This window comes from Rhipicephalus sanguineus, chromosome 2, assembly GCF_013339695.2.
Source record: "Rhipicephalus sanguineus isolate Rsan-2018 chromosome 2, BIME_Rsan_1.4, whole genome shotgun sequence".
NCBI classification, from domain to species: Eukaryota; Metazoa; Arthropoda; class Arachnida; order Ixodida; family Ixodidae; genus Rhipicephalus; species Rhipicephalus sanguineus.
In genome coordinates this window covers 572,463-860,820 of record NC_051177.1, presented here as the reverse complement: position 1 = coordinate 860,820, position 288,358 = coordinate 572,463, and the positions used below count along the sequence as shown (strand labels likewise).

General features: G+C 48.0%; 4 protein-coding genes and 2 long non-coding RNA genes across 10 annotated transcripts in view; 4 read left to right on the top strand and 2 right to left on the bottom strand.

Moving 5' to 3' along the window:
- Positions 1–43,719, bottom strand: part of LOC125757048 (transmembrane protein KIAA1109-like) — a 164,472-nt gene extending 120,753 nt beyond the window's left edge. Inside the window, exons 1-4 of the mRNA XM_049412128.1 lie at positions 43,607–43,719; positions 42,844–43,055; positions 38,843–38,986; positions 30,135–30,343 (exon numbers count right to left, since the gene is read on the bottom strand). Coding sequence (XP_049268085.1) covers positions 30,135–30,343; positions 38,843–38,986; positions 42,844–43,055; positions 43,607–43,623 — 582 coding nt within the window. The 5' untranslated portion in view covers positions 43,624–43,719. The remainder of the gene's footprint in view (positions 1–30,134; positions 30,344–38,842; positions 38,987–42,843; positions 43,056–43,606) is intronic.
- A 16,361-nt stretch (positions 43,720–60,080) lies between these two features.
- On the bottom strand, positions 60,081–70,620 carry LOC125757069 (uncharacterized). The gene is made up of 3 exons (XM_049412179.1): positions 70,168–70,620; positions 69,915–70,099; positions 60,081–61,038 (listed from the first exon to the last, which is right to left on the bottom strand). Exons 1-3 carry the CDS (start codon positions 70,181–70,183, stop codon positions 60,775–60,777), a joined length of 465 nt encoding a protein of 154 aa, XP_049268136.1. The 5' UTR covers positions 70,184–70,620; the 3' UTR covers positions 60,081–60,774.
- A 621-nt stretch (positions 70,621–71,241) lies between these two features.
- LOC119382335 (uncharacterized) lies at positions 71,242–79,969 on the top strand. Of its 2 annotated transcripts, XR_005181496.2 has the most exons (4): positions 71,242–71,300; positions 71,816–71,894; positions 78,292–78,391; positions 79,808–79,969. It is a non-coding gene; the product is annotated as an uncharacterized LOC119382335 (long non-coding RNA). The 2 variants fall into 2 exon arrangements; XR_005181492.2 differs by having other exon boundaries at positions 71,249–71,894.
- Positions 79,970–92,198: 12,229 nt separating this feature from the next.
- On the top strand, positions 92,199–95,146 carry LOC125757475 (uncharacterized). 2 transcript variants are annotated; one of them, XR_007415249.1, is made up of 4 exons: positions 92,361–92,477; positions 92,572–93,467; positions 93,769–93,846; positions 94,997–95,146. It is a non-coding gene; the product is annotated as an uncharacterized LOC125757475 (long non-coding RNA). The 2 variants fall into 2 exon arrangements; XR_007415250.1 differs by lacking the exons at positions 93,769–93,846; positions 94,997–95,146 and adding an exon at positions 92,199–92,351 and having other exon boundaries at positions 92,430–92,477; positions 92,572–93,757.
- An 18,087-nt stretch (positions 95,147–113,233) lies between these two features.
- On the top strand, positions 113,234–283,155 carry LOC119382331 (la-related protein 1). 3 transcript variants are annotated; one of them, XM_049412176.1, is made up of 12 exons: positions 113,234–113,568; positions 114,295–114,326; positions 124,822–124,863; positions 124,918–125,038; positions 125,100–125,156; positions 132,238–132,372; positions 133,737–133,924; positions 183,082–183,171; positions 183,226–183,566; positions 206,834–207,522; positions 240,749–241,134; positions 283,084–283,155. In XM_049412176.1, exons 1-12 carry the CDS (start codon positions 113,271–113,273, stop codon positions 283,138–283,140), a joined length of 2,436 nt encoding a protein of 811 aa, XP_049268133.1. In that variant the 5' UTR covers positions 113,234–113,270; the 3' UTR covers positions 283,141–283,155. The 3 variants fall into 3 exon arrangements, with proteins under 3 accessions (XP_049268133.1, XP_049268131.1, XP_049268132.1); XM_049412174.1 differs by having other exon boundaries at positions 124,822–125,038; XM_049412175.1 differs by lacking the exon at positions 283,084–283,155 and adding an exon at positions 273,833–274,016 and having other exon boundaries at positions 124,822–125,038.
- Positions 185,086–187,171, top strand: LOC119382334 (uncharacterized). The gene is made up of 2 exons (XM_049412177.1): positions 185,086–185,906; positions 185,945–187,171. Exons 1-2 carry the CDS (start codon positions 185,886–185,888, stop codon positions 186,596–186,598), a joined length of 675 nt encoding a protein of 224 aa, XP_049268134.1. The 5' UTR covers positions 185,086–185,885; the 3' UTR covers positions 186,599–187,171.
- Positions 283,156–288,358: the final 5,203 nt, after the last annotated feature.

Below are 288,358 nucleotides of genomic sequence, written 5' to 3'. Positions count from 1 at the left end.
AGCCTCTCAAACACCTTTTTGCCAAATGGATCCTCCCGCTGAGCCTCTAATAGCTCCTTCCTGCTAAACACGTTCCCCACTGAACTGACGCAGTCCAAGTGGTTAACGCTTTCCTCAAGTGAAGATGATTTGTCTGCCCTTCCGTGAGGACTCTCGCCGTCGAGCAGTGTAGCAGTTACTCTGCTCTTAGGCTGAGTTTCAAAGGTGTCAGGATCGGTATTAATGTTACCCCTCGTGACGACATCGAGCGTCGCAACAGTTACGTCGCTTTCGGGCACAACCTTGGGCAAGGCGAGTTGAGTATTAATGTTACTCTTCTCACAGTCAACGGGCACACGTGAAAAAGCGTCCGCCACAACGTTGCTCTTTCCTTTCCTGTAGCGAACGGCAGAGTCGTATCGCTGCAGGAAATGTGCCCATCGTGCAAGCCTGCCGCTCGGCTTCCCTAGGTGTCTAAGCTAAGTTAGTGCCATGCGATCAGTCTTTTTCAGGGCAAAAATGATTGCCAAACATTCCTTTTCCGCCACAAAATAGTTTTTCTCTGCGGGAGTCAAGGAGCAGCTAGCAAAAGCTACCGGCTGCAAGCCACCTTCGTGCTGGTGGAGCAAAACCGCTCCTAGGACGAGGTCGCTGGTGTCCGTTTGGATCACAAAATCTTTGCTGAGATCCGCAAGCCTTAATTCAGTGGTTTCCACGAGCGCTTTAACGAGGTTGTACAGTGCCTCCTCTTGCTCGGGACCCCATCTCCACCGCTCACCTTTCCTCAACAGAAGTGTCAAGGGGGCTTGCAGTGCAGCCCAGTCTGGGATAAACTGACGATGAAAGTTCACCAGCCCCAGAAAGCGTCTCAGCCCGCCTATGTCTGTCGGTGACGGGTAGTTCAATAAAGCTTGAACCTTGTCATCACACGGCAGAAGGCGACTGTTATCCAACGTGAAACCCAGTAGCGTTACTCGAGTTTCTGCAATCTGAGTCTTGGCCAGATTTAGCATTATTCCCGCCAACATCAGATGCTCCAGCACGCCCCTGAGATGGCGTAAGTGTTCATCAAAGGTTCGTGAGTATACCACGACATCGTCCAGCTAAGCAAGAGCGTAGTGCCACCTTGCATCACCTAAGACGCGGTCCATCAGGCGCTGGTAAGTCGCAGGCGCACCAACAAGGTCGAATGGCATTCGGGTAAACTGGAAAAGGCCCCTGTGACAAGTGAAGGCAGTCTTCTCTCGGTCACGGGGATCTACCTCCACCTGAAAGTATCCTCTGCTAGCATCGAGCGTAGTGAACTACTTCGCTCCGCCAACATTGGACACGATCGAGGGAATGCTAGGAAGCGGATATGCATCCTTGCGTGTTACCTCGTTCAGGCGACGGTAGTCAACACAAAGGCGGGTCGTCCAATCTTTTTTCGGTACCAGCACCACGGGAAAACCGCACGGGCTCTCTGACCTTTCGACAATGCCTGTATCGAGCAGTTCGTCCAGAGCACTGTCTAATGCTTTCCTCTTAGCCAAACTCACCGCCCGAGGATTGCATTTCCAAGGAGAAGCATCGCCTGTCTCAATTTTGTGCCTAACTAGCGCAGTGCAGCCAGGCTGTTCTATGAATATGGCGTCATATTCATTCAGAAGCGATGAGAGGCGAGCTTCCTCTTCCACTGTCAAACTGCTTGAGCTATTGAGCAGCGGGTGGTCCCTTTCCCCCCACTCTGCAGTGCACAGTGCCTCCGCAGAGGGGGACGGGGGCCACGCGCGAGGGGAGATGTTCCCTCCGGCGTGTTCATTCTCCGCGGGTTGGTTTGTCGACCCGGCAGAAACCTTTACGAGTGACCCTTTCGGGCAACTGTTGGGACGATCTGCGCGTGAAGCATCCCTATATCGTTCGTTGCAACGTCAATAACAATGCCCGTCTTGGTGAGGAAGTCTCTACCAAGAATGATAGGAACCGAAAGGCCCGGGAGGTAAGCCAGGCATTGCCGCCTGACCCGTTTCTCCCATCGCACCACTAGCCGAGCGGCAGCACTTGCTTGCGCCGAGCCGGAAATTCACATTACTCGACCTAAGCCGGATAGCGCTCCGACAGAGATGATCGTACACTTCGTCGCCAATGAGTGAAGCACTTGCTCCTGTGTCTAACAGAGCAAAAAACCTGCGCCGGGCGACTGTTAGCTCAATAAGTGGCACTGACGTGTCGTTGGGTGGTCCTGAACGACAGGCCAGCGGGGCTAGGAGTTCATGTGTCTCACTGAGCACTGCTTTGTTTGCCACCGGCCATGCAGTGTTGCTCACCGGCGGCTCCGCTCGTTTCCCGAAAGCACGTGCTCTCAGCTTGCAGGTTGCCAACAATCTCGGGCGAAATGCCCCGGCTGGTTGCCACGATAGCAGAGGGTGGTCGGCTGCGTTTGGGCTTGGAGTGCTGTGCCTCGCGCCGTTTGGCCACCATTCCTCTCTATCCGATGCTCCCTTCCGGGCGCGCTCCATTCTAGCGCCCTCGGGTCGTTATGTCGACTCTGATTCTGCGTACCTCGGCCATCGGCAGCGTGTGCTGCTCACATGGCATACGTGTACGGGTCAAGAGCCTGGTCAGATATCTCCCAACTGCCACTCGAGTGCCTGTCACTGAAGGCAACTACACCATTTCTCTGTGGACGGATGCGAATGTTGTCTCCGTTCCGCGCGCATTGCGGCTCAAGTGCCTGCGACGCTGGGGGTGGCGGTCTGTACGTACGTGAGGCGAGTATGTCCGCCTGTATGCGTTTTGCCTCAGAGGCCAGCTTGTCCAAATCCCTGAACTTGCCGCCTCTCAAATATGCTACGAAAGTGGGGTGCGCTTGTCACGTGACTCGCTCAACCTTCTCGCAATTTAGAGCAGAGGGGTCAGCAATACGATAAAGCTCGTCCATCGCCCTCACGTACTCGAGCAAGGCTTCGTCCGGATGCTGAGTACGCCGCTCTGACTCGCGCTGCATGCGACGCTGGTAATCAGCGGGTAGGAACTTGTCGCGAAACCTCGCTCGGAATTCAGACAGCGTGCTTGGCCCGTGGCCAGTATGTCGGAACCGCCGGGCAGCCTGCTCAATCAGTGATACTGGAACAACGCGTCCTAGCATCTCGCCATCGGACAACCCCGTTGCCAGCTGGTAAGTAAGCATGCGGTCGAGGTAATCACTGGCACTGGCCATGTCACGATACAAACTGTAGGTGGGTAAGTCCACCTTTACACTTGGTCTCGCAGCTGTGCTGGGCCTCAGCAGAGTGTTTCAATAAGGCGCAAGGCATCCCTTAACACCTGCGGAGACTCGCTCTGGCCAGTAAGGTCTGGCACAGGAGTTGAATGCGTTGAGCCGGTATGCCGCTGTGGCTCCCTAGCTGCTCTCTGCGCACTCGGGCAAAGGGCTCGGCGTAATGTGCCTCGCGCCTTCGAGCGGACAATCTAACGAAGGAAGGGCCTCATGTGTAGTGCCACCCTCATCGAAGCAAATCAGATGCCCTTGGCTAATGCTTGCCACAGGGTCTGACTGTGTGGTAGCAGTTACCGCCGCTTCGAATTGTTGCCTGTTGGCAGCCACCCTTGACAGCGTGTACAGCGGCTGTGAGTCAGCCTCGTCTGCTGCCATGGTTGTACTTGTGCTGGCAGTCACTCACACAAACTACTCGTCCTGTTTAACCACTGGCCCCACGTTGGGCGCCAAATATAGGAGTTACTTTTGTGGGGGTGCTATCAGCCCCTGTAAAGTTGTCTGCGCCTCACGGCGTACGCGCGCCTCGCGGATAGGCCGTCGGAGGCAGTGGCGCTGGGCTCGCGAGCGTTGGGGTTTGCGCGTGAGCGACGGCCACGCCACCGGAGGGAAGCGAGCAAGGCCACCGCGGCCGCCGGGCGGGAAAAAGGAAGTCTCTTGGGATTTGGCGGCTGGCGTGTACGGGCGGCTCCCCAGGGTGGGTCCCGTGGGGGACGATACCGCGGCTCGTTTCCCTCGGGGCCCCTCGTAGTGGTGAGTCGTGCGTCCTCGCAACGCCGCATTCGCGGTTATTGCTTGTCTTATGCTGTCTTATGTTATGGTGTATTTTATGTCCTATGTTGTCTTGAGTGTGTCTTATGTTATCCGAATATTCATTGCCATTATATAAGTTTTAGCGAGTAACTAGTTTGTAATAGGATTCGGCCGGCGAGCTCGCCGTATGTAAAGAAATGGGTAATAAACGAGAAAGTGTGCGTTGAACCGACCGCGTCTGCTGTCTTTCGTGTGTTCCGAGAGCGGCGATTACATACACCATCTCAGATCCCACACTTTGTAACGAACAGATCCGCGCGTGCGAAACTGTCCCATCTTTGGATCACACCACGCACTAGAGGAGTTTAGTTACTCGCTACTAGCGCTACGCAGCAGCCCTAACAGTCAGAGCTGAACCCATAACCCGTGGTTCGCGTTGAGTCGCGACCACGGCGGGTTTCAGGCCAGTGGTAACACAGACGAGTTCCTTGCCTGACTCAGTTTATAGTGCAAAAGCGCCACCAATGCAACAAAATATACAGGTAGGAATGAGGCGGCGGAGAAGCTCCGCACGACAACGTTAAAACAACAAAATGGGAAGCACACGAGATGGAGAGCGATAAGGCTCGGACTCACCTCCCGTGGCTTTGCAGTCCGGCCCTGAGGCGGTAAGTCGCCCACGAAAGGCCGGGCGTTGCGCAGGGGGTGATGGCAGCTGGGTGGCTCCCGACTTGATCGAGCTGTGGTCGTCGCCGCTCCCCGAGTCAAAGACGAGGAGCTCCCCAAGAAAGCAGCGCGCGTTCCCTGGAGTCTAGAGAGGAGTCTCTCCAGAAAAGGGCAAGGAGGGAAAGCGGGGCACCTCAACTTCGGTCAGGGAGCAGGGCGTGAAGGGCTGAGGAGCGGCACAGTGCCCTCCCACGCAACCCCCCTCGCCACTGCGCATACATACGTAGCGTGAAGCCGAGGTGCCGCCGCATTGAAGACAATGGGTTGTGTGTGCAACCCCACAACGTTATGATGACGTCACGAATCCCGGAGCTCTGCGACTTCATGATGACGTCACAGGGTCAGCTCTAATGACATCGATTGACATTCCGGTCATGCGAGTTTCGGTATGCCATCGGCTCGCACGCATTCACCTACGCAGCATGTGACTTCTGTCCTACCTTTCTTCCGTTTTCTTGAATCAGTTGTGTTGACACCACCGCCGAAAGTGTTTGGCGATGTATTGTGAGGTATCGTCAAATCCCGAGCATTACTCAGCTCTTTAGACACAAAAGCCATAGGGCCCCTTACCCTTATGCCTTTGCCTAAGATCACAAGAAGCAGAAAGCCTTCTCATTTCACTTGATTATACTGATCTTCACCCCGGAAGATTTCTGCACCTAACGTGCTTTTGCATTGCCTCAGCAATCATAGGGATTGCAACTTTTTATTTACAACTCTCGTAGTTAAAGGGACACTAAAGGAAAATAACAATTAATGTCAGAGTGAAAGCTCAATGTATGACAACTTCTAAAACGGCAATATTATCAACAGCAGTGCCCTACTTACCGAGAAATTAAGCTAAATGTATCACACGATGAGCGCCACGAGTGGGACATTTTCGAAGTGATCCCGATGACGTACGGGAGTCTGCCTACAATAAATCACTAGTAATCAAAGTTTAGTAGTAATCAAAGAACCTTTCGTGCATCAAAAGACGTAATAAAATGCTGTTTGTTCGTTTCCGTTTGATTCATGGAAAAAAGAACCTCTGTGGCGTTGCCATGAGGAACGGCGCGCGTGGTTCAAAGGCTCCGTTTTCGCCGAGCTGCGCTTCGCTGGTGCCCTGCTTCGCTCACGCAGTCGCGTCTCAGTGGTAGTTTCGGGATAGCGTACTGTCGCGCGTGTTTTGCGTGCTCGTGAAAGTCGCTCTGACAAAGTTCGACAAAATGCCACATGCAACAACGCCGGCACTACGAGCCCTCAGCTGCATACCGCGTTCATCGGGGGCTCAAGTCACTGAATTGGAGCCCAGCGTCGCGAGCCAATGTCTCGTTGTCAAGTTCTCCGTCCACATCCATTGCGGCGATTGCGGCATGCTTCGATGGCCATTGTTGCTACTGTGGATCCCGCTACTTTCGCTCTGCTGCTACAGTCGACGACCGATAATTCGGACTCTACGGGGAACGTAAATAAGTCCGAATTATCGAATGTCTGAAAAAACGAATGCGTCAGAAAAAAAATACTTTTATTGACACTTCAGGGTCCCGGTGGCCGAAAAAAGTTGTCAATGCGTTGCTGCCCGCACTTCCGCTTACGTGCAACCAAGTCCACCTGTATCTCCGCCAGTGTGATGTGATCGCTGTACGATGGCGAGCTGGTTTCGTTCGTGAAGGCAACGTGTCTGTGCGGCGCACTTAGCGGTCGCACAAAGAGGCAGCATGAATGGCGGCGCGGCGCGTTTGGGTTCTCGCCTATTAAATGCGTGCACTACGCATGCAACTGCACCAGGCCACATGCACTATCGAGCAGTTGACTGAAGATGCTTATCGTAAGGCTTGTCAGCGAGTGAGCCGTACTGGCGCGTTTGCCACCTGCCGCCATCACGCCTCCGTGCATTTCCACTGCTTATCCGCAAGACATTGCCGCACGGCGCCGTGATAGCGGCCCCTTTGAATTTCCGGTCCGCTTCACCCCATAACACGTCGGCATCGCGACAAAGCTGACTTTCGGACTCTGCTACTGTCGCAAACAGGTCGACTCGCAAAAGCGCTGGTTCGAACTTACGAGATGATAGATGCGGCAGAGGTAGGGGCTTCAATTATTGCCTTTCGAACCTGCAGTTTGGACAGAAAGTCCGAAAAATCGGACGCCGAAGAGTTTTAGCGTCCGAAATTTCCGACGTTCTTGACCATTGACGTCTATAGGACTGGTGACGGTGCCGCGAAAGCGTCCGAATTTTTGAGCATGTCTGGAAAATCGGCAGTTGACTGCCGCGTTTCGTTGTTGTCAGCGCGGCCTTCGGCGCTGGCTGTGAGGGCACCGTTGGCGCCATTTAACTCAGATCTTTTGAGACAGCAGAGCATAAAATAAAGCAACTCTCAAGATAAAAATGAACGCGCGCGCAGAACGCTTTACCGCAGACGCATTCGACAGAATGGCAGCGATAGCAGCGCAGCGCGGCGATACAGGAACCGGAATGTAGGATGTTCGCGATGTCGACAGGATTTCCCACAGTTGACCAGTGCCTCCAAGATCGGCATTTCAAATCACAAATCTGTGGCATAAAGCAGCGATCGAAATAGCGCCTCATGGATCACCAATTAGCTTTCGTTTTGATCACTGAGGCCATACTTTGTATGGTACGGGTGCCGGAGGAGATAATGGCTGGCGATTCGGCGTGCGCGACAGTCTCAGACAGGGTCCAGATCATAGAGTTTCATGTAAGAAACTCTATGGTCCGGATTATCGAATGTATATCTCGCAGCTGTCCGTAATATCGGTCGTCTTTACACATTACTTCTATGGGATCAACGGGCGTGACTGTCCGAATTACCGAGCATGTCCGAATTATCGGTGTCCGATTTATCAGTCAGCGACTGCACTAGTGTCGGCGGCCGCGCAGTAAAGGCGGGCAACGTTGGGCACGGCAGCAGTGACGTATGAAAGTGGGATTGCAGGCGGGCGATTTGAAGTGCGCTAACGCAATGCGGACCACTAAACGTGATTTTACTTCAAAATAAGCACTTCCTTAGCATAAAAGTAGCACTACGAGGTTTCTGGACCGCTATTTCAACAATCAACGTCGACTTAATATTTGCCTTTAGTGTCCCTTTAAGCACTGCCTCCGAGATGGGCACACTTTTCACCAAGTGACGATGGCGTGTGATGACATCATCATACGTGTTACGTCATAGTGATTCTGACGATGATGTCATACCATGGTGTTGCTAATTAATGTATCACTCGTGTCTACGCCGACGCCAGACGCCAACAACGGTTACATTTCGCGTTGGACGCATCTAAGGCTTTCGCCTGAAAAAGGGCCTTTGAATACACGGCAAGTCACTGCTAACCGTGCAGATCACGAGTAAATCCATTCACGGTAGCCCTTGTGGACAGCAAGCGTGCTTCGCGTAGCTTGAGGGAGCGGCGGCTGGCCCCAAAATGGCAGCGCACAGAAAACTATGCTGAATTTGGTGGAAGCTGGCAACAGCGTACCCCACTGCCCGCTGGTTTCGGCCGAGTTTCTTGAAGGCACTTATTAAGATGTCTCCACCCTAAAAGCGGCCGGTCCTGTAGGCTCCCTCCCTACTGTTTGCGAACACATTGCGCCATGTGTCGTGAAGGGGAGGAACTGTAGCTTCCTTCTTTATGTAGTTTGTTTTTTTCTCGTGTGGCCTTGATTTCTGAACTCACTCCGAAGTTGCGTGATCGTCCAAGTGAGAGGCGAACATGGCTGCCGTCAGGTGCAGTGTGCGTGCGCACCCTTCTTAAGATCGAATATATCGGCATTCCAGTGTGTCTGCGGCTGATTTTATCCATTTAACGAGCTGCAGCGAGTCTGAGGATGCTGGTTGGACTCTGAGACCAACAACGATGATGTAGTAAACCAGCCTGGAGCAGCTTCGCTTTCTGCTTCGGGCCGTCTCAGTTCGCGTCTTTCAGCACCAGCCTGCCAGTATGGAAATGCAAGTGCGACTAGAAAACCAAGCAGAACACAAGAATAGTTACTGCAAGACATGCGATGTTACACTGTGCTTTACACCGAGGAACTGCTTTGCAGCATGACACACCCAGTTGGTAGTGCTTACAGTAAAATTTTTGTCAGGGAATTCCTATTCAATGAAAAAGTTTGAATTTTTCAGGGATGGTGACCACTAGACAAAGGTACATTTTTTATATCTCATAATTCCTGTTATACTTTTTTTCTTACAAGACAGAAGCATGTCTTTACAAACTCTGTTCAATTTTGTCCTACAATCTTGATTTGGCAATTTATATCGCCCGCATCACATACACCTTGTTAATGAAACTTGTATGCGTGAAAAGTTCATTCATTCTGCTTTTCACTTATGTATTACATAAAATATTGGGTGCAGTACTTCCTTCGGCAAAAAAGATCTAGTGCAACCTACAAGAAACACCCATTTTCCCCTGGTATGGAAAGGGATGACGTGGCGTCCCGGGGACTGTACTGTGGGTCGAAGCTGTTCTGCCGACGAAGGTGAAGCGTCGCAGGTCCCCAGGAACCCCTCTGATGAGGCTGCTACGAGTCCGAGAAGCCTCGCTCAGTCCGAGCCTCTGGTTGCTGCCTCCAGATCTGGGCGCCTGCTGCTCTCACCGCCAGTGCAATGCCTTCTCCAACTAGTGATCCACAGAACAGTACCCATTCCCTCTGGAGTTTTTCAGTATGGCTCGGGTGGGATGCCACGTGCCCGACAAATCATACGGCGTAAACCCTCAGAGGCTTAACACAAACTTTGGGCTTCTGTGAATATGTCATTGAGAAGATATGCTGCTTTTTCGATAAGAGGAGAGTAGGAAAAACTAAAATATGAGTGCATGAGCTAGACATTGGTTTCAGAAAAAGTGCCCATAGAAGCGAGATGCTATGAAAAGTGTACAAAAGGGGAAGATGTACTTGCTGTTCTAGAAAGCTAAAGCACCACACGCAAGTCTCAACAAAATAGCTCTGCTGCTTGAGGGTCAACAACACAACCCATGCTGAAAGCAGCAATGCACAGCTAAAATGCACCAATCTTGCTTTTAGACGTTATTATAGTGAAGCAAGTGCAGGGGTGGTGTTGTACAGTCGATAGAACGAATCTTAAGGGACTGCAAAAAATTGTTCATTATTTTGAAAAAATTGTTGTAGAGAAAAAATCAAATTCGTGCTAAAAATCATAAATAGCTAGAGTCTGACAGAGTCGGGGAAAAACATGCAGGGGTGAGTCAGTTGAAATTGAACTGGGAGCAGAAGAACCTTGATTTGAAGCAGCATTTATTATGGCCCGTATTCTGAAACGCTCCTTACCTCAGACCATTTCCTTACCTTACGTGAGGAGCCCTTCATGCCTCCTTATCTTAAGGAGCTCCTTGAGGGAGCCAGCGTATTCTGAAAGCTTCCTTCAACCTTCCTTTCCTAAGGGCCGCCTCAGTAAGGTAAGGCGCGTGTTTCACAAGTCTGGGATCGAGAGTACGTGTGAAATACGGACTAAACGTCCGTTTTCAAGCAAGAATAAGGAATATTTTGTAGTCATAACGAAACGTGTACACTGCTTTACGTGCAAACTACTGACTAAACGTCCGTTTTCAAGCAAGAATAAAGGAAAGGAGGGTTTCCTGGGCATACATTGTAGCGCGTGCGGCTGCGCCCCTGTGTTTGCTAAGACTAATGCGATTTTCTGTTACCCGGAAGACCGCACCTGCCTCATTGTGGAAGCAGCCCGCATGGCATGTGAAGAATGCCATTGTTAGTCTAATCCAAACAAGAACTGTCATTCCTGGAAGACGGCAGCACGAACGGTGGGCGATGAGGGGGGGGGGGCCACCGTTTCGCATTCCTTGAGTCTGTTCTTTTTTTCTCTGTTCCTGTAAAATGCCTTGTTCTCTTCGAGCTGCGCAATCTTAACCAAAAACGTTGACAGCCATTCGGCCGCACGCTCGAAAGCACGCCTGGCAAGCAATTTTAACAACGACGAGGATACAATTAGAGCGAGCTTGTGCAGAAGTGCAAGGCATCGATCAAAAATTAGAAATCGGGTACACTGTTGCTGACAAAGTACTGCGGAGAAGCGCCCTTTCAGTGCAAGTAGCAAGGTAAGGAGGCCTTAAGGTAGCCCTAGAGCTACCTTAACTTGAGGGAGCACCAAGGAGGACCTCAGTGAGGGAACCTTAGTAAGGAGCGTTCCAGAATACGTGGTAAGGCGTCCTCAAGCAGTTAAGGCCCCCTCACTGAGGTAAGGAGCGTTTCAGAATACGGGCCTATGTCATCTTAGAAGCTTCAAAAAACAAACTGTGAAAAAATTGTGACTGCACGTGATCTGTTGCATAGCAGTAGGCCTTCGCCTAAGATCAGTGATATGATTCAGCAGATTACTGCTCTGGCTTACTGTACGTCTGCTTATTTAGCTTTTCAAGCTTCCCCAGAGCTTCCTGTAGGTCAGTGTTACTCTTCATCAGGAGAATATCACAATAAGCGCCTTCAGCTATCTGCACGGCTGACGTGGCATGAAGTGTACTGCACGCTTTTAACAGGCGACAACAGAAGCACGCTGCACCGCCGTTCGCTGCCACCTCGTGCGGGACCGCCTTCAAGAGTGCGGTGCGTGCTGCAGGAAAGCTCGCTGCAATGACGATCTCATCAAACGCACGCATGTGGTACTGCAAGCATAGCGCCGTTGCAACTGCACTGCACGCTTTTATTAGAAGACGACATAAACGCGCTTCATCAGTCCGCTGCCGCCTTCTCGTGCAAAACCACTAGAGCATGTCGAATGCAGAAAGCTCGTTAAAATAAAGCGCAACAAACTGGAGGTGAGACAGACAGTTTTCGCAAGGTGCTCGCCCCACAGGTGCCATACCCGTGCACGGTATAGGGCGTACGAGCAGTCCCACGGCTAGAAAGGAGGTGCTGCCTTGGCAAACGTACGCATAGGTGGCCACGACATGAAAACCGAAGGAACACACTACGCACAACAAAGATCCTGAGAGTCAACCCCGCTACGCATGCCACTCAATAGCTTTCGCAAGTAGCGCCAGAACACAGTCTAACGAATAGAAGCAGCACGCTCAGGGCACGGCAGCACATTTTTTTTGGGGGGGGGGGGGGGTCAAGCATATTTACAGCCCAGAGATTATGGCGGCACCATAGGAGCCTTCATTAGAAAGATGCAGAGAAACACACTTGGGCGCGTCTACGTATTCTGCGAATGTCTCATTTTCTTGGTATCCATGGTGCGGCCAGGCACTGCTTGGAAAATCATGTCAACTCAGTCTTTTTCCCCCCACTGAAGCTGACGTGAGAATAAAAATTGTTGCTGTCGAGGCTGTTTTGGAGCAGTTAGACGCAATTTTTGCAATTTTTAAGCTTGGGTGGTTGTCTATGGGTGGCTATTTTCCCTTTCTTAACCCTTCCGCCACCTTGCGGGATTCCGCAGAACTGATTTTCAATATCTGTCCAGTTGCTTAGAGTTGTCGATGAATTTGCCCTCGCGCTGCCAATTGCTAGCTTCCTGCTTAGCTCAACTGGTAGAGCGACCACCCCGGAAAGGCGTTGGTCCCGGGTTCGAACCCCGGACCAGGACGAATTTTTCAGCGGCTAAGAGGCTTTATTTCTGAGAAATCCGTATGGATTTTCTTGTGCTTCGTGCTACAAATGGGCGGTTGTCTATTTTCCATTTCTTAACTTTTAAGCTTTTCGAGCAGCTTGGCACAGGAAAACGGAATCGTATCAAAAATGCGCAATATGCGAATCTGTCTCACCAATAAACATAGTGAAATAAAAGCAAAAATCCCAATTAAAGGGGCCCTGCAACACTTTTTGAGCATGCTCAAAAAGCGCTGCCGATCGGTAGTCGAGGCTCCTGAGAACACGCGAGCCAAATATTATAGCGATGCGCACGGCCTGGAATTTACAATAAATTCTCAAAGTCAGCTGAAAATCGCTCCCTCTTCTCTCGACAAATGATGTATTAGTCCGCAAAATATGACGCGATTGTCGGCAGTTCCACCATTGGCTGATGTTATAATCACGATAACACCCTCATTATTACTTTCGTTGTTAATTTTAAGTTCTATAAGTAGATAATATGTATGTTTATATTCTGTTATCACGTTAAAAACACCGAACAAACATTAATCATAGCACTTCCGGTCTCACCGACAGCTCGTCTGCTCGTAGTTGCGTGGTTCCGTTTTCTTCACCACGCGCAGTGCCGAAAACGTGAATATTTCTGTGCTTTTGACCATCGCCGGTTGCCGCTGATAGTGCCAGGCGTTCGAGTGTTGCCTCGTCAGCTGGGAACTGCATCGTCGGCACGTTCTCACGACCAACCTAGGCAGGCGTGCAGCATTTCTCCGATAACAATGCTGGCATCCGGTGATGGCGGCGGTTCGGGGTCGTCTGCCAGTGCCGTCTTACGAGGCGGTGTATCGGAGTATGGGTCGAAACCCATCTCAGCTGTCATTCGTTCCAAACGCGCGCGCAGGTTTGCTTCCATGGTTGGCAGAGCGATGAAAACACTACGGCAGTTCGAAGTGCACACCCAACATTACCAAACCGACGCGCAGTTTTCAAGCACGCGCGGGCTCCGCTCCTCCGCTCGACGAGGACACGCGAGCCGACCGGAAGTTGCACCACAGACCACGTGGTTGCGCCCAGACGTCAGAGAGAAAAAAATGAAGCAAAAAATTCCGCCGGCGCTCTTGTGCGGAGCCTCGCACCTCCGCGCTCCCTCCCTGCCTAGCTTTCCGCACACTAGCGGCGTTGAGTAGAGGGAGAAAGCTGCGCAACGTGATTTCTATAATTTGGTAACACCACTTAGACTTGACGGATTCGAAAAATGTTTGCGGCATATGACTCGTAAAGAGTCATACGTCAATAATGAGACTATTCCATTGCCACTCAGAAAGGTGTAGCAGGGCCCCTTTAAGGTAAAAGGCTCACAAATTTTTAAAAGATGTCACAAGGACAGCAAATGGGGTGGCATGCTCTTCATGCCCTTTGCTGTCATTGTCAACAAGGCTCCCGCTTATTTGGATGCAAGACAAAATATCAAAATTTGAACGAGGAAAAAAAGACAGTATAAGGTGTGGGAATCGAGCGCGCCCTCCCCTTTGGCGCCTCGTTCCCCAGCTAGCGCGTGTGCTGGCCCCGCGCGGCTCGAGCACCGGGAACCGCCGTTAAAGAGACACTAAAGGCAAACATTAAGTCGATGTTGATTGTTGAAATAGCGGTCCAGAAACCATGTAGTGCTACTTTTATGCCAAGGAAGTGCTTATTTTGAAATAAAATCACGTTTTTAGTGGTCCGCATCGCGTTAGCACACTTGAAATCACCCGCCTGCAATCCGACTTTCATACGTCACTGCTGCCGTGCCCAACGTTGCCCGCCTTTACTGCGCGGCCGCCGACACTAGTAGCAGCAGAGCAAAAGTAGCGGGACCCACAGGAGCAACAGCGGCCATCGAAGCCATCGAAGCTTGCCGCAATCACCGCAATGGATGTGGACGGAGAACTTGACAACAAGACATTGGCTCGCGACGCTGGGCTCCAATTCAGCGACTTGAGCCCCGATGAACGCGGTATGTTGCTGAGGGCTCGTAGTGCCGGCGTCGTTGCATGCAGCATTTTGTCAAACTTTCTGTCAGAGCGACTTTCACGAGCGTGCAAAACACACGCGGCAGTACGCGATCCCGAAACTACCACTGGGATGTGACCGCGTGAGCGAAGCAGGGCGCCGGGCGAAGCGCAGTTCGGCGAAAACGGAACCTTTAAACCATGCGTGCCGTTCCCCATGGCAACGTCACAGAGGTTCTTTTTTCCATGAACCAAACGGAAATGAACAAACAGCATTTTATTACGTCTTTTGGTGCACGGAAGGTTCTTTTTTTAATGCTGCTAGTTTGATTACTAGTGATTTATTGTAGGCAGACTCTCATACGTCATCGGGATCACTTCGAAAATGTCTCACTCGTGGCGCTCATCATGTGATACATTTAGCTAAATTTCTCGGTAAGTAGGGCATTGCTATTGATAATATTGCTGTTTTAGAAGTTGTCATACATTGAGCTTTCACTCTGACATCCGCTCGAATGTGGACTACAGTCCCAGCCAAGCCAGTTGCGGGCTTTCTCAGCTCTTCGAGACACACGCGCTTACGGGCCCCGCCTATGCGTCGTCTCCACTCACTGGCCTTTCCTTGTCAGCAGCGCATTGATGGCCCAAACCGCCGCACCCGCACCTTCTTTCCCAGGCCACTTAGGTGTCGGCATGCACGCTCTCACTGACCCACCTTGGTCAGGAGCGCAAAGGGTTGACAATGTCGTGCGCGAGCCAGCTCACTTGGCCGACGTCTCCGCGTTTCCCGACTCTCGCATGCCTCAGGCTCGCGTAGGCGGCACTTTCGACAAACGTGAGCCACCGTTATCAACACTTCTTACGCAAAATTTTCTCAGACAACGGACGAAACAGACACGGACGGGCACAAGCCACCGTGCTCCGCGGTCGATCCGTTTGCCTATCGCACGAGGCCTCATGCACCCATCGGAGCGGAAACAACCCTACACTCCTCCATGCCGTTTACTGGCCCTTTTCAGTCTGACGTGCATGCCGGATATAGGCATGCGACCCTGTTACGGCCGCGCCTGCGTCGGAGCAATCACTGCTGCACGCAACTGTTGTGCAGCTCCTAAACGTCCTGGTGGAAGCGGCGCGCTCGCAGCCTTGTGCTTTAAAGGGAGACCTCGAGTCCCCTCAGCCAAGCGCACTGAGTAGCCTTAGGGTGCCTCTGCCCGAGTACAGCGGTTATTCGGACCGCATGAGTGCCACAAAGTACCTCGAGGTGCTGCACCGCTATCAGCAGGCAATGCGGCTAAACGACGGCACAATGCTAGGCAGCGTTTTCCGTGTCGTTGACAGCCCAAGCGGCGCAGTGGTACCAACTTGTCGGCCACCAAGCTCGGTCGATGGAGGAGTTTAGGGCGCTCTTCCGTAGCGAATTCCTTCCTCCTGACTATGAGCGCCGCATGCGTCGTGAGCTAGAGCTCCGAACACAGCATCCCGACGAATCTCTCCTCGAGTACGTCCAGGCTTTCCAGGAGCTCTACCTTCTTGCCGACCATACGGCATCAGATGCTGAGAAGGCAGAACGAGCCATTCGCCAGGCTCATCCCACCTTCGCCACTTACCTTCAGAGTGCCCGTTAACGTAACCTGAACGAGCTGGCCTCTGATGCGAAGTGTATTCAGGGCAACATACTGGTGGCGAGAGCCTACCGCCTGCCGCCACCGCCGTCCGCTTCTCTCGAGCCTCGTTGTGTGTGGGCTGGTGGTGACTCGTCACCCCATAATCCCCCTAATCATAGGTGGCCTCGGCCGCGAGAGAGCAACGAGAAGCGCCCGAAGTGTCGGACCGCGCTCTCGACCCGTACTCGTACGCCCGGGCGTGCCCCTTTGCACTGCAGGGCGAACGAGAACGGAACCCCCGTGCTCCAATGCACGAGGGGAGATCCGATCACGGGGCCCCCCCTGCGGCTAGCGAACGGAGGCCTCCTAGCTCTCAAGGGTCGCCACAATCCCTTACTGATGAGGGAAAAAGCGTCGTCTGCTACCGCTGTCATGAGCGTGGCCACACTGCGCGATCATGCAACGCACCCCACCCGACGCAAGGGCCTGCTCACCCGTCGGGAAACGGGGTGAGCCGTCGGTGAGCTCCCCCTCGGCGGCGGCGACAGCAGTACAGAGCATGGGGGTGTAACCCAACCTCTCGCACCGATGGCGTGTCGCCCTGGACATGACTTTCCAGCCACGCCGGCTCCGTTCATCACCCTTACCATCGCTGGTCGAGAGTTTGCGTAGTTGCTGGATAGCGGGGCTTAGATCTCGCTGTTCGGCGAAGAGGTTATGGCTCATTTGCGCGGCAGCTCTGTCCGCATTCGAGTTTGCGACACTGCCTTCCATCTCGCCAGCAGTACCACCACCTCGTGCGGCGCTGCGCGGTTGGTTGTGCGCTGGGAGAATCGCGCGCGCCGACAGCGCTTCATGCATCTCCCGGGTCTTTCCGTGCCCGTGATTCTTGGTCGCAACTTTCTCGTGCGCACGGGTATCGTGATAGACGTCGCGAGCGGAGGCTACAGGGACGGCCCTTCCGGCACCCTACGACCATTCGCTGGTCTCGGCTGCCTGTAAGTCGCCGAATGGCATGAGGGTGCAGGAGAAGAGGAGACAAAACGTAGCCCCCTCGGCCCGTGTCTCTCACTCCGACGCCAAGACTGGCCCTTTGGCTGGCGTGGCGGAAAACGGTCCGTGCCTACAGCTTTCTCTCGGGTATAGCGCTACCGTGGTGAACGAGGTCTCGGCTAGGCCAGAGACCACCCCAGTAAGCAGCAGCTCGGATCACTCGCTGCCACCTTTGCCAGACAGCTTGCCGAAACATGAGAAGGCACGCCTGTCGTCGCTGCTGACTCGTTTCAGCGATATGTTCACTGAACGCCCGGGTTGCAGCTTTCTTGTGAGGCACCGGATTGACACAGGCGACGCACAACCGTGGAAATGCAATCCTCGCCCCATCAGTGTGGCCAAGAGGAAGTCAATTGACCAGGCATTGGATGATTTGATTGAGACCGGAGTTGTCCAACGCTCAAAACAGACCCTGGGGTTCACTGGTGGTAATGGTCCCCAAAAGAGACGGCTCCTATTGGCTTTGTGTGGACTACCGCCGGCTGAACGAGGTCACGAGGAAGGATGCTTATCCTATGCCTAACGTTGACTCGATCGTGGCTGATCTAGGCGGTGCCTGCTACTTCACACTTTGGATGCTAGCCGCGGTTACCTGCAGGTTCAGATGGAGCCGGCTGATGCGGAGAAAATTGCGTTCACCTCTCACAGAGGTCTGTACAAGTTTACCCGCATGCCGTTTGGCTGTTCTGGAGCTGCAGCTACGTTCCAGAGACTGATTGACCGCATCCTCGGGGACGCTAAATGGCAATTCACCATGGCGTACCTGGATGACATCGTTATCTTCTCTCGAACGTTCGAGGAGCACCTCCGCCGCTTGGAGGATGTCCTCGAGAGCTTGCGTGCCGCTGGGTTGACCTTGAACCCGAAGAAAGCTCAAATAGCTGAGACTCGCATTTTACTATTGAACTTTAGCATCAAGAGTGGTCGCGTTCTGCCGTGCGAGGAGAAGGTACGAGCCATTGTGGAGTACCCTATGCCGGCAAACATTCAGGGCCTGAGGCACTTTTTGGGCATGGTGAACTACTACCGACAGTTCATCCCAAACTGCGCGGACCTCCACGTGCCCTTGACCACACTGTTGAAAAAGTCAGCACGATGGACCTGGGGCCCGGAGCAAGAGCGAGACTTTAGGGCGCTCTCCGAAGCTTTAGTGGCCACAGCCGATCTGAAGCTACCCGACCTCAACAGGGAGTTCGTTGTCCAAGCGGACGCGAGCGACCTGGGTCTCGGGGCGGTACTGCTTCAGGAGCACGACGGCGTCCTCCGACCAGTCGCCTTTGCGAGCCGGTCACTTAACGCCGCCGAGTGCAACTACAGCGTGACTGAAAGGGAATGTCTCGCAATAGTTTTTGCTCTCCGGAAGTTAGACTGCTACGTCAATGGTGTGCCATTAGTGGTGGAGACGGACCACATCGCACTCACCTGTAGAATTGAAAAGTGGGCAAGTTGGTAACGATTCACAGCTGGTCGAGGTAAAGAGCGCAAAAGACGAAGACAGAGTAAAGGAGGGACACAACACAAGCGCCGACTTTCAACTGAAATTGATATGTTGCCTCGTGCCTAACAGAAGTGTTTTCTTTTTTCCTTTTTCCCTTGCCTTGAGAGAGCATGCGCACAAAAAAAAAAAGTATATGTTTGGTGTTTCTTCATTAAATTTTCAGTTGAAAGTCGGCGCTCGTTTTGTGTCCCTCCTTTACCATATTTACTCGAATCTAACGCACACCTTTTTTTCGGTAAAACGAGTTCAAAAATCGCATGCGCGTTAGAATCAAGTACAGAAAAAAAAGAAAAGAAACTCGGTTATCGTATTGCCATCGGCATTTCAAAATGGCCGCCTCCTACGCGCCTTGGCCATTTCTGCCATTATTGTTTCAGTTCGTACGTGTGCTGAGGAGATTGTCATCCCGTTCTGCGTTCGCATCGACGGCATGGAAGTGCCGACTCCAAATACTCGGCGAGTGCACCACGATGCAGCATTTAAAAGAATAGTTATTACATGTGCTGAGACGGGCGGAAATCGGGCGGCATCGAGTCATTCGGAGTTCCCGCAACGTGCGTGCGAGACTGGCGCAAATAGAAGCGGAAGATTTTTTACAGCAAAGCTTCACGAAAAGGTTTCAATGGACCAAAGCAGGGCCGGTTTCCCGAAATCGAAGAGCGCTTACAGCGACAAGGAGTTGTCCGACAGCGACGAGGACTGATCCATTATGCGACTCGTATCGCCGCCGTAGTGGTGACAGTTTTAGCGGCCAGGCCCGCTTTTTGACTTTGTGTTTTACTTTTTTGAAACTTTAGTTCTTTAAAACCCAAATTCTTGTTCTTATGAATATGCGAAGTTTAACTCCTACGGACTTTTTTGTTCTTTTCTCTCACGAAAAAATGGGTGTGCGTTAGAATCGATGTATTACTTTTTTTTTTTTTTTTGGTGCGCGGAAAACGGGTGCGCGTTACAATCGAGGGCGCGGTAGAATCGACTAAATACGGTACTCTGTCTTCGTCTTTTGCGCTGCTTACCTCGACCAGCACTCACCTGGCTTAAGCGCTTGAGCAAGCCCTCGGGCCGCCTCGCGCGCTGGGCGTTGACCTTGCAGTGGTACAACTTTGTTGTGCGCTACCGGAAAGGGAGTTCGAACGTCGTGGCTGACGCCTTGTCGTGTGCCCCCGTTTTGGCGTCCAACACTTGTGTCCGCCACTCCCAAGAGCAGTCGCACCAAGTAGACTCCGGGGCCTCTGGCTCCATTGGATAGAAAGGCGCGAACCCCAACGGCAAAGTGACTTTCGAGTCGACCGCCTCGGGTGAGGGCGCATACCAGGTAGACCCTGTCACGTCCGCCAGTATCGTCTTCAGCAGAGAGGACCTACTCAAGGCACAGCAGGACGATCCTTTTTGTCGGCAAATTGTTGACGGGCTCAAAAAACTGAGCTCCCAAGAGGAGCGTGGCGGTCAAGCCACCGGGCGCAAACGGACAGCTGGTGTTGCTGTCGGCGCTGAGTGCCGGACGCAGACTGGTATTGCTGCGGGCATGTGGGACTCTTATCTGCTTGATGCTGATGGCATTCTCCTGCACTATGTCCCATCTGAAGAAGCTCCCCAGGAGTCTTTCAAGGTGGCGATACCCCGCAGTCTAAGGAAAGCCACCCTCGGCTACTTCCACGACTCGCGGTTGGCCGGACATGCGAGTGGCCTTAAGACTTTTCACAAGTTGTGCCGCTCTGCTACCTGGCCTGGCATGAAGCGTGATGCCCTTCACTACGCCCGCTCATGCCGTGTGTGCCAATGCGTGAAGCCTCGTGGGGGCAAGCCTCCCAGGCTCATGCAGCCGATCAACAGCCAACAACCCTGGCAAGTCGCGGCCTGTGACATTATGGGACCTTTCCCAAGAAGCCGGAGAGGCCATGTTTTTCTCCTGGCTGTCACAGATCACTTCACGAAGTGGATCGAGCTTTTTCCCCTTTGGAAGCTAACGGCACGGGCAATCAGGGACAAGGTGACCAAGGTCTTTACCCGCTTTGGCTTTCCGGCGCAGTTGATCACCGACAATGCGTCCTACTTCACGGCCAAGGTGTTTGTGGATGCGTGTGCTGCCTTTGGCACTAAGCACCGCAAAACAACCACGTATCACCCACAGGCCAACCCGACTGAGCGGATAAACCGAAACCTCAAGCCCATGCTGACAGCCTTTGCGCAGCAACACAGGGATTGGGATCCCCGTCTTAACGAGATAGGCTTCTCCTTGGTGTCCACGGTGAACCGTTCCAACCGGGTACATGCCCACTTTCCTCAACTTTGGGAGAGAGCTGCCTAACCCCATGGACCCTGTTCTGCGGAGCAGCAGCGGGGCAGCAGAAGGGCAGCAGCAGGGCATCCGCCACGAATGCCGGCCCGTCTGGCTACGCGGCGGAACTGCGCTCACGGATGGATGCAGCCCTCAACCTGACGCGTTCCAACCTGGCAAAAGCGCGAGCTGGACAGAAGGCTCAATACGACCGGTCGCATAGGGAAGTGCACTACGACGTTTGCGATCTCGTCCTCAGGCGCAATCACGTCTTGAGTGACGCCACCAAAGGCATCTCTGCCTCCCTGTTGGCCAAGTGGTTGGGCCCATACCGAGTGCAGACCACAGTGTCGCCTCTGGTGTACAAGCTGGCTGACTCCCAAGGGAGGCAAGTCGGCGGTCCAGTTAACATCTCCGACCTCAAACCTTTCGTTGCCCGCAGCAACGACTTGGGAGGGGGGGAGGCGGTCACCAAACCGCAGGAAAACCGTGAGAAGGCTGGCTCCAAGCCACGCCATCGGTACAACTTGCAGAAACGCACCTAAACAGCCTTTCTCCCATTGACAGGTAGCTGGACTTTATTCCATACCATGACAGTGAATGGAGAATAACCGCTAAGGTGCAGCGGCACACGTCTGGAAGTGGTAGAAGGCCCTCTTAGCCGAAAATACCCTCCGACAAATTGTCCAAGCCATAACCTCGCAAGCGCCCGCTTTGTTGGGCAGCACTGTCAGGCAGGCACCCTTTTTGAACAAGCCAGCTATGCCGGGGGCACTCCTGTCCATTCCTGCGTCGCCCAGTCGTCTCCCTGCACCTGGCTCTACCAGGCCACCAACCTGTTCCTGACCAGCTGGCCTGCTGTTCCCTGGTCCTTCCTGCGGGGGCCTGGTTCCTGCCTCCTGGCCTGCAGCCACCTCCACCCTGCCTAACCCACCTGGCAGCTTTGGCAGCCGCCCTCAGTGGCTGGTCCGCCCACTCAAGCTTCGGCCCAGGCCCGAGCGTGGTCGCTCCGGCCTCCGTTCCTGGCTGCCTGCTGTTCCGGCCTGCCGTTCCTGTGTGGCCCCCGCCTCAGCGACTTTCGGCGGTTGGCTACCGCATGCAACTGGCAGCCACGCCTCGTACGTTCTCGGCTGCCAACCTCTCCAATTCGGGAACTTCAAGCGGGCTGGCTGCCCGCCCTTGTCCAGTCTTCCCCTTTCCTCCTGGGCTGCGGACCTTCTCCCGGCAGTGGGCTCTCCCCAGTGGTGGAACATTTGGTGGGACGTTTGGTGTGACTATGGCCGACTTATGGACTGGTACCTTCGGGAAAACACTCCCCTGTTGGATTTTGCCCCGTTGGCCAGCCCCCTTGCGGCTGAGCTGACCTTGCCACTTGGCCTCGGACAGCCTCTTTCACAGGTTGGCCTCGGTCTTTAGGAGGGGGGAATGTGGGAATCGAGCGCGCCCTCCCCTTTGGCGCCTCGTTCCCCAGCTAGCGCGTGCTGGCCCCACGCGGCTCAAGCGCCGGGAACCGCCGTTAATCGGCGACATGGCTACCGTGGCTACGCCGCCAGGCCTTTTTGCTCGGTGCGAGCCATGTGTTGGTCTTCCCCGCACGAGCCACGCATCCGAACATGCCTGAACAATGCTCACACCACCAAGCTAGCTTACGTCACTGCGCAATGCTTGTCCTCATTGGCCACCAGTGACAACCCCCTTCCCCCATGAGCTCGCTTCTGTTTGGCGCGGGCTTGCCCGCGTCAGATGCTCTCAGGCCTGCACGAGAGGTTGAAGCGCTGCTCTAGCAGGCGGCTTCTCGTTAGTGTGCTCGACTGCTGCCCTTTGTGTGATAGTCGTAGCACCGCTGGCAAGCGTACTCGATCGGTCTTGCGGAGTTCCCTTTACGGCCTGCAAGCCCGTGACTGTCGTACTGTGCTGCATCTGGGGTTAATAAACCCATGTTTGACAACCTGCCTCGAGTGCCTTTTCTGCGCCGTGACGGAGAGTCGACGAACCCGGCCGTAGCGTCTTTGTTCGCTGCGGCAGTGGAGAACGTCGCGTCCCTTCCCGGTCGCCTCGTAGGGTAAGCTTCGTGCAAAATCTATCTCCACAAAGGTCATTGTGAATATTACAGCGTGAGGACAACGGGGCTACGCTCGGTGACAACATTGTCTGGTTGTGTTATTCCAATTGTTCCAAATATGTTCCAATTGTGTTATTCTCTAATAAGTGCCAAAAAACACCAAGTATTCCAGAACAAGTGAATGTTTATTTGAATAAGATTGTGATCTTTGCCTGATGAGTGAAGCTCAAATGCTGCAAGACGCTTTTCATAGTGTGCATCCTTCTTATGAACTTGGAAACGTTGGCGCCATATACCGATTCTTCGTGTTCACTCACACGCGCCATTTTTGTGTCATTTTTGCTCTCGTGGCCGTTTTCTTGATCATGACAAATGGTGTTTATCTTATCACTTGTCAGTTCCGCCAACGTGCATACTTGGTCCTAAAAGACGGGGCAGGCAAACACGGACACAAGAAAGAAGTCAAGATACCACAAACGTCCGTGTTTGCACGCCCTGTCTTTTAGAATGAATACTAACGGACTAGCTCAGCTCTAGGTTATTCTAAGCATGCTCTGTCGTCGCTCCAATCGCACTGCCCGTAGTGTTCAACGTTAGTGAAGCATGCATGGGGAGTCTTTCTGTGACTTGATTCCATAGGTCACTCGCATCGCATTTCATGCTGCTTCCGAAGCTCACCACGAATGTAACAAACACCAAGTTAACACTTTCGTGACCGCGGAAAAATCGGTTGTTTTTGGCTAGTCCAGGAAATATTTTTTGCCTGCCACAGAAGATAACTGATGCTAAAGTGTAGGGTATCAAATGATAGAGGAAGAATCGGTCTTTGCAGCAGTATTAATTTCAAACAACGAATTTATTCGAATATAATAAAAAAATTATCAAAAAAAGAAAAATGCATCAAAAAGAAAGAAAGATTCATAAAAACATCAATGCTACTCTGCAAAGGTTACACATTTAAAAAAATCGAAATATATGTTTTGAACGGAAAGCCCTCGTAAAATAATAGTGGAATTATAAGCTCTGTAAGAACAAAGATTATTTACATAAATGCAAGAATATAGGCACTAGTGCCTTTCATGCCACCGCGCGATGCAGGTTCTTGATGCGGTAAAACAAAGGCTGGCTGCGCATGTTTCGGGAAAAAAACAATTTTTTTCTGTTCAACATTCCTAGCATAGTTTGCAGTTCTGGTATTTTTCAATTTTCCTGTGTATTTGTTGAAATGAACAGTGCAGCCTCTTCCAAATCTGCAAAAATCCATAATTGTACCCTCATTTGACCTCTTTCTCGCTCATATACTACCGAATACCATACCGACCTTCACATTTCACCATTTTCTCATCCACTGAAAGGTTCCGACGGGGTTAAAAAATAGCGTAGAAGAATCGTTCATGTGTTGCAATAGAGAAGACACGTGGTGAAGCTTCTGGTGGGATGGGACGGTCATCTTCTTCAGATCAGAGACACTCAAGAAGCCTTGAACCTTTTCCGTGGCATCACTGACGGTGGACGAAGGTCTGGAAATATGTGTCGTCGACACCAACACCAATGCAAGCGCGGGACTTCAACGATTACCATGTACACATGGAGCGAGACGAACTTGCTCATCTTCTCTTCAATAACCTTCCTCCATGGATCCGTCCCTCTCACTGTATGTTGGCTTTTCGAAAGTATGCGTCCACGCATACTTATCTGTGTGGTTCCATCCCTCCATGGATCCGTCCCTCTCACTGTATGTTGGCTTTTCGAAAGTATGCGTCCACGCATACTTGTCTGTGTGGTTGCATATCTCTCTGACGACTTCTGCGGTAAAAAACAACACGAAGATGCCGCCGCGCAGCACACCAGAGCGTTGGGTCAAAGTCCGCTCCGCGCCGTCTTCGCGAAGAGAACTGCGCTCTTTCTGCAGCCGGCGCCAAATGCTCCCGCCCGAATGAAGTTAACACCTTGCAGATAAGAGCTGTTATTTTTAGAACGCACCGGATACATTTACATCGACGATAAAACGACCCAAGGAGAAGACGAAACTTACTGGTGGATAGCTGCTGATGTTCTGGGGAGGTTTGACGCACTTTCGCCGTCCGTATTGAAGCCTGGCGAATCGAAGTCGTCTTCCGTATCTGTGGTGCTACCATCATCCAGAGATTCCCGCTCATATTAATCGGAATCCGTCAAAATTCGCCGTTTCTGTGGAGCACCCGCGAGCGGCCTCGACGCGAAGTCTGAAACAACGAGCGCTCACCTACCCGACTGCGAACGAGCTTTAAAAATCTCCCCGCGGTGGAAAAACAAACTCGCAAACAAAACTGATAAAAAACAAGGTTTTTTTATGCTTTGTATTGCGTTAGCTGTCCAGAACCGCTCAGAGAGTGCCAAAACTTGATCTTGAAGCCATCGATAACATACTATCGATGGGAATAGGTGCAGTCACGAAAGTGTTAAAGACGAGCACAACAGCCTTACAACAAGTGTACGGGCGTAGCTGGCCGACGAAACAAAGCCAGCGAGGCAAAGCCTGACGAGGAAAAAAGGGTGATGGCAATAGGGCAGGTGAAAGTGAGCACACCTCCCTATTTATGCTTGTGTCGCTTAGTGCTAAAGAAACAAGAGCTCGCAGGGTGCCGCAAGTGGCTGCGTGGAACACCTGCCTCTGGACTTGGCCTGGCTGCTGTGTGCTCTGCTCACAGCCCCGGCATGGGTCATCTACACCAGATTCTACAATGCCCGCGTGTTGGGCAAGGCTTATCTCAAGATTGGCTCAACTAGATCTGGTTTCTCCCCAAAGCTTCTTGGAAAGCCTTCTCAGCTGGCCACACTGTATCCAAATACAGTCGAACCTCGTTAATACGTACCCGCTTTAAGCGTACCAACGGTTAAAACGTAGCTGCAACGAATCCCCGACCGAGTCTCATAGAGCCTAATGCATTCGCTGACCGCTTAAGCCGTAGTGCTTCACACTACGCCTACCGGTTAGTGCGTACCCTGCGTACCGCGATAACGTTTTGTGCCATAAAATTTTACTGCGCCGCTGAACTTCCCGACACCACAACGTGCCGCCAAAGGTTTTCAGTCTTTTCGAGAAGTGCGTAGATCGGTCGATCACTGATTCCGACTTCCGCGCGATTGCGGCGACGCCTTTGCGGGTAAGCATTGGCAAAGAACGAGGGTGAGGCGGCGGCCACCGACGAATGCGCCAGCATGACTTATCGCCGACAACCTTATCACAATAAGTATCTTCCAGATATCTGCTCGGGCACGCGTGCGGCGCAGCACTGCTTTAAGCCTACTGCACGCTTTTAATAGGCGACAACCTGAACGCGCTGGGCAGCTGATTTCTGCCGCCTCGTTGTGCGGGGCCGTGTTCAAGTGCGCGCCGCTTTGTAGAAACGAAAGCAGCTCGCTGTTGCGGAGTTGAGCGTTGCTAGTCGTGGGCGACGAGAAACCTCTTTGGATAGACGCTATCACGCTAAACGCACGCGTACGGTTCAGCAAGCATAGCGCTGTTGTAACCATACTGCACGCTTTTATTGGGCGATCGCCCAAACGCGCTACCATCCGCTGGCAGGACTCCTAGAGCGTCGCGGAGTGCGCATCGCTTGCAGGAAGTTCGTCATCGCCGCGTTAACCGAACAAGCTCATCTGTGCTCATCGTCGCATCTGTGCACGGTCTGGAGCGAAGTGGGTACGAAGAACACTCCCACGACAAATGCGCGCGTGCGGTACAGCAAGCGGCCCGGCGGCCCGGCAGTGACGGCATGAGCCGAGAAGGCGACATGCTGCACGCAACTAGCCAGGAGACGATCGGCTCCACGCAGCCGTACAGCGTTTCACTGGAACTGTGTCAGTTTTCATTTAGTAGTAGATTGCAGTATAGACGCACACACAAATATTGCGGAGAGCCGACACTGCAGTGTCCGTTCTGTCGCTACGTATACTGGACCCTAGTTCCGAAATGTTCCGTGGCGTCGCCACCGCGCGCTATCGGCACTATTGGACAGTCGTGCGAGAGTACCAGAATCTTTTCTCCAGTTTGGCGAAAAAAAAGAAAAGACTTTGCAGTGGGTACTTTCGGCAATATTTGCTGTGGCACTGCATTTATTTCTTTGCTAGCGGCGATGGCGTACGCGAGGAGATGCAAATTTTTACTTGGTGGTTAATGTGTACTACCGTTTAGCGCGTAGTTATGTGGCGTTCCCGGCAGGTACGCATTAACGAGGTTCCACTGTACAAGCTACATCTTTTGGGCTTGTGTTGTGTGAAGCAATCATGCCCAAGATATCCAAGCTGCATGCACCAGCATGCAGTGATATAGGTAAGTGCATTTCTGAACACCATGAAGAATGGAAAAATTTCTTAAGCACAGCTACACATCCTTTTAATTGTGCAGATTACAAAAACATTGTCATCTCGTAATCGTTTGTAACGACAGAATGTTGCTATGTTGTGCAAATGCAACAAAGTGCACATGGGGTCTGTTGAAATCAATAGTTGGACGGAAATCCGTCTGGTCAGGAACAGACATGAAGACAATTAAAACAAAACTCTGACCACGATTAAAAGCAAATAAAAGCACGACGTTTCGGCTCCCGTACGGGGGCCGAAACGTCGTGCCTTTATTTGCTTTTAATCGTGGTCAGAGTTTTGGTTTAATTGTCTTCATGGTGTCTGTTCTTCTCAGAAATGGAAATGGGCCCTAGACAGTTCTATGGCCAAGTAATTCCTTCTGATTGTGAAGACCGCAAGTGTAAATCCATTTTCGATTCAGCATTTGTGCAGCATGTTTTCAGGTCGTATGCCGAAATTTTTAAATAGGAGTTTGATGTATTCACGTGTTACCGCGTCGCTGCGTCTTGCGTGTGCCCTTACATCTCCGCTTCTACGTTGTAATGTTTGAGCCAGATTGCTAAAACACTGTGCGTGGTGTCGTTGTTTTATTATACGTTCTGCTCTGCCCTCCGCTGTTGTCCTCTGTGCATGGCCCATACCCAAGGCCGAGGATTGCCCAAGTAGTGGGTGCAATTTTTCAATATTTTCTGTAATTCCTAGATCCTCTTCATTCTTTGACATGTAGTAAATGTTCTGCCAGCAAACTGGACGTAGTGTCGTTAACCTTTCCTACATTCCTTCTCTGCCTTCCTGTTCAGTTTACGGCCGCGTTTTGGCTCAATCTAGCTCCTACGATCTGTTTCCTCGTTCATATGTTCAATCTGATTGGGAATGACGCACTGCTAGAAGAGGGGAAACGAGCTTTCTTCAACAAGCAAGAGCAATTGCTCTCTTCTGCCCCACCCACTGCCTTTCCCCTTCAACTTGTTCTTTACTTACTCATTATTGCAAACGTGCAGCATGCCTTTTTTCTACTAACGCAAACTGTTAAAACTAGGGGGGTGCGAATATTCGAAATTTCGAATATTTTTCGAATAGCGTTTGCTATTCGATTCGCACTGCAATTTTACTATTCAAACTATTCGAACTTCCTAAAAACAAGTACAGTCAACGTCCGATTGAAAATGACCCCTAGAGATTTTCAATATGTTTCACCTCATCACACCCCCGTATTGCGGCAAAGCTGCCTTTCAAGCTCCGCTATGGTCGCAAATGGATTAACTCAAGAAAACGCTGGTTCCAACATGGAGATGAAAGATGTGGCAGAGGTGGGGGCTCAATTAATGTTGTTTTGGACCTGAAATTTAGGCAGGAAGTCTGAAAAATTGGAAGCCGAAGCTTTTTAGCATCCAAAAATTCAGATGTTCTTATATGTCGACGTCTACGAGGCAGATTTGGAACTCCGGACTTGAAGGGAGCACACCCTTGTCCGCCACATCAGTAGGGCTTCCACAGAAGTTGAAAGAAGAGGAGAGGCTGAGAAAATGGCATCTTTGCCTATCATGTGTAAAGTGTTGTCAGCAACACTTCGGTTGCACCAAATCATGTACATAAATACAATTCGGCCTCTACATTGCCTCATTCTTGATAAGACAACTATGAAACACTACCCTGTGCCAGCGCTTCATTAACCTAGCAAAAAGAAACACTTTCATGTTGCTATCTCATAAGAACATACTTCGGGATTCTCTGCAACTTTTTTCTGTGATATCACTTCGAAGTATTCGAAAAATGTTTCAGAAATATTCGAAAATTATTCGATTCGCACTCCATCTTTATTATTTGAATTCACTTTGCACCCAAAATTTTGCTATTCGCACAGCTCTAGTTAAAACTTCGGTGGTAGTACAGCTGCTGTTATGCTTCCATGCAACTCCATGAATAATATTTTGACAAAACAAAAGATTGTGCAGTAAAGGGCCAGACCCTGCTTCAGAAACATGCTTTTTTTTTTGAGCACATTCTTATGAAACTTTCACAGTATATGCGCCGATTTCACACATGCCATTATTGTCCTAAGAAAATAAGTAGTTGCAAGAAAGTAAATAGTTGCTGTATTGCTAGGAGCAAGATTTATTTCTCAAAAAGTAAAAGCAGGACCACAATAAAGAATACAAAAAAGATGAGCCCTGTTCACAATGTTTTGAACAGCGGCTAAAAGAGCCAGTCAATGACGTTAACAAGAACAAAGTGCCTTCAAAGGCCTTCCCCAGCTGAAGTTTTGAATCGACTGCACCACGACATGAAGAGCCGTCTTCAAAACACCACTGGGAATGCATTCTGCATCGAAATGACGGTACCCCCTTGCGTTTCCATTGTGACAAAAAGATTGTGCACAAGGCCGGGGAGTGTCCCTCTTTTACTTTTTGTGATGTCATGTCACTTCCCGACGAGATGGGCTCCCGCCTCAAGATTTATTTCTAAACTGCGAGACTTACAAAGCACATTCTTATTTAACTGCACACAACATTCACTCGAGGTTACTGTGCTTTGAACTCTCACAGCCTAGAAATAAATTTTGCTCTTAACAAGGTACATGAAATGCTTGACATTTTAAAAACTGCAAAAGAATGTACTAGAAAAGATCACTGCACATAAAAAGGTACATAGTCTTCATAAAAATAGGCACAAAAATAAAGAAATATGTATCAAAGGCAGGGTCTCCCCTTGAGCACTTGAAATAAATAGGTTAACAAATAAATAAATCATTGGGCAGTTCAAACTATGTTCAACACTACTTTTTGCTCCACAGACCCAATTTTAGAGGCAATATATTCTTGAACATTGACAAAGCAATCTTATTTCTTAATTTTCCGAGCATAGCCTGACTAAATCCTCTCTCCTTCAGAAGCATTTCATGGTGGCAATGTAAACATACATACTAATCAGCTGCACATAGACCAATGCACGCCCAAGGCTAGAGTATAAAACAGCCCCAAAAATAACTCGGATTATACTCAAAGGCTCGGCACCTTGACAACCGGAACAAGGTCCCGCCAAGGATGACCTTGTAGCTCTGCGTTGCCAGGCTCCTCTGGCTTGGGCTGCTCACTGGGCGGCAGCACACTGGGTTCCAGGCCAAACAGGTGCTCCAGGCGTGCATACAGCTCAGACCGGTTGTAGATGTGAAGCTCCAGGCCATTGAGGAGCACAAACACACGGGCCTCTGCATCAGCGCATGCTGCAACAAGCGGCACCTTTGCACACAACAAGCGGAGCTCCTTTCACCGACGGCTGGTACAACACTCGAAAATACTCGTAAGCCAGACAAGCTTTTCTCCAAGTATGTCTTTGTACATGGGAGGGATCCCAAGAGGGTGCAAACAAATTTCATTTCCGGGCTCAAGTTGGCAAGGTGTGCCTCCCACAGCTCCTTTGTAAAGTCTACGCTATGGTTTACAAACTTATCTCTGGTCTCAAAACACCACGAGGTGTGGACAGTAGGGGTGTGCGAGTAGTGAAATTTAATCTCAAATCGAATTTGAATCGAATAGTGCGGAATAGTGGCCAAAAATATTGAACATCGAATAGTATATTTACACGAAACGTGTACCGCTAGTTATGGCAAGACAAAGGAAAAAAATCAGGGACGCTACGGTGTGCTGACAGCTTCATTACGCACTTGTTGGGGAGTGGTTTTTGTTTAAGCTTTTATGGGAGCGCAGGCATGTTGACAGAAGAGCCGCCATTCCAGTCAGCAGCACCACTCCTAACCTCCTAACAGAGGGGGGTACGGTAGCTAGTCTTTCTATTCCCCTATGGTCGCGTAACATGGCTCATTTGACAACGGTAATGTTGTGCTTCATCGCCATGAGTTCTCCAGGCCCAAAAGTCTCCGGGCGCCCGTTCACAGCAGCGTTTTAATTGAGCGCCGGAACGATGGGAGTTTCTGAACTAGTGGTGCAGTGCGGCAGTGACAACTGCCCAGCGTGAACAAATTTTTACGTGCAAAGCCAATCACTGAGGGTTTAGCAGGCCTAAGTCAGGTCATCTTACTAGAAGTACCCTTACAGCGCAAACATAAAGATGCACCACAAAGAAAGAAACGACGCACACAAGCGCCGACTATCAACTGACTTTATTACGGCGATTGTCAATGCATTTATACCTCCAAGGCAGCCTTACCGCACATGCGCCACGCAATCAACATAAAAACAAAAGTGAAACAGAGTGGAAACAATGAATCAGTGTATTACATACGCGATGAAATGAAATCAAACTCAGATGAGTGCAGAGACAGAGACGTGTTGCTTATGCAAAGATGAGCCCTTTTTCTGATATGATAGGCTTCTAAAGCCAGCCGCGCATGCTCATTGCGGCTCCTGCCAAGGATCGACGTCCCTTCAAATCGTGCCTCACAATTGCAGCAAGCGTTAATATGAGCCACAAGATGGGCTCCTTTATCTGCATTCTTGTTAATCTTTTGCGCGTGTTCCCTGAGCCGCTCGTTGACGCATCTTCCAGTTTGACCAACATAGGTCTTACCACACGAGAGTGGGATGGCATAAACCACGCCGACGGCACACGGGACGTAGGTCACACCGTGTCGGATTTGGCACCCTTCTCTGCTCAAACCGCAGGGTTCGATCCCCGGACCAGGACGAATTTTTCGGCGACTAAGAGGCTTTATTTTCCGAGAAATCCGTATGGATTTCCTTGTGGCTTCGTGCTACAAACGGGTGGTTGTCTATTTTCCCTTTCTTAACCCTTCCGCCACCTTGCGGGATTCCGCAGAAGTGATTTGCAATACTCTGCGGAGAGCGCGTTTTGCTGTCGAGCCGACTTGCAGAACAGAAGCTGCGTCGGCACCGTGCATGGCATCGTGGCTTATTCGGGACGCACGCGCGAGCGCTATTTATTCAGCGTAATAATTCTTGGTCCATGGTTGTGACTTTGGCAGCCCCAAGATCAAACTGCACATGTTCGGACGCGCCGGCCGTACGATTGCCAGTGATAGACGCCCCCAAACCCGAGACACTGGCGCAGTTTGGCGCAATTTTCGTCGATATTATCAGGCTGGAGCAGTAAATACAATTTGGCGCACTTTGGCGCAGTTGGCGCAGGAGTGGAATCACTGAATTAAGAAAAAATTCCAGGATGGAACGAGGTTCGAACGTGGGCCCTCTGCGTGGGAGCCCAGTATTCAACCTCTGAGCCATGCCGGTCCCTGAAACTGCTTTGCAAAAAGGTCCTATACAGGCTTCATCTCGGGAAGGAACCACATTAGCATATGCAATATAGCGTGGTAGGAGAGTAAAATAAGCACCAAGCGTCACACAACGCGAATTCTGTAACCAGGCGTCACACAATGCGAATTGCGCAACGAATAGGTTGTTGAATGCTTCCAACCCATTACAAAGGGCTCTGCCATAATTCTTCATCATCATCAGGCAAAGCATCAACAAAGTGCGCATAATGCCTTATATGCGTTTAGCAGGTACCATCGCTCTCCGTAGAATGACGAAAAATGGCACAGTGCCTGCTGCCCTACTTCTCAAAAATTACAATGATTTATAGCGTAGTGGGTTCCTCGCAAGTGCACTTGTATTGGTTGCCAAGGAAGCCCATAAGCGCATGATCCATTTTCTCGGGGTCTCAGTAAAGTTCTTCGCCCCCCCCCCCCCTCCATCTCTCTCCCACGTCAATGTATGTTATACAGCATGACAGGAAAGGGAAATAGCGACTGGGTGTCCCCCAATGCAAATTACATAACTGGTGGGCCGTTTAAAGATTCCAACCCATTACGAAGGGCTGAGCCACAATTCTTCATCGTCATCAGTCGTCGCGTCAACAAAGTGCACATAATGCCTCATAGATGGTACCTCGCTTCTCCGCAGAATGACGAATAATGTCGTGGTGGGTGCTTCACAACTTCACAAAAATTGTGATTTATGGCGTAGTGGGTACCTTTCTAGTGTACTTGTATTGTAGCCCCAAGAGAGCTTGACGGGCTCTAGAAATGCCACTCTTCCAGCTTTCACTGTGACTGTGCTGCGGTTTCAGCGCAGGCCTGGCATTTTTCATGTGTTTTTCTACGTGCGGAAATGACATACAGTAAAACCTCGTTATACCGAAGTTGAAGGGGGAGTCGTAATTACTTCGTTATAACCATTAGTTTGTTATAGCCAATATCCATTTCTACCGACAATTAGCACGCAAGAGAGGATGTACTCGCCACCAAATCCCACAGCAGCCCGCCACACAAACGAAAAACGGCCGCCGCACGGAGAAAAACTAGCAAAAGAAAAAGAAAGAACAGCAAACAACTACTTTATTCACGCCAAACTCGGCACACCAGCTGGCGGCTCACTTAGCAGAAAAAAAGTCCTTAATAGACTTCTGCCGTGTCTTCCTCAGACGGATGATGGCCTTTTCGGCCGCTGCCGCTATGTCGAGTCCGTCCTCGCCGTCATCGTGAGCGCCGAAAAAGCGGCGCAGCAGGTCTGCCGCATCCAGCGCTTGCGCGGACGTCGGAACATCGGGTTCGCCAACTCGGGGCTGTCGTCGACACATCACTGTCGTCATTCACCACCCCTGTCTCCACGCGCACAATTTCAGCCTCTGTCAGCTCTTCGGTTGTCACCGCGTCAGCATCGGCACTGACGTACATGTACGTGCAGAAGGTGTCGCAGTCGGGCACAACTCCGGCGTCAAGGAGAGCGTCCCACGACACCACGTCTTGGTCACCCGCAGCACCCTCATTGGCGGCAGCATCGATATCTTCGCTGTCACCGCCGCTGTTAACGCCAAATGAGGCATGACGGAAGCAGTTGGCGATCGTGCTTCCTGTTACAGACATCCAAGTAGCCTGTAGCATCTCGATCGCCATGTAGAGGTAGATTGTAGTCTCGCGCTTCATGCTCATATAGAGTCGAATTCGGTCGATTACACGCTTGCGGTACCGTGATCAACGCTACGCCGAAATCTTGGGCAACTTTTTTCTCTTCTTGACGCTGGACTAACGGCTTTCAACATAGCCGCCTTCTGCTCAATTGTAATCATTTTTCACTTTCATTTGCCGTTGCCGTCGTCCATCTTCTGCCTAGCGGCGGGAACCGAGAGAGACGCTGTTCTGATGCACACGCAGCGAACGACAAGCAACAACAAGGCCCGCAGTCGCCGCGTTGCGTTGGCCGTGTCGCCGTCCACGCGCGCAACAGGAGAGCGGGCGGGTCCACGAGTTCCACGGGAGAGGGGGGGGCCGGGAGACGTGCGCGGGTGGGTCCACGAGTTTCAGTGGAAAGCGGAGGCAGGCAGACGCGCACCCTCGCGCGTGTTGGCAGGCGGCTCCTCGGGAGCGCGAGGCGCGAGTTTTGAATTACCGCATCCATGATGGGACGTAAACCATCGCGCGCTATAAGACATTGACTTGCCGGCTACCAAAATGATCAGTAAATGCTCGGTGGGGAAAAAAAAAGGTTCGTTATATCCATTGCGAGGAAATTTTTGCTTCGTTAAAATGAGGTTTTAAATACATGGGCGCCTATGGGTATTTCAAGGGGAATTACGATTGCTTCGTTATATCCCGCTTCGTTATAACGAGCTTCTACTGTATTCTCCTTTAAGATCAACATGTGCTCGCTTTTGAACCAGGATGTCAGTGAAGGTTTAACGAACGGCGACGTTAGCTTTAGTTTTAGCCACCCCACCCTAACCAAGTTGCACCATTGGCCTTTGTCACGCTTTAGATATTCGTCCTGTCAAATTATTCGAAACTTCGAATACTAGCTATTCGAAAGTTGAATCGAATTATTCGATTCGAAACTCAAATATTCGCACACCCCTAGTGGACAGACGTAGCGGCAAAGCAGATTCCTTGATAGGTTTGTCATTGGGATCTCGCTGATCGGTGAGAAGCGCCATGTGTCTGTCGTGTGCCCCACTGTGGTGAGCGAGAAGGTTCAGGGGTAGCAGGTGCTCCACTCGGTTAGAGAGGGCGCGCACCATCTCAAGTCCAGCCCAAGTTCTTCGGATCACCAGCAGAACGATTCAACTGTTCTGCATATTTTATTGCAAAGCTTCGTTCATGTGCAGCGCTATGGATACGGCCAATCGAGTCTTCAGCCCACGGAATGTCGCATGGGTGAGCGACACCCATGGTGGATCTGACTGGCTGTCCCACTGATGTCATAGGTACATTAAATGTTGTTGATAATACATAGTTTTAACACTTTAAAAATGTGCTGTATTAAAAACACGGTAAAGGAAACCACATACACAGTCACAATGTACAACAACACTTGGGAGCTTCCAGCAGAGAGTAAGCGTACTGAGGTTCCTTTTCTTGACCGCCACGAATTCCCTTCTCTGCATTGTGGGCCTCAAATCTCGTGAATGGCATCGTGTCAGGCTGCGACATTGTGTCCTTGCGCAAGGCAACCACAGTGGCTGCAGCACAATGGTATGTCCGTATGTGATAAATGCCTGCATCTGCATGTTTGAAGCCATCAGAAGACTACCGCAACAACCCCCATATATCTACATTTGCCATTGATCAAGGCCAGAAAGCTTCAGCTTAATGAAGCTTCAGTTTAAGACATAGAGACAGGAGTTGTGTGTCACTGTCTTATTTTTGCCTTGATATCAGCATAAGCTTTAGTTTCTCTGCCAGCTTGTTAGCATTTGAAGGTTATTGGCAAAGAAAATGTGTGTCCAACAGCCAGAACTCTTGTGATGGCAAAGAGCTCGGCCATGCACTAGAAGATGGTCGAGCTTAGTCCCAACCTTCAGTAAAGGCAATTCAGGTGTAGCTCTCTCGGTACAATGCCTAAATTACAATGTGAATCTGATCGTGTTGTAGCCTAAGTGCTCGCAAGAATTGAAAAAGCCATTTCAGGGAAGCAAACGTGGTTCATAGCGCACGTGCAATGCACACATGACAATGGTCAAGAGTGTGGGAGAGCACGAACTGGCAGTGGGAACGAACCAGCCACGTGGAGAGGGAGCCCCTGTTCTAAGAACCACTAGCCCACCCTACTGCGAGGGAAACAACCCTTGCAGGTGTGATAAAAGAGCCGGCCGGACAGAGGGCTCTCTAGTGCCAGCAGTCTCCACCCTTGGGAGCGTAGCAATCAAGTGTTGTTTGTTGACCTAGCCTGTTGCCTTATTCGCCCGAAGGGGACGTGAACATGTGCACGGTACGACTGTGTGCGGCTGGAACCAGAGTTAGGCTTCTGCACCTGCCGTGCATAGAGCAGACCCCTTTAATACATCGTTGCTGTTTAAAGCAAGAAAAACAAACGGTCACATGTTGGTAAGCTGCAATTTCCCAATACCGAAAGCACCGCTCTTACTGGCGGCAAGATACTTGGTAAGCGAGAAAATGTGCAAGAAGATACAGGTTAATAAGTTCCTGCACCACCTCACTGTGACATCATAGATATTGACGCCGTATGCTGCGCAATTGTGTGTAGCTTAAAATGATCTGTTCTAATGGGCACAAAGATTTAGCCACAGAGTACACTAACACAGGAGAATCTCGTGCGCTTTGCGTAAAGGTCAACTGCAGTGCCAGTCAGCAGCAGGCCAACCAAGGCGAGGCTGAGGACCACGTGCACTGTTAAGGCAAGTCTAGAAAATGGGGATCTTAATGTAGGCCCAGTGTTTTCCTCGTAATCAGCCAGGAGACATGGCCCAGTTTAAACTCTCGCTGTTGCCTTGCTGTCATGGCGGGTAGTCACCATCAGCCCGACTGCAGGGCCCTGTTCCACCCGCAAGCTTCATCCCACCCGAACGTGCTGTCTCCCCTTCTCTTGGAATCCACTGATCTTGCCTATTCACCACGTGCCCTGTCCATTTCTTCTTCTTGATTTCGACTATGATGTCCTTAACACCCGTTTGTTCCCTGACCCTCTTGTCTCTTAAGGTTACACCTGTCATTTTCCTTTCCATTTAAGTTGAACCCTCTTTGTAAGCCTCCAGGCTTCTGCTCTGTAAATGAGTACCGGTAAGATGCAGCTGTTATACACCTACCTCTTGAGGGATAGTGGTATCAGTCTCATGGTTTGGCTCCACGGTTACTACCTGTTCTAAGTACAGTAAAAGCTCGTTAATTCGACTCTCGTTAATTCGGAAAATCGGTTAATTCGGACTCGTCATCTGGTCCCTGTAAATATACGCATCACTCTATGAGACTGGGCGCTCGTTATTTCGGACAGATTTGACCGCAAATCGGATAATTCGGCGACTTTCGGGCCGCTGGCGAGGCTCGAAAACGAAAAAAGAACAATTCGGAACAAAAGTGAAGCTCAAACGCAGCATCGCCATGGACATCAATTATCGACTTGGCTTGGATTGAGACTGGTTGAACGCCTTTTTTTCGCGTGTGGTTTTTGTTGGTTTGTTCCCATTGGTGTGCTGCATCGTTGATCGCCGATTTATCGAGGAACGTTTCAGTACGGCTCCTTTAGCTTGATCGTTGCTGGTGCTTTTGTGCTGACTTCTCGTGCGACCGCACTCTCCGCCGATGGCAACGCCGGCGAAGCGGCCCAACTGCGAGGCCAAGGACTTCACCACCAAAGTAGAAATTTTGCGTGCTCTGAATAACGGGCTCTCCCGACAAGAAGTGATGAAGAGTGATGAAAGGGGATCCTTCAATCGGCGGCAAGAAGCAAGGAACGAGTAACCGTACTTTTATCCCCCAACGTGACGGGAACAGAGCGCTTGCCGCTTCTCGTTATCGGAAAGGTTCAAAAGCCACGCTGCTTTAAGAACATCAACATTCTTCCCGTGGATTACCGTGCCAACCGAAAAGCGTGGATGATGGGTGAAACTTTTGCGGACACTGCAGACAGCATGCGAGCTGCTGAGCACCTTGAAGGGCTCAGAAAAATTGTGTCCGCGCGAATTTCTGCTCGAAAACAGACAAGCATCCGCGGTTACTTTGTTAAGTAAAGGTATGTTGAAAAAACTCGTGCATTTATTGTGTTTATTTCGGCCATTCGATAATTCGGACATTCGGTTAATTCGGACATTTTTTCCGGTCCCTAGAAATCCGAATTAACGAGCTTTTACTGTATTCCTTAACAAATTCCAGTGCCTCGCTACCTATCGCACAGCGCTGTTCTTTTCCGAGGCTGTTGCACATTACTTTAGTATTCTGCATATTAATTTTCAGACCTACCATTCTGCTTTCCTTGTCCAACTCAGTTCTCATGAGTTAACAATATTTGTTGGATTTTAACGTCCCAAAACCACGATATGATTATGAGAGACACCATAGTGGAGGACTCCGGAAATTCTGACCGTCTGGGGTTTTTGCACCTAAATCTAAGCACACGGGCCTCAAGCATTTTTGCCTCCATCAAAAATGCCGCGGCCGGGATTCGATCCCGCGAACTGTGGGTTTAGTAATCATGAGTTGCAATTCGTCCCCCGAGTTACTCATCAGCGCTCGTGGCCACAGAGTGAGCCTTTGAACATCTTTATCAGCAAGCACAACAGCACCAGCGACTGTAGATCATACGTTCTGTGGCTTTTCTTTTTTTCAGAAACGCACAATTTCCCACTGCTCAACTATTGGCACCTCCATTACATCCCGGATAGATCATGCACACCAAGTGGCTGTCCTCACACGTATAAGGCGTCTTTTCTGCCACCCACATGTATTCAAGACCAGTCAAGTCTTCCTGGTCTGCATTCCCTTTTTTCTGCCCTTCCGGTTAAACAAATGAACACATACTGCGAGGAAATTCCTTTTTGACATAGGGAATCCACCAGCGAAAAACCAGCCAGCCATCCTGAGCTCGCACAGTGTAATCCGGGGTGGCATATGCGACATCTCGGAACATCAGCTTCCCCGAGAGTACCGACAGGGACACAGACCCTGCAACAGAAACATTTCAACCTTAGTGTAGATTGCAAGTTAAACGCTCGTGAGGCAATATGGGCAATGATTTTGTTTTTATGAACTACCAGGGGTGCAACAGCCGAAATAGGATTTGGAGCAATTTTTGGCGCAGCAAAATGTTGCTTTTGGAGCACAAAAATCCAAATTTGGAGCAGGTTGCAAAAAAAAAAACTGAATTTTTTAGCCCAAAATCCTAAATTTGGAGAAGTATAACAAAGAAGGCTTACTTTTAGAAAAGAAAAAATACGTAAAAACCATTAAACATCAGCTAATTCGTGCAAGGTGCACGTGAACACTGCTATTTCAATAAAAGCAGTGTGTCGAGCCACCCCACAGTGCGAACAATGACTAAGTCCACATTAGCATTTGCAGGACCTGTCAAATAATTCGACAGGCACTGGAAATGCTGATGTGACCTGCGAACCTGGCAACCTCGAAATTCGGGAGATTCGTAAAGCAGGAGCAAGTGGGGGTAGCGAAAAAAGAAAACTGCCATAGGCTTTTGTCTAATGTTTCTCAAGGTCGCAGAAACGCCATACACAGCAGCTCCAAATGATTGCCAATAATTTTTTAGACGTCAGCGATCATACTGGTACTTGTAACTACACGGCGCGTGCACGAACGAGTAATTAAGGAACAAAATGTGCTGTGTCCCTGAGAGCTAGTACCCCCCCCCCCCTAATAGCCCCTTCTAAATCTCAATATGCTTTTCCACAGGATGCCAGTGTACTGCGGCAAAAGTGGCTTAAAAAGCGTTCTGCACGCAATAAAACAAGCATCAGGAAATTTGAGAACCACCGTCCTTTTCTATTGCAATAGCAGCTATATGGACACTCTCGACGGGTTTTTGCAGTCATGTCCCGTATAAAGTCCAAAGTGATAACATCCCCCCGCGCATATTTTCTACCGTGGATAAAAGCGCGCAAGTGCGGGCGACGAACGCGGCTGAAGCAGATATCAAACGAGCCAGCCCACCTCCGTCGCTCGGAGGGTGCATGCGATAACACCACTCTGCTTGGGAAACCTGCCATCAAAGCATAGAGGAAACGCCCCGCCCGTCTTGAACGAGCATGAAAAGACGCGAGAGGGGGGGGGGGGGCTGTCGCTCGAGCAGCAACTTTTGAACTTTGATTCTAAAGGCGCGGCCGCGATAGCTGGCGCGCGCGCTATCTCGGCAGCTATCAGCGTGCGGCTCGCATATCTTGCTACGTGCTGCGCTCTCAATGCGAAGACACTGTGCAGAAAGAGCATCTTTCCCTGGAAACGCCATATTCTCTTACACCAACGTTTTGTAGAGTTACGCGAGATCGGATACAAAAGAGTTTGCTGCCAGCCTCACTTCGCATTCATTGCTTCGTCCTTCCGGTGAAACTGACTTTTTTTTCTTTTCTTTCGCGGGGGGTTAGGGTTAAGGTCTGCGCACGCGTCTGTATTGGATGACGATGTCCACACTGCAGATGACCAACGCGGCCTCCATTTCTCGGTCAAATTTGCGCAAGTGAGAAAATTTTAAGCTGGTCAGGCATTTTGGCGCAGCATGGCGCAATTTTAACAATTCCCCGGTTTTGGCTCAGCTTGGCGCAGAAATAAGGAATCGTATCAAATTGGCGCAGCTGTTGCATCCCTGAACTACCATAAAATCCCGAGCAAGATAATCGGACGAGATTTGGAGGGGGGAGCTTGCTCGGTCATATTTCAAATCTGTCGAAAAGGGGCCCAGGTAGCATCCCTTTCTCGGGATTTTACGGAATACTTTGCAGGGGTGATCTGTTCTTCTAACAGCCTGCATATAATCGGTAGGGACTGTTCTTTTTTTTTTTAGCTTGTCTGCACACCTTTCATGAGGAAACAGTAAGCAAGACTTTTGTCCTCCTATTCAGCTTTTTTGAATACACTTCGTACAGCAGTCAATTCTCAAACCGGCCAAAATAATTCTGCCCATGGCTGTCACAACAAAACAAGCCTCGAGAATATTTAGGCCTATTTATGAAGAGAGGCACTCCCTAAGGCCCATTTCGGACAAAACTAAAGTTTACTGGGCCAGACCATGCTCTGCAATGACATGTGCTCACAATGAATCCAAGCCCTTTAAAGAGCCCATCCCTATTCCCTCCTGACCCCCTGTCAGAAAACAAGTGCCACAATAAAAAACTTGATGCTTGAATGAAGCTGGCGTAAGTGAGTAGCAACCGCCTGTTCTTGCGAATCATCGTAATGTTGACTATCATAAACCAGCTGCCAAAATTCGTAACTGCTTAAATTCCTTTCTGGCCATGGCAACCATAATCTGTGCACAGCCACAGAGGATAGGGATACTAACTAAATAATTCAGGCAGTTATGGTCGCAATCACGTGCTCTCGGCAGAGAGCACGGGGTAAGGAAAATACTTGGCATCAAACCATCCAGTGCGACTTGGTTGGACAGAAGGGTGTCATCAGCGTAGTGCCACCTAGCGGCATTTCAGGAAGCATCGAACACTACCTAGGCTAAGATCCCAGGCTGTATCTGTGCATGCGTCTCCCCTGACCTCATGCAGCCTGCACCAATAGACTGTAGCCAAGGTTAAACACAGCTGTTTTAAATCTAGATGTGAGAACAGAACATATTTACAGTGAACCTGTATAATACCTCCTCTGCCCCGAAACGATTTTGTCTCCGTGGGCAAAAAAAATGGCGTCATGCTCGGATGCTCTGTTTCAAAGCTGCAGATTCTAAATTTAATAGATGTTCTCAACATCACTCCTCGTATGCGTTCAGCATAAGCTACGGAGGTACAATGCTATCAACTATTTCAAGGGTGCAGATTCTAAATTTAATAGATGTTCTTCTCCGGAGTCTGCTCTACAAGTTCAACAACATTCGCTTCAAGCCACTACCTTTTGAACATCTCCCGGATGAAGGGGTGATAGACGAAGGCAAGAGGCTGATGGACATCGACGACTTGGATGACCCACAGCAATGAGCTACAAACACGTTCAGTCAGACAGTAGCGTACGACGAAACATGCATGGCCAAACAGCAAAATCAGATGCACTTCTTGGACAGGGGAAGGTCAGATGCCAATCTCACTGTTGTACGATTCTAATGCAGAAGACCATTCAAGCGACATCTTTCTGGGTGTCATTTGCAGGTTCGCTGTCCAATCACCTTCACAGCGTGGATTAGAGCCATAATTTTTAACAGCAAAGCTGTTTAAGCTAGCCGTAATATGTATCACGATTCATAAACGGGTATGTGCCACCACTGGTCCACTAAAGAAGGAAGCAAATTAGCCCAACACTAGGGAATGGGAAAGGCAACGGCGGCTGTGAGAAGACCCCGAAACGATGGAAGGCCTACTCCAACGATGACGTAACTAAAGATACATAAGAGGCACGAACGCTTGCTTTCAGCCTGAGTTTGTCTATGGTTGGACATCCATGTCGTGACTGTGCGGTTTAACTCAAATCTCTCTGCATTGAGGATCAACGTAGAAACAACTTAGCATCACCTAGCTAAAGCCTAGCAATGACCTAGAAGCAACCCTCATCACCTAGTTAAGGCCCAGAAACAACCTAGAAGCAGCCACATTAGTCTTCAGAATCGTCCAGTTTCGCTGTTTCAATGCTTGCGCGGCTTAGTGCAAGCTTCGCCAGTTTTTTTCACTTCAAGATAGCGCAAAAAAAAATTGCATATCCATCCAGCATGATTGCTTCATACAACACGAGCCCAAAAGATGCAACTTATGTTTGGATACAGCTAAACGTGTGGCCAGCTGAGAAGGCTTTCCAAAAAGCTAGGCTATTGGTATTTTGGGAAGAAATGGCTCTTTCCCCTTATGTTGATTACTCACCAATCTTGAGATAGGCCTTGCCCACAAAGCGGTTGAGGATTTTAGTCAAGAGAAAGCCCAACACGCGGGCATTGTAGAATGTGATGTAGATGACCCATGCTGTGGCTGTGAGCAGGGCACACAGCAGCCAGGCGAAGTTCGAGTCCAGCGGCAGTTTTTCCAGCGGGGCTGTGGTGTTCCATGCAGCTGGGTACGCAGCCACTTCCGGCACCCTGTTTTTAACAAAATGGTTTGTCGATACCGCCCACACTAAGATGCCATCCGCAGAGGCACGCATTTTTTTCTTCTGTTTTTGGCAAGATACACAAAAACAAATCACACGCTACTGCACAATAAAGAAACACAATTCCTTAGGGACGGAGTGCTTACCCAGCTTTGCAATTTTTCCCGTTTCTGTTATCAAAAGTTCATCGATGGTATTACCAAGAAGGCCGGATTTCTACCATTGTGGCGCAGTGACAGCAGCCGTGCTAAATTTGACATCGTTAAGTTCGTCAATGGAACATCGCGCTTGCGTATTGTTTCCCGTTCACGAACGAAGGAAGCACCACCTGTAAATGCTTATTTTATGCTCACTTGTGAACATCAGTACTCTCACCAACGTGAGCGCCGACGAAACCGCGAACAAGCGGCAAAAATGATCCATCGCCTTTCAGCTGCAACAAAAACGCCATCAGACTGCTCAAGTTCGAAGGATTACGTTAGGCTGCCGCGGCTTCACACACGGGCGCTAAAACGAAACAACCGAACGTAATGAACTCACGCTTCCGATGCATTCATGGCAAATGTGTCTTAAAGGCAACTTCTTTTTCAGCTGGAAATGCCATCACCAAAATGTTCCCTCCGGGCGGGCAGCGATGAGGCTAGAGTGTACTAGAACAATTTCCTAGTGACGCGTCCGGGAAGGAGCGCGCGTGCCCGTTTGTGTAGACGCCACCAGGTGCCGCCGCTGCGCCTTTTTCTAGTAGACCGGCCGCTGTCTCCCGGTGCGTTTGACGTTGTCCGAGTTTGTAGGTGTTCCTTATGCAACGGATTCTTTTATTACAGCACAAAAAGACTGCATTTACTGTAGTATAGCGTATAGAAAGTTTCTGAAAACCACGCCAACACACTGGTATCGACAACGTCGTCTGCTAGCGTAAAGGCTGCAGACCGGCGGATTCATTGCAGTTCAAGACATCGCCTCAGCAGTATGTATTCGCAACTTTTATCATACATTGCACAAACCCAGCATGTATGGACCTGTTTTTCTTCTATGGCGCAATATCTATCACATTTAAATCGCGTGCTGGTCACAAACTACATAAAAGTGCACAGCAACGTCTGCGCTGCGTTCCTATGCCAGAAGGCGTACAAATAAATAAAGGCCTCGACAGACGCACATTGATTGTGATAAAATTTTTGTACTTTGTTATCGGTTACAGAACCGCATCTAAACAAAATTATTCCGGCGTTTCCTTGCACCATTTCACGGCGTACAACGAGACTCTCTTTTTTCTTTTTAGCATCGTACATAGAAGCGTCAGAGAAAAAAAAGAAAACAAAAACAAGTACTCCACCGTTTTTTTCACAAGTGCTACCACGTTTAAAGTATAGCGTCGCACTACAGACGAACGAAGTAAGCAGTCGCAAAGCGCGTCCGAACCGGCCCAAACCAGCCCGAACCGGCTCGGCGACTAGAAAAAGGCGCAACAACGCCACCAGTGGCATCTACTGGCGTTTGCTTCAACCGGCCTATTGTCCCTCCCTCGTGGACGCGCCACTAGGAGAATAATCTAGTACACTATAGAACCATGGGTACAGTGTACTAGAAAGGGCAGTGAAGCGGGCGGAGGCACCGACCCATAGGGGCAGGTGACGCCGCCGCTGGCGAACGAAGCGGCGGCGCTGCAGTCGCTCAATCTTGAAGGCGGGTGCCTCGTACCGCCGACTCCTTGGCTGGAACGCGCTTGTTTGGAAGTGATTCTCCCGCTTTTCTCTCAGTGTGTGATGCTATAACGTGCGAATGGCTCCTAAAAAACAACGCTTGAACCATTTCTTCGCTCCTGGTGCAGCACAGCGTACTCTCGACGCAAACAAACGGCGAAGCTTTCGTTGTTTAAAGCGCCCGCAGACCCAGAGCGAAGAAACGATTGGGAACGTTATTTGCTATTGAACGTTATTCAGTGGACGCAAACTTCATAGCGAGAGTGTTATGGATGTGTTGCACATGATTCATCATGCTTCCCCATTGCAGGTCGATTAAGAAATTCACGCTAAGAGCCTATAACAGTACGCAGTTTTGGGTTTTACGTTATTATATGCTACTGTACTTTTTTGTGACAGGCGGGAATAAGTCCATTCTGCTGAGGAAACAATTTTGCCAAGCACCTCAAACTAAGCAGGCTAAACTAGCTGCATGGCAACTCTGTCAGCATGCATTATACTTTTGCCTTCCTCACCTGCTGTTATTTCTGAGATTTTCTGAGCTTTACCTTGCCAGCTGCGAGGATTTGCTGAATCAAAGCAAGCGGCTTCCCTTTTGTACAGTAATTCAGTTGTTTTTCTACCCATTACTATGGTAATGCTCTCATTGCATTAGTGTGAAAAACAATGTCATATATCAATGCTCTGTGCCCTACTGCCTCATGTGTGTACTCATATTCTGTGATGCATTGTCTGTGATGCATTGTCATATTAATTCACTGATTACGGAGACCATGACCTTGTGTCCACTTTGTGAAATGCTGTAGCTCGTTTAACTGCTCGCCGAAGCCTGCAAGTTCCCACTTGGCTTTCTGCATGCATCAGTGCTGTGCTAGACCTATTTTTTAGCTTACTTGCCTTGTGTTTCGGGCATGATTTCTATAAATTGTTGCTGTGGGCGTATATGACTGTTCAAATTCGTGCACAAATGTTTTATTATAGCTGTCTCAGCAACGAGACCAGCTGATTCTGCGTGACGTTGTACATTTGCGCGATCACTTTTTTTTTTCAGGCCTTGTGCAAAGAGAACGAGCGCACTGTGTAACTGTTTAGTTTAAACTTACTTTGATAGTTGCGGCGACTAGCTACGTTTTTAATTCTTTTCTCACACGGCTTCCCTATTGCGATTACCCAAGATCCGAATGTACTCGCTCTCTATCAGAGATTCGTCTGCGCTTTCAAGTTCTGTAAGCTAAACAAACTCAATCCTGATTGCTGAAACGGTTGAATATGTTCCAATTGGGCTCAACTGCGATGGAAAGTGTCCGTGTTTTCAAGAGCGTGGCTCTATTCAAGCGGGGAGTACTTTTTCAAAATTCGTTTTCATCTGTGGGAAAACCAATCTGTCTTGTAGTTTCTGGTCCTTAGCAGATAATACAAACTAAATAAGCGAAGTGCTTACGCGCAAACACCTGAACCACAGACACAGCGCGCGCATAGCACATGCGAGCGTCGCCGTGGTTGCTACGTTTCGCGTGCTCCTCTTCAAGATTGGTCGATCGCAGCGCTGCCGCTGCTGGCGACGCCGCCGGAGTCACGCGAAGGCTGCCGCCCGCTTTACTGCCCCTTCTAGTACACCATGGTAGTACACTGTACTATGGTAAAGTGTTCTAGAGAGGGGTAGTGGGCTGACTGAAGGCCGTGCACTGACGCACTTTATGTCTCACCTGGTAGATGGCGCCACCACCACCTGCAATTTAAGCGACGCGTTGCAGCACAAACTACTCTTGTGCAACCCCTGTACATAGCCATTTTCGTTGCTTTTTTTTCTTTTGCGTGAGCATATTCTTGCTTTGGCCGTTGTTCTGGCGCATGAAGTATCGCTAAACATGAGCGCGTCATCAGCGGGCGCCGGATGCAATATATGCTGTAATCTCGCAGTTTTATTGCGTTTAGATAATTAATTAATTTATGGGGTTTTACGTGCCAGAACCACTTTCTGATTATGAAGCACGCCGTAGTGGAGGACTGCGGAAATTTCGACCACCTGGGGTTCTTTAACGTGCACTGACATCGATTGCCTTTAGATAAAAGAGACTAATATTTTCATGCTAGCGTTTGTACTCGGTAGTCTCTTTAGTGAGGTCATACTCTCACTAAATAAAACAATATTACTACAAACTTAAGCACCTTACGCGCTCTCAGTTGATATATTCTCCTGAAAAGTGCAAGAAAATGTGTGGGAGTGCACAGCAGGAAAGACCTATCCTAATCATGCCCAAGAAATAAAAGACCGAAAGTAAGGGTAGACCATGCAATCAGATTTTGCTTCTTGAAGACCCCTCACATGCTGGAAATTATATTTGTGTAAGAAATTGCATGCAAACACCGCTATCAGTTGAGTGCAAAATTCAGTTAGCAATTCTGCTGACACTATATATAATATCCCTCAAAGGTTCATATGCACTCTTTTCTACAGAACTATTTGTCCGCACTCCTGTATTTAGAAAAATGAATTTGTAATGAAGGTGTGGAAAAATGTAGACAACAATCGTTCGCGGAAATAAGTGAAAAGTTTATTTGGTGGGGCAGCACAATGACCTTATATACTCCACAAAAGCCATGCGTATCAATCACTTTCATTTTTTTTTTTCAAAGTGAAAACAGATGGAAAAAAGCTGAAATAGCTTGAAGAGGGCCTTGCCCCATTTCGTACTTATCAGCGTGTGCGGCAAAAAGCATGTCTCCTAAAACAGCCCAATAGATGCTAGAAAAATACTCACAAAGAGACGCTAAATATTTTCAATAGCATACTTAGCATAGCATAAATTTAAAAAGTTCACAAAAGCACATGAATACTCAACACATATTGTTCACACAATAAGTGAAGACACTGAATCAGAAGAAATACTAAAAAAATGACAAATAATAGACACATTTCCATTCAAACACATGCATTTTTATACAGATCTACTGACGTTCTGGTAGATCATATTAATCGCACTGTTGATGGTACGCCAAGGACCAAAGCCACCATTCACAATTGAAATAAGGGTTTATTGCTATAGTATGCATGGCGAGTGGCAATTAACATACTATCTTGCTTGTTTTTCAAATCTGGCATTTTCTTGTATTTGGGTCAGTGAAACAGAAAAAGAATATTCAGAGAAGATTCATACTTCAAGTTTAACCTACACTTGTAAAATCTAAACGCAGGAATAATAAAACTTAAAAAATCTTCTCCCAGACAACACACTACATCCCAGGGACTTCCCAAAAAAGTCCAAACGTCCCACATCCCAACAAGGTGGTTTTTAGGATGTCCTTTAGACATGTGCATAGGGATCATTCCTAAAACATCCCTTGTAGGATCTGATTGGGACTTCAAGTTAGCGGTGAAATAACAGGGTGTCTACCGACCGGGAAAACCGGGAAAACCGGGAATTCTCAGGGATTTTGGGTAGTCTGGAAATTCTCAGGGAAAACTCAGGGAAATTGTGCTCCCATCAGGGAAAATCCACAGTATCTTTATTGAAAGGCGACGAAAGTCGCGGTAGCGCTTGCTCGATATTTTGTGAACGCATTTTTCAAATCAAACGGCCGCTGCGGCTGCGGGGAAGTGGCGCACCTTGATGCTGTAATCGCCTTCGGAGCGGTGAAGTGGGAGAGAATCCGCTAATGCGTGGCATGCGGGAACCGCGAACCACGACACATCGTATCGCGCAATGTTGTCAGGATGCTCTGGGAGTACGCGGTGTAGTTATGTAATCTTTCTCGCGCGTGCTGTGCGTTAGCGCCCGATATGGTGTTTTTGTTATCGCCGCGTGTCAAGTAACAACCATGATTAGTTGTAGAAGCGGTAGCAGTAGATGTAACGAGCTTGAGTTATCTTGCAAGCGATCGCGATCGCGCAGGAAGCGGATGCCTTCGACAAGGCTCGTATCTGGCAAGCCATCCCGATCGGCGAGAAAAAAGACGCTTGTTGGCTGTTATCGGAGAGCTCACTCGCTCTGATCCCGTGCTTCAAAGATGCTATTTAGGACTCCGTGAAGAATATAATAAATTTCCAGGCGAGAGCTAGCGTAACTAACGGGCCCATTCACAGCAAGTGAAAGCTTTTTTATTTCTTTTTTTCCCGATGAGGGCACTGCTGAAACAAGTTTTAGGCAGTCGACTGAAATTTTTTGGGGCTGCAGCTGGCAATTACCAGCCACACCACGTGGGTGTTTGCTACAAAGCCGAATTACAAAACTTTTCAGAGCCATGGCATAGCGGCGACCGAAATTCGCGACACCGGCACGGGTCCCACATGCTCGATTCGGCGCGCGATGTCGGAAAGCAGTTACGTTTCCACCATAATCGGATGTGCCGTAATTCAGGCTGTTGCCGTGCTTTCATGCGATCTTAGCCCGCAGCTATATTGCTTTTTTTTTTGTGCGATAGCAATTATATAGACACTCCGACGCGAATTTTTTGCCTTCGCCATGATCTTCCCTATCAAGTCCAAATCGCGATTACATCACCCGCGCGTCGCATGCTCCATGTGCGAGTGAAAGTGCGCGAGCGCTGCCGACGAACGGGGCTTAAGCAGAGATGAAACGAGCCGACCGTCTCATTCGCGCGATGGGCACCTGGATAGGAGCCGGCGCGTTGGGAAGGGGGGGGGGGGGGTGCTGGCTGCGTGAGTCCGACAGGAAGTGCGTACTTTGTACCAGCGGGCGTGGTCGCGTGCGCCGCGGTATCTTTAGTGGGGATCAGCATACGGCTCATACCTTTGTATGTGTTGTGCTCTAATTGCAAAACTTTCGTTGAAGCCATAGCAGTGGCAGATCCCGGGGGGGGGGGGGGGTAGCGGCGATCGCCCCCCCCCTTCCCCCAAGCCAGCCCCCGCCCCCTCCCTTCAGTGCCTGTCGTCCACCCAGGGCCGTAGCCAGAAATTTTTTTCGGGGGGGGGGGTTCAACCACACTTTATGTATGTTCGTGCGTGCGTTTGTATGTGCGCGTGTATATATACGCAAGCTAAACTGAAAAATTTCGGGTGGGGTTTGAACCCCCAAACCCCCCCCCCTGGCTACGTCCCTGCGTCCACCTCCTTTGTCAGGCTTGCTTGTCGAGTTTGCCCCCTTTGTCAGGTTGCTTTGCCTGCCACTGTCCAAAAGGGGTAAAGAGAATCTTGTCCCTGCCCTCCACCTCTCATTGCTCTAACCTTTCCTGCTTCCCTATGCACATTTCCAATGAAGGCTTCTTAGGCACCGCCGTAATCCCCTCTGGGCTGTTGTAAATATGCGTGACCCACCAAAATGTACTGCTGAGCGTTGGCTTCAGCCTTTGTACCCCCCCACCCCCATTATGTACCTGAATCTGTCCCTGAGCCATAGATCATAGATAGGGCACTTCTCTTAGTGCAGCGGCTGCGTTTCCTGAAGGAGCGAGCTGCTAGCCTATATTCATATAAAATTCCTCTTTGTTGCTATCGGATTTACTATTTTGCTCTCGCGGTGAAACTGACTCTTTTTTTCTAACGTGGGATGGTTTTCAGTGTTGTGCGTTCGTGGAGAGCAAATAGTTCGGTTGGGCAACATGATAGCAAAGGCGTTGCATTGCTCTGGGCAACGCGCGAGGATTTGACAACAACCCGCAGCAGCAGAACAAGCGCAATTCCACAGTGCATTAAACCCGCATTTGTTTCGTCTTTACATGTGACACTCTGGCAAGGCATCTAACTGTGATTGCTGCATCTCAGGCTCAACAAAATTGATTTTTTTTTTCACGCAAAAAATAAAAAAAAAGTTTTTCATGTTGCCATATTAGTCGAGCATTCTTGTGGCCTTTTCAGTTTAAGATTAATCCTTCAGTAACTATGCCTTGCATGACAGGTCGAATTTCAGTTTAACGAAGTTTCGATATAACGAAGTGAGTTGCCGCTTTTACCAACTTCGCTATATTGAGGTTTATCTGTTCTATGTACTATTCAAATGGGAGTAAGTCGTTTTCATTTTCTAAAATGCGTATTAGAAAGTGACATCACCGAGCGATATGGTCTCTACCCATCTTGACATGAAACAAACTTCTGTTTCACTCAGGGAATTTCAGCAAAAACACTCAGGGAAAACCTGGAAAACTCAGGGAATTTAGAAATGTCAACTCGGTAGACACCCTGAATAAGCTACCGTGTTGAAAATTGGCGATCCTAAACAATCGGAAACAGCAACTCCGCCGGAGAGCATGGTTGGCGCGCGTGCACAATTGCATATCTACATGCACATGAAAAAACAATATATCCGCGTTTTTTGTGAAAGTGTTCGTTTTTTTTGTTTGTTTGTTGCTAAATGTCGCGCCGTTATGAGGACGAGGGATCGATTGCTGTCTGCGTGAGCAAGTGTTGCACTTGGTAAAGGCGGTACAGCAGTACTGCGCACGTACTCGCGCCACGCACGCCGTGCTTTTCGTGAAAGATCAGAGAACGGCGGCCGCACCGCACGAGTGGTGGTGTGGTGGTGTCGTATTTATAAAAACACCGATATATTAACTTTAGAAGAATTCAATGAAATATTGTTATTTTATTGTTTTCTTTCTTAGGTTTAATACGCAATTGTTCTTTAATTGCGCTTACTGCGAGCCAACACCTGCTCAAATAGTGGACGATTTGCTGCGAGCACTGCGCAGACATTGGGTGTGTTCCAATACTCACCGTAGACGGCTAAATAGACACATGCGTTTCGCCGGAGTAAGGGCTCTCTCGCGAACAATAGATGACGTCACTGCTACGTCACTCACGTGTGACGTCACTTGAAGACTTTCTTTCCCTAAGTTAGTTTTGACTTTTCCCCGTGTCGCCACGGAGTGCCTAGTATGTCACGTGCTTGATGGATTTCGTCCCTAGTGTCCTAGTGTCATCTTCACCTCCGCCGGCGGTCTCCGCGCACGTGTCACGAAGTGTCGTCGGTGTCGTCAAGTAGCCGCAAAAGTCAATACTCCCATGAAATGCGACGTTTGTGGCGTTGGCCTGTCTTCACTGGAAAAATATGTGGAGCATCACATCGCAGCGCACAAATTCGCCGCCGACTACGTGCAGCAGGCGTTCCACAAAGATAAAGGTGAGTACCCAACCTGTTTTCAGTTTATAGTTGTAGGAAAAGACAGTGTCAGTGCATTTTTATCATCTTTTGTGGTGAGGCTGTACAGCACATGACCGCTTCCACGTGCATTCACTGTGCCAGCTAGTTATAATTCGCATGTGCTTGTCGCGTAGGAAAAAAAAAAGAAAACAAGTATGCACAGAGGCACTAATTTTCACAATTTGCTCGATCACACTGCCGCTTGCGTCGCTTTTTTGTTTTCCCTCTAAAAACAAAGCAGAGCAAATATGTCCGGTGGATACATGATGTGTTGAAACAGGTGAGCGCACAAGACAGGGACAGTGAAAACGACACATAGAGCGCTACTTCCAACTAACATTTAATGCACTACACTCATCACGTGGTAACATCGAGTGCTTCAGAACAAGACTATAAAAAAAATGTATTTTTTTTCTTCCTTACGCTTTTTTTTTTCTCGCTAAAGATTACAGGCGGTAACGTGCCCATGGAAACAGGGCGACAAAGCGAAAAAACCCTTGATACCATACAGAAGTTTTTGACCGAGCTCATGAATGCGTTATCAACGGCAAAAACGGCTGTGTGATAAATGCGACATGAGATGAACATGGGTTTTAACAAAAAGCGGGTCATCCAAATGAAGAAACAATGATGCGGCTGAACAAAGGAGGCTGTAAAAAGGTATTAAAAATGGCCTTGAAAAGGTTAACACTTAAAAAGTGAGAACAACAATAAAAGTTTTGCAAAAACGCAGACTCTTTCTTCGAGAGTGACACAGCTGGGTCCGAGCTGTTCTGCACATGATGCATCATATATTTCTCGAGCTATGACAGCCTGGTCAAGAAAAGGGGTACAACCGCAAGCTGCACAGTGTAAGGCCATGTTGCCGTCAGACTTTTAAATTGTTGGCGTGTTCACGCAAGCGATCGTTAATACATTGGCCAGTTTGGCCGATGTAAACACATCCACAAGAGAGCGGAATCTTATACACGATGCCGCATTTGCAAGACAAAAACTGCGTGGTGTGCTTCTTGCAGCATGTCAGGCCTTTCACTGTTTACGTTTACACGCTTGCACAGGCCTCCAAAGTTTGTTGTGGGCGGTAAACACTACACTGACTCCTGCACACCCTGCAGCCTTCTTAATCCTATGTGACACTTGGTGCACGTATGGGATAACAGCAGTTTTTGTCCCATCTCTGTTTTTTGGAGGCACATCACTGGTTTTCTTGAGTCTGTGCAACAAGGTCTCCGCAAGGTCACACAAAACTCGGGAAAACGTGTGCTCTCGAAGAAAGATTTTGTGTTTTTGCAAAACCTGTTGACTTTTATTGTTCTTACTTTTTAAGTTTTAACCTTTTAAAGGCCTTTTTTAATACCTTTTGATGACCTCCGCTGTTAAGCCGTACACTTTGTTTCTTCATTTGTATGACCCATTTTTGTTAAAACCCATGTTCATCTCATGTCACATTTATCACCCAGTCGTTTTTGCCGTTGATAGCACATTCGTAAGCTCGGTCAAAAACTTATGCTTCAGAAGTTTTTCACAAAGAATATCAGTGCACTGAATGAGATGAAGGGTAACTGAAGGACTTAATTTATTTTGTGAAGCAGAGAGAGTGAGGGAGCAAAATAAAACATTTGACATTAATCTATCAGGGGCGTAGCCAGAAATTTTTTTGGGGGAGGGGTTCAACCATACTTTATGTATATTCGTGCGTGCGTTTGTATGTGTGCGTGCCTATATACGCAAGCAAAATTGAAAAAATTTCGGGGGGGGTTTGAACCTCCCCAACCCCCCCCCCCCCCCTTGGCTACGCCCCTGTAATCAATGTCTAAGGCCTTTGAACTATTTTCGTTGGTTTAATGTCTCTCCCTGATACTATGTTGTATTTGTATTACAGAATTCAGTGAATGGAAAGCTCAGGAAGAGGCGAATGAGAACTGTTGGTTTGTTCTTCACACGGCTCCCAAAAAGCTGGCCAGTGGGGAAACGAGGAGCCACTACTACTCTAATAGATCAGGAGTGGCTAGGCCAAAGGAAGGTCATGGTAATCGTCGAGAAAAAAGTCAGGGTACCTGCAAGTCCGGTAAGATATGTCTTTCATTTATTACTGTGACGAAGAAGGAGAACACTCAGAGCCCGGCACTTGAAGATATCACCATAAATGTAAGGTACCAAAGAAAGCATTATGGCCATAAAGCAGAAATTCAGCACTTGAGGATGAGTGACAAAGAAAAGGCCAAAGGGGTTAACCAACGTAGCAGAGGACCTGGAGCGTGGTGTGCCCATGAAAACCATATTGAATAATATAAGAACATCTGTTGGGGGCATGTAAGCTGAGGCCAGCACATTTGGCAGAACGCATAACTCTGCATAACATCAAACGGCAGTTTCACATTGCTGCTCCTGAACAGTGTCACACCAATGATGCTGTCAGTGTAGATATGTGGGTGAAAGCAATGTAAGACAAAGGTGAAACACTTGTCTGTCTGTATAAGGCACAAGGTGCAGTGGACCCAACTGGTACTTTTGGTGCAACAGATTTTGCCCTTGCTTTGATGACAGAGCCACAAAAAGAGCTGTTAGAAGAATTGGGCACGGGCACTGTGTGTCTTGACTCAACACATGGAACTACAGGGTAACAGTTTGAGCTGACCACTCTTCTAGTGCTAGATGAAGTGGGATAAGGTATACCTATAGCCTATTTCATCTGCAACAGGATGAATGAGGAAAACTTGGCAGCTTTTTCAGGTCTCTTGAGTGTGCCATCAACGAAAAAGTGGCTGCTAAGACATTTATGTCTGATGACGCCTCACAATTTTACAAGGCATGGTCGTCAGTTATGGGTGTCCCTCAGCAGAAACTTCTCTGCACCTGGCATGTGGATAGGAATTGGCAGAAGAAGATACATGAGTGTGTAGAAAAACAACTGAGGCCAGACGTGTACCACAACGTGCGACTCCTTTTAGAGTTCCTTGACCAGCAAGAATTTGAAAAGTATCTTCAATCATTCCTTGACACTGAGGAAGAAAAACTGAGGGATTTTCTGAAGTACTTCAAGGACAACTATGCAGTGCGGGCCTACTGCTTTAGGACGAGGGCAGGTATCAACACCAACATGCACCTTGAGAGCATGCACAGGACGATGAAGCACAGTATGCTGGAGGGAAAGAAGAATAAGCGTGTTGATAAACTAATTTCTGCACTCATGGACTTGACATATCATTTTTTGATGAAGAGGGCAATCCAGATGATCAAAGGGCAAGAAGTTGAGTGCAGTTGAAAGGTACCACAGATCTGGCACTGAAATGGCAGGTTGTGCCAAATTAAACGAAGACGGCACGTGGACTGTGCCATCTCAGTCTACTAAAGGGCACTCTTATACAGTGACAAAAGTCGGGGATGCTGCTTGCTGTCCCTTGAGATGCAATGAATGTGCAGTGTGTGCGCACCTGATACACTTCAAAGTGTGCAAGCACATTCACTGTGTGGTCATTGCTAACACATTGTCAAGCAGTGACAATAACGACTATGAGAGCCCACCTGAAACAGTAACTGAAACGAGTCGGGCATTGCACATAGTGCAAAGCATTGCAAAGCTGGAGGCAGCCACAACAGTGCCGAGCCAAAAGTCATGGATCGATCTCTGCCGCGGCGGTCACATTTCGATGGAGGCGAAATGGTAGAAGCCCGTGTACGTACGATGGCAGTGCACGTTAAAGAACACCAGATGGTCTATAGAACACCAGATGGGCAAAATTTCAGGAGCCCTCGACTACAGCGTGCCTTTACCTACCTCGCGGTTTTGGCACGTAAAACCCCAGAAATTATTATTATTATTGCCAATGATGACCACATGCCTCAACAAATATGAAAAGTACTATGTGTTGATGTTGGCACTGGACCGAGGTTTCCACTAAATATAAAATTTAAGTCACTCATATGTCTCATCTGCTCTATCTGACACAACTGCTGCTGTAATTAATAATTGACTGGAATGCAAAGTGTTCGATTGGTGAATGTGCTGACCTGCCCATTTCTCATTTCAGATATTGTATTACTGATTGTAGAGGTGTTAAATGACATTGATTTCCCAAAGCTATGGAGGAACCAAACCAGCATTTTAATAAAGCCTTATTGTCAAAGCTTAACCTGGTTGTGTCTTCCTGTGTTGATAATGCATACTTGTGCATGCGGTTTCTGCACTACATTCATTACAATAATGCAATGCAGTTTCATTTCAAGCCACGAGGACAGAGTCAGAATCGATTTAGGTCTGTTTCTTTCTTTATGAATGCTTAGATTATTATTGTTGTTATTATTATTATTATTATTATTGCAGCGGTATTTGCACACGTTTTCTGGCTACAGCGCGAATCCTTTATTACAGTACAGAGGAGAGCTCGATCAACATCGACATCGTCTGCAATGGCGGATTGTTTATTTGCAATTTGCAGCGTTTGCGCGATGTAAATTGTTCTTTCGCTAGTTTCTTGTACGCGGTAATGTTAACATTAACGCTCGCTATCGAGTTTAGGGTATGTCTTCTCACACGTGAAGGTGTGGTGCCTTTTTCACCCGTGGATATTCGTACTCGACTCCGCTCGCCCGCCATAGCAGGTGAGGTCATTGGTAAGATACACGTTCCGATGCAACTTCCAATTCAACATTGTGCTTTGTATGAGTGTCATGCTCTGCGCTTTCGATAGGTATCGAGCTCTTTGATCGTTAACTTGCGCTAGATGTGGTATCGAGCCAGTCGAGCTCTGAAAAATCATTTCCGATGATCGGGACACGATCGTGAACGTGCATGAACGCGCGGGTACCACACAAAATATAAGCTAAAGCTGTGCAGCAAATTCAGATGTACTAGGTATTGCCGCGAACAAATATTGCTTTGCTAATGGGCGTCGATGACTGCCCAGCCCCCCCCCCCCTCTTGTTTTGTTTTTTTTTGTACATACATGTAAACCGTGATTTCAATTTGAAAGCTTTGCTTTGAAGGCGCTTTTAGTGCTATAATGGAAGCGATAGCTTGCTTTTGATGACCTTTGCGCTGTCAGTGCATCAGGACATTGCATTATTGATGAGACAGAATTGTTCACGTCCAACACCCCTCGCAACGTAAAGCCTTTGAAAATTCTTGCGCTACACTTGCTCGTTTTCACGAAAGGGCGTGTTTTTGGAAGAGTTCAAACCTAAAGACGCTGATTTCTTCTTATCAGTGCTAGAGTTACTGACTACGCTACCTAAAGGTAGCATATGCAGTAACTAATCAGTGCCTGCCAGCAGCGCACCAATTGAGGGTGTGTTCTGTATAACTTCGTGCAAAAAAAAAAAAGAAAAAAATCAGAACTAAACGCACAGTAGAACTTGCTACCACTGAGCTGCAAGTCGGGTTGAACTTTCGATTCAAGTGCGAGCTTTTATTCGACTACATTAAACCCTTTCAGACGCGATCTATGAAGAACTGCCTGTAATTCGTCAGAGTTGCACATTATCTCAAGGGACTCGACGTTGCAACAAAAATATTGTCATGTATGTGCTTTATAGTAACTAATCTTGATTAAACTGCAATTGCATTGAACCTGAAGTCATTCATGTTCTGCTTTTTGCAAAAATAGAATGAAATCTCAGGCTAGAAATACAGTACTAATTTTTCTTTTTTTGGTTATGATCATTTCGAGCAAAGATAAATTATACTTTTTAGGTGACTTGGAAAAAGCGGAACATCAAACATGGTAGTGCCTTCTGCTAATTGAATATTTAACAGTACACTGCAAAATGAAGTTGAAAACAGATCTATTACACAGGAGGTTCAATTTATCCACTCTTAAATGTATCTTGTTCTTTCTTAGCCACTAGTCAACACGACTAGCAAAAACATGTGATGTAGACAGTTGTATACAAAGCGTCTCAAACAGTTATAGAAAGAATGGTGTGCTAAAAGCTGCAGCAAGACAGAGTACGACTTTGCGAAACTGCATTCGTAAGTGCCGCCGCTTTAGGTTTACAGGTTGATCCATCCACGGCTTGGATGTAGACCATACTTAGAAACTAACTCGGATGATACCGTTGTCACATGGTGCACTGCTGATTGCAATTAAGCCCAATCAGGGTCAAATTTCTCAACAGTGATTGACTCGTTTCTGCAACTTGCATACAGTAAATAATCACAGTAGAGAAATTCTACCCAGTCAGGTCCCATCGTGATCAAAATTGACAGTATGACACCCATAATACATATTTGTCTGGGAGGCCAACTTTCGGATATGCAGGTCTTACTAGAAAAGAAAAACTATAGTCGGGTACAACTTTAGAAAAAAGCGGCATTTGCACCTCAAAGGCGGAAGCACACGCGCTTCCACCAATGGGCGCGCGCTCTAGACTGACGTCACGAGCCGGACGGCCGGTGACTCCGCTCAAGGAGAAGATGGCCGCCCGCGCTTCGAACTCGGCCTAGTCGCGTCAGCGGGACTACTTCTTTGCCGCGGAGGCAATCGGCTGCCGCGCTTCGGTCATATGGGCGGGGCCTCTCCTTTTTTCTAAAGTTGTACCCGACTATAGATACATTGTTCGATAGCAGCCTAATAACATGTTGGCTCACGCACTTTTTCAAGCACATTCAATACGTGGCATGAAACTCTTGCTAAACTCTTCTCACTCAGTTTGTACCAATCAGCTTATTTGCCATGTTATATACAAACAGATGCGGTCACCTATAGTGCACACTATGGGCTCACTTTCTTGAGCTAAATTTTCGTGACGTACAGCCTGACACTTAGAAACACCATGTGGCTCTCTTGTTTGAAGTTCATCCGCCTTGGTGCAGTTGGCCTGCCTTGCAAACTCATAAAGGGCATTGTGTGTTGCTGCCATGTCTTCCGTTACTTTCTCTCAGTAGCATGAACGAACTATCCGCACCCGTTTTGTCTGCACTACAACGGAGATGCCTCAACTTCCGCCTATGTTAACCCCCACTGCCTTTCAAGGAACTATGTCAACAATGCCAGCACTATGTGCTGCTGGGCCTCATAACATAAGCTTGCTCAGTGGTCCGTTTTGGGAAGCACTCCAGATCTACAAACACTATGATGTGCTGTTGGCTGCTAGAAAATGACTCGTTTATAACAGCGGAGTTTTGCACAACATAGAAAGGGTTATGAATGTAAAAATGGCCATCCACTCCCATTTGTTGCACAAAGCTACGAGAAAATTCATATGGATTTCTCATAAAGAACAGCATTTTAGTTGGTGAAAAATTTGACATGGTCCACAGTTTGAACTCGAGAACGACTTTTTTTCGGGGTGGTCGCTCTACCATTTAAGCTAACCAGTATGCTAGTAATCAAAGTGCGAGGGCAAATTCAGTTTGAAGCGCATGGAGACTGAATATGACAAATGAGTTCTGTGGAAAGCACAGTAGGTATAAGTAGCTTATAACCAGCTGCAAGTAATGTTTTTTCTTTCAAGTTCGATTTTCATAAATAGATATTAACGCAGAATCTTCTGCTAAAAGCTGCTGCACGTTTCCACAGGACCCATTTGCCACATTCTGTGTGCTTTGACTTTTCAACTAATTGGCCCTTACACTGCCCATTGCTAGCCTACTGGCTATCTCACTTGTAGAGAAACAGCCCTGGAAAGGTGTTGGTTCCAGGCTTGAGCCGAGGAACAGTACGAATTTTTTGTCTTCCTTTCTGAGAAATCAGTATGGATTTCCTGGTAGCCTTGTACAAAACAGGTGGATGGCCATTTTTCAATTCAAAATAACTTGTTCTCTACACAGATGATGTATGCGAACACAACTGTGATGCCTTGAATCATGTCTGGACGAGCTGGGCTTGGAGCATGTAGCCAAATGTGATGGTAGGAGCTCCAAGTGAATGTTCTCAAATGTTCATTGTTCCAGTGCTCTCAGAACGAGGAAAAAGCTGGGACACAGCACTGTGTGCCTTGGCTTCTTTCCTCGCACTGTGACATAATGAAGTAGTACCAACTAGCCCAGTTCATTGCGCTCTAAAATGTGTTTAGCTACTTGTGATGCCGTTCAGACCAATCTGCTTGGCACGTTCACAGGTAGCAATAGAACAGAGGGCTGCCGAGATAGCAAAGCCATAAATGCAAGGCCTGCGCGTGCACATCTGAGCTTGCAGAGATAGTGTCCTGCATAGGTCACTTGCTTGATGAATGTGCAATAAATGCAATTTTTTGGGCAATAAAGGTGTGATGACATATGCAGTTTCTACATTTATTTGCTGCAATACAGAAACGTTCTCGATTTGTTCGAGTAGTGATTAGCATTTATGAAAGATAATTAATGCAAGGTCATGCTATATGTATTACTTTCAATTGAAAAGACCCTGTGGCACAATCTTAATTATACAAAAGTAATATACAGCCAGCAGAGTCAACATGCGCCGCACAACTCCTCTCAAGTTTCAAGGAGGCTATCTGGGTAACAGTTGGGAGCATTCGCAACCAGCCGGACAACACATGGGTGGCCCTGAAAAGGGCCGTTTCATGGCAGGCAGCATTTGCCAAGTTTCAGTAAGGTTGAAAGTCGGGTGAATTGGTGACAGAGCATCTGAACATGTAAAGCAGCGCACAGAAAAAAAGACACAAGAGGATTAATATGATTCAACAGGACAACTGTTGCACTTGCCACTAGTTTATTCTTTTAAAAAATATGTATATAGTACATACCCACAAGTGCACCACATGCAACAATGACTTTTGCTCATAACGGTGCTTAAAAAAAATTTGAATGTCGTGCACTTGTGCATGTGTATTACCCCCTCCTTTTTTTCCCTTCAAAATAAGCTAATTGCAAGTGCAGTGGTTGGCCTGTTCAATTGTATTCCTCCTTTCATGTCTTGTTTTTGTGTGCTGCTTTACACATAAGATGATCTAAAGCAGTCTTGGTTCATGTTGGGAAGGTAGGCGAAGGAATTTGCTGCACTCGCAGGACTTCGTGGCCTTTTGTGTTGCAGTGGCTGCACTTCAGCAGCCTGTAGCAGATACCCAGCTCGCTGTGTGCATGTGACTTCACTCCAGGTCCGAAGTCACGGGCAAGAGAACTGACGATGATTTTGGCCAGCTGATCGATCCCTTGGCCTCTGTGCACATGGTACCCATCAATTGCTAAGAACGCACGTCGTGGCTCTTTCGAGGAATTGAGAAACCGATGCTGTAGGAACAAAAAAAATTAGTGCAATTAGGAGAAATGTGATGCATTGAGACAAGAAAGAACTTGCAGATCAACTGAAGTCACTAAACAAAAAGAAAGGGAAGTGAACAACATGGGACCACAGCCTACAGTTTCATAAGATAATGGAAAAATTTGGCAACATAACGTGTTGCTAGTATGCTGCAATGTGAAAATTTTTCACTGCTAGAAGGGGCTCAGCCGGAACTTTTGAAATCAATACACGCTCCTTTGAATGTTTGCATTGCCCCTGTATATGTGGCTTGCACCAATATCACAGCTTGAAATTACATAGCCATCTACCCCGTGTGTCGGAACGGAACTAAAACCAAAAACAAAGATATTTTTGGCCGGAACGAAAATAACAAACGTTATCTATTATTTCGTTCCAGAGTGAAACCCAAATATTTTTTATCAGTTTTCAGTTCCCGGGAAAACTTGGTGACCTGGAACAACCGAGGTCATGCAACGTGAGCAATAATACATATGTCAGGGTATAGTGTTAGCGCTTATCTCATGCAAGAATTCCAAAGTAAAGATGTTCAAATTTTATGAAAAATGAGAAGAGTGGCAACCAGAGCTGTTTATATTAATGCAAGTGGACTTTCGTGTGCCAGTCACACTAGTGTGGAGAGGGAATTCTCGGTGCTGAAGTTTGTTTTATCAGAACAGCGGTCTTGCACCCTCGATGACGGGCTGCTTCTGAGAAAATGCTCACTCCCTTGACACAAAACATAGAACCTGTTCAGAAAATTCGTAATTCACTTTTGAGAAATTTAAATACAGTAACTTGGAAGGGTGCTAGTTTTGGGGTTTTGTGTGGCTGGCCCAGAAGCCCCTCAGGGACGAGACCAAGACAGACCAGCAACCATCTTTACTCTGCCGAGCCTCGGCCGCAACTGCCCGCTGCCAGTGGCTGCTGAGTGCGAGCTGCGAGCGCACCATCGCTCATCATTCTCTTCTTCTACGGCCAGCACGCTCGCAGCCACCGCTTCTATACTGCCCCCTCCCCTCCGGGGAAACTGGGGAGGAGGGCGCAGTAGCCGCTATCCTTGGCCACAGCGGACAGCACGTGGCATGCACGACCACACGTCGGCACGGTTCGTCCACCACGTAACCAAGGTCCCGGTGTTGTCCGTGGCAACTGGGGGCTCCGCATCCATTTTCGGGTTAGCAGTCGTCGTGGCAGCCGCCTTGCTGCCACCGTTTGTGGTTGCCTGCTCTTTCCTGTTGCTGACCTCTGGTTCTTCCTTCCTATAAGTGTATAGAAGCATATAGACAAGTATAAAAGCGGCGGCTGCAAGCGCGTCGTCCGTAGAAGAAGAAAACGAACGATGGCACGCTCGCAGCTCATAGTTGTGGCCGAGACTCGGCGGAGTAAAGATGGTTGCTCGTTTGTCTTGGTCTCCACCCTGACAGGTTTCTGGGCCAGCCACAGCCACGACACCCCACATAGCTCGCGCTAGTCTGCAGCAATTCGTCTTACAGTTACTTGCGCTCCTCTGAAGAATGCGGGAAGAACGTGTTTTACCCGTCCCACGTTCTTAAGAGGAGCGCAAGTTTACCACAAATCCTATGTTTTTATCGTTACTTTACCTTCAAATTTTTGCATAAAAATAAGAACCGCTACAAAACATTATTTTTTTTAGTTCCGGAACAGAAACGGAACTTTTTTCGGTGGAACGAAACTAAAACCGAAACGAAAAACATTTCGTTCCGACACCCTGCATCCACCATTACGATGAATCACTACTGAAAGCTGACCAACCACCACTGAAGCTATAGTGACAGTACTAGAATATGTACCGTACTTACTCGAATCTAGGCCGCTCTCGATTGTAGGCCGACACTCGAAATTCGCAAGGCCAGGAAAAAAAAAAAAAGACTTAATCATGGTACTTGAATCTAAGCCAACCCCCCACTTTCGCACATTGTTTTTTATAAAAAAACATCAGCTTAGACTCGAGTAAATACGGCACATGCATTTCAGATTCAATTAATGGTTGCCTGCACATTTGCATAATGCCCCAACTGCTTTGACACTAACGCAAGGAAGCAGCAGCCAACGAAAATAAATATGAATATTTCAGCCTGCCATACATGGAGAACACGTGCAAGCATCCAATGTTCATATGTGAAAGACAACAGTGTTAGAGGAGAGAGCCTGGTGCGGATAATAGAAGAATTTTGACACAGTAAGCCTGTGATGTACACTTCACTACATAGTCAAAAGTCTGATAAAAACTTGTCAGATGGGGAAGGTACCAGATTAACATATTAGAACGCGCCCCAAATTTTTTAAAAGTACATAAAATTGATGCTTCGGGACCACTATGGCCCCATTGCTCACACTAAAAAAAGCATCAGTGGGGCGCCTATGCATAGCCTATGTGCCACAGCGTGCAGGTAGGGCAAATTACCAAATGTACAGCTAGTTCCACATTTTTCAGATTTCATAAAGATTCCATGAGCAAACATGAAGATTACTACTTTGTAGCAGATAGAGTGTATTCAGATAACATCGGTGCATGTCTGTGGACCCCTTTAATTTCGCTGAAAAAAAAAAAATATTTTGCTGTATGAGTCCCTAGGGCCACGAAACCAATGTTAGTTTTGCGAAAAAAAAAAATTGCCTAAGTCAAAAAGATTTAGACGGAAGTCTTCACTCAGCAGAACTGCTTTCCGCGAATTTCCCGAAAATACGATTTTGACGAGATCCTACAAAGAAATTATTGCAGCTGCGAGTCAATTTTTCCTGGCTTACTGTAGTAACGTGCATTTATAAAATGTTATGTTGCAGTTCTGTTGCCCATAACTTATGCAAAAGAAGTTGCAAATACGGCACCCATTGCTCAATAATGCTCTAATTTCAGATTTTTTCACTCCGCGTCTATAATACTCGAAATTTCCCAAATTTTCCAGAGATTTGCCACGCATTAGGTTAATCATTGTGCTAAGTATGATTGCAGAGGATGGTGTCAGACGCAAAGCATAAATGCATATGGTAAGAAACGTCTCTAAAAATAAAATACTTCGAAATTCAGTTTAAAAAAAAGGCCATCTTCAATTTTCTTTAAACTCCCCAGAATTAAAGCCAAGCACGTGCTCTAACTTAATCTCTAAAAACATGTTGCATTATTTTTGTTAGATAGGAGTTACAAAGCCACCAAAGTGTCCAAATTGACGTCAAGTTCACACACAACCACTTAAAGGGGTGGTGCCATCAAATTTGTGGCTTGTGCATTCTTTGTTGCAAACATTTCTTATTGATCTAGGAAGCATGAGACACACTCCCAAATTCATGTATTCTCTCGAAACTATTTCACATCGCCTTATTTGTATGAACGACTTTCGGTTTCGGTTTCTGGGCAACAAGTTGGACACCGACATCACTGTGTAGGAAGCTAGAACAAGTGCACCCACAAAGTTGTGACACGTGCAGTGCTGCATTGTCTGCTCTCGCACACAGATGCAAGCAACTGTCCGGACGCCTTCAAAACTTGCTAAAATCCTCCATCATCCGCAGATGGTCGGCGAGCTTTCAACAATGACTGGTAAAACCTGCTTTGTCTACGTAACCCAACAGCAGCACCACATTAGTGAAAAGATGCTGCGTGGAGTTTTGCACAAAACTCTCCACAGAATGGTACTGCACTGTTAAACGGAACGTCTCAAACAAGGGTGAAAACCACCTAACGTTATGGAAATTGCAAGCAGTATTGAATCCATTGCAAGAGACTCTTGTCTGCTGAGACAGTCATTTCATAACAACTGACCTACCTTCATTTTAGAGACTAAAAACATGAATTCACTTCACAAGTGCAACCAGTACTTGCTGGAAGCAATCCACACTAACCAGCTGCTGAACTCACTGAATATTGGCATGACTCTGCTGCTCACTACCCGAGGCCAGCAAATGCTGCAATGACATTGCTGTGCCTATAGTGGGGTACAACTTTAGAAGACAGGAGAGGCCCCGCCCAGATGACCGAAGCGCAGCAGCCAATTGCCTCCGCGACTAAAGAAATAGTCCCGCTAGGCAAGTTAGGCATGTTCTCCGTCGGCGGGGTCACCGGCCGTCCGGCTCATGACGTCACCTGAAGTGCGCGCCTACTGGTGGAGGCTCGCATGCATCCGCCTTTGAGGGGAAAATGCCGCTGCCTTCTAAAGTTGTACCCGACTATAGCTAATGAAAGCTGTGATGTTGAGAGGGTTCTTTCAGCTGAGGTACAGAGTCGTCCACTTCCACCTTGAACACCGCACCGTGCGGCCAGCACTCCGCGGAGCGCCTCTCTTGGTTGCTTGGGTAACTAGCGCGTATGCGCAGTGACAGCTCTAGGCGGAGCCTTCGCCGCGTCGTCTGCTAAAGCGCGGCAGCTCTGCCGAATTGTACTTGCTTTGCGGTGAAGCTAACTTCGCTCTTGCTATGCGCATGCAAATCCAGCATCCGGCACGGTTCAGAAGAAGCGAAGCGACTGCACCTTGTTCCGTCTAGCTTTTGCTGCTAGTGTTTTCTTTCATTTCTGGATGCGATCCCACAACCAATAAACCTCGGTCCGTGCATGAGTGAACTTTCACAGCCGCGCTTGAACTCCTACAACTAAGCAACTCAGCTCCTTTGAGCCCAGTAGCCAGAATGTTCCCGCTGCTCACGCAAATGTTTTTGATCAGCTTCAAAGCTAGGCACCGCAAAATTGGCGATAAATGCATGGTAAGGTCTGACATAACAGCTTTAAATGTGCGAAAGTTTGGATTGTTACTCGCCTGAAAACAAAAGGATGTGAGCAATTTGCCAATTTCAGAGAAGTTACATTACATTCAGGCGTTATCAGCACTGCTGCCTTCATGCGCTAGCGAATTTAACTCTCCAATACGGCGCCCTAATTTGCTACTCATGTGCAACCATGCTTATTCGTACCATTCATGCAGAAAAATGAAGAAGCATTCTAATAGAGTTTTCAGCTGAACTCATATCACGCAATCAGTTCACCAAAGAAGCGCCGCTGACAAATGATTACTTCTGTAAGCAGGCGCTGAATAAAGCTTGACTCCCTTTTTATTGCTAGGTGACCCAAAGCACCGTGTATCGCTTTATATATTTCTTGGCTCAAAACTTTAGCACGAAGCAGAAAGTTTTCCGTGAGCCTTCAATTCACAGCGCAAACTTATATTTTTTTTATTGTCGACTTTGTGTCGCCAAACTTTCAGCTGATGAAAACAACCGTGTGAGTAGCGGGAATATTCGAACTGTACGGCACAAAGCATCTGAGTAGCTTAGTTGCGGGAGTGCCAGCCCGGCTTGGCGATCTCACTCATGCACAGGCCAAGGTTTATTACTTTTAAGATCGCATGCAGAAAAAGAAAACAGTAGGAGAAAAAGCAGTGCGGTACGAGGCGCAGTCGCTGCGCTTCTCGATTTCCATGAGATTTAAGTTACCTTCATCGAAGAGCAAGCGCGATTGGGCGGAGCCGCTGCGCTTTAGCAGACGACGCGGCGAAGGCACCACCTACAGTTGTCACTGCGCTTGCGTGCCCCAGCCGCCCGCGAGAGACGCTCCGCGGAGCGTTGGCTGCACGGTGCGGTGCTCAAGGTGGAAGTGGATGCCTCGGTACATCCAAAGGTGAGACAGCTCTCGAATGAAGACCAACATGCTGCACATGCAAATGGCAATGTACGTTAACAAGGACGCGTAAAAAATCGGTGATCAGCTTTTTGTGAATTAAATGTGTCTTTTCCTAGATGTTATCAAGGCTCTTTACTGTCCTTTTGACTTATCAATTTGTGTAAATGTATTTCATGTAGCATTTCTAAACTAAACCCCCCCCAAAAACATGCAGGTCAATGATGGTTCCACGAAAAATGTGATTTCTCTCAAATTACCAGCTTGAAAAATAGCACCCAATTTTTACCCTCTAATTTGAAAAAATATAAAACACAAAAACAAACCACCGTAGTTATGCAATTTGTGTTAGAATGCTTTGGCTTCCTGTGCGACACAATTTGTACAAACCTCACCACCAGACAGGCATAGATGAGACTCTGGCTAAGAACATGTGCAAGGTTGTAACCAAGCTGATCATTGCGCATCATAGCAACAATAAGGCCATCGTCATCACCATGACCAAAAAATAATGAGCCACCGATCAAGACAACAAATGTGTGTGTGTGTACCTTTCATCACATTTACCACCAATCATAACAAGAAACGAGTTCATACATTTGTTCATATTTGTGTGTTATGTGCTAGACAGCTTCACTGGTAACCTGCCTTCACAAAATGGAATGGCTCGAAATTTTTATCACAATTTTACGCACCAATTCAGTCATACACACAACACATTGTAAACAGTGGTAGTTTAGCAATAATACACCAGCAAACGAGCAAGGCCTTATCTATAAGAAAGCAACATTGTGCTTATAAAGCCCCTGTTGCTGTGGTTCGTGTTTGTGCACTCAGCATGTATACGCACTGCGCATAAGCACCACGGCTTGACACAGGTTGCCAGTTCCCTTAGTCACAGTGATGGCAAAGCCGCCTCTCAGCAATCACTCCTTTTGCCTTATAAAAAGCATAGAATAAAGTGGGGATGCCCAATAATATAGATTGTAATATCAAGCACGAATTATGGTGCATGTAAAGAACAGAAGGCTGTACAGCAATCCGAATCGCTCCTTTGCACAGTATGAAGGCCTGTCCACCAGGCTGCACAACAAAACGGTTTTTGCAACATTGAAACACATTTTAAAAATGCAAATCCTGTTGAAACTGCAAAAAGTGTGCTAGATTCTATCACTATAATTTACGGTCCTTCCATTTCCATTAGGATATGATAGCACATTCTAGCCAGTTAGTTGTCTGTGTTTCTAACTTAGAATTATTATGTTTAAGCTGTTGCATTAACGTAGACAGAACTTTCAATGGCAAACTTGTAAGGCATATTGGGAAACACCCAATGGCTCTCTATTGATGAATAAAAGGCTTTTACAGGGCTCTAAAATTGCCAAAGCTCCGAACGAGTGTGACTATTGGTGTTGAATCCTTCGTCTGAGGCAAGCTTTGAGATTGGGCTAATTGCTAATCCATCTTCAACAAAAAGGGTAGGAGTGGACAACAGACAAAGAAGGGAACAAAGACAACCGTTCCCTTCTTTGTCTATTGTACACTGCTGCACTGTTTGTTGACGAACTTCGTTTGAGGTTTCTAGTCTCACTGATATAAGTCGTATAAAAGTTCATGCGTGGAATTTTGTAGATTACCCCTGGAAACTTTTATTGCTCCAAGAGGTCTTTAACATGTGTGAGCTGTCATGTTACCTAGTTTTTTGGCATCTGGGAAATTCTCACACAATTAGTGTAAAAAAATCTTGCAAGTGACTCGCTTATTCCCTGCACCATGGGATGCCCACATACTTTTGCTGTTCCCGTTTGTCCTCCCAAAGAATCAAAGTGCTCCTTAGACAAATAGTTTCCAGGAGGTTACCCACAAAATGCGTGAACTGTGACACATCCTACATTAGTGGAACGAAAAGTTCAAACAAACAACAAAACACCATAAAAAGTGCCTTGAGAAAGGCAAGACGTGCTCAAACACTGGTGGATAATTATTCATTACTAACCAAGCGATTAATTTGGACACCACTGCTCTAATCGCAATGAAGAAAATCTTTATACATCTGATCTCAAATGTGGTATGTGTGCAACTTACTTTAGCTGTACATGTGTTGACCTACCCAGGATATACACCAGCACCCACTGGCACCTAGGCCATAAATAATCACCCTCTTCGCATTCTTTATTGTGAACAAGGGGCCCATAGTGGTTCTGAAACGTTAATTTTAATTGTTGCCTTTTCAAAAGGTACCTCACATACATGAACCCATTTCGTCAACAGGTTTTCATTCGTCCACTGAAACAGATCGAGATAGCAGTGACTTGTGGGCTTTCATTTATTCAAGGGTAACAAAAGTTACCTAACAACGTCATAGTGAGTTGGTTGTCACTGAGAAGATGCGGACACTGGCGGTTTTCTGAATTTGGTATCGCCACATACTGATGTTTCAGTCAAACATTTCTTTTCCCATGCCTTGAAAACACTGTCTTACTCTATTAGTGGCCTTCGGTGAGAAAGGCTAGGACGCTTGTGTCACTACCACTGCCATTGTTGATGAACCATTCCACGGACATTGGAATGGTTTATCAAAATTGTCTCTAACATACGAGCCAGCTCATGTGACGGCACATGCAAGCCATGTATTCTCAAATGCCTCTACTAAAAATGGCACCACGTTGCCTCACTCCGCTAAATCTAAATACTGAAAAGCATCCTCACTGTCCATGTATGTCACCGTCTTAAAGAAAGGGCATTAAATTTCAAGGCCTTGTTTTCCACTGTGTATAATGGCCACATGCAAGATCACTAAAAGGTGTGCACGTAAAAGGTGTGCACGTGCTTAACGTGCATTGTCACCTTCATTTCGGTATTTTCCCTGTATCTCAACATCGTGTGAACGCCTTGTCAATAACAACAGTCAGGTATTTCAGATGAACGCATATACACGGGAGAAAATTGCTAGGAGCACTTACAACTAAGTTTTAAAATTCGTTAGAATGCGGTGCGGACGGTACGCATCTACATACCGCTTTAATCGGGTCTGTTGGCAGTGCAGCAATACGGATATGCTATATCGTCGTGGTCGGCATGTCAGTATTTTAACCCGCAAGACCTCTACCGCATCACTTTACCGCAAGCAATGAGCAACTAGCGCGGCTAAAAAGTTCTTAAAAAAAGCTGCGTGCCGACCACGACGGTACGGCATTTCCCTCAGCGGCGCGCACCAGTATGTCAGCGTAAACTTACCTCGGCGTTCAAGATTCGAACACACGGCAGGCGTTTCAGCGTAGCCGTCAGCTTGCGGTTCAGCAAGCGCGTTTTCTTGACCTGGCGCTCCGCATCGGCGTCTTCAGAGCTGGAGCAACGTGGCAGCACTTTGAAGACGTATACACCACGGGGGCCACATCGTGCTGCAGTTGCAGAACTAACTTCTAAAATGTAAAGAAAATACAACCTTCAGTGACTGATGCCAAGCATCTCACAATTTCAGAATACGTACCCCTATATTGTCGCATATATCTTGAGGGTCCGCGTTGGCACCGCAAACGTCGTTACCACCAACGTACAAAACAACAGTCTACGCGCTGAAAGTGCATCGCAGAGACGGCCTCAGCCATTCGCACAGCGTCAAAACCACCAAAACTAAATGTGCAGGTCTCGACGGATGTTTTCAAGTGAAGGCGACTCCTGCACATGAATTTAACCTGGCTGTCACCTATCAACACACCGCGTAAAGAAGGCATAACTCAAACAAAGCCGGCGACTGCGGTGAGGGGGTGAGGGTACCGAGTAGAACATAGGCAAGTAAAGGCTGGGGACAAGGCCGAGGAATCGTCGGATCTTTCCCTAGCTACAACAGTACCTGTCTAGGGGCAGGGAGTACCTCCCTATGGTAACGTCAGATCCGGTTTCGCGCCAAACCGGGAGAGCCCCGACTCCGGGGATACGCTTTCAAATAGACATCTATGTGGACAGCGGCCATCTTAAGTGCCATTCCAATTCTCACGTAGCCGGCAAAATAGACAGCTTCGAGAAAGACAAAAACGATGCAGGCTACTTTGCTGTCCAAACAAGATGGCGGCTCAGCGCAATGCTCACGTAGCTCGGATCTCGCCGGTATGGTCGTCTGTGCACCAGTAGGCGCGTTTCCAGGCGCTCAATGTAAGCTACGTTAATTTTTTCATAGGTTTGAACACGAAAGAGGCTAAAGAAAGAACATTTACGTTTGTTTTTCTTAGCTTTCTCTTCTCGACGCGAGGTGGCGTCACGTCGCGTAGACGTCTTCTAGACGCGTTCCATTTGTCGGACAACATGACCTCGATGCTGTCTTCTAAGCTGTCAGCGTAGACTGTCTACGATGCTGTCCAGAATTGGAACACAGCCATTGCCATCGCCATCATGGCGCCCGGCGTCATGGAGGAAGGAAAAACTAAGGAGAGGCCACCTAGAGGGAAATCTGGCGCTAGTGAGCTGTTGGATGCAAGGGAATGACGGTATATGTGAGCTTCGGATTGGCTTTGAGTGACTTGAAAATTACCCTGCTGATCGGATTTGTTCGTTCAGTTTCGTTTTGGTCGCTCTTTATTTATTCGGAGTTATTTATTCAGTGGCCGAATACATGTGGTTGCAATGGTTGTAGCGTTATTGCGTTGTAACATGTTTGTGGGTGTGGTGTGTTCGTGTGTGTCATACGTACTGGTCGCATCATTGGTAGTGACGGCAAGTGGATGTGAAAGTAGTAGTTCTACGTTATGTGTGTCAGATGCCTTGCACTCTTTTTCCTTTTTTGTTGTTTGCGTCGAAGAACTCGCAGTCACGTTGTGCGTACATTCCTCGTTGACGTGATCGTGAGCTACGAACAGTACTGAATCACTAGTGTCCACGTGCCAGCTGATTGGTAATGGGGTCTAACCAGTTAAATGCCCCAAGGTGATCCAGCTGGTTGCAGGGGTTAGCAAAAAGATGCGGCGTGCCTCATCTGGCAAAGTCGATGCGTCTTATTGTGCTCTGCACAGTCGATCTGGTGTCGCTTGCGCAGTGCGCTTGTTATGTGGTCCGGTTTAGGAGTTTAATTTGTGAACTGCTGCCGCTTTTTACCTAACAGCGTTCATCGTTCTGTTCAACGGCGTTGTTTTGTTGCGTGGTAGGTGCCAAGACAAGGAAAGCAGCGCTAGCTCGTGAGAAAAGGCAGAGGATTCGAGCGGCGAAAGTTTCAACGTAGAAAAGGTGAGGCACCGTTCTTACTTGACAAAACGATTGTGAGTTAACGGTATCGAGAATGCCTGGCAACTTAAAGTGGGTCGTATTGGCAAGTACTTGCTTGATGGCTTGTTTTACCTTTGTGTACCGCACGTTGCACTTGTAGTTATCGCTGGACGCTGCTGTCAAATTCTCTTTGTCTGTGCTTGCTTTTGCCCAGTTTCTTCAATGCTATTACACTGTGCACGCTATAGTCGCGTGAAAGCGTGATGAGGATAATGTTTGTCTCCGTGAGTGGTGCGGTTGAACAGTCTTGAAATATACTATGTGCAGCGCAATGGTACGAAGACAAGAGAAGACACACAAACGACATTGACTGTCTTCTCTTGTCTTCGTACCATTGCGCTGCACATACTAAGTATATTTCAAGACATGTACCAACTCGCCCATCAACGGATCCTTCGGGTGAACAGCTTTGATGTAGCGCAAAACGATACACGGACGTGGGAACGCACATAAGGACACAACACAGCGCTACTAGAAACAACATACCTCACTGCCAACGTTACGTTTTCTGACGTTACAGCTTCTGTAACGTTTTATGCGACTCCAAATGGCAGATCCCTTGGCCGAGGTGCCGTCAAACCAGACCACTTATAAACCAGAATCGCCAGGCAGACAGTTGAACTTGGGGATCACTGAGAGACATGCACGAAAAAAGTCGCTCTACCTGAAGGAAATCTGGACAAAGGTTATACTGATGTCAATGCTTATGCAAGAAACCCAACTCCTTAGGCGGCAATGCTTTCGATGGCTTGCTAATACACAGATCACCGAATGCATCAATAAGTTCAGCTTAACACTTAGACGAGTGATCTCATCTTTATAGTAACGATCAATGACTGTGTTGTGAAACAAAGCTTGGCAACCACACGCAGGAATGTGGAGAGTTAGAGACTCTTCAGGCAGCTGTGTCCGTGAGTCATTTAGTGCTACAAAGCTGTTAAAGTGATTTGCCAACAAGCTCACATTGCAACCCTCGGCGTAGGCGAGCCTGCATGATGGTTGCTTGAAAATACCTCAGATTATTCATAGATAAAGGCAGAGGAAGAAAAAGGTGTTTGACCTTTGGGACTGTGTGAGTTGCGTGTCACTGCATGAGGTGTTATGTGTAATAATTCTATTGAAAATGTTGTTTCATATTTACAAGTGTAATGAACGTGACTTACCATCTCTGTACTGCCGTGCTTTGGTGCTGTTATTGTGGGATGCGTTCGAACAGGGCAGAAGTTCAATTGCAGGGCAGGCGTGAAGTGACGAGAAATCGTTCAACGAAGAATGCCACTGGACCCAATGAGGGTGCTTGTTGAAAAACATCGTTAGTTCAATTGTGAGCCTTGAGTTTCAAAAATGGCATTTCTTGCATAGTGAAATTTTATGTAGCATGCCAACAGTGCGACTTCTTTTACTGTGGGGTAATGTCTACTGAAGAATGCATTGCTTTCCACTCTCTTTGGCCTACTGGGTAAAGGCATCTGCCCTTATCCCAGCGTTTCCCAGGGGGAACCACGAGGAGGTGAGAGTGGTGGGGCTAAGCTAAGCCCCTCCCCCCACAATTTTTGTGTGCCCACATGCAGCACCAAGTTTGCCAATTGTATCATTATAGTAGCGCTGAGATTCATTCGCAGCAACCACAATAAATTACAGGTTGCACTAATATTTGCATGAATTGCCTGGTCAGATGACCTGGATATCGTAATTGAAAGAAAGGTGGTAATTATGTAACTGGCTTTGCATGAGCCACATTGTCAAAACAGTAAACAGTACAACATAATTACACAAAAGTAGTGGCTCTCGCTGACTTTGCATGAGCAAACAGTAAACAGTACAACATAACTACACACAAGTAGTGGCTCTCGCTGACTTTGCATGAGCCACATTGTCAAAACAGTAAACAGTCCAACATAATTACACAAAAGCAGTGGCTCTCGCTGACTTTGCATGAGCCACATTGTCAAAACAGTAAACAGTCCAACATAATTACACAAAAGCAGTGGCTCTCGCTGACTTTGCATGAGCCACATTGTCGAAACAGTAAACACTACAACATAATTACACAAAAGCAGTGGCTCTCGCTGACTTTGCATGAGCCACATTGTCAAAACAGTAAACAGTACAACATAATTACACAAAAGTAGTGGCTCTCGCTGACTTTGCATGAGCCACATTGTCAAAACAGTAAACAGTCCAACATAATTACACAAAAGCAGTGGCTCTCGCTGACTTTGCATGAGCCACATTGTCAAAACAGTAAACAGTCCAACATGATTACACAAAAGTAGTGGCTCTCGCTGACTTTGCATGAGCCACATTGTCGAAACAGTAAACACTACAACATAATTACACAAAAGTAGTGGCTCTCGCTGACTTTGCATGAGCCACATTGTCAAAACAGTAAACAGTCCAACATGATTACACAAAAGTAGTGGCTCTCGCTGACTTTGCATGAGCCACATTGTCAAAACAGTAAACAGTCCAACATAATTACACAAAAGTAGTGGCTCTTGCTGACTTTGCATGAGCAAACAGTAAACAGTACAACATAACTACACACAAGTAGTGATCTCGCTGACTTTGCATGAGCCACATTGTCAAAACAGTAAACAGTCCAACATAATTACACAAAAGCAGTGGCTCTCGCTGACTTTGCATGAGCCACATTGTCAAAACAGTAAACAGTCCAACATAATTACACAAAAGCAGTGGCTCTCGCTGACTTTGCATGAGCCACATTGTCAAAACAGTAAACAGTACAACATAATTACACAAAAGTAGTGGCTCTCGCTGACTTTGCATGAGCCACATTGTCAAAACAGTAAACAGTCCAACATGATTACACAAAAGTAGTGGCTCTCGCTGACTTTGCATGAGCCACATTGTCAAAACAGTAAACAGTCCAACATAATTACACAAAAGTAGTGGCTCTTGCTGACTTTGCATGAGCAAACAGTAAACAGTACAACATAACTACACACAAGTAGTGATCTCGCTGACTTTGCATGAGCCACATTGTCAAAACAGTAAACAGTCCAACATAATTACACAAAAGCAGTGGCTCTCGCTGACTTTGCATGAGCCACATTGTCAAAACAGTAAACACTACAACATAATTACACAAAAGCAGTGGCTCTCGCTGACTTTGCATGAGCCACATTGTCAAAACAGTAAACAGTACAACATAATTACACAAAAGTAGTGGCTCTCGCTGACTTTGCATGAGCCACATTGTCAAAACAGTAAACAGTCCAACATAATTACACAAAAGCAGTGGCTCTCGCTGACTTTGCATGAGCCACATTGTCAAAACAGTAAACAGTCCAACATGATTACACAAAAGTAGTGGCTCTCGCTGACTTTGCATGAGCCGCATTGTCGAAACAGTAAACACTACAACATAATTACACAAAAGTAGTGGCTCTCGCTGACTTTGCATGAGCCACATTGTCAAAACAGTAAACAGTCCAACATGATTACACAAAAGTAGTGGCTCTCGCTGACTTTGCATGAGCCACATTGTCAAAACAGTAAACAGTCCAACATAATTACACAAAAGTAGTGGCTCTTGCTGACTTTGCATGAGCAAACAGTAAACAGTACAACATAACTACACACAAGTAGTGATCTCGCTGACTTTGCATGAGCCACATTGTCAAAACAGTAAACAGTCCAACATAATTACACAAAAGCAGTGGCTCTCGCTGACTTTGCATGAGCCACATTGTCAAACAGTAAACAGTCCAACATAATTACACAAAAGCAGTGGCTCTCGCTGACTTTGCATGAGCCACATTGTCAAAACAGTAAACAGTCCAACATAATTACACAAAAGCAGTGGCTCTCGCTGACTTTGCATGAGCCACATTGTCAAAACAGTAAACAGTACAACATAATTACACAAAAGCAGTGGCTCTCGCTGACTTTGCATGAGCCACATTGTCAAAACAGTAAACAGTACAACATAATTACACAAAAGTAGTGGCTCTCGCTGACTTTGCATGAGCCACATTGTCAAAACAGTAAACAGTCCAACATAATTACACAAAAGCAGTGGCTCTCGCTGACTTTGCATGAGCCACATTGTCGAAACAGTAAACACTACAACATAATTACACAAAAGTAGTGGCTCTCGCTGACTTTGCATGAGCCACATTGTCAAAACAGTAAACAGTACAACATAATTACACAAAAGTAGTGGCTCTCGCTGACTTTGCATGAGCCACATTGTCGAAACAGTAAACACTACAACATAACTACACAAAAGTAGTGGCTCTCGCTGACTTTGCATGAGCCACATTGTCAAAACAGTGAATGGTTACAAACAAGCAGGGACTCTCCCTGACTCTGCATGTGCAGCCTTGTGCAGTTGCTTAAAGGTTCACTGGTGCACAAATAACACGCGTTTAGTCAACATGTGCCTCAGGTATGCACCACGCTCCTGTGCTGTGCGGCGGCGGCCAATTTCCTTCAGGCGGAGTGTTATATACTTCTTCTGCAAAACTTTAGTGAGGCTTATCACATGCTGTGGGTCCTCAATGTAGTGACGACAATCATTGAGAATGGCCTGATGTTGCCTTGCAAATTCTTGGAAGGCCCTAAGTGTTGTCATGTGAACACTCTCCCCTGTTTGGCTGCCTTTGCGAATCACTGCCTCAGCTGCATGCATAGCTGCGTGCACAAAACGTGACGGTTCTACAAGGCCACCATTATTCCTGATAAACGTCAGCAAGCTAGTGACAGTGTCACTGGTCAGCATTGCTGCACAGTCTTCACAGTGAAGATGTTTGCTGACTGACCTGACTACGAATCCTCCGATGTAACTAACTACCTGACTGGCATATTCGCTCAAAGCGAAGTAGTCATGTTCAAGCAGGGGATCCTCCAGTGCAGCTGGCTGCTCTTCACTGCTGTGACTGAAGGTGCTGCTGGGGTGCACCTGGCTTCGGGAAAGGCATATCCCTTCGGTCTCTGCTGTCGCATTGGCGTTCTTTGAAGCCAGGACAGCAGCATGAACGATGGTCTGCCTGTAGGCGTGCCGGAATTGTGCAGCCGAAGGGTTGTTGTTCCAGCCGCCTCGCTGCCGAATGCAACTAAAGTACATCTCCAGCGGGTCTTGGTTGAGGTGTCGCGTGCAGATGTACCTGTAAACAAGAGGCAAAGTAGCATACACACACACGCACCTCATACACACACACGCACGCACGCGGGACCCCCCCATCACTTGTGCTTGTCCTACCCACTCATATCACTACGCCTGTCACCAGGTGCCTTTACTTTCATTTTTTTTTTTCTGGCAGTGCCATGACAGTGGTCATGGGTGTCCAGATGTTTAAATTCAGCTGCCATGACATCTTATGCATGGGCAGCAGTAATTCTGAATAGTGGCCACAAAGCAGAGATTGGAGTAAAAATAAATGTGTGTGCTAATTGCAGGCTCCCTGTGTGAAAACATTTTCCCATAACAAAACAGAAAACTGGGCGAGTTGGCATGGATTCATTGTTAGCAGAGTGCACACACTGACGACAGAGACAGAAAACAACACGACACAAGCAGTCACTTTCAACCTGCCATTTAGATACTGCACTGGGTACTGCCTTCCTGTCATGCCTCTTGCTTTTGCATGTGGGCTGTTCTTTTTGTTTAATGTATACACATAATGTTTCAACAGTGATATTGACTTATTGCGTTGGTTTTCTTGCAGTCAGCAGGGTCTTTATTCTTCCATTCTTTAAGTATTCCTTCAGAAATCATACGTAACATTACCGTGAGCACGAGTTGAAAATGCTGAACTTGAACTGTAATTAAATGCAGGTTATTGCAAGATAATTTTCATGCCCACTGCAGTGGATTAAAGTGGTTGCACCAACACGTCTGATCTTCACTTGTGCTGCAAAGGACACATATAGTGAAATAACGCTGAGGAAGTGCTCATGAGCTTCCAGAGGAACACCTAATTGTGACGGATAGATTTAACATGGCTCTAAAGATATGTAAACTAAGTAGGTGTGTGAGCACATAAGATGAAGAGTAAAAGGATAACTTGTGATGTGCGCTAAGAATGTGAAAGATCTGTTGAAAGGGAATGACGAAATTGAAATGTTGCACTACATTACTTTCTCACCTTGGCCCTCGTCTGTGAAAGAGTGTCGAGGCTCATGCACTATTAAATGCCGTGTTTGGAGCAGTCGCCTCTGGTGAGGGTCCGCGGCACAGCACAAGCCTTTTGGACTCAAGAACATGAAATGTACAGACATCACAATTGTAAAACTGCTTTGGTGTTGAACTGTACTGTGTCAAGAAGGAATGCCTGATAACTTTGAGTGCTTGGCTGGCATGTTGAAAGGAACTTTGTTTTTTCCCTCACAGCCCCTTCTTGACAATCCACTAAGACATGGAGCATGGTCAACTTCTACCACAGGTTGGAGATGCAGAACCAGCAGCAAGTAACGCATTTCTCGGCTCAAAGGTTTGTACACTTGCATCACAAGTCATCATGCAAGGCTTCTCACCAGGATTGAGTATTGCAAACAAATAAGCCTGGGGCTTCCAACACAGGGTAGCAGTTATGTAAGTAAATTATGAAATGCCTGCATGGCATAAAATTCTTGAAATTTGAAACAGCCAGAGTGCTGCGTGCCCTTTTTCTTACTGAAACCACACTTCAGAAGAGAGAGGAAGAAAACGTCTACGCCAATGTGATGTGCATTTATTTTTTTTTTAATTTAGTGCATGCTGCAGTCTGAAGACCAAGCAGGAGGGTCCCAAAAAGGGTCAACATAGTGAAAGAAGTGAACAAGTGATACAGCAAGTTATGATAAGCACGAGTACTGAAAGACATTGGAACATCTATAACTGGTTTGGATTTTGTCAAAGGTTGCGATAGTCCAAACACTGCATACCAACCAGAAGCAAACCTGCATGCGCCAGCGTCACTACACATAAGGCTCTTTATTCCTGCATTGCAATCGTGGCCACAACACAGGTGACAGACAGCCAGCATACTGATCCCGTGCCACCAGACAACCAACAGAAACATAGGTGGTGACCACACTGTGGTCCCCACCTATGTTTCTGTTGCAAGGCCTCTTCTCTCTTTGCTTGCTTTGTTGTGAGGCAGAGAACATGCGTGTCGACCTTGCTACTCATGCCAATGTTACTTTAAGTGTCCTAAGTGTTTTTCTTGAGATAATGTGCACCCCACTGTCATGTCGAGGCTGGACAGGCAGCTGTTTTGATGTGTTCCATGTAGTTATATGCTGTGTGTCCTGTCGTGGACTGAAATTTCGAGAGGTGCATGTCCTTTGTAGCTTGTTTGAATTTCTGCTCCACATGCAAGAATAATGACTTCCTCATTGGCTAAAGAGGAAAGTGACATTGTCCTTATGTAAAAAGTACATATATCACAGAAGTTAGACCACACATGCTATGTGAGGTCCGTTGCAACTGCCATGTAGGGACATTAATGCTTTGGGTGGATGCCTTCAAGGGGTGCCAAAGTAGCTCATAATTAACATTGCCACCGTTAAGTTATACGCCACACCACAGCATTGGCAGTTTAATTTCCTGCTTACGTGACAGAGACCTACTCTTTAAAGGACAGTACAGCTACAAAAAAAGAACTTTGGCTCTCACTGGTCCTCTGATAACACATTTCAGTTTCATGCATCACAACATAACTGAGAGCACAACTGGGAGAACTAAAAAGGCTAAGTAACGCTTTGCTCTACAAAGTTAATACAAGGAATTACAGGATTTGTTCACAAGTGTAAGGTAGTGTGTGTCAATATTACTTCACTACGCATTTTTTTTTTTTTTTGCCATGTCCATGTACTGCCAACATGGTAATTCACGACAACTTACATATATGTTTTCTCACCTGCAGAGGTTGGCATCAAAGAGTTTTTCTGCCAGCAGGGAGACACTCTTGAGGGTAAATGCCATCGCGATGACAGACATTCTCCTGCCGTCCTGGGCAACGAGCCGTTCATTTGCCAACCGCAGCTCCATCAGTTCTTGGCCAGCAGCCTCCATGACCTCTCTTTGGTGAGTGAATGTTGATGGCCGCAGAGGAGCCTTGAAACCAGCAGCAACAGGATTGCTGGAGTTCAGCAGGTCAAATGCACTGCAAAGGAAATAATAGTTATTAAATCAGATTACGCACCACCACATAAATTCATAAGGACATTTTTAGATGTGCATGCAAACTTTCAAAAAAGATTGAAAGATCCTGCAGTCTGTGCATTTACAATATTTGAAACTGTTCTTGTAAAGTTCAGCATTCTTTGAACTTTCAGCTTCACTTCACTTTTCCTCAAATTTTTTCAAAAAAGGTTTGAAAACCCGCACTTGATAAGACGGTCCAATGCCCACAATCAGCCTAAGGAAAGTTATCAAAGTACTACTTGAGATGTTCACAATTGTAGTGAATGATGCTTGTTATTATGTTGTACTGAAATGCAGCAAGAAGGATAGCACACGAACGTGAGAAGGAGGAAATGTTTTTTCTTTTTTCTTGAGTTTCTTCTCATGCTCTTGCTCAATGTATTCAACATTATTTACTTGTAACGTTACTTTCACTGCTGGTAGGTTTCCAATATCCATTGAGGTGAAGCATTATTCTCAGTGTTGAATACAAATGTGGTTGCAGGGCTCAGTTATTATGTGAATATTTTATCCATGTAACCTAGACAATGCTACTACTAATCTGTGTGCTTGCATCTGAATGACTGTTGCACACCTGACACACATTGCTTTCTTTTTTCCAACATCACTTAATGTAACACAGATACGATTTTGTGGCATCATGCCGCTTGTATACACTCGTATGCTGCACCCGACAGAGTCCACTTATGCTTGCCTGTATGGGATGTAATGACCCTGAATAGCGTCATTTCATTCCTGTGAATGAACGGTTCATCCATGTTGTAAAGTGTGTTTTTCTTTCGTGTTCCTTTTCCAAAGATTTGTAGAAATTAGTGTTCAAACTTTTATTAACCTGTCTACCAGCGGTGCATAGTGTAATATCTTGCGAAATTTTTTTATTGCTATTTCACAGCAGAAATATATTTATTAAACCTGTGCATCTAACAGTTATGACCCATTAAACTTGTATTGTTGCCTAATATATGCTTCACATTTATGCTGCTGAGAAAACATGGTGACCACATGTGGTGTTCATCAACATTCATCAGGATCATGTGGAACTTTTTATTGCTGCTGTTACCTTTGATGCAATTGATAACAAAGTATTGTATTTAGATGCATTGTGCACCTGCTTTATTTACACTGCTCCACAACAGCTTCTAGTAATGCTCCTTGTATAAAAATATTTGCTGGGTGTATTTATTACACACAAAGAGAACTGATTGAGACAGAGGAAAGGCCTGCCATTCTATGTAGACCTGTGTGCCCTTTCGAAGTAGTCAACATTCACTTTCTCTCTTAACTTCTCTGTACTACAATGTTTCAAATTCCAATAAATCTGCGTCTTATTGTTGAGTACATGTTGCCTACTCATTTCCTTATAAACAATTAAAAAAAATACTACATTTACTGAGTGGTAACGCGACCACTATTGTAATGCGGGTGGCGACTTCTCATTGCGTCCAGGAAGAAAAAATAGAATTACGGTATTCGATTGTAACACGAGGATCGACTTAGGTAGCAAAATTGTGGAAAAAAACTCTCGTTACCTTCAGTGAGTAAGGTAAACGCTGTACATATTTTCAATCTTGACTATTCCTTGCCGACATTATTGGAGAATTGAACGTTTCTCTGCAAAAGCACTTCGTAACAGGGGATTTTCTCTTATGGAACAATTTGGCAGAGCAGATGCATCTAATTCTAACATGTTCACATACTGTTATGATCGGCCTGCCTGGCTTGGCGCCGCTTTGACGCATGAGACGTTGCGGCTAAGACTACCCTGATTTCTTCCGGGTCAGCGGTTCCAGAGATGCACCAAGAGCAGCGACAACACGAAAGTCGTTCGTCTAAAATTCTCAGGTTGTCTGCGCCCCTCGTAAAACCCTTTGGGCACGCCTGACCGACTGACAGTTTAGGAAGAGTTGTTGGCCATCGAGGCGGCTTGCTTTGTCGTCAAGGTGCCCCGGACAAAGGGCCCAGCGTCTGGGAACCGTCTGCGGATGCATTTCCCACGTTCCTCGTGGCGCCTTGTTGCCGCTGTTTCCACAATTCGTGGCCTGCCTGGCGCCGCATACCCATCATTGCAACAGACTACGAAATTGACTTCCACGTAAGACTCAACGTCTTCGTGCTGTGCTGTGTAGTGCGCGGTGGGCAGTGTTTTTCCCTCGCCATGGGACGAACTGGGCGTGCCTCTTTCTCCTTTCGTGTGTTGGGAAGGAGGCGGCGTTTCACCTTTCTCTTTTGGGGGCGGAGGTGAAGATGGAAATTTTCATTGGACTGTCCTGGCCTCCATTGTTTTTTCCTACAGGGAACCCTGGGAAGGCCTGGACATAAAAGGCGAGCGCCGATGCGCTCCCGACAAGCTCTCACAAGTTCTCTCAAGCTCTCACAAGCTCCGAGAAGCTCCCAGAAGCTCGAGAGCTTCCATGATGCTAACCCCATCATGTAGCAACACGCTACCTGTAAATAATGTAATAAACGACTGTTAACAGCTCGGGGCTCCTCTCCACGACATCTCCCCAGGTCTCTGGCTGGCTCCGGTCCTCTGGGCAGAACCCTGATTACATCAATACGTTTCCTCCATCCCTCGGCTGTACAATGCATAATAGCAGTTATCTATGTTGAATGCAAACTTTCTTGTGTAATACAGAAAGGAAGGTATGCAGGTGGATCTTAATTGTGTGCTTGCTTCACAACAACCTGCTGACATAAATATCGATCTGTTCTATGCCTTTCTCTTAAGCTGATATTTGCCTTTGTTTGACTTCTGCCAAGTGTTTCCCCAAACTTGTTATGTAATAGAAATAGAAAGTAAATTAATTCGTTTTTTTTTTGGAGTTATTAGCAACTAACATTAGCAATTATTGATCAATATCATCCTGAAAAATAGGAACGTGTGGTTGAAATGTTGGACAACTAAGTGTAGGAATACAGTTGAAGCTTCCTTACCGGTCTACCATGGCCACAAACTTGGCTGTACCCTTGCAACCATGGAAACCTGGCAGCTTCAGCAAGGAAGCAAACTCCAGTGCCTTGCTCACGGAGCTGCTGAATGTCTGGGCCGCCAGCTTCACCTTCATGATCTGATCAGGGCAAGCAGAGCACAATCGTAGAATTATGCATGAACACATGCAGGGGGGATAATTTCTTTGCCTCATGTTACTGTTGCTTTGTTCTAGACATAGAAAAGAAGTGTGATTGTTTTTGAGGAGAGTCACATTAATACTGTTCTTGCACTATTAAAGTGCATATAGCCAACCTGTGTATATCATCTGTTGTCCCTCTTTTACGTAGTAAACACAAAAGGGATCTCATCACTGCTGCCTCCATCCATATGTCTGAAAAAATGTTGCAATGGCGCCAGCAGAGCAGTAAAACAGCATGCTTGAATGACGTGGCTTCTTTGTTAAAAAAATCGCATTGCAACACCTGGAATATTCATTATACAGTAGAAGAAGCTCATTAATTCGACCCACGGAAATTCGAAAACTCGGATAACTCGAACGTGTTCTCTGCTTCTGGCCAGCATATACATTGTTTAATGATGTATACTCAAGTTACTTCAGTCACATTTGACCACGGCTTCGTTAATTTGGACAATCCTCATAGTGCGCTGAGCGTGAAGCACTGCTAACGTGCGACGCAACTCAGCAAAAGTGGCGGTTGGGGACGACCCAAATGAGGCAGTGCACTTCGCGTTGCTATCTTCATCAGTTAGTGCCACGATGTTGTGCACATGTGGATTCAACACTCAGCAGCTTCGTTTTGACTTGATGCAATGCACGCACAATGTCACAAAACATGTCGGAAGCTGTTGAAGATGATGAGCTTTCAGCCGCGGTCTGCATGCTGGCATAAAACACACTTGCTACATCACGATGGACGAACGATAAGTTGCTGGCCATTTTACCTGTGAAAGAACTTACTGCCGAATCTGCATGGTGGTGTTGGTGGCAGCGGTAATAGGCTCTAGCGGTAATAAGGGAGGGATGCAGAGCATGTTTTGGGCTCATTAAACTCGGGAGTCTTGGCCCGTGGTCACATAGTGAACGAAGCCATGGGATGATAAGTATTGCGTCTTTTACCCTGTTTTTTTGCAAAATAAGTACAGGGTGTGCATATTCATCAAGAAAATTATGAAAGTATGTTGATGTTACTGGCATTCATTTACTGTTGGCTTGATACTTTCTAAAATTCGACATTCAAATAATTTGGACATTTCTTCCAGTCTCGTAAAATCCGAATAAGCAAGCTTTTACTGTAGTATTAATGATCGTAACCATCATTTGTGGAGTTGCCATCACTGTTAAAGTTGGACCCTCTTTGAAAAACGTGGCTATGTACTTGATTACAGTACATGCATTATGTCAGGTCACCTCACCTGCTGGTAGTAGGCGATGTGGGCCTTTGTAAGCTTGTTGGCTGCACGCAGACCTTCTCTCTCCTGCAGTTCTTGTAGTGCCTTTATGTGCTTCCAGAGCACTGTCTGTGAAAACAAATTGTGCTAAGGGTTAATTGGGTGTATGCTAACCTTTCTGCAACTGTAGTGCCTTTCTATGTGTAGTTATAACATTTATATTTTTCATTTTGTGGTGTTATCATGTAATAATACAAATGCATGTGCCTCTTTGAATTGGATCTTATGTGATTGCTGAAATGTTTATCATTATTACATTCAGGTTGCCAGTAGTGCTGACAGCCGGCGCCTACATTAATTGAAGGGTACATAATCCACAGTTTCTCCCACCATTGTGCTGTGCACCGGCAGAAAACATATTGCTCTTTTTGTAACCCATTGCAGTGCACACATTTTTAAATTAATTTGGCTGATGACATGGGCAATATCAAGAGCAAATGACAAAATGAACTAGTGCAGCAGCTCAATTTCTTTAAAGTGTTCATGTACAGTTAATGTTCCACACTTAAATGTGATTTCAATGTGAAAATCAGGGGCCACGACATCAGCCAGCAGCCCTGAAGCTTCACAGCCTCCACAGCCATACTGCTCATCATAATTCATTACTTGGGCAAACTCCTCCATTTCTACAAAACGCATTAATCCTCACTATTGATTGCATCCTTGGGTTGCTGAACAATTTAAATTACGCATGCAGGTACAGTGCTTTCACAGCATCATCAGTATTTCAGCATTCAGTGTTTAAGTGGTACTGTTTGGTGCAAAAAAAAAATCATTAATTAGAATTTTTATTTTAAGTGAACAGTAGCTGCACATCACGTAACTTGTCCAGATCACTTTTTCAGTTCACATAAAAATTCCAGTCATGAATGAAGCCCAAACTTGCATTTCGCTTGTGATAACAAGACCTGCCAACAAACAAATGATACATCATTTAATAAAAATGGGGTTGATACCACAAAATTTAATGTATGATGTAATGATATAACCCACCTACTTCCTGAATGGGCAATAAAGAGGATTACAAAAGCTTAGCACCCATGCTGCCAAATTTCTGAAAAGGGTGCAGTACCAGAAATGTCAGTGCAAGCATATTGGGAATTAAAGGACATATACACACTGCTATAGAGCCCTGCATTTCCCTGTCCTTAACTATATAGCAAAAAATGCTTTGTTCAGTCCCCCTCAGATATCTGTTTCCAGGAAAGCAGGGATGCTACCTAGAGATTAAGTTGGTTGAAAAATATTTATGCCACACAAAAAAGTATTCTACAATACAAATGTCATTGAAAGGTGGTTCACAGGGTAAGTGAGTATTACTGGCAAATAGAGAAAATGGCTGTAGATAAGTTGAAGAAGTAAGTATAGACCGCTTATAACGTAAGTCGCCGGAGTCGCGAATATCCGCACTATAAGCGGTACCGCACTATAACCAAAACAACCTTCTTCAAAGGCTGCACTTGCGCAAAACATGTTGAGCATGTAGCCTCGCGTGTCCGATAATCAACACATGCGATTCGGGGCGCTTACAACCACTTAAATCTCGGAATGTTCAAAAATTAACCGCCAAAGACCCGCATTGCCAACGAAATGAACACGGGGGAAAAAGCAAACAAAACAAAGTGCCATCGCGGAAATTTGCCGACTACGTTTCAGGCCACCTCGAGGTATGCGCATTACACAGAAACCATGTCGAATCGCGACCGAAATTTCACGTGCTGAGCGGTACCGACCGTTCGATTTCACGGGCGCGCACGCGATGTCCAAGACATTGCAATCGAATCCGGAACCACCATTCGAGAGTTGCATGTGCCGACCATGCCCTCGTTTTCATTAACGATATGATTCCCTTCCCTTCAAGTGCAGCCATCGCAAAAAGTTTCGTTGATTCCGCACCAAACCGCAACTTTTATCGCCCGCGACCGCTACCGAAAAGCAACCAACGCTGATTAGGCCTAGCCTGCGGTTCAGCGTGTTGTCGCGGCAAGTTTGTCCAAGACAACATGAAGATCGGACGTCGAAAAGATAGCACTCAAGCACTAACCCAAGAACAGCGCGCGTGATACGAAGTTTGTGTTCGCGGCCGGGAAATCAACAGCGACAAAAGCCCGCCAAGCTCGTTTTAAGTCCGCGCACTGGCAGAAAAGGCTAAAGCTCGCGTCATGAAGCCGCAAAACTTTTCAATTTGCAGACGAGGTAGCAAACGCGATATCTGTAGCAAGTGTGATAACGACGACGCTTTTCCCGACAGGAAACTTACTTTAAAGCGCACTTGATGAGGACGCGATCGTACTGATCGTACGTTCCACGCGGAACGCGCTGCCGGCAAGCGGCCGCGGAGCCTTGCGCCTTGCCGCCGCCGGTGCAAAGGCTACTCTGTCGCCTAGGCAACCACAATCCTTCTCCACTCGGCGAGCCCGCACAGCGCTGCCGCGGTCTTTTTCCTCCCATCCGCCCCTCGTTCGTTCACAGTGCGTGCCCTCGCCCTTCGTAACGACCTCGTCGCTCCCTCCCCAGCGGCGTACCTCCTTTGAGAACCGCACTCGCTACCGCGTTTGTCAGAAATATTTTCCCGCAACCGCATTATAAACGGTATTTCATCTTGGGGGACTGCACAATAAGCGGTATGCGTATACATGCGGTTCTATGGGAGGGTAAACGGGAGTCGCAAAAGACCGCATTATAACCGGTCCTGCACTATATGCGGTTACGTTATAAGTGGTCTGCACTGTACGACTACTTTACAATATGCTTTTGGCACACTTAAGATAAATCGCATAGAAGATTGTATTGTGCAATGCATTGCGAAGAACATGAGGCCCTTCTAAAGCACCAAAGTCTACAGACATGGAAATCTGCAATGTTGATTCATTATTGCAGTGCAGGTGCTCACAAAATGTAATGTATTCTTTTAAAATAATGTATTCGTTTGAAAGCCACAATGATCTTGAAAAATAGAACATTTCTTACCCCGTAAGTTTTGCTCAGCAGAACTCCCTTGTCACCAAGAAGGTTCCGAAGTAGCTTCAGGGCATGGCAGGCATCGAACAGGAAGAAGATGACTTCGTCTTCCTTGCTTGGATGAGGGAAGAACGTCTTCAAGTTCGCAAACGTGTGCTCATGAACATGGCAGCCGAGCAGTTTTGCCATCGTAACATTGGCAGCAAGGCAGTCGCACACAACAGCGACCACTTCCAAGCCGCATTCAGTGATGCAGCAAATGGCCTCAACGACTAGGTTCTTGAGCACCTCTCCAGATAGTCCCGCTGAAAGAAAATAGCCAAATGGCATTTTCCAGGGTGCTGCTACGCCAACTACCATAAAGACGAGTGCATCAGTCGCCAGTGGCACATTGTCCGCATCGATGGGGCCCTGGCTGTTACCCAGGTCGACAAAGCCAATGAGGCGGCCACTGGGTGTGTCTAGCTCGCAACCTTTTTTTATGCTCATTCCATCGAGCACAATAGAGCAGAGGCGCTCTCTCGGGGCATCATTTTTGTGCTTCACTTTCAGGTCATCCAGAACTTCGGCAGTGAACCCTGGCCAACCTTTGACGACTTTGAGCCATTGCCTAATTACTTGCACACTTGGCATTGGAAACAGTGTTTTCAGGTATTCGTAGGCACGTGGCGAGTAGTAATGCACAGTCATCGCAAACTTTTTCATCTCTTCACTGTATCTTCTGCCACGAGGTTGCTCTGCTGCATTTTTGCTCCAGTTTTTCATTATTTCTAATGGCAGGTTTCCAAACTCTTCCAATTTTTTCTGTGCTTCATCTGACAACATGTGCCTTCTTCTCATTTCACTAATGATATTTTGTAGATCCTCATTCCTCCCTTTCGCTCTTGCTGCCTTTACCTCTAGTACCTTAATCTTTTTTCTTGCTGATGTGAGCATTTCACCCAGCCTCTTCACCTTTTCTTCTGGGCACTCCCTGGAGCTGTAATCATGGTCAGAGAGGCTTGCTGTTTGTTCAGCACTCGTCGATGGCTGTTGCGAAAGGTCGATTATTGTCGGCGAGTCATGCCTGGCAAGGTCTCTAGAGCTGCTGGCTTGTGGCACATCCTGGAAGACATCAGAAAAACACCTCTTTGTACAAAGAAATGTGCAGCCGACATGATCTATAAAGTGTTCCTTTGCGGAAATGTTTCGGTGTGATCACTGAAGCAATTTTACTATCGTGGTGATTTGTAATTGTCTCTCTGTGCTTCGTACACTAACCTTTGACTAAATTAAGTCATTGGGCGTTATGTTTGCATACCCACTTATGAATGCCTGGCCCTAATGTTCAAGTTTAATTTCTGCTTTCACGCTGTCATTAGAAGTGCCTAAGGTCACCGTTGTAGTTCTGTGCACAAAAACATTCTTGGAAGGACACATTACTGCTGTGGCTTCTTACGTTCCACATTTGACCACCTCAGTGCACACTGGTCACAAAGGTAGAACTTGAATTGTAACACATTATAAGTTTAAGGTACCATGAAACTGTTCAAAAATGTGGGAAAAACACAAAGTGAACACTGGCTTCCATAAATGGTTTCTTCGAATGGTGTAAAGATGCTCCCTTTTCTGGTTCAGAAGCTGTATGCTTGAAGCAAGAACGTGTGTGCAAGCTAGCTGAACCTCTTTTAGCATAGGTGACCGATTTTTGTACAGAGTCTGGAACACGCACGCTGATTCTTTTTATTTGCCTTTTGTATTCATCACTTGGAAAACATTGCTACAACTGAAATGCAGGAAAGTGTAGTATTCCTGAAAGCCTATTAGAAAAACATTAGGCTGTCTTGAGGCACGAAACGTCTTTCATATGGCTGATGCTTAAAGCAGCAGAAAGCTTACAGCCTGCTTTTCTAGTACATGTGAGCACTTTTTTACAGTTACAAAACCATCTTTTCTGAATTATGCCTGCCTTGAATGTCTGTAGCATCCTTGCTTTAAGTACTGTCTTTCAGAATGTGTACCATTTCCCCGCTTCTTGAAACGAACATTTACATTGTGCCCTTCCTATTTGGGTTTTGTACTATAAACCCACAAAAAAGACAAGACCATACCACCTCCTTAAGGAAAGTAACGACGATTGCTGATGTGCACAATTTTTTGCATATTTTCGTCTGTGCAATCAACCTGCTAGTGCATTCCAGTTGAGTTGTTTTGTGTAGTAATGCCTTAAGATTTTTGCACTATGATGCAACTTTATATCATTAAAGTTGTATCGCTTTTGTTGCTCTACAACTTATGCCACCAGGTTTTCATAAAATTATTACATAAGCAAACATACATGTGTGCTTTCACTGGACTTCGGATGTTCAAACTGTGAAGGCACAGCACCCTCCTGTAGCAGACGTTTCTGCAGACCGCTTCTAAAGTCCTCTGGCCTGAAGTGTGCGGAACACAGCATGTGATGGCTTGCGGGCTTAAAGCCTGGCTGTCGCATGGCATCAAGCCATTTCTGCAGGAGAGGTGGGTTTTCCAGTGGGAACCTGCGTGAGTTATAAAAAAAACAAAAAAAAACAATGCAACTGAAGTCAAAATAAAAATAAATTTGGTACAATATGAACATGCTTTCTCCTCGTAATTTTTTTCTTTTTACAGCTTCAGCGGGTGACTCGAGGTCTGCTAATAGTATTGGCTTCATCTGAATTCCTGCCGAGCATTTAATTGTCAAGAAGCGCTTCACAATGTGTAGAAACTTTTTATTGCCTAATTTCCTTCTCTGTAACATCACAGTATTCACCGCTGTAGAAGGAATGAAACAACTAGAACAGCCGTAAAGTAACGCGCGAACGGCAGACGAATAACGCTTCCACTCTAATTTCGTGTTTGGATGCTTGGCTCCGTTTTGTTTCTCATACCTCATACCTCGGCCAACAGAAGCGAATAAGCATTTTTTCATCGCTTACCTGTGGTGCGACAAGTCTGTTCTCCCGGGTTCGTACTCTTGTGAGCAATACAGGTAAGCACAACGCCAAGGCATCGTGACGGTAGTTCAAGTACCGGCACTTTGCGCGGGCGCACGATTGAGCAGACGACAGTTGCACAAGTTTCTTCTCGCGCAAACTGCGTCATGTTGTACCTGCCAGAGCGCTTAATTTTGAACATTGTGTAATAAAATAACAAAATAATAGCAGTAATGAGCCTCAATCTTAAATGTCAAAAACCATTATCAACGTACTGCTGAATCTGGAACAGAAACCAACGGCTGCGCTCTAGCACTGTGCCGCTAGGTTCATGTTTACTTAAAAGTTACGTTATGCTTTCATTTAAAGTTTTCCGTAAGCGTGATTTTTTAAATCAGACTATATAACAAACTGTACAAGTCTTTCGCGCTAACAACATATTTATAAAAAATGGGTTTTTGAAGGCGTATCCACGTTTCGATCCAAGCCTCGCTCAACACCAGCCAACACAAGCCTCGCAGACACATATCCCGTCATTCCCATCGCGCCAACAGCGCTTCTTAACAAATTCGCATAGACGGTGGCGCCAGATTTCCCTCTAGGTATTATTGTAGGAAACTCTATGGAGAGGCCCTATCGTATCCCAATGCATTGCGAAAAGTGTGGCGGAAGTGACGTCAGATTTATGGGGCAAACAAACCGGTATGGGGCAAACAAAACAGCAGACGCCCCGCGGCGTGCTCTCCGCGGTGGTTCGCTTCTGCTCGGATTTGTAGTCCCGGCGTAAACTTAGCGCGTATTGTGCGGTTCGCACGCAGTAAAATGTTGCAAGCAGACGTTTACCAGGCTGTTCGTGCGTGGCAGGCCCGAGCGCTGCGTGCTGAAATTCTTCGCGGAGCGCTTTTGTGCAACAGTACAGAAAGTACTGGTACGTGCCGTAATCAAAAACATTCAGCCTTTGCCTCATCGTATTCGAACTCACCTCGCAGTGACTTACGCGTTCTGCTGGGCGTTAGGCCTTTCTTTTCCTTTCTCGTAGCCCGATTTCCAGATCTATTGCCCGATTAGCGGTTATTTGGTCGTGTATATGGAGTGAGCGCAGTAGCTATTCGGCGCAACGCCAACCCATAGTTGACGTAACGTCACGTCGAAAAGAAGACACCGCTGTATTGTATACGCGATCGTGCACGTAAAGTTTGTAATTCCAGTGCGCACGCAACGAGCGCACACCGCACTCCGTACAGTCACCGCACAGTCCGATAACAACAACAAAAGTTTATTGCCATTTCGCTTGAACGACACAGCCTCTAAAACGTACGATGCCTTCAGCGCATGGTATGTACGGCGCGTCAGACGCCAAAAACAAAATTTCACGTGTGTTCCGAGTTGACACAACGAGTAAGAAGCAACAGAGCGCACATCCGAGAGCTCCGCATGCAAATACCATGCCTTAGTGATCAGTACTGAAGCGAACGTATACGTACACATGAAAAGTGACAACCGGTACTGCCCGCAGTGCACGCGATTTGCACCGGGTATACGCAACAGCTGGGCATTGCGTAGCTTTCCTAACGAACACACAGAAAGAGCAGCACGCGTGAATCGACTACACCGCTTGCACGGCGAAAAACAAACTAAAAAAAAAGACTGCAAAGTTTCGCGATGCGCGCATGCGCTTGCGAACGTCGCGGCGGAAGTCGCGAAATGTTTCGCTGCGCCTTCGCTAGGAGGCGATGCGGGTGTTTGCGATGTGGAGGCTTCACGAATGTGACGTCAGGGCCTCTCCTTAGTATTCCTTCCTCCATGCCCGGCGTGTTTGGAGTTCGGATAGATCAGACTCTTCGTTGGCCTCGTTTTTAGGTGTTTGATCCGTGACGTTTCGTCGAAAAATCACAAGCGCGCATGCCGTAGGTGTTTGCCTGGTTGCAAGATCTTGCCGATTTCAACGTTTTCCCACCTCTTCGGTAAGTACTTGACATGCCTGGATTACTGCAATCAGCACGTTCTTAGCACTTTCTTCTTTGGCTCCCCACCGCGCGCAGGTTGGCGTACGCTGAACTGGACCCTCGCAGCAAGAATGGCACGTGGGAGTAAGTTTTATTTGTGACGCGATTTGGTTTATCTTCCGCAGAAACTGTTAAGCTCACAATGCTGATATGTTGTTGTTGTCGGCCACGTGTGTAGATTGACACCGCGATCGTGGAACACATGGCTGATCTGCCTCGAATAACTGCAAGCCGGCGCGTGCGTAGTGCCGTGGAGAACGATCAGAAGTCCTGGACGACAAAGAAAAAAACTTCAAAGGTTTGTTGTACATGTTTTCCACGGCAACTGACATAAACGTAAAAAAAATTGGAATGGTCAAATGCATGTGTCAAGTTTAACCATTTGTAGTGGGCTGTGGACATGAATTAAGCATTGCTGCACACAAGACTGGCTTGCCCTCAGTTTATGCCCAGTACCAAATTTTTTGCTCTCATTATGACACCATTTGTAAGAAAAACCAGAACTTATGTTCAAAACAGCGCATATTCTTGCTATTCTTTTATTCAATTGCACGTGTGAGTCCTGCTGCTGGCCATCAGTTAGCCGGTTATCAGAAGAAAAGGGCACAGCCCAGTTTTGTACTGGTATATACCGTATCGTTTGTGATTATGATCATGATTTTTGTCTTACTGAAACAAGAAACTGAAAAATATATGTTGGTGTTTCTGCTACATCTCTATGAAGCAGCAGAACCTGTTGCTCAGTCGCTTGGTGCATATTAGCAACTGGCACCTTGTCTGGCTTCCCGATACCTCCGCCTTTTTTCAGTGCATGTTGTTTTCATCCTTTACCAGCAGTCAAGTAGTTTCACACAACCGAAATGACCAACCAGCCCACTCTCTTTGTCAAGTAGGTTTTACTTCCAAACAAATGTAGCACATTTGTGATATGCACTGTTGCTCAATGATATTCTTTTTGCATGTGCTAGCTGTGTACACATATTACATGATCTTTTTTCTTTTTTTTCAGCTGCTTCTAGTAGTGGTGCCCCTGGTGTGCACCTTTACCCCAAATGTCTGCACCTTTGCCTACCGGTAATGACATAGAATGTGCTCAGCTTCCTGGACATAGGCATGCAGGTTACGAGACGGAAAACGTGCAGCTTAGACTTCATGCTTGTAAATGCGAAAGTCGTAACCGACATAATTAGAGTAAGCTAAAAGGAGAAATTTCTGCTTATGAGCAAGTAATTATGAAGCAGGTTTTACTCCTCTTAAACTAGCAGACATGCAACAACACAGTTGTGCTATGTTTGTTTTGTGCGCCACTTTCATGCATATTTGTGCTTGCAGTGGATATGCATATGCATGAAGGATTTGTTTTTGTTTTCCTCAGCTGCCTCTGCGAACCCCGCTCCTGGACAACAGCTGGGAGGCTCTGTGTCTAAACGCGTGCACCTTGGACGTCATGCTCGTAAATACCAATTCCTTTGTCATTCCTGGCATGAATTTCGTTGGTAAAGCAATAAGTAAAATTGTGCATTGTTGTTTACAAGCACTTCAGTATGAACCAGGCTTAAAGGAGAAGGGACCGACAACTGGCCAGAACTTGTGATTAGATCCTGTCAGAAATGAAAAGACCGCGCTATATACTGACATATTCCAGCATCCTTTTCGCGCTGTGAGTAGGATTTATATCTCTAAATTGTGTTTAAAAGTAACAAAAAAAAGGCATATTGTGCAACCTATCGCAAGAGCCTTGAAGCTAAATTGCGGAGTTGATCACTTTGCTGTACAAAGTCACGTAGTCTGATACCGTCATGTGTGCCATTATTGGTCCTAAAAATATTGGTATGTATATTACTATCCATCCCCACTCTATTCTGTGCTGCTTATGAGGTAAAAGGAGTTGCATGGTGACAAGTAACGGCGCTGCCTTCGCGGTAGCCAGTGGACCATGTCGAGCCGCAGCGCATGCGCGCGAGTACACACACACGCAGTAAACCACCGCGCTCGAACACGAACCGCTGTCATCACGCTCACTGTTTGCATCATGTCTTGTCACGTGTGTATACGACTTCATATCCGTCGCAGATAGAAAAATTCGAATTACAAATGTTTCACGGCATTTTCCACATCACCATTCCTTGATTATAGACTCTGACTGGTAAGCTTTCTGTCGCGTTAAAGAAAATAGGTACCATAAAAGTTGGTTGTCGGTCCCTTTAACCTCTTAACACACACACAGGACAAAATAGGCATGCTATATCCCCGTTGTGCACCATCTTTGTGCATTTGTGTGTGCAGTATGGACATGTACATTAAGGCTTTGTTTTTGTTCTCAGCTGCCTCTGCGAGCCCTGCTGTTGGACGCCAGCTGGAATGCTCTGCATTTGAAAACGTGCACTCCAGATGTCATGCTCATAAATACAGAGTTCTCATGATTCTAGTGTTGACAAAGCAATAAGTAAAAGCAGGCGCTTGTGCATCTGGAATGAGGTTTAACCCTGTCTCAGGAGACATAAGACAATATAGTCATGCTATGTTCCTGTTGTTCACCATTTTCATGCATGTTGTGTGCAGTACGTATACATACATGCAGGCTTTGTTTTTGTTGTCCTCAGCTGCCTCTGCAAGCCCTTTTGCTGGACGCCATGGAAGGCCCTCCACTCGAAAGTGTGCACCTTAGACTACACGCTCATCAATATCAAGTTCTCTGTCCTTCTCGGCATGATTGTAGTGCCATATAATAGTGAGGCAATAAATCATTTTTGCTGGTCACTTGATGTTCCATGCATGTTGCTTGGTTTCTGAACACATGACTTGGTTTTAAGTTATCTAGTTATCTATGTGAAAAAAAAGTGGGTTGGTTGGACGAGGAATATGCTTTCCTGGAGAGGCAACTGGCTCTCTCAGGTAGGGGGTGGTCGAGCGCGATGAAGCAAGTTGACATGTTATGGGAGCAGATGTCCCACCCTTTTGAAATAATCCTGCAGTAAAAAGTGGCCACATGTCCCAATAACATCCCACACGCATGCAGTTTTGGGACATCCCAAAAAGGTCTTTTTTTGTATCACTTGGGATGTTTTTCCACCTTGTGTGGGACGTCTTTTGGATGTCCCGAACTCCCAAAAGGGATGTCATTTGGATGTCCCTAGGATGCCTTTGCGTTGTCTGGGAAGGAAAAAAAATTTAAGTGCAACGGCTTATCTTGAAGTGCTTTGCTTTTTGGCGTTTGCCTGCTCTGTCTGTGTTTAGCCCCTTAATGTAAAAATGAAGTCGCGTAACAACATAGAATTGGATTATTTTTTGAGAGAGCACTGAGGCATGGCTTCGGCACCCAACCTCTAGCTTGCCAAAGCCTTGCTTTCACAATGGTCAGCACATCTAAAATGCTGTCTGCACGGAGTTCTTCACATGAAAAGCAGCCCGTGAACAAGCCTTGCTACCAATCTACATTATTCACAACTACAGGAACTGAAAAATGAAACGTATTGACGAAGCAATGCTCGGCCGAAAACCTGCAGCGACGACGAAACACAGCAGCAGCCCTACAGCGGGGCGAAGGCGCGAAGGCTCCCATTGCTGACGATGGTAGCGCCGCCATGCGGGCACTCAGGAAAACGAAAACTCGTTTACATTTTTTGCGCCGCGGCAACGTACCCTCTCCCCGGAGAGTGGGCTCACTACCCAATATTATAGAACACTATAACCATGGGATGATGATGATGAAAAACTTTATTATACATGGGAACCAACCGTCGGCGTTAGTGCAGCATTTAGCCGCCGGGCGCCGCCACCGTAGTAGACCAGCCGTCGCGTCGTCCCTCGCGGAAACGAATGCCGTGGCTGCATTAAAGCTTCTATATGGTTCAGTTTTCGGCTGTATTCGCGTTGTTGAAAGTATAAGGAAAACTTGTAAACTGGAATCATAAAGCACTTGTCGTTCTGGGCAACCAGCCCATTTCGAAGGCATGTGTCTTTCGCGGCTATTTGATCGAGACGCTCGCGCGTCGTCTGCTAGCCCGATTCCAGAGAGCGCATGCCAGTGATGCGCGGAAAATTGTTTTGTCACCGTTACGTTCGCTTGACTGAGAGTCGGTTATTGACTGTCTGAAAGTCGATTTTCGAAAGCAGCATTTGCCAAGAGCTAATACTGAAAGCTTGGGCGCTTAAAGTTCCCCGATGCGTGCTCGTCTACTGGTAGCACGCATCGGGGAAGCCATGAGTTCATGCGCTAAATAGCATGAAATGTTACGAAGCTACTTCCAGTGACAAAGTACATAATGATTGTCGGTTGTCTCGCCGGTAGCGCATGTAGTGTCCGTGGGCTCCGATTCTTCAGCTTCGGGACCTAATGTCAGCGCTGCATGCACATGGCGGCGATCGCGAGGCAACGCTGCTACTGTTACTACATGCATTCGTTGACTGTTCGGACGCAACACGGTCACGTTTAGGGATACTTGCCATGCTTGATTCAGTTGTTCCCTTGGGCTGCAAACGTGAAGGGTAGTCTGCAAAGAGGGACGCTACTGCATCCTTCCTAAGCCGCCGCTTCTTATATTCTATGAAATCTTCACGTCGTAAACGACGGCTGCATATTCTAGTGTAGTTTGAAGATGTATTAGGAGACCAATTATCCCGGCTAATTACTGCAAGCCACCTCTACCGAACGCCAACGGCAGCTGGGATTTCATGGAACGACAGCCGAACAGTGTATAAAGGCGAAAGCCTTAGATGCCTCATCAAACGCGAAAATTGACCGTCGGCGGCGTCAGCACGAGTGATGCAAAAATTAATTACGTGATGACGTCATCATATGACGTCACAGATCATAAAATTTTGTGACATCGTCGTGACGTCACATAACGTGACGTCGTCATATTACATCTTCGCTTGGCCAAAATGGGCCGATCACAGAGGCAGTGCATGCCTCCGCTGATGTGCAGAAAGCTTGCACTGCCTCCGATCCTTGAGGCTGTAAGAAAACCACGTTAGGCACAGAAATATCTCGGAGGGAGGCAGGAAATGTTCAGTACATTGACTAGAAGAAAAGAAGAAGATGGCTTTTGCCTTTCAGTCGTCTTAGATGAATGCATAAGGGACCCTGTGAGATTTCTTTTTCTTTATCGATAAAGGCAAATAAAAAAAAAGACAATCGTGATTTCTTTCAGTTCCATTTGCAGAGTGGAACACAACAGTACATACTAAGGCAGTGGGGCGGTTGCAATAGACTGAAATAGAAAATAAAACGCGAATACTATCAAACTCGAGTGCAAGTATCGAACCGACAGCACTGCCTGACAGTCTGCCTGCGGAATACTTGCAGCGGGGATGGAAAGACACGCGAACATGCGGCATCTGCATTCTTTGCTGTTTCGCATCTATTTACAAGTGGTTATAGCCTCGATGATTGATGAGAACACGACGTCATCCATGACAATAAAAGACCATCTAGCATTTTTTTTTATTGCCACCACGGTTAGAGCGTGATGAAAACAGCGCGCCGCTATGTTCGCGTTTCGTTCCATCCCCCTGTACCTGTGAAAGCATGCAAGAAGCACAAATGCAATTAAACTCGGATGCATACACGAATTCGTGAGCTTCGTGATACGCGCGGCCGTTCAGCGCCAGCTTCCCGTAGTCTTAGAGTTTAGAGTGGTGTCAGCTTTTGAAAGGGCGGTATATCAATCCTAAGAAGACCTGCCCAATTAAAAACTTGCGGGATAGTGTTTTGTGTTTATTTTGAACACTTCTACGAAAGAATGCGACGGCTATTTATGAAATTTACTGCGCGCGGAAAGGAGCGTTTGCAGCGGGTTTAACTAGATGGCACCACCATATCAACACTCGCGAGTATACGCGAGTGTGTGCTTGCGGCCGAGTTGTGCCGGTTTGCGCGTCGTGTCAAAGCCCCTGAAGCTTCGTTCGCGACGTGTATCTCGTAGTTGTCATAGTGTCCCGTTGTGTGCGTTTCTGTCCCGCCGCATACGCACTCGACTTCATGGGACAGTCCTTTTTTCCTTTCGAGCTGGAAACTTCAGTGCATCATGCAAACCAGGACGGACGGCAAAGAAGAGATGAACAAGCCCTGAAAGTTATGACGAACTAGTCGCAACCGATTTTTTAATACTTTTTAACGGCGATAAAGCTTCCGGTGCCGTGTAACTTTAGTTTCGATTGAAGCTTTCGGGAGATGTTTCACTCACATTCGCCGCTGCATGCTGCAATCGACATTGTTCTGCTTTACGGCTCTCTGCGCTGAAGTACGGCAGCAATGAGCTGAAAAAGAACGTTGATACAGGTGTCTCGCCATTGCAAGTCGAATCAGGCGCGACCACGAGCCTACGGACTTGCTTCGAGCTGTGAATCTGTCGAGTGACCTTTGTGCCAGCGAACGGAGAAACTTTGGTAGGTAGTGCCTAGTAAAAAACCATGCACAAAACAGGTGGAAATTTTAAACTGTTATCACCGGACCAGCTGCACAAAGAACCGTACACTAACACACGGCTTCACGCATCAAAACACAGCTGATGTTCCTCTGAACAGCGCGTAGCTGGCTTAGGTTGGTAGATTAAAACTGATTACCACCGTCAAATATAGCGAGCGTCTCAGGGTCTGGCAACGCTGGCAACTGATCGTTTTGTTCCATCAATGGCGGAACCCATGCGGTTATAGGTTTCAATGCATGGACCCTGGCCGCCTCCTCGGCCTTGGTGACAGCGTGGCCGCCATTTTGAATCCCCCGCCCGGTCTCTTGTGCGTGGCGCGCGTGCTGTTTTTAGGTCGGCGCTCGTTTCCCTCCAGTTTTATGCGCTCGCTACAGTCACCATGGCCGGGTGTCGCGTGCCGCAGTTCACCAATCATTCCAGAAACGCCGGGAGCTGTATCGTTTTAGAAGATACGAGGTTTCTTTGGACTGTAAAAATCAAATGTGACAAGCGGCATCCGAAGAACACATTATGCACTTTCAGCGTAAGTTTCCGGCCGGTATTTCGAATGCACATGCAAGGATAACTTCTGCCGGTGTTAACCTTGCGTAATAAATGGACACACTGATATCAGCTGCATGCTTAAAAAGCTTTGGTTCACGTGTGCATGAATCCTGCATTTTTCTTCGCAAACATTCTTTACTGCACTTGGTTGGTCCTGTATCTGCCTTTGATTTTTGCTTTCGCTATTTTCGTGATTTGAAATGTATCATGGAATATATTATGCGTGTTTGTCTGCAAATCAAATCCTTCGTTTTTCCTAATAATAATTATTTGTGAAAATTTACGTCCCAAGAATCCGATATGATTATGAGAGGCTCCCGAAATTTTGACCATCTGTTGTTCTTTAACGTATAGCTAAATCTAAGTACGCGGGCCTCTTTCATTTCACCTCCATCGAAATGGGGCTGCTGCAGCCGGTATTCGATCCCGCAACCTTCAGGTCACCAGTCAAGCACCATAACTAAAACCAAGGCGGGTTCTTGTTTTTTGTATTCCTTTCCGTGTTTCAAGTACGCCTTCTGTGCTGGTCTGATCCCCACGTATGTATGTGTACAGTTAAATGTTTTTTATCCTTCCCTGTTTCTGTGTTTCAAGGTTACATTTTCGTCCTCTCTTAAATAATTACGCAGTTCCTGTTTTTTTAATTATTTACGATCACTGTGAATCGACTAGTGGCAGTTGTGTTTTATTGTGTAATTTGCGTTTTATTTGTGCAGTTGCTTCTGTCAGCGCAGCATTAATGCGCACAAATAAATGGCCTGTACACTGGATATTAACGCGCGCACACACACAAACACACACACATTCAGTATTTTATTTCTTTGAGCAAGCATAATCTATTTATTTATTAATAATGTAAGCCCTGAAGGCTCATACAGGAATTCGCATACAAACAGTTCTCGCTAGGGATGGTAAAATCGATGAACGATTAATCGATTAATCGATTGAAGGTCCACAATTAATCGATTAATCATAATCGATTTGTGTCTTTCGATTAATCGATTAAAACTATTCGATTAATCGATTACGGCATCCCCCCCTCCCGCCCCCAACCTCGCCCCTTGGCCGGAGCGCATGACTGCGAGGCGCGCTATCCTGAGACGCAGACCCTGAACGCTATCCTTAGACGCAGGAAGTTGCAAAGCCGAATACTACAGCTTTTTCTGGTTCGATTTGGGATGCCGTCGATCGCGCACTTCTACGCAATTGCGCTGCACTGTAGTACGATCCGATGAACTAAATGCCTTCTCAGTTCAAGACATATAGTAACTCTGTAGTCGATCGCCGCACCAATCCGAATTCACTTGAGAATTGACACAGCATGCGAACTGGCCTAGATCATGTGTTTGACGTTGCAATGGAGTATTTGCCAATTCCTGCAACGTCAGTAGCATCCGACCGCCTTTTTTCGCATGCTGGATGTGTGGCGACCTAAAGGAGGTGTCGGTTGTCGCCCGAGCATCTCGGGCAACTGACATTTCTTCGCTCAGTAGAAAAAAGCGTGTGGTTCGGAGCAGCAACCCCATGAAACAAAACAAAAGGGAACTATTGAGAAAGTAAGCAGCACGGCGACTCGCCAACTTTCAAAAGAGAAGTTTATTCTTTTCTGTAAATTTCATACGTGCCAGCGCATCGTCTTGTGGCTTATTTTGTTCGTGTTTGTTTTTTGCCGCGCTGCTTCATCGTGTTGCCGCATAAACGCATGTCTGCTTACATTTGATAAACGAGTAGTTTTCCTCACCTGTAGTGTCAATCGAAACTTTCTTTGTATTTTATTCAACCCTCAGGTTTTACTCGATTCTTGTGTAAGTGCGGCATTGTAATATGCGCTGCTTATTTCCTCACTGGTTGTTAGTGCCGTTCTGTTTTACTCTTTAGCAAATAAAATATTGTTTACCAATGAAAGAGAGAGAGAAAATATATTACAAGGCAGAGAGGGCGGCCTGAGCTAGTACGCCCCTGCCTGCTACTCTGCACCGGGGAAAACGCAACGGTGGAAAAAGAGTGATGAAGTACGATGATGGGGAGATGATTAGGTAATCCGTATATACATAATAAGACACGTTTGCTAGCGTAAAGAGGAGAAGAACGCTAGTAATCATCTTTTATTATGCTGTATACGAACTAGCCCAACTGCCCGTCTTATAGGGTATATATACCATTTTCATAATTGTTGAGCTAACTTTCATACGATGCAGTTCGCCCAATTAATGGCAGCTAGTCACTTCTTCAAACAGAGTGTTCAAGCGCGGTTTGCTTGCGCTGGGACGCGGAAAGTGTAGACTCGGCTCTCTTGACACGAACACGCATAATATACAAACGCCAGCACGCGCAACTACGACCTCGTCTCCACTTGAAGCACGAAAGTTGCTGCCATTAGTTGAGAGAAAATGTAGCGCAGGAATGCGCACTCGCGAATTGTGAAATGGGTCTTATAGACCCTTTATGTAATCCGCAACTTTACGCGTCGGTTTACCGAACGTCTAGCATCCAGTGCATTACTATTGAAGAAGTGGCCTTGAAGCACTTAGTAATACTGCATGGTCGCGTATTTAGGGAGAAATACAGCTTTCAGCTAGAGTCCCCCGTCTTCTGCTGTGACAAGAAAGGAGAGTCGCGCAATTTATGTTGTAATGTCTGGTACACTAGATAGCGCTCACAGTTCAGGATGTACGCACGAGTGAAAAGGTGTGAGTGGCGCCGTGTTACGGCAAAGATCAGGTGAAACCTGCGGAGTATACTGGCGCAGCTGCTGTTTTTTCTAGCCGGGAGGCAAAAACTCATGTCACTCTATTTTCCGCAATATTAATTAGAACTAACAGACAATAATGCCAAGGGAAGTATAGAGGATGTTATTTGTAATAATTGGGATATCAATGTGAAGAAAGTAAAGTGGACGAAAAGATAACTTGTCGCCGGCAGGGACCGAACTTGCGACCTTCGAATAACGCTTCCGATGCTCTACCACTAAGCTACGGCGACGGTCATCCCCCCGTCCACTTCATAGGGTACACATGTGCATTTAAACCTATGAGTGTTAGTCAGCACCGATCACAGCCATGGCGGCGAGTGTGGAATACTCTTTTTCGGCCTGTTGGCGTCACGTAGCACGTGATCTTTACGAGCGGGCAGCTGACCAATAATCCCTCGCATACTACCTGAAAGCACCAAGTCTGCCAGAACGAGACCCTCGCTATGAATGAAGGAAAGAAGGTGACTTTTAGGGGCTCGTTTTCCTTTGTCATAACGTGACGATGAAGCCATCTGAAATTTCTGAAGCCATGATGACGTTATATGGTGACGTCATCACGTGACGATGACTTTTTTCATCCCTCGTCCCCGACGTCGTGGTGCGCTGACGCCATAGAGGCGGGACGCCGACGATCAAATTTCGCGTTTGATGAGGCATTTAAGGCTTTCGCCTTAAAAAATACGTCCGCCACGGTGGTATAGTGGTGACGGAGCTCGGCTGCTGACCCGAAAGTCACGGGTTCCATCCCGGCCGCGGCGGTCGCATTTAGGTGGAGGCGAAATGCTAGAGGCCCGTGTACTGTGCGATGTCAGTGCAGGTTAAAGAACACCAGATGGTCAAAATTTATGGAGCCCTCCACTACGGCGTGCCTCATAATCATATCATGGTTCTGGCAAGTAAAACCCCAGATTTTATTATTAATAAAAGAGACAAATAAGCGACGCCCTGAATCTGCCGCACGAAGTGTAAAACAGGGTTGGAAACACTCAATAAAATGTGTATGCAATTGGGCATGCGAGAAAACCTGCAGATACAGAAAAAGAAACTGCAGATACAAAAAGAAGGAAGAACGCACTGATACTGCGCGCATGCAACCCATGTAACACAAAACCTTTAAAAGACGTCTCGAAACGGCTACGGACGGCTATAGGCGTCTTGGTTTACGAGAAGATCAAGAATAGACATTTTTGCAAAATAAAGCACTTGCCTCTCAGATATGCCTGCGTACTGTTTATTACCGTTTTCAACAGCTACGACATAGCCAGAGTGTATTGTGCCAAAGAAGTCCACAACGTCTACTCTGAGACATTTTTAGACATTCTGGGGGAAAGTGCGCGCGCAACGACTATCTAAATGATTCTTCAAATGTTTTGTCCACGAGCGCAAAGACGCCAAAACGGCATGTCTAAAGAGCAGTGAAAGAAGAGACGCAGAAAACAAAGCCCTCAAAATAATTGGTTTCGCTCCGCAAGGCGCGTTTCTATCAGCAGTTTGGTAAGTATATTCTTTTCAAGCCAAGGCGGCTAAGGCCGCGCAACGCTCGCGCAACAGCGAACGATGGCAGATACACGGCAGGAATGTTCACTAAATATTGAGCAATAGGCGGGATTATTTTGTGAGAGCCGTTGTGTCTTTTCTGTTGAATAGTGACGCTGTGCTCAGCTCGGTCAAGTGAAGGGTGAGGCTTGTTTCAGAATACTTGTTCCTTCCTCCCCCTTTCCCCTCTTCCTCCACTAGTTCGCGCCAGCCGCCAGTTCGCGGCGGCTGCGGCGGCTCGATCGGCAGCAGAGCTTAGGCGACGGCCGGCGGTGATTTGCGTTTTGTGTAGCGTTGTCAGCTTTTGTTTGTGAACGGATGAACGGATTACGGGCTGTTTGGCATCAAGTAACGGTGATCATACTGTCTGTCGCATATTTTCCATCAGTGTTTGGTCAAACAAGCTTTACTGTGCTTTTTGCGACGGTACGTTCGTCGGTACGTTCGTTTCAAGAAGCGATTGTTCTGCTCACCACCTTCGTTGCAGCCAGACAAACAGCTAAGAACGTGTGCACGTTCGGATAGAGTGCTTTTTTCGGTAAGTGCACCTGACCTTTCGTCGTTTTTACTGAAAGGTTTTAGCATTGTGATTAAACTGTGAACAGTTCTTTGCTAGGTTGAACCGCGTGGTCGAACGCGAAACTATAGTATACGCGCCGGTGCGAATCGTAAGCCAGACTGACTCGCCCTATTTTGAGTAATTATGTTTTGCGCGTTACAGCTCGTGGCTCCACGCACGCGCGCTAGTGACAGGCCGACATAGTTTAGGCAAGCATGCTTACAACTACGCCGGCCTGTCGCTGACAAAGTGCAAAGCTTCTACCGTAGGCGCCTCGCCTGTAGGTGCGGTTATGATTGATTGTCGTTTCTTAATACATGACAGCATTTTATCATATCTGTAATTGGAAATGTTTCTTTAGAGTGACTTGATGATCTGTCATTTGTTGTAAATCCTACGTAGCTTACTTGCTTTCTCTGTATGCAGCTTTTCTTCACTGCTGTTTGTGCAAGATATTGGGCCTGAGACCACGCCAGCTAATGCGGAAGCCAGTGCAGTTTCTTTGACGAGACTTGGAGTGCATTCATGCAGAATTTTATTTACGTCGCTGCCGTGCCACTCAGCTTCACCTTGTGCGGTCACCTTCCGGCGTGTTTTGTGCCACATTTGGTTGTGCTTTATTCATTAATAAAGCCGATTTGACAACATCATGGGATAATTTATTGTTGCTGAGAAGCGCGATTATTTATTTGCGCGCCATCCGCTAAACATCATTTATGTAGTACAGTATACGTGTTGATCCCCTGCGTACGTGTTCAAATTTATTATAAACCGATGTCTTTTACATGAAAATTTGATATGTATGGTGTGCTGAAGTAGCCAATAATTCACGCGGCATATATGAGCGACCGCAACAACTTGATTCGGTCCGCAATAAACGCGAGTAAACTCAGCGTCGAAAACTTATATATGCAACAGTGGGGACATGCGTGGGTGAACAGGTATGTACGTATGTTAGTGATCTTGCTTGATTGTTTGGTCACTTGCTCGACGACTGACATAGGAAGTGTGAGAAAAACAGGAAAGTGCTCTCGTGGGACCTCTTTCGGTCCCTTCAATCTCTATCTTCCTATGGTAGCCGTCAGGCTGCCGACCAAACATTTGCAAAGACAGTTATATTAGTTTATTTTATATTTCGAAAGTCCAAAATTTCGAAAACGGCGAAAAAACAAGAACGTCTATAAAACGTCTTATCTTGGTCTTTTCAAAACGTCTTCTAAAGACGTCAACTAGCGGGACATTAGCACAGCTATCAGACGTCGGATAGACGTCTACGGCTACGGGAATGTCTTGACCAAGACGTCTATTAGCCCTTTTTGATAGCCGTTCAAGACGTCTTTTAGACGGGAAATAGCTTCTTTTGTGTTACATGGGAATGTTTTACCGCATACTACTCAAAAACGTATTCATCGTTTTGATAAGGACTCAAGGTGCAACTAGAGTGCCGATACAGTAGCGGCTACAGATTGTGAGCAAGAAATGTCAGCAATAATAATGATAAAGAAGCTTTCGTTTCATTTTAGCAGGATATTCGCACCGTACTGCCCCTCGGCCCTTTATTCTGTGTACAACATGTATGATGCCATTTATAATAAACGAGTAAATTGTTTGCAAACTTAGCAAAATGAGCCACCTTATTCGCGCTTAGGTAGCTTCGCAACACTAAATTGTGTGTGTTCAGATACATATGCTTCTGCTGCTGACATGTATACAAATACTTTAAACGATTATTTGTGTATATGGAATGCAGAGCTTACGAGAAAATTAAGTAAGGCTTTAGACTTTGTCGTTTCCGGCGTAATTAAGGAAGCGGATTCGTTTTCAACATAACAGAGTCCACGTGTACCTCTAGCGCATAACACATGCACAGGCCGCCAGCTTACATGAATTACATGCTTCCTTAATAAACATTTAGGCGACAATAGCAATAAAAGCTGCTCAAGCTTCAAAAAAGAAAAGAAAAAGATAAAGCTCACTAGCGTGCACTTATTTCCGGACGTATCCGCGCACCGCAAGCGCTTTGTGTAGCGCGTTTCGCATGCTGCCGAGCTGCGGCGGGATTCGCAATGGCGGCCGTCGTAGCAGACAACGCGCCTGTCCTCACCCTCAGCGGAGCGCGCGGGCACCCTACGTGGATGGATGGATGGATGCTATGAGCGTCCCCTTTATAACGGGGCGGTAAAAAAAAAAAAAAAAACCTTCCTTGTTTCATGTTGGCCTAATACCTTATCTACATTGATTAAATCTATGTTATTATACCAAAAAAAAATATAAATTCACGGTCCATCTCTCTGCCTCTTAAGGCAGAATGACCTTATTTTCCCCCCATTATTTATTTTTGTTCTTTATCTCTACTTTTCTGCCACCAATACTCTAACCGTCTCTTACTTATTTCTATCGCGGACGTGTGCTGCTTTCCATTGTTATCCCTAAAACCCAAGGCTTCATGTAGACTCGTGCCCACACGTATACCTGGGTGAATATCGCCACATTCAGTCAGTACATGTTCCATCGTTTCCTTAGTTCCCCCGCAGCATGTACATTGTTCTTCTTCGTTACTGAATCTCGCTTTATAACTACGCGTTCTAAGACAGCCCGACCTTGCTTCAAACAGTAAAGCGCTTCCCCTTGAATTATCATAAAACCTTTCCCTCCTTATTTCGTTTTTTCCCTTTCGGTAGTTACTCAGAGCCGGCTTCTTTTCCATCGCTGCCATCCAATAAGTCCTCTCCGCCTCTCTGACCTTCCGCTTAATGCTCCTTGTTGCCATATCGCCCGCATTGCTAGCCGTATATTTACTGGTGAGCCTCCTAGTTCTTTTTCTCCACTGCGTGTCAACGCTTTTTCTATACAAGTACCTGAAAACCTTCTCTGCCCATCTACTGTTCTTCATTTTCCTCAGCCTCTCTTCGAATCTCATTTTGCTCTGAGCTTCCCTCACTTCAAAGCCTGTCCATCCCATATCACCCTTTACAGCCTCATTTGTCGTCTTCCCGTGAGCGCCCAACGCGAGGCGGCCCACCGTCCTTTGATTTACGTCCATTCCTGATTGTACCTCTGACTTCATGCACACTACTGAGTTCCCAAATGTAAGCCCCGGGACCATCACACCCTTCCACAGCCCTCGAAGCACCTCGTACCTATTGTATCCCCATAAAGCTCTGTGCTTCATAATTGCAGCATTCCTCTTTCCCTTTGCTACCGATGCTTTCTCTTGTACCTCCATATATCTATCCCCCTCATTTACCCATACTCCGAGGTACTTGTACTCGCTTACCCTCGGTATTTTTTGGCCCTGTATAAAGACCACATGGTCTTCGTGATCATTGAATACCATCAATCCACATTTTGTTGCACTAAATCCTAGTCCTAGAGCCTCACATTCCCTTCCGCATATATCTGCCAGTCGCTGTATATCATCTTGACTGTCCGCAAATAAGACAATATCATCAGCATAAAATAGACCTGGAAGCTTCTGCTCAACCATCGTGCCGACCTGCTTGTGTGACAAATTAAATCCAATGTTGCTACCTTCTAGCGCTTTTTCCATCCTCACCATGTACAGCATGAATAACAGCGGGGACAAAGGACATCCCTGTCTCAGCCCCTTGCTAATTTCAACGCTGTCCTTGCTACTTATTCCTTCCCATTCTATACAAACTGTATTTTCTCGGTATATTTATTTCCTCAAAAGCTGTATACAGTCGTCACCTATGCCCACTTCTTTCAGTATATCCCACAAAATTTCCTGATTAACGTTGTCATACGCCCCGGTAATATCTAGATAAGCTACGTATAAGGGCCTGTTTTCTATTTTCGATATTTCTATACACTGGGTAAGAACAAACAGATTATCGTCTAACCGCCTGTCAATTCGAAATCCATTCTGAAGTTCTCCCCAAATATCATTTTGTTCTACCCACGCTTCTATTTTTAATTTTACTGCCTGCATCGCCAACCTGTATAGCACCGATGTAATGGTTAGCGGTCTATACGAGCGAATGTTATCCTTTTCTCCCTTGCCTTTATAGATTAAGTTCATTCTACTTTTTCGCCAACTGTCTGGTATTTCCCTCTCCTGTAAGCACTTTTCTACGGCTTTCAGCAGTGCTTCTTTAGTGTTATGTCCGAGTTCGTTAATGGGGCTGACGGGAACCCCATCTAAGCTCGGAGTAGTGCGCTTATGAATTTTTCCTTCGGCCTTCTTCCAATTGAAATTCTCTAGTACTACATCTTCGTCGGTTGCACTCCTTTGCGTACTTTTACTCACTGGGGGAATCCCCGGGGCGACCTTTTTAAACGAATCAGCTGTTATCTTTCGGATGTAACCTAGCGCTTCATACCCTTCCAATTGATTTCCTCCTTCATCTACCATATGTTGTTGCATTGTGACAGACTTCCTACCCAGCGCTTTTAGGTGGCTCCAAAATATCCTAGGCGCGGCCTTCTTTTCGCGAATCTCTGTCATCCAGCGTTCACTTTCACCTTTAATTTTTGCCTCGACTAATTTCTGCACAATGTATTTTTGCTCTAAATATATTTCCCATATTTGGTTGACTTCGTCCTGTGGCCGCTTCTCCTTTTTGCTTGTCTGTGCTCCCGTGATGCCTCACGTCGCTTCTCGATCGCCTCCCGAATTTCTTTGTTCCACCAACTTTTTGGCTTTCTCTTTCCCAACAAATAGTTTTCTTCTCTTTATCCATTTCTTTTGTGATTATATGTAGCAGCTCACTATACTTCCAGTCTTTACCTGGTAGTTCGTCTACTTTTTCCTCGACTCTTGCGGCTATATTTGTTATTTGTTTGTCATTTAGATACAAGCTGCCAAACTCCCTAGCAAAAATTCCCAATAAAAAACCAATAGCCTATTGGGTTATTGACACCTATTGGTCTATTGGTTCTATAGGTCTATTGGAACTGTATTTGGCTATTGGTTCTATATCAGCCTACTGGACCTATATTGGTGTATTGGTTCTCTATTAGCCAATTGGAATTATATTGGCCTATTGGTTCTGTATTTTGCCTGCTTCCATTGTATTAGTTTTGTATTTGCCCACTTCTCAGCCCCATTAGAATTAGTCTTGCGCAAGTGTTTTATGGATGTCTTGTCGTCGTGCAGAAGGCCCACACTGTGGCAGCGCCCCTGCAATGATAATCACAGTGGATGAAAGAGGCATATGTCCAAATTATATTATCAAAATCAAAACTACAAGTGCTTCTTCTGGCCCTTGATGATGTTGGCGATCTTGCGGGCGACTATTTTGCCAAGGCAACTATGTCTTGTGTCAATTTCTTCTGGACTGCCTCATCCGCACTCGAGGAAAGTGCCTGAAAGATTTCTGTAAATAGAGGCCATGAAATCAGAAAACAGTAACACATGTTTAATTAAGTTTACCTTCGAAGCAACGTATAGGAAAGAGGCGGCACAGTGAGAAATTATCTAGACCTTAATTCACCTGCACATGTTCACAATGTTGCAGGAGCTGAACTATAGCAAAAAATCTGAGTGAAATATTAACATACCCAACTGTGGCTTATTGCGTGGAAGAAAACAGTATATCGGCAAAATTTTGCGCCACGAAAGAAAAGGAAAAGAAAGGGGCAAATTTTTTTTTTTAAATTAAGCAGCACCTTATCCCGTTTACACGCTCTGCGTCCTGTGTTTTTTTGAGCTGTACCCCAAGAATGAACTGCAAACTCGTCCTTAAATTACAGCAAACTCAATAATCACTTACTATCTGTGAGTGCTCTTTTTCACGATGGTTGCGACTATGCATACCTAGAGCATGCCACTAAATCTCAACTTAAAGATGGCATGAAATAAATTAAGCTAGGGTAGATTCACGATGAGGCCAACGGTAATATGTAAGACAGTAGTAAAGGCAGCCTAGATTCCATATTGTTGCAAGCCCAACACAGCAGTCAGGCTGCAATGAGTTGGATATAACACACGTGCTGCATGTTACGTGCTTATGCAATTAAGCCAACAACATTAATAAACCCACTCCTGCGCTAGCCCTAATTGGGCTGCAGTATGTAAAAATAAAAAAAAATATGAAATAAAAAATCGCACCAGTGCAGTACATATGCTATGCACATTTTGTATAATGAATTATCATGTGGCCCTTCTGTGGGTTCTTGTGACATTATGTCGAACAAGTATGATTAAGCCGATTGGCGCGCACTACAACCACAAACCGCATCGACTAGAGCGTTTTACTATGCGGCGATAAACGCATTTTCGGCTTAACACACCACGTTGTAAATACGTACAAAGGGCTTGCGAGACTCCAACTACACTCACGAGCAGGGCGCCTGTCCTTTACCTCTACTCTATGCTAGTTTTTTTTGTGCATACTGACAAACACAAAAACAAACTGCAATAATATATGCGCTCAATCATTCAACTTCTGAGAGCGTGTGGACTTGCACATCGAGGCGTCGCTGGTCTCGCTGTCATCAAATACCGGAGACAAAGGACGAGGGACTTGTTTCCCGACCTTTCAGCTTCGTCCCCAAGTTTGGATACAAAAGAAAGGTGATATCAAATAATACTAAATAGGAGTAAATGCCATGCCCAACTCAACTCACCAAACAATCGGAGCACATGGGCCTTGTTGCTCGTCTTGCCATCTATTCTTCTGGTGCCACTTGTAGAGTCGGAATCGGTCGAAATCGGTCGAATCCAAGACATTTATGGCTCAGAACGTCTCCATCTGGTGCACGCTGAACCACAGTCTTCACGTTATCGTCGCGGAAGCACACTAAAGCAAACATCGTGTAAGCAGGCTTACGTGAAGCATCGAGGATCACACAAAGCGCGCGCTAGGGCCGCGACAGACACAACGTTTTGGCTTGCTCAGGCCAGAAGGCTGGGCTTGTCTTCGTATCCGACCGAGCGCGGATGGCGCGCCAAACGCACGGTCGGTCGCGTTTGGCAGATCCACCAATTCTTTCTCTTGTATCTTCACAGCACTACTTATATTGCTTAGCATAAATAGTTATAAACTTTACATATTATCCAAAGCTTATCCTTAAAGCTTAGCACATGGCTTAGCCTGCAAAAAAAAAATGTTCACACATGCAGGCGTCGCTACGCCGCGCACCGTCTCACCTTTTTTTTTCTGTTTGTCACCTGGCTGGTTCTATGCGGTTGTGATCTCACACGGCCGTTCTTATTATTATTCTGTGGTGTCCTGTGTTGTCGATTCCTTCGCAAGTTCTTCTTTAGCGTGTTTTTACTATAGTGCCGTTTACCGCACGGCATGTACGGAGACACCGTACCGCCGTGGTCGACACGCAGCCTTTTTATATAACTCTTTTAGTCGCAGTGAGTTGCTAACCTGCACACCGGTGTCTCACGGTGTACCGATTAAGCTCACATCCGGGAATCAGACTTATCAAAAGTGAATTGATCCCGTCTGCAGCTGCGTATAATATAGCCAATCATGATCAGAAATTTGATCGGGATCGGGTCCGACGCGCTCAATCAGTCATAAGATGTTAAACAGCTACCAATAGGCGGTAGCTGTTTGAACAATAAAACTCCTGTTGGTTTTATACATCTTCTGTTAGTACATTAAAAACCAATAGGAGTACTTATTTGACCAATACAACTCCTATTGGCCCAATAAGTCACCGATAGGCAGCACCGATTTGACCAATACAACTCCTATTGGTCCAATAAGACACCAAAAGGCAGCCCCTATTTGACCAATGCAACCTCTATTGGTCCAATAAGACACCAATAGGTGGTGGCTATTGGTGTCTATTGGTACCCATAGAAGTCTTATACAATACAGCTCCAATAGATGTCCTATAGAACCAATAGCGATTTCCTATTGGACCAATAGGAAATCCTATTGGCATTTTTGCTAGGGCTTTGATTCTATGTTCTTATTATCAGTTTTATATCCCATTTGTAATATTATGCGTTTATGATCACTACCCAAGCTGTTAATGCCTTCCTCGTCTATTCTCATCTCTCTAAGTTTGTCATATATTCCTTCTGTCATGAGACAATAATCAATGCTCGATTGCCGGTTTCCGACTTCCCACGTGATCTACCCCTCACATTTAGGCCCCACGTTAACTATCTCAAGACTATGTTGCTCGCAGAGATCTTGCAATAACTTGCCATTGGTGTCTGAATATCCGTCAAGGTCATGGATGTGAGCGTTCATGTCCCCTAGAAGGATTATTTCGGCATCATGACCAAATTCTTTAATATCGGTGCTTATGCATTTCACTATCTCCAGATTCTTTTCTCTGCAGTTATTCCCCGTCCACAAGTAAGCTACACCTAGCCACGTTTTCTTTCCACCTACTGTGCCCGAAACCCACATGTGCTCTGAACACGTTTGTTTCACTCTATCCAATTTTGTTCTGCTATGAATTAGCATTCCAACACCCCCACCTCTCCTTTCTGAGGTGATCCTGTTACATCCTTCCCAAATATAATTGTCAATATGTGGTGGCTCTTCCAAGTCTCTAAGGTGTGTTTCTGTAACCGCATAAACACCTATCTGTTCCTTGCTTAACTGCTCCTCAATCTCTAACCATTTTGCCTTTTTTCTGCCACCCTGTCTTTCTGCTACCCTGTCTACTTGCACAGCGCCACCACGCGGCAGCGGCGAGCGGACGCGGAGCGCGCGCTCGACGGCCCGAGGAGAGCGTTCGCCCAGGCACTGAAAAATAGAGGCGCTGGCCCGGTCATCACACCTCCCCTTCTAGCCACCGTAGTACGGTCCCTATTCTAGGGACCGTAACCCTAGTGCCCTAGTATGGGCCCTATGGTATGGGCCCTATGGGCTTTTCCTCTAGAGTCAGTATATTAACTCTATGGTGCGGACCACTGAAACGTGATTTTCTTTCAAAATAATCATTTCATTGGCACGAAACAAGCACTACGAGGTTTCTGGAACATTATTTCAGCTATCAACCTCGACTTAACATTCGGCTTTGGTGTCTCTTTGATGTCCGGACATGGCATCACTTCCGTCGGGTAGTGGGCGCTGCGGTGCCCTGTCGGCGGCGCGGTGTCGGAGCGTGCCGTCATGGCGGCGGTAGTGGCGAGTGGCCACGCGCAGTCCGGCGGTGGTGATGAGGCGAAAGCAGCGAAGGACACCAATGGCTCGTACGCCCAAGCCGCGGCCCGCGTGTCTTCCCGGGAGCCGGCTGCCGTTTCCAACGGATTAACCGACGAAGGCTCCAATGGAGCACCCGCGCAGGGACTAGGCCTAAGCAGCAATATGGTTCGGCCCAGTTCGTGCGCGCAAGTGGCCGCCGAGGTGCCCAGGACAAACCCGTGGGTGAAGCGCAATGCGCAAGCGGCCTGCTCTGCCAGCCGCGCAGGTGAGCAGTGGCAACACCATAGAGTAACGGGCTGCCACACGTGACGGGCGCTTGACGGCCCATGTGCATCACCTGCCAATATGTTTAGCTGTCTTTTGTGGTGTAGTCTAGTTCGGTCTCGGCTGGTTTGTTTTGCTGGTTGTGCGTGCTTCAGTGTATAACTCGGATCAGTACTTAGCGCAGTAGCAAGGACGACGAAGGCAACACGTGGGGTAACAGATTGATTTGTTGCGCCAGTTTATACATCATGTGTCGCTAAATGTTCATTACTATGCGTTAACAACCAGGCCGAACCCTTGTAAAAAAAAACTGAGCTCCATACAGCCGTGCTTTCCGACAGTCAGCGCTTCAAACTCTGTTGCGAAACGACCCGAGTTGTCAGTTATCTCGCAAATAGGCAGGGTTTTTCATTAGGGGGCATGTTTCGCCGTAGCCCCCCTGTCCGAAAAAAATAACGCGCTCCACAATGGAGTGGAAACGAAGCGATCACAAAGGCTTTCCGGGATAGAAGTGAGTTTGAATGCAACATCAGGGACCATTGTCGCCAAAATACATGCGTAGAAATACCGTGCGCATTAAGAAATGACGTGAAAAGTTTTACTGAGCAGAACTGTCACCCCCATTAGATGATTGGGCCCCCTCGTGATCCGCATGTGCCTATGATATCCCATGTAAAATTGGGATGTGTTACTGACCGTTTCAGTGAAACAATGTTTTCATGCGCAGCTGGTGGCCACCCAGGTGCGTCCTCCCGCAAGGTGAGTGCGTTTCGTTGCATGTCATCAGAAGACGAGTCATTCACTGCGTGAAGATGGTCGTGTAATGTTTCTATGAAAGGTTCACTTAGGTGTCGCATCGGTGAAGAAAGTCGCCGCCGACTCAGTGATCGTCGTCACTGAAGTAAGACGTGTTAATTATTTGACTTTTCCATAGGTGATAATGTTTATTTCTCTGCGCTGACTTGCGTCAGTTTTATGACAGATCCGCATTAACCCTTACTCACCTAGAGCTTTTGGAGAGGGGCCGTCAAGTTTACGCTACCTTTGGCGCAAATGAGAAAGCTCAGAAGAGCATCGAGGCAAGAACAAGAAAGCAAAACATGAGCGTAATACGGTACGCCTATCGAACTGGCCGAATCGCAGCATTAGCACCTATGGAAAAGTCAAATAATTGACACGTCTTACTTGAGTGGCGATACGATCACGGGGTCGGCGGCGACTTTCTTCATCCACGGATCCCAGCCACTCGTAACAAAGTAGGGGCCTTTCTCGGCTTCAGATGTTCCCCAGTAATAAAACTGGTCCTCAAAACGAGAAATTCGTGAATATCGGAGATGTCGACACGCGGCCACCATTTCGCATCGCTTACACAGTTGTCCGCACGAAGCGTGAATGGGTCCAACCCGCAGATTCTCGTCTTCGTACCACTCGCGGTATTTTTGGCACAGTGTTGAGGTGTAGTCTTCCAGTGTAGCTGACACAGTGTATGACGCTCCTTGGAGTTAAGTTTGCGTCGCGCTCGCACTTATCACACCTGCAAGCTACGCCAACGCTCGCAAACACGACTGCGCCACTGCACTCCGCGGTCGCCTCTGACAAAAAAATGCCTGCCTACCGAGAGTGCAGAGCGTCACCACCGTTTGTGCAAGCTCCCTATAGCTGGACTAAATGACACCACATGAAGGGAAAAAATTGTGTATGTCGTGTTCATTTCAGCCATTCCAGAAAGGTTTTAACTGCGGAGCATTTCTTAGCGAACCAAGGCACTTTTACCGTTTATATGTGTCTCTCTAGCCACCTATATCTGGGCACTCTTGTGGCTGTCTCCTGAGTTGGCACAGCAAGACGAACCGGTCACAACATAAATGCGACTTCCCTGTTGCATACACCATGGCACCCTTTTCACCAGTCACCCATATAAATTGGCCCGTGGTATGCTCCACAGCTGGTTTACAGTCTGTATTATCCCAGAGGCAGTGAGAATAAACTTTGCAAATCTTAACATGATAGCGTTAAAGGGGTGGTGCCATCAAATTTCGAGGCTATAACAAGCCTGTTGTGGGTTTCCTTTGTATGCAAGGACATTCCACACGAAGGGTCGGTCACAGCAAACGTTTAGCATATATTTTAATTCACTTCCAAAGTATACCTAAATGCTCATTCTCCCGATCGAAACCCATCGCTAGCGCGCCAACACTGACGTAGATCTGTAGGATGGGCAACGAAAGTTGTAGTGACATCACACCAAATCTGCTGTAGTAACGTGAGTGACCTCCGGACCTCCGCCACTTCCGCAACGTACGTACCGGCTGTAGTGAACTAGAATATATTCTAGTTCACTATAGTACCGGCAAAGCATCGGTTGCTACATCACTCGCCGAGTTTCGATCGCTTCCTGGCTAAGTGCGTCACAGCCTTGCGTGGTCACGTGACCACGCCTCGTACACTTCGTCACTGCCCAACCTCGGCGCCCAGAAACCGAAACCGAAAGTTGTCCAAATCAAAAGGCGATATTAAATTATTTAGCCAGAATACATGAATCTTGGTGCGTGCATCATGCTTCCTGGAGCTATAGGAAACGCTTACAGCAAAGAACGCGCTAGCCACAAGTTTGGTGGCACCACCCCTTTAGGGAGCCCACATTGCAGAAAATCCAGCATTGACAGTTGATGTTGAAAAATTCGTAAACGGGCGTGTGCTGGAGCCGACATCTCGACAAGTCTTCTTCAAGGCTGCAACTGATTTCCTTAGCGCTTGTGTGTATATGCTTTGTACCCTCTCCTCCAATCCACACAAAGGAAAGGGCTACCGTGAATCCCAGCTGGGGGAGAAGGAGAGGCCACTGTGAAAGGAGGCGTTTCGCAAGAATTGTGCTTGCCAGAAGGAAGCTCCCCTTTAAAATAGTAGGTTCCTGGAAGAAGGGCTTAACTCTCATAGGTTTTCATTGTGTATGTACCATATCGGACGGATTCAAGGGCCCCCTTTGAGACGTTTATTCGCAATGCACACGGGCCATAGGTGGCGCGCGAGGTTATCCAAGATGGCGGACCGAGAGAGTATGAAACCGTCTATTGCACTCCCGTGTCCTAGCACATTGGGCTTTTTTTTTTTCATCCTTCTCGTAGTACGTCGGTTATATTCTTATTTTTCAGAGTTTATTCAATTCGACAGCGAAATGCTGCTGCCTTTTATGAAGCTGCTATTGGTAGGAAACATTATGGGACACCTTGGAAGTTACGAAATAAAGGATCCGGTGTCTAGTCGAAGGCGAAGAAGTTTTGAACGTTGCAGCCATCTAATTTACTGTGGCATCAAGAAATGCAGTGTTCACGCTGTTACGACTGAAGAACAGTTCACAGACATCCCACGTTAGAGGGAAGCCTCACGAACTGAAGTTTATTTTTGATGGATGCAGTATTATTATCAATTGCACACGTGAGATTTTTTTTGTATGCTGCAGTGGCGCACATGTGTCCGCAGCGTGCTTACCTCACGCCCTGAGTAAATATAAATGCTTAGTGCACACAACCAAAAGTACATACGTGTTTGTTATTTTACGGTGGATGACGCATTTTACCTTAATTATCTAAAGGACTTTTGCGACGTAAAGCATATCTAGAATGAATTCTATGGCTCGAGTGCAACGTCCTATGTTTAAGCGACAAAAATTATGCTGATGATGCTTTGAAGTTAGACTTGCTTTGAAAAATGCAGATTTCAGTCTTTTCGTGCTCGTGACAACCTAACAGAAGAAATCGGGGGACGCTTAAGCTTCGCCTTTAAGAGTTGAACGCGATAGCGATATCCTGCCCCTAGTGCACACTTCGAACACTACGAGTGTTTAATAGAATGCGCGCACTAAGGTGTGTGCCTTATGTAATGGGTAGCATGCTTTAAACCAGGAGCAATTATGCGCAAGAAACTTTTTCGAAGTTGCGATGCACCCACAACGTGGTCTTAAGGGAATACGTGCAGTAATGTGTGTGCCTTTTGTAATGGGTGGCTGTCTTTAAACCACCAAGTCGTTATGATATTGACATGGTGTGATGCCCGATGGCAATGTAAGCTTGTACCACGCAATATTACTGCGATATTATATCTCGTACTGTGACACCTGTATACAGGACGCGTATTTTTGGGAAGCATGAAAGTTACTTTCAGTGCAGCTCCAAGCAGAGGCATGGCTGTGTGGTAGAACACCTGCTTGTCACGCAGACGGGCTGGGTTCGATTCTCACTCGGACCCAACATTTTATTATTTATTTTATTTGCAGCTTTTTCGATTTTTTGGTCACGGACAAGGTGATGATTTTTCGCTCACAACCAACGGTGCCGACACCGACGGTGGAATTTATGCGATATGAGCTCTTTAATGCTATCGCGTTAAAAGGGTCCAGTGCTAGCCTATATTCTACGGAGCTAGCGATTGGCGCGCAGCTGCGAACTTTCTTACATTCCGATGCAATGAGCTTGGTGAGTTGAAGAATTCGCGCTTCAGCGTGTCGTCGATATGTTGTTGTTTTTTATGTTTCGCCTGCCACTGATACAAAAACTAATGTAGGCGGGGGGTAGCACGAAATGGTGGCCTGGCCTATCAGCCATCGCAGTTCACTGAATTGTGCAAATACGAATTTGAACGCAGTATCGTACTATCTACCTTAGGAAACAGCGCATGCATTACGTGAACATCTGTATCTACACAATTTTATTGGATTTGTAATAGGGAATCAACACATACTCTCAAAATTTCGACACCGTCCTGCTGAATTCATAAGATGTAATCGCAGTGATGAGAAGTGAACCGAGCTGTGATTCATCCATCACAGCTCGGTTGATGCACTGAAGCACGAAACACGTAACGTTGCTTTTAATTATCTTTTGACGTGACATAGATAAAACCTGTCAACAAACCAGAGACGAGGCGAAATGCAAGAGACCCATGTAGTGTGCGATCTCGGTGCACGTTGAAGAACCCCAGGGGGTATAAATTTTCTGGAGCCCTCCACTATGGCGTGCCTCATTATCATATCTAGGTTTCGGCACGTAATACCGCAGAAATCATTAATATTAACAGAACTGAAACGCGTGGCGCATCGCGCGCCACACGACAATGCTACGCCTATACTCTCTGAAGTACTGCTCTTACCGGCCACTACGCGGCGCCATCGTAAGTGTGCATTGTGAACACCTGCTGGCTGGAAGAATGTATGACTCTGTATACAGAGTCATATCGTAGAGACAGAGATCCATGCCACCTACTTAACAATGCTGGGGAGGATTGAATTAAGACGAGGTAATTTGAAGTACTTCACGATCCTGCCCTGTTGAAGTCGTCGAAGGAGGTACGCCGTAAGTTTGCGCTTGTGTGTGCGGCCATGTGCATGGCCATGTAGTTGCTGAAGACTGTGTGTCCATCTAGATGGTTCTTTTTTTGTTTTATGAAGCCCTAGAAGGGTGTCTGGACTATTAGCGTGCTATTTTGTCTTTCTGGAAAAGCAACGCCGAGGGAGGTGAAGTGTGAAGCTCAAAACTGGTTTCATCACCAGAAGTTGAGTACTACATGTGATTATGCTGAGTTTCCTTAAAGGGATACTGAAGCAAAATCTGAAAAATTATCGCAAAAATGCTGAAAATGCATTCTCAGTGTGCAATTACATTGAAAAGAAGTCGTCACTTATCAAACTTTTCAGCAGGTAGTGTTATTTTCAACATTTTTGTGAGCGTGCGCCAAGCCATTCGGCCAACGTGAGTTGGAAGCCGGGGCGTCATGACTCCATCATTCGGCAGCCAGCCGGCCGGCCGCCATCTTTCAATACGTGCACGTCGTCATAAAGCTGCACAGTATGCATTCATTTCGTGGTCCCTCTACCAGTGATGAATTCACCTCTGATGATGCAGACCATTTCAACTTGACAAGAAATTACAGTTACGAGCCTCCTATGCCAAGCAACGAAGAGGAGCAGGAGGCTGCGGACGTGCCAGTCAGGCAGTCTGGGCCAGCAACATGGTCCAACATGCAGTGGCAGCAGTAGATAAATTTATGTTATGGAGGATGTAAAATGTGTTGTTTCATCAGCTTCGTTGAGGCAGAAAAGCAGTTATTATGGGTGAAATCGAGGCATTGTATTTGCCGCTTTGTGTTTACCTATGTGGTGGGCATTCGACCGCTGCGCACTGTTTTTTGCGCAATGAGGCACCGCATGTGTGGAATTTCTCAGCCATTTCATTGCTCTGTGCATACAGCAGCTACTGTCGCATCAGCGCTACCGCAAGCCATTGACTGGCTGAGTTAATCGAAATCGGTTGGCTTCGTCACGATGAAGAGCGCAGAATATTCGAAAGTAAGCCTTGTTTGCCCACATTACATCTAGATGACACCACCGTCTCATGCTTTTGCTGATGGTTTTTTTTTCAGACGCAGCTAAGTGAAGTGATGAAGTTTTCCGAGCTAGCAAATGAAGTCAATTTTTAAATGTGTCCAGGTTTGGTGTGATGGCTGAGCAGTACAACATTTCCTTTTGCCACGACGAACGCTTCAAAACTGAAGACCGACCGCGGGAAAGCATGTGTCATGCAAAGAGATAAGTTTCCCCGACGTTTCAGGCGTACAATTGCGAGCAAGTAGCGCCGACAGCAGTGAACAGGCACCGCGGCCACGCACGGTGTGCCATGACGTATTGCAGCTTCTATCGGCGGTCGCTAGGGCACTAGGCACAACTGAAAATTGCTGAAAAAAGAGGTCTTTTTTTTACATATCACTTTGTTGTATTTATCATTTCTAGCAGTTAAACTCTTGTTGTGCTACAAAACACCGCCCTCAAAGTTGTTGTTCATTATACCTTTAAGACGAATTGGTGTGCTGTGCTCACAATCACTAAGGAACTTGAGGCAGAGAGTACCTTGGTACCCCAGGTTTACCCTATGCTGGGGCTTCATTTGGGTGCACTCCTCTGTCACTGGCATGACCCATCTGATGTATTCACATCAGCTTTAACAGGGCTGTTGGATCTCCTTGATGAAAATGACCATTCAACGACTGTTGCACACCTTCACGGATACTACGCTGCTGTCGCTGACAAGTGGAGACGGACAGTTTGCGATGCACTCCAGTACTCCAGTGAATCGTTTCTGTACAGTGTTCAAATTGGGAATCCAAATGCAGTGCTCCCACTTGTGCTCCAAATGTGTCATATTGTGCCAAATGAGATTTTCTGCACTATCCTAACAAAACACCGTTTTGCGCCAAAAGGTGGCAAAACATTGCCTCCGAGATGACATGAGCAGCCCAATCTCGAAAGTCATGGCCAAAATTTGCAACAGCGCGATACTTGTGCAGCAACAGGGGTCTGCAGACGTATATGACGTGTTTGACGAAGGCGCTTAATAAATTGTGCTTGCTGTCAACGAAATTTGCGTTTGCTACTTGAGACGTGTCCGAACCGCATGGTCTGTGAGCCTGCTTGCCGTACTGTGCTGGCGGTCATTGGGCACAGCCATGGAGGAAAGAAAAACTTAGGAGGGAGCGCGCCTAGTGTCCACAAGCCAACCTCCTCTAAACCTTCTTCATGCCCGCTACAGCTATGCCATAGCTTTAGTATAAGACTTCTGGCACCCCCATGGCTAAGTACGGGACGAAGACACTGGCTATTGCGCGCTTTTTGTTTGAGCATTGTCAGTTGTCTTGGCCACGCTTTCCTTGCCTACATCAATTGTTTTGGGAAGCTTTTCCTGCTGGGGACCGTGTGTTGACAAATTCTGAAAGGACAGCTTGTGCAGACTCAATGAAGATAAGCTTTCGTGCACGTACTTGCATGTTCCTTGCACGTGCGTATTTGTAATGTACGTGTGATGTTGAGTGGCACCTTTCGCCTTGTTAAAAACATTGTAAAGAGATTCTGTTTGGAAATGTAATTTGTATTTTTTAGACGCGAAGCATCTTATGAGGGCGGAGTTCAAACCGGTGGTGTGCGGCGTGACCACCCTTACTGCGCATGCGCAAACCCTCTCCACACACGTCCACTCCCCCTCTCTCCCGTCCCCTTTCCTCTCCCCACTTTCCCCCTCTCCCTTCCCCTCTCCACTCTCCATTACCCCTCTCCACACCCCCTCTGAAACGCGGGTTAGACATGCCGAAACGCTGCTTCGCATTGCCTCATGGTCCCCTTTAGCGGGAGATGGTGTGATTTTTCTAGGCTAAATGGGTTGTACTGTCACGAGTGTTCGTGGAAACCTTCACCGCAATAACTCGTATTGTTTCGTTCTGCGGGTCAACTGATGCGGTGCATATATTATCTGTTCGTGGCACAGTTATCGGCCTTCACCTTGCTAAAACGTGCAGGGATTCCGTTCAAAAACGTAATCTCTATCTTCTAAACCTAATGGGCGTACTCTTGTAAGAATTCGTGGAAGCTGGTGCCACTGTGATGTATTAGTGGTTTCTCTTTACGGGTTGATTGCTCCTGCGCATGTGATATATTTGTGCAGTGGTTCGATACGAATCGTTAACGTTCGAGAGCACATGTTTTTTTGCATGAAACATATTTGGAATCGCCAGTGTGGCTAATCCCACGCTTTTGCAGAGCATTGTGTTCTGCTACGATTGCTTTTTGCTGAAAGTGTGCAAATACTGGAATAGCGAGTGCACAGGTAATTCGAATCGCAAATGGCATATCTGGTATTCGATGTGGAGATCCTTGCGCTCGAGGTTGCAGATGGGCCGCGCCGGCTGAGGTAGTGGACTTTATCACATAGTTTGTCACAGATTGACCTTATGATAACACACATGTTGTAAACTTGAGATAGCCCTTCTGTATTCTGAAAGAAAACTTGCTTTCCGAAATTATGGCCGTGCTAGCTTCAGGAAATGTAGAAGCCAAGGTCTCAGCAGCTTTCTCAGTTTCGAATAAAAGTGTAGGCACTGTGAACAGGTCGGTCGTTGTCATTTTAACTTAGAAGATACAAATTCAGCTGTCACTTCTTGTATTTATAGGCACTGCAGTACTGCTTTAGAGCATGTCAGTGTACTATTTGGAATGGTCAATCTAGTGTTCAAAATCTCCTTAAGTCTTTAGCAGTGTGCATGTAGTTGCTCCAAGGTGCTCCGAAATGCATATTTAGGTGCTCCAAACTGCTCCAAAATTGACATTTTTCTAGGTCCGAAAATAGCTCCAATTCTCATTCACGAGAGGCACCACTGCAAATGTGAAGCATGAGCTATCCCACTCGTTCAGTGCACTGATTTTCAACTTAGTGTTTCTTGAAACTGATGACAGTAGCCTGGTCATGAGGGATTTTTGTGAACTATCACAGCTATGAAATCAGTAACATTGTTGAACCTCTCACGTTTCGGATACTTCATGCTGTCCAATGGCTGCAGTGCTTTCTTGCTGCACGCTCACTCTTCTGGCTCTTCGTTTCTAGCGCGAACGTTAAAAAGGGAATTTTCAAAGCTTAGACTCATCAATCGAAAGGTGCGCACTTCTATCAGCAACAGCAACGTTGTAAAGTATGCTTGCGTCTATCTAATACAACAAGCTTTGATGTTGTAATACGCACAAATGTAGGCATTTTATATTCAAGTATTTGGGCGTGTGTGTATATGTGTTTGTGCATTCCAACCTTCCTGACAACTAAAATAAGCTTTGTGTGTTCAGATGTTCTCTTGTTCAGATATCATTTTATCTATTTTATACAACCTTTGTTCGTAAAGTTTCGAGACTGATTTATTTTCTTCTCTAAAATGATTCCCCAAAACAAATATTGGTGCGTATGTGTAGTGCCATCTTTTCGGGCTAACCTGAGCTATTTATGTTAATTTCTGTGGCAGCTGCTAAATGGCACTACCTGTAGAAAAATATGTTGTCACTAGTTGTCGGTGCATTCTATTGTGTGTGAATATGGAGAGATGGACGTCCACCTTGAACAGCGTGTAAACATAAAATTGCGTGTGAAGCTTGACAAGACAGCCACACAGACGTATGAGCTCCTTGTGACGCTTACGGCAGCGAGGCATCGCAGGCGCGAGTTTCTGAGTGGCACAAGAGATTCATTTCGGGAACGTCGGTGAAAGACTACACAAGGCAGGGGCACCCTGCAACCTCACGGAATGATAATAATGTGGCTCGGATCAGTGAGATTGTACAGCAAGACCGCACCATTACAGTCCGCATGCTATCGGATGCTCTCGACATTAGTAAGGCCCCGCCACGGTGGTCTAGTGGTTATGGCGCTCGACTGCTGACCCGAAGGTCGCGGGATCGAATCCCGGCGGCGGCGGCTGCATTTTCGATGGAGGCGAAAATGTTTGAGGCCCGTGTACTTAGATTTAGGTGCACGTTAAAGAACCCAAGGTGGTCGAAATTTCCGGAGCCCTCCACTACGGCGTCTCTCATAATCATGTGGTGGTTTTGGGACGTTTAACCCCAGATATTATTATTATTACGTTTGATCTATGCTTGTATATATGTTTATTGCATTGTGTTTCTTTTTTTTTCTGCCAGCACCGCAGCCTGCTGTTTCGAATTTGTTATTGCTAAATTCTAGAACGTTGTACATTTTCGTGAGATCTTGTGTTCTGTTGCTGCTGCTTCTGTCTGATGTATAGGGGGGTGAGAACGCAGTCAAGCGGACAGTCGCTTTTATTCTAACCCCCTCCATCAACTTTGTATTGGTGGAAATAAACATTATTGTTATTGTTATAATGAAATGAAATTAATTTGCGATCATGCAGCTTGTTCCTGGTTGCAGTTTTTTAGACTTGTTGTCACTTGCTTACAAGCCTTTTTGTTCGACTTTGCTTCTTGGTTTTTTGTTGATTTTTGAATTTCCGGTTTTAGGTGCTTTAATCAGTTCTGTACCGACCGCCAAGTTCCTTTTTGTTAATGTTGTGCTTGTGTTTACTATTCCATGAACTTGCTTTTCCCTGCACCATGTAAACCCTTATCAAAATTGATGGTCATGCCAGCCGGCAAAGTCACTTGATAGCATCTGTGCCATTTTTCGCTTTTTTCATTTGTCATTGTTCACCTGCCTATATATTCTCTGCCTTTTCAGTAAAAAAAACCAATTGATAGTCAGTGCTGTATCCTGCCTGCTGTTCTGCCACAGTGTTCATGAACCAACTAGCACACCAAGAATAAGAACCCCTGTGCAAAAATTTAAGGCTTGTTTGAAATGAGTGAAAGTTAGATTTATCGAAAGTATGTAAATATATAGCTTAACTGTTCTCAGAATTGAGTGATGTACAATGTATGCAGGCGGAGGAAGACTGGCCCAGCCTTGGACCAGCTGCTGCTCAGGTGGGTGCATTGTTGTCAAGTAGGTTGTCATCACTGCAGCTGCATCTTGCACAGAATGAGGCCAGTCACCAGCACAGTGAGGACGAGGACTCTGCCAAGGAGAACAGGGATGGTGCAACCAGCACCACGCCAGACTCGTCGGCTCGCAACACGCCCCGCTCAGGTCCTCGCAAAGGTGGCCCCCCTTTCACTGACGTCCACCGTCGCAGTCTGGTATACTCTCGTTTCCCATGCAGGCAATAAGCAGAAGTGGGTTCCCTTGGACATTGAGCCGGCCAAGCCTCGTAAACCAGGTGAAGCTTTCTTTCGGCCTTGTTTCTTTCTTCATCATGAATGGGTATGTGCCTGTGCAGAAAGAGAGACATTCTTACCGAGAAAATATTGGAACACGCATACCCTTGAACCGAGGGCGAGCATCTTAACCACTCGGCTATTGAGGCACGCTAGCAGAGCAAGGGGTTGGGAAGTGAGCATGAGGAGAGAAAGGGGAAGCCCAAGCTAAGCCTCCACTCTACATTGCATAGCCTGATTGTGCGAGTGGCGACAGGCCCATGCTTCGCTGTGCAGAATTCTCTCATTTTTTACAGCAAAGCTGCATATAGGTAGGTTCTCTGCTGACAGCAATTTTTGGTGCCCCTTTCTACCACCGACTCCTCTTTTCACCAGTGCCCTCGGCATCAGTACTAATCACTGTGCTTCTTCATCTTGTATCAGCAGTTGCCCTTTGGACTCTTTCGGGGACAGATGCATGTTGTTTGCTCGGTGGAGCGGGAATTGAAGGAGCATCAGTGCGTGCAGAAGTGCGAATGGGCGCAAATACAGTGTGAAGCTGCAGAATGTGCTTTCCTGCAATAAAGCCAACATAACTGATGCGTAAAAGCTGTCAGGAGGCGTTCTCATTTTTGGCTGCAGTTTCTGTTGCAAACATGAGTGATTGCACAAATTTTTAAAAAGAGGCTTTTTGATACTAACTTGTTCAAGTAAGAAGCTCAAAGTTGTATGGTGAAGAGCAAGCATAAGCAAGGGGTGCAGCATGCTGAGTCAAAACAGTGAAATTTGTTGAAATTGCCTTACGCTGTACCAAGATGCTCAACCAGCCGTCAAACATTTCTCAGGTGCACTAATTTTAGCAAGAAATAGAGGTCGTGTTGGCCACCTGCAGTTTGGGCATTATCATACAATCCAATCCAGACGCGCAGACCCTAACCCTAACCCCGCCGCAAAAGAAATGAAAAAAGGACTGTATTTCTAAACTTTCCTGGCCTTGTTCTAACGCGTGCAGAACACTTTTTAAGTCACTTTCATACACTGCTGCCTTGTGAAAAAGCATACTAAGATTTGGAAGGGGCTGTTAGTACTAGCTGTCGCGGGGCAGAGCGCATTTTGCTTCTTAAGGGGAGATGCGGGTCGAAAAATGCGAGTTCTTTTAAAAATTATCGATCTTTTGTTTTCACCTGTTTTGTTAAGATTAGTATCTCTACTGTTCCGAAAGTAAAAATCAGTCGAGGCTCAACTGGAAACACATTAAAATTGCGTCTAAAGAGCACAAGATTGCTGTTAATCTTGACCAAAAGTGTGACTTCTTCTAGCGCTTCGCAGCCGATAACTGCACGGCCGATAACGCACGGCCACTCGCCATTGGGGATCGCATGCGGAGGTATCCAAATTAACACGGTTTCTCGTGCTGCAGAAGCGCAAGAAATAATAAAGAAAGCATGCTTTTGCCGCGCTTTTCGAGCGCTGTGACTGGCTTTTAAATCGCGTGGTGCGGATCGGGGACCGCCATTGGCTGTTGCGCCAGTTGCGTGCCTTGCTTGTTGCGAAGCCTGCTTGCAGGGCTACAGGGCATCGAGCCCTTGCAGGGCTTGCAGGGCATCGAGCTACGCAGCTGAACAACGTTTCTCTCACGTATTTATTTTCATAATGGATGAAGAGAACTGTAGCAACCGCAGTCACCGGCCAGGGAAGTATAGCTCGGTGAACAAATTTCGAGGACGCCGGCGCAAATCGAAGCCAAACACTCGCCAAACGGCAAGCGTGTCTGCGGCCGCCAGGCCTAGCAACGGCGACGGTGATGCTTCCGACGAGTTTGCCGCGGCGTTCGAGTATGTCAGTGCCTCTCAAAGAGAAGGTCGGACTCTTCAACGATGAAGAAAGATCACGGTAGAAAGAGTCATTCTTGATCGCTGACATAACAGGTCGAGTCCACGAAAGATAAAAAAAAGGTGTATACTTTATGTTTCCGATTTTCGTAATAATTTTGTTTGTTGTGCACATATGACTGCACAGCACGAAATCGCACTTCGTTTTCAAATAAAAATTTTTTTTCAACACAGGAAAATTCGACAAGTGTTGCCGTTGACGACTGACCATTTTACGAAGAGTGCGTTTTCGTACATTCGGAACCATGCTGGCAGCTACTGAAGCTATATATTACAAATATCTTTCTTTTTAGTGGAAGTAGAAGTAAAGAGGAAATAGCTCTTACCATTTCATGGAATTCTGAGCAAAGTATGCATTTTTAAAAATTCACGAAAAATGCTGTGTTTTGGAAAATCAGTGAAATTTGGGACGCTATGGCTACTTCTGTGAACATCTTAGCTTGTTAATAATTGCAGTATGAATAGGCCTTTATGGGAATAATGAACCTCTGCATTTGTATTTCTCTAATAATTTTCAAAGTAGTAAATTTTCATGCTCGAAACACCAAAAGGACAAAAGTGCTCCTCGATTCAAAAATCTATAATAAAAAAACCCCAATCTCAATTTTGTTCAAAGTCCCCCAAAATGTTTTCAAAGGACTACAGAGTGATATTATGAAAAAACATGTTGCATCATTTTTATTAGAACAAAAGCAGAAAATGTCAGACATTGTGTTTCCATAGCGTGGTGGCTACTGCGTAAAGGACATCTCTAGTAACAAGAACATACAGCAACACGAGTTTTTATATGCACTTTCTGTGTATAAAGAACATGTATTGTCAGATGTTTCGAATAAATACCTGTCAAGCATTTTCAGCTAAGAAAACTCAAAGGTGCTGAAGAAATGTCACGGAAATCAATATGTTAAAATAACGAGTGATGCATTCATAACACGCACATAAATATAACCACTTTTTCACACATTCAGCGCCATATAATATTGCTACGCGCATTGTGGAATATTCTTTCAGACACAAAGCAAAAAGTTAGTCCTGGCAAAAAAAATGCCAGGAGCTCGGCACGTGCACGGAAAATTAAGTGGCTATTTAACCAGATTACGCGAACGGACTCAACTGAATGTGTGATATGCCATGACTGCGATAGATGAGATAGAAAAAAAATGCTTGGAACAGCTGAGTGAGGTCGCTGTTGTGATCACCGCCAACTAATTTGCTGCGGCTGCTGCCCCAACGGAGCCGCTGGCACCCGTTTCCCCGTCCCCGCCCCGTCGCGCCGCAGCGGCCGCAACTGCGACTAGGGCCAACACGCGCTCTCCCATAGAAAGCTGCCCGACGCGGCAGGCCATATCATGCGCTTTTTCATCCAGCGGCCGTGGTACATCAGAGGACAAACAAATAAATTTTAAAAAAGCCACATTTTGAGCCGCACGCCGAAAGCAGAGTCGCTGGGAAACTGGAACTGAAGCTCCAATTGGCGGAAGCATATCACCTGGCCATCCGCTGCTGCTTTTGCGCCAGTTCTGAGTTACTCCTGCTGTGTCTGTGTGCCACTTGGCTTATATGTTCGTTTTCCTCAGAGCGATCAGCGCGTGGTCCCTTTTGTGACCAACGTGTGTTGTGAGCAGCATTCACAGCCCAAAAGCTGTGAAAAATTGAAGACGATTGTATGACATTGTCACAGAACAATGTCATGTTGATGAGGAAGACCGTATTTATGCAGGAAGTCACTTTGATACATTTTTTTTATCATCGAAATAAATAACATGTTATGAAATCCTTAAGCTAATTTTTCTCAGTTCGCATTTTTTGGGGAACGAGCCTCTTAGGAAAACTGCAATTACCAAACTGCTTCGCCAAAGCTGCTTAGAAAGTTGTTTTTAGACTGAAATTTTGTCAGAAACAAGATTCTGATCCCTAAGTGGTTTGTAACATGCAAAAAAAATTCACTAGTCTGACATGCAGTGACAAGGAAAAAAAAATAATAATTTTCGCTTTTAGAGTGATGGCATTTTTACAGAAAGGACATAAAAAATATGTGACTGGCCTGATCCTGCACCTAGAGGACTCGAGACGATAACTCGTACATTTTCATTATTTGTGGAATGGTAGTTTTTCTTAATTAGCATACATGATTGATCATTTTAACAGCCGTAGGTCTTTTTGTATTCATGCTAGGGTGCTGAAAATTGGAATATATCCTAATATTAAGAACATGTGCCATCCCTGAAATTTTCATCAAAATTAGTGCAGCACTTCAAAAGATGACATTTAGCCCCACATCCCCCCTTAAGCACCGTGTGTTGAAAACATGGTCGTCATGCAGATGAAGATTTGGGTGTGCCAATGTTTATTTGAAAATATTTTTGTGCCTCTTTGGCTGCCCAATGTTCGATATACCAATTGTAACGCTAAGCCTAATTATCATAATGCTAAGCGCATGTGCCCAATGACCTTCAGAAGGGTTGCTGATCGGGTGAGTTGGTCATCCATGAACGTAGCGTGTATTGAGAACACGACACAGACGTTGAGATAGACATCAGCGCCTATTCCTATCTCAACGTCCGTGTTGTGTTCTTTTCTTTTATGTAGAGAACACAACACAGACGTTGAGATAGACATCAGCGCCTATTCCTGTCTCAACGTCCGTGTTGTGTTCTTTTCTTTTATGTACTGTGCTAATACACGCTACGACCCAGTGACCGTAAGTGCCGCTACTGTTTGGCGTCTGATGGTGTCATTCATTGACATGGGAAAATTCACCACATTTTGTAGGTTTTTGTGACTATTTTTTGTCATGAGTAACACAATAGATACAGTGTAATATTATATATGAACATAAAGCTAAGGGGCTGTACTTTTGAATGGTATCACTTGAAGAAATTGATATTTGGGTATAATATTGGCACACGTGCTTCTCTTTGTATTTTTATGCAACAGGTCCGTTAAACGTATAGGCTTCCCAAGCAACGCTTAGCGGCGCTGCTGCTCTTGACAGGCAGCGCCATCTCTGGCAGAAAAATAAAAACTGGAGTGTAAGCAGCGCGCGTTTTCCCTTCTGTCCACCGCGTTGCCGCTCGCTTCTGTGCACGTGCTTCAAAAGGATCTTCAAGCTTGGACTGGCACTTCCGAAAAGTGAACTTGATAAAATGATAACGGCTCGTCAATCACTTTAACGGTGAAGAGCAGACGATCCACAACAACGACGCCCGACTCAAAGCGAAATGCATTTCCCTCGTCGCGATTACACCGTGTAGCACATATACCTCGAGGTAAGTCTCATTCTGTCATGTTAAAGATGAATATGATTCGTAGTCCACATGCACTCTGAAATGAAGCCGTACACGCTATCAATGTTCTGCTGTGTGGACTGCGAATCATATGATTGTTGTTTTGATATGGCATGCTTACAGTAGCAGCCGTGTACTTTCGGGAACAAACGTTTGCGGCGTGCGAAAAAAAGAAATTACACGGCCATGGCCCTGTTTCCTGAGAAGGTTAGAGTCAAGTCCTCCGTGCCGCTGGAGAATCACCCGCCGATTAAGACGCGAGGCAGCTAGCTGAGATTTAACCACTGTGAAGCAAGATGAACTGCTCGCCTCGTTTTTTCGGCTCTCGTGTCATGCTTGCAGTCTCTTTTTATGATATCGACTTGACAGGGGTATAAAACCTGCTGCGTGAACGCGGCTACAAAATCGCACGAAGTCAGAAGGTGACAGAAGGTTACTTCAAGGTTGCAATTGCAAAGCATGTATTAAGTGCCAGTTGTATTTAGCGGCTTAAATATATATCACACTAATAAAGTGACAAAAACAAAGCAAACCTGCAGAACGATGTCAAAGCTTGCTGAAAATGCACAGACGTCCATTCCGACGTGATAAAGCAGCCTTCCCGACGCGTGAATTGCAGGCGCCGAACTTCTGACAGTGTGCCGAGTTCAGTTGAATTCAACCAACCACGCAACGCTAACGGTATATAACCCGAGTGTGAACGTTCAACGACGACGGGTAGGTCTCACGAACATGGGGAATCAAAACACAGAGTTGCTTCACCTACAACCGTAACTGGACTTTCACAATGCGAGAAGACAGCGAGTAATCATTACTGTAGTCGCTGCGTGCATGCGCCGCGTTACTCACTGATTCAGGTAGTCGAAACGAACGAAAGTGATGAACTCGGACAGCCAAAATAGAAGGCGAGACAGCGCTGTCAGCTATCCACGCTTGCTGCCTTTATTTCTCATGCGACACGCCCGGGAACCGATACAGTTTCACATGTGAATCGTATGCCTTGGTGTTGTCTACACTGTTGTGGCACTAAACCGCAATACTTCGGACCTCGCTTGCGCTTCCGCGGGGTCGCTTCTGCCATCGTGGAAATGCGCAGCTTTGCACAGCAAGACTCTCGGTTCAACGTGCCGATCTGACGGCCCCCCAGTTACCCGCACCGACAGAAGAACGCGTACGCACGTGCGCTAGCGCTACCGTGAAAGGGCTACCGTGAAAGGGGCTGAGTCGGCCGCGCAGAGCTGCAGCGCGGCCAGTGCGTCGCTGTCGTCGCGCCGCAAACTTGAGCTTGGGTTCCCTATAACCACCGCCTTGTGTAAACCGTGCCAAATGTCTTGAAACCTTTTCGGTTATTTTAAAATCTTCTAATAAGCTTGAGTGCGCAACACAAACAGCAGAGTTTGTTCAGGACCTAACCCGGCCACCACCGATGACGCTGGAACCTTCTGTGCCACAGGTATAAAATGCCGACCACAGTGCTTGCCGCTGTGGGAGTGTGCTTCTCGGCAGAGCCATGCGAGTAGGTTGCATCAGTAGCTTGCATCTTCATCTGCATTAACCTCCCGAGACATTTCAAATACATTACTGAACCCATCTCGTCGGGCATTGCATTTTTCTCAGGCCGCCTTCTAGTGTGGGTCATTGCCTGTCTGAGTTGCAAGGCATGTGCAAGCGCTAAACACTGCCTGCCCGCATTCGTGGCATGCAGAATTGAGCTTGAGGCAAGTTCCACCCTTCTGAGTGCACTCGATGCTCAAGAATGATAAATGTATCTGGTGGCTATGTATGATAGCAGATAGCAACAGTAAGGCCTCATTTTGCACAATGACTTTCTTGCAGCGCTGGCTACTTTATGAAACATTTCTAAAATTGACATGCTAGGGTATCCATAAACATTGAGCTTTATGCTGAGGGATGCCAATGTGCAGCCGGACATGAAGCCCGGCCCGGAAGCCGAATAACAGAAGGAGGTGAACGCCGAGGTCGCAGCTTCCGTGGACGGCAGCGAGGAGGACGGACGGGCCGCTCCTGGAATGCCCCGCGTACCCAGTCCAGCAACAGGGGTGAGTTTGCCTGCTCTTGGTGCACTTGATTTCGCTAGACGTGCTGCGGGCACACCTTCCAAGATGCAAGGGATAGCTTTCTTGGCATAGTGCTGAGTATGTTCATCAAACCCACGATAGTGTCCTTGCAGAATTACCATCTTGAATTTCAGCACCACTCTGAGAAAGTTGCCGCTCTGGTTGTGTTTACTCAGGCTTTCTAGAAGCTGAAATACTCCTTTGAGAATTCTTTTTTTGTGAAGAATTTGGTGGCACATACTATTGCCTGCAAGAAAAAGCCAACTACATTTTGGCCTAATACCTAGTTGCATAGTTTTTTGCAACATTGGTACATCAACTGTTTGTCAAATACCTGCCTCACAGGTATCCTTGGGTTGGTACAGTAAAACCTCATTAATTCGAACTCGGTTATTTCAAAATCCCGCTTAATTCGAAGGATTTCTGCGGTCCCATATTTTGAAATGTAAATTTGAGTGGATAATTTGAAGCAGCGGTCAGTACCAGCCCGGTTAATTCGAAAACTTTGAGTGCCATCTGCCAAGTCTCGATCCCGAGTTCGCCGCTAATCCTCGGAAACGACGGCCTTTGGGAGCCACCAGGCAGTGCACTGTAGCGATACTAACGAGTGATAGGTGAGGCATCCCAGCCTCGCAGCTGACAGCGCAAAAAAAAGAAAAAAAGAAAAAAAAAAACGGTCTCGTGGTCAATTGAAATGGGCGCCTGTGGAAATGAAGACGTGCTTCACTGCAACACAGCGGTGACACACGGGCAGCATGTTGCATGTTTCCCGCAACGTAAGCGCGTGATGATTTACCCATTCTTTCTGGCAAAATAAAGGACGGTCTGACGGAATTCGTGATGTATGCGAACCTCCGATTGGCGGTTGCTCCGGCAATTAGCAGCTGTCACCAATCCTGCTCCTCGCTGCTGACGCTGCGAGGAGCAGGTGACATGCTGCCCGTGTGTCACCACTGTGCTGCAGTGAAGCACGTCTTCTTTTCCGCAAGCGCGCATTTCAGTTGATCACGAGGGATTTTTTTCTTTCTTTTTTTTTTTTTTGCGCTGGCAGCCGAGAGGCTTGCTGTTTCGCCGGTTTAGCGGCAAAATTGGGACCGGGGATTGCTGGAAAACATAACCCTTGGAGCCGCAAGCTAGCAGGGACAGCAAATGACCACCTTTGATTACTTTCAGTAAATGTATCTATGTTTTTTGTATGTTTGGTTAATTCGAAAACCCGCTTAATTCGAAGATTTTTCACAGTCCCAGTGACTTTGAATTAACGAGGTTTTACTGTATTTACATTTTGGGCCTTAGGCAAAGCAGAAATGGCTCATGGCAATATTATATTGAAAATGGGATTGCAGCCCCTGAGGAGAGCTTTGCGCCTGGTGCGGCGGCCGGCCCAATCGCCTCCTCCTTCCTGGGCACGTACTACTTCAACCAGGGCTACATCAGCGTCGACGAGGCCACATTACGCGAGTATGTGCGCAAGCAGGTCGAGTACTATTTCTCCGAGGAGAATCTTCAGCGAGACTTCTTTCTGCGTCGAAAAGTGAGTGCCATTCGATTTACAGCAGACACGTGGTGGAGAACTAAATCGTTGCATTGTAGTCGCAGCTTACCGTATGTTGCCGATTATAAGTCGACGTTTTCATAAAATGACCTTCCAAAGTTCGGGGGTCGACCTATAATCGGAGTCGACCTATACGCTGTGGTGTCGTCGTCTTCCCTCCCGGTGCACACGGTCCTCACTATATACTCTTTAGCCGTACGCGCCAAACACCACCGCGGGTTCGAGCACTGGGAGCTTCATGCAGGCTGCCGCGTCCTCGTTCGTCCCGCGCCCGTGTACCGTTCGAACTGCTGTGCGCGAGAACTCGGCCCGTCACCGCGAAGGGACGGCGAGCCGTCGCGCACAGCGAGGGAGACCCTAGGCGACACTCTCCAAATTAGTGGTTTATTGCCGGGACTTTAGTACAAGAGATCAATAATTTGACACAGCCAATCGTACGTAACATAATTGCACAGGACACCAATTAGCTAATACAAGTTACCAAATGTGGCCGCGAATGGCACACCCACAAAACGAATAAACAAAGAAAGAACCAGGTTTGGAGAGTCGACCTACCCTTCGGCCTGCGCTCCTGCGATCTCGCACCCCAGAGCAGAAGAAAGAGAACAGACAAAGCAATACTTGAAAGAAACGTATACAGTGCGCGATCGCGAGGTGCTGCCTCTAGACTTTGAGACCGCGGAGGGTGGTGCGCGCCCGCCGAGGCCGGAGCCCCGACAAAACGACGTAACCGCCGGCCGGCGGCGAAGAACAAAGAACAAAGGATCGCCGCCGGCCGGAAAGGCCAAAACGTGTACGCACCCTCCGAGGTCCCCAAGTGGTCTCTCCCGAACCTGGTCGCGCGCCCGCCGCTTCTAGGCGAGCGCGAGCAAGGTCCAAATCCCGCCAAAACTGGGCCAATGGGACACCGTATTTAACCTTCGAGGGCGGGGGGACAGCAAAGTGACGGCGATTTATGACTAGCTGCCACCCGTCCGGTCAAGAGGAGAGGGACACGAGAATTCTCCAAGGGAAGATGACGTCGAGCCACTGGCGCGGACGCCTGAATTCCCACAACGCGGAATCGTAAAGTTGACTTATCTGTAGGATCCGATGAAAGGTCGTTGTCCTTGGATTTCCTGCTATTTGACGCATCTATAACATCAGCCGCAGAGGCAGCGGAGTCGCGGCAGCAGCTATCTCCCAATGCACGCGCGCCGCTTCCGGAGCCGGACATTTTTGCAATCTGCCACAACGATCGCGAAACTATAGCGAAACCACGCGAGGCGAAACTACGCGCGGCATTAATGCGAACTGCCTGGGAAACACGGTCTCAAAAGCAGCATTTCAAACCTTTGATGGAGGGCGAACGATGCTCTATGATTCAATAAAACTTCTTCTCGGGCTACTTGGTGTTGTATCCCAGACGTCATTTTTTAGCGCAAACAGGAAGAAAAAGAACGAACTGGCTGAGAAGAGGAGAGGCAGAGAAGAAGACAGTGCACAGGGCAAGCGCTAAACATCAACTGGCTTTATTTAGGAAAAAAAATCACAGCATATCCACGGAGTGAATGATGATGAGTGGGCGAAGCTGCGGAGGTTCATCGGTAAACCGTGAATCTTCCGTGAATTCTGTCCAGTACATCATCACTGACGTGAGATCGGGCGTGTTTATACTAAAGGTTCGATGAGAGTTATGATGACTTGCAGCTCACTTTAATTTTACATGTACGCTGTGAATTTTCATTGTTTAATCACGCACAGGAGAAATCGCACACGCGCACTACCTTGGAGGTCAAAATCCAGTGCCTATATATACGGTGTGGTCAGTGAACGGTTGTGCAGCGCGAGCGGTCGGTTTTTTCAATCAAGACGCTGCCTGCGTCGGCGCCGCTGCGCCGCGAGGCAAGATGGGGGGGGGGGGACCGTAGGAGAGGAGAAACATCTGGCGTCTTTCGTTAAGCAGCTGGTGTCTTTTCGTTTTGCTTTAGAAACATGTGGCGTCTTTTCGTTTTGCTTTTAGAAAACATCTGGCGTCTTTCGTTGGTTTATTTCATCAATCAACGGCGTGTTGAACAAAATTTTTATTGTTTAATCACGCACAGGAGAAATCTCACCAGGCACTACCTTGGAGGTAAACAATGGCTGCTAATGGGAATGAGAGACAGAAGAAGTCGGCTTTTAGCTAACACTTACACTTCTACTTCTACTAACGTTTCCTACTGGAACATGCCAATGGCTGCTAATGGGGAATGAGAGACAGAAGAATTCGGCTTTTAGTTAACGCGCACGCTGCGAATTATTTATTGTTCAACAACGCACAGGAGAAATCTCCCACCGGCACCAGCTTGGAGGTCAAGATCTGGTACTAGCGTTAAGACTGGTTGCGCACTACGAAGGGGACGAACGGGTGCCGCTTTAAGGAGCTTCGCCCCTAAAAAACAAAACACTGAAAAGACAGATCACCTAAAGCGCATGCGCGCAGCCGTAGCATAGCTAATCAATCGACCTGAATAGTCTGAACTCGTTGCCATACAAATGTATAGACGTGTCACTAATACACTCTGTGCCCTTGCTCTTAATATAGAAGGCTTCCTGCAACTCACTTCCCAAGGTATCACCACCCCTACCCAGAATCTTGATCTTGCTTAATCGCGGTGCACACGTGCAGGCTGAGCTATGGACCGGTAAATGCGCATTGCTACCATTTTTCAACGACAACATAGGTCAGGCCAGGAGGTGCATCAACAATCGTGCGCGGGAACATGAGTTGTCGTTGAAAAATTGTAGTAATGCGCATTTATCGGTCCATTGCTGCACGCATGCGCTTTAGGTGGCTGCGCGCATGCGCTTTAGGTGATCTGTCTTTTCTGTGTTTTTTTTTTCCTAAATAAAGCCAGTTGATGTTTAGCGCTTGCTCTGTGCACTGTCTTCTTCTCTGCCTCTCCTCTTCTCAGCCAGTTCATTCTTTTTCTTCCTGTTTGCGCTAAAAAATGACGTCTGGGATGCTCTGTGAATAAAGAGGAATTTATCTTGCGATGCGCCCTGCAGTTTTGTTTTCATACAATAGAAACGATTCGTTGACAAACCATCGGCGTTCCACAGAAAAGCTGGCAGCGCCGTGTGGGCTGGCAACACTTCGTGGGGAACTAAACCACATGACCAGTCACATGCGTCATGACGACTAAAACTGCGCTAAAAACACAAAGACGAGGAAAACAGGACTCGCGCAGACTCACAACTGAACGTTTAATGTTTGAAGGATGACATATATACACAGTTAACATTTGATGAAATACGATCATTGGACACAGATATGTCTACGCCACAAAGTGGCACCTAAATATTTCAGCTCACAATCGGCAAGAGATACGGAAGGTTCACTTATACACCCCCGTGTAGTGTTAATCTTGAAAGCCTCGAACAACTCGCGTGTGCACCGGTCCTTGTGACTAAACAAAATCTTGGTTTTATTCACAAGCGGTTGGCACAACTCATTGCTGCCTACTTTACACTCCCTACAGTGTTTGGACACGTGTGAGTAGCCATCTGTAGAAAAATTCCTAAGGTGCTCTTTCAGCCGAATATTTATACACCTCCCCGTTTGTCCCACGTACACCTGCCCACAAGAAAAAGGAAATTCATAAACTACTGCGCAGGCGCATGGGACAAACCTGGACCTATGTTCAATGCTGCAAACAAAAGGCCTGTAATTAGGTGTTTTGTCAATGGCATTCATTACCCTGGCACACAATCGCGGCATTTTCTGAGGCGCCAAAAACACAACGTTCACACCGTAGCGTTGAGCTGCGTTCTTCAAGTTATGAGCTACCTTATGCTGATATGGGATAACCGCAAAGCCCCCACCCTCGATGGCACGATTTCGGGGTGACTGGGTGCCGTTCATTTTAAACTTCTTAATTAGTTTTTCGCAGGTTGCTGCAATCATAGATAATGGATAACCAGATTTAGTCAGCCTTCTCAACTGCATTTGCACACTTTCCCTCACTGCATGCGCGCAGGACTTCCGCACCGCAGCATCAATGCAAGATAGAGCAATTCCATTCTTAACTAATTTTGAATGCCTAGATGAAAAATTTAGTGGGCTTTTCTGAGACCTAGGTTGATATAGCCAGCATGTATGGGATGAATCAAAACGAAGCCGAATGTCTAGGAACTGCAACTCGTTGTTACTAGGAAGCTCAGTCGTAAAACTAAGGCCTAGGCCCGATTCGCTAAAGACTTGCTTAGCTTGAAAAGCTCTTTCTTCAAGCCCGCCTTCAGCTGCAAATATCAGGTAGTCGTCCACAAAGCGGAAAATACGAGAAGCAGTACTACCTACACACCTAGAAACGGTTCTATCCACTTTAGATAAAAATATACAGTGAAATCTCGGTATAACGAACTTCAGGGGACCGCGGAAAAATGTTCGTTATTCTGAAAGGTCGTTATAGTGAAAGCCCAAAAACTTACCATAACAATAGAATTTCAGTAACGCAAACGTCCTACCTTTGCAACGGTACGTCCTTGAACTCGTTTCTCACAACAGTGCACACGTGAACGTCAGACAAGGCACGTTTATTTGAAATAGTCCGTGATCGTTTTTTGACGGGTGCAGCACAAACTCTGCGTCACGAACGATTCTAGACCGTCCGCATTTTTATCCGCCGCTTCGGTCGCTGTTCCGCTTTTTTCTATGAATATGCGGAGTTTCCTCAAGTAGTCCAACGCATCTGTGGCCGACACGGACTCGTCGCGATCTTCGGGTGCTACCGTGACATCGTCGTCCATGTCATCGCTGCAATCCTTTAAGGCCCAACTGCATGCACGCGAGTTTTGAGCGACGGCCGACAGGATTTGCTGTCGCGGAGGGCCATCCATCGCCGTCGCTTGTCGCAGGGGTGCAATCTCGAAACGATGCTATTTCCGATTCCACACGGCTGGCTGATCGCGCTGATAACGCGAACGGACCGTCGTTCTGACCACTGGCCAAGCGCGAAAAGCACGAAAGGCATCCCAGGTTTCTGGAAAGCCAGAAAACATCGCTTGTCGCCCGGAAGTGAGCATGACGATATCCAACAACATGGCAGCATCTCTGACCCTTGCTTTGGTTGCAATTTGCTCGTGATGCTTCCAATCGGCGCGTACTTCAAGGAATGCAATTTATAGACTACCTTCTTTACAGCCCCATCTCACGCGGAGAGCGAGGCAGCGGCCGTATTTTGTCGTTATGATCGACGGTTCGTTTTGATGTTTCGGTGGTAGCTTGCTGCATTGGTGGTAGCTTGCTGCAATGTCAACATCGTCGTCGTGTGAGGTAGCCCTTCTCCCTGCGAAGCAACGATGTGAGGCGCTGCGGCTTTTCTTAAACGTTCTATGACAGCAAGAGGAAACGTTGTCGAGATGCGCGTCGTGGACTAACCCCAGCATAACGCAGTTTGCAAAGTGCGACGTAGCGTAGGCAGCGTACGCTTCCGGGCGCCCCATGGGATCACAGCAGATACTACTGCCGCGGTTAAACATAAGATTGCGAAAAAAGGAAGTCCCGAAACGCTTTTATAGTAAATTTGGCATGTTGTCATTCATCTACTCTGTAATTCTTTTTCGTAATTTGCCTGCGTGCGCGCAATAGTTTTCAATCGAGCAGCGCGACGGAGCCCGTTTGTCGCAGCCGCCTTCGCTCGAAAGTCGCGTGCTATGCATGCAGTTGGGCCTTTACAAAACCTGATGCGTTGTCGCCTCCGCAACCATTCCGCAACCGAAGGGAAAAAAAAAAAGTTCTCCGCCCGCGTCTTTCTCCTCCCGTGCCATCTCAGGTTTTAGCGGGAGGGCATCCGCTCTTGGCGCTGCGTCGTCTGCTACCTTACAGCTCCGACTGCCATGACCGATACACTGAAATCGAAGAATCCTCGCATTTCGGGATATAAGTTCGTAGTACTGAGGTGTTGTTAAGATTACACGGGAATTAAATAACGGTCGTTATTCTGAAATGTTCGTTATTCTGAAGTTCGTAGTAGTGAAATATTTTTACATTGAAACTATAAGCAGTCGGCACGGGATTTCTTAAAAGTTCGTTAATTTGAAATGTTCGTTAATGTGGTGTTCGTTGTAACGAGATTTGACTGTATCGCTAAGAACAGGGGCGACCCGAGACCCTATACACACCCCTGACTTCTGGAGGTAGTGCTGGCCTCGCCAGCACACGTAAGTGGATGATAAATACATGCTCAGTAGTTCCAGAAAACTGAAGAGAAATGCCGCACTGTGCGACAAAACACTGCTCATCATTGTACTGCGTAATGCACTCCTTCACAGCAACCATAAGTTCTCTTTGCGGGATGGCATAAAATAGATCCTCAACGTCTAAGCTGAACGCTTGGCACCCTCCTGGGTTCTCATCCTCTAAATATCGTACTAAGGCCGCCGAATTGGACACCAAAAATGGATCTTCAAGTTTCAGTTTCGCGAGGTGCTCCTGAAGGTAGCCCGCCACAACGCATTGCCATGTATCACTTTCGGAAACTATTGAACGAAAAGGCATGCCTACTTTATGAGTTTTCACTGAGAAGAAAAGTTGTAGAGACAACCCAGCACCGTTTTTAACAGAGGTGCGCAACTTACAAAGGTTCAAGTCCTCCAACAGCGCCAGGACACTGTTCTTTACTTTGCTGCACTTCGATGGAGCGGGAATAAAGTTCTTTTCCGTGCGCCCACAAGTGTCTTCGCGTCTTTTTGCACTCACGCCTGTTTGCCATTTCTGCATTTCGCTTCGCTTGCGAGCAGTGGTGTGCGCAATTTGCGACGCTGCCAAACGGACGCCAAGATGCCACCGCTACGCCGGCAACAGTACAGCGCTGCTTTCAAGAGGCAAGCGATCCCCTACGCAGAGTCGGAAAGCAACGTTGAAGCAAGGCGCAAGTTTGATGTGTCGGAAAAGTGCGTGAGGGAATGGAGAAAACAAAGGACCAATATCTTCACGTGCGCTCCTTCACGCCGTTCCTTTCGGGTCAACGATGCCTGGTATGGACTGCCAACCGACGTGGTCTGCGTGAACAGCAGTGGCTCACACGATGGCAATGACCGTGACTGCGTCCTTCTCTCAAGCGACGACGAGTCGTAAGCAATGTTTCACGGGCACATAAATGTTTCTTTGCATCACTCCCTCTTCTGAAAAACTTATTGGTGAGCTATGGCCGTAGCATGAGGCTGTGTTTTGAGTCAACTTTTTTTTCCCCTAGAAGGGGTTGCAAGTTGGGGGGTTGACTTATAATCGGAGTCGACTTATAATCTGCACTACAGTCGAATCCACTTATAACGATCCCAGATAAAACGATCTATCGGTTATAACGACCATATTTCGGTGCACTTACGATTTTCCTATGCTATCCATTGAAACTGTGTCCACATATAGCGAACGATTTTCAAAGCCGCCTGCTTTTACAGCGAACACTCCCGACATGGTCGCGGTAAAAATCTGGCGCATATGAAGCGAAAAAAAAGTTGAAACATACCTTCTCAAGCATGAGTGAGGCGCTCGCTCGTGCTTGCCCCGCTAATTTACTCGTGAGGAAGATATCCTAGATCGGTGAGCATCGCACGCATAACTTCGGACGCTACGAGCGTGATAGCTTACTTTGCAGGCATTTCTCAAAGGCAGAATGGCAGTGAGGAAGAAAAAAAAATTAGGAGGGAGCTTTCACACGGCAACCTTTTCTGACGCCGTTCTTAGAGCTACGACTAGCCGCCTACAACGAACGCTTTGGATGTTGGAACCTTGACCGGCAGCTGGGGAGGAGGCGATGGCGGCAAAGTTGCTAGAAAAATCTGAGGCTGCCTTGCCAAGGCTAAATTCTACCGATGCTAGCTGCCTGCACGTAGAATAAAGCATACCGCTAACCAAGAAAGCAAAAGCATGACCTCTGAGATCCGTATTTGCACTCTAAGAAAGATTGTGTCTATGACGCGTTGGGGCCCTAAAATTGGTTTTGGCATCTGTAAAAGTAAGGTCTCCGAGACCTGTTTTTGTTTTCTTGGGATGTCACGCTGGCTTAAACTTATCGCCACCGGGTCGCGCAGGCGGCCCGATTCAAAGGGTATAGCCCGATCGCCATCACCATCGCCCATGTGTGCCCGTGCTACCCGTGCTTGCTGCGGTCTTCTCGCATTGCCTTTGTTTCGTGTCGGTCGTTGCGCAGGTTATACGAGCGTGCAGCATAGTGCCTTTACACTTCCAACGCTCCAAATAGTCTTCAAACAGGATGACATCAAGAAAGCGGAAATCACTTTCGCTGCAAGAGTAGTTGAACATTCTCCGCGCTGTGAAAGAGAACCCGACGCGGAAGAACCCTCCGCGATGTTATCCGTCGACGACATCGTGGCTGAGTGCGCCGATCCGTGCGCCAGTGACGAGGAAGTTGAGGAGGAGGTGGAGCGGATACCGGAGCCAACGTTCTCATCGGCCGTAGCGGCACTGGATTTATTGCGAAGATATGTGCGCACCAGTGACGATGGCGAGAGCCACATGGCACTACAGGTGCTTGAAAAACGCCTTGTGCTTGTCGGGCGTGAGAAGACGCGCCAGGCAACGCTGCATGATTTTTTCAAGCGAAAGAATTAAAATAAAACTATGTGCAGTTCACCACTACTCTTATTTCTCAATTTTTCGCGTTTCTCGGCTCTTGCGTTTCCCGGCTCCTACGTTTTTTTTTTTTTACGGTCCCGTGAAAAACGTATCAGCGGGGTTCTACTGTATCATCCGTGACATTCGATCTGGCATGAAAAATGCGGACGTCGCGAAGAAATACGATCTTTCAAAGTCCACGATCTCGACAATCCTAAAAGATGAAAAGAAGCTGCACGCAGTGACCAACATCAGCAGCGACGAAAACAAATGGGAGCGCTTGCGTGAAGCAACGTACAAGGACGTTGAAGATGCTTTGTTCAAGTGGTTCTTGGACGCTAGGGGAAAGAACGTTCCTATCAATGGACCGCTGCTGATAAAAAAAGCAAGTGACTTTGCCTTCCTTTTAGGCTACCAGGATTTCAAGCCTGGAGGAGGATGGGTGCAGTGATTTAAAGAACGCCATGGGATCGTGTACCAGGCGGTTGTTGGCGAAGCAGCTGCAGTCAATGAAGATGCGGCGAACGACTGGCTGTCTGCTAACGTGAGTGATGTGCTCCAGTTCAGCAAGCGCGACATACAAAATGCTGATGAAACTGGTTTATTTTACCAGATGCTGCCAAACAAGACTCACTCACTGAAAGACGACGCTTGTGTTGGGGGCAAAAACAGCAAAGTGCGCGTGACAGTGCTGCTTTGCTGCAATATGGATGGTAGCGATAGGTGCCTTCCTTTCGTAATAGGGAAATCAAAGAAGCCGAGATGCTTTCGGCAGTTTGTGCCTGTTCGGTACAGACACAATAAAAAAGCCTGGATGACGCGGGCGCTCTTCGGTGAGTGGCTAAAAGAGTTCGATGACGAGATGGTGGCCGAGAAGAGGAGTATCCTCCTCATCCTTGACAATTGCTCCGCTCATCGGCTATACCCTGAGCTGCAGGCCGTAAAAATTCTTTTTTTGCCACCCAATGCCACCGCAAGGCTACAGCCCCTCGACATGGGCATAATTCAAAACTTCAAGATTAATTATCGTCGACGCGTTATTGAGAGACTTCTCATCCTGATCCGCCAAGAAAAGACTCTCAAGATAGACTTGTGGATGGCGGTACAGATGATAAAAGGAGGATGGACGGATGTGACACGTGAAACAATGCAAAACTGTTTCAAATAGGCTGGGTTTGTCAGTCTGTCGATTTCGCCAGAATCAGTCAAGGACTTTGTCATTCCCGATGCCCGAGAAGGTGCACGGCAAGCATGGATGGAAGCCGTAGAGGCTAGACATGTGAGTGACGCAGACGACCTCGATGACTTTGTTGCTGCGGATGATGCTGTGTGGGTGACTGAAGAACTTGACAGCGCAATCATCCGTGAAGTTCGAGCAGAAGCCTGCCCTGAGGCGCCATCCTCGGATGAGGACAGTGATGATGACATTTCCCCGCCGGCGCCTATAAGTTCTGGAACGGCGAATGAGTACATTGCCGCCCTGAAGGACGTTGTATTCTCGAGGGGACTGTCAGAACAACATGTCAGTAACTTAAAGAACTTGGAAAAGGCCATCAGAAGTTCTACATCTGGGCATAAGCAAGCATCTCTCACCCAGTTCTTTGAACGGAAGCGATGCCCCTGAAGATTTTTTTTTTTTTTAGTCTGTGTGTAAGTTCCTTTGGGCCTTGAAATTGTTTCAAGAGAGATTTCGGCGTACATGCCACCTCATGTGTTCATTGTAAAAAAAATGTGTTCTTTGTAAGAAAATGTGTTCATTTTGACCTGCAGTCAATCGTTTTTAGGGGCGAAGCTCCTTAAAGCGGCACCCGTTCGTCCCTCGTAGTTTTCGTAGTCGTAGTGCGTAACCAGTCGTAACGCTAGTACCAGATCTTGACCTCCAAGGTGGTGCCGGTGGGAGATTTTTCCTGTGCGTTGTTGAACAATAAAAAAATTTGCAGCGTGCGCGTTAACTAAAAGCCGAATTCTTCTGTCTCTCATTCCCCATTAGCAGCCATTGGCATGTTCCAGTAGGAAACGTTAGTAGAAGTAGAAGTGTAAGTGTTAGCTAAAAGCCGACTTCTTCTGTCTCTCATTCCCATTAGCAGCCATTGTTTACCTCCAAGGTAGTGCCTGGTGAGATTTCTCCTGTGCGTGATTAAACAATAAAAATTTTGTTCAAAACGCCGTTGATTGATGAAATAAACCAACGAAAGACGCCAGATGTTTTCTAAAAGCAAAACGAAAGAACGCCAGATGTTTCTAAAGCAAAACGAAAAGACGCCAGCTGCTTAAAGGGATACTGAACAAAATTTTCGCCGCCGAGATATATGACTCAATTGAAAGATTGGGTGCTGAAATTTATTGAAACAACCTTCATTTCAGCCAGAGACTAGCAGAAAATAATGAATTTAATGCATTTTTCGCGAATTGGCGCGTCTAGCGGCCGCGCCGCGAACTAGAGAGGAAGTGACGCGAAACTCCGCGGATAGTGACTCGCCAACCGTGCTCGCAGCAAAATCGCTTACCAATCGACATCGCAAGCCGCCACCCGCTGCCGCGCGTCTCCCTCAAAACGTGTTTTCACGGTCGGGAAGGTGTTCTCCGTGCGTGTTCTCAACCGGCAGCCAACGACGCCATTGCCGCGCTCTCGGCCGTATATTTGTTTTCTCAAGCGGAGCTTGCGCCCACGTCTACGAATTTGCCGTCTGTGTTGTGTGCTGCTACGTAATGTGAACGGTGAAGCACCTGACACAACGCAGAATGCCTCAACGCTGTTCTGCGCTAGGGTGTGCCCTGTCATACCTTTCCAACAGAGCCGAAGCTTCGAAGGATATGGATTCGCGCTGCGCGCCCATCGCAGCCAACGTGGGTGCCTTCAAAGCGTGACTTTTTGTGCTCCGAACACTTCGAGGATAGTGACTATGAGTTACTGTGTAAATTGCTGGTCCTGGCTGCCGACCCACGTTGGGCTACGGCGGCTCGTCTGGCTCGTCGTCCTTGCTGTCGCTTGACACAGCAGAACGGTCACACGCATATGGTTGTATTTGGCGCATCCGTTTTTGAGGCCTGTCGAACTCGGAGTCGCAATGACCGCTCGTGGAACCACTGTCACTCGCACCTTGCATCTTTGCGCTCTCGCGACACGCTCGGTAGTTGTAGCGGTTTTTGAGGAATAAGCGCTATTTTGTTTCCTATGTGGGGAAAAGAGGACAAGGCTCAGCGCCACACCAGCCACCCTCGGTTCTTGAGAGGAGAGGTGGAGGAAGGGAAGTGGCAGGGCAGGAGAGAGCGTGCCGGTTGCCCCCCTCTTGCTGGAGCACTCGACGTCACGTCCGCCGACAAGCGCAGTGGCATGCAGCCGCCGCGCTCTCACAATCCACTAAAAATACGGCCAACTGCTCGAAATTACGTGAAATAAACGCTGCGTACAGGAACAGTCGTGTCGTCCGAGTCGAATGTAAGTGTTTTCGTAGCTTTTTCAAATTTTTGTTCAGTATCCCTTTAACGAAAGACGCCAGATGTTTTCTAAAGCAATGGTTTTCTAAACAATGAAAATTCACAGCGTACATGTAAAATTAAAGTGAGCTGCAAGTCGTCATAACTCTCATCGAACCTTTAATATAAACGCGCCCGATCTCACTTCGGTGATGATGTACTGGGCAGAATTCACGGAAGATTCACGGTTTACCGATGAACCTCCGCAGCTTCGCCCACTCATCATCATTCACTCCGTGGATATGCTGTGATTTTTTTTCCATGTCATTAAATTTGTTTTATTGTGGTACTTAGCAGTCCTAAATTGTACGCTGCGGTAACGGTAATTAAGCATGAACAATTTAGAATCTTATATGAACGTTGTACGTCACTCCGTGTAAACGGCCGCTCAAGCGTTGCTATCGCCAGTGTTGATCTTCACGCAGCCCGAGTCGACGTGAATGCGGCACTGCGTGCTGTAAAAAGCGCCGCCGGTGATTACTTAGCTGCTATCTAGAGATCGCGGTTCGCCGACACTTCGTTTGCACAGTTGCTGATAACGAACGAATCGTGATGCCTTTCGAACTTCGCTCTTCTCGCCGAAGCGGCGCAGCTCCCGGTGCGCTCAGTCTGGCGCGGCTGATGCGTAGCTATCGAAACCATTACGGCGAGTGGAGATCTTAAAGGCGCCCGAGAGAACTTCGCGGGCATTGTACACTCTGCCGGTAGCAGCAGGTTTGACGCAAACGCAGTTTATTTCATTCGTAAGCAAGCAGCGGGTGTCCCTTCATGAAGCAAAAAGGCTTAACTTGTCACCAGAGGGGTTGTTCGACATGTTCGCTAAATTGCGCATGTTTTTAAGGGCGAGTCCATATACAACGAACTACTGATATAACGACCACTTTTCGCGGCACCTTCGAGTTCGTTATAAGCGGGTTTGTCTGTATACGGTAAATCCATTCAGTTCTTACAACCTGCTTTTTGAGTCAGCATTGACAACACACAGCTACGCACTAAAACGTAATGGGCGGTAACCACTCACATTATGAGCTTCAATTGGCTAGAAGTACAGTATAACCTCGTTACAACGGTTCTGTTTACAACAGACATTCGGATACTACATACCAATTTGCGGCGTTATGCCGACCTCCATATTTATTCCATTGAATGAGGTTCGTTTACAACGGATTCTGGTACAACGGATATTCGGATATAATTGACTAAAATGTCAGGCGAGTAAGGTGGTCAGGACTCCTTTAGAGCGGACTTTTCTACCACGGACATACCAAATTCAATAACTTCCAACTTCAAACATTGCTTAGCATACTTTTGGGACGGGAACACCGCGCCGCGGATATCGACGTACCGATTTAAGAATGAAGGCCGCCGATCTCCGGTCTGTCAGTGATCAACTATGCCTAGCTGTAGCGACAAAAAATCGGCGCACAGCGTGCTTGGTGTTGCGTTTTGGGACGCTGACACGCGAAATTCCTAGCTGCTGCCACTGCTTCTCCGAGGGGTCGCTGCGCGGCAAGGTTGGCCGGGGGGTCCACTGCCGATGCACAAAATGCCCATCTGCGGTTCTGAGAAGCCAGCGAGCGATGTGATTCGTTGCTTGCGATGAAGGACATTGCGGCTTCTTCGCTTTAGCATGTCCGATAGCGCTATGTTCTTGCCCGCAAAATTCGGATTCGTCTCGTACATCGGCACCGTGAGCGGAGTTAGGCCTAGCCTCAACATCGAGTAGAAAGCTCAGTTGCGATGTGCGTGGCCGCGGTACCTGATGTTTCAAAGTACGTCATGCTCGATCGCGAGTACAAAAAGTTGTCCCGCGGTTGTATTCGTCATAAGCTCCGAAGTGCTGATAAGCAGAACCTCTAACAGCTGGTCCAACAAGTCAACGCTAATACAGTCGCGCGTCTGCGATGTTCGCGGCGACTCCGGTGCGCTATCGTAATCTGATGATTGAGCTTCCCCTTGCAGCTGCCAAACTAAAGCGTAATTATATACTAAATTATCGTCGACCCGTGAACACAGAACGAGTGCGAACGCGTCGCTAAGTAGTGCAATTTTTCACAGCCATGACCTCGCGATGCACAAGCAGCAGTCGACGCTCCCGAAGCGAGCATCACGGCAGAAGCAGCCAATCGGAGGCCTCGAATTGAACTTCAAACATGTGCTTTTTGTGCGCTTGTTACTTAATGGAGTAGCTAGCTGAAACAGAGAACTTGAACACTGAGAAATGCTCTTTACGACGAGCCCAAAATGGTGGCGCCCGTATGCGCCGTTGCCGAGCTATAATTTTAAAAAACGCTGTTTTTTTTTTTGCTATTTCCGCAATTTTTGCCATGTCGGCAGACGCAAAAAAATTTTTATAGCACTTCTACGTAGTTTCAAGGGAAAATTTGGAATCGGGTAGAAAAAGGGCTACAGAAACTGAAAATGCAGTTTTCAAAAAATCGCATTTTTTTTTGGTCCCCCGTTAAAAATAAGACCGTGTTTGTGACTTGTAATTCTCTCCGGTTATAACAGACCCATTCAGTGTTTACATAAAAGTCTGTTATAACAGTACTTGGATTTTACATACTCCCTTTACAACAGACCAAATCCTCTTCACTATGAAGGTCTGAGATGATTCACGGTCACTGACCAAGTCGGATGAGATGATCTGACGTTTCGGAACCGCATACGGGTTCCTTGTTCACTGAGCAGGACTCGAAGTCGTTGTCGATTATGTAGGCAGAACGTGACGCAACGAGCATGCGTACACGGCAGGCATAGTTCCTGGTGTCCTGTTCATTGTAGCTGGCGTCGACTGAATGATCAGTGATTCCAGAAGCCGGCGTGATGACACGTTCTTTTCCTTGGCGATGATGGCGGCGTTATCCCAGTCAATGGTATGATCATGTGCATGCGCATGCTCAGCGATGGCGTTTGTCATGTGATTGTTTTTAGTCACGTCACGTTGGTGCTCTTTGATGCGTCGAGAAAACTTTCCTGTTTCGCCAATACACACTTCACGGCAATCAGCGCACGGTATCTTATACACAACACCTGGAAACGATTCACTTGGCAGCCTGTCTTTCACATTGACGAGCTGGTTCCGGAGCTTGCTGGTCGGGACGTGAGCAATGCGCAAATCGTATTTTGAAAATACGCGCGAAAGTGCCTCGCTGATACCTTCGACGTAAGGTATGGCCACACGTGCACAGGTAGTCACGTTGCTCTGTGAGCTGGATTGAAGAATCCGCTTCTCAGTTTTCGAGATGAATCGATCAGGATAACCGTTGCGGTTTAGCTCCCGATGGATCGTACGTAGCTCTTTCTTCAACGCATCATCGTCTGAGCAGACCCGTACGGCGCGTGTCACCAAGGATGACACTACGGACGTCTTATGGCCGATGGGGTGATGCGAATTAAAACTGAGATAACGACCTGTGTGTGTGGGCTTCCTGTATACTGAGAAGGTGAGGGCGCTCCCATCCCGACGCACCTGAATGTCCAAAAAAGGCAGCACATTGTCATCCTCGTGTTCAACCGTGAACTGTATGTTCACGTTCTGGGCGTTCAGGCAGTCCAAGAAGCGTTGGATGTCTTGCTTCTTCAAGATGCAGAAGCAGTCATCGACGTACCGGTAAAACACTTTGGGGGCCGGAGTGAACGTTGCCAGGACCTTTCCTTCCAAGGCTTCCATTACTAGATTGGCCGTGGTGACTGATATTGACGCTCCCATTGCTGTACCATGTGTTTGCTGGTAAATCTTGCCCCATTAAAAATAGGCTGCCAAGTGAATCGTTTCCAGGTGTTGTGTATAAGATACCGTGCGCTGATTGCCGTGAAGTGTATATTGGCGAAACAGGAAAGTTTTCTTGACGCATCAAAGAGCACCAACGTGACGTGACTAAAAACAATCACATGACAAACGCCATCGCTGAGCATGCGCATGCACATGATCATACCATTGACTGGGATAACGCCGCCATCATCGCCAAGGAAAAGAACGTGTCGTCACGCCGGCTTCTGGAATCACTGATCATTCAGTCCACGCCAGCTACAATGAACAGGACACCAGGAACTATGCCTGCCGTGTACGCATGCTCGTTGCGTCACGTTCTGCCTACATAATCGACAACGACTTCGAGTCCTGCTCAATGAACAAGGAACCCGTATGCGGTTCCGAAACGTCAGATCATCTCATCCGACTTGGTCAGTGACCGTGAATCATCTCATCCAATGCCTGGCCAGACGAACTTTCGTCGAACTCTTGACTACCTATGAAGGTCTGTTGTATTGAGGTTATACTGTACCTTCACCAACCATATCTGCGACTGGTCGTTTTTCAGACACCTCTGCGTCACTACTGCAAGAGTCTAAGAACCAGGAGACTGACTTTCACGCCTGGAATAATGTTCGACCAACCCATGAATGCACTGGAGAAGCTGAAGACTCGGCAGTGCTGACCACCAGTTAACTTTAGCGCATTAATTTGCCTTCGTAGTCGCGCAGACACCCACCTGCCATAGCAGTGATACTGGTACCACTTGTGCGAGTAAAACTGCACTCGGCCCCATTTGTGGATGGCTTGTTGCTAACATTGCAGCTACGCATTGTTTGTGGTTGACACTGGAGCCAAACTGTCTACTGTTCCTGCAAAGGCTGCCAACATGGCAAATTTGCGGCTGTGCTTTATGTAGTGAACAACATGTTCATTCTATCACATGAGTTTTGGTCAGTGATGCTGGACATCAGAATCGGGTGCCTGGACAGATGGCTGTTGCTGATGACCACTAGACTTCCTCAGCTATATCAGACTGGGTGCGAGTGTTTTATTGCTGCCTGAAAGATAGCATGATGTACTTGCATACCTGCCAACCCTCCTGATTTGCCTGGGAAACTCCTGAATTTTGGAGATCACCAGGTTGGCAGGTGCAGTCTATGTTCACTATAACGGACCCGGATACAAAGGACCATTATTCCGCCTAAGTTTGGTCTGTGTATTAAATTAATGGAGCAAGATTCGCTTTTAACAGACCGCAATACAAAGGAATATGGGCTGCAGTGGACAAAACTAGCGGCTTTTTTTTTTTGAAATTGGGCGCATAAAGCGTACGTTTGCCATGTTGACGCGGGCTGACAACAGACTTGACCACACCTCTCTCTGCGTGCTAAAGCCACGGTAATTTTAAATTGCGGCTGGCAACATTGGTGGCTTCCGGCAAAGCCAAGCCTCCCAACCAAGCCATCGAGAGCACGTTGGTGATGCACGGTCATTGCTAGTTGACACCATTTTGTCGTTGTGTTCCCGTGCTTGACAGTTCTCAAGTTCTGAGGTGATGGCCTCCAGAAAGCGGAAGCAAATTTCGCTGAGCGACAAGCGCGGTGAGAAGCAGGCGAACATAGCAAAAACAATGGGGCTGTCTAAGCAGACCGTGAGTTCAATTGTAAATAACAAGGGTATCGCTGGGAAGCAAGTTTTCGGAAAAGTCACTTCCAAGCGCTTCAGGCTCCATGAGGCGACATACCCGGATGTTGAATCCACACTTTTAATGTGGCTGTGGATGCCCGATTTCGCGATATTCTGGTGAACGGATTACAGTTGAACTCTGCTATAACGAACTCTGCTTCAATGAAATTTTCGGTACAACGAAAAGTTCTTTGTTCCCCGTCAACAGTCCATAGGAGTCAATGCATAAATATGCTCGCCACAACGAACACTTTTTCTGCTGCTGTTCCGCTTCAGCGAAATTTGACGATGCCATTCCGGGCTCAAAAATTTAATGTACCGTGCAATAAACACAATCTCAGACATTTTGATGCATTTTAGAACATAAAAATACGAATTCAAAGTCTAAATCGCATGTTGGCACCACCAGAAACCGCCACTGTTGACTGAGCATGGGGGCTGCCATTGCTTGATAGCGATGGCGATCAGACTGCCCTGCTTTCGCAACTGGCTTGAGTTGCTTCTTAGTCACAGACAATCCGAAGCCAAAGCTCAGTTGTCCACACCAACGAACGTTGGTCCACACTGGGGTGCCATCGCGAAACGGTTCCTGTTCCGATGCCTTTCCAATGCCTTTCCAATGCTTTTCGTGCTTTTCGCGTTTCGCTAGTGGTCAGAGCGACGGTACATCCGAGTTATCAAAGTGAGCAGCCCTGGGGTGCAGTTACAGTGTTCTAGTAGCTGCAGTCGCGGAACGATGCCTTTTCCAATGTCAATGCTTTTTTTGCTTTTCGCGCTTGGCCAGTGCGACCGGTGGTCGAAGCAACAATTCGTCCGCATTATCACCGGGATCAGCCAGCCGCGAGTGGTGGATAAGAATAGCATAGAATAAGGCATAAGTCATCGCTCTGCGATAGCACGCCTGCATGTCCCCGTTATCGGCGAATAGCTAGTGTTAGCGTATTAGTGCAACTGTGCAGTTCGTGTTGCGTGCCCCTGCCTCTGTTTGGTTCGTTCGCGGAAGCCATTGTTTCTGCGTGCTTTTCAACGTGGCATCGCTATGCATATATGAGAATCGCGTCGTGACGCTGCTGGGGACGCAATGGAAGCAGCAGACACTTTCCGAATTTTGGAAATAAAAGTTTCACTGTTCTGCTAGCTCAGGTCAGCCATATTTTTTTTGATTTCACGACAACGAAATGTTCGCTTCAACGAACATTTTTTCGAGCACCGTCAATTTCGTTGTAGCGGGGTTTGACTATTACTAAGGAAGCGGGCAGAGCAGCTAGCCGTGGTCCTCGGACATGACGGTGTCACTTTCAGCAACGGATGGCTGGGAGCGCTTGAAGGTGAGGCACGGCGTCGCATTCATGCAATTTTGCGGTGAATGCAACAGTGTGAGTATCGACGCCGTCACTGAATGGCAGACCAATCAGCCATCAGCGCTTCTTGCTAGGTACAATGAGAAGGACATATTCAGTGCAGACGAAAGTGGTCTATTTTATAAGGCCAAGCCAGACAGAATGTACGCGGTTTCCGGCAGCCACTGTCATGATGGTAAGCGCTCCAAGGTGCGTTTGAGCGTGTTGTTTTGTTGCAACGTGAACGGCACAGAAAATAGAAAACTGTTAGTGATTTGAAAAGCCAAACAGCGTCGCGCCTTGTGGCACGTTAAGAACATGCCAATTGAGTGGACTGCAAACACAAAGGCATGGATGATGAAGGAAACCTTCAACGCCTGGTCATTGCAGTTCGACCGGGAAATGATCAAGCAGAAGAGGAAGGTTCTGCTCTTTTTGGACAACAGCTCCAGCCACATGAAGCCACCCCAGCTCGAAGCAGTTGAGGTGGCCTACTTTCCACCAAACGCGACCTCAGTGCTTCAACCGATTGACCAAGGAGTCGTGCATTCTGTGAAAGCAGCCTACCGCGCTCGCCTTGTTGAACGCCTGCTCTTTGACATGCAAAATGATCGGAAGTCGAAGATAGACGTCAGATTGCCTCTCGAGGTATTGGTGAGCATTTGGCAGCAAGTCAAAGGTGAAGTACAGTAGAACCCTGCTGTTACGTTCCGTTCTGATGCGTTTTCCCGGCTGTTACGTCGTTTTCCGCCGGTCCCGGCACAGCTCCCATAGGGTACAATGTATTGGGATCTCCGCTGTTACGTCGTAACTGTGGGACCGTTCCCGTATGATACGTCGCGAAGTGCGCTCCGAGCCAACCGAGTGAGTACCTAAGAGAGCGGCCATGGTGACTTTTCACGCAGCTTGACCTGGTTTGACCGTAACATTAGCCGCATGAGAGGCGCAAGCGACAGATACTTTCAGTTGACACAAACCATGACACAAACAAAAGCATAGCCTTTGAGATTTGTATTGCAAACATGGCGTCTATGACGTAATTACTTGCGAAAGCAAGGCCTCCGAGATAGGCATTTACTTCTGCCATCGCGTTGGCATTTATTTGTCGGAGTTGTTAGAGCTGGTAGGAGTTCACGTGGTCGTGCACGCGGTTCGCTGTTGGAGTCGCCGCGCTGGTCGTGCTTGCGTGTGCTTGGTTCTTTCACGCCTACAGCTGTTGGTGCTAAAAAAAAATCGCATACGTTGATTACATTTCTGTGGATGACGCCGTCCCCAGCTCCGTGTTTCTATCCGTCGACTGTGCACCATATGTGCACCAGTGTGCACCAGTTAGAGCACTGCACGGGCTCGGGCCTACCCGAAAACCCGGGCCCGGCCCGGCCCGTGGGCCGTTCCGGGCCGGGTAAAGTAGTTTTAACGGCGGGCCCGGGCCGGGCTCGGGCCTGAAGCTCCGGGCTTAGGGCCGGGCCCGGGTTTCAGGTGGCGGGCTCGGGTCCGTCCGGGCTTGGACTTCCCTCAATTCTTATTTTATCCCAAGGGAACGATGTTTTTACGTGTGCCACACTATTTAGAGAAGTCTTCTGAGGGACAAATACAGAACTTCGTTCGCTTATTGCACGGAGCTACTTGATATGTGAAACGAACTAGCTAAACGTAAATAGACCAGACGCTTATACAGTTAACATCTCACTGATATGTGCTTTATTTGCATTGTTCATCATTTTATATCCCAAATGTTATTTTGTAATCGCAGTACTAAATGTAATAAATTAATTTATACCTATAACTTATCATTGCAAAAGTGATCACAGAGCTGCAGAGCGGGAAACGTTCTTGGATGTTTCAGCCGTCCACTAAAACAAGGTCTGCGCGGAGTCTCGTTACATAGAGTCTCTATCGAGAAACATTCTTTTTCCGTGGCTCCCTCAAGGACGGCTTCCAGTGGTCATGCGACGCGACATGCACATGCACAGCCTGCTTTGTGTGCCCACATTGCTAACGTCCGGGGTTTCGTCTTGTTCCCCTATATGGTGTGAGAGCTACATAATACTGCAGCAACAGCGTTGGAATCTGCAGGAGTAGCATAGGTTCATTAAACAAGGTGTGGGCAAAGTGATATTCACCAGACGAAATATCTGGCTAAAAAAAAGGAAAAAATGCCAGGCCTGCGCGTAGTGCGCAGCATGCACAGTCACAGCGAGAACTCTCGCCAGTAAAAAGGTTCTTACACAAGATTACGATGTAGAATTCCACAATTGAATTACTACTTCCATAAAGCTGGACTTAAGGCATCCTCGTTATGCATGTTTTGCAACGAAATCGAAACAGTAGAGCATTTCTTTTTATTTTGTCGCCGCTATTCTAATCAGAGAAAAAAATACCTTGTAGCTCCATTTCAGAAGTTACGATTAGCAATAAATTCTCCAGTAATTTTATCATTGGGCGGCACTTCGTTAAGTTATAGCCACAGGGGTGTCTGCTCTGCTGTGTTCGGTCACATCAATGAAACAAAAATATTACCTTGTTAGTCTGTTTTTCTGTGTTCATAATCTTGGTTTGAAATCTGTCATTATTTCTCTTAGAAATCCCAAACGATAGTCTGACCGCTTGCTCGTTAAGCCTTTTCATTTATTACAGCGAAAGCTGTTATGAGATCAATTCAACGGCCGTTTTTGAAGCCGTAGTTGTCCGCCGCCGCCGCCAGTGTCCGTAACCACTATCGCACGAAATAAGAAAAAAAAAAAACGAAACAAGAAAAAATTTCCAGAATGGAACGAGGTTCGAACCCTGGTCCTCTGCGTGGGAGCCCAGTGTTCTACCTCAGGGCCATGCCGGTGCTTTTTTTTTCTTTCATGGTATTTATTACAAATGTGTGTAATGAGCATACATAGCGAACAAAATACTCAAGGCGGCCTCTACCGGCGCACAAGCGTTACACAGAAGTCCTAAAAGGGTATTAAAGCTATACATTTCATGAAAGGGGTCATGAAGCACCCCTTGGGCTGGTTGAAAAAACACATCCTGCGGAAAGCTGACACGGCTATGAACTGCTCTGCCAAATATTACAGTCGTGCGCGCCGCGTAATGGCCACAAGCGGAGCGCGAAGTTGCCGTTTCCCCAGGCACCCTCTTTTCAAACAGAGGCCGGTTCTCACCCTCGTCGGTGGGCGGGGCGTCTGTCCGCTTACGTCGCAAGAGACATAGCATGCTTATTGGCCGATAGCCGACGTAAATCGAGAGCGGCGTTCGGATCAGATGCGCTTCTTGCCGCGGGGTGCCGCCACTTGCCGGCGCCGCACTCCTCAGTACACGGTAGTCGCACTCGCGCAAACGAATCACAGCGGGAGAGCGATCGCGTTTCATGACGCGCGCTGGCGTAACTTCTTTCCCCCATGCCATCCCTCCCTGTCTAGCTTCCAGTGCGCTCGTCGGCACGAGAAAAGAGAGAAAGCGCTGGGAGCGTGCGCCAAACCCCCGTAACTCCGCTGATTCTTGACGGATTCGAGAAATTTTTGCGGCAATCGATTCGGGAGGCAGTACACTCCGATACTGAGGTCATTAGATCATTACTTGGAAAAGTGGTTCATGACCCCTTGAAGAGTGGATACCAGTCCGGTTGGAACTCTAATTGTTCGTAAAAGTCTTTTAGCTGAAGAGCCATTTGAATGAAATGCAACCGCGATGATACCATGGGTTCCGCATGCCTGTCTAACATGCGAGTTCTCCATAGGGCCATGCCGGTGCTTGAGACTGCGTTGCAAAAAGACCCTATACAGGATTCATGGCGGGAGGGAAACACATTAACATATGTAATGTAGTGTGGTAGAAGAGTAAAAAACAACCAGGCGTCACACAAACGCGAATTCTGTAACCGGGTGTCACACAATGCAAACTGCGCGACGAGTGGATTGTTGAGTGCTTCCAACCCATTACAAAGGCCTCTACGAGAATTCTTCATCGTCATCAGCCACAGCATCAACAAATTGCACATAATACCTTACAGGTGTTTAGCGAGTACCACGGTTCTCCGCAGAATGACGAAAAATTGAATAGTGGCTGCTTTCCTACTTCACAAAAATTATGATGATTTATAGCGTAGTGGGTTCCTGGCAAGTGCACTTCTATTGGGTGCCAAGGAAGCCCATAAGGCTCCCATGATACATTTCCTCAGGCTCTCAATAAAGTTAATTCCTGCTCTCTCTTGCTGTCCGTTTCTCCGGTTAACGTATGTTATAAAGCGTGGCGGGACAGTTAAATAACGACCGGGCGTCACACAATATGAATTACGTAACTAGTGGGTCGTTTAAAGCTACCAACACATTACAAAGGTATCAGCCATAATTCTTCATCGTCATCAACCACCGCAATAACAAAGTGCACATAATGCCTCACAGATGGTACCTCGCTTCTCCGCAGAATAACGAATAATGTCGTGGTGGGTACTTCCCAACTTCCCAAAAATTATGATTTGTGGCGTAGTGAGTACGTTGCTAATGTACTTGTATTAGTAGCCACAAGAGAGTTTATAACGGGCTCTAGAAATGCCGCTTTTCCAGCTTTCGCTGTGACTGTGGTGCTCTTTCCGCGCAGGCCTGGCGTTTTTTCGATGTTTCACTTCTAATCAAAATTTCCAGATTTGTTTAGTTTCATAGGTGTTTACCTTAAGCATCCTGCCACCCGCTTCTTGCCCATCCCCCTTTGGGGGTGAGCGCCATCAGGCAGAGGACATCGTCATCATCATCATCCTAATCATCATCATCAGGTCAAAGAGCAGACTTTCTAGAGCCCGCCCAAAACTATCTTGGGGAAACTAATAAAAGTACACATGCAAGGTTTCCACTACGCCATAAATCAATTATTGTGAAGTATGGAAGCACCCACTATGCCATTACTCGCCTTTCTGCGGATAAACGAGGTACCCGCTGCGCATCTGTAAGGTATTATGTGCACTTTTTTGCTTCTGCATGTAGCTGATGACGATGAAGAATTGTGGCCGAGTACTTTGCAGCGGGTGGGAAGCATTAAACCACCCACTCGTTGCGCAATTAGCATTGTGTGATCACTGGCTGGTATTTTACTCTTCTGCCACGCTATATTACATAGGTTAACGCGATGCCTTGCCCGACATGACGCCTGTATAGAGTATTTTTGTGAAGGAGTTTCAAGCATCAGCGTGGCTCTGTGGTAGAACACTCGACTGCCACGCAGAGGGCCCGGTTTCAAATCTCCTTCGATCCTGGATATTTTTTTCTTATTTATTCTTTCTTATTTCGCGCGACAGTGGTTACGGACACCGGCAGCGGCGGACATCTGCCCCACTGCCGTTGTGATCTGATAACAGCTTTCGCTGTAAAAAAAAAGACAATGATGAATTTCGTGCCAGGTGATGTCCCCTTACCTCGAACCGAATGCACCCAATGAGAAAAAGCGTCGAGAAGCTTATTCACGCCTATATCACCAATCTGGAACGAACCCCAAAATAGATCGAAATCTCTTCGGTCACCTCCTGCCATTCCTACCCGTGTAGTCCAATAGCCACCTTCTATCGGTACAGCATCGTTATGAAGGCATGCACCATTAAACACCGAAAAAAGAGCACGGCACAATCTGCACAACCGAACCTGCGACGACAAACCCACAAAGAGGAGCTTTATGGGTGATATTGAAGAGTAGCATGGTATTCGGGAACGAGCTATATTAATTCTGCAAAGGTCCTCAAAGACATCTGAAATTCGCTCCAGTGGTGAAGTCTAAGGAAAACGAGGGCCGACGCCTTCACAACTCGCAGGGCTGATTTTGTGCGCCCCTGCGGCTACAGCAAACAGCGAGAGCAACTTCAGCCCCGCAGGATATGCGATGCAATACCGTAGGGCGTGCTTAAAGCCAGAATCTCAGAATAATTTGCTTTTTCGCACAATAACACATGAGGACGTGAACTGTAAACTGCGCAACAAAATCTTATAGTCTAAATACTATAGCAGTGTAGTGATGCATGAAAATAATGGTTCCACGAATAGTGTTTTTTTTCCTCTCCGGCGGTGCATACGACTTGCGATAAGTACACGTGGTGCACGTCGTTCATAATAACTTTTATCTAAGTTAGCATATTTTATTAAATTTCGCTTTTTTTTCCCTCTCTTTCTCTTGCGGTCGGAAGGTACTACTACGCTGAAGACAGGTGCTACAGAAGTGTGTACCATTGGGTTTGTTGGTAGAGCATGCTTTAACGTTCAATATAGAGCGCAATAAAAACAGAAAGGAAACAGACTATGTTTGAACAGATTATTGGGCTCCCTACTGAAACTTAAGTCATGCTGCAAATCACTTTCTTTGCTAGAATATCTGCTACAAAACGCTTATGACGATTCCACTCTGTATTTGCAGAACAAAATAGGTACCGTATGCCGCTGCTGAACAAACGTCCATCGTACCTAGTATGTCCACTCAACTATATTTCCATCGTGAGAACATTTTGTACAAGGAATTACCGTAGGTTAATGTACACATGTTAGCAAAGCATGCGCCAGGAAAACGTAGGTATTTGCTACTTAAAACGTCTTGCTGTCGATTCCATATGCGGGCAACACTACCTCGATTACAGGCTCGGGCCCATGTCGGGCCCTATCTGCGGTCGGGCCGGGCCGGGCCGGGTAGGAGAAATTTTTTCTCGGGTTCGGGCCGGGCCCGGGTCTCGCTTGGAGTCACCGGGCCGGGTTCGGGCGGGTAAACTCCCAAGGACTGTCGGGCTCGGGTCGGGCCCGGGCCGAAAATCGCGGCCCGTGCAGTGCTCTAGCACCAGTGCACAAATTAGGAGTTGGTGAAGCCGCTTTCGGGGGTATTTCTACTTTCTCGAGGTGTTCGTTTACTACACGCCACGGTGGTCCGACACTATGCCAATGGTCCTACAGTAATTCTCGGCAACACCGACGCAACCGGCGACAATCTCGCGAAGGTATCGCCATAAGCGATCGCTTGTCAGGTGTAGGTCGTGGTGGCACTAGATTTATGAAAAGGATGTGAGACTGCAGGTGCTCGAAAAACTTTTCGTGCTGTTCGGACATGAGTAAGCGCGGTTACTCATGTCCGAGCAAAGTTACACGGTTTTTTCACGCGTAAGCATTTAAATAAAATTCTGTACCACTAAATATTTTGTTGTTTTTCCTGTTTTTCGGCTCTTGCGTTTCCTGTCTCTTACGTTCATTTCCTACGGTCCCTTCAAAAACGTATCAGCGGGGTTTTACTGTACACTCAAACTTCATTATAACGAAGTTGCATCTTACGCGAAAATAACTTCGTTATATCCAAAAATTCGTTATAAACGTATATTCCTACCACTGTATGTATTACAAGACTATTTCTTTATTTACTTCGTTATAACCGATATTTCGTTATATCCGTGTTCGTTATATCGAGGTTTCAGTGTAATCAAATATTGCTTCAGGAAGGCTAGGTTTCGGCAAAATGATGTGAGTGCAAAAAAAGAGTCATCCGTCCCAGATGACGAAACGTCACCATATGACGAAACACCAGACCCGTCAGTGTGGCCTCAAGTTAGGGAGGCATTCGGAGCAGACAGCTTCTCTGACTTTGTTACATTTGACAACGGCGTCATCGAAAACGAGCAGCTGAGTGACAAGAAGGTGAGAACGACGATTGAAGGCCGTTCTTAGCTGTCATCAGACGACAGCGAGCAAGAAAGTGAGTCCTCTGCAGTCAGGCTGACTTCGCAGGAAGTGATTGACTGCATAGATGAAGTGAAGGAACACGTCCAGCTGCAGCAGGACTGCAGCGTTCAAGTGTTTGCAGCTGACTGAAATGCTTCGCAAAGGGATTGCATCATCGCTCAAGGGTGCTCGCCTCGTGAATCTCTTGTCACAAATTTCTTTTTGAGATAAATGTAAATAAAAGGCTTTTGTTTGTGTTTTGCGTTAAACGTTCGTGTTTCTGCAAAACGTCCATTACTGCGAAACATTCATGTTTCGCGCTGAAGTTACCACTCCCAACTCTCCTACAGCGCAACCAGCTACCAGACATCAGGAGTGAGATTCCTATGCTCGAGGCGGCACGAAATCACACTCACCTCAAGGCTATAGCTGAACAAATCCCCTGCCTTGACCCAAGTGCAGAAACTCTTCTGCTCAGCAGAGACATTTTGCGAGTTCATAAAGTCCGGCAGCAACGAAATGGTCCAACTGATTCACCGTTTGCCCAAAAACTCGACCTTGGCTGGGTAATTGTGGGCAGTGTCTGCATTGACTGTCAACGAACATCCGACTATGTCAGCAACTTTGAAACCAATATACACTCAAACCTTGATATAACGAATTATTGGTTACAACGAAATGAGGAATAGTCTTGTCATATATACAGTGTTAGAAATATACGTTTATAACGAATTTTTGGATATAACGAACTTATTTTCGTGTGAGATGCGACTTTGTTTGAATGAGATTTGAGTGTACTCGAAAATGGTAGCCCTTCCTTCATAAGGCCTTGCTCCAGCCACTTCTTTGTCAAAGGAAACCTCTTCACCAAATCAAAGGGTACTCAACCTTCCCAGCTTGTTCTTCGCTCATCATCCATAGAAGACTGCTATGATGACGTTGCCAACACGTTATTCGAGGTGACTAAGGAAGACAACCAACCTTCTCTGTCTGTGGAGGACAGGAAGTTATTGAAGGTCACTGACACAGTGTTTCAAAAACCAATCAGGCAACTGGTTAGTGCCCCCCCCCCCCCCTTTCATTCCCCGAGACAGTTGACTTCCCAACAACAAGAAACTAGCTGAAATAGACCTTTTTCAAGCAATCCCAGAACCCCCCCGCGGGCGTGCGAAGCACTATAGGAAAAGTGTGTACGACGAGCCCGCCGGCTGTTCTGTCGCTCGCTGTTGGCGCCGTGGGAGCACCAAACGAAAAAAACGCGTCGCCGCTGGTTGACTATTATTAAATCCTAAATACTGCACATGTCTGAACGCACCTGCATGTATCTCTACGCATGAAATGCGAAAGGAATGATGCAGTCAGTGTAGGTATTATCGAGCGGATGTATACCGGATGTTAAGCGGCATGTGAGTGATCATGTGCCGATACATGCAGTCAAAACGTGCTTTCGTGAGCGATGTGAGCTGGAACACCGAATTCGTATTTATTCAATGATTACTTGTTCACAAGCCGCTATATAGCGGCTCGTGATCGGGTTTAACCAAACTGTAGAGAGGTGTTGCAGTGTTCAGGTATACAGATGATTATTTGATTTTAATTGACAAGTCACGCGCTGTACAAAGAAGTGAGCACATTCTAAACGTCTTTAAAGAAAAAGAGATGGGACTAGAATTCACTTGCGAGATGCCTTGCTCTGATAATTTGCAGTTTCTTGATACATGCTTTTAAGTTTCACTGCGGAGCATGTTTGCGGGCAGTATAGCCCGCGTTCAGTGAAATCGGTGTTTAATTTCGCGTCGGCGCATTCGAATATTGTTAAACAAGGAATTGTGATGTCATGATTACGCACGGCATTGGAAAAAGCTTGCGCACGTAAGATGAGCAGTAGTTTCCAGCTGCAAAGTGATCAAAAAGGCGGGATATCCTGCGTATCGTTGTATCGGTTTGCGAAAATGTGTTCGCATGGCAAAGAAACTTTAACACGGACGTCCTCCATCCGTAAATAATGAAGAAACTAGAAATATTGTAATTATTCCACATATGTACAAGAAGTCTCATGACCTGAAGAACCCAAGGAAGCAATGTCGAGGTGAAGGTTGTGTTTGCCGCCCCAAAATAAGCTTAGTCGCATTAAGGTCGCAGGGGTCTGCGGTGGGCAAAGAAAAATGCAGTCAGAGGCATGCCAATTGTTTTGTAAATTGTGTAGGAGTCAATCGCAAATTTTTCTTTCTTGTGTCCAGACTGGTCAATGCAAGTCAACTGCCGATTTTTCGGACTCCCGATTTTCCGGACATGCTCAAAAATTCGGACGCTTTCGCGGCACCGTCACCAGCCCCATAGACTTCAATGTATTAGAACGTCCGAAATTTCGGACGCCGAAGCTATTCCGCGTCCGATTTTTCGGACTTTCTGCCCAAATTGCAGGTCCGAAAGGCATTATTTGAAGCCCCCACCTCTGCCGCGTCTATTATCTCGTAGGTTCGAGCCAGCGCTTTCGCGAGTCGATCTGTTCGAGACAGTAGCAGAGTCCGAAAGTCAGCTTTGCTGCAATGCCGAAGCGTTATGGGGTGAAGCAGACCAGAAATTCAAAGGGGCCGCTATCGCGGCGCCGTGCGGCGATGTTACGGATAAGCAGCGAAAATGCACAGAGGCGTGATGGCGACAGCTGGCAAACGCGCCAGTACGGCTTAATCGCTGACAACGCTTACGATAAGCAGCTTCAATTAACTGCCCGGTAGTGCATGTGGCCTAGTGCAGTTGTATGCATACTGCTGTACGCATTTAATAGGCGAGAACCCAAACGCGCCGCGCCGCCGTTCATGCTGCCTCTTTGCGCAAGACCGCTAAGTGCGCCGCATGGATGTGTTGCCTTCACGGACGAAACCAGCTCGCCATTGCCGCACTCGTGTGTGGTCAGGAACAAAGTGCGCATCACGAACACTTTCATGATAAATGCGTGTGTACGATTCAGCAACAGTAAAGTGACGGCGTCAGCTTACTTGGCGATGTGCTGCACACAACTAGAAACGATCGGCTTGACACGGCAGCAAATGCTGCGTATCCGCGGCGATTCGGCGATGTGTGTGTGCATCGTTTACATGCGCACACGCATCGGAGAAAGCCGGTCGAGCCGTCTGCTCTTCCGCCACAGTCTTTGTGTTCCGCGTCATCGTTTACAAACGCTTCATGCGAGATAGCCGTAATCTATTCCGCGCTTTGCTGTTATCAGCGGCGCTCATCACGAGATGCAAAAGCGGCGGTTGACACATATGTAGTTAAGCGGGGTTCGCGGCAGGTACCGATTGTATTTGCGAGAGCCTGTGCGCGCACCAAAATGCCTGATAATTGTACTGGGAGGCATTAAAGCTATTCCGGACGTGGCTGGGGCGATTTGACCACTTCAGCTAAATAAAAAAGCATGAAATCGATTTTTCGGACGATTTTGCGGTCCCTAGGGAGTCCGAAAAATCGGCAGTTGACCGTATTAATATGCGCCTCAGCGAGCATCGAAATTCATTGAATGGAGCCGTCTCATCTCGCATCGCTATGCAAGTGATGAAAATGTAATCCCATCTTCGAAGGCACAGTAATTTTGTATCATCAACCAAATCAGACAACGCGAGAAATTTCGGAGGCATATCATGTCACAAATAACTCCACACTTAGTGTCAGTCAACCTTCTCAGTCGTTACAAGACAAGGAATTCAACTTTATTAATCGAGTGTAAGCACGCACCTTCATTGCTTGACTTTTTGTGCCTCTTTATGACGCGCGACGCACTCCCATTTTTGTATATATGCTTTTTTTTCACGCGTGCAATAAACTTTCAGTTGTGTGTGAGCGCTGGTTTGTGCATTTCTTTCCTTGTACTGCTGCTTTGTTTTTTCGCTCTAAGTATTATTCCAACCTGTAGTTATAGCACCAACGAAGGTTAGTAAGCACTTATCGTTCGTGACATATATGGTGCGAGTGACGCAATGAATGTTTCTCATTTTCGCAAATGCCAACTACACTTTCTAGTGTACTCTTTGAATATCAGAACCTCACACTGTACTCGTCGACAGTGTCGATGGACGTTGATTCCAAATGCATCCGCGAATCATAGACCGCTCCTGCACTTCATAGGCATCCCTGTTGTATTTTTTTTTCATTTATGCTGTAAGGCGCACTGGCGCCAAAAAAGATAAATAAAAGGTGACGCTTCTGAGCCGCTCAAATAGTCCAACAGTCGGACAAACAAATCGTTGAGAGGTCGTTGCAGCTAAACACTGAAGTTCGTGATTGAATTGTGCTGTAACATGTTGCACCTTGCCAAATTCACTGTGTCTAAGAAGTCCTGGCGTGGCGCAAGCGGAAAGCTACAGCGCGAGGCCCACACGCTCGTCGAGGCGGCTGCTGCGACGTACACACATTTCCCATGAGCGCTTGCGTGCCCGTTGGTGGCGCTCGTGTGCTTGAAAAAGGTCCATTCGTGTCGCCCCTTGCAGAGGGAGAAGAGTGCTGGTATCATCCTATCTTTGGCATGTGCCATCAGCAGAAGCCAGGTGAAACTAGAGTCGTGTTTGATTCTAGTGCACAGTACGAGAACACGTCGTTGAACAACGTTCTGCTCACTGGCCCAGACTTTACAAATAGTCTGTTGGGTGTGCTCATTCGCTTCAGGAAAGAACTCATTGTGGTGATGGCGGATATACAACAGATCTTTTACTGCATCAGCGTGCACGAAGATCACAAACTACTTGCGGTTCCTGTGGTTCCGCAACAATGACATTCAAAACGAGGTCGTAGAGTACCGGATGACTGTGCATGTTTTTGGTAACAGTCCGTCGCCGGATGTTGCAAACTATGCTCTTCAGAGGATAGCATGGGAAAGACAAGACGGATTCAGCAAGGGCGGCACGCAGTTTGTGGAAAACAATTATGTTGACGGTGGACTGAAGTCCCTTCCCACGGAGTGAGAAGCTAGCAGCCTGTTGAGACGCACACAACGCATGTTGGGAGCTTCAAACCTTATACCCCTGTCACATGGGGCAACTTAAGTGCACTTTGAGGGAGTGCACTTCGCCGCTAGTGCCATTCGCACGCTGTCACACGGGAACGTTTAGTGACACTCGCTGCAAAGCGCACTTGCCGGCGAGTGCGTTCGCCAAACTCACTTCGCCGAGACGGAGTGTCTAGCCTCGATAGCAGTGGCTCGAAAATAAACAGGTTATTATCCGAAGCCGAGTTCATAGCATTTTTGAACTATCGTTTTCTTTATTAGGAATATTCTTATGCATTAAAACATACTATAATACAAAAAACTACTTTGCTATTCTCGTTCTCGGGCAGTTTACAGCCCTGACCACCAGGGGCATGCCCAGCGCACGCCGTGCAATGGCTGCAGCCGCTGCGTTTGTATGTAAATTTTATTTTAAGGGTTGGTTATAGCTGTAACACAGTATTAATTAAGAAACATTGCCTGAAATAACAAATACCTGTTGTGCTGCTTAAGTACCCATCGCCATTACAATCATTTCCAAAGTGCACTTCCCTTTCTCGTGTAGCAGCGCGCTGCCAAAGGGCCATTCTGGGGGCGTAAGTGCACTCGCTCAAAATGACACTAAACTTGCCAGAGTGACCGGGGTATTAGGCTTCACAAGTTCGCTTCTAACAGTGCTGCATACTAGTTAAAGGGATCCGGACACCGACCAAATGATTTAAGGGGGGACGTGGCACTTAGGGAATGAAAATCAGCCAAAAAATCTTGTTTTCGCTGGCCATCTCTGCACATTCCTGACATCATTGTGCCCCTAGTTACAAATTTTTATTGCTGCATACTGTCTCCTTCTATCCAGATCTTACTATAAAAAAGCAAAACCGTGCACCCTGCCCTTTAAATTGAGGACAAAGAGCAAACAATTTTTCATGCTCTTCCTGTAATGGAGGAGCAATATCTTTTGTTCTGTCTGGGTTATCATTATGATTTCTTTTTCGCTGCTAAGATAAATAGATGCGATGTGTCGTAAGGCAAATTTTGTTACAGTACTTTCTTAAGAAAATGTTCTAAATCAAGGTTTTGTTTTGAGTATTATTTGGGGCATTTTTTTAAACTAGGTGCAACAGCCCACAACTCTGCTTGGAAATGTCCTAAAACAATTATTTATACTTTACGACACACTACAAACATTCTCAATGTATTCTGTGGATTGTACATTGGTGTGCAGGTTGTGGTTAATTAGCTAATTAGGCCTTAAACAAAAAAGTAGGTGTTTGTGATATTCTGGAAACTACTTATCATAGGAAAAAAACAATTGCATATTTGAAATCAGCACACAAACATTCTTAAATTCTGAAAGTTCCATCAAAATCGATCAAGAATTTTAAAAAAAGTTTAAAAGTGCCACGTCTCCCCTTAAAAACGAATGTATTGACGTTTCGGCTCCCCCACGGGAACCATGTTCACAATAAAAGATCGGCACAACAGTTCGCCTTTTTAAGCGCGGCGCATCACGTGACCAAGACACCTGGCGTACATCGGAGGAAGATTACCCTCGTTGCGATTAAGGGTGTGCGGCGTAGTTTGGATGAACAAGGACTCCAGATAAAGGCGTGTAGCACGATTTTTTTCCTTGGCAATCACACGGGCGTCTTTCCAGCTGATAGCGTGTGACGTAGTTGCGCAGTGTTCAGTGATGCGTGCTGCAGTGATGCAGTGATGCATCACTGCAGTGATGCAGTGATGGAGCAAACCGAGCAAAGGACTTGAAGGATCTCGACCTGGGTGTTGATGTACCCTCCATCCAATGCAGTCTGGGAATCTGCTGGGATCTGAGAGGAGACGTATTTACCTTCTGGGTTCTGAAACAAGAGAGACCATTCAACCGGCGTGGCGTCTTGTCAACCATGAATAGCTTGTACGACCCTCTAGGATTCACGGCTCCTGTCGCCATCAAAGGAAGGTCTCTTCTTCGTGAGCTTGTCACAGAGACCTGTGACTGGGATGCCCCACTTCCTGATGAGAAGCGAAAGGAGCGGGAAGACTGGAAGGATCCCTTCAAGGCGCTTGAAACATTTTTATATGCCTCATACGTATGTACCCTCTACCACAAGTCGGAGGGAATGCGCACATCATTTTGGACGCCTCAAACAAGGCAGTAGCCACCGTGGCACATCTGAAGATCACTGACAACGATGGTGCATGCCATGTAGGGTTTATAAGGGCTAAATCTAAACTGGCGCCATGTCCTGAACACACTGTTCGTAGGCTCGAGTTCTGTGGCGCAATCTTGGCAGTAGAGCTCGCAGAGCTGATACAAAGAGAAATGGATATTACATTGAACTCCGTACATTTCTACTGTGGCAGCAAGGTCGTCCTTGGCTATATACACACTGAGACGAGGAGGTTCAATGTGTACGTCAGCAACTGAGTGCAACAGATAAGGAGATCGACTCGGCCAGATCAGTGGAATTATGTACCGACCAGTCTTAATCCTGTGGATCTTGGCACGGGGTTCTTGTCCACGTCGAAGCTTCAAGAGTCAGGATGGCTAACTGACCCAGAATTTCTACGCCGCCACGAAGAGTGTCCTGCAGGGAAGGTTTTAACTCGTTGGTCCTGACCATGACGCCGATGTAAGGCCTCAAGCAACCAGCCTTGCAACCACTGTGAGCATGCGAGGGCTCGACGCCAGTAGGTTCAAGCGCTTCTCAAGTTGGACGGGTTTGACGCGTGCGATGGCAGTTCTTGTACGTGCAGCGAGCAACTTTCATGGTGGCAGGTCGGTTCAGGACATTGGTTCACTGAGTCCGACGCGGCGATCTGCAGAACACCTGGCTAGAGCAAAGACAGTCATAATCCGTTCAGTGCAGCATCAGGCACTCTCGGAAGAACTAAAATGCTTCGATCAGGGGAAGCGCATCACAAAATTGAGCCCACTGCTGAAGCTCGATCCACGGGTTGATACCAACGGGCTGCTGAAGATTGGTGATCGCCTAAACAGAGCCCAGTGGAGTCAAGGCGAGTCTAAACCCATTATCATCCCTGGAAACCATTGTGTGGCCATGCTCCTTATGAGGTAATACTATGATGAGGTGAAGCACCAAGGTCGACACTTTATTGAGGGAGTGATACGAGCAGCCGGCCTTTCGATCATTGGGGCTAAACAACGGATCTCTTCGTACATTCAGAAATGTGTTATGGGCTGCAAGCTGCCAGGAAAGCAACAAGAGCGAAAATGGGCAGACCTGCCCACAGAGCCGCTGAGCACAGAGCCTCCTTTCACATACGTGGGTCTTGATGTTTTCGGACCATGGCAGGTGACTGCATGTCGCACCAGAGGTGGTGAAGCTTACAACAAGCTTTGGGCTGTATACACCAGAGCACTCCTGTCTCGCACCCAGGCTGCTGGCGAGCCGAGCGGATACTCTCGCACCCAGACGCCGGGCTGACCGGGCTGCCGAGGCGCGCGCGGGCTGCACCAAGTAAACAGGGCAAGCTGCAGTTCTGAGGCTTTAAAGTGGGAAAAAGTACCCGTTCACGCCGCTTCAGCGTGTAAGAGCTCGTCTGGGCACTACTGCGTTGTCTTTGGATGCCAAAACAAGCAGCGCAACAAGAGGATATTAGCGTTGTCTGCGACGATTACGACGTGCCACGGAAATAGTGCCGGTGTGGTGTTTTCAGCTTCGCCGCGAGTGGATAATTGTGATTCAAGCAAAAAAACTAGGAGCCGAGTGAAAATGCGCGAGTAAGTACACTAATTGCGTGTATTCTGCAATGTGATTTCATTTTGCGAACCTATTTCATTTTGCGAACCTAATTTGCGTGACACGCAGCTGGGTTGAAGGCAGGCGCGAGCTTTGTGTGGGGGTGCACTTCATACCTTTGAGCGTATTCCTTTGACGAAAGTCTCGTGCAAGGTAATGCTTTCAAGCCCAAGCAATCAGCATGCTTTGCCACTTTCAACGTAGTATTAAGCTTTAGTGATTTGATGGCATCCACGCCTTCGAGATTTCGCCTTCAAAAGGTGATAAATGGCACGGCGCTCCTCAACAGCTGGTCAGAATTTCGTGCTTTCATTGCAGTGTTTGATGTCCCCAAATTTATTTGGACAGGAGGCATCCAGCTGCACATAATACATATATTGGCACGTAAGTAAACAGTACTCGCGCCAGTGTCCTTTATGTCACAGGCGTAGCTAACCGGCTTAACTAAGAGTAGCACAGTTTCGCTTGTAAAGCACAGGGTGTCTACCGACCGGGAAAACCGGGAAAACAGGGAATTCTCAGGGATTTTGGGTAGTCTGGAAATTCTCAGGGAAAACTCAGGGAAATTGTGCTTCCATCAGGGAAAATCAACAGTAACTTTATTGAAAGGAGACTAAAGTCGCGGTAGCGCTTGCTCGATATTTTGTGAGCGCATTTTTCAAATCAAACGGCCGCTGCGGCTGCGGGGAAGTGGCGCACCTCGATGCTATCATCGCCTTCGGAGCGGTGAAGTGGGAGAAAATCCGGCTAATGCGTGGCATGCGGGAACCGCGAACGACGACACATTGTATTGCACAATGTTGTCAGGGTGTTCTGTGAGTACGCGGTGTAGTTCTGTAATCTTTCTCGCGCGTGCTGTGCGTTAGCGCCCGATATGGTGTTTTTGTTATCGCCGCGTGTCAAGTAACAAGCATGATTAGTTGTAGAAGCGGTAGCAGTAGATGTAACGAGCTTGAGTTATCTTGCAAGCGATCGCGATCGTGCAGGAAGCGGATGTCTTCGACAAGGCTCGTATCTGGCAAGCCATCCCGATCGGCGAGAAAAAAGACAACACTTGTTGGCTGTTATCGGAGAGCTCACTCGCTCTGATCCCGAGCTTCAAAGATGCTATTTAGGACTCCGTGAAGAATAGAATAAATTTCCAGGCGAGAGCTAGCGTAACTAACGGGCCCATTCAGAGCAAGTGAAAGCTTTTTTCTTCCTTTTTTTTTCCCGATGAGGGCACTGCTGAAACAAGTTTTAGGCGGTCGACTGAAATTTTTTGGGGCTGCAGCTCGCAATTACCAGCCACACCACGCGTGGATGTTTGCTACAAAGCCTAAATACAAAACTTTTCAGAGCCATGGTATAGCGGCGACCGAAATTCGCCACACTGGCACGGGTCCCACATGCTCGATTCGGCGCGCGATGTCGGAAAACAGTAACGTTTCCACCAGTAATCGGATGTGCCGTAATTCAGGCTGGTGTTGTGCTGTCATGCGATCTTAGCCCGCAACTATATTGCTTTTTTTTTGCGATAGCAATTATATAGACACTCCGACGCGAATTTTTTGCCTTCGCCATGATCTTTCTTATCAAGTCCAAATCGCGATTACATCACCCCGCGTGTCGTATGCTCCATGTGCGAGTGAAAGTGCGCGAGCGCTGCCGACGAACGGGGCTTAAGCAGGGATGAAACGAGCCGACCGTCTCATTCGCGCGATTGGCACATGGAGATAGGAGCCGGCGCGTTGGGAAGGTGGGGGGAGGGGGCTGTGTGAGTCCGACAGGAAGTGCATACTTTGTACTAGCGGGTGTGGTCGCGTGCGTTGCGGTATCTTTAGTGGGGTCAGCAGACGGCTCATACCTTTGTAGGTGTTGTGCTCTAATTGCGAAATTTGCGTTGAAGCAGATCCCGGGGGGGGGGGGGGGGGTAGCGGCTATCGTCCCCGCCCTTCAGTGCCGGTCGTCCACTTCCTTTGTCAGGCTGCCTGTTGAGTTTGCCCCCTTTGTCAGGTTGCTTTGCCTGCCACTGCCCAAGAAGGGTAAAGTGAATCATGTCCCTGCTCTCTACCTCTCTCATCGCTCGGCCCTTCCCTGCTTCCCTATGCACATTTACAACGAAGGCTTCTTAGGCACCGCCATAATCTCCTCTGGGCTGTTGTAAATATGCGTGACCCACCAAAATGCACTGCTGAGCGGTGGCTTCAGCCTTTGTACCCCCCCCCCCCCCATTATGTACCTGAATCCGCCCCTGAGCCATAGATAGGGCACTTCTCTTAGTGCAGCGGCTGCGTTTCCTGAAGGAGCGAGCTGCTAGCCTATATTCGTATAAAATTCCTCTTTGTTGCTATCGGATTTACTGTTTTGCTCTCGCGGTGGAACTGTGACTGTTTTGTTAACGTGGTATGGTTTTCGATGTTGTGCATTCATGGAGAGCAAATGGTTCGGTTGGGCAACATGATAGCAAAGGCGTTGCATTGCTCTGGGCAACTCGCGAGGATTTGAACAACCCGCAGCAGCAGAACAAGCACAATTCCACAGTTGCATTAAACCCGCATTTGTTTCGCCTTTACATGTGACACTCTGGCAAGGCATCTAACTGTGATTGCTGCATCTCAGGCTCAACAGAATTGATTTTTTTTCACGCAAAAAGTAAAAAAAAAAGTTTTTTCATGTTGCCATATTAGTCGAGCATTCTTGTGGCATTTTCAGTTTAAGATTAATCCTTCGGTAACTATGCCTTGCATGAAAGGTCGAATTTCAGTTTAAAGGGGTCATGAAGCACCCCTTGGGCTGATTGAAAAAACACATCCTGCGGAAAGCTGACACGGCTATGAACTGCTCTGCCAAATATTACAGTCGTGCGCGCCGCGTAATGGCCACAAGCGGAGCGCGAAGTTGCCGTTTCCCCAGGCACCCTCTTTTCAAACAGAGGCCGGTTCTCACTCTCGTCGGTGGGCGGGGCGTCTGTCCGCTGTACGTCGCAAGAGACATAGCATGCTTATTGGCCGATAGCCGACGTAAATCGAGAGCGGCGTTCGGATCAGATGCGCTTCTTGCCGCGGGGTGCCGCCACTTGCCGGCGCCGCACTCCTCAGTACACGGTAGCCGCACTCGCGCAAGCGAATCACAGCGGGAGAGCGATCGCGTTTCATGACGCGCGCTGGCGTAACTTCTTTCCCCCATGCCATCCCTCCCTGTCTAGCTTCCAGTGCGCTCGCCGGCACGAGAAAAGAGAGAAAGCGCTGGGAGCGTGCGCCAAACCCCCGTAACTCCGCTGATTCTTGACGGATTCGAGAAATTTTTGCGGCAATCGATTCGGGAGGCAGTACACTCCGATACTGAGGCCATTAGATCATTACTTGGAAAAGTGGTTCATGACCCCTTTAACGAAGTTATCAGGTGGCCTCCAGCTGTCCGGATTTCGGGTCCACTCCAAGCGGTCTTTACTTTCTTCAGCTTGGTGGCGAATGGCCCACTGACGACGGAATAGTCGGCCCCAGTGTCGACGAGAGCGGTGACGTTGTGGCCGTTGATGAGAACGTCGATGTCGCTAGTTCGTCGTCTTGCGTTGCAGTTGGGTCGCGGCGTCGGGTCACGGCTGCGTCGGTTTGTTCCGCTACTTCCATGTTGCATCGTCGGGTCTTCTTTGGTCCGCGTGGTTTCGTCGGGACGTCTTTGTCTGCTTCGCGTCGTGTTCTGCAGGTCTCGTCGCATTGTCGTCGTCGGCGGCCGCGGAGGATCTTCAGCATTTCGTCGTACAGCAACCGCACCTCCATCGGTTGCCGCCTTTAGTTTCCCGGATACGGGCTAGGCGACCGGCCCGGTTTGGGCCAGTGTACTGCCGGCGGTGCGGTGACATGTACCGGCCGGGCGACGGCGAGCGGGAAGGTTGGCGTTCTTGCCGCTGTGGTCCGGTGAGATAGTCGTCGATGTCGCGAGGCCGTTCGCCTGGCTGCGGGCGCGGCGCGTTGACGGCGAATCCGCGTAGCCCCATCTGTCGGTACTGGCAGCGGCGGTACGTGTGGCCGGCCTCCCCGCAGTGGTAGCAGAGCGGGCGGTTGTCAGGGGCGCGCCAAACGTCGGTCTTTCGGGGGGTGTAGCTTTGGCTTGCAGGCGGGCGGGATGGCGTCGGAGGTGGCGGCGGTGTCTGGCGACGGAAATGCGACGGCGCGGGGCGTTGGTGATAGCGCGGAGTGGCGACAGCATGGCGTGCAACGGCAGCATAGCTCATGGCTTCCGGCTCAGGTTGTGGCGGTGCAGTAACTCCCAGCGAATGCTGAAGTTCCTCACGAACGACGTCGGCTATGGAATTCACCTGGGGTTGCGATGCAGGAAACATCTTTCGGAGCTCTTCGCGCACGATCGCCCTTATCGTCTCACGCAAGTCGTCGGAGCCCATCGCATGTGCTTCCCCGTAGTTCGTCGTCGGCATGCGGCGGTTGTATTGCCTCGTGCGCATCTCGAGCGTCTTCTCGATTGTTGTTGCCTCCGCGAGGAATTCTTGGATGGTCTTGGGTGGGTTTCTGATCAGTCCCGCGAACAGCTCCTGCTTGATTCCTCGCATGAGGAAGCGAACTTTCTTCTCCTCGGGCATCTCAGGGTCTGCGTGGCGGAACAGTCTCGTCATTTCTTCTGTGAAGAGTGCCACGTTTTCGTTAGGCAGCTGCACGCGGGTTTCGAGCAGAGCCTCGGCCCTCTCCTTGCGGACGACGCTGGTGAATGTTGCCAGGAACCTGGTGCGAAAAACGTCCCATGTTGTCAGGGTTCGCTCTTGGTTCTCGAACCAGTTCTAGCTGCGTCCTCCAAGGCGAAGTAGACGTGCTGTAGCTTGTCTTCACTGGTCCAGGCATTGAAAAGGGCCACTCTGTCGTAGGCTTCGAGCCAGCTTTCCGGGTCTTCGAACGACGATCCGCGGAAGGTTGGCGGCTCCTTGGGCTGGCGAAGAAGGATTGGCGCAGGCTGCACATGGTCGGTCATCGTCGCTGTGGTCGATGTTGAGATCTGCGGCTGCCTCGTTTCACTCTTTCGCGCGCTGCACTGCAATTACGAATCACCCGTACCACAGTGAGAACGTTTTTTTTTACAAATGTAACAGTGTACGTATCTGACGAGGTTGCTTCCGCAGCCCACTCAGCACGTACTGTATACATTGTGGACTTGCATGAGCAAGATGTTCTTGATGTTCCAATAAAATCAGCGAAAATGTCCAGGCTAGAAAAGACGTGAAACACGCTCTCCGACGGGCTGAGTTTCGGGAGTTTCACGTTTGCTCTGTGTAGCGTCTGCTGGCGTGGCAGCCCGCGCATGTTGTTTCGTCGCGTGTGTGATAGATGGCGCGACGCGCGATGCAAATATGGTGATGCGCATGGAATTCTCTGCGTTCTGGTCTATTGGTCACATGCATGAGCGTTCACGCAGTGCATCTCGAAATCGTGGAATCCATGGATGCCTCAAGTTTTATAAATGCCATGAGAAGATTCTTTGCCATTAGAGGCCAGGGAAAGCAGCTGCGCTCTGACAGTGGCACAAATTTTCTTGGAGCATGCTCAGAGCTGCAGCTTAATGCGGGTGGCCAGAACTCCGAAAAAGTCAACGCGTTTCTATCAAACTTGGGGTGCACTTGGGTATTCAACCCTCCGCACACTTCGCACATGGGTGGAGTGTGGGAAAGAATGATTGGCATCGCCCGCCGCGTCTTAAAGGAGTACTGACACGATTTTGAGACATCTCAAAAGGGACACATTCCGTTTCCTTGGTATGCAGTGTCAACGCTGTCCACACACCGGTGTCGGAGAACACGTATAAAACATTTTAATTTGACTTTGAAGTTTTCGTCGCTGAGCATCTGCAAGGCAGCCCCACTGCAATGGACATTATCCCGATGAGTCAAGACAGTTCCCCCGAGTTAGCGAGTTCTGCGTCCTGCATGCCGTTAAATCGCAGAAATCACTATCAGGGTCACTGGACGACAGTTCACTCATCGTTGTTTACGTGCACCACGAGCAGATGACGGATTTGCCGCTACAGTCGACGTCCGATTTCCCGGACCCTCAAGGGACCGCGAAAACGTCCGGAAAATCGGGCAGTCTGGAAAAACGAATGCACGTGAAAACGCACATTTTTGGTCGGTATTTTTCGCTGACGGAGAGGGTCACAGCCGGAGTACAAGATTCCCATAGCAATTCAGCCAATGCATTGTTTAGGTGGCTCTGAAAAGAGCCGTTTATAAAAACAAAATACGACGTGGCCGGCACTACCTCATAGGTCAGCACTTGGGCGCAAAGTAGTCGCTTATTTTCTTTTGCACGGTCCGCTTGCCCGCGATTATGTCTGCCTCAATTTCAGTCAACGTCACGTTGCCGCTGTACACCAATGACATTGTCATTAGTGCTCGCGTCAACTCTGTGTTCGTTGGCTGTGTAGATGCTGGCTCTTCGTTCTCGGTGTCGGAGTCATCGGAATCCTCCGTAACTTGATGAATGATTTCGTCATCGGTCAACTACGCACATAGCTCGAGGTCTTTGTCAGCGTCGGCGAAGCCCTCAAGGGTTATCTCGGCTGAAATCAACATGCCGCCAGCGCGCAGATCGTCGAAGGCAACGTCCGCGGATGGCAGTTCGTCATCGTGAGCCTACGAGGTGGCTTTGTGCGCTTCGAAGGCGCGGACGAAGACGAAGGAGCAGTCGGTGCCATTGCTGTAAACGGCGAATCCGCTCGACGAAAAGCGCAGCACGAAACAGCTAGGAACTCGGTGGATGCTGAAGGTCGGGAAACGTGATCACTGAAGGTAGCGCGCAGCAGCAAACGATCAACCGCAGACACGACCGCAGAGCTGGCACAGCTGACAAAAAACAACACGTGAACGAACACAGTGAGGTTTGGCTTGGCTAAGCTACGGCTGGCCACGGATTGACACGTGCGGTTTCGAGGTTACGGCAGCCGTGGCGCGGTGCGGCGTTGCTGCTGATGCGAGTATGGTGGGTTCAAGGATATGAAAATGAAAACGACCAAAATGGCGGCGTCGGTGGTGACTTTGGGCCGGCGGTTAACAGTAAAAAGTCCGGGAAATCGGATGGCGAAGGCTATAAGCGTCCGGAATTTCGGACTTTTTAATACATTGACTCTACGGGGAACTTGACGGTGCCACAGATGAGTCCGGGAAATCAGGCATGTCCGGAATTTCGGGCGTCCGGGAAATCAGACGTCGACTGTAGTACGTCGCGAGTTTCTGTATCCCCGTGACGTCATACTGACGTGAAACGTCACTGAGAAGCCGCCCCCTCGATATCGAAACCGAAAGTGTCTTTTTAAGGTAGTGGTAATTAAAATACAGTCGAACCCACTTATAACGATCCCACGTATAATGATCTATCGGTTATAACGACCATATTTGGGTGCACTTGCGATTTTCCAATGCTAACCATTGAAGCTGCGTCCACATATAGCGAACATTTTTCAAAGCCGCCTACTTTTACAACGAACACTTTAGACACGGTCGCGGTAAAAATATGGCGCATACAAAGCGAAAAAAAGTTAAAACAGGCCTTCTAAAGCGTGAGAGGGGCGCGCGCTCGCGCGTGCCCCGCTCCAGTTTACTCGCGACTAAGATATCCCCGATCGGCGAGCACCGCACGCAGATTTTGGACGCTACGAGAGAGGTCGCTCACTTTCCAGCCTTTTTCTTCAGTGGCAGAATGGCAGTGAAGAAAAAAAAAAAAGAGGCAGCATGAAGCCTTGCGGTCAGCTTTCGCACGGTGACCTTTCCTGACGCCATTCTCTGTAGCTACGACCGCCTACGATGAACCAAACAGTGCCTTGGAACGCAAAAAGGCATAAATGCAAGAAGTGATAACCGCGATAACTTTCCATCGAATAAAGGTTCACTGCATCCCTAAAATCGTCCACGCCACAATGTGCCGCAAAAGGTCGTCCGTCTTTTCGGTAACTGCAGAGACTGGTCGATCGGTGATAACGACTTCCGCGCGATTGCGGATAAGCATCAGAAAAGAGCGAAGGCGAGGCGGTGGCCGTTGATGAACGTGCAGTTATGACTTCAGCCGACAACCTTATATCACAGTCATCTGTAGATATCTGCTCGGCTGCGCGTGTGGCGTACGCCGTTCACTGTGCGGATTGACGGCGGTACGAGCGCGCTATGCTGCCGTTTGCAAGTTCGCCGCCGCTGCGTCGTGCGAGGCCGCTTTAAAGTGCGCGTCGCTTTGTAGAAACGAAAGTAGCTCGCTGTTGTTGCGCGGCGCGGGCACCGAAAAACGTCGATGCTCTGACAGCGAGCTGATACTGCGTGTTTGACTAGGTGACAACTCAAGTGCGCCGCGCATCGTCGTGCAGGGCTGCGAGAGCATCGCGGAGACGTAGAGTGCGCATTGCTTGCAAAATGCCTATTTTCGCTGCGTTGAATGAACAGGCTACTCGCCGCACCCGTGCACGGTCCGGAGTGAAGCTGGCACGAAGAACGTACCAATGCGCGCATACGGCATACAGCAAGCGCCCCGGCAGCGACTCCACGAGCCGAGTAGGCGACGCGCTGCACGCAACTAGCCAGGGATGATCGGCTCCACGTGGCAGTACCGCGCTTCAGTGAAACGGTGTCAGTTCATTGCAAAGGCGGGTAATTCACTCGTTAGCACATAGCGGGCGTCGCTTCACGACGCGAAAAGGCTTAGCTTGTCACCGGAGGGGTTTTTATAACACTTTAATAAAAGTGCACAGAAAAAAAAAATGGCTTGGCCGCTGAGTGCACTTTTTTAAGTTCGAGTCCATATACAACGAACTAGTGATATAGCGACCACTTTTCGCGACACTTTCGAGTTCGATATAAGCGGGTTCGACTGTATATACGATGCATTCCCAGGCACCACAATACTCGTTTTAGGTTTCTCGACACCAGTATTTTTATTTAGAGCAACAATCCGAAAATTTTTAAAATTCGTGTCAGTGCTCCTTTAAACTCCATGTTAGAACAGTCTCCCGGCCACCTCACCCATGAAGTACTCACTACATTTATGGCTGAAGTTGCAGCCATCATAAACGCGAGACCTCTCGTTCCAGTCTTCACAGATGTCGAGTGATGGGACATTCTCACACCTGCGATGCGCCTAACCCAAAAGAGGGGCGCGAACACTCTGGCACCTGATCTCTTTGACTGCAAAGATTTGCATAGACTTCAGTGGCGCCAAGCCCAATGGCTCGCTGCAGAGTCTCTGCAAGTGGCTATTACCCAGATGGAACAGCAAGTGTGGGGACCTAGTGCTCCTCAAGGACAAGAACATTTGCCGCAATCAGTGGCCTATGGCACATGTGGTGAAAATGTTTCCCAGTGCGGATGGGAAAGTGAGAAAGGTTTAAAAACAAAAGTGCAACCGGTGGTGTAGTGAAGACGTTCTCCCGACCATTGACCTAGACTGTTCTCCTCATAGCGCACGAGGACTAAAGCACTGTTCCTTATAGTCTACATAGAGTGGTATCGTGTGATACCAGGCAGGGAGTGTGTTGGAACCATGTATCGGGGCTGCCGCGGTTTCGGTTTCGCTTTTGCTGTGTAGTCGGGTGGCCTTGTGCTGTGCGCCCGGAGTTGTGTGTTCTCTCTTTTCTTTTCCTTTGTTATCCCACGACTGTTGCGTCGCTGTGGCAGCACTGCCTTTCTACAGATGGTAGTTAGCATTAAAGGGGCCCTGCAACACCTTTCTTAGTTATATTGGAATAGTCTCATTATTGACGTATGACTCTTCACGAGTCATATGCCGCAAAAATTTTTCGAATCCGTCAAGTCTAAGTGGTGTTACCAAATTATAGAGATCACGTTCCGCAGCTTTCTCCCTCAACTCAACGCAGCGAGCGCGCGGAAAGCTGCGCGCGGCGTGAAGGGAGGGAGGGAGGGAGGGCGGAGGTGCGAGGAGGCGACGTCAGCGCCGGCGGCATTTTTTTCATTTTTTTCTCTCTGGCGTCTCGGCGCAACCACGTGGTCTGTGGCGCCACTTCCGGTCGGCTCGCGCGGTCGTCGTCGAGCGGCGGAGCCCATGGCACCGTGTATCGCGCGTGCTTGAAAACTGCGAGTCGGTTTGGTAATGTTGGGTGTGCACCTCGAACTGCCGTAGTGTTTTCATCGCTCTGCCAACCATGGACGCAAACTTGCGTGCGCGTTTGGAACGAATGACAGCTGAGATGGGTTTCGACCCACACTCCGATACACCGCCTCTTCGCACTGCTCGCGCTTGAATCGTATTCAACACGGCAAAGCTGCGTGCACCCTTCTCCCAGTGGCGGTACTTCGATGCTGTTTGCTCTTCGAATGCGGGCGCACAGCGAGTGCGGGCTGACAACAAAGAACTACAGACTAGAAGAAAGGATCGTGGGGCATCGGGCCGGCGCGGACCCATCCCCCAGCTGTCTGCAGCTACCGTGAAAATGCGAGTCTGCTTGGTTGCTGTGTCGCGGTTTTTGGGAACCTGAGACTATGGGGAGGATACGCCGAGGTACGGCTCGATGACTTACTGAACAGACAGCGAACGGGACTCTCGCCATACAGCGAACACAGGTATCCTAAGCTAGCCGGCGCCAGCATTGTTATCGGAGAAATGCTGCACCGCTGCCTCGGTCGGTCGTGAGAACGTGCCGACGATGCAGTTTCCAGCTGACGAGGCAACACTCGAATGGCTGCCACTCTCAACGGCAACCGGCGATGGTCAAAAGCACAGAAATATTCACGTTTTCGGCAGTGCGCATGGCGAAGAAAACGGAACCACGCAACTACGAGCAGACGAGCTGTCGGTGAGACCGGAAGTGCTAATATTAATGTTTGTTCGGTGTTTTTAACGCGATAACAGAATATAAACATACATATTATCTACTTATTGAACTCAAAATTAACAACTAAGGTAATAATGAGGGTGTTATTGTGATTAAAACATCAGCCAATGGTGGAACTGCCGACAATCGCGTCATATATTGCGGACTAATACATCATTTGTCGAGAGAAGAGGGAGCGATTTTCAGCTGACTTTGAGAATTTATTGTAAATTCCAGGCCGCTCGCTTCGCTATATTATTTGGCTCGCGTGTTCTCGGGAGCCTCGACTACCGATTGGCAGCGATTTTTGACCCTGCTCAAAAAGTGTTGCAGGGCCCCTTTAAAGGTCAGTTTTCATAGTGTTGTCGCTATCTATTATCTGCCTGAGGAGTGGCCGCTACAGCAACGCGTGCCATGGAATCTGAACAGCTACTGAGGAGCTAAACGTAGTCATTTACTCCACAGAAGTTTCTCTTCTGAAGATGGCGGGGAAGGGGAAACGTCATTTTCGGACGTCCTCGTTTCTCTCTATTTCTTTCTCTATCTTTTTTTATCTTCCCTTTCTCTCACGCTTTATCGCTTTCTCTCTTTCTGCTTCTGTCTTTCTATTTCTCTCTTTCAGTCTTGCTCTCTGTTTTTTTTTCTCTCTTTTCGTCTCTTGTTTCTCTCTTTCAATGTATTTTTTGGTCTTTCTATCTTTATTGCCTTTCTCTTTCACATGTTTCACCTGCGCCACTTTGCTGAGCAGAGTTCGTTTAACGCTCACACCTGCTGTACTCGGTAGTGGGGCTTGACCAATTCCAGTGGCGCATACTCACCTGAGGAGTTCTGCACAACAGAGCACAAGTTACCAATAGGTTAAACAGCTTCGCTGTTAAAAAATGAGGAGCCGTTCCAGTCTATAAACTTGACAGTCCGCGAAGTTTAGTGCTCTGCTCATGCAGATATGACATGGTGGAGGCCAGCTGGGTATGTGAGGCCAGTCTGTAAACGGCTGGGCTGTTAACGTTCAGTGCGCATTATTTTTTGCACTGCTCTCTAGAGGGCACTAGGGAATGTCCTAGCCATATACAACTTTGCTGTAAAAGGAAAACGAAGTTTGCCCTATGTAGTACCCTGTCGAATGCACTTTCGGACACTTTCGCAGACGCTCCAGGCTACCCGGTGCATGCACTAGCGATACTCTGGAAGCACTGCAAGAACGCTCTTGCTACAGCACAGAGAGGCCTCAGAGAGAGGGAAAGGAGAGTCAGAAGAAGGCTTTCTGAGCCCAGCTAAGTGATGTCATGTTGCGCCCGGCAGTACAATCAATCCAGGAGAAAAAGAACCTGGCTTTCGCCTTTGAGTCGTCTTAGGGCAATGCATTAGAGACAGTGTGAATCTTTCGCATTGAGGCACTGTTGTATGTCGCGGCGTTTGCCTACCACTTCTGCTGATAAACACGTAGATGTATTTAAGTGTTAGTTCATAAGGTACAATTTTCAGTATCCAGTATTTTGTTTATCGTTGAAGAGGTGTTCGAGAACACTCAAGTGCATGATGCCCTTATTTTTGCATTATGGAGTGAAATATGGGGTGCTCCTGAGATGATTTTTTCCGTGAGATTTGCAATGAATCAAAATATTTCTAGCTCTTGACAAGAGCCCCATAATAATTATTCAGGTGCTTGAATGTAAATTCATCTTGCTTCTCCAGCGTACTCCAGGATGTGAAATTAACTGCTCCAGGGTGCTCCAAGATGCAAAATTAGCTGCTCCAAAGTGCTCCAAAATGAAAATTATGCTGCTGCAAAAATTGCTCCAAATAGGAAGTCCTCGGTAGCATCACTGATGGGCCCGTACGGCGACACATGTCGCGTCTTTTCGTTTTTCCAGTCGGCGCTTTTGCAGCCAAGCACCGCACACTGATGCGTGAAAGCTATCGCAAAACACTGTTGGATTCAGTCCGCGCAGCTTATCAGACCGCTTGGCGTGACTGTGCTGGTACACTAGAGATTTGGCAGTTGCAATACGGACAACAGTTTCTGATCTGCAAGCGCGAATACACAGGCAACACAACGAAGGACAGCTTGACTTTTGGTTAGCTGCTTGCAGACTAAACGGAAGTCATAGGTTATTGTTCGACATCGTTGATCGTGACGGCATTCTGTACACAATGCGCGTGTTTAGTTGAAATGTTGTAAAAAATATCGGAGCTGGTTTAGGGGCCCTTTAAAAGTATAGTAAATTTTAAAACTTAACAAATTTTATATGTTATCACTTGCCTTTTACTGAAATGCACATCCTGCTACTATTCAAAGTTTCTTCCACTTTCCCTTGAACCAAAAAGAATGACGTTCGCACATGCCTTCTTCCAATTTAAAAAATATTGTGCAGGTTATTTGTGCAGGTTAATTTAAAAATGTGCAGCTGTCAGGGACACGGCACATTTTGTTCCTTCATTACTCATTCGTGCACACGCCATGTAATTATGAGTCCTAGTATGATCACTGACGTCTAAAAAATTATTGGCAATCATTTGGAGCTGCTGTGTATGGTGTTTCTGTGGCCTTGAGAAACAAAGACAAAAACGTACGCCAGTTTTATTTTTTCGCCACCCCCACTTGCTGCTGCTTTACGAAACTCCCGAATTTCAATGTTGCCAGGTTCGTAAGTCCACATTAGCATATGCAGTGCCTGTCGAATTATTTGACAGGCCCTGCAAATGCTAATGTGGACTTAGTCATTGTTCGCACTGTGGGGTGGCTGATCACTGCACGAGTTAGCTGATGTTGAATGGTTTGTACGTATTTTTGTTTTCTTTTCTTTTCTAAAAGTAAGCCTTGTTTGTTATACTGCTCCAAATTTAGGATTTTGTGCTAAAAAATTCAGGTTTTTTTTTTCGTAACCTGCTCCAAATTTGAATTTTTGTGCTCCAAAAGCAACATTTTGCTGCTCCAAAAATTGCTCCAAATCCTATTTCGGCTGTTGCACCCCTGCAATTAGAAATTATGCGACCAAATCACTATTCGCTCTGAACCAAAAAGTTACTCTTGGCACATCCCTAGAGATAACCGAAAGTTTCTTCCTGCTTTGCAGATGGATGCCCAGGGTTACCTCCCACTGAGCCTGATTGCATCGTTCCACAGGATACAGGCGTTGACCCAGGACGTGGCCCTTGTCATGGAGGTGGGGAACTAGAGAAAGAGCTCAAATGCTGGACCTCACGTGACTTGTACGCAGGCGGTGCGTGAGAGCCCTCTGCTGGAGCTCAACGACGTCAAGGTGCGCACAATCAAGGACCCCACGCGCTGGCCACTGCCTCAAGCACCGCTGCACCCCGATGTGCCGGCCTTTGTGCCAGGCCAGCCATACCCACCCGCGGCAGACGCGGGCAACGAGGCAGACACCGAGGAACCTCCCGAGGACCAGGGCTGGAAGGAAGTGCGGCGCCGTAACCGCGCGCACCGGGCTCGCACGGCCTCGCAAAGCCAGGCGGCACCCGAACGCGAGGAGCTCGAATTCCAGTTTGACGAGGAGTTGCAGCGAGCACCCGATGGACGCAACAACACGTTCACTGACTGGTGAGGTGTGCCAAGGTGGCCTTTCTTTTTGTATGTAGACCGTCCTTGCTGTTGACCATTGAAGTTGCTAACCATGAACGCGAGCGGGAGCCGTGAGTCACAAACGATAACTGAAAGTACGAAGAAATCTGGTCTGAAGTGTGTGAAAGGTGTGTTGGGATGCTAGCGCACGTGAACGCGAGCGGGAGCCGTGAGTCACAAACAATAACTGAAAGTACGAAGAGATCTGGTCTGAAGTGTGTGAAAGGTGTGTTGGGATGCTAGCGCACGTGAACGCGAGCGGGAGCCGTGAGTCACAAACAACTGAAAGTACGAAGAAATCTGGTCTGAAGTGTGCGAAAGGTGTGTTGGGATGCTAGAGCATGTGAACGCGAGCGGGAGCCGTGAGTCACAAACAATAACTGAAAGTTTATCTTTGCACGTTCTCGCTTTTCCAATCTCACTGGATACTGTTTCTTTGTTGCTTCCTGCGATGCTGGCAGATCAAGTTCACCACAGAAGCATTCGCTACTGGCGGACGCTGAAAGGTCACATGACGACACGCAGCGATCAGAAGAAAACTATTTCGGTGCCAGGCTGCAGCCTATCTCTGTTTCATACATCAGGTGCAACGCTGTCAAAGCTAGCGCTCTTGTTTGCGCTGTCTGCTTCCGCGACAAAAAAGTAGTTCCGCGCTTGCAATAAGAAAAACACGACAAATCCTTTGCCGGCAAGCTTAAAGCATAAATATTTGTCATCAGCTTAACAAAAAACGCTCGTATTATTGGGGAAACGAACAAAACATGCGAATTTGTACTTTATGTTTGTCCATTTTTTTTCCCTATCTGGTTTTCGCTGTGCGCGCAACCTGGGCCACCTGAACGGCTGAGCCGCCGTGTTCACTCTGCGGATAACCTGTTGTGGGAGAATGGAGCCCAGCGCGTCGAGCTCGACCACCTCTCCTGCACGCATTTTTTCGAGGGTGCGTACATCGAAGATCTCAAGGAACGCCAAGCAGGTGATTGCAAATGTGTACGCCCGTACCAGGTTACGTTTCCCGGAGAAGTCCATCCGGGAAGTGCTGTGTGCTGTGAGCGAGGATGTCGGAGTATCTCCCCGTACCGTAGCAAAATTCAAGGCGGAGCGTCTACGCGGGCCTTTGCTGTCTCCAAAGAAAAGACCTCGCCACGTCAAGATTTCAAGCTCGCGAACCGTCAAGCATGACAGCTTCACAATCCATGCCATCCGACTGAAAGTGCACAGCATGTACGCCAAGAGAGAGATGCCAACACTGGACAGTGTGCTGAAAGCTGTCAACGAAGACAACGACTTGGAGAACTTCTCGAAAACTACCCTGTGGAGGTTAATGAAGGAAGTCGGCTTCACTTATGACAAAAGGAAACGGAATCTTGCGCTGATCGAGCGCGGTGACATTATTGCCTGGCGCCGAAGGTACCTGCGGGCGATCAAGGAATTCCGAAAACAGGGCAGGTGAGAAGCATTATTCGCATATTTTCTTAAGCAGCTCGTTTAGGGTGCTCTGAGATAACGTAATAGATAGCAAAACTGAATTACAAGCTGAAACAAAAACTGCTTAACAACGTGCTTGTTCCTGTCGAACGTTTGCACTGAGGTAGCATTTTACGGCACTTTTGTTTTGTGCTACGTTTCGGTAGATTATTTGCCGGAATCGGTCAGAGTTATTCGCTAATTATCCGCCGTTTGGTGCGATAAGCCAAACCAACAAATCTGCCAAGACTCGTATCATTGCTGTGGTATGGTACCACTGCTGTGAGTGTTATCTATTTTGGTTTGCAGTTGCCGCAAATGATCGGGACTTCCAATCAAGCAAGTGCGACAGCCAAATTTACCATTAATCTAAAGTGACTGCCGAAATTCCTTCGTGTGAAACTTAAGCCCGGACAAGGGAGCAATAAAGCCGAGATATTTTTTATATCGATTGTCTCAGCGCAGTTGTTTGTGACATGGCTGTCAGCTTATTAACTGATAACAAAATAATGTATATTATTCACGCGAACGGTATTGATGCTTATTTTTTTTTCTCATGTTGAAGTCTGCGATATTTGCGATTATGATTATGCTAATATTCTTGCTGCTACCGTGAGTATGTTTACTTGCGTGCGCTAACTCGTACACTCATTTGTTTTGCTTTGTGCAGGTCCATCATCTACTTAGATGAAACATGGGTAAACGCCGGGCACACCAAGGAATGCGTTTGGCAGGACAAGACTGTGAAGTCATCTCATCATGCTTTCCTGAAAGGTCTAACCACAGGATTGCCTGCGCCCTCGGGCAAAGGGGCCCGTTTGATCCTTGTTCATGCTGGGAGCAGTGCAACAGGTTTCGTACCAGGAGCTGCTGATTATTTCCGATCAAAGAAGGGGAACAACGCTGACTACCATTCAGAGATGGATGGCAAGTACTTCGAGAAGTGGTTCACCGACAAGCTTTTGCCAAACATACCTGCCAATAGCATTGTTGTCATGGACAACGCTCCATACCACAGCGTTGCTATTGAAAAAGCACCCACCAAGTCTACGCGCAAAGCTGATATTCAGCTTTGGCTCACAAAGAAAGGTGTTCCGTGGTCGCAGGACATGGTGCGAGTTGAACTGCTGGAACTTTCAGGAAAGGTGAACACACCCAGCATTGTGTACCGCATCGACACTCTAGCGGCTGCCCATGGCCACGAGGTGCTTCGTTTGCCACCTTACCACTGCGAGTTCAACCCAATTGAACTTGTTTGGAGCAAAGTGAAGGGGTGCATTGCAAAACATAACAAGGGTTTCACTTTGGCTGAAGTTGAGAAGCTCCTCCCGGAAGCACTGGCATCTGTAAGCCAGGAAAACTGGCAGAACTGCTGTTCCCATGTAGAGCAAGTTGAGGCTGAAGCGTGGGAACGGGACATGATTGTCGACGATGAAATCGAGCCAATTGTCTTCAGCATTTGCGACTCATGCAACTCCTCCTCCGATGAGTCGAGTGCGGATTTCAGTGATGATTGTTTAAGTGGCATTGAAGAACTTGTTTGACTTTTAAGGAATGTGTAACCTCAGTGGCGACTTCCTTCACGAGGGTCAAGCGGCCAAACTGGAGTGTGGACACCTTTCTATCTTGCGTGTTCACGCTACATCACCAGAGCATCAATCTGAGATGCACTTCCATAAAGTTTTCGTTTTTTCAAACCCCAAAAGCAGGCCTCCTGTTGTACTATTGGTGTATTGCATGCAGTCTACATTTATGTATGCCAACAAACATCCAACACTCGAAGTATTACTATTCTTGCCACTGCTTGAACCAACACCATAGCCATTTTCTTGACATAAAAAAAAGAGGTCAGGAAAGAGGTTATAGAAATCATTCTGAACTTTTTGTTTAGTAAAAAATGTGCTTCGGGCTCTGCCACGTAGCAGTGCCAAAGTAGGTCCCGCACTGTTTTGGTGAAAACTGAACCCGCTGCACCGCGGACGGCACGGTATAATCAATAACATGCTGTGTTTTAAGAGAGGCCAGAAAGGAGTGACTCTCCTCGACAACGGCGAAAACGAAAGTTTCAAACGAACGTCTGTTGTTACCGGCCTGGGTGGAGCCATGTGGTAACAAGCCAATGAAATAAAAAGGTACGGAGGGAATGGTGAATCACCAAGGTGAGATGACAATGCTGAATAATCGCGACAAAATATCTACTGGTGGTGAATCATCGGTACGAATTCGGAGGGTTCCGGTGCGCTCAACATGAACACGGTATGCATCAAATCAACGGATAAGACCAGTTCATTCCCAAATGCGCCCCGTCTTAAGGGGATCAAAACTAGATTAGGCATTGAACTCATAAAAGATGGCGTGTAAAAAAAACTAAAAAAAAAAAACTGATCAGCATGGGTATCGAACCCATGCACTCTACACCTCGTTCTCGTCTCTCCAAACCGACGCGTTAAACCGGTCGGCCAGGGGAACAGCGCGGAGTGATACACCTCGTTCCCTCTCTTTTTTTTACGGACTACTTGCGTAGCCTCCACAGCGTTGCACCTGATGTATGAAACGGAGTATAGAGGTGGCACGCGTCGCGATTGCTACCGGGTACCTCAGAGCGCATCCGAATGAATGCTGTAAAGACGGTTGTGACGTTTTACGAAGAAAATGCTTGAGCCCATCTTTTGGCTTGCTGCCGTGTGGAACTTACGTGTAAATAAATGGCATTTCCACTGTGCACCATTTGGAATTGCGTTTGTTACACGGTAAAGGCGCGCGCCTTCTGATACTTTGGCTATTCCACGTACTTTTCTTTTTCGATTTTCAGTATTTGGAGGGGGTGGGTTCGACCTATATTCCGGTCCGACCTGTATTCTGGTTTTTATGGTACTTCTCAGGGACTTAAGGTTTAGCTGGTTGCACTGGCTGTTCCCTTCCACTGGCATCGGGCACAAAGCTTTTGTACACAAGAGTGTGGGTTTCAAGGATGCACAGGAAAAGTTCCTCATATGAGAAAGGGTGAGCATAGGGGGGACTAGATATTTACTGTCATGTAGGGATGGGTGAATAGTAAGCTTGAGGTTCGAAACGAATTCGAAGAAATAGTGATTTGGTCGAGTAATTTTGAATCAAATAGTTCGAATAGTATTTATCACATACAGTCGCCGACCGTCTATTCGGACGCTGAAAATTCGCACATGCTCGTCTATTCGGACACCTTCACTGCACTGCCACTCATCCCACTGAAGTAATGTAAACTCACGACTGAAAATTCGGACGCCCCACAGTCCGCCGTTCGATTTTTCGGACTCCGGATGGCTGATCGAGTGTGACATTGAACGCCATGACAAGCTGTCAGCAATGTTTACGATATTTTTGCTAGGTTGCCAGCACTGAAATGTTGCACTGGCTATAACTGGAGATCGTGCCAGTATCAAAAATCCACGCAGAAATTACCGATCTCGAAGGCTATGTTTATTGGCTACACGTAACGGTTGCCTTTTGGCTTTAGCCAGTCAGGTATCCATTGAATGGCTACCACGGCCAAACAAGCAGGCCAAGCAAAGCCAAGATTGGAATCGGCTTGGTGCGGCGTTTGAGGTGAATGACAGCACGTACGAGTGCGACGTGGACCCTAATTCGGACAAAGAAATTACGACAAAAGAAACGCTGCAACATCAACTAGCCCAACGTCATTTCCTTTTGACATGTGAGAGTTTGTGTTGTCAGATGGTTCTGTAACTAGGCCTGATCTGCGTCCCGAGCTTGAAGGGGTCCGCTCTATGCACGGCTGGTGCAGAAGCCTAGCTCCGGTCCCAGCTGCAAATAGTCGTACCGTGTCAACATCCCCTTCCGTAGCGCGCGTCATCGCAGCTACGACGGGTTCGGGCGAATAAGGCAACAGGCTAGAACAACAAACAACACTTTATTGCTACGCTAGCAATAACGCCTAAATGTCGCGTAGAGGGATAGTCCGCTCTCGTAGAAAACAAAGGGTAACGCTTACACCTTCGGTCGATGATCGGCTGGCGGGTCTCGGGGCGGTGAGGTGTTACCTTGCAGGTCAGCAGGGCACGAGAGACCGTCTGCCTGCCTGGTCGGCAGTTTTATTCACCTCCCGTGTCCCTCCCCACCGCGAGGGTTGTTTCCCTCGCAGGGCGAGTTCCCTTTCCCGCGAGCCGGGATGCGAGGATTGGCGCGCGGAGTGGCGGGAAAGAAGGGGTTGTCCGGAAAGGGCGATGGTGCTCCTCTCCTAGTGGTCCCTCGGCTCCCGCCATCAGTTCGCGATCGCGCCAGCCTTAAGGAAAGGAAATGGGCACGCGTGCTCTCCCACATCCTCCTCCCCTTAAGAAAGCCCTCGGACGACAGAGACTGAACCATGAGAACAATAAAAAAAAATTTTTTTTTAAATTTGTCATCGAGGAAGTCAAGGAGGGCGTGGTCCACGTCCATGCCCTCCTGCCCTGGCGGCTCTGCCGTGGGTGCCGCCGGTGCCCCCAGTGGTGTCGCCGCAGCCCCTAGCGCAGCCACGGTTGTGTCCTCCGTCGTTGCCGTTGCCGCCGCCGTCCTGGCCTCCGTCGCCGTTGCCGTCCCGGCCTCCGTCGCCGTTGCCGCTGCCGTCCCGGCCTCCGCCGGCAGCCCCTCAGGCGGACCCGCTCTGGCCGCATGGCCAGTGGCTATAGTTAGTATCCACTGAGCGAAGTCCGCCTCCCGGGCCGCCCGTGCCAGCATGGCACTGGCCGCCTCGCTGGGGCGTTCCTCAGAGGCGTCGCGGCTCGGTGGCAGGGTGTGTCCCGTGCGGCGCCGGTGCAGCTTACTCTGCGCATGAGAATCGTGCACCATTACGGTGTCGCACGGACATAGCCGCGTTCCTGTGGGCACCGGGAGGCAGGCCCCGTTCGCCCTCCGGTCCGCGTCCGCCACCGTCCTGCCCTGGAAAAGGTGGTGCAGGAGGGCCGGAGGTGTCCCAACGCGGGCCCTCTCCTGCCGGCGCCAGGGCCTCGAGGAGACGTACGCCACCGGGGGGTCCACTCCGTCCTGGCTTGTCCAGGTGGTCACATCCCGGTAGCGGCTCTGAGGCGAGGCGGCCGGCTCTCTCGGCTGGGCTGGTGGTTGAGAAAGGGCAGCCGGGTAGCGGCGGTCAAGTGGCGGGGCGTACGGGCGGCGTTGTTGCCTGCGGGGGGTCCTCCGCAACGGCGTCTGCTGCGATGCCTGGGCGCGCTGGGGCCGCGACGACGATGGAGGGTGTGGGAGCTTGCCGCAGGGTGGTGGTCTCTCTGAGACGTCCCGGCGGCTATTGAAGCTTCCATGTCGGTCCATCCGTTTGGTGAAAGTCGACACAGAAAAGGATTAACACTCGCAGATCATGTTGCGCGTGATTTGTTGCACCCCGCGTAGAACATATCAAACGCGGCCTACCATGCAGAGTTGTCTCCGCCTGTTTCGCTAGAAGTACCGTGGCTCGGGGCTCTTCACTCGGTTTCGAGAGTTCTCAGCCGCCGCCTGCGGCTCGGAGGGGGACTGATAGTCCGCATGCTCCTCCCGTGACACGTAGCGTTTCAAGTTGCATACGTGCACTGGTCCACCGCTCGGTTTGCCTTTCATGTTCGCGAGCCGATAAACAAGCGAGGAAACCTTCTCTCGCACTCTGTACGGCCCGGACCATTTCGGTGCCAGCGAGGCTGCAAACTGTTTGCTAGCATCGCTAAGAACATGATGGCGTCGCAGCACCAGATCGCTCACTTTGTAGTGTACGTTCCGATGCGAGCGGTCGTACTGTGCCTTCTGTTGTGCCCTAGCAGTGCCGAGATTACTGCGTGCTTTACGTAAAACTTCCGCTAGCTTCTCGCGCAACTGCGCTGCGTATTCAGCTCGTGCTGATGACTCCACTGGCACTCCACTGCGATCCGCGAGTACAGTCTCCATCGGATTCGGCAGTTCTCTCCCCAGGTTTAGAAAAGAAGGTGCATACCCAGTCGAGCGGTTCACAGTCGATCGCAACGCAAACACGATCTCTGGAAGGTAGGTATCCCAGTCCTTGTGCCTTTCAGAGAACGCGACAAGCATGTGCTTGATGTTGCGATTGACTCGTTCTGTGGGGTTCGACTGAGCATGGTAGGTGGTTGTTTTCTTGTGCTTAATGCCAAGCGCGGCGCACGTGTCAACAAACACCTTCGCAGTAAAATAAGACGCGTTGTCTGTTATCAACTGCTCAGGGAAACCAAACCTGGTGAAAACCTCCATCAACTTATCCAAGATCACTCGAGCCGTCAGCTTTCTAAGGGGGAAAAGTTCTACCCACTTAGTGAAGTGATCCGTGATCACCAGCAAGAATTTGTTTCTGCTAGGAGTTGTGGGGTACGGTCCCATTACGTCACATGCCGCGATTTGCCGGGAGTGTGACTGTTGATCGGCTGCATGAGGCCGTGCGGTCGTCCGCCTCGGGGCTTGACGCTTTGGCACATGTGGCATAACGGGCGTAAGGAATCACATCCCGCTTCATGCCTGGCCAGGTAGCGAGGCGACACAACTTAGCATAAGTCTTAGGGCCGCTCGCATGCCCAGCAATGCACGAGTCATGAAAGTAGCGAAGCAGTGCTCCTCTCAACTTGCGCAGTATCACGACCTTCAATGACTCACTTGTGTCATCGTCGGATGGGATGTACCTCAGCAGGACGCCATCAGAATCCAGCAGATAAGAATCCAGCGCGCTCACAGCATTACCAGCTGTTGCCGAGCGCTCTGCACCGACAGCAATACCAGCTGCCCCCGTGTGCGCGGTGGCCTCGCCACCCGGCTCCCGGAGCCCATCGAACACCTTTCGACAAAACGGATCTTTCTGCTGAGCTTCTAACAGCTCCCTTCTGCTGAAAACAATTCCCGCGCTAACGACAGCCTCTACGTGGTTCATGCTTGTGCCTTGAACTGATGTTTGTTCTACTGTTTCCGTTAGCGCTACTTCGAGTGTCTCGCTCTCAGTCCGTTCCGGGTCAGTCTCGTGACGGACTGGAGCACGCGATAGTGCGTCGACCGCGTCATTTTTCTTGCCCTTTCGGTAGCGTACGGTGAAGTCGTAACGCTGCAGAAGCAATGCCCAACGAGCCAGGCGGCCACTTGGTTCGTTCAAGCGCCTCAACCACGTGAGCGCCATGTGGTCCGTCTCAATAACAAACGCCACTCCGTCGATGTAATAGTCAAACTTACGGAGAGCGAAAACTATCGCGAGACACTCTTTCTCTGTTACCGAGTAGTTCCTCTCCGCCGGCGTCAACGAACGGCTCGCGAACGCAAGTCAGCCGGAGGGCACCTCCATGCTCCTGAAGCAAGATTGCTTCTAAACCCAGGTCGCTTGCATCTGTTTGAATCACAAACTTTCTGTTCAAGTCGGGTAGCTGCAGTTCAGCCGTGTTAGCCAGCAACTTAGTGAGGCGACGCAGTGCGGCCTCCTGCTCTTGACCCCAAGCCCAACGCTCGCCTTTCCTCAAGAGCTTTGTCAAAGGCGCCTGCACTGCCGCGCAGTCTGGAATGAATTGGCGATAGAAGTTCGCCATCCCCAGAAAGCGCCTCAGCTCGCCGATGTCTTTCGGCGACGGATAGCTGACTATCGCTTCAAGCTTACCCTTATTCGGCAAAATGCGACCCTCGTCAAGCGTGAATCCCAACGATGTTATTCGGGTCGCCGCTATCTGAGCTTTGTTCGGGTTCAGAGTGATGCCCGCAGACCTCAGCCTTTCTAGAATGTCTCTTAAGTGGCGCAAGTGCTCATCGAACATTTTCGAGTAAACCACTATGTCGTCTAGATATGCGAGGGCGTGCTGCCACTTTGCATCTCCCAGAACTTGGTCCATTAGCCTCTGATAAGTAGCGGGAGCCCCCACCAAGCCAAAAGACATTCTCCTGAATTGGAAAAGTCCCCTGTGGCATGTGAAAGCTGACTTCTCTCTGTCCCGCTCGTCCATTTCGACCTGAAAATATCCACGACTAGTATCGAGCGTCGTAAAGTACTTCGCCCTGCCTAGGTTGGATACTAACTATGAAATGGATGGAAGAGGGTATGCGTCCTTCTTCGTAACATCGTTCAGCCTGCGGTAGTCTTCACATAGGCGATAAGTATCATCCTTCTTTGGAACTAGAACCACCAGGAAACCCCATGGGCTGTTTGACCTTTCGACCACGCCTGTGTCGATGAGTTCGTCCAAGGCGGCGTCAAGTGCTTTCCGCTTGGTCAAGGTAATTGGTCGAGGATTGCATTTCCAAGGTCGTGCGTCACCTCTATCAATTGTGTGCTTGACCAGTGTAGTGCGGCCCGGGCGGTCAGTGAAAATCGCGTCGTACTCGTAGAACAGTGACGACAACTGCACCTTTTCCCTTTCTGGCATGCTGTGTGCTTCTGCCAAAAGCGGGTGTACTGACCCTCCCTGTACCACGGCACATTGTTCTGGCGGGGTTACTCGCTTACTCCGCGCGCTTTTCTCCTCTCTCACTCGCGCTGCTCCCTGCGATTGGCATGCCGTTGTCAGTGCGGGTGCTTTCGAGAAAAGCTTTAGCGCGTCTCCGTCGCGCTCTCGGTAACCCCCTCCTGCAATGTCAGTGACAATACCTGACTTGGCGAGAAAGTCTCGACCTAGGATTAGAGGCATTGACAAACCGGGAAGATGGACAAAGCGTTGTCGCCTCACGCGTCTTTCCCAGCGGATCACAAGTCTAGCCGCACCGCTCGATTGCGCTGTGCCCGAAGCAAGGCGGAACGTGGTGTTGCTTTGTCTCAAGTGGATATTGTTCTCGCAGAGATGGTGCAACACCTCATCCCCAAATAATGAAGCGCTTGCCCCAGTATCCAAAAGTGCTACAAACTTCTTTCGAGCTATCGTTAACTCGATTAACGGTGCGGGCGAGTCTACGGCATCACCTGCACGACAGACTGTAGGTGCTAGTGATCCGAACGCATCAGGTAGGACTACTGATCGCCGCGCGGTGCCCGACGTGGTTCTCCGGCGGCGTCATCCGTTTCCCGAACCGCGTGTTCGCTCCTGACCCGGCGTGCGGCCGCATTCGCGGGGGATGTGCCCCGGTGCGCCGCACCGGTAGCAAGGACCGCGGAAACCACGCTGGCCCGGGCGTTTGTCGCCACGATCCGCCGGGCCTCGCTCCGCGTTGCGCCGCTCGTCTGGGCTCGTCTTGACCATGTGCTCCTGCCGCGGAAAGTCACGTGCAGGCGCAGCACGGGCCGTACGAAGCGCGTAAGCGTAGGGGTCCAAAGCGTGGTCTGAGAGCGAACGATGCTGACGCGTTACCCCTAAACGCCTCTGAAACGACCGCACCACCGTTCCACGCGCAGCGAGGCTCGAGTGACTGCGCTGTGGGTGGAGGCGGGCGGTATGCTCGCGCCGCGAGGATGTCCCCTTGTATGCGCTTCGCTTCGGCGGCGAGCTCTTCTAGGTCTGCGAACTTGCATCCCCTGAAGTGAGCCACAAAAGTCGGGTGCGCTTGCAGTGTAACGCGCTCGACTTTCTCCGCGTTTGGCGAGAGGGTTAGCGAGGCGATAAAGTTCGTCAATCGCCCGTACGTACTCCAGCAAGGATTCGTCCGGATGCTGGGTGCGTAGCTCCAACTCCCTCCTCAAACGCCACTCATAATTCGCCGGAAGGAATTCGTCGCGGAAGCTCTCGTGGAACTCTTCTACCGTGCGGGCGCGACGTCCGGTCAGTCGGAACCATCGGGCCGCTTGCTCTGTCAGCGACACCGGGACCACACGCGCGAGAAGTTCGGCGTCGGGAAGCCCCATTGCCTGCTGGTAGCAGAGCAATCGGTCGAGATACTCATTTGCGCTCCTGCAGTCGTGGTAGCCACTGTAGGTAGGCATGTCTACCTTGACATGTGGTCCCTCACTTTGCGAAGGAGGCTGCGCTGTGTTTTGCAACGCGCTGGCTAAGCTCTGCATAACTTACAGCGCATTCTGTAAGAGTACCTCGCTCGAGGGCACACTATTGCCCGAAGACGCGACCACATCTGCGGCTTGTGCCGAAGCAACATGTGGCGGCATCTCGCTGTTCTCGTCGCAAGGTGACGGGGCGCCCGGCGTGGCGCTCTCCGTCGTAGGCCTAGACCCTCCTAACGCGGTCGCTGCAACACCTTGGTTGTCCCGCGTGAAACAACCAAAATTTACGCTGTCGGAAAGTCCAAACAATGCCCCCGCGTTAGCCATAGGATCGACATTCTGCGACGCGACATCAGACAACATGAACAGATCCTGGAATTCAGACATGCCCGTTGTCCTACGTTGACGGAGCGGCGGTAGTCGCTCGCGTCCACAAACTAGCCGCGTTGCCAAATTCGTTAACGTTGGGCGCCAGATGGAGGGGTCCGCTCTACGCACGGCTGGTGCAGAAGCCTAGCTCCGCTCCCAGCCGCAAATAGTCGTACCGTGCACGTGTCAACGTCCCCTTCTCGTAGCGCGCGTCATCGCAGCTACGACGGGTTCGGGCGAATAAGGCAACAGGCTAGAACAACAAACAACACTTTATTGATACGCTAGCAATAACGCGTAAATGTCGCGTAGAGGGATAGTCCGCTTTCGTAGAAAACAAAGGGTAAGTAACGCTTACACCTTCGGTCGATGATCGGCTGGCGGGTGTTGGGGCGGTGAGGTGTTACCTCGCAGGTCAGCAGGGCACGAGAGACCGTCTGCCTGCCTGGTCGGCAGTTTTATTCGCCTCCCGTGTCCCTCCCCACTGCGAGGGTTGTTTCCCTCGCAGGGTGAGTTCTCTTTCCCGTGAGCTGGGATGCGAGGATTGGCGCGCGGAGTGGCGGGAAAGAAGGGGTTGTCCGGAAGAGGCGACGGTGCTCCTCTCCTAGTGGTCCCTCGACTCCCGCCGTCAGTTCGCGATTGCGCCAGCCTTAAGGAAAAGAAATGGGCGCGCGTGCTCTCCCACAAGCTTTGTGTCTTGCTCCCTTGTTGCTTGGAGTGCGAGGCCTGATCTGCTGAAACTGCTCCGACGCCGCCCGTTCCATGTGCGCCGTCGGGTCGGGAAGTGAAGAAACGCGGCAACTACAAGGCCCTGACAATGGCAAAAAAAGCGGCGATTGTTCACCAGGTGGAAGGCGGCTAACCTCAATCCGAAGTTGCTTGGGAGTTTTTGCCAAGTTGGGTGATGAGATATTCGTCAGCTACTCGAACCAGTGCATGTGGACAGTGGCTGCCGTGATGACACACCTCCCACACCATAGCCATCAAATGCGGATTTAGTGTAGCCGGTTGCAGTGCTATTGCCGACCCACGGGGTTGGCCAAACATTGGCTGCAACGGCAGTGCTATTGCCAACCCATGGGGGTGGCCAAACATTGGCTGAAATACAGGCGGACTTGATTGCGCATATGCATACATGTGTACAGATGTGCACTGACAAGTTTTTTCCGGCCGCTGGGCCGATAAAGGTGCTTTTTTCTGGTGAATCCTTTTTTTCTCAGACTCTTGATTATTCGGACTTTTCGGTGGTTCCCGCCAAGTCCGAATAAACGGTCAGCGACTGTACAGTCAAACCCCGCTACAACGAAATTAATGGTGCTCGGAAAAAATTTCATGGAAACATTTCGTTGTAGCGAAATCGAAAAAATGTAGCCAGGGTGTCTACCGACCGGGAAAACCGGGAAAACCGGGAATTCTCAGGGATTTTGGGTAGTCTGGAAATTCTCAGGGAAAACTCAGGGAAATTGTGCTCCCATCAGGGAAAATCAACAGTAACTTTATTGAAAGGAGACGAAAGTCGCGGTAGCGCTTGCTCAATATTTTGTGAACGCATTTTTCAAATCAAACGGCCGCTGCGGCTGCGGGGAAGTGGCGCACCTCGATGCTGTCATCGCCTTCGGAGCGGTGAAGTGGGAGAAAATGCGGCTAATGCGTGGCATGCGGGAACTGCTAACCACGACACATCGTATCGCGCAATGTTGTCAGGGTGTTCTGTGAGTACGCAGTGTAGTTCTGTAATCTTTCTCGCTCGTGCTGTGCGTTAGCGCCCGATATGGTGTTTTTGTTATCGCCGCGTGTCAAGTAACAAGCATGATTAGTTGTAGAAGCGGTAGTAGTAGATGTAACGAGCTTGAGCTATCTTGCATGCGATCGCGATCGTTCAGGAAGCGGATGTCTTCGACAAGGCTGGTATCTGGCAAGCCATCCCGATTGGCGAGAAAAAGACGACACTTGTTGGCTGTTATCGGAGAGCTCACTCGCTCTGATCCTGAGCTTCAAAGATGCTATTTAGGACTCCGTGAAGAATAGAATAAATTTCCAAGCGAGAGCTAGCGTAACTAACGGGCCCATTCACAGCAAGTGAAAGCTTTTTTTCTTTCTTTTTTTTCCCTATGAGGGCACTGCTGAAGCAAGTTTTAGGCAGTCGACTGAAATTTTTTGGGGCTGCAGCTCGCAATTAGTACCACCCACACCACGTGGATGTTTGCTACAAAGCCGAATTACAAAACTTTTCAGAGCCATGGCATAGCGGCGACCGAAATTCGCGGCACCGGCACGGGTCCCACATGCTCGATTCGGCGCGCGATGTCGGAAAACAGTAACGTTTCCACCATAATCGGATGTGCCGTAATTCAGGCTGTTGTTGTGCTTTCATGCGATCTTAGCCCGCAACTATATTGCTGTTTTTTTTTTGCGATAGCAATTATATAGACACTCCGACGCGAATTTTTTGCCTTCGCCATGATCTTCCTTATCAAGTCCAAATCGCGATTACATCAGCCCGCGCGCCGTATGCTCCATGTGCGAGTGAAAGTGCGCGAGCGCTGCCCCCGAACGGGGCTTAAGCAGAGATGAAACGAGCCGACCGTCTCATTTGCGCGATGGGCACATGGAGATAGGAGCCGGCGCGTTGGGAAGGTGGGGGGAGGGGGCTGCGTGTGTCCGACAGGAAGTGCGTACTTTGTACCAGCGGGCGTGGTCGCGTGCGCCGCGGTATCTTTAGTGGGGATCAGCAGACGGCTCATACCTTTGTAGGTGTTGTGCTCTAATTGCAGAACTTCCGTTGAAGCAATAGGAGTGACAGATCCCATGGGGGGGGGGGGGCGGTAGCGGCGATCGCCCCCGCCCCCTCCCTTCAGTGCCTGTCGTCCACTTCCTTTGTCAGGCTGCCTGTTGAGTTTGCCCCCCTTGTCAGGTTGCTTTGCCTGCCACTGCCCAAGAAGGGTAAAGAGAATCTTGTCCCTGCTCTCTACCTCTCTCATCGCTCTACCCTTCCCTGCTTCCCTATGCACATTTGCAACGAAGGCTTCTTAGGCACCGCCATAATCTCCTCTGGGCTGTTGTAAATATGCGTGACCCACCAAAATGCACTGCTGAGCGGTGGCTTCAGCCTTTGTACCCCCCCCCCCCCATGATGTACCTGAATCCGCCCCTGAGCCATAGATAGGGCACTTCTCTTAGTGCAGCGGCTGCGTTTCCTGAAGGAGCGAGCTGCTAGCCTATATTCATATAAAATTCCCCTTTGTTGCTATCGGATTTACTATTTTGCCCCCGCGGTGAAACTGTGACTATATTTTTTAACGCGGTATGGTTTTCGATGTTGTGCATTCGTGGAGAGCAAATGGTTCGGTTGGGCAACATGATAGCAAAGGCGTTGCATTGCTCTGGGCAACGCGCAAGGATTTGACAACAACCCGCAGCAGCAGAACAAGTGCAATTCCACAGTTGCATTAAACCTGCATTTGCTTCGTCTTTACATGTGACACTCTGGCAAGGCATCTAACTGTGATTGCTGCATCTCAGGCTCAACAAAATTGATTTTTTTTTCACGCAAAAAGTAAAAAAAAGTTTTTTCATGTTGCCATATTAGTCTAGCATTCTTGTGGCACTTTCAGTTTAAGATAAATCCTTCGGTAACTATGCCTTGCATGAAAGGTTAAATTTCAGTTTAACGAAGTTTCGATATAACGAAGTGAGTTGCCGATTTTACCAACTTCGATATATTGAGGTTTATCTGTTCTGTGTACTATTCAAATGGGATTAAGTCGTTTTCATTTTCTAACGTGCGTATTAGAGAGTGACATCACCGAGCGATATGGTCTCTATTCATCTTGACATAAGACAAAGTTCTGTTTCACTCAGGGAATTTTAGCAAAAACACTCAGGGAAAACCTGGAAAACTCAGGGAATTTAGAAATGTCAACTCGGTAGACACCCTGTGTAGCTGACCTGAGCTAGTAGAACAGAGAAACTTTTATTTCCAAAGTTCAAAAAGTGTTGGCTGCTTCCTTTATTTCCCCAGCAGCGGCGGGATGCGATTCTCATATATGCATAGTGATGCCAGGTTGAAAAGCATCCTGAAACAATGGCTTCCGTGAACGAACCATACAGAGGCACGGGCACGAAACACGAACTGCACAGTTGCACTAATACACCAACACTAGCGATTCGCCGACAACTTAACCGACAACGCCGAGATGCTGGTTTGCTATCGCGGAGTGATGACTTACGCCTTATTCTGTGCTATTCTTATCATCCACGACTCATGGCTGGCTGATCCCATTGGTAAGGTGGACGAATTGTTGTTCCGACCACTGGTCGTACTGGCCAAGCGCGAAAGCACGGAGAGCATCGGCACTGGAAAAGGCATCGTTCTGCGATTGCACCCCAGGGCTGCTCGCGTTGATAACGCGGATGTACCGTCGCTCTGACCGCTGCCGAAAAGCATTGGAAAGGCATCGAAAAAGGAATTGTTCTGCGATTGCACCCCAGCATGGACAACTGAGCTTTGGCTTCAGATTGTCTGCGACTAAGAAGCAACTCAAGCCTGTTGCGAAAGCAGGGCAGTCTGATAACCGTCGGTATCAAGCAATGGCGGCGCCCATGCTCAGTCAACAGTGGTGGTTTCTGGTGGTGCTAACACACGATTTAGACTTTGTAGACACATTTTTATGTTCTAAAATGTACCAAAATGTTCGAGATTGTGTTTATTGCACGGCAAATTAAATATTTGAGCCCGGAATTGCATTGTCCAATTTCGTTGAAGCGGAACGGCAGCAGAAAAAGTGTTCGTTTTGGCGAGCATATTTATTCATTGACTCCTATGGACTGTTGACGGGGAACTGAGAATTTTTCGTTGTACCGTAAAATTTATTTGAAGCGGCATTCGTTGTAGCAGAGTTTGACTGTATTATTGAGAAAAATTATCATTTTTGTCATGACCCATCTAACTTGCACAGTATTTTTAAGAATTGCAACAAGGCATGTGTGAATGCCATTCTTTTTTGGTTCGAAATAAGTGGAAGCAACTTTGAATAGTAGCGGGATTTGAACTTCAGTAAAATGTAAGTGATATGGGTAAAATATGTTACATTTTAAAATTTACTATACGTAAAGCATCTAAGGCCATATAACAAGCTCTTAAACTTTAAAAATGATTCATCGATGTGAAGGTAATACGTACATTTAACCTTGAAGTGTGGCATCGCTACAGTGTGGATTTTCCCTGGATGGGCGGTTTCACGGCATAACACCCCGATGCTGTAGTGAAACCACCTTTACAGGGATATTATGTGGACTCGAATATACATATATTCGCTCATTTCAAATACAGTATAACCTCATTACAACAGACCTTCATAGTGAAGGGGATTTTGGCCTGTTGTAAAGGGAGTATGTAAAATCCAAGTACTGTTACTACAGGCTTTTATGTAAACACCGAATGGGCATGTTATAACAGGAGAGAATCGCAAGTCAGAAACACTGTCGAAGAATGGATTTATTCTTAAATGTTTTGAAAAAAAATTTGCAGTGGCTTAGCTCGGCTATGCCAGGATATACGTAGCGTTAGCAAAGGTTGAGCTGATATTCTTAGCTTTCCAGATTGTCTAGGATTATTAGCCTTCTTCTGTTCATTCTTCGTACGCTGAACCGCTAATTGCCAGGCAACTACTTCGGGATCCGATGAGATAAGCTTCTCGCCTCTTCAGCGCCGTTAAGCAGCATTTGTGCTCTCCTTCTCTATGGCGTTACCCACCTGCAAACGCCAGTCAGAGGCGCTATCACGCGGCTCCAGCGGAGTGTCAGACGGCGACTGCACAGCGAAGGCGAATAGCTGCGCGCGTGCTGGTGCCAATATGTTTACCATGGCTAGGACGTCACTCCTCTCGAATGCTCAGACCAGCAGCGGCGAGTCGCGCGCTGTGGTGGCGGAAAGAGCGCAGTGGCGGAGAGCGCGGAGAGCGGTGAGCCAGCTGTGTGACATCACTGAAGCTTCCGCATGGGCAGCACGGCTCATGAGGATCCAAGCGAAATCGGCTCCGGCTAGGCAAGTGTAGCTAACGCTACAAGCTTGACAGCTTCGCCTGCACTGTGTGGCAGACAGCTTTAGACACTATACGTGTCTCCATCGTCACAAGCATGTTCACTTCATCTGCAGCTGTGGCCTGTTGTTCAAAATAGTTTGTCAGTCCTTGAATGTAATCCAAGGCCTGAGACGTTGTCACTGTCTCGGTTGCAATCCCTACGTTGTCTTCTTCATTTTCATCGTCAGCTTGTTGCTCTTCATTTGGCACTTTGCGAATTTGGGCGACAATCTCTTCATCTGTCAGCTGCTCTGCGTTGACAAGGTCATTGTCCACAGTTACATAATCGGAAAACTGCTGGCTCCCAAAGGCCTCCTCGACAGCTGACCAAACACCGGGATCTATTTGGTCTTCCAGTGGCAAGGGGTCTGTGCAGTCGCTGTCACCGACTGGAAAGCCAGCCAGACAGTCTCTCGCTTTTGTTGCATATCGAAAAGCAAACGCTCAGCGACGCGCGAGCGGTACCTCGCCTTCACCGAGTGCACGATACCTTGATCGATAGGCTGGGCTTTTGATGTTGCGCCCGGTGGAAAATACCCGACATTTGTGGCATGAAGCTGGGGAAGGTGCATGTGGGTCGAGCAAGTGTCGGGGAAAAGTTCCTTTTCTGTTTTTGCATCTTTGCATCTTGCTGTCCAGCAACCATCTGTTGAAAATATTGTTGCGACGTCAAGAGAGAGGTCATAGCGTGCAGATCAAGAGAAGAACAGCAGGTCGGTCATTTTTAATACCGCGCGCAGCGAGTTCATCTTTTTTCCTTTATATCTTCTGCACACAGCATATGCCCATTTGTGTTGTCGTCTTTCTTATTGCATGCATGTGGCATTTGCCTCCCTCCGAAAGAGGTATGTCCCGATGTGCAACCTAGGCGCTCTACTTAGCAAAGCGCACACATATGCACTTGAAGCCACACGATACACGAGAGTTAGCTGGATAGGTACGGTTTCATCCGCACGATGTGGACGACTTCGGGTGAATGTTTCCGGCGACTGGAACTACAATCACTGTCGGGAACGACCTTGTAGTTCACGTTGTTCAAACGTTGGGTGACTCTGTATGGCCCAAAGTATCGTCTCAGCAGTTTTTCACAAAGTCCGCATTGACGTATTGGAATCCAGACCCATACTTTCTCGCCTGGTGTATAGCTAACGAATTTGCGTCGTAGGTCGTACCGTTTCACATCTTGATGGTGCTGATGACAGATGCGCACGCGGGCAAGCTGTCTGGGTTCCTCGGTGCGCTGAGTAAATTCTTCGGCGTCTGTATGAATGTCGTCACACTCGTGCGGCAGCGTAGCATCCAAAGTTGTCGTGACTTCGCGACCATGGATCAAACTGAACGGTGTCATGCCAGTAGTTTCTTGTCGAGAGGTATTATAAGCAAAGGTCACAAAAGGCAATATCTGATCCCAGTTTTAAGTGCGAATGCACTTTATAAGCGACCCTGAATCCGCCGTCCCATAGCAACGGCGCGAGGAAAGGAGAGGAGCGTCTGTAGCAACGGCGCAGCGACGTCACACCCCACGTGACTGCGCGCGCTCCGCCTCCTCACCACGGTTTGCGCGGGCGCGCGCCGGCTCCGCACCGCTCTTCTAGGTGGCATTGGGTGCAGTGCTTCGCCGCTCCTTCTCTCGCCGTTCGCTCTCTCTCCTCCCTGCGCCCCACTCTCCCGTCCGCTGGCTGGGCGCCTCTCGAAATGTGTGCTCGAGACGCCGCTGTGAAACGCCAACGGCGACCACAAGGCTGAGATTATGGCCGTCAGGTACAATGACAACACAAACAGGTGCTGATGAATGTGTAAATAAATGGTTACGGTACAAATCCTCGTCTCGTCATTAATTTACGCCATTAAAATTACTGCGCCGTGTACTCTCGGCGCAAGAAATGCATTCGCATTTCCTCACGATTCCCTCCGGGGAGGTGGGGGCATTTTTATGTTCAGTGTCGACGTACATGCAGGGCATGTTTGTGAGGGTCTTATTAAGGCGCTCCGTTAGTCCATTTGTTTGGGGATGGTATGCAATTGTTCTGCGGTGAGCTGTACCGCTGAGCATGAGAACAGACTCCAAAAGTTCTGCGGTGAAGGCAGTTCCTCTGTCTGTGATCACAACTGTTGGGGCGCCGTGCCGAAGGACGACGTTTTCTATGAAGAACTGAGCCACTTCTGCTGCTGTGCCCCGCTGTATAGCTTTAGTCTCCGCATAGTGGGACAGGTAATCGGTGGCGACGATAATCCATCGGTTCCCCACAGTAGAAGTTGGGAATGGGCCTAGGAAATCCATTCCACTTGGGGCGAATGGCTTTGCTGGGGTTTCGACTGGATGTAAAAGACCGGCTGGCTTGCCAGGGGGCGCCTTGCATCTTTGGCAGTCAGCGCAAGTTTGCATGTGATGTTTAATGGCAGCAGGTAGCTTTGGCTAGTAGTACTTGCTTCGCAGTCGGCACAATGTCTGGGTGTAGCCTAGATGACCAGAAGTGGCCTCATCATGGCACGCGTCCAGAATTTCTTTTCTAAGCGATTCAGGCACGACGAGCAAGTACGTGCTGCCGGTGGGAGAAAAATTTTTTTTGTAAAGAACATTGTTCCGCAAGCAAAAAGACTGCGGTCCTCTGGCAAATACTCGGGCGCGTCTTTGTGTCGTCCTTCTAAAAAATCAATGAGCGGTAATAGCTCTGGGTCGCCGCGCTGCTCTTCTGCAATGGTGGCGATGTTGATGACTCCCAGGAATGCAGTGTCCATGTTTTCGTCATCAATAGCGGTAGGCTCGACAGGCGACCGCGAGAGACAGTCGGCAGCAGTATGCCTCTTCCCGGATTTATAAATAGTGGTCATGTCAAACTCTTGAAGCCTCAGACTCCAGCGCGCCAAACGGCCAGATGGGTCTTTCAGGTTAGTAAGCCAGCAAAGAGAATGGTGATCACTGACAACCTTGAATGAGAGGCCGTACAAATATAGACGAATTTAATTACCTCCCACACCACGGTGAGGCACTCCTTCTCGGTTGTCAAGTGGTTCTCCTCCGTGCGAGAGAGAGTTCTGCTGGCATAGGCAATTACTTTTTTAGAGCAGTCTTGCCGCTGCACGAGTACGGCACCCAGACCCACATTGCTGGCGTCGGTGTGAAGTGCTGTAGGGGCTTCCTGGTCGAACTGTGCAAGAACTGGTGGTGGTTGCAAGCGTTGGCATAGTTCGTTAAATGCCATTTGCTCCTTTTCGGCCCAAAGGAAGGGAACGTCCTCTCGTGTGAGTCGTGTCAATGGCACTGCAATATATGAAAAGGCCGCGGTGAATTGGCGGTAATAGGTGCACAGCCCTAAGAAGCGCCTCACTGCTTTTTGTCATGTAGTGCAGGAAGCTTTGCCACAGCGTCTATTTTGTCCGGGTCAGGTTGAACAACCTCGTGACTGACGACGTGGCCAAAGAAGCTGAGTTAACTGAAACCGAAGTGGCATTTTTCCGGCTTTAACGTCAGGCCAGCCGAGCGTATAGCATGGAGAACTGTGCATAACCAGCTTAAGTGTTCCTCGAATGTTGCTGAAAATGCAATAATGTCGTCTAGATAGATGAAGCATGTTAGCCACTTGAGGCCTGACAGACGCTGAAAAGTGGCTGGCGCTGAGCTGCAGTTTCTGCGGACAGCGTGCGCCGCCCTGCCGGGCACTGCCGGAAACACTCGGGCATACAAACAAATACGAGTGGCTGCTAATGAACCATGCCGCTGTGCGCGATCATCAAACAAGGAAAAAGAAGCGTCGAGACCGCGGTATTGTTGTATTCACAAATGCCACAATCAAAAATGTCTTTAATAACTGAAAAAAAAAATAGTCCAGAGCATAGTTGACTCCCTTCGGCCTTGCTTTCCACCGATGCACATGGGTTGGCGCTCTGGAAAACATCACAAATCTTTTATTTGAAACTGGCCTTGAAAAAGTTTAAGAAAGCACATGACAGCTTAGGTTGCGTAAGCATCGCGCCGTACATTGCACATACCGTATTTACTTGATTGTAACATGACCACGATTGTAACGCCAGGGGTGAGATTTCATTACGTCCAGGAAGAAAAAATTGAATTTCGGTATTCGATTGTAACGCGAGGGTTGACTTTATGTTGCAAAAATCTAGAAAAAAAAAAAAAAACTCGCGTTACATTCGAGTAAAACGGTATTATACGTCACTGTCACGTGCACAGCTCTAGACCGGTTACAAATCCATGACCGCTAGAAGAACCGTGTTGTCTATGCATGTTCCATTGCTGATCACACACTGCATGTCCAACTCTGAACTATCATGAAGTCAGTTACCACTAGGTTGCTCAAAGGCATTCTTTTTTTAAGTATCAGGCTTAGACGACGGCCGATCCCAAGTTTGCAAACGGTCTACAGATGATAACGGGTCGACGTCATTAAAGCATGAGACCTGTGACATGTTTTTATTTCCACTAATACCACTGATCTCCACTTTACACCGGCCTTTTTACATTTCTTTCACGCTTTGCCGTCAGCTTCAAAAACGTTCTTTTAAAGACTGCGATACGAACATTTAGTGGGCACATGCAAGCCGTTAAAAACATCGCAAAGGAAAGCGTGTAGCGAAACAGCTTCTATAATATAGTGCGAGAGCTGTAACCACAGATTACGTAAACGTGATATGCTCGCTCAAAACAGCTGTCACTCACTGGGCTGGATGTTCTCAGTGCTGCCTGAGGCACTAATTTTATTTCAAAGCGGGCGCACAACGAGCACACTGCATACACCTTCGATCTTCGCTAGCGCAATTTGAACACACTAACCTGTAAGTTTACGTCGTACGGTGCTTGACACTTGGCCGAAAGGTCACAATCGCTCTCTGCGAAAAACAGCTTCTTCCACGTCATAGACATACTTCGCATTGGACAGCTTCCATCCTTTCGACAGCACACTCTCGCGAAGGTACCCGTCTGCACACATCACATCACTAAAACCGCAGTGGAGAATAATCGGTGGCATTGCTGCTCGCCCGCTGCGCCACAGTGCAGCGAAGTGTCCCGATCTTCGCTAGTCTTGCGCGTTCCAAAGTACCATCAAAATGACGCACATCGAGCAAAAGCCGCGGTAGTGTCGAATGACGTTCAGCATGCGTTTGAACGTGCCATGAGGTATGTGAGGGCACGTTGAAACGTGCCGCCGTACACCTCACGGCGGCTCTGTATTACTAGATGTTTCTCAGCGAGCTCGCCAGGGCGGCGCATCTTGTAAATTTTAGGCGCGCCACCTGGGCAGCGCTGGCTACCCATGGGCCCCTCGCAGTTTGTGCCCAAAGCTTGCAAAATTTCTATGTGAAATTGCCACAACCTCATCGCTCTCAAACTCCTTTTTTAACATTTGTGGAGTACCTCACTGATGCCCAAGTGCCAGGGTATGAGATTCGAGCAGCGACAGCAGTGCAGGGCTTTGTATTCTCATGCACGCGTGCTTATTGCTGTGCAGGTCCGATGACTCAGACTACGAGTTCAGTGACACTGAGGTGAACAAAATCCTGATAGTGACCCAGACTCCACCCCCACCATCTGGCCTACGCAAGCACGAAGGCTACGATCGGACAGGTGACTGGACGAGCCGAGTGAAAATGACCCAGGAACTGGCGCAGGTGATCAACGACGGGCTCTATTTCTATGAGGACGACCTGTGGAATCAAGTGGACAGGCAAGAGCAGCAGATGTACCGCACTGTGGAGGTGGTGAGCGAGGAGGAGTTTGCCCAGCGCCAAGGCCCGAGACAACGGTCGGCAAGCAGTGCAGGGCAGGCACCACCGCCCCCGCCACCTCCACCCATACCGGAGGGCACACCGCGGAGCGCCGCAGGCCGCACCCCGCGCAAGGACCCCCGAGTGGCACCCCGCTTTTACCCCGTCGTTAAGGAGGGCAAGCCAGACACACCGCGCAAGCAGAAGACTCGACACAGCAGCAACCCTCCAACAGAACACCACGTGGGTTGGGTGCTGGACGTCCGGGAACACCGGTCCCGAGCAACCTCCATTGGGGAGATCGCCGACACGGTGGTCCTTGGCAGCACTCCCCACTCTCTACCCACCTTCGAGCATCCGAGTCATGCCCTGCTCAAGGAGAACGGCTTCACCCAGTTGGTCTACCACAAGTACCGGTCGCGCTGCCTCAAAGGTTGGTTTCATCACACTCATTTTACTGCTGAGCTGTCCTTGCGGGGATCAACTGAAGGGAGGGGTGAATGAAGAAATGAATTTCCTTGGCAAGGCAGGGTTTCAGTGCGGGCCACATAAGCCCCTCTCGCAGTGAATCTGCAGGCTTGCCCATATTCGTTTAGTGGCCGATGTGTGCCCAAGTTCTAGCAACAAGACGATGCCGGTCGTTTCACCAGTGCCAACTAGAACTCACAAGGACAGATGCTTATCACGAGGCATCTAGGGGTGTACTTAGGGAAAGCATTGCCGAAACTTAAGAGGAAAATGTAATACCTGACAAAAAAGGGCAACAGCTTTCTCGTCCGACAGTTTTCACTGCACGGAACTGACTCGATTTTTACAGCAAAGCTGTTATGGTTGAGGTCTGCGGTGTGTCGTAGGTAGAAAATGGTTTATCATCGTGAACTGGCACGCGCTCAATCGCTGCCCAAGCACAGATGGTTAACAAAAGAAGCTGCAACGTGCGACCTCTAGTCGGTGTTCACCGCACATGCGTAATTTTTAGCTGCTCAATGTGGTGATGGTAAGCAATGGGATTTGCTCAATTCCTGAGGCACATAAACGGTATAGCAGTGTTACAGCAGAGCTGTTATGGTCAATGTTTGCCTACAGGCATAGAGAGAAAGAGATCGAAAGGCAGACTAAACAAAGAAGTAAAAAGGAGAACAAGCATAGCCATGTAGAGTGCAGCATAGCAAAGGGTGGGAAAGAGACAGGTGAGAGAGTAAAAGCCTAGCCAAGCCAGGACGAGCTACCGTAAATACAGTAAAAGCTTGTTAATTCCGATTTCTAGGGACCGGAAAAAAATGTCCGAATTAACCGAATGTCCGAATTATCGAATGATCGAAATAAACGCAATAAACGCAAGTTTTTTCAACATACCTTTACTTTACAAAGTAATCGCGGATGTGTGTCTGTTTTCGAGCAGAAATTCGCGCGGACACAATTTTTCTGAGCCCTTCAAGGTGCTCAGCAGCTCGCATGCTGTCTGCAGTGCCAAAACAAAATTCTTCAAGGACGACTAGGTCCTCTGCGACTTCCTTCATAGTGCGAGGGGGCCTGTGTGGCTCATGGTGTGGCTGCTCCTCTTCAGGCTCTTCGTTCTCTGATTCGTTGCCATGCATCACTTCCTTGACAACTTGCTCATCAGTCAGACAGCCGGCAGTGGCAACGCCATCATCAATGCCGATGTAATCCTCTAGTGTCACTGCATCAGGAACACTTCCGAAATCCTGCCCATCGTCGGCACCGTCGTCTGGCGACACTTCGGCATCGCTGGAGTCGGGTACAACAAAGCCACTGTGCCTGAAACAGTTGGCAATGGCGTGCGCAGGCGTGTTCTGCCACACATACGCAAGAATGCTAACTGCGCTCGGGAGACTCACGTCGTATTGTTTGCTGACGTCATGGCACAGGAGCAACTTCTTGTCGGCAGAGTCCATTTTTCGGGGCACGCAAAATTTCTACTTTGGCGGTGAAGTCCTTCGCCTCGTACTTGGGCCGCTTCGCTGGCGTTGCCATCGGCGGAGAGTGCGTTCACACGAAAAGTCAGCACAAAAGCACCAGCAACAATCAAGCTAAAGGAGCTGTACTGAATTGTTCCTCGATAAAACGACGTTCAACGATGCAGCACACCAACGGGAACAAAGCAATAAAATGGCACCGCCAACAACACACGCGAAGAAAAGGCGTTCAACTAGTCTCAAGTCAAGCCAAGTCGACAATTGATGTCCATGGCGATGCTGCGTTTGAGCTTCACTTCTGCTTCGAATTGTTCTTTTTTTGTTTCGAGCCTCGCCAGCGGCCCGAAAGTCACCGAATTATCCGATTTGCGGTCAAATCTGTCCGAAATAACGAGCGCCCAGTCTCGTAGAGTGATGCGTACATATACAGGGACCAGGTGACGTGTCCGAATTAACCGATTTTTCGAATTAACGAGAGTCGAATTAACGAGCTTTTACTGTACCGGAATATAGGTCGAACCGCCCACCTCTACCTACTGAAAATTGAAAAATAAAGTAACGGCCAAAGTATCAGAAGGCACCTTTACCGTGAAACAAGTGCAATTTGAAATGGTGCACTGTTTAAACGCCATTTATTTACACGTGTGTTTACACGTAAGTTCCACATGGCAGACAGCCAAAAGGTGGGCTCAAGCATTATCTTCGTAAAACATCACAACTGTCCTGACAGCATTAATTTGGATGCACTTTGAGGTCCCTGCTACAGTGAAATCTCGGTATAACGAACTTCAGGGGACCGCGGAAAAATGTTCGTTATTCTGAAAGGTCGTTATAGTGAAAGCCCAAAAATTTACCATAACAATAGAATTTCAGTAACGCAAACGTCCTACCTTTGCAACGGTACGTCCTTGAACTCGTTTCTCACAACAATGCACACGTGAACGTCAGACAAGGCACGTTTATTTGAAATAGTCCGTGATCGTTTTTTTTTGACGGGTGCAGCACAAACTCTGCGTCACGAACGATTCTAGACCGTCCGCATTTTTATCCGCCGCTTCGGTCGCTGTTCCGCTTTTTTCTATGAATATGCGGAGTTTCCTCAAGTAGGCCAACGCATCTGTGGCCGACACGGACTCGTCGCGATCTTCGGGTACTACCGTGACATCGTCGTCCATGTCATCGCTGCAATCCTTTAAGGCCCAACTGCATGCACGCGAGTTTTGAGCGACGGCCGACAGGATTTGCTGTCGCGGAGGGCCATCCATCGCCGTCGCTTGTCGCACGGGTGCAATCGCGAAACGATGCTATTTCCGATTCCACACGGCTGGCTGATCGCGCTGATAACGCGGACGGACCGTCGTTCTGACCACTGGCCAAGCGCGAAAAGCACGAAAGGCATTGGAATCTGAAATAGAATCGTTCCGCGATAGCATCCCAGGTTTCTGGAAAGCCAGAAAACATCGCATGTCGAAGTGAGCATGACGATATCCAACAACATGGCAGCATCTCTGACCCTTGCTTCGGTTGCAATTTGCTCGTGATGCTTCCAATCGGCGCGTACTTCAAGGAATGCAAGTTATAGACTACCTTATTTACAGCCCCATCTCACGCGGGGAAGTGGTTTTTAAGTAAGAAAGAAATGAAGAGAAAAGTGCACCCCGCAACTGTCTCCATCAAAATCTCACGCGGAGAGCGAGGCAGCGGCCGTATTTTGTCGTTATTTATGATCGACGGTTCGTTTTGATGTTTCGGTGGTAGCTTGCTGCAATGTCAACATCGTCGTCGTGTGAGGTAGCCCTTCTCCCTGCGAAGCAACGACGTGAGGCGCTGCGGCTTTTCTTAAACGTTCTATGACAGCAAGAGGAAACGTTGTCGAAATGCGCCTCGTGGACTAACCCCAACATAACGCAGTTTGCAAAGTGCGACGTAGCGTAGGCAGCGTACGCTTCCGGGCGCCCCATGGGATCACAGCAGATACTACTGCCGCGGTTAAACATAAGATTGCGAAAAAAGGAAGTCCCGAAACGCTTTTATAGTAAATTTGGCATGTTGTCATTCATCTACTCTGTAATTCTTTTTCGTAATTTGCCTGCGTGCGCGCAATAGTTTTCAATCGAGCAGCGCGACGGAGCCCGTTTGTCGCAGTCGCCTTCGCTCGAAAGTCGCGTGCTATGCATGCGGTTGGGCCTTTACAAAACCTGATGCGTTGTCGCCTCCGCAACGAAGGTAGAGTGTACTAGAAGGATCTGAGTGGGACGAACGGAGCGCTCTTGCTGATGCGGCACTCGTTGACGGAATAGGGGGCGCTGCGGGCGAACTGGATTGGTCGCGACCGAGCTTGCCGGGGCGCACCGGCCGCGCTTTCTCGCGTTTCGCCCTGTTTTTCTATTTACAGGATCTATATACAGACATTAGGGTAGAAGAAAACAAGTGAGAATAAATTCAAAGTGACTTATAAGGCTTTCCAACGAAAGCGTGCCGTGTATTCTTTTTCGTGTTCCCTCTAGAACACGGACAGCGATGCGTCAATGATACCAACTGACTGATCCGGTCATATTTCTCTAAGAAATTGACCACTTAAAAGTGTCGTGGTGGCAACTGCATAAATTAGAAGTGAATGCGGTGTCAGTGCGCTAATTTTCTACCATGGAAATTTTCAGCGGCATTCGTTCGTTTGTCTGAACGCCCGAGAGTGACAGCTGCCGTTGACGTACTACTTTTGCAGCTTTTCGCACACCCCTCGAAACTGTCGGGATACTTTAGTATCCTTTTTAATTATTGCAATTACTTACAATATTTTGAGCATGCTGCGACCGCACGCAAGATTACTCAGATATGCCGAGAATGCTCTACACAGAAATAAACTATACCAGTGCTAACCTTGTAAACAATTTATTGCTTTTAACCACGGTTTCAAAAAAATGTGGAGCTGAAGTGTTATAATAAACGCTATGGTGCAGGCTACCAAAGTAAGGAGTGCAGAGTGAGAGTGAATAACCGAGAATAATGCTTTGACAGAATGAAAGGCCGAAAACAAGGGTTTCTAAGATTGCTGTAATTGAATCAATTAGGAGAAAATAAGGGTCCAGATTTGCAACAGAAGGCCCACTTGACTAAGGTCAAGTGGGCCTTCTGTTGCAAATCTGGACCCTTATTGGCTTCGGACCAAGTCTACAAAATTTTCGACCATTTGAGTCAACAGAACAAGCAAATTCCTGTCAACGTGTTTGCTGCTGGGCCACGGTTTAAAAAAAAAAACAGCTTCGTCGTTAAATCCCCTTCGGTAATAGACGAAGTGCTGAGTGCGCCTGGACATTTAAAAAATTGAGATGCTCGAAGAAGGGCTTCCTCTGCCTGCAATACAGTTCTTTCAAGTCCTTCAGAGAGCTTTCTATTCAGAAATGTTTTGTAACTAGCCTACCCAATCACGCTCATGTGAAAAAGGACTGCCCTCTCTGAAGTGACAGTGCCAGAGCACGTATCCAACTTCGACGGTGTATAAACAGCGCCTTCATAGCCATGGAATTGGTGCACCGACCAATATTTAGACGGAGTCCTCAGTTCTCGCAAGTTTTCTAGTTTCAACAACGCTGTCGACACGTCGTGCACGTCGCCTTGACTTTCAAAGTCCTCGTCGACAGGCGTGCTCGTACAGGCTTTCTTGCTATTCTGGGGCCCCGGCACGGTAGGCGCTTCCCGTTTACGAGGAGCGCGTTTAGGAGGCAGTTTCGTGCTCAAATATTTCGGAGCGTTGGGCAAGACTGTAGGCACTGCGTCTGGCGTCAGCGCAGGAACACCGGGGGCGATTCTCACTTCTTTGCCGTCAATGATGTGGACGTATTCAGGCAGTATGTAGCGGTCCTCGAAGTGGAGCTCACACACTGCACAGTTTTCCTCGAGAGCTTTGTCGCTGCGATGGAGGTGCCTTTCCCAGATTTTTCTTCTACTTTCATCTTTTGGAACGCTAAAAAGCGATAGCTTCCTTTCTGCCTTGACGCCGGCATAGCCTATGCGGCATCCCGGTGCGTAGCAATGGCGAAGCCTAGGTTTAGTCATGGCGAAGACGTTGGCACTCACTCATTTGGGCATTCAAGGCTCCCGCCACAGCACAGTAGTAGACAGTGACAAAACAGCAGCAGCGCTCACGCACACATTACGAGCCAACGCAGCTAATAGGTGAATGCGACGACGAACACACTTGGAACACGTCCGAACCAGTGCCGCCAGTGCGAACACCACCAATCCACTGTGACCGCAGCGCCGCCACGCAAACTGTCAACGAACCGCGCTTCGCTACGATGCAGGTGCAGAGCCGGCTGCTCGTCCCACTCAGAACTTCTAGTACACTCTAACGAAGGGGAAAAAAAAAAAAAGTTCTCCGCCCGCGTCTTTCTCCTCCCGTGCCATCTCAGGTTTTAGCGGGAGGGCGTCCGCTCTTCGCACTGCGTCGTCTGCTACCTTACAGCTCCGACTGCCATGACCGATACACTGAAATCTAAGAATCCTCGCATTTCGGGATATAAGTTCGTAGTACTGAGGCGTTGTTAAGATTACACGGGAATTAAATAACGATCGTTATTCTGAAATGTTCGTTAATCTGAAGTTCGTAGTAGTGAAATATTTTTACATTGAAACTATAAGCAGTCGGCACGGGATTTCTTAAAAGTTCGTTAATTTGAAATGTTCGTTAATGTGGTGTTCGTTGTAACGAGATTTCACTGTAGCAATCACGACGCGAGCACGGCTCCCGCTTAAACTGTGCCACCTTCATCTCCGGCTCTGATACACTGCGGTAGGCTTGTGCGAATATTCGAGCACTTCGAATATTCGAAAGAATAATACAGTATTCAAATTTGCTTCGATTCAAATTTAAATTATTGAAAAGTTTGAAGTATTCGAAATGAACGAATAGGTGTATATTAGCCCGCTTATAACCCCCCTGTAAAGGTGGTTTCACTGCAGTGGAGTGGTGCTCTACCGTGAATACACCTTTCCAGGAAAAATCCGCACTGTCCGTGTGTAATCTTCTGTAAAGGTAGTTTCACTGCGGTAGAGGGGTGCTATACCGTGAATACACCTTTCCAAAAAAAATCCGCACTGTCCGTTTGTAATCTTCTGTAAAGGTAGTTTCACTGCAGTGGAGGAGTGCTATACCGTGAATACACCTTTCCAGGAAAAATCCGCACTGCTGCGAAGCCCCACTTCAGGGTTAAATGAACATATTACCCTCACATCGATTCATCATTTTTTAAGTTTAAAAACTTGTTATACCGGTTTCTATGCTCCAAGTATAATAAATTTTAAAATGCAACATATTTTACAGGTTATTGTTTGCATTCTACCGAAAGCCAAATCCTGCTACTATTCAAAGTTGCTTCCACTTCCTTTGAACCAAAAAGAATGACATTTGCACATCCCTTGTTACAATTAAAAAAAAAGTGTTGTGCAGGTTGGTTGGGTCATGACAAATATCCTCATTTTTCTTTATAATATGTGATATATATTATTCGAATTCGATTCGAAATTATTTGACCAAAATTACTATTCGCTTCGAATTCGCTTTGAACCTAAAATTTACTATTTGCACAACCCTACACTGCGGTCTTGTACCGAAACAGTCTTCTGATTGCTGCGTGTGGTGATGTCATCCTTCAGCGCCTGCCAGTAGAAAATGCTTCTGTGGTGGCTGTAACCAGAGCTGTTATCATCGCAGGAAGCAACAAAGAAACAGTATCCGGCGAGATTGGAGCAGCGAGAACACCCATGCAAAGATAAAGTTTCAGTTATTTTATGCGACTGCCGGCTCTCGCTCAAGTTCACGTGCGCTGGCATCCCAACACACCTTTCACACACTTCAGACCAGATTTCTTCGTACTTTCAGGTATTGATTGTGACTCACGGCTCCTGCTCGCGTTCACGTGTGCTAGCATCCCAATACACCTTTCACACACTTCAGACCAGATTTCTTCATACTTTCAGGTATTGATTGTGACTCACGGCTCCTGCTCGCGTTCACGTGTGCTAGCATCCCAATACACCTTTCACACACTTCAGACCAGATTTCTTCATACTTTCAGGTATTGATTGTGACTCACGGCTCCTGCTCGCGTTCACGTGTGCTAGCATCCCAATACACCTTTCACACACTTAAGACCAGATTTCTTCATACTTTCAGGTATTGATTGTGACACACGGCTCCTGCTCGCGTTCACGTGTGCTAGCTTCCCAATACACCTTTCACACACTTAGACCAGATTTCTTCATACTTTCAGGTACAGTAAAAGCTCGTTAATTCGACTCTCGTTAATTCGGAAAATCGGTTAATTCGGACACGTCATCAGGTCCCTGTAAATATATGCATCACTCTATGAGACTGGGCGCTCGTTATTTCGGACAGATTTGACCGCAAATCGGATAATTCGGCGACTTTCGGGCCGCCGTCGAGGCTCGAAAACGAAAAAAGAACCATTCGGAACAAAAGTGAAGCTCAAACGCTGCATCGCCATGGACATCAGTTATCGGCTTGGCTTGACTTGAGACTGGTTGAACGCTTTTTCTTCGCGTGTGATAGCATGTGGGTATGGCGCGGTGTCATTTTTGTTGCTTTGTTCCCGTTGGTGTGCTGCATCGTTGAACGCCGTTTTATTGAGGAACGATTCAGTACGGCTCCTTTAGCTTGATCGTTGCTGGTGCTTTTGTGCTGACTTCTCGTGTGAACGCACTCTCCGCCGTTGGCAACGCCGGCGAAGTGGCCCAAGTACGAGGCCAAGGACTTCACCACCAAAGTAGAAATTTTGCGTGCCCTGAAAAATGGGCTCTCCCGACAAGAAGTAGCTCCTGTGAAATGACGTCGGCAAACAATACGACGTGAGTCTCCTGACCGCTGTTAGCATTCTTCGCGTATGTGTGGCAGAGCACGCCTGTGCACGCCATTGCCAACTGTTCCGACTCCAGCGATGCCGAAGTGTCGCCGAACGACGGTGCCGACGACAGGCAGGATTTCGGAAGTGTTATGCCTGATGCAGTGACACTCGACGATTATATCGGCATTGATGGCGTTGCCACTGCCGGCTTTCTGACTGATGAGCAAATCGTCAAGGAAGTGATGTATGGCGACGAATCCGAGAGCGAAGAGCCTGAAGAGGAGCAGCCACACTATGAGCCACACAGGCCCCCTCGTACTGTGAAGGAAGCCGCGGAGGCCCTTGTTGTCCATAAAGAATTTTGTTTTGGCACTGCAGACAGCATGCGAGCTGCTGAGCACCTTGAAGGGCTCAGAAAAATTGTGTCCGCGTGAATTTCTGCTCGAAAACAGAGACGCATCCGCGATTACCTTGTAAAGTAAAGGTATGTTGAAAAAACTTGCATTTATTGTGTTTATTTCGACCATTCGATAATTCGGACATTCGGTTAATTCAGACATTTTTCCGGTCCCTAGAAATCCGAATTAACGAGCTTTTACTGTATTGATTGTGACTCACGGCTCCTGCTCGCGTTCACGTGTGCTAGCATCCCAATACACCTTTCACACACTTCAGACCAGATTTCTTCATACTTTCAGGTATTGATTGTGACTCACGGCTCCTGCTCGCGTTCACGTGTGCTAGCATCCCAACACACCTTTCACACACTTCAGACCAGATTTCTTCATACTTTCAGGTATTGATTGTGACACACGGCTCCTGCTCGCGTTCACGTGTGCTAGCATCCCAATACACCTTTCACACACTTAGACCAGATTTCTTCATACAGTAAAACCTCGGTAATTTGTACTCTGTTAATTGGGAGTCCCGGATAATTTGTATTATTTGCGCGGTCCCAAATTTTTACATGTAAATTTAACCGGATAATTGGTGCGGCCAGTCTGCGACTTCCCGGTTAATTGGCACACTTGGCCGCGACTTCCAAGATATGCAAAGGGTGTTGCGAATCTCGGAGGCTGTAACTAAAACGTGCATTTTTTTTTTGATGTACGGATCTCGAAGGCCATGTTTTTTTTACCGGAAATACGTCGTAGACGCCATGTTTTAGCGATTGACAGGCGGCGATGCGTGCGGTTGCGATCATGATCATCATCATCTTAACAGCGATGTCAGCCACTCTAGCGAAGTGAATGTTTTGTGGAGTCTTTGTGCCATTTGGATGTCGGCTGGCGAGCATTGTGCGATTCGGTGCGACTGCTCCATTTGTCTCCTGTCTCCGCTTGAGTGTCTTCCCTGTGAATTAGTTGATTGAGGTGTGCTTGGAAGGAAGATGCCGAAGTACAAGAGCTTGTCCCTGCACGAAAAGGTGTACTTAATTGAAGAGGCCAGCAAGTCGACGGCGTCGAAAACGGCTCTCGCCGAAAAGCACCACATGCCTCTGTCAACGCTGTGCAACATCATCAAGAATAAGGAGAAAATTCTCGATGCTTACAGCAAGACGCACTCGTCAAAGCGTACACGAGTACGCCCGCCTACGTACGCCGACGTTGAAGCAGCTCTGATCGACTGGCTGCAGAAAGCCAACGCAGCACACCTTCCTGTGAATGGGACCATATTGCGTGAGAAGGCCAACCAGCTGGCGCTGCAACTTGGACATTCTGAGTTTAAATGCAGCAATGGATGGTTTTGCCGATTTAAGGAGCGCAACAACCTGACATTCGTGACTGTTTGTGGCGAGAGTGGCAGCGCGGATCAGTCTGTTGTCGACGGCTGGAAGCAGCACACCTTGGCTCCACTACTCGCCAAGTACGAAGCAGCAGATGTTTACAACCTTGATGAAGCTGCTCTGTTCTACAAAATGTTGCCTACGAAGACGTTCGCTTTGAAGGAGGCAGACATTAAGGGGCGGAAACAGAACAAAGATAGAATCACTGTTTTGTTTGGTGCAAGCATGTGCGGTGAGCACAAGCTGCCACTGCTTGTTATTGGGAAGACAGAAAAGCCTCATTGTTTCAAAAATGCACGACTGCCATCCAAGGATGGAACAACACAAAAAGACCGTGGTATAACACGCATCTCAAACGTTTGTCTAATAGAAAAAAGCGCATTTTCCGCACAGCCAAGTTGCAAAATACTAGAGATTGCTGGGTAGCGTATCAAAATGCTGAGGCAGAATACGTGGAAGCTGTGCGTGCTGCTAAGAATCGTTTCCAAACGCATACGTTGCCTGAATTGTTATCAAGGAACCCCCGGCAATTTTGGAACGTTATCAATTCTAACCAAAATGCGGATTTATCAATCAACGATGACTCTGGTGAGCCGCTACCACCATCTGAATGTGCCGCGTTATTTAACAATATTTTTTCAGCCAATTTCTCGGGAAACACTGCTGCACCTGTTGACGCAGTTGTGTGCCGTGACTACCGCTCAATGTTTCCTATCACTTTTGATTCTGCAGGAATTTCGAAGTTAATTGACACCTTAAAAACATCCTCATCATGTGGGACTGACGGTATCAACTCAAAGTTTCTCAAACAAACAAGCGCATATTCGTCTCTCTTCTTGTGTAAGATTTTCCAGCAGTCACTTGACCAAGCAACCTTGCCGCTGGACTGGAAGGTCGGTAAGGTTGTGCCGATACACAAGTCTGGTAATAAACACTCCGCTCTTAACTATCGGCCCATTTCACTAACGAGCATTCCGTGTAAAGTAATGGAACATGTACTGCACTCACATATTGCGAAATTTTTAGAATCGAATTCATTTTTTACATCGGCCCAACACGGTTTTAGGCGTACGTTTTCGTGTGAAACCCAGTTGCTTCTTTTCACTCATCACCTGCATACCATTCTTGATAAACAATCTCTAATTGACTGCATTTTCCTGGATTTTGCAAAAGCATTTGAAAAAGTCAATCACGCTTTACTAATGCATAAGCTCTCCTCTCTCAACCTTGACTCGAATGTACTGGCATGGCTCGACTACTTTCTAACAAACCGTCTTCAGTACGTCACTGTTAAAGGTCATGACTCGCCGGAAATAAGTGTAACATCGGGTGTACCGCAGGGCTCAGTTCTGGGACCTCTGCTGTTTTTAATATATATTAATGACCTCCCTGACTGCGTTTCTTCATCCGTTCATTTATATGCCGACGACTGTGTGCTTTACAGAGAAATACGTACCGATGATGATAGGAACATCTTGCAGACAGACTTGAATAACATTAGGAATTGGTGCGATAAATGGCTTATGAAATTAAATCCCAAAAAATGCAAGCTAATGACAGTCTCCCGCCAGTTTAATAACTCCTCAACATACAAACTGGGTGATGTTTATCTTGACCACGTGTCGTCATACCGGTACTTAGGCGTTACCATTTCTTTCAATCTAACATGGAATGCCCATATTAACGTCATCACGAACCGTACATTGGGATACATACGTCGAAATTTTAGCAACGCCCCACTTTCCTTGAAGATGCTTCTTTATAAAACCCTTGTGCGCTCGAAATTGGAGTACGCTGCTGCAATCTGGAACCCTCACCACGAAAACTTGATTAGGCACCTTGAGCTAACTCAAAATAACGCTGCACGTTTTATTCTATCGGATTATCACCGTACATCAAGCGTAACAGCAATGAAGCACCACTTGTCACTGCCACCTCTATCACTGCGTCGCAAGTACTTCCGCCTTTGCCTTTTCCATAAGACCTACCATCATCCATCACTGCGTAATGAGCTCATTACGCCTCCCACATATCACTCCTCTCGGATCGACCACAAACACAAGGTTAAAGGTACTTTCTGCTACACAAACACATTTTCTTGCTCCTTCATACCGGTCACATCAAACTATTGGAATCGGCTACCAGGTGACATCGTTTCCATCTCTGATCACTCCCTCTTTCGTCATTCTTTATCGGCTCACCTATTTCGCGATAGCTCTCCTTAGTCATCCGATCTATTCCCCCTCCCTACGAATTTCTGTCTCCACGTGTCAAGATGCCAGCGTTTTCCAGTGGATTCTTGATTTTTTGTGTGTGCGTGTCATTTCTCTTACTTTTACACTTTCTTGCTAGTACTGTATAATTTTACCACATTCACTATTTGCTTATTGTGATTTCCTTATTTTTACGTTTCACTTTTGTTGCATTTCATTGAGTAGAGATGTTTTTTGCTTTAGTCTTGTTCATGTATAAAATAGCACGTATATTTTTCATGTTGTAACCCACTCCCCTCTGTAAAGCTTCGGCGATTGAGGGTAACAAAATAAATAAATAAATAAATAAAAAAAAGGATGACCTGATCTATAAAAACAACAAGAAAGCTTGGATGACGGCTGCACTCTTTGAAGAATACGTGCGGCACCTTGACCGCAAGTTTGCGGCCGCAGGGCGCAGCGTTTTGTTCGTCGTCGATAATTGCCCAGCTCATGGCGACATTCAGAACCTGCAGGCAATCAGGCTGGTCTTTCTACCCCCGAACACGACGTCGCTATCGCAGCCGATGGACCAGGGCGTCATACACCATACCAGGAAAATATATCGCTACAATCTGTTGAAGCGAATGCTCCTTTGCTATGACAACGGAAAGGAGTATAACATTGACCTCCTCGGTAGTATTTGCCTCATTGTTCACGCATGGAGGCAGGTGGAGGCCACCGTTATTCGACGGTGTTTTGAGCACGCCGGTTTTGTGAAAGAAGAGGCAACCTCCGCTGAGTTTGCTGTCACCGCTGTCACTTGCCCGTTTGATGAAGAAGGGGAGACTCTCTGCGCTCGATATGAGGCTTTGCACGCGGACGAGGAGTGCACTCCAATCGGATTCTCCGAGTACGCAAATGTCGAGTGCACAGTGCAGACGTGTTACGCCGACATCGACAGCGAGATAGCTACGAGATCGACCGATTCGGCCTCTAATGTTGACAGCAATGACGAGCCCTCCCGAGCACCCCCTTTGGCGGATGTCATCGATGCCTTGAGTGTTGTGCGCAGCTTCGTCGAGTGCAACGGCGGCGAGGCTGAGATGCTGCGCCTCATTGACAGGCTGGAAAATATGACTTTCAGTGCTGGGAACTACCGAACGCGTCAGTCACGCATGGAGGAATTTTTCTCCAAGTAGGCTGACTTGCCACAATAAAGGTGTGACTTCCGTACATCACGTTTTCTGGCTGATTTCTTTGATTTCGCGTTGTTTCGGATAATTGGGAATCCCGCTTAATTGGGATATTTTTCTCGGTCCCGAGGCCTTCGAATTAACGAGGTTTTACTGTACTTTCAAGTATTGATTGTGACTCATGGCTCCTGCTCGCGTTCACGTGTGCTAGCATCCCAATACACCTTTCACACACTTAGACCAGATTTCTTCATACTTTCAGGTATTGATTGTGACTCACGGCTCCTGCTCGCGTTCACGTGTGCTAGCATCCCAACACACCTTTCACACACTTCAGACCAGATTTCTTCATACTTTAAGGTATTGATTGTGACTCACGGCTCCTGCTCGCGTTCACGTGTGCTAGCATCCCAATACACCTTTCACACACTTCAGACCAGATTTCTTCATACTTTCAGGTATTGGTTGTGACTCACGGCTCCTGCTCGCGTTTCCGTGTGCTAGCATCCCAATACACCTTTCACACACTTAGACCAGATTTCTTCATACTTTCAGGTATTGATTGTGACTCATGGCTCCTGCTCGCGTTCACGTGTGCTAGCATCCCAATACACCTTTCACACACTTAGACCAGATTTCTTCATACTTTCAGGTATTGGTTGTGACTCATGGCTCCTGCTCGCGTTCACGTGTGCTAGCATCCCAATACACCTTTCACACACTTCAGACCAGATTTCTTCATACTTTCAGGTATTGGTTGTGACTCACGGCTCCTGCTCGCGTTTCCGTGTGCTAGCATCCCAATACACCTTTCACACACTTAGACCAGATTTCTTCATACTTTCAGGTATTGATTGTGACTCATGGCTCCTGCTCGCGTTCACGTGTGCTAGCATCCCAATACACCTTTCACACACTTAGACCAGATTTCATCATACTTTCAGGTATTGGTTGTGACTCATGGCTCCTGCTCGCGTTCACGTGTGCTAGCATCCCAATACACCTTTCACACACTTCAGACCAGATTTCTTCATACTTTCAGGTATTGGTTGTGACTCACGGCTCCTGCTCGCGTTTCCGTGTGCTAGCATCCCAATACACCTTTCACACACTTAGACCAGATTTCTTCATACTTTCAGGTATTGATTGTGACTCATGGCTCCTGCTCGCGTTCACGTGTGCTAGCATCCCAATACACCTTTCACACACTTAGACCAGATTTCTTCATACTTTCAGGTATTGGTTGTGACTCATGGCTCCTGCTCGCGTTCACGTGTGCTAGCATCCCAATACACCTTTCACACACTTCAGACCAGATTTCTTCATACTTTCAGGTATTGGTTGTGACTCACGGCTCCTGCTCGCGTTTCCGTGTGCTAGCATCCCAATACACCTTTCACACACTTAGACCAGATTTCTTCATACTTTCAGGTATTGATTGTGACTCATGGCTCCTGCTCGCGTTCACGTGTGCTAGCATCCCAATACACCTTTCACACACTTAGACCAGATTTCTTCATACTTTCAGGTATTGGTTGTGACTCACGGCTCCTGCTCGCGTTTCCGTGTGCTAGCATCCCAATACACCTTTCACACACTTAGACCAGATTTCTTCATACTTTCAGGTATTGATTGTGACTCATGGCTCCTGCTCGCGTTCACGTGTGCTAGCATCCCAATACACCTTTCACACACTTAGACCAGATTTCTTCATACTTTCAGGTATTGATTGTGACTCACGGCTCCTGCTCGCGTTCACGTGTGCTAGCATCCCAACACACCTTTCACACACTTCAGACCAGATTTCTTCATACTTTAAGGTATTGATTGTGACTCACGGCTCCTGCTCGCGTTCACGTGTGCTAGCATCCCAACACACCTTTCACACACTTCAGACCAGATTTCTTCATACTTTAAGGTATTGATTGTGACTCACGGCTCCTGCTCGCGTTCACGTGTGCTAGCATCCCAACACACCTTTCACACACTTCAGACCAGATTTCTTCATACTTTAAGGTATTGATTTTGACTCACGGCTCCTGCTCGCGTTCACGTGTGCTAGCATCCCAACACACCTTTCACACACTTAGACCAGATTTCTTCATAACAAAGCAGAAAACTGGGCGAGTTGGTATGTATTCATAGTCACTGGATAGCGTGCACTTACAACGGGGACAAAGGGAGAAGAACACGACAACACAAGCGCTTGTGTTGTCGTGTTCTTCTCCCTTTGTCCCCGTTGTAAGTGCGCGCTATCCAGTGACGATGAAGTCAGATTTCTTCATACTTTCAGGTATTGATTGTGACTCACGGCTCCTGCTCGCGTTCACGTGTGCTAGCATCCCAACACACCTTTCACACACTTCAGACCAGATTTCTTCATACTTTCAGGTATTGATTGTGACTCACGGCTCCTGCTCGCGTTCACGTGTGCTAGCATCCCAACACACCTTTCACACACTTCAGACCAGATTTCTTCATACTTTAAGGTATTGATTTTGACTCACGGCTCCTGCTCGCGTTCACGTGTGCTAGCATCCCAATACACCTTTCACACACTTAGACCAGATTTCTTCATACTTTCAGGTATTGATTGTGACTCAGGGCTCCTGCTCGCGTTCACGTGTGCTAGCATCCCAACACACCTTTCACACACTTCAGACCAGATTTCTTCATACTTTAAGGTATTGATTTTGACTCACGGCTCCTGCTCGCGTTCACGTGTGCTAGCATCCCAATACACCTTTCACACACTTCAGACCAGATTTCTTCATACTTTCAGGTATTGATTGTGACACACGGCTCCTGCTCGCGTTCACGTGTGCTAGCATCCCAACACACCTTTCACACACTTAGACCAGATTTCTTCATAACAAAGCAGAAAACTGGGCGAGTTGGTATGTATTCATAGTCACTGGATAGCGTGCACTTACAACGGGGACAAAGGGAGAAGAACACGACAACACAAGCGCTTGTGTTGTCGTGTTCTTCTCCCTTTGTCCCCGTTGTAAGTGCGCGCTATCCAGTGACGATGAAGTCAGATTTCTTCATACTTTCAGGTATTGATTGTGACTCACGGCTCCTGCTCGCGTTCACGTGTGCTAGCATCCCAACACACCTTTCACACACTTCAGACCAGATTTCTTCATACTTTCAGGTATTGATTGTGACTCACGGCTCCTGCTCGCGTTCACGTGTGCTAGCATCCCAACACACCTTTCACACACTTCAGACCAGATTTCTTCATACTTTCAGGTATTGATTGTGACACACGGCTCCTGCTCGCGTTCACGTGTGCTAGCATCCCAACACACCTTTCACACACTTAGACCAGATTTCTTCATAACAAAGCAGAAAACTGGGCGAGTTGGTATGTATTCATAGTCACTGGATAGCGTGCACTTACAACGGGGACAAAGGGAGAAGAACACGACAACACAAGCGCTTGTGTTGTCGTGTTCTTCTCCCTTTGTCCCCGTTGTAAGTGCGCGCTATCCACTGACGATGAAGTCAGATTTCTTCATACTTTCAGGTATTGATTGTGACTCACGGCTCCTGCTCGCGTTCACGTGTGCTAGCATCCCAACACACCTTTCACACACTTCAGACCAGATTTCTTCATACTTTCAGGTATTGATTGTGACTCACGGCTCCTGCTCGCGTTCACGTGTGCTAGCATCCCAACACACCTTTCACACACTTCAGACCAGATTTCTTCATACTTTAAGGTATTGATTTTGACTCACGGCTCCTGCTCGCGTTCACGTGTGCTAGCATCCCAATACACCTTTCACACACTTCAGACCAGATTTCTTCATACTTTAAGGTATTGATTTTGACTCACGGCTCCTGCTCGCGTTCACGTGTGCTAGCATCCCAATACACCTTTCACACACTTCAGACCAGATTTCTTCATACTTTCAGGTATTGATTGTGACACACGGCTCCTGCTCGCGTTCACGTGTGTTAGCATCCCAATACACCTTTCACACACTTCAGACCAGATTTCTTCATACTTTCAGGTATTGATTGTGACTCAGGGCTCCTGCTCGCGTTCACGTGTGCTAGCATCCCGATACAGTCGCCGACCGTTTATTCGGACTCGGCGGGAACCGCCGAAAAGTCCGAATAATCGGGAGTCCGCAAAAAAGGATTCACCAGAAAAAGCACTTTTATTGGCCCAGCTGCCGAAAAAGCTTATCAGTGCGCGTCGTACACATGTACGCTTATCCGCGACCATGTCAGCCTGTATTTCAGCCAATGTTTGGCTGCCCCTGCAGGTTGGCAATAGCACTGCAACAGCGTATGCTAAATCCGCATTTGATGGCTGTGGTGTGGGAGGTGCGTTATCACGGCAGTCACTGTCCACATGCGCTGGTTCGAGTAGCTGACGGATGATCTCATCGCCCAACTCGGCGAAAACTCCCAAGCAACTTCCACCTGGTGAATAATCACCGCTTTTTTCGCCATCGTCAGGGCCTCGTAGTTGCCGGGTTTCTTTAGTTCCGACGGTGCACATGGAATGGGCGGTGTTGGAGCAACACCTCTCACGCCAAGCAACAAGCGAGTGAGACAAAGCTTGGGATGCAGATCAGGCCTAGCCACAGAAACATCTGACAATGCAAATCCTTACACGCCAAAAGGAAACGACGTTGGGCTAGTTGATGTTGCAGCGCTTCTGTTGTCGTACTCTCTGTGTCCGAATTAGGATCTGCGTCGTACTCGTACGCGCTGCCATTCGCCTCAAACACCGCACCGAGCTGATTCCAATCTTGGCCTGCTGTTTGGCCGTGGTAGCCGGTCAATGGATACTTGACTGGCTAAAGCCAAACGGCAGCCGTTACATGTAGCCAACAAACATAGCCTTCGAGATCAGTAATTTCCGCGTGGATTTTTGACACTGGCACGATCTCCAGTTATAGCCAGTGCAAGATTTGAGTGCTGGCAACCTAGCAAAAATATTGTAAACATTGCTGACAGCTTGTCAAAGCGTTCAACGTCGCACTCTATCAGCCAGCCGGAGTCCGAAAAATCGAACGGCGGGCTGTGGGGCGTCCGAATTTTCGGTCGTGAGTTTACATTGCTTCAATGGGACGAGTGGCGGTGCCAAGAAGGTGTCTGAATAAACGAGCATGTCCGAATTTTCAGCGTCTGAATAAACGGTCGGCGACTGTACACCTTTCACACACTTCAGACCAGATTTCTTCATACTTTCAGGTATTGATTGTGACTCATGGCTCCTGCTCGCGTTCACGTGTGCTAGCATCCCAATACACCTTTCACACACTTCAGACCAGATTTCTTCATACTTTCAGGTATTGATTGTGACTCATGGCTCCTGCTCGCATTCACGTGTGCTAGCATCCCAATACACCTTTCACACACTTCAGACCAGATTTCTTCATACTTTCAGGTATTGATTGTGACTCATGGCTCCTGCTCGCGTTCACGTGTGCTAGCATCCCAATACACCTTTCACACACTTCAGACCAGATTTCTTCATACTTTCAGGTATTGATTGTGACTCATGGCTCCTGCTCGCATTCACGTGTGCTAGCATCCCAATACACCTTTCACACACTTCAGACCAGATTTCTTCATACTTTCAGGTATTGATTGTGACTCATGGCTCCTGCTTGCATTCATGTGTGCTAGCATCCCAATACACCTTTCACACACTTCAGATCAGATTTCTTCATACTTTCAGGTATTGATTGTGACTCATGGCTCCTGCTCGCATTCACGTGTGCTAGCACGTGAATGCGTGCGTAACACTCACAATTTATTATCACCAGTGCAACACGGCTTTCGAAGGGGATTATCTACAGTAACGCAGCTTGTTGTTACAGTTCACGATTTTGCGCAGGCAATTAATCGACGGAAACAGATTGATCTAATATTTTTAGATTTCGCCAAAGCCTTCGATAAGGTCTCGCATCCCAAACTCTTACTAAAAGTAACTGAAATATTCAGAAACTCAAGTATTACTCAATGGTTCATTTCATACCTCTATTCTCATACACAGTACGTAGAAACAGATAAAATTAAATCGATGTCCAGACCCGTTAGATCCGGCGTGCCTCAAGGCAGTGTTCTGGGGCCTCTTTTATTTCTTATTTTTATAAATGACCTGCCCTCAGATTTGTCTGTTCCCGTGAGATTGTTTGCAGATGACTGCGTTATATATAACAAGATCACATCCCTGAGAGACCAGGTAGACATGAACAACAACTTAAACAAAGTTTTACTATGGTGTAATGAATGGCAGATGACTCTAAACCCCGTAAAATCAGTTTGCATGAGCATAACAAGAAAAAAGGTACCTCTCAAATATAATTACGATATTGGTTCCCACGATCTAAAAAGGGTAACAGAATATAAATATTTAGGGCTAATATTCACTCCAGACTTGAGGTGGAATACTCACATAGACGTCACCTGTAGAAAGGCAAACAAAACTCTATGGGGTCTGAGGCGAAGGTTACATGACGCAACACCCGAAGTGAAAAGTCTTGCGTACAAAATGCTAGTACGACCAATAATTGAATATTCTAAAATATTATGGGACCCTCACACCACCGCTAACCTATATAAACTGGAGAAAGTTCAAAGAATGGCTGCCAGGTTTATATTCAATAAATATCAACGCATGCACTCTGCTTCCGAACTTTGCAACCGTGCAAACCAACAAGCCTTAGAACTTAGAACTAAGTATGACCGTTTGAAATTTCTATTCCTCATTATTCGTAATCAGGTTAAAATTAACTCATTAGATTTCTTTGAAATTTCTCCAGATCCGCGCTCTAGACACAAACACACTTTATATATACAGCCACCAGCCACCCGAAACGACGCATTTAAATACAGCTTCTTTCCGAGGGCAATTAAAGAATGGAATGAACTACCAAACACAGTCGCGATGTCTTCCTCTATCGCAGCGTTTTCTGCAGCTTTAGAATAGCTTATTTTCTCCGAAACAGATGTGTCATAGTATTTTTTTGTTATTTTTTTTTATTCCTGTAATTGACAATGTCAATGTATATTGCCTCTCGCTTTGTTAATTGTTGTTTTCAATGCGCAGAATACAAGTGCACATGCCTGTGTTTAATTTTGTGTTTTAGTGTAAATGCCTGTGTTCGCTGTATGTCTCTATTTTGTAGCGTATTTCATGACCATTTCTTCTTTTTTTTTTTTTTTTTTCGCTTGAATTTCAGCATTTATGTGTATGCTATTTCATTGTATGTGTTTTCCACTCCTGTAAAAACCCCAGCTTGGGGTTGACAGTATTAATAAACAAACAAACAATACACCTTTCACACACTTAGACCAGATTTCTTCATACTTTCAGGTATTGATTGTGTCTCATGGCTCCTGCTTGCATTCACGTGTGCTAGCATCCCAATACAGCTTTCGCACACTTCAGACCAGGTTTCTTCATACTTTCAGGTATTGATTGTGACACACGGCTCCTGCTTACGTTCACGTGTGCTAGCATCCCAACACACCTTTCACACACTTCAGACCAGATTTCTTCGTGCCTTCGCAAACTCGATCACTGTTTTTTTGAACGCTGCTGTGAACTGTCGTCGGCCACCAGACGTGAACAAGAAAACAAGCACCTCGGAGCCCAAGTAGATCAGAAGACAACAACAAAAGCGCAAAATGAGACCGCCCATGGCTCAAGGCTAGTAGTAAACGAAACGACGCCGATGATTGCAATGGTGATAAGGCGGTTGAGTTCAGTTGCCCATAGTGGCCATACTTGCGAAGTTTTTCAGCCAATGATCGGTATATGACATGGGGGTTGACTCTTTAGGGCTGTTCTTTGAAAAAAATTTCGACCTATATACACTTGAAACCCGCAATAACGAAATTGGCGGGGAAAGCACACAATTTCGTTGGTGCGAGAATACGGCAGAAAAGACGTGGAATTTACAAAAAGCACATTTTATTTCCAAAAGTCAGTAAGTTTCCTTTGGCAGGCCTTACCATGCAGCAATTTCGTGCCTCTCGATCGGGAATCTCGTTTGCCACGGCACAAAGTTCGCCCCCATGCACTGGTCAGTGACGGCGGCACTGTGCGGTCACCAGTACCGTCATCAAGTGCGCCTACAGGCAAACCTCCTTCCAGCTCCGCTGGATCAGCGCAGAATCGTGGGCAGCGGGCTGCACGCAACGCGGAGTTCTTCGGTGATGTCCATTTTTTTCCTGCCCTTTTCCACCTCACTGATGATTGCAGCCTTATCTTCTAGCGTGATGAACTTCCGCTTTTTCATTGGAGGTGGCATCTTCGGATGAATCGGACGAAGCAATCGCAACACACAGTTCACATTGCACCAAGCGACCAAGCAAACGCTCCACAAATGGCTCCACACACGCGACTATGTGCACGCAAAAGCCAAGCACAGAGCCAAGCCAACGAACGAAACTCCATGAGGAATATGGATTTGGCCGCGATAACAAGCAGGTGTTTCGCAAGCCAACATCATCATCATTATTGTCGCCAGCTTTGTTTTTTTGTAAACAATGATGATGATGGCGGCTGCTTCTCAAGTGCGCTGTAGTGATAGTTTTGCACAATTTAAGTGTAGCATGAATGCATTTCGGCAGTTTTCGAATGTAGTTTATGTTGCGAGAGTAGATTACTTGTGCACTCGTGTTTGAAAAATTTCGTTAATGAGGGACTGCGGTATGAATATCTTTCGTAGTCGTGAGTTACGAAATACATTGACTCCTATGGGCGTTCGCCGGTGCTCCGAAAATATTTCGTTGTGGTGAGAATTTCGTTCCCTCAGGATTTCGTTATCGCGGGTTTCGACTGTATCCCGATTTTTACGGTAGGTGCCCACCCGCTCTGTTGTCACCCAGCCTTGCACAACTTAGTGCAAGCTATGCTAGTGTTTTGTTCAGTCAATGCCTGCGTGTGATTGTATATTGTCATACACAAAGAAAATCTGGTATAAAAACATTAACAATGTAGACTGCTTATAACATACTGTATTTGCACGTAAATAACGCGACCGCGAATATAACGTGAGGGGGGTACTACCTCTGTCTCAACGAAAAAAAAAAAAAAGAAAGTTTATTACGATTATAACGCGAAGTGGTGCAACTGTAAACAGCAATCAAAAAGTGGTCGCTGCAGAGATTTATTTATATTTACAGCCGTCGAAAATGCTAGAATCACTTGCTCGCCTGATTATTCTTCCTTGCTGCTCGAGTCCTTATTGCTGTCGGCAAAAACCGCGTCGTCGTCCGTGCCGTCCAGACTCTTCGAGAGGTAGCGCTTCAGGAATGCCCGTGACACTATTACTGACGGCAAGGCCTCCCAAGCATTGTGAATCCATCGAGCGACCTCGCTGACTGACACTTGCTTCATGCGACCTGATGGAGTGAATTGGCGATTGCAAGCCTCCAGCCACTGCTCGTATTCCCATCGTACGAGATCCTTAAAGGGCTTATTTATGCAGACATCCAGTGGCTGGAGCTGCGACCTTATTCCTCCGGGAATGACAACAAGGTAGGTGTTGTACTTGCCGAGCGCTTCCTTGACCTCATTGGTCAAGTGGGCCTCTAAATGCGTCTAGCACAAGCATAGCTGGAGTGTTGAGGAGCGCGCCCGGACGTCTTCCCCACACAACACGGATCCACTCCATCATGGTGCTGTCAATCCAGCCCTTATCGTTGCACCTGACGTACATCCGGGGTGGGAATGTCTCGTTCTTGGGGAGCGTCTTTCTCCTAAATATGAGAAAAGGTGGCAGCTCACGCCTGTCCGCCATGCAGGCCAGCATCACAGTCACCCGGGCCTTCTCGTTGCCCGTTGTTCGGAGCCGTACCTCCTTGGTGCCGAGTTCATCGATCACGTAGCCAGCCAGAATGTCCAAAAAGATTCGAGTCTCATCTACGTTTCGGATGTGGCCTACGGGGTACTTCTTCTCTCTCCTCATCTTAATCACATAGCGCTGGAACTCAATGAGCATCTCTTCGTACTTGACCGGAAGTTTCTGGCAAATCGAAGTGCTTCGACGAAGCGAGAATCCCGCACTACACATGAACTTCTGCACCCACGATCGACTGGCCTTAAAGGTGTCACGGGGCACACCGGCCTCACGTGCAAGCTCGCTTGCTTTGATCTGGACGAGTTCAGCGTTACAGGCAGAAACTGGCCGTGACATTGGTGCACGAATTCTGCCAGGTCCTCTTCGATTTTCGGGAAACGGCCGGTTTTCAGCCCACGGAATGCCTTACGAGTCGGTGCGACTTGGAAGATGCCGTCACGGCACTTCCTCCAGCCTCGAACGGTTGACTCACTCCGAGATGCAGTGCCGCACTGTTTTTTAAACGCCTGTTTCGCCTGTTTTTTAAACGCGGCAGTGTATTGATTCCACTTGTTCATTAAAACAGGCAATGCGGAAGAAAGTGCAATCCGAACACAGCAACGAGCGAATGCGAGGCGTCGGGAGGCGAAGTTATTCCGAAATGATTGTTGTCCACGTGTTGCCACTGGTTCCCATGGCGCTAGCAGCGCTAGCGGCACAATGCGATCGTTGCAGCATACCGTAGTGGCGCGTGCGTCGACTGCAATACGCACGAGGTTGCGCGATCACTAGAGGCGCAAGTCGGAAGAAAATGTGCTATATGGTGTGACGAACCCGCCAAGTTCCTGGAACGTACAGTGCACGTTACAGAGACGAAGATCTTTAAACAGAAAAAAAAAAGGCTCGAAAAATTTCACGCTATATTTGTGTCACTTTGTGTCACGAACCCGAATATAACGCGAGGCGCCTTTCTAACTCGCAAATTTTTGGGAAAAAACTCGCGCTGTATTCGTGCAAATACAGTAAGTCGCTGGAGTCTTGAATGCCCCCACTATAAGTGTATGCACTGTAACCAAAACATTTTTCAAAGGCTGCACATGTGCCTAACATGCTGAGCAAGTCACCGCACATATTTAAGAATCTAGGCATGTGACCGAGGTTTGCATCCATTTAAGTTTCCAAATTTCAACGGAAGGGGTCCGCACTATGCACTGTTGGTGCAGGAGCCTAGCTCCGGTCCCAGCCGCAAATAGTCGTACCGTGCACGTGTCAACGTCCCCTTCCCGTAGCGCGAGTCATCGCAGCTATGACGGGTTCGGGCGAATAAGGCAACAGGCTAGAACAACGAACAGTTTATTGCTACGCTAGCAATAACGCGTAAATGTCGCGTAGAGAGATAGTCCGCTCTAGTAGAAAACAAAGGGTAACGCTTACATTCGGTCGATGGTCGGCTCGCGGGTCTTGGGGCGGTGAGGTGGTACCTGGCAGGTCAGCAGAGCAAGAGAGCCCATCTCCCCGTCTGGTCGGTTGTTTTATTCACCTCCCGTCTCCCTCCCCACCGCGAGGGTTGTTTCCCTCGCAGGGCGAGGAGCGACGGGAAAAAAGGGGTTGCCCGGAAATGGCGACGGTGATCCTCTCCTAGTGGCCCCTTGGCTCCCGCCGTTAGTTAGCGATCGCGCCAGCCTTAAGGAAAGGAAATGGGACGCGTGCTCTCCCACATCCTCCTCCCCTTAAGAAAGCCCTCAGACGACAGAGACTGAACCATAAGAACAATAAAAAAATGTGTTTTTATTCATCATCGAAGAAGGCAAGGAGGGCGTGGTCCACGTCCATGCCCTCCTGCCCTGGCGGCTCTGCCGTGGGTGCCGCCCGTGCCCCCAGTGGTGTCGCCGCAGCCCCTAGTGCAGCCACAGTTGTGTCCTGGCCTCCGTCGTCCCCGCTGCCATCCCGACCTCCGCCGGCAGCCCCTCGGGCGGACCCGCTCTCGCCGCATGGCCAGTGGCTATTGTCAGTCCCAGCGTTCGATTTTGTAATCTTGGGGCAGCTTCGGGTTGTCTCGGGCTTCCCACACATGTGACCAAGACGCTGCTTCCTGTCCCGACCGGAACCTGCTGACTGACCCTCTGGCTATCTCTGGCTGCCAGAGAACTGCCAGAAGTCCGAAAATCGAAGAGCCCCACTAAATTGTCCTGGAAGGTTCTGGCGACCCTCGGGCTCCCCGCGGGTCGCCAGAACCGTCCAACCCGAGAAAAACGAACGCCAACCGGAAGTGCACCGCGGGGGGGTCGGAGCAACCCGAGAAAAACGAGCGCGCTCTGGCTGGCTCTGGCAGCCCGCGAGTAGCCAGACGTGGAAAATCGAAGAGCCCCAGTAGCCACTGAGCAAAGTCCACCTCCCGGGCCGCCCTTGCCGGCATGGCCCTGGCCGCCTCGCTGGGGCGTTCCTCGGAGGCATCGCGGCTCGGTGGCAGGGTGTGTCCCGTGCGGCGCCGGTGCAAGTTGCTCCGCTCATGTGAATCGTGCACCATGACGGCGCCGCGCAGACATAGCCGCGTCCTTGCGGGCACCGGGAGGCAGGCCCCGTTCGCCCTCCGGGCCGCGTCCGCCACCGTCCTGCCCTGAAAAAGGCGGTACAGGCAGGCCGGAGGCGTCCCAACGCGGGCCCTCTCCTGCCGGCGCCAGGGCCTCGACGAGACGTACGCCACCGGGGGGTCCACTCCATCCTGGCTCGTCCAGATGGCCACATCCCGGTAGCGGCTCTGAGGCGAGGTGGCCGGCTCTCTCGGCTGGGCTGGTGGTTGAGGTGAAAGGGCAGCCGGGTAGTGGCGGTCAAGCGACGGGGCGTACAGGCGGCGTTGTCGCCTGCCGGGGGTCCCCCACAGAGGTGTCTGCTGCAATGCCTGGGTGCGCTGGGGCCGCGACGACGGTGGAGGGTGTGGGGCTCGCCGTGGGGAGGTGGTCTTCTCTCAGAGACGTCCCGGCGGCTATTGCTTCCATTTCGGTCCATCTGTTCGGTGAGAGTCAACACAGAAAAGGATTAACACTCGCAGATCATGTTGCGCGTGATTCGTTGCACCCCGCGTAGAACATATCAAACGTGGCCTACCATGCATAGTTGTCTCCGCCTGTTTCGCAAGAAGTACCGCGGCTCGGGGCTCTTTACTCGGTTTCGAGCATTCCCAGCCGCCGCCTGCGGCTCGGAGGGGGACTGATAGTCGTCTCCATGCTCCTCCCGTGACACGTAGCGTTTCAAGTCGCATATGTGTACTGGTCCGCCGCTCGGTTTGCCTTTCATGTTCGCGAGCCGATAAACAAGCGAGGAAACCTCTCGCACTTTGTACAGCCCGGACCATTTCGGTGCCAGCGAGGCTGCTAACTGTTTGCTAGCGTCGCTAAGAACATGATGGCGTCTCAGCACCAGATCGCCCACTTCGTAGTGTACGTTCCGATGCGAGCGTTCATACTGCGCCTTCTGTTGTGCCCTAGCAGTGCCGAGATTACTGTGTGCTTTACGTAAAACTTCCGCTAGTTTCTCGCGCAGCTGCGCTGCGTATTCAGCTCGTGCTGATGACGCCACTGGCACTCCACTGCGATCCGCGAGTACAGTCTCCATCGGATTCGGCAGTTCTCTCCCCAGGTTTAGAAAAGAAGGCGCATACCCAGTCGAGAGGTTCACAGTCGATCGCAACGCAAACCCGATCTCTGGAAGGTAGGTATCCCGGTCCTTGTGCCTTTGAGAGAACGCGACAAGCATGTGCTTGATGTTGCGATTGATTCGTTCCATGGGGTTCGACTGAGCATGGTAGGTAGTTGTTTTCTTGTGCTTAATGCCAAGCGCGGCGCACGTGTCAACAAACACCTTCGCAGTAAAATAAGACACGTTTTCTGTTATCAGTTGCTCAGGGAAACCAAACCTGGTGAAAACCTCCATCAACCTATCCAAGGTCACTCGAGTTGTCAGCTTTCTAAGGGGGAAAAGTTCTACCCGCTTAGTGAAGTGATCCGTGACCACCAGCAAGAATTTGTTTCTGCTAGGAGTTGTGGGGTACGGTCCCATTACGTCACATGCCGCGATTTGCCAGGGAGTCTGACTGTCGATCGGCTGCATGAGGCCGGGCGGTCGTCCGCCTCGGGGCTTGACGCTTTGGCACATGTGACATGAACGGGCGTAACGAATCACATCCCGCTTCATGCCTGGTCAGGTAGCGAGGCGACACAACTTAGCATAAGTCTTAGGGCCGCTCGCATGCCCAGCAATGCACGAGTCATGAAAGTAGCGAAGCAGTGCTCCTCTCAACTTGCGCGGTATCACGACCTTCAATGACTCACTTGTGTCATCGTCGGATGGGATGTACCTCAGCAGGACGCCATGAGAATCCAGCAGATAAGAATCCAGCGCGCTCACAGCATTACCAGCTGTTGCCGAGCACTCCGCACCGACAGCAATACCAGCTGCCCCCGTGTGCGCGGTGGCCTCGCCACCTGGCTCCCGGAGCCCGTCGAACACCTGGCTCCCGGAGCCCGTCGAACACCTTTCGACAAAACGGATCTTTCTGCTGAGGTTCTAACAGCTCCCTTCTGCTGAAAACAATCCCCGCGCTAACGACAGCCTCTGCGTGGTTCACGCTTTTGCCTTGAACTGATGTTTGTTCTACTGTTTCCGTTAGCGCTACTTGGAGTGTCTCGCTCTCAATCCGTTCAGAGTCAGTCTCGTGACGGACTGGAGCACACGATACTGCTTCAGCCGCGGCATTGTTCTTGCCCTTGCGGTAGCGTACAGTAAAGTCGTAACGCTGCAGAAGCAATGCCCAACGAGCCAGGCGGCCACTTGGTTCGTTCAAGCGCCTCAACCACGTGAGCGCCATGTGGTCCGTCTCAATAACAAACGCCACTCCGTCGATGTAATATTCAAACTTACGGAGAGCGAAAACAATCGCGAGACACTCTTTCTCTGTTACCGAGTAGTTCCTCTCCGCCGGGGTCAACAAACGGTCTGCAAACGCAATCGGTCGGAGGGCACCTCCATGCTCCTGAAGCAAAATTGCTCCTAACCCCAGGTCGCTTGCGTCTGTTTGAATCACAAACTTTCTGTTCAAGTCGGGTAGCTGCAGTTCAGCCGTGTTAGCCAGCAACTTAGTGAGGCGACGCAGTGCGGCCTCCTGCTCTTGACCCCAAGCCCAACGCTCGCCTTTCCTCAAGAGCTTTGTCAAAGGCGCCTGCACTGCCGCGCAGTCTGGAATGAATTGGCGATAGAAGTTCGCCATCCCCAGAAAGCGCCTCAGCTCGCCGATGTCTTTCGGCGACGGATAGCTGACTATCGCTTCAAGCTTACCCTTATTCGGCAAAATGCGACCCTCGTCAAGCGTGAATCCCAACAATGTTATTCGGGTCGCCGCTATCTGAGCTTTGTTCGGGTTCAGAGTGATGCCCGCAGACCTCAGCCTTTCTAGAATGTCTCTTAAGTGGCGCAAGTGCTCATCGAACATTTTCGAGTAAACCACTATGTCGTCTAGATATGCGAGGGCGTGCTGCCACTTTGCATCTCCCAGAACTTGGTCCATTAGCCTCTGATAAGTAGCGGGAGCCCCCACCAAGCCAAAAGACATTCTCCTGAATTGGAAAAGTCCCCTGTGGCATGTGAAAGCTGACTTCTCTCTGTCCCGCTCGTCCATTTCGACCTGAAAATATCCACGACTAGTATCGAGCGTCGTAAAGTACTTCGCCCTGCCTAGGTTGGATACTAACTATGAAATGGATGGAAGAGGGTATGCGTCCTTCTTCGTAACATCGTTCAGCCTGCGGTAGTCTTCACATAGGCGATAAGTATCATCCTTCTTTGGAACTAGAACCACCAGGAAACCCCATGGGCTGTTTGACCTTTCGACCACGCCTGTGTCGAGTTCGTCCAAGGCGGCGTCAAGTGCTTTCCGCTTAGCCAAGCTAATCGGTCGGGGATTGCATTTCCAAGGTCATGCGTCAGCCGTGTCAATTGTGTGCTTGACCAGCGTAGTGCGGCCCGGGTGGTCAGTGAAAATCGCGTCGTACTCGTACAACAGTGATGACAGCTGCACCCTATCCCTTTCTGGCATGCTGTGTGCCTCTGCCAAAAGCGGGTGCACTGACCTTCCCTGTACCACGGCACATTGTTCTGGCGGGGTTACTCGCTTACTCCACGCGCTTTTCTCCTCTCTCACTCGCGCTGCTCCCTGTGATTGGCATGCCGTTGTCAATGCGGGTGCTTTCGAGAAAAGCTTTAGCGTGTCTCCGTCGCGCTCTTGGTAACCCCATCTTGCAATGTCAATGACAGTACCTGACTTGGCGAGAAAGCCTCGACCCAGGATTAGAGGCATTGACAAACCGGGAAGATGGACAAAGCGTTGACGCCTCACGCGTTTTTCCCAGCGGATCACAAGTCTAGCCGCACCGCTCGATTGCGCTGTGCCCAAAGCAAGGCGGAAGGTGGTGTTGCTTTGTCTCAAGCGGATATTGTTCTCGCAGAGATGGTGAAACACCTCGTCCCCAAATAATGAAGCGCTTACCCCAGTATCCAAAAGTGCTACAAACTTCTTTCGAGCTATCGTTACCTCGATTAATGGTGCGGGCGAGTCTACGGCATCACCTGTGCGATAGACTGTAGGTGCTAGGGATCCGAACGCATCGGTAGGACTACTGATCGCCACGCGGTGCCCGACGTGGTTCACCGGTGGTGGCGTCCGTTTTCCGAACCGCGTGTTCGCTCCTGAACCAGCGTGCGGCCGCATTTGCGGGCGTTGTGCCCCGGTGCGCCGCACTAGTAGCAAGGACCGCGGAAACCACGCCGGCTCGGGCGCTTGTCGCCGCGATCTGGCGGGCCTCTCTCCGCGTTAAGCCGCTCGTCTGGGCTCATCTGGACCACTTGCTCCTGCTGCGAAACGTCACGTGCAGGCGCAGTACGGGCCGTACGAAGCACGTAAGCGTAGGGGTCCAAAGCGCGGTCTGACGGTTCCCAACCGCGCGGTACGTGCTCATCAGTGAACGATGCTGACGTATTACCCCTAAATGCCTCTGAACCGACCGCGCCACCGTTCCACGCGCAGTGAGGCTCGAGTCACTGCGCTGGGGGTGGAGGCGGGCGATACGCTCACGCCGCGAGGATGTCTCCTTGTATGCGCTTCGTCTCGGCTGTGAGCTCTTCTAGGTCTGCGAACTTGCATCCGCTGAAGTGCGGCGCAGAAGTCGGGTGCGCTTGCCGTGGAATGCATTCGACTTTCTCCGCGTTGGTGGCGAGAGGGTTAGCGAGGCGATAAAGTTCGTCCATCGCCCGTACGTACTCCAGCAAGGATTCGTCCGGATGCTGGGTGTGTAGCTCCAACTCGCTCTTCAAACGCCACTCATAATTCGCCGGAAGGAATTCGTCGCGGAAGCTCTCGTGGAACTCCTCTACCGTGCGGGCCCGATGTCAGCGACACCGGGACCACATGTGCGAGAAGTTCGGCGTCGGGAAGCCCCATTGCTTGCTAATAGTAGAGCAGTCGGTTGAGGTACTCATTCGCACTCCTGCAGTCGTGGTAGCCACTGTAAATAGGCATGTCTACCTTGACATGTGGTCCCGCACTTTGCGAAGGAGCCTGCACTGCGTTTTGCAATGTGCTGGCTAAGCTCTGCATAACTGACAGCGCATTCTGCAAGAGTACCTCGCTCGAGGGCACACTATTGCCCGAAGACGTGACTACATCTGCGGCTTGTGCCAAAGCAACATGTGGCGGCATCTCGCTGTTCTCGTCACGAGGTGATGGGGCACCCGGCGTGGCGCTCTCCGTCGTGGGTCTGATCTCTCCTAACGCAGTCGCTGCAACACCTTGGTTGTCCCGCGTGAAACAACCAAATTTACGCTGTCGGAAAGTCCAAACAATGTCCCCGCGTTGGCCATAAGATCGACATTCTGCGACGCGACATCAGACAACATGAACAAATCCTAGAATTCAGACATGCCCGTAATCCTACGTTGACGGAGCGTCGGTAGTCGCTTGCGTCCACAAAACTAGCCGCGTTGCCGAATTCGTTAACGTTGGGCGCCAGATGAAGGGGTCCGCTCTATGCACGGCTCGTGCAGAAGCCTAGCTCCGCTCCCAGCCGCAAATAATCGTACCGTGCACGTGTCAACGTCCCCGTCTCGTAGTGTGAGTCATCGCAGCTACGACGGGTTCGGGCGGATAAGGCAACAGGCTAGAACAACAAACAACACTTTATTGCTACGCTAGCAATAACGCGTAAATGTCGCTTAGAGGGACAGTCCGTTCTAGTAGAAAACAAAGGGTAACGCTTACACCTTCGGTTGGTGGTCGGCTCGCGGGGTGGTGGGGGAGGTGTCAACACACTGCTTTTTAACACGAAAGTGTTTTATGCCGGGGTCCACCAAGATTTTCATGACGTATTTCCGTCACGGAAGTATGTCAGCAAAATGAACGCCATCAAATGGCAAAGAAAAAAAAAGCTATAAGAAAAAATTTCGTTGACAGGACCTCTCGGTCCGCGGCGATGGCTGGCGGGCATTTAGCCCACTGAACTACCGCCAAACACAACGGTGGCTGCATGAATGCGCCTTTTATTTTTCACACTTTCCTCTCGCAGTGCTCTTGTATGGATGGATGGATGGATGCTATGAGCGTCCCCTTTATAATGGGGGGATGACATGTGTGCCACCAGGCTCGAAAAAAAAAAAAACACGCCGTTTCCGCAACCGTCCCTTTCGGGGCGTTTCTAGTAGAAGTGTAATTTCGTTCAACACACCGCGAGATGGTGGCTTTAGTCCAAGCCTCGCTCATAGTGTCCATCCATATGGACGCTCGCTTGACCGTCGCACCGAGTTCCCCGCTCGCCCTGTGTGAATTAACTGCCAGGCTAGAGGGAAGACACAACGCACGTAGCGTTTCTCTTCGCATTTCATGACGCTTTGGAGGAGTGCATACCGAGTATCAGCGTTTATTATGTGCTTGTTGGTGCCATATTTGCGCGGGATTAACCATATGCGGTGTCCACGTATATGTTAAGAACTTCAACTACTGCAAGTGTTAAATGATGATCATAGGCGTTAGTCGTCGGTATGGAGATGTGCCACTAGGCGTCAACCTGAGTGCATCTACATCGGGTGGTGTTGCATCTGCCAAACAACAATAGACATTATACAAGCTCTGATATACAAATGCACTAAAGCAATCAACTACCTCTGTGTCGATACGTTTCACTTTCGTGTTATACCGATTCCTATGACAGAGGGATCATCCATCTTTTATTAAACTAGCAGTGCTCACATGGACTGTCCTTAAGTTAGCTGATATTGGATGGTTAGTACACATTTTTGTTTTCTTTTCTAAAAGTAAGCCTTCTTTCATTCTTCTCCAAATTGAGGATTTCATGCTAAAAAAAGGGAGATTCCCCCCGTAAGCTGCTACACATTTTGATTTTCGTGCTCCAAGAGCAACATTTTGCTGCGCCGAAAATTCCTCCAAATCCTGTTTTGGCTCTTTCACCCCTGATTGGGCGCACATTTAATTACCTTTGCCTGATGCCATTCATTGGCAATGGCCTCTTTCCCTGTGCGGACACACACTGCCCATACGCAGTGAAAGCCTCTTTTGGGGATTGTGTGTGTGCATGTAGCACTGTCATCCAGTATCCAACGTGTAGCTGCTGTGCTCCTAGCGCCTGCCCTTTGCAGCTGTCGCAACTTGCACTATTACATTGCCAATAATTAAAGAAGGTTTGAGGATGTTGCTATGAAACTATATGTTGTTTGCAAGCATGCGGTTATTTGTGGAGCTTATGTGCACTAGCACATGAAAATATTTTGTGCAGTGAGCATAATGAAAGCTGTCTGACCTTTCAGAGCGCAAGCGACTTGGGCCAGGCCAGAGCCAAGAGATGAACACACTGTTTCGCTTCTGGTCATTCTTTCTGCGTGAGCACTTCAACCGCAAGATGTATGAGGAGTTCCGGAGGCTGGCCCTGGAGGATGCACGGGCAGGCTACCGGTATGGCCTGGAGTGCCTATTTCGTTTCTACAGCTATGGCCTGGAGAAGCACTTCCGGCCAGACCTGTACGCGGACTTCCAGCAGGAGACGCTGAGCGACTGTGACCAGGGACAGCTGTATGGGCTGGAGAAGTTCTGGGCTTTCCGCAAGTACTACCGCCTCAGCCACCAGTGCCCTGTCGAGCCTCGGCTGGAGTCCCTCCTGCAGGGGTACCGCAGCATTGACGACTTCAGGATAGACGTGAGCTCCTTCTTTTGTTTGAACGAGTGGTCATCAATATCTGAAGGTCACACTAGAATCTCGTTACAACGAGCTTAGTGGCACCGCTGAATTTAGTTGGTTATTTTGAAATATCGTAGCTCTGAAAAATGATGTTGGTAATTTAACACGACAACAAAAATAACGTACCTTTGCAGGAGGTTCACATGTTGGGGCATAAACAATAAATGAAAACACTGGGCACCGTGTGGAAACAATTTACTGCTTACAGGAGTCTGTTATCTTCTTCTGGTGAGTAGAAAGCAGACGCTGGTACATGTACGCCTACACGTCCGCAACCTTCCCAAGGATGTCATCGGGTACGTCCTTGCAGCGCCCGAGGTACGACCGGGTCTTCTCGAGGAGAACCGCAATATCCGAGCTGGAAATAGTCTCTTCTGTTGTCCCAGTCTCTGCATCTCCAGTGTCCTCTTCGTCACTACTACAGCAATCTTGCTCCCGCACTTGACTCTAATGGTGGTGCTTGCCGCACTTGACTCTAATGGGCTAATGGTGCTTGCCTTGACATTCCACCAAGACCTTGTAAGCATTTCTGCGGCTTGACGGATGTTGACCTCCGTGGGCAGCTTCAGTTGTATGTTAATGAGAAGGCGCTGCGCAAATTGCTTCCGAAATTCGGCCTTCACACATCTGATGATGCCCTGGACTAAAGGTTGTAACAAAGAAGTACAATTCGGTGCAGAAATTAAAGCTGCACATTGCTCAACCGCACGTTCACCATATGTGCCGAACAGTTATCGACAATTAGAAGAACCTTCCTTTGTTTCTTCTTCATTGTGTCAAGCTGCAGCAGCCACTGTGTGACCAGTTCTCACGCCATCCACGCTTTCTGATTTGCCCGGTAGTCGCAAGGCAACAAGAACACGTTTTTCACACAGCGAAGCTTGGCGGACTTGCCAATAACAAGAGGCCTAAGTTTTTCCGTGCCTGTAGTGCTGTTCTCACCACTGACAACGTGGTGAGAACAGCGGCAATAGCAGGACTAAGCCTACAACGCTGTTGTATTGGTTGTATGGATTTGATGCTCGCGGTAATGTCGACGCCAATGAGGCGGCACCCGTTGAAGTGGGTTTCCAGGCGTGCATCTGCTGCAGAGGATGATGATAGGTGTAAGCTTCAGGGATTTCTGTACCAAAACATCCACGGAACTTCGTAATAACGAATCATCTCATTGATTCCGGGGTTACATTACGTACGGTAATCTGAAATATTTGGTATTCAGAAATTCATATTACTGAAATTTTTTTTTAAATTGGCAATGTAGACATTTTGGCAGGGATTTTAAAAAAATTCGTAAATCTGAAAATTTTGATAAAGGGGTACTGACACCTTTTTTTTGAAGGTGAGTTTACTCCGCCATATGCAGAGATGGCTCTGAGCAAGTGTGAAGCTCAGCAAATGCTGATAAGATATTTTATTTAGATATTAAAGTAACTTTTTCCATGGCTTACCTATGGACATCGGCCCTAGCTTGACGTCAGGCTACAGTACTAATTCTGGTGACTTCACGCAGCAGTCTGGTTAGTTGCGATGACGTCAAGTACCAAAACCTCCAAGGTGGCCACTTGTGTGTCACCAAAACATTCAAAATGGCCGCTTGTGCATCACCAACGAAGCCACAATGCGAAGCGGCTGTGGAAACGTCACTATATATTGTGCGAGCACGTGACGAGGAGCTCATACCGTGTTGCGACGTCAGGGTACAGCAGGAACCGAAACTATCTTTAAGAAACATTCTGTAATTGCTTTTTCAGGGTGCACTAGCGCTTAGCACTACCTTTTTTTAGGCTCTTGAGGGATTGGCCTTTCGTTTGTCGCAAGAAAACGACAACTGAAAGTTTTTGTGTCAGTACCCCTTTAATCTGATGCTCGTAGTAGCATGATTTTAGTGTAGTTAGCTACTCAGCACCAAGTGGATGGTGATTGTCAGCTGCTAATCGCAATCCATGCCCCACCTGAAAGGTACCCGTGTGCACTGCAGCCATCTGAATTTTAAACGGTGTGTCTTACAAACAGCTAAATCCTCACTGAGGTGCGTTTTCTCTGTAAACTGCATCACTGCCACCTCTGAGTGGGTAGAAAGGTGAGGGGCAAGTTGGAAACTATGCATACTTGGGTGCGAACTTGATGGAGACGCAAGAGGGACAAGCACTATCTCACAAATGAAGCTTATTGAAACAAAACCAGCACCATGCGTACGCAGGGTTTTAGGTCACGTGAAGGAAATTACTAAGCACACATACCTCGTAATCTAACAAACCAACGGAAGGTTCAGATATGCAGTCATCACACGAGCCCTGTTATGTGTGTGCCTCGAGACATAAGAGGGTCTTTTCTCAATAAAACAGGCATTTTATTGAAGCACGAAGCATCAGGGGTCCTTGGTCGCCATTATCGTCAGAAAACACGCGATGCATTGATGTCCAAGGTTTGAATGAGTAGAGATATGGGGCATAGTAGCAAGATTTTACTGTAGTTAGCTACTCAGCATTGAAAGAGAACGCTTACGAAGGGAGGGGTGGCCACCGCATCCTTGCTTATGTATGGTTTGGCATGTTATCCCGACGAGGATTACCCTGGTCACACTGGCAAATTTAGTGGCATTTTGAGCGACTGCACTTACGCCCCCAGAATGTCACTTCGGCAGTGCGCTGCTGCACGAGTATGGGGAGTGTACTTTGGAAATTATAGCAATGGTGATGTGTACTTGAGTAGCACAACAGGTATTTGTTATTTCGGGCAATGTTTCTTAAGTAACTATGTGTTATAGCTGTAAGCAGCCCATACAATAAACTTTAAGCACAAATGTGGTGGATGCGGCCATTATGCGGCGCGTGCTGGGCACGTGCGTGCCAGCCATGGCTGTAAACAGCCTATGAGCGAGAATAGCAAAGTAGTTTTTCCTAATACAGCTCAGACCACTTATAACGTAACCGCTTACAGTGCAGTACCGGCTATAATGCGGTTTTTCCTGACTCCCGTTTACTCTCCCATAGAACTCCATGTATACGCATACCGCTTATTGTGCAGACCCCCGAGATGAAAGACCGGCTGCCGGAACATTCTCAGAGATGCGAGGGTGCGAGCGTGCTTCTCAGCGGAGATGCGGCGACGGCATTACAAAGGAGGAGGGGACGCGGAACGAACGAACAAGGAGCGGGGGGAGAAAAAAAAAAGGGATGGCTGTGGGGGACAGCAGCCCGGCGCAGGTGCGTGGTGTGAGGAGGGGGAGCGGTTGCGCGGCCGACGGAGAAGCCTTTGCCCCCGTCGGCCGCTTGACATGCGCGCTTCGTCGTTGCTTCGTCGTAGAGCGCAGATATTGCGCGTGCAACCTCGATTCCCCCGCAAGTAACAATGCTTTGAGACGCGATTGAGCTTTCGCCTTTGCCACCAACAGGCGGACTTACAAGCTTGAAAGACTTTTTCAGGATAGTTGCCGCGGCTGTTCTCCCGATCGCGAACCGAAACTTCGTTTCACGCGTGATGCCCTCGGTTTAGCTCGCAAGTGCGATGTCTTCTACTCCCGATCTCCGTGTTGCCTAGGGCAAGCTTCTCGCGGTGGCATGCCAAGTTGCAACGCGCACGCTAGGCCTAACGAGCGCTAGCTGCCATGTCGGCGGCCGCGGACTACAGAAGTTGCGGTTTGGTGCCGAGTCAATGAAACATTTTGCAATTGTTGCATTTAGAAGGGGTGACTTACATCTTTTACGAAAACGCGGGCGTGCGTGTGAAACACTCGAGTGGTGGTTTGTGGTCGCCACCGTTTTCGACATCGCGGACGCGCAGTGTGTTACCGCGGCGACTTCCCGTGACGGCGCATTTTTTCCGCGTTCGTAATGTCGGCACCGCAGGTCCGCGGACGCTAACAGTTCAACATTTTCAAATGTAAGCAGATGCAAACTTACACCCCAGTCGCATGCCACGATAGTCAGAATCGCGCGCCTGCCTGTTGGTCATGTTTTGTACACGTGCAACCTTTCAAAAATGTTGTTTTGGTTATAGTGCGGTACCGCTTATAGTGCGGATATTCGCGACTCCGGCGACTTACGTTATAAGCGGTCTATGCTGTATAGTATGTTTCATTGCGTAGCAAAGTTTCTAATAACGGAAACTATTGTTAAAAAAAACCTGCAAACACCGCGTTATACATTAGCACATTTATTTGCGAGCCACTGCTACCATTGCTACACTAAAGCCCCTTGATCTTGGGAAAGTACCGCTATTCCTTGTACTTGCCGCCGCGCGTGCGACCTCCTCTCTCCGTCCTCGCCCCTTTCGTGTCGTCCCGTTCGCTGCCACTTTTTCTGCACGACGATTGGTCTCCTTTGCAGTTGCCTTCGGAGACACGCGGTTCTTGTGTTCTGCTGGTATTTTTCTTTTTCGTTCGCGCCATTTTTTTGCCACGGCTGCGTGTAGTGAATGTTGTTTTCTGTGCTGTGTGCTGGCGCTATGCCGTGCTGTTGCGCCTGTAACTGTAACAGCCAGAGTGCAAATGGTTATGCACTTTTCATGGTACCTCAAGGTAAGCGCTATGGCTTGTGCAAGAAGCAGTAGCCTTCACAACATCGGCCGAAAGAACTTTGTTCCGACAAAGAACAGTGTTCTTTGCGAGGTAAGGCGCCTTTCATATTGCTCGTGTCAAAGCATCGCCGAATGCTGCATTTTAAATATTCTTCCGACCTGCTCATCAACTTTCTTTTTTCTTGGCTATTTGTGCGTTGTATCAAAATGGGGTTGTCCTCACTATGCTTAATATTCTGCTGAGATTCCATCAACTCACACGTCGGAAACTGTTATTCAGTCTGAAATGCACAAACTATAGAATTTGCTTTCCGCTGCGGACAACTACTTTCAATGATACAGCTTCTTGATTGCGCTTGTCATGAGGGTTAGGATCGGTTTAATGTGAATGTTTGGTGGGAGAAACAAACGAATAGACGCATTCGTAATGCCAACGAACTTATAGGTGGCGCGCTGTGCGATTCAAGGTTAGAGTCACTGGAAAAATTTCAGAGTATCGCATCTGTTTTCCGCGCGCTGCCGCTGCCGAGATTGGCTTACTCGCATCACGTGACCTTTTGTCGCCATATCCCTTCCAAGCGCTTTGGGTGCAAGCGTGTTGAATGCAGAGTGTGGCCGGACATTTGGCAGTACCACGTTTCCTAGAAGTACTTCGTCGCCTTTTTAAATGCGTCATGCAGATGCCGGAGAGTAGCTCACCAGCAGCCGAACGTAATCTGGGAATCTCGTTTATTTTTGCATTCCGTGTGGGAAAAATAAGCGTCAAAGAGCGTCGTTCTACGTGGCTGCATAGTTGGCCGGTATGAATTCGCCCCCATCAAAGAACACTCCTTTCCGCAGTGAACTACACAAACTTTGCTGGAAAAGCTCTCATGCAACAGGAAACTTCACCTTTTCGGTTCGCTATGATCAGCGATATTGAAAACTACCTTTCCATACATACCTTTCAAAAGGTATGAATTAGTGATGCAGAACTACCGATGGTACTATCAATAGCTGAGCCACTATATCGAACTATCGATGGTAAAAAATACTATCGATAGCGCTATCGATAGTAAGTACCATCGATATTATAAAATCAACAGCGCAAACTCATTGCGGTATAAACTTGGTTCCCCGCGCGGCAAGAAAGTTGACATGCTTATGTTCTGCACGAGAGGGCTTCGCTGACACATGATCGTAAAGTCAAACTATTCAGCTGTAGTGGAAAGGAAGCCGTTACATGGGGAGGAACTGTGCGGCTTCAAATTAATATTGCATTTTATGATTTCAAAATAAAAAAAGAATTATCAAGAACTAAGTTTTTTGTTTGCAAGATGTAACTGGCTGCTTTCGAATATGAATTTATTGATGGAGATATGCCGCCATTTTCACAGCGGAAATAATTTCTGGCCACAAATTTGCTAATAAATTAAGGGGGGAAGGGTTTTTTTTTATATCTCATGAACTCCTTCACCAAATTTAATGAAATTGCACAGTCTTGTTCAGTTCTTTTGCCAATTCCAAGTGTGCAATTAGTTTTTAAGTATGCCAATTAGTTCCGCTGTTAATTGGTAAATAATTACGGGAGCACTGGATAAAAAACTACTCGTCAAAATCTTCCTTTAGGCACATGGCTGGATACTAGGAAACATAAGCTTCACAGGGGTAGGAATACTTTTTTGATACGACAACTATTTGCAACTTTACAGCCCATCAAAGCTTTCTGTTCAAAATGTTGCAAATTATTTGTTTCATAAACGGACAATAAAAAAAAAAACTGGCACTGAAATGCAGAAATCTGATCCTACCCCTGTGGAAACCATTCATGTGGCTCTGCACTGCAACAAGAATGACAATCCTAGGCCCTCGGATTACCGAGAAATCGCTCCCGGACGGTTGCAAATCGTCAAAAATTCAGGATTTGAGAAAATGCTAAAAAACAAACAAGACTCATATTTATTTAGATGTAACAAAAAATAGTGTCACATTCACCTAGCTAAGTGATCAATAGCCACCAGGGATGTAGTCTGTCTGTCGGCAGCTACCAGAGTGGCGCTTTTTGAAAGTCCGTTGCAAATTTTCTGCAGATGCCCGCTTGCGCGCTGATCCTGCTGCACGCTGGTCATCTTTCTCGGCCATTCTCTGGCTGTTCAGTAGCCCCGAACTCAAATGAAGCTCCTGTAGTATGGCAGATGAAGTTCTCGCATTTCCTGAATTAAATTTCATCACTGCCTCAGCCACAGCAGCTTCGACAGCGAAAAGTGAGGCATGCTGTTCCTTTGGAGCTAATGCCCAAATCATAGAATGCAAGAATTCATTATTGTTTTGGGTCATGCTGCGTTGGCACCCTTTGAGCAGTTTTTCTTCCGAGAGGCACTCACACACTGGTTGAAGGGCTTCACAAACATGTGAAGGCAAATTATAACGGTGGTTTGGAATGGGCTCGTTTTTTGCTTGAGTAGCATTCTGGCGGCACCAAGAGTTGGGACCTGACGGGCACAGGCTGTGGTCAGAAACCCTGTCATTCGACGTGATGTGGCGGTATGTTGCCATCACGGCCTTCTGCATGTCCTTGACATCCCCGCTGTTGGATTTCAATGCCCATCAATAATATGCACTGAGCTTGGTTATCAAGTCTCCCGTCAATTTCCCTTTTCCACCAAGAGCTTCTGAAGCAGAGCCCTTGTGTATGGCAAGAAGTGTACGCAGAGCCGCCCCCGTCCTTTTTTGCACATGGTTTATGCAATCTTCTTTTTCAATTGGCACAAAGCCATACACTTGTGCTTGCTTGAGAGCAAGAAATGCTCGACTATCACCATCCGAGAGGATTGTGGTGTACCTCAGTTTGTGCAGCTAAAGTGACCTCTGAAAAAGTATCAGCGCTGCTTCAACTTCCATCTCTCCGGCTTTTTTGTCTGTATTTTTCTGGCAGGCATGGTTTGCCTTCCAGTTTTCATATTCTGGGTCGCCAGGCTTCGGGCCACGCGCACAACCGACACAAAAGTTGCTCAACACAACATAGGCCTCCCAAGCTCGGCCAGGGGGCGCTGCATCGCACACGTTTCGCCGCCTTTCTCAGCACGTTCCCGCACCCTGCACGCGCGCAAACCTCGGCAAAAGTGGAGCTGAACACTGCGCATAGCAATGCTGCCAGTGTCTCAACAGGGCAAACGCTCTTCACACTGAGCTCATAATAAATTTAACACCGCGCGACAAACTTGGCATCCAAGCAATCGAAAGTCGTCAATCGAAAACGCACTGACAGCTCCGAGCAGACACGACTGCCTCAACGAAGGTGCGTTTTACCAGTAACATAACTACAGAACTTGCGTAGTCACCTCACTGTTCATGTCGTAGAAATGTGGCCGTTCACCATCGGCACGCACGTAGCGCTCGCACAAACAGCATCGTCCTTGACGACCTGCTCGGTCCCGCAAAGGTGGTCGATCAACTGCTCTCCTCTAGTGACTGAGATTCACACCGTCAAAACGTTTTTATTGCGATAGCAATTATATGGACACTCTCGGCTGGTTTTGTCGTCGCCGTCATGTCCAAGATATGTATATGTATGTATATATAAATAAAAGCCACACAGAAAAGTAAATCAGAAGAAAAAAAATTTCCGAAACACGCCAGCGGCATTCGAACCTTCTACCCCTCGCTCCGCAGCACCCTGCTTTAAACAACTCGGCCACCGCCACCGGCTGTTTAACATAACAACGGCGAGCTATTTATAAACACCATTTAAGGGGAGTTGCTACTCGAAGACACTTTTTCTTTAATATTCACCCTAGAGCAATGAAACTTGAGCTGCTTATAGAACTTTTTATGCTGATTTCAAATATATAATTAGTTTTCTTGCAAGTTGCATACTTTTAGTTCTGCAACATGACAAAGTGAAAAACTTAAGCCTTTTGCCCCCCCTCTTTTCAGACCTAAACTTCAATAATTTTTTACAATTGATAGTTCATAATGTTTCAAATAAAGTGTGGAATGCAAGTAACTAATTAGGAAGTCCATACAAAATATGTACTAGACGAGAAAAATTTTAACGTGGGAAGTTCATATTTCTCCTAGAGGTACATTTACAGCGCAAACGTAAAGACGCACCACAAAGAAAGAAACGACACACACAAGCGCTGCGTGTGTCGTTTCTTTCTTTGTGGTGCGTCTTTACGTTTGCGCTGTAAATGTACCTCTAGGATTATGAACCAACTAGGCCCAAAAGAAGTTTTACTGAAGTTCCATATTTCTCCTACCCTAGTAAAAGTTTACATAACTTTTTTTTATTATATAATAAGAATATTGAAACTTAAACAAGATAATTGCATTTAACCTACTTTGGAAAAAATTTGGGAAAAATTTCATGCAGATCTGAGCACCAGAAGTACCCGAAAAAGGAGGGGCACATTGACAAAAATGGCAAAATTTGCGTTTTCAGAAAAACGAGTTTTAAAGTCAAAATTGCATGTTTATTTATCAAAGATGTCATTGAATGCGACTAAATTTGTACACAAGAAAGAGCAATCCTCCTTGTAGTGGCCACTGCCATTAAAATGCGCCAGCACCATAGGTTTGGCCTTCACAGCTCTTTCGAGCTGACTCCTCGACAAGAGATTTTTTTCTTCAGCGAACGCCGACGAGCCCTTGCTTCTCCTGTTAGTTTTTGAGACATTTTTTTCTGGCGTGTGCTGTCCTGTGATGTGCCAAGAGCAACCAGATCATGAGGCGGGAGCACGCCAAGCTCTTCCAGAACACGTTCAAAACTGGAGTGCCCTCGATTAAACCAACATGTTCAGTGCTGTCATATCAGCAATCAACGAAGACTCGTCGTCCTGTGATTTTTTTTCGTCTTCGAAGAGTCCGATCTTTTTCTGGGAGGCACTCACATATTCGAATGCCGCGGCAAACTCGTCGGACGCATCGGCGTCACTGCCACTACGCCTTGCGGCAGCAGACGCTCTTTTCGTGGTTTGAGTGTTCGGCTTTGATTTGCGCCGGCGTCCTCGAAATTTGTACGCCGCGTGAAACTTCACAGGCCGGTGACCGCGCTTCCTATGGCTTTCTTCATCCATAACGGATAAGCACTCGAGAAAAGCGTTGTTCAGCTGCGCTGCTCAACGAGACACGGATCCTGCAAGTAGGCTTCACAGCACACACAGGCGCGCAGTGGCCAATGGCGGCTCCCGATCCGTACCACGTGATTTAAAGCCAGTCGCGGCGCTCGAAAAAGGCGGCAAAAGCGTGCGTCTCTTTATTATTTCTTGCGCTGCAGCAGCGCGGGAAACCGTCGTTATTTGAACAGTGAGGCTCGGCTCTTCGCCTCATGCGGTCGACAATGGCGAGCGGCGGCGCATTATCGGCGGCAAGGTGCTCGAAGACGACACACTTTCGGCCTTTTGACAGCCACCTTGTGCTCTTTAGACGCAATTTTAAAGAGTTTCCAGTTGAGTCTCGGCATTGATTTTTTTTTTCAGAACAGTAGATGTACTAATCTTAACAAAACAGGTGAAAACAAAAAATCGATAATTTTTTAGAAAACTCGCGTTTTTCGACCCGCATCTCCCCTTAACGCTAACAGCACGCAGAGCTCTGAGGTGCTTCAGTATGTGTAGTATCATCCGCGAGATTGCTTGAAGGGTGCGCTTTAAAGCAACGCTCCTACATTTTTCCTTCAGACGCGCACTAAAAAGTGTGGAACGCCGAGTAGATGATGCGTCCAACGCCACCGCGCGGCCGGAGACATGGATGGGTCACTCCACGCACGGCCGGGCTAGACCGCACGCGCGCGCTCGCTTCTTACGGCCTTCGCATAGGGTGTAGTACATGCCTCTCGCCGCTGCTTTGAGGGGGGCGCTGCGACCCTGACCCTCCTAAAGTCCCTCTATCTTTCAAAAGTAGCGAAAGTTCTTGATCCAGTCGCCGCGTCCTGCGATAGGTCGGTTGGCGACACGTGACCTTTTCGCCTTCGCGCCCCGCCCAAAGGGTCCGGCGGCGGCAGCGCTGTGCCGGCGATAGGTACGGATCACTGTGTTTTCAAGCGTGGAGTGGGGTGATTTTAGCGAGTAGAGAGTACTTCACGCGCCTCTGTCGCATTTAACAAGACTGTTTGTTGGCCTAGTTGGTACTTGCTTAGTGACATCATATTTATTTCTGGGTTTGCGCTCAGTCTAATTCAGTTGGAAGTGCCGCCCGTCCTGTCGTTGTGTGTTTCTTTCCTTTGTGTTGTGCTCTTTCGCGGCTAAAAGATGTCACTCTGTCGCATTGTTGTTGCAAACTAGAAGCGTTTATGTACCCGAAGTTGAGTGGACGCAGGAATTCCGCGTTTGAATTTAATGTTTGGAGCGTGACGTGCTTGTAGGTCGGGTCTCTATGCCTTCGGTTGCCTCCCCGCGCGGAGGACAGAAAGAAGTTTTTTTTTTTCGTTCCTCGCGGTGAGAAAAATATATGCTGAAGGAAGGCCCAACAAAATCAGTCGCAAGAAATTTGTGCCCACAGAAAACACCCGGATATGCGAAGTAAGTGATTTTGTAATGGTTATAACTTCAAGCAGCCTTTCGCCTGGCCGGCGTGCTTTTGTTCGTGCATATGCATGAGCATTATCTCAGCAACGCTATCATTGCTTCGGCATTCTTTATGCCGTAGATTTGTGCGCAGTAGTCAATGGAAAGTCACACCCCGTATCTCTAACATTAAATTGCTCGGAACCCAATAAAACTGCCTTTGTTTTTCTCACCGAGGTGGCTTCAACACTACAAGCTCACAGGGAAATGAGCATTTGGGATTAGTTTTTTGCCACACCTTGCCGTGTTTTGCCGCACAGCTGTGTGCGAGATCGATTAAGACTTCTTCGTTGAAGCATTCCGCGTGATGTATTCCCTATAGGACCAGAATGCTTTTGACATGTTCGAATAAATAATATTGCAAGATGCTGGGAGGAAAAGACTGAAACCATATATGCCGCACCGAACACCTTTGCTGATTTACCGAGGCAGAAGGAACGGAAGCCACCCTGCAAGCGATTGAGGGGGGATCAGTGCTCACAAAAAAACTACCAAAGAAACAATTTCTTATGAATTCATGCAATAAAACCCAGTTTTTCTCTTGCATCTCTACAAAAAGCCACCTAACACAGCTTTTCTTGTTGTAGCCTGGTTTTAGGGCCTGTACGTCTATACATACCCCAAATTTATTTGAAATTACATTGCGTAACATTGCTTTATATCTGCGGGACATGGAGGCAGCGGGGGTAGTAAAAGGGGGACGGCTTTGGATAAATGCACGTTGTTAAAAACAGTTAAACATTAAAATGGGCGAGGAACTAGTGGGCTTGCTATATTTCCTAGATCTTGAAAAATACTCAAGTTGCTGATATTCCTCAAATGCTGTACAACTGCATTTGAGGAATATCAGCTTTTCTCCTAAGGGAGGAATGCATGAGGAATATCCCCTCTTCTCCTAAATAAATCTCTTAGAGCATAAACAAAATAAGCTTAGTTAAAATAACGTGTAACCGTGGAAAGACTTCCGAACACTGACAAACACAGTCAAACCAATAATAGCGCGTATTTTGCGCTACGCAATGCAAGAGCGCTAGGTGCCCGATGAAGTTTCCGAAAGTAGCAGTACGCTGACTACCTGCCTGTTTTATTCGAGCTAGAAAACAAGCACTTTTAACTCACCCAAACACCACCTGTTCTTCAAGTTACGCTGAATGTCAAAATATGCAAAGAAAAAAAAAAATGCCCTGCATGACTGCTGCTGTGGGGAACCCGCTCGGAACCTGCTTCGGAAACGCACGCGTTTTATTTCAATATTTAACGTTCTCCGTGCTCGTTAAAGTTATTGTCCCTGTAGTTTGATAACTGATGAGCATCTTACGCCACAAATATTAATAATTTAGCGGTTCAAGCGAGCACCGAGTTCAGTTTCAGGCGCCCGCAATATGCATGGGAGCGAGCGGCGCGTCGTCTGCTATCGCTGTTCCTTGGACCCCTCGAGAGGGCGCGCGTGTAGTTGTCGCTACCTTTATAAATATAGGGACCTTAGACCCTCCTAAAGCCCCTTGATCTAGGAAAGTAATGACACTCTCCTCCGTGCGCGTGTTTCTCCCTCGATTCTCCTCGCCCACCGCCGGCGCGCGCTGTGCACGGCGCCATTTTACGTTGGGGCTCCCACGGAGCCGCTGCACTAGGGTGGCTAGAAGGGGAGGTGTGATGACCGGGCGGCAAAAGTTGGCCGCCATTCGCGTGAATGCCGTGGGGCGGCGCTGTCGTTGGGGGCGCCGTCAGCGAACGTGGCCGTTCTCCATTCTCGGCAAGGCATCTTCGTGTATATTTCACACCGGACCTTTCCTGGAGCTGTCACATCAATCACGTCACAATTAAAGACGGGCGTGTGCTAGGTTTCCTGTGCAGAAATGCAAAAAAGTTACCATTTGAGGCCAAGGCTCAACTGTACATGTCTAACGTTCGATCTATCTGAGATTTTGCTTGTGCTGTGTGGGATCAGTGACGTGTCCAATTTAGAAAGAATTCAGAACATAGCTGTTCGGTTTGTCTGCTCTGACTATACCAGGAATTTCAGTGTATCAAAAGCAAAAGAAAGGCTTGGTTGGGAACTTCTATACAAACGAAGGGAATATCTGAGGTTGAAACTTTTTCACAACGTATTTCATAACCGAACAGGTCTGGACCCCTCGCGATACTTTCACAAACGGGATTACGTTTCGCAGCGATTACATCATGCCAATAAGATCAAGGAAATAAGCTGCCGGACTGACGCATTTAGGATGTCATTTTTTCCCAGGACGATAAGCCAGTGGAATTGGTTGTCTCCTAAAGTAGCAGAAATTACTTCACATGAAGTAAGTTCACTGCTGGGTCTCCAGTAGTGTAGTCGCGCGGTTCTGTAAGGACAAAACTGTACTATGAACCCGATTAATATTGTGTATGTCCCATGTATCACTACGTAAGTTGACAGTGAATTGCATTTATTGTGATGTTAAAATGTTGGAATCTGTATTCTGTATCGAAATATTGTATTCTCCCCCCCCACTGTGATATGCCCTTGGGCGCTGTGGGTACTATGATAAATAAATGAATAAATAAATAAAGCATGAACAAAATTCGGGGGTGTCAGAACCCCCCCCCCTTAGTTACGGCCCTGGTGGCTTAGTTATGCTCCAATGCGCTCTGATCATTTTATTCGTGCGCCTCATTACGTGCGAAAGCAGATAACTTGATTTACGCCAACCAAATCAGGATTAAACCATGGCATACATGGTAATACAGCGTTCGGTAGTCTTTTCAGGCTCAATTGGCTTTTCAGTTCACAAGTGTGGCTTGGTGGGCTAGTTCGTACTGCATCTTAAAGGCTACAGCGCACAAAGACGGGGACAACAGAAGAAAACACAGGACGAAGCGCCGAACTGCAACTGAAACTTTATTCTCTGAAGGAGGAACCTTATATGCGCACTTCGAGCCAATGAAAGCAACATTAGGCACAGCACCAACACGAGATAAAGTTACAACAAACCTAACACTCATTATTTTGCACACGGCCTAAGACATGTTACCGTTCAAAAATTCTATCTCCTTAGTGGAGAGGGTCACAGAGGGAGCACTCACACAACTGTCTTTTTGGCGATCAATTTCGTACACTTCAATCACTTCACGTGTCAGCTTATCCTTTTCCTTTCCGATTACGGAGCACTGCCCGAAAAGTGGTTCACATGCGCAAGTCCTGCAGTGCATTGACAAGTGGCCTGATATGGCATGTCTTTCCTACCAAATTCTTATGCTCCCTGAGCCTATCGTTAAGACATCTACCCGATTGTCCAATATATCTTTTCCCGCAGCTCAAGGGCAGCGAGTAGACTATACCTTCTTCACAGTCAACAAACCGCTCCCCATGTCTTTTGGCGCATCCTTCTTTTTTTGTTGCCATCAGCGTTAACAAGCAAACATAGTTTTGAAAGCTTGTTAGGGGCGGAGAAGACTACATCGACACCAGCACGCTTTTCAGGCTTTTCAGGTCAAATAAATAAATGCAACATGTTACTAGGTAAAGAAACTTTATTGTGTAGAACAGAATGCACTTGATGGTTTCCACGGCTTGCCTCACATCACACAAGGCTTTCTTCTTTTGACTTTTTTGTCATTCATTTCTTTGAGTTCTTGTCATTCATTCCGCTGTTTGCGCAAATGCTTTGCGCAAGCAGCGGTTTGTCAGCCCTCGGAATGGCGCATGCCCACTTCAAGAACAGTTCTTGGCAAGTCGGTGCACGGAAAAGGGCACTTTTTCCGAACAAGACCTGTAGCCGGAATCACACGAAGCACCAACGCTCAGTTTTTTTCTTTGAGGTAGACGGCATCTTTGCCAGCACACATCACTCATGAATCAACAGCACGCGCCAACAGTTCGCAGCAAACTACACAACTACAAACCGCCGGCCAGGCGTTGACAGCCGGATTGGCCTCTCTCCGCGGAAACGCTGACGGCGCCCCAGACGGTAGCGCTATGTTCTGCCCTAGCGGCGGTCACGCGAAAGAGGACCACCCTCTCCTATGGCTGGCCGCCGCGCTCAGCACACCTCCCCTTCTAGCCACCCTAGCTGCAGAATTCAATGGAGGCGCGTGATTTGGAACCACTTGCGCGCCCCAGTGGTGTAGAAAACTTTGAAAAATGGTAATAACAAGATCAAGAACACTGAAATTAACGTTCAATAAAAGATTAGTTTCTTCCGAAAGCCATATGTGAATGGGGCATGCTAATTTAAAAGGAGTTTTATGGAGCGTTCCGTCATGCAGATGTTTTTTCTGCCGCATGATAACATGATTTACATCTGCATCTGATATAGTTTAGTGAGCGTCATGTCCACCTCTGTCTGGATTTTTTGTCGCTTTCCTATGCGCTCATGTGCAAAACAGGTGCCTAAAGCGTCGCATCTTGTAATGACTTCGTCGATAATACATTGTGAATCCATATGTTATCTCAACGTAAAAGTAGTTTTGCGCGGGTGTCTCTTAACTGACCAAGACGCTTGCGCAGTGTCGGCACGATTAAGTGGCGCCAACAGTAACGCATCTACCGGAATAACAGAAGCGCCGTAGAAAGATTTTTCAGAATACTATTTTGAGCTTAGTGTCAAAGAAACTAGCACTCGGTTTACCTGTGAGAGGAGACATTCCGTACCTTGAGGATAAGTAAACGCCTCGAGTAACGTACTATGATAGTTCACACGAAACTGCCGTTACAATATGTAGCAACACAGTTGCAATTGTGATTTTCATTAGGCAAAAAAAATTATAAGAGCCAGAATCAGAGTGCAATATCAGCAGGATGTTTTATATTCATGCACGCGCAACTCGTTGGTTGATACGTAACTAAAAAGAGTATCGTATTATATTCAGCACCAGAATCATTGCTAGTGCAATGTTATGTTATGAAGTAGTAATGTTTCGAAAAATACAATGTCAGGAAAATAGAAAAGTGGTAATAGTGTAATGCTGCAGAAATACACACTGATTTCCACATGACACAGAAGTTTCACTGCGACAAAAGGTGAACGGAAGATGATATCTCGCACTATCAGCATGTTCTTTACAAACAGCGTCTTTATATTCTCGGAAATGACAGTGAGGAGAGGTAGCACGTTTTCTTTTGAGCGAGCCACTTTTTGCAAAGAATATTCCGTGCGGATAGACGTGTAATTGAGATTGGCTGCGCATTCACAGTCAAGCCATTAATTTTATGAGCTCTATAGTCGGATACAGCCCAAAAAGGACTTAGAAAATAACAGTCTGCATGCTGTGAGCATTGGTAGACGTGGTATCCCGTGGCGCAAACAAGCGCTGTTTTCGAAGGTCCATTCAATGTATCCGCGATGCGCAGCGCCTATAGGGGCGCCACTGAAAGCCGCGTAGCGGCGGCCGTTGGAACCGCTCGCGGGTCGCGTAGCAGACGCCTCATTTGCGCGCGTGCGATTCGCCGGTTGTGCGCGTCCGAGATAATTACTTTTGCGGCAACAGTGTGCGCAAAGGAGCCGCACTTTATAATAGTGGACATGTGTCCGATGTCACAGCTGTGTGGGACGACAATGTCCCCGTACGCGACAAGTGTTTGTCACAGACAATCGACAACAAGCTTCTACGAAGTGGAGCTCATCGTAAGTACACCGCTTTCTTTATAACGTCCCGATCACTAACGCCTGCATGCGTTGACGCGTGAACCAATGTTTTTTCTCGACACAGTAGCTTCGTTTACGTGCCATGTGCTGATATAGTAGATTTTGAGGGAGCGCTGTCGCACCGGCGTATAGATTTCACAGGGTCGGCCACGTGAAGGGTCGGCGTTGGTAAAACTTTGAAACCAGCACGATAAACTTGTGAAAAAATAAACGATAAGCTTGTCATCATCGGTGCAGAAGCGCACAGCGAACATTCTGCACCGATGATCGCATTCCAGTGCCATCAATAGGTAGAATGCAGCCGATTTCGTACAGCACACGTGTGATTCCACGGCGCTTTTTTAAAGGAGCCGTCACCTGCCCTACATTCTCTCGCATTGCGCTTCGCGCCATTCGTTTTTCAAGTGAGCCAAGGTATCGCGTCTTATCAGTAATAACAACCTCATGTGAATTGTAGTGTCTACAATGCAGGCGAGGCGACCAAGTGTAAACGTAGTAGCGTTCGCTGAAAACGTAGCGACAAAAAAGAAATAAAAACACGGTAATCGTTCTAACACTGCCGTAAACAAAGCGCGATTGCTTAGCTTCTACGTCGTACAGCCGCAATCCACCGCCGCCGTCGCTTTCGCTCGTGAAATAGCACCGGAAACCTGTAGATGTGCGTTCCTGGCGATTTTTTGTGTGTGTTTGAGCAGCCGACAACGCAGCAGGTATTTTTCGACATCGCTGAGGCCCGCCAGAATCGTTAAATCACGATGAAAAACACATCCATCCGTGCACTCGCGTATAGACGCTCGCGGGAACACTGCTCGCCGGGCCCCGCGAGCGCTTCCGAGCCATGGCGGCAGATGGCGTCGTCGGCGCTTTGCGCATCGCCTATACAGCTTAACAGGGACAACTGCAGTGCCTTTACGATAAGCATAGGCACTCATCAGGATAATGGTCATAAAGCAAACAACACCGTAATCAGTACCGGTGTCACGCGGGCACTTTTGATCGCGATCGGGGCCAACCCGGATTAGGCTCGATCCGGATCAGGTGCCGCTACACGGTCACTTTAATATCGATCGGGATCGAGACCATCGCGATATACTCATCGACATCTGGCTCCCATATTGCGATTTCATTTACGTTTGCGCCAAACTCGATCCGGATTAATTTGTACCGTATAGTAGCGTTGATTGTTCATTGCGATCAAGAAATTCGATCGGGATTGGCTCTGATCGCGATGAAAAGTGCCCGTGTGACGCCGGTACAAGAGATAATCTAGTTTCTTATTGGTAAACGGACAGCGCGTTAATGCAGGCGTGACTAAGACGAGCCATTTCGGCCGCAGCCTGCTAGATAACCGCTCACTTGCGCTCACCTTTGCTATCACGATGTTATTGTTTTTGTGTTGCGCAGTGCTTGTTTTTCTTTTTTTTTTTTTCTTGCGCCGGATCGCATTTATGTCATTATTTTTGTGAGTGGACACCACCTCCCCCTTGAAAAAAAAAAGAAGCCAAGAACCTCATATGAAAACGAACGCCAGTAAGGGTCATTCGTCCAATCGTTTTTTTTTACCAAACATTCACGTTAAGCGGATCCTAACAATCACGACAAGCGCGATCGAGAAGCTGTATTGTTCGCAGCAGAAAGCAGTTTCTGTAGTTGTGCATTTCAGACTGAATAACAGTTCCCTACATGCGAAGTGGTGGAGTCTCAGCATATTATTTAGCATATGGAGAACAACCCCATTTTTATGCAACGCGAAAATAGCCGAGAAAAAGAAGAACGTTTATGAGCATCCAATAGAATATCTAAAACGCAGCATTCGGCCATGCTTTGACACGAGCGATAAGAAAGGCGCCTTACCTCGCAAGAACACTGTTCCTAGTTGAAATAAAGTTTTTTCGGCCAATGTTTTGCAGCCACTGCTTCTTGCGCAAGCCATCACGCTTACCTTGCGAATCGTAAAAAGTGCATAACTGATCGCACTCTCGTTGTTGCAGTTATAGGCGCAACAGCACGGCATAGCGCCCACACAAAGCACAGAAAACAAAGCGCGCGCAACGATCGCTACGCGGAGCCCCGGCGTAAAATGGCGCGAGCGAAAAAGAAAAATACCAGCAAAAAGCAAGATCCACGCGTCTCTAAGGGCAACGGCGAAGGGGACCAATCGTCGGCGCGGAAAAAGCGGCGGAGAACCGGAGGCCGCGAAAGGGGCGAGGAGGGAGAGAGGAGAACGCGCGCGCGGTGGCGAGTACAGTGAATGGCGGTACTTTCCCAAGATCAAGGGGCTTTAGACCCTCCTCCGCCGCTCCGTGCAGCGCGCGCAACGCCGGCACATGAGTTCGGGCTCGCTTCTTCACTCACCGCGCGTTGAAAAACAAGTTGCCTAATCGTTGAAGACGCACAAATGGTTTATTTTGACTTCTTATATGCGCAATGTGCATCGAGCTTAAGCTCATCAAAAAACGTATAAATGCAAGAGCCGAGAGTACAGCTCTCCGCCATCAAACGTAGACATTCTGAGGTCTGGAAATAAATATTTATTGCTCGTAAGCACTCGCAAATAGTTGAACACTTTCAAGTGAAAACTTTGCCGGACTTCACAAATGTCTCGTTCACAACCTAAAATGCTTCCTAGTCGGCTTGTGTGCGTAGGTGGAAAGCTTGTCGTTTGCGTCGGTCAGTTGGTTTCTGTGATTGACGAGGAGAATTCTTAGGAATTTTTCGGCTGTGAGATCAGCGGATCGTCGGGAGTGGCTGTCGTCAACGCCTTCAGGGCAGTGCGTTGCAAGTAGGGCTGGACTGCTGTTTCCAAAACTTCTAGCACATTCCTGCGTGGCAGGTGTTCAGAGGCCTTATAGAAAAAGACCACTATCTTGTCCAAAAGAGCTAGAAACTCAGGCCTCGGGTAGTGTAGTTCGCTCCTGTCTTGTGCTCGCAGTAGCTTTTACAGCTGATGCTGCCTGTTGTTGGTCGTCAGCAGCGCAGCGCAAGAGTCACATCTGAGGTCTGTAATAATAATAAGCGACGAGGAGAGTTTGCGAAGTGCGAGCGATATTTGAGCGGTTGTGCGTTTGAGCGGTGCGATTAGAGCGGTTGTGCGTTGTTAGCAGTGCGATTTGGGCGAATATGCGTATGCGACTTTGTGTTATGAGTTTTACGTTGTAACCAAGTTGTTGATAATTAAATGTAAACTTCTTTTTCCCTTTTAACTTTGTGTCGTGCGTTGCGTTTTCTACTGTGTCTTATTTTATAGCCAAGCCACCCTTACGCTAACAAAAGGAACGCAAAAGAGCTTGGGGTCCCCGGAATTAATGTTTCCAGGTGGTGTTAACACCTTGACAATGGACACCACCACTCTCGGGCAAAATAGAGGAGGCGCTGTCTCGGGGCGTGCCGTCCGAAGGGGTTATTCAGCAGCAAGAGTCATCTCTTGTTTTTTTTTTTTTAATTTCTTTCTCCCTATACGCAGTTATTTTAAACCATTAGAGATACAACTCACGTACGTGTTTCAAAGAGCTGTCAAGCTACAGACAGCAGCTTTTAGCCCTAAAACCACTCCAAATGAGTTTGGGAAAATAAAGAAATAGAAAATGGCTAGCAAAGGGAAGGCTTGCTCGTCATTCCTGTAAGGGCCCACTCACGCTAGCGGCAAGCCTGCCGCAACGGCGGGGTGCCGCAGAACGTCCGCCGTCGCCGCACGCGCGAGAGCTGTCCTACTTGCACGGCGAGCTTCGCCGGCGAGCCTCCGAAAAAAAATGGCCGCACTGCCAAAAGCGGTTGTCGTCCACCTCGAATCTATCAAGTGGCCGCCGTGCGCTCTGTAGCGTGTAAGCTCCGAACTGATGCTTCCATTTGCTTTAGATTCATGTCCTTAAGCGGGGGACAGACGGTCCGATTTTCCATGCGATCCGACGGCCGACGCGGCGGTGGGGGAGAGGGAATGGTGGCTGTACGATGCTATGAAAGGTCACCATTCCGGTTTCCCCTCCGCCGTGTCGGACGTCGAATCGCATGAAAAATCGTACCGTCTGTCTCGCCCTTTAAGCTTCGACAGCAAAGTATTCGGGCCGGATTTTGAGAGCCGTACTCAAATAATCGATGCTGTAGGCTTAGCGAGTCGAGATGGGCGCTTCCGAATGCTCGGAGGACATTGATTCCGCGTTTGTTAGTTGTTTCTAATCCTCCACAGCTGGCGCCACTTGACCTGGCGCCAGCTTGGGGACACATTATGTGGTTTTACGCGACGCTTTTTTTTATTGCCGGACAGACTAAAACGCTCTATTGACTGCTGGAATCATGCCTGGCAACGACACGAACGACATCCGCACTTCTAGCGTGAAAAACGCGGAGGAGAAAGCAAGCAGCTCGAAGCGTCCGTAGTCATGGCAACCGCTCCTCCGTCGCTGATTGGCCACGTCGCTCTGCGGCAGACGGAGGACGGCGAGAAAATGGGCCTCGGACCTATTCTGCAAACGGCAAAGAACGGCTGACGTGCGTGAACGAAATCGCTTGCGCACGGCAGCCTGAGAACGTCAAACGGCAAACGGCAAGCTGCCGTGCCGCTAGCGTGAGCGGGCCCTAAGCGACCTCTCTTAATTACGGCCTCGTTGTCCAGCGAGACCAAGGGCCAAAGGTATTTGGTGCTCTCGGCTTGCAGAACAGCGTTGTTTATCTCTCTCTCTGATCGATGCCAGTGCTTTATGCCTCCTGCATTATGCCTCATGATGGTTAGCGCAAACGCAACACGGACGAAAAGAAGAAAAAACGACGGCACAAGCGCTATCTAACAACTGAAAGTTTATTGGAAAAATCACAAATATATGTCTAAGAAAGAGAACTGCGTGAGCTGCCCTTCTATCGCTTTGATTGATGAGGGACTGTCTTTCCTTGAAAGGGCGTAGTTTTGTTAGCATACACGTTTTTATCTAGATAAGTCAATTATCTTTGGCGCATGTACGGGTTTGTTGTTTTTTTCTCTTTCTTATACATATATATTTGTGGTTTTTCCAATGAACATTCAGTTGTTAGATAGCGCTTGTGTCGTCGTTTTTTCTTCTTTTCGTCCGTGTTGCCTTTGCGCTAACCATCATGAGCATTTTCGAACTCGCCCAATTCGCTACCCTCCTGCATTATGCCTCGTTAGCCGATTCTTCCGCGGTTTTACTGAGTTTAAGCTTGTATTATCCACGAGCACATGCGTACCTACATTATGCGGCCAGCCGTCTGATAACTTTAGTTTTTTTTATTTTTTTTAAAGGAGACGATCCTCCCTCTACCCCCTACTTCTTGAATAATCCCCCTCCCCCCTCTCCGTCGAGAACCCCCATTCCGCGGTTTCAGATCGAGAAACACTCTTGGGCCGTGTGCGCGGCGCAGGAGATGCATGGTCAGGGTCGCAGCGCCCCTACCGCCGACGGGCGGCGAAACATACTGAGAAACTCTCCCATTGCTTTCGCGACGGGTGAGAAGGCCGTAAAGGCCGAACCATACAGAGCGTTTTGGCCGGCGTTTTCTGACGTTGCGTCCCTCGGCGTCGTCGCATCAACGCCGTCAGAGAGGGCGGCAAACCATATGAGGAGCGTTAACTCAGCGTCGCACAGTGTGACCAGAGGGAATGAACCTGACACCTCGTAAAGCAGTGTACAGTTTCCGTCAATGGACCAACAAAATATATTCCTGATTATAGCTTTTATGTCTCATTTGCAGTTCTGTGGTGCAAAAAACGAGTCACAGTGCCGCCGAAAAGTATATTTTTTTATTTGACTTGTAGCGCCAGCTATTGACATTGAGAAGAACCACAAACTCGTAATATATGGCCTCTGAGCTTGAAGCTGCTGCACATCTTTGAGGCCACGTATTCGGCCAATACACTCATTCCTGCTAAGCCTACCGATGAACTTGAGTACGGCTCTCGGAAAGACTTGAAAGATATCACGAGCGCTTTGCTGTCGAAGCTTCTAGGGAACAAGCTAAGTCAAATACAAGCATCAGTTGAGAACTTAAGGGCCACACAGCGCCGGCGACGACTTATTAGATTCGAGGCGGGCGACAGCCATTTTGGCAGCAGCAACAACGCCGTTACGTAGCGGAAGTCGCTGCCAGCCGCACGCTGATTGGTTCTGCGTCCATCGAACTGCTTCCGGCGTCGACGCTGCCGCCCGTGATGTCTGGACCGTCCAGAGGTGGACGTTTCGGCCACCGTCACCGGTAGCGTCGGCGTCGAGGGACGCCGGCGTACGAAACGCCGGCTAAAACGCTCTATATGGTTCGGCCTTAAGGAAAGAAGCGCGCGTGCGGTCTAGCCCGGCCGTGCTCCACGCGCCGCAGTTTTCAAGAAAAAAATCTAAGAGCGTTAGGTTGTAGCGCGCTGCTCAAACACGAAGAAGTGACAACTGTAACAGTTAGTTCGCGCTCGTCCTATGTGTACCTGTGTGTTTTTTTTTTCGAGGATCCTTTCGTGTGTTTGAGCAGTGCGCTGCAAGTGTCGAGCTGTGACCGTTGTTAGTTCGCAGTCGTCCTGTGTGTGTTCTTTTATTGCAATAGCAATTATATGGACAGTCTCGGCTGATGTTTGCCGTCGCCGCCGTCATGCTGCGTATATGTATAAGTATGTGTGTGTGTGTATATATATATATATATATATATATATATATATATATATATATATATATATATATATATATATATATATATATAATAAAAGTATAAGCGCCTTCATAAAAACAACTGTTTATTTTGTCTACGTTTCGACGGGAGCCCCGTCTTCTTCAGGACATAACAATATTTACAGCGTGTGTGTGTCCTCTTATAGCATGTTGAGAGTGGAAGGGAAAGGACAGAAAGGAAGGGAAATAACGGAGAAAAAAAAAGGGGGGGGGGGAACCACGACAACAACAACAACGATAACAGCAATACAAAAAAAGAAAAAAAAAACAAAGTCCGGAAGGTCAGTAAGAAGGGTTTTGCTTGTCGCGGACATTGTGTTCGTTTAGGTAGCGACAACAATAGAGCCTCTGCGCACCCATCTTCCCCCAAACGGGCAATGTAATGACCCCGCGCAACTAGTGTGGCCCCTTCCGGTGTGGGCTCGGCTCAAAAGAAAACGTGCTACCTCTCCTGCAGTGTCACTTCCGAGAAAATAGAGCGGCAGTTTGTAAAGAACAAGCTGATAGTGCGAGATATCATCTTCCGTCCACCTTTTGTCGCAGTGATAACACGTGGGTGGACAATGTATTATCCACGAAGTCATTACAAGATGCGACGCTGTATCTGTGTTGCACATGCGCGCAGAGGAAAGAGACAAAAAAAAAATCCAGACATAGGCGGACATGACGCAAGCTAAGCTATATCAGAGGCAAATGTATAGCTTGTTATCGTGTGGCAGGAAAAATGCCTGCATGATGGAACGCTCCATAAAGATCCTTTTAAATTAGCATGTCCCATTTACATGACTTTTGGAATAACTCGCAACAGTAGCGCAAAAAATCACACAGACGACGACAGAGCAACACGGGACACAGCGCTAATCGTCGTCTGTGTGATTTTTTGCGCTACTGTTCCGAGTTATGCACTACCAACTAGCCCACCAGTCCATATTTTAAATTTCGGAATAAACCAATCTTTTAATTAACGTTCATTTCAGTGTTCTCGATCTTGTTATCACCATTTTTCAAAGTTTTCTACACCACTGGGGCACGCAAGTGGTTCGAAATCACGCGCCTCCATTGAAATCTGCGGCGCGCTTGCGGGAGCCGCGGCGAAAAATGGCGCCGTGCGCAGCGCGCGCCGGCGGCGGCACGCGACTAAAAAGCCACCTAAACATCGCCCAATGTTAGCGATCTAAACATGTTTAATGCTGGCTACCTTGTGCTGCCGAGCAAAACTAGCGCCGTGGTGTACCCAGAAATTCCCTAGTCAAGTTGACGAGAGCAACGAGAGGCCGAGTTGAAACTTGAAGTTACTTGATGGTGTGTCTTGCAAAGATTTTGTGTATCTGTGTCATGCTTTGTTGTGTTACCTCGCGAGTGTTCGCTTAGAAGTGACTGAGATTGCTAAGACTACCAGCAGCCTCAATTACGACGTCATTGACTCTGCTGTCAGTTTGGATGAAGCGCGAAAGAAGAGGCACACATACAACCACACATACTGCGCTACGTGTGGGTGTATGTGTGCCTTTTCTGTCTCTGTCTTTCGCGCTGCTCCCTTAACTTATGTTGAGCCAACTAGCCAACAAGTTCAGTCTTCGAGGTATCAGTGGTGTTCCGATGTAAGCGCCTGGTATAACTCAGTGCGCTCCAGAATGAGGGATTTGCCTCGTTAGGCTTCACCGCTGCACAGTGGCGTTATGCGAAGAAAACTAAACGTCACGCTGTGAAGCTCTAGCCCTTCGTGGCCGAGAAGGGTTCGCTGCCGCAAAGTGGTTGATAAAACATTTATGGCTTCGAAGCAACTTAAAGGAATCAGTCATCCCATAGGACTGTCCGAGACGTGTGAATATTAAAGCTTACAGGTGTATTTTCGATTTGTAATAATGAATATATCGAATTATTTCGCGATCCCCTTCGAATCCGATGTGTCCGACGGTCTTCAGTGAGGTGAAACTTGAGGCACTCGAGAGCGTGCGTTGCGTTAAAATGTCTGTGTATGGCCTGCTTTATGTTACCTCGTGCTCGCTTGAATTTATACAGTTTGTTAAGACTATCAGCAGCGCTAACAAATCAATCATCTGCGCATTTATTATTTGACCTGAAATGTAGCAGCTGGCGTTTGAAGTAGACATCCGTAGCGGCGCCTCGTCGCAATTGTGCAGCAAGTTCACTATGCGATCACGCTTCAGGCCACCTGATTCATTGGTATCTTGTAATAATCTCTGTTGGCATAATTAAGTTTCTCCATGACACTATTCCAAGAAGTGGCTTGGTCTGTTCTCTAATGTAGAGGTTTGCTGCTAATTCGTTTGTGTGGCAGGTAGAAGAATTGAAGAAACCTTTGCTATGCACTTGCGCATTTATTAGACGTTTGGGTGCTCGCACGGTGACTGGAGACTGCGTGGGCGCCTTTTTTGTAATTAAAGAAGACAAAGCATCAGGTAACGTATGTGGCAGTTACGATTTCCCTGCTGGTGGGCTTCGCTGCACAACGAATCGTCGATGCACAGTACATGCTTTGTGGCATAACACAGCTGCAATGCCATAAAGCTGACTATAGTGAATCTGTCATCTTGTAGCACGTATATATAATGTAAATTATAATATATAGTGCATTGAATCCAAGGGGCAGTGCAAGCATGGCGTAAACAAGCAGGGTACGAGTCAAAACATAGGCGGCGTGCGCAGCAAAGATTTCTTTGCGCTCCACAATGAAGGAATTGCTTTGTAAGTTTTACCGCTACACAGAGGTGTAATGCGACGAAAACTAAATGCCACGCTGTGAAGCTTGCTACCTGTGGCTGCAATTAGTTGCCGGAAAGATGTATCGCCAGGTTGCTTCAGTGGCGCAAAGTGTTGTCTGGTCCGATACGTACACGTTTAACACGAGCAGGTTGATGAAAAATAAGTAATGGGAAAACTTTAACGGCTATAGCAGTTTTAGAACGAACAATTGTCTCGAGGGACAGTCTGAGAGGCACGAATATTTATTGATATATACTGAGTATGTGCACCACAATCTGTTTCATTGAGCTGCACATACTCAGTATATATCAAGACATGTACCAACTATATTTAAAGGGGTGGTGCCACCAAACTTGTGGCTTGCGCGTTCTTTGCTGTAAGCGCGTTTCCTATAGCTCCAGGAAGCATGATGCATGCACCAAGATTCATGTATTCTCGCTAAATAATTTAATATCGCGTTTTGATGTGGACAACTTTCGGTTTCGGTTTCTGGGCGCCGAGGTTGGGCAGTGACGTAGAAGTGTAGGAGGCGTGGTCACGTGACCACGCAAGGCTGTGACGCACTTAGCCAGGAAGCGATCGAAACTCGGCGAGTGATGTAGCAACCGATGCTTTGCCGGTACTGTAGTGAATTAGAATATATTCTAGTTCACTACAGCCGGTACGTACGTTGCGGAAGTGGCGGAGGTCCGGAGGTCACTCACGTTACTACAGCAGATTTGGTGTGACGTCACTACAACTTTCGTTGCCCATCCTACAGATCTACGTCAGTGTTGGCGCGCTAGCGATGGGTTTCGATCGGGAGAATGGGCATTTAGGTACACTTTAGAAGTGAATTAAAATATATTCTAAACGTTTGCTGTGTCCGACCCTTTCTGTGAAATGTTCTTGCATACAGAGGAAACCCACAACAGGCTTGTTATAGCCTCGAAATTTGATGGCACCACCCCTTTAAGCTTCAGACAGGCATTTTATACATTTTTAATTACGGGTATATCGAACTATTTAGCGATGCCCTTTGATTCCGATGTATGCGAGTTTTACTGTATATACACTTAGCCGACAGTGTGCACTCGTAACACATTGGTCGGTTCAGCGAAGCATTATGTGGTGAGGAGCATTGATTTTCCTGGCGTAAACAAATACTTTTTTTCATTATACAGTGACGTGATAGCTGCGCCAATTGCGCCAAACTGCGCCAAGACGTCAAACCTGCTACATCCTGCTACATCTCCGCTGTTCTGCGCCAAAACTGCGCCAAACTATAAGCACACTAGCGAAAAAACGTGCGCAGCGCGCCGGCGGCGGCAAAACGCGACACTCCAAAGCTGCCGCGTGGCAAAATTTTCGTGCGGCGAGAGGAATGGGTTCGTGCATCATTTTTCGTGACCCCCCAAAAATGCACCTCGGAAGGAGTGGCTCGCCGCGAGCTGGTGTGACCGCACTGCCGCAGCAACATAGAAGTAAAATTTCAGTGTGGCACAGCGACGTCCATGCCTGTCTTATTTTTGCCCCCTTTTTTAAGTTCCACTACTCGAACCAGTGTTATACCCCTGTCACAAGGACAACGTTAACCGTGGTTAGGGTAGCCACCCTAGTTAGGGATAGCTACACAGCAGAAATAACAGCACTTATACCCCTGTCACACGGCAAATCTAATGTCATTTACAGCTAATGTCATTCGTTTGTAATGGCATTTGTTTGCTGTCACACGGGGAAACTAATGCCATTCGATGAAAATGACATTTCCTGTCGAATGAGTTCCCGAAACACATTCGCATTCGATTTCGGACCGAATGCGTAGTCTCGACGCCAGGGACCTTTTAGGGAGATAACGGTTGACTTATGTATGCGTAACTTTTGTAATTCGTAAATATCTTATTATTTACTAGACTAACTTATTACTGGTTTGATCACGTAACAGCACGCGCGAAAGTTTCTAAAAGAAAGCTACTCTCAAGTACAGCGGCTGGTCGCCGGCCACGTTTCATTTGTGCTCTCTTGTTGTTGCCCGTATCGCGGGATCGCGGGTGTTGATCGTCCGATTGCGCGTGTTGTGGTGATCAAGGTGGTGACTACACGAATTAGCTGCCGCCGTCTCATTTCTGCAGCCGGAGTGTCAGTCGCGCTCGCACGCTTCAGTTCACTGTACCAACGCCCGGTCATATCGTCGGCCATGTTGGTTTTCGATTAGTTCTTGGCTTGACTTCTTTTGTGTCGTACAGCTGTGGCAAGTTGTGTAAAACGGCTGTGTTTATATTCTTCGAGCAGCTTTTTAGTGATAGAAAATTATTTTCGAGGATACACGCATGTGAGATGCAAGTTTTAATATATTTTTATTTCTCCCAACGTCACGGCTCAGGAGGGCTAAGGTCATGGTCAGTCAGTGAGCAAACCTCGCGGAAAACTAGGTTCGCCGTGGAACGGCTATCAACAAAGACTATTCCGTCCTCGGTGGGTCAGAGCCTCAGGTCGTTCCACCAAGTTCATTGTCAACATCCTGAGCAAGATGGACGAAAAGATTTTGCATTGTCTGCAGTCAGACTACTAACCGCGAACATAATTGTTTTGCAGCGATAAAGCGACATGCTACAAGCAAAAGGCACATTGAGGCCACAAAGCAGCACCGGAATTCAGCAGGTGTAGTGAAAACTCCAAAGACCTGCATATCAGACGTATTTGGACTTCACAAAAATTGCAACCCAGTCCGATCCAGGCTTTTTGCGAACCCACAGTAAACCAATTTAGGAGGCGTTGATGTAAACGTAACCGGCTGATACGAATTCGTGAAATTCCCCAGCCGAATTCCGCTGTGTCGAATGGGCCGAAATTTGGATGTTCCGAACACTTTTCCGCGTCGCGGCGGGTGATAAGAACTTTGGTACCGAATCAATCGAGCGACGGTCAAGAGCAGAATGCTGTTAGCTTCGGAAGTACGCGCGCGACCAGCGCGCACACTGTCAGAACTCTGGTTATCGTTTGCCACAACGGCTGTGGGCGAAACCGCGGTCGCTTTTGACACTATCATGTATGGCGACGACGAAACTGACGGGACGCCGAAATTGCACGCGCGTCCAACGCCCACCCAGTCTAAGCGACGCTGCTTCCCGTAAACGCCACGGACAAAACCGCGGCAGATGCGATTATAGATAGCAACAAACGACGTAGTTTTGAAAAGTTTTGAAGGCACGTGCGCGGCCAGCGCACGCGGATTGAAAACGGAACTACCGTTTGCCGCAGCCGCCGCGCACGAAACCACGGTCGCTATCAACGCGATCATCGATAGCGACTACGAGCCACGAAGCTACGCGGCTAACGTAGCGGTAGATTAAAGGCTATATAGTCGTTAAAAAAAGGCACGAAGCAGTGGCGTAACTGGGGGAGGGGTCACACCGCCCCCTCCCCCCCGAAAAATTTTATTTTGCTATGGCATACACAGCCCAAAATGACACTTGACCACATCTGCCTGCCCGTCCCCCACTTCAAATCAAGGAGGTGCCACCCCCCACCCCTCCCCAAAAATTTCGGCCAGGACCCCAATAAAGTTTACCATACCATATATGCCCCAGGCACGAAGCCTTTCGGCGTTCGTGTCGATCTTCGCTTGTCACTAACAGCAGGAGCATAGCCAGAAATTTTTTTTCGGGGGGGGGGGGGGGGTGTTCAACCATACTTTATGTATGTTCGTGGCGTGCGTTTGTATGTGTGCGTGTATATATACGCAAGCAAAACTGAAAAATTTCGAGGGGGGTTTGAACACCCCCAAACCCCCCTTACTATGCCCCTGGTCACTATGGTGGAGTGGACTTCACCTAGTTTTCAGTTGGCCTCATGTGAAGCTTTGACGTACGCTTTCGCGACAGCCAGCTGCGCCGTCCCTTATTGGTCCGTTCACGTGTGTCCCAGAAAGGCGTATGCGAGTTCTTTTGACGGAAATAAATGTTTTGTGCGTATATCGTGGTTTGAAAACAGATTTTGCTAGTTTTTTGATGATACGAAATTTTGGGCAATACGAATATTGTCGCTCCCCCTTCAGATTCTATCACTGAGATTCTACTGTAGTTGCGAAACCCTACCTGCGTTGTTTGTTTGACCACACTAAGCCATTATAAGACTGCAACGCCAATGTTTATGCTTACGGGACCGTTAGGTGATCCAGTGGTGTTATGCAGACACCCATTATTGGACAGAACTTTTTATTTCAAAAGAGTTCCTCCTTATTTGGCTGTTTTCCTTCACACGGTTCATTTTTCCACTTTGCAGTGAGCTTTTAGCTGGGAGCAGGGAAAACAGCTCCAAAAGCTGTTTTCCCTGCTCCCAAACGCGTTTATGGCTGCTCCAAAAGCCCTTTTACCTGCTCCAAAACGCACTTTTTGCTGCTCCAAAAACCTGCTCCAAAACAGCTTCAGTCAATCACATCACTGATTATATGATATTTAGGAGATGTTGGTGCTTCTGTATAGCACCGGCTACTCCTTTTCACTGATGATAGGATATGTGAAAAGAACAGCAATGAAAAAAAAATATTTCATAAACAACAGCTAGGCAAAAAAAGGTATTGGTGTTTCATATATCGGATTGCTACCGCACGCATGCGATGGGAGCCATGCATGCATCTGCGACATATATCGGTTGAGGATGGCTTAGATCCATCACCACGATGTGTTCGGTAGGCACCGAGAACTCCACTGATCTGATGAGAAAATAAAATAAGCAATCTGCATCGCTGCGCCTAGTACACACATACTGTGTTCCAAGTAGGGAGGCCGGCTTCGGCCTGACGCTCGTTCGCGTGGTGGCTCGATCGCCACAAGCACTCGTTTAAAACAAGCAATAATATTGATTATTCGGTGACTATCACGGAATATTGGAGCTAAACGTTTTTCTAAGGCACCTTTTGGGAAAAGCTGGCTTTTCTGGAACCACAAAACAAGGCCAAACAGCAGCTCCGATCATGTCTCAAACTTCGTCGTCCAAAAAGAACCAGCTTCGTAAACTAATGCGCTTGATACGCTAGCAAGGTTAACACAAAAATGAAACCTAATGCACTGTGCGGCTATGCCTGCGCAGTCATCCCGTTGAGCTGAAACAAAACTGATTCCCCCTCCTTGCGAACTGCGTAACCCTTGGTCAAAAAGTGGCCCTTCCCAAAGAAAGCAGCAAGTATGCACCTTAATTCGTGCGTCCACTAAATCAAGCGACCTGCATTTTCATGGTTAAATCTCATGATCAACGTCTCGCACGCACGTACAATCACGTAGAGCCACGGGACTAGGCCGACTAGGCTAGGTGCATCTCGCTTGGAATTTCCTAGGGACAGCACCAAAAAGTGGTCTGGCAACGCGTGTATGTTTTGGTGGCTTTTTAGTCGCTCCCCCGGCGGCGGGCGAGGAGAATGGAGGCGGAAACGCGCGTGCGGAGGAGAGTGTCGTTACTTTCCTAGATCAAGGGGCTTTGTCGGAATGCATTGCTGCATGCAGCCGTGTCACGCCGGGCTGAATGATAGTGAGGTGGAGGCTGCGCGGAATTAGGAGCAGATTGTGTCGCCACAGAAGTACAGTTGTTAGATCACGCCTGTCCTGTGTCCGGGTTCGCAGCAGTCCTTGAAACCTTCGAACCCTGGAATTTTCAAATAGCATTTTCAAGGCCTTAAAAACCCTTAAATTTTTGTAGGTCCTTAATGTCCTTGAATTTTGTCAATACAGTTTTCTTGAGCCAATTTTTAGCAGTTGCTCTTTGGATAGTTCTGTGCGAATAGTCGAGCACATATTAAATTTGTCGAATTCGCTGTGTCATTGATTTAAAATGTGAAAGTATTTAAAAATAACGAATATTTTTTTAAGCCTTCATTAAGCGTTCCCGTGTGACAGCATGCGAATGACTCTAGTGGTGAAGTGCGCTCCCTCAAAGTGCACTTAAGCTGGCCCTTGTGATAGGGGTAGAACTCGTGCCGCTGTACAATGTTATGCGGTGAAGTGTGCTAAGTGGGGGAAAAGGCAGCCTAAGATTTTGTATGCGCGCTAAAATTACTACGAGCACAGCTATGATAGTCGGCGTGTAAAAGCTCTACCGCAGTCATTCAGAGCTGTCACAGTTTTATATGACGTTACTGCAGCACTGAAACCAGGAAATACACATGCGTGCGTTTGTCGCCCCCACCCTCCCCCTCTCTCATTTTGCAAATCTCCCGAGGTCCCTAGGTATGCTGGCGCATTTCCTGTGTGCTTGAGCCGCTATCGTCGGCAGCCCTCGCGCGTAGAGCATACTATGCGCGGAACAGAGTTATCGATTTGGACTTTTTATGGAACCTCATGGTGATGACAGAAAATGCGCCTGAGATATATTAAAACTGGGAAACAAAATATGCCTGCACAAGGAGAGGGTGATTGGATCAAGGTGGTACATTGTATATGCGTCCTAGTTTGCTTTTATCTCGATCGTCTTTGTTTCCTGCGGTCAAAGTGAGCAACTGTAATAGTTTTTAATGGCAGTTTATACTATAACTTGTCCTTTGTGGCTCATAGAGTGAGAAATACTTGCTAATAATGACACTTTCATTAGTATCTCACTTATATTGCAGGTGGAGAGACCGCCGCGTCAACGCACCGGAGCCTTGTGAGACATTACTGTGTGCCTTGTAGGCTCAGCCTGGCATTGCCAGGCTGCAAGCCTTCTTTTCTTGGGTGGTAGAGCCTTTTTGCACTTTGCCATTGTATAAAATACCCTTGCTGAGAAGAATAAATGCCTGTTTTAGTATTTACAAACATTTAATTCTTCTGCATCCAATGCATGGACCGATTTTTCTAAGAACATGCATTTAGAGCAACGTCAGTGAATGGGAGGACAGATGGATTGATGAAAATAAAATGGAATCCGCTCGGGAGATGCCTTTGTTTAGTGATGGTGGCGTAAAGAATGTAGAGAGAGGGTGCCCTCTCTAGCATACATTAGGGCTGGTATGTGGCGAAACCGTGCTTCTTGATTTCTTGGTCAGCCCAAACTACTATTGTTCGCAGGTCAGTAGACACTGAGACAATATGTGGTCAGAATTTCAGTGCCTAAAATTCGGCATGGGAACATTTAGCAAGGAACACTGTGTTGGCCTTGTCCATAAGCTTGGTTTACACGTGGGAAAGTGCAGGTGTGATCATTCACTTTCACTTGCTCTTCCTAAGTGTCAGCCACACCGGAGCCCCACTGTTACGTTCCTGGGTGCTGCGTATTCCTGGCTGTTACGTTGTTTTCGGCCGGCTCCGGCATAGCTCCCGTAGGATCCCGTGCATTGGGAACCGCGCTGTTACGCCGCAACTGTGGGACCATTGCCGCATTGTACGTTGCAAACAGACTTTTCACGTGGCTTGGCTTGGTTCGCGTTGTGGCTTGACGATTGAATTGGCCGCCAGAAGCGGTGAGGGTGACATATGTAATGAAATGTTATGTCCTGCCACTAGAAACACGACATCCGAGATGTATATTTTTCATCTAGACATTTCGTCTCTGACGTGTTTGGGTGCTAAAAATTGGTTTTGACGCATTCAGCAAAGCTACGCACTGAGTCATCCTGTTTGCGCTGCCAGCGGCTTCATCGGCCTTAAAAGCGCTGGATTTGTTGCGGAGATTTGCGCGCAGTGACGACGCCGAGAGCTACGTGGCAGTGCTGGTGCTTGTGCTGATAGGACATGAGAAAATACGCCAGGCGAAGCTGCATGATTTCTTCAAGCGAAAGGTTTGAAATGAAATTGTGTGCTTCTCATCACTACTACAATTTCTCATTTTTCTCGCGTTTCTCGGATCTTGCGTTTTATTTTCACGGTCCCGTGAAAAACGTATCAGTGGGGTTGTACCGTACTTGCATCCGAACCAAGCTATAAGCTAATTTAAAAAACGCACAGTCTGTACCCCACTGCGGGCTGCATGCGGTGCTTCCAGCTCGGTGATAGTAAGGCACCATCGTGCATTTATTTATACCGCGTGCCCTGGCTACCTTTAGCCAAATTTTGAAGATATGACAGCGTGACCAATTGCACGGAATAAGCTGCACTTTATGTTCTGCTTAAATGTTCTTATGGTCTGCGATTTTTTATACAGCCTTAGAGACCAACTCCGGTGATTTTTATTGCGATAGCAATTATATGGACACTCCTGGCGGGTTTCTGCCGTCGCCGTCATGTTCCGTATATGTATATGTATGTATATACAGTCGAACCCGCTTACAACGATACCAGTTTTAACGATATATCGGTTATAACAATGAGAAGCTGCTGCACCGTCAGCTTTTGTTTGTTTTCTATGGTGAAATAACCACAGCGCTTGTGCGTGTCGCATTCTCCTGTCTTTCGTCCCTGAAGTTCGCGCTATTTAGCTGTTCAAATGGAGTACCAACTAGCCCAAACACGCACCTTGCTAAGATGAAATAACCCGCTTACAGCAATTCCCGCATGCCGCATTATCGGTTGTAACAATGAATTCTGGCAGTTTGGTGTCCGTTATGAAAGGTAATGGAACGCGAAATCTTGAAAAAAAAAACATGGCTGATCCCTCCGTCATAGGAATCGGTATAACACGAAAGTGAAACGTGTCTTCACAGAAGTAGTGCTTATTGTGTAGTGATATATGAGAGCTTGTACAATGTCTATTCGTGTTTGACAGCTATAGCACCGTTTGATGTGGATGCACCCATGTTGACAGCATGTCTCTATCGCGACGACTAACGCCCATGATCATGATTAAACCGTTGTGGTAGCTGACGGTGTGAACATATATTTGGACACAGCGAATCGTGAATCCCGCGTAAGGATGATATCAACAAGCTCATAATCGACACTGGTACCCGGTATGCACTTCTTCAAAGCGTCGTCAATTAAGGAGAGAAACGGCACGGTGTGCGCTTTCTAGTAATGGGTGGCCGACGCCTGTGCTCATGCATGCATAACACACACTGCGCTCCAGCAACACGGGAGGTAGAGGTTCGTAGCCTGAGCCGCAAACGCGTGCGTCCCGCTGGCCTCTGTCTCGCAGGCGCTGCTCTCGCTCCACCAAGGCACGACATTCGCCCGTCGAAATCGCGTCCTTTCTGCAACGCGTATTGCAGCAGTTTTGTTAGTCGGTGCTCTCGCAATTGAAGCAGTCGGCGGCGGAGAAATCCCGTTGGTGCACGTGGAAGCTGCACTACTCCGATGAGCCGACGCACGCTAACACGCAAGTCAAAGGGAAAGAACGTAACTGCGTCAAGGGTGCCTCGGCGACGCCAGCGCGGCCAGTCTACCTCTCTGGTATCGAGACGCTTTAACCATGACCTCCGATATCGCGTGCAATCTCGGAGTAAGCGCTAGTAAGTGTCGATCGTGAAGCATTACTTCTTTTCACTTCTCACAGACGGCGGCAGCGCCCCGCTCAGCCCGCCGCGAAAGAGAATGTGTGAAAGATATAAGGCGCGTTCTCGCCGTGTCTAACATCTCCCGAGTTAGCTTAGTCGATAGGGCGTCGGGCGCTTGCCGTCGCGGCCGCAACGTCGTGGGTTCGATTCCCAGCGGGGTATCTTTTTCTTGGTTTTCTTTGTCCCCCGTTGGCGTCCATTTTATCAACGTCATATCCGTGACGGATGTACTTCGTGGACCCCGGCATAAAACACTTCCGTGTTAAAACAGAAAACAAAAAATTCAAACCGCTGAACCCTCGCCCACAACCCCAACGTCCCCCAGCGCCCCTTCGGATTCAAGGAGCACCGATTTTTGGGCTAGTTGGTTTTCCATCGCACAAACAAGGACAGGTGACGACAACAGAAGCGCTTACTTCCAACTGACATTTCGAAAAAGCATAATATGAACCCTTCTTTTTTTTCATGACGTCGCAAAATCGTAATGCTGATATTACGTGCGGAGAAACTGTTTCTTTAGACGACAAGATAATGGAAGGTGCGCTTACGCATGAGTGACCCGCCTTCGGATTCACGGTATGGTTCGCCGCATAGCGGTATGGCATTGCGGCAAAGCTGAATTTTGGAATTCGCTACGGCGCGGGAGCGCTGGTGGCTTCTGTTAATGCACTTTCGGACATGCAATTTGAGTAGAAAGTTGACTTTGAAGAGTCCGGAACTTTAGACGTCATACATTGGCTCATGGGGGCGGTCCTGTGAAAGCGTCTGAATTTTCAAGCATATCCCAAAATTCGGCGGCTTTGTCATCATGTCGCTATTTTACTTTTTTTTTCGCGCAACCCTTTTATAGCAAATAGCAGTTGTAACAATGAAATTTTCGTGGCACTTGAGTATTTATAAGTGGGTTTGACAATTAAAGCCAGAGAAGAAAATAAATCAGAAAAAATTTCCGAAGCGCGCCATTAGGATTCGAACCGCGTAAGACAAGTTTGCCCCCTTTATCGCCTAGCATACAAGACTGTTCGCATACTCGCCAAATACAAGGGAATTACAACTACATTGTGCAATGATGAAGCGCACTTATCAAAACTTTGGCATGTGTAACAATGGCGAAACCCACTCCTGCCCTTCTAGAAAACGGCACACGGGTTGGCAAAAATATTCTAGCACACTTCTGCATCCGCATGGTCAAAGGCATTTCGGGTTTGCCATATGCTATGCAGGCCCAGGGGCATAACTAGGTCAGACCTAACCATTTTGCCACGCTCCGTACGTTCTTTAGAATAGACCCTTCTCGAAGAAGCGAGCGCCGTACAGCAAGCTAGTGTGCTGCCATCATGAGGGCACCACAGCAGACAACGCAGGCTTCGTGCCAGTGCTTGACATTTCAGCACCGCCGAATCCTGAACTGTCATCGTTTTTCATAGAGGAGGCATCTTGAAATGGTCCAAAGGGGCTGCCACCGTCGAGGATATTGGGACGAGAATAGCAAAAAGGTAAGCGATTAAACTTGAATAACAAACGCACGTGCTTTCTCTCCGTACGCAAAGTGAAACGGACGTGCGGCTTTTTGTAAACGCGCTGCAGATTAAATGACCGTGCCTATTTCACAGCGCCATGCTTAGTCTTCTTTTTAAGAATGAATAGTCTTCTGCCCGCATGCGGTGGATTGCGATAGGTTGTGCGGAAATGCTGTGGCGGTTCGTTAGGCCAGCGAGAAAAATAAAAAGACAGTTGCGTATTTCGTAACGACAGTGCGGCAGCATTTTTCATCCTAACGCGTGGCGTCCGGAAAATAGTTGCACGGTATGGCTGGCGGCAGACAGGATTTTCACCGCGTGCTGTTGCATAGTTCCGCGACAGTGACGCCCTTCGTCCGCGTTGTTTGTGCGCTTACAAAGTGGCCAGAACGTCTGTTCTGTTTCATCACTAAGCTTCAGCGTAATTTTGTGTTAAGTTATAGAAGCTGCATGTTTTCAACTTGCTGTAACTCAATGGCGTTAATTATGAGCACGTGTAATTGCAATATTCAGGCTTGTTCACATGAATTTGACCACTTTTTTTTTTTTTAAATCACGGTCACATTCCACAGGTTTCCTGTCGACGAGAAGCTGCTTAAGCAGCGGATCCATGCGATTCGGTGGGACTCTGAAAAACATTTCAACATACCCAGGGGTGAAACAGCTGCGCATATTGCGCATTCTCGATACAATTCAGTTTTCCTGCTCCAAGCTGCTCCAAATGCATGAAAATCGCAAAAAATCAGCATCGAAAGCCAGAATTTCGATGCCCGCGTCAGCTTCGTTGGAAGGAAAGGCTGAGTTGAAAACATCAGAAGCGCCTGAGATACCAAGAAAATGAAGTGTTCGCAAAACGCGTACACGCGCCCAACCGTGTTCCTGTGCACCTTTCTAATGAGGGCTCCCATGATGCCGCCATGACGTCCTCTGGGTTGTTGTAAATATACGGGGCGCCCTAAAAATATTCTGCCGTGCCCCGAGAGTGCTGCTGCTTCTCGTTAGGCTGTGTCTTCTAGCGCTATCAAATGGCATGCGTAGCGGGAGTGGCTCTCAGGATCTTCGTTGTGTCTAGCGTGCTCTTCTGGTCTCAATGGTTTTCGCGTCGGCGCTGCTGCGTGGGGTCACCTACGCGCGCGTTTGCTGTGGGAGTGTTTGTATGTATATACCGCTACGACCCATACAGTGCACGGGAGAGGCATCACCCTTGTTGCATGAACGCGGCGACATCTAGCTTCCTGCATACGGCGCGTCTCCGCGATGCTCTGGCGGTTTTTCACGCCGCCAGCGGGCTCGTGCGAAGCGCCTTCGTGTCGATCCCCAATGAAAGCGCGCAGTACGCTTACAACGGCGCTATGCTCGCAGTACCGTACGCGATAGTCAGTGCGAGATAGCTTTATGAGATAGTCAATGCGGCGAGGTATTTTGGCGCCCGCGCCGCGCTCTCGAAGGTGGACCCGCACGAGGGGGCAGCGAACGGCGGTAGCGCACCTTTGTTCTCGCCTGTTCAAAGTGCGCAACAGGTTTGACGCTACGCCAGCCGCGCGGCCGAGCCGAAGGCGCTTATTTTGATGTCCTCCTTACAAACACTGACCTACAGGAAGCTCTGGAGAAGCTTGCAAAGCTAAATAAGCAGATCCACAAAAATATCAGTTTCACCACAAGTGAAGCAATGAATGCGATAGCATCAAATTGTAATATTATACGAAGTAAGGCTGGCAGCTAACACTTATGGATCTGATCTCGCGTAACTACAAAACTCTCGTGTAACAGAATACGGCTGCTCAAAGGAGAAAAGCGTTGAGATCACAGCACTTCGATGGGACAACGAGCCGTCTGTGATGCTAGCAGATAGCGCGCGCGCCCTTAAAGTCAAAGTCCACAGTTGCTGCTCGAGCGACCCCCCCCCCCCCTCGCGTTCCTTCGTGCTCCTTCAAGACCGGCGCCGCGTTTCCTCTCTGCATGAGTAGCAATCAACGGCAGGTCTGGCATGCGGTGTTATGTTATTGCATGCGCCCTCCGTGCAACGGGGATAAGTCGGCTCTTTCGATCTCTGCCTCAGCTGCGTTCGTCGCCCTCGCTCACGCGTTTTTACCTGAGGCGATTTTACCCCCCCCCCGCAAAAAAAAAAAAGTTTTACCCAAGGGTAAAACATGATGCGCGGGGGATGTTACCGATTTGGACTTTATACGGAACATGACTGTGATGTCGACGGCAAAAACCTGTTCAGAATGTCCATATAATTGCTATCGCATTCAAAGCGAAAGCAGTAATCTGCTAAATTATATCGCTGATCTTAAAAAGGCCTACTGCTAAGTAACTGCAATTCTTGTGCAATCATATTCTTTTTGTTGGTTTTTCTTTCAAATTTTTATGAAGTGAACCTAGTTTGCAGAACCTTCAATTATTTCATGCGTTTCTTACTGGAGCTAGATAGGTCGCATAGTATTTAAAGAGGTAGCTCACACCTGGCGATACTTTCAGTGTTACGTCTCTCCTAGGCCAATTTAAATATGTACTTGTCCCCCCAAGTTGCTAGAAATATGTTTTTCAAGCTCCTGAGATGACAAAAAATTCCGCTAACTGCTCCAAATCAGGGTTCTGTCCAAAAACTAAATTTTGCTGCTCCAAAAACTGCTCCCAAATCAACTTAAGCCGTCTCACCCCTGCATACCGTAAAATCTCGAGCAAGTGCCTCCCCTAGGGTGAAGGATAATCGGACAATATTTAAAGGGACACTAAAGAGCAAAACGATTATTCTCGCATTAGTAATGTAGTCTTCCACGATACCAAAAACACCACGCTTGCTGCGAGAAGACGCTTAATAAGCGAGAAAACGCGCAAAAAGAAAATACAGGTGGCGACGCCACTTTGGAATTCCCGCACCATTTGCCGTGACGTCACGTACTTTTGACAGCGCCTACTTGGGCCTACGTAGTTCCTAATCGGTTAAATCGAAGTACATTGTCCTCTGAGGGGGCCAGAGACTTGACATAACGATTTTGTGGAAATTTCGTCGAGCCAGTAGCGCCAAAATACGTTAAATGCTCTTTGAATGCTCTTTTAAATCTTTTACGTCACGAATTACAAAGTTCGGCGCGAAACTTAAAAATGAAACTTTGAACATGGTTTTCTCCTCTAATAATAAACCTATGGTGGTGAAATAAACTACACAAGAGTTCTCCGAGCACACTTTATCAATCTAAACCAATTCATTGTTTCTCTTTAGTGTCCCTTTAAGGGGTGCAAGAAGAGCCGCACGTGCTTCCTATGAAATGCGTTTTTGAATAGGGAACTGTCGTTATTAACCCTCGTCAAGCGAATCTGAATGAAGCAGTGAAAATGGCGGGAGGGTTGGCACTTTCTCGGTCATTGGCGGATATTTCAAATCTCGGCTCGGCTAGGGGCGCTTGCTTGGGATTTTGCGGTAGTAAAAACAACAGAAGTCTGCTCTAAGCACGGCAAGTGGGAGAGCACTGTTGTGAGACAACGCTGCCCCTTCCGTCTTTCCTTTAAAAGAATCGCAGCATATCGACGAAGTGAATGATAATGAAGGAGCTTGCTCCAGAGGTTAAATGCGGTAAACCACGAATCCTCTTTACATCTGCTCAATCATCATCATATAAGGAAGTGACACGAGAGTTGTGGTGTGATTGTATATACACAACATATACACAATGTTTACAATTTACATATCGATGCACTATATACACAAATTTGCATATCGATGCAGTATATACATTTTGTTCAAGAGCTTATTTACGGATCACATAAGCTCGGGGGAACGTTTTCCTTTTAGTATAATGGCTTGTGCTTGCTGTCGGCGCTGGCGTCTCTCTTCGGCCTCGCGAGTTCTCACCGCCAACGTTTAGAGAACCATCTAAGTTGCAAAATTCTTCGCGTCAGCCAACCCGTCGTGCGGCGCCTGGGGCGCGTAGATCACGTGATCACCTCCAACCAATAGCGGCGCAGTCCCCATACGAAACATATCCCCAGCCATCTTAGGGGATATGTTTCGTATACACGCCACCCGGCTAGGGTGGCTAGAAAGAATGGGGAAGTGTGAAAAGCGGCCGCGAAAACCGGTCCCCAAATCGCGTCGATGCCGCAAGGGGCGCTATTCGCAGAGGAGTGGTAGAGTCGCTTTATGCGCTTCCCGGTCTGCCCGATATAAACGTGCCCACAAGTCGTGGGAATGGAATACACTACCCCCACGCTGTACTTCGTGAACACAGTTCGGTGACTGGTTTTGCAGGCAGAATTGCGTTCGCCACCGGCTGAGATACGGGCGCAAAGGCCAGAAAGCTTGCGTGGGGCTGAGAACACTAGGTTCACACCAAACTTGCGATACTCGTTTTAGCCTGTGAGAAGTGCATAAATGAACGCCTCAAAGATCATGCCTATTGTGTACGATCGGGCACAGGGAGCAACTTAGCGGTGCATGTGAAGAATTGTAACGGTTGGGAGCCTTTGTTTCGCCAGACCTGCATTCTAGGCAGGGGAAAATCAAAGCTTGAACGCGAACTGCTTGAGGCGTACCATATCAAAAAGACTGGACACGTTTGTATTAGCGAACCTTCTGTGCATATCACAGAAAAAGAGTGGCTGTTTCTTTCAGGGTGTGACTGATTAGCGGGTGGATGATGGGCTTCATGTTGTAGCGTGTGCGCGATGAGGTGTATAAATATACGCGTATGCGGCAATAAATTGGTTGTAAGTCCGGCGATGGTGCGTGCTTGAATGTGCCTCCTTCTTCGTCCTTGGTTTTGAGTTTCGCTGGTTTCCTCGCACCTAGACCCTTATTTGCTCGATGATCTTTCGTGGTTAAGAAGTATAGAGCGTGAAGAAGTTGAGCAGAAAAATGATTTACTAAAGTACACCGACAGGATGTCCGCTATCACAGACTAGCAGAGTGAAGTATTGTTTTCATTCTTCTAGGGGCCCTGCACCTGCTCTGGCGAAAACTTTAGATGCTTCAGCAAACGCGAAAATTAACCGCCGGCGTCCGCAGCGGCGGCGTCAACACGAGGTATGTGTAAAATCATTACGTAATGACGTCACCATACGACCAAGGCTTGTGACGTCATAATGACGTCGAATAACAGGACTTCACGTGATGACGTCATCACATGACTTCGCCGATTTGTACTATCTTCGTGATCTGCCAACCGATCACGGAGGCAGTGCAAAACCAGATGAGGTGTAGAAAGCTTGCAGTGCCTCCGATCTTGGAGGCAGTGCAAAACCATCTTAGGTCCACAAAGCTTTTGAAGGGGGGGGGGGGGTGAGGAACAATACATCGGCTGAAGAAAAGGAAGACAGCTTTCGCCTTTCAGTGGTCTTAGGCAAATGCATAAGGGACCGTGAGAGTTTTTTCTCTTGTTAGAGAGTTTTAGTGCCGGGGACTCCAAGCCGCTTGCTTATGCACGCTCTTGCGTTCCAAGATCGGAGGCGTTGCAAGCTTTCTGCACGTCCCCCGGTCTTGCATTGCCTCCGTGATAGGTGGGCCGTCACAGAGTGCAAAGCGCCGATGTCATGTGATGAAGTTATCAAATGACGTAACGTAATCTGACGTGAACGTGACGTCATTGTCACGTCACAAGTTTTAAGCTGTCTATGACGTCCTGGTGACGTCCTCGCATCATTTTTTAATGCCTCCAGGATCGGAGGCGTTCCACGCTTTCGGAACCTTACCTGGTCTTGTATTGCTTCCGCGATCGGTGGACCGATCACGGAGGCTGTGCAAAGCACCGATGTCATGTGATGACAATATCAGACGACGTAACGTAATCCGACGTCAGCATGACGCCACTAACACCTCACAAATTTGAGCTATCTACGACGTCCTGATGACGTCATCACGTGATTTGGAAGGGAGGTGATATCCCGGAGCAATGGAAGCTGGCCAAAGTGATACTCATACCCAAGCCCGGTAAAGCGTCGAGTTTGGATAATCTTCGCCCCATCTCTCTCACGTCATGCGGGGGAAAGGTGGCGCAGCACGTTATCCAGAACAGAATTGCGGATTACATAGAACACAATGATATCTTTCCTCATTACTTAATTGGCTTTAGGCCGGGCCTCTCCAGCCAGTATGCTATAAAAATCATTAAGACTCAAATTTTAGATAATCATACTAGGGATACCAGGGCGATCCTGGGCTTGGATTTAAAAAAAAGCATTTGATAATGCCCGTCACGATTTTATTCTGAATGCAATCTCTGGTCTCAACCTAGGTTCCTCGTTTAAGAACTGAGATAGCTGGGCCAGTTGGTGATAATACTTGAACATGTTTAACACAGCGCAACGACGACGAGGACACAAGAGAAGAGGAGACAAACCACAGCGCTGACTCGCAACTGAATATTTTATTAGAAGACAAGAACGAAAAAAGGGGGGCACTTCAACCCTACACCCATGTGACACACAAAACCAATGAAACGGCAAGTCAGCTGACATCCTGAACAATAAAGAGCCTCACGCAGACCACGTGTACTCTCCAGCACCAGAGAAGTTAAGATATCGTGCTATCTAGAAATCTAACCTCGCTATCATGTAGGGCAATAGAAGGCACACTAATGCACTGTTCTCCCCTTTTTCTGATATTATAAGCTTAAATTATTTCTCGTGTAGTTTGATCTCGGTGTGTCGATAGCACTTCAGCCTCATGAAAGATGGGTGCGCAATGGCACTGCGCAACATGCTGGGACACATGTGAGTATACATTCCCTTGCAACGAACGCCTGTGTTCCATCAATCTAACGTTAATGCATCTACTCGTTTGGCCTATGTATACATGACCACATGAAAACGGCAAAAGATACACGATACCCTTCTTACACTGTACAAAAGGAGTCACGTGTTTGACCCCACAGCCATCTTTAACGACTCCTGACACGCGGTTCTTAAGTTGTCGTTCAACAATCCCACAAACCTTATTCAACTTATTAGGCGACGAAAAAACTACACTTACTCCAAAACGGCTGGCCACATTCTTCAAGTTGTGGGATAGTTTGTGTATGTACGGAATTACTGCTGAAGATTTCCTTTGCTGTGGACCTAGATGAGCTGTGATATTGTCTACGATTGTCTTAACTCGCTTGGTCAGTTTGTGAACAGTTTGCCGGATGATAGTGTCCGGAAAAGCGGCGTCTGTTAGCCTCGTCACCTGTTCCGAGAAGCTGGCGCCCATCTGGTGAAAACAAGACCTAAACAGTGCAGAGCGCAAATATGAAAAAGCAATACCATTCTTAATAACTTTGGAATGGCCTGAATTAAAATTTAGGAGCGGTTTTGCTGAACGAGGGCTATACTTCCAACACACACGGTCACTGTGTACTTCTAATTGGATGTCTAAAAACTGTAGGCGGTTGTTTTGAGGTAACTCATGGGTGAAATCCAAGCCAAGACCACATTTTTGGAAAACATGGATGACGTCAGGCACTATTCGTTCAAAAATGGATGCCTGAACAAAGACAAGGAAATCGTCAACATATCTAATTATTTTGAACGCTAGGCCGTTGAGACACTCCTGAACAGAACTATCTATCCTTCCTAGAAAAATGTTACTTAACACAGGAGCAACTTGTGAGCCTATGCACACACCAGAACGTTGTAAGTAAAGGCTACCTCCCCATTCAACAAATGTTGAATTCAAGTAGAAAGAAAGAATCTCCAGAAAACTGTTAACAGAAATACCTGCAGTGTTACAAAAGCTCGCTTCGTCATTACCTTCCGTTATGCATAGTCTGACACTTTTCATCAGCTCATCATGCGGGATACTATAATACAGGTCACAAACATCAATACTAAACACATTACAGGAGCCACGGTTGGATCTATCCAAAAATTCCACAAGTTCATCAGAATTACGTACTGCGAAGGGATCATTAATTTGTAGCGCCTGTAAATTCTTTTTCAGGTAGGCCGATACACTACTTTGCCACGTATCTCTTTCCGTAATAATTGCTCGGAACGGAATCCCTGGTTTGTGCGTCTTTGCAGCAAAAAATAAATCTATATGCAACGCCTTCGCTTTCTTCACCGATGCAACTGTAAATTCCAGATTATGTTTCTGAAGAATAGCAATAGCCCTTTCCTTCACTTTGGAAGCCTTTTTGTCCGTTTGTTTAAAATTCTTATTTACAGCTGCCCATGCTTTTTCCTGGAAGATATCCCCTGGAGCAGCAACAAAGAAACCTTCCTTATCAGAAGTTAAAATATGAAGACCCTTATTCACAGCATAATTGACTAATGGTTTAACTGGGTTTTTCAATGCACTGTTATCGGTAGTCCTGCCTAATACATCCTGCCATACATGTTGGTCACACAATTTACGCAGATGATATCACCATTTGGTGTACGGGAGGTAGCGATGGCGCTGTAGAGGCTGCCCTACAGGAGGCAATCGACACTACCGAGCGCTTTCTGGAGGGCACAGGTCTTTCCTGCTCCCCGGAGAAGTCTGAACTTCTCCTGTATAATCCGGTCAGGAGGGGCACCCGACCGAGAGGCTGGGTGCCACCACTAGAGACCGACATCTACCTCCGTACCAAGAGTGGCGGGTTAATCCCCAAGGTCGCTTCCATTCGAATCCTAGGTATGACGCTAGAAGCGACGGGCACCAATAACATCACGTTTCGAAGGTTAGCGAAAAAGACAGATAGTGTTATAAGGCTAATTAGGAGGGTGGCTAATCGACGGGCAGGGTTATCAGAGGATAATTTGGTCAGGCTTATCCATGCCTTTCTGTTGTGCGATTTTACATATGTGGCGGCAATGCACGTTTGGAAGAGAGTGGAAAGGGACAAGCTTAATGCGATGGTTAGGAGGGGGGTAAAGAATGCCCTGGGGCTCCCCAATTATACCCACACGGATCGTCTCCTGCAGTTGGGAATTCGTAATACATTAGAAGAAATCGCGGAAGCGCAAGAAAGAGCACAGGTAATTCGACTCTCTGGCTCAAAAGCAGGCAGGAGAATTCTCGCGGATATAAGTACTCCACCGGCTCAGGTTGATGCTCTGTACCAAGGGTTGACGAGAGATCAGGAGAACATTATCGTCTCGCGTGTCACGAGGAACATGCATCCCGAGCGAAATGTAGGCAGGAGGAGAGCGCGAGCTCAGGCTCTCCTCCATGGAGGTGGTTGTTTCGTAGACGCGGCACGATATGACGAAAACAGGGGCAGGTTTACGGTAGTTGCAATTAACCACAAGGGGGCTACCATTGATGCGGCGTCGGTATACGCCCAAACTGCTAATGCAGCCGAGCAGGTTGCCATCGCCATGGCTCTCCTAGATGACAATCACGAAAATATAGCGTTTCTAGGGCGGCCATTCGCGCTTTCAGTGTTGGTGCTGTGTGCAAAGAGGCCAAAGCAATACTCGGTGAGAAGTCAATTACAACTCATGCCCTTACATGGTTCCCTGCTTATATGGGTTCCATGGTAGGAGGGATTATCAATCTCAATGAGCTGGCCCATTCCAGGGCGCGAGGGTTAACTATTCGCGACCATGGAGGACTTCTGGGTCAACCTGGAGAATTTGTAAATAGGGATCAACCGACCACGTACAATGAAATTACTCTACATTTCGCTATGGGTAGGAGAGTCTTTCCGCCACCAGCGCAGGACGCAGGCTTTGACACTGTGATTGCTGCAAAGTGAAACATATCCTAACCCTGCCTTTCTGCACAAGCTTTATCTTGTTGTTTATATAACTAATTCATGTACGAAATGTGGCGGTTTAGCCATCTTACACCACATGCTCTGGGAGTGCCCCTCGGTACGTGGCACTGATACAGCATCGGCCAGCAAGTGGGGCTCCGCTCTGAGGAGTCCGGACATTCAGTCACAACTTTGGGCTGTCCAGAGGGCCCACGATGCGGCGGTAGGTCTCGGCCTGACTGTCCCGTCGTGGGAGCGGCCCGCCGTGTGCTAAGGCACACGCCTCCGGACTTTGCTAATAAAGTTTTTCCAATCCTATCCAATGAGGCATCTAAGACGCTCGCCACAAAAGCAATGTTTTAATGGCGATGAAATTCAACAGCGCCAATTCTACTTGCATGAACACCTCCATACTGTTGAAAGCACGAGCATGGGAGATCCGATTTGCGGACACTGCTTTGCGGAGAACACTGCTTTGCGGACAGCGTCGATCGTTGATAAGCGTCCTTGCTGGTCAAACCCGAATAATTCAAAATAAAACAAGAAGT

Bases quoted from the DNA above. Each gene is read 5' to 3' on its own strand.
- LOC125757069 (XM_049412179.1), bottom strand. The intron at 61,039-69,914 runs GTAAGTTTACGC...TTGTTCCTACAG, and splicing joins TTCGAATCTTGAACGCCGAG to CATCGGTTTCTCAATTCCTC.
- LOC119382334 (XM_049412177.1), top strand. From the start codon at position 185,886: ATGCTGGGAGCAGTGCAACAG. The intron at 185,907-185,944 runs GTTTCGTACCAG...TTCCGATCAAAG, and splicing joins TGCTGGGAGCAGTGCAACAG to AAGGGGAACAACGCTGACTA.
- LOC119382331 (XM_049412174.1), top strand. From the start codon at position 113,271: ATGGCGGCGGTAGTGGCGAGTGGCCACGCGCAGTCCGGCGGTGGTGAT. The intron at 114,327-124,821 runs GTGAGTGCGTTT...CAATGTATGCAG, and splicing joins CAGGTGCGTCCTCCCGCAAG to GCGGAGGAAGACTGGCCCAG. The intron at 133,925-183,081 runs GTGAGTGCCATT...CCTGCTTTGCAG, and splicing joins ACTTCTTTCTGCGTCGAAAA to ATGGATGCCCAGGGTTACCT.